This window comes from Phaethon aethereus, assembly GCF_964289735.1.
Source record: "Phaethon aethereus genome assembly, chromosome: 16".
NCBI classification, from domain to species: Eukaryota; Metazoa; Chordata; class Aves; order Phaethontiformes; family Phaethontidae; genus Phaethon; species Phaethon aethereus.
The window spans coordinates 3,038,292-3,302,187 of NC_138592.1; the positions used below are offsets into that span (position 1 = coordinate 3,038,292).

The window sequence follows — 263,896 nt, forward strand, 5'->3', positions numbered from 1 at the left end:
ACACATTACAGAAACGGTAAATCATTTTTAGCAGGAGACAATCCTGCTTTTAACAATCCCTGATAATCCTTCTCATGGGAATAATTTACGCAAGTGATAATTTTCTAGTACCTCACTCCCTTAGTCTATTATCACTTGGAGTGTGGGACTGATTCCAGAGATGAGCAGAAGTTACACTGGGTTCACATGTATTTGAAAGTCACCATGAAAATATACAGTGATCTGTCCCAGGAATAGTTAAGTGGTCCCGTTCTCATAAAACAATTACGTGACTAAAACCAGTAATCGATCTTCATGGTCTGATAAGCCTGATAAGGGCAGCAAAAAGGAGACGTGACAATATTGTAACATGTTCAGACACTGCAGGTGAGGTAAGAGGAGATCAGTGAAAAGCATGATGGTCAAACCTTGTGCACACCCTGACAGCCAGGCTTCGACAGCAGCTAGTTTTGTGTGCTCCACTCCTCCGAACCGCAGAAACGCAGCCTTCCAGACTTACATTCACAGAGGAGGGGAACAGCCTCATTCCAGGCAGCAGCTCTCCAGCCACGAGTGAGGGTGCACGTGTCACTGCAGATCTCGGCACTCTTGGCTCTGATGTGGAGAAGGAAGAGAGACAAGCTCGTCATTTCTTGTTAGTGCGCTGCGTAAAGGGAGGTGATGGGAAGAGGACGAGGTAACTATGCTAATGTAGAGGGCCTCATGAAAACAAAACATTCTGGAAAAAAGCCTCGTGTCACCTTAACACCCAAGCTATTTACTACAGCACGTAACCCACCAGGTACATCTGCATCAACTGGTTGCATCTGCCTGTAGGCAATAGCTACCTGCTCGCATCTGTACATCAGTGCACAGGATTCGTCCCATCCTTTCCAAGCAGAAGCTTGAGGGGCCTGGACCAGGCACATGTGATGCTTGGAGAAAGCCTGGCATGCCCTTATGCTGTCTTTATACCAAAACTCAGTACTATGAAGCAGTCTCAGAAGCCTAGAAAAAAAACGGGACTAGGGCCTCCTTCTGTTGCAATTAAAGATCAGGCCCTCTCTGTCATCTCAATGCAGGAATGTGGGACAAAGCACCCTGATTATCCTTCTCTGTGCAGTTCTCACCTTTGCCAGCAGCTGCCTTGGATTCTCCACAGGCTCTCTCTGTGGGACAGACTCCACCAGTCATGGCAAGGATTCCCCCAGCGACGATTTCTCACATGCTGCAGGCCATTACATGGAGTGGTTTGTTTCCTTTCCAAGCTTACAACTCAAGTATAGTACCCACAACTGAGAAGGACAGAGTCCCTTCACAGCTGGACTGAGTCACCAAGGATCAAATTCATTTTTTGGGCACATGGAAGGAAGGAGCAAAGTGAGTCTCTGAAGAAAATGGAAATCAACGGGACCATTGCCTTGGAAATCTCTCTCACAGCAGGTTCCTCCCCGGTCATGCTCACCTAAATGGAAACGGCCTGATCAGCAGGCCGTGCCCATGAGAGCTTGCATGCCTTTGCCTCCCATCGCAACATGTGCCATGAGTGGTTCGTGGTCCCATGTCTGGGGCAGGGGGAAGTGTTCACTTCTCCATTTTTTCCTGAGAATGACACTAGAAAAATCTCCAGAAAATATTTTTGTTCCCTAACCAATTCTGTATCTGCTTTGGGGCTAACAAGGGCCAAGGTGAGAGGCAGTTTGAAGCATCAGCTCAACCACTGCCTTTTCTCGTTGGTTTTCGAATGGGAAACGAGCAAATTGGCAGGCCTGGAGCTCAGCACGATCGCAGCGCTCAACCTGCGCTCACATCTCCAAAGAGTTCAGGCACTGGCAGCCAGAGGCTGCCCTAGGAAGTCACGGCGCTTCCCGGCCCCGCCAGCGCCCGGGGCCGGCTTCCACCAAGCAGGGGTAATGCTCTCGGTGCTGCGCTGTCCGTCGTGGCACTTCCTCCGCCGCTGCCTTGTCCCAGCTGGCAGATACAAGCGCAATCGTGACTCGCTTCCATACCCGCTCACTTTTCACGGATGTTTTGTCCTGCCCCTCCTGAGGCAGCGTTCCCCTTTCGTCCCCAGGCGCCCACTGAGGGGTGCCGAAGGACCCCGAGACCCCTCCGCCGGGCGCATCTTGCCTCCCCGAAAAGGCGGGGAGCCGCGGGACCGCGGTGGTGGGGTGAGGGCAGAGGGAGGCCGGTCACGAAGGGAAGGGCTGGCCGCGCCGCCCGCCGCGCCGCCAGCCGCCGCGGCCCCTCTGATTGGGCGGCGGGGGAATCCCAGCGGGCCCCTCTCCGCGATATAAGGGGCGGCGAGGCCGGCGCGCGCCTCACTGCCCGCCGCCAGCCCGGGCGCAGCGCGGCGCCGAGCGGCCCGGCCGCCGCCTCCTCCTCCTCCTCAGCGCCCCGGCACCGGCGGCGGAGCGCGGCTCCCCCCTCCCCGCCAAGGCGATGGCCGAGCTCAAGTCGCTGGGCGGCGAGGCGTACCTGGCGCTGGCCCCGGGCTACGGCCCCTCCGCTTTCGCCTACGGGGCCGTCCGCGGCGGCGCCGAGGGCCCGCGGGGGACTTACCCGGGGGGCGGCGGGTCGGACTTCCACCCCGGGGCGTTGGGCAAGTCGGCGGAGAGCAGCGGCGAGCAGAGCGGCGACGAGGAGGACGGCTTCGAGGCCGGGGTGAAGGGCGGCGCGGCCTTCGAGCGGGAGGGCAAGCTGAAGGGGGCAGCGCTGGGCAAGAATCCCAAGGAGCAGCGCTCGCTGCGCCTCAGCATCAACGCGCGGGAGCGGCGGAGGATGCACGACCTGAACGACGCCCTGGACGGGCTGCGCTCCGTCATCCCCTACGCCCACAGCCCCTCGGTGCGGAAACTCTCCAAAATCGCCACCCTGCTCCTGGCCAAGAACTACATCCTCATGCAGGCGCAGGCCCTGGAGGAGATGAGGCGGCTGGTGGCCTACCTGAACCAGGGCCAGGCGCTGAGCACCCCGCTGCCCGCCACCCTCAACCCCTTCGGACAGTCGGCCGTCTACCCCTTCGGCGGCACGGCCTTGCCGGGCTGCCCCGAGAAATGCACTGCCTTCACAGGAGCCGCCTCCGCCCTCTGCAAACACTGTAATGACAAGCCTTGACTTCTGGCTCCTTTGGGCTTTTTGGTTTTATTTTCTTTTTTTGTTTGTTTTTCTTCTTTTTCTGTGCACTTTTCTTTCCACTACCATCAGCCCTGGCTTCCTACCATCAGTTAAGTCTGGGTTTTCTTTTTGTTTGCTTCTCTTAAACATCCCCCTCCCCACACCCCATTTGGAAATATTTGGCAGTTTCCGTGGACCCAAAAAACATCCACTTCCAACTTTGTTTAGTCACCCCCCACATGCAACTTCATCTGTAGAGTTACTTATTTCCTTCCCAGCCTGTTAGTGGACTGTGAGCATAATGTTGCTTTTCTGCTTGCTCTGATCTACAAAGTTTTTGAGTGGTTTTCAAAGTAAACTTTAGAAAAAACAGGGAGAGATATCTGGAAATGGAAACCTCAGTGAGTTTTCTTTGGAGTGTTTGACATAACTTAAAAGGAGCAGGGGGGAAGCAAAATCCAGCTGCAAAACTATGCAATGCTTCAGAATCATGGGGGGGGTCCTATGTAGCCAACTGGGATTTGACGGCACCCACAAATCTTAACAAAAATGTCATTTGGTCAGCTCACGGAAGGGGGAAGATTTAGTGCTCTTGATAAAACAATAGCTGCTTCAAAATAAGATGCTTTTTTTTTTTGCCCTTAAAAAAAACCTAACCCATTCTTGAACTGAGAGGAACCTGTGATTGTATGCTAATGCTTGCTTTTGCCTCTTCCTCAGCTTCGTTACATTTTCCAGATGATTTTTCCAAAGTCATTGCTCATCATGATAAACAAAGTGAAAGGTCACTTAACATATTTATATGTGTTTATAATAAATAAAAGATGTGAATAACCACTTCCTCTGTCCTACATGTCTCTCAAACCAGCTGGCAGTCAAAACAAAAGCCCCGCTGAAGTAAGGTAAAGTGGAGACAGACGTGGCAGTCCTTTGCAGAGGAGCAGCCTTGTGAAGTTAGGTGAATGATTGGAATACTTGGAAAAAGCTTGTGGATTCAGCTCCTTATCAGCAGGGATTTGGGCTTTTTTCTTCAGTTTCTCATATATTATGAGCACACCATAAAATGTTGTTTATGCCTGACATTTAGACTTAAGTAGGTAGAGATGTAGCTTGAGTATTTTGACACTTGCTGAAGAATGCTGTACCCTGAAAGTGATGTTTAAAAGGGCTTATTGTAGCATTGAGCTTAGCTCCGAGGATGCTCATGTAAAACATGGCAGGGAAGGAAATCACTTAAAGACTCTGCTTATCCCTTTGGCTTGGTTTTCTGTTATATATACAGCCTGACCCTAGACCTGTGTGTGGGGTTTGGGCCACTTCATATCATGACTAAACTAATAATCTCTTGCCAAGTATTGACTGCGGTGGTACAAGTTACAAAGGGAATCCCTTGCTGGTGAAGTTTTTGATGTTGCTTGTATTGTTTTACTTTGGTTTTTCTGGTTTATGATTTTTAATGGTGCCTTGTATGCTTCATTAGTCATTCTATTATAATAATAATTGAGGTGCATTCAGTGAGTTCTGTTCAGATTGGAATACCCACCCAGTGTCAGAGCAACCACATAAACTGGTACAGTCGCAGCCTGAGGGGCTGGAGCTGTCCGTGGCCATTTGTGTTAGGAGTGGGGTGTAACTATTTAAGGTTATTAAACCAATTTCCATGCCTGTCGCTAGTGTTATGTTAATTTGAAAAGGACTGCCATCCCTCTAAAGCCGCTTGTCTATGGCACTTAATTTTAATTAATACATTTCCAAAAGACTTTGTGTTTGGAAAATGAAGTGTGTGATTAAGCCTCATTCATAAAGACATATGTTTAAAACTGGTTCCTGCTCATTTCCATTTTTATATGTTCATGTCTTTTTTTGTTTTTTTACAGAGTAGTTTTACACAAGTTTATCTGTTGTACCTTTTTCCGTAAGAGAAACTTGAAAATACTCTTAAAAGGCATCTGATGAAGCGAAAGCCGACCAAAACCACTACTGAAGCAAAATGACTGGAAACTGCAAATCAGCAAAGGTCACTTAAAATTTTGCAGACTGAGTTGTTGCTAGATAATATTTTGGAAAAAAGTGTCAATTTAATGGAGATTCATGATTTTTAGATGAATGTTTGTTACTTCTGGTTAAAATTATAGAAGATTGAGCAGTTGGGAATATTTAAATAGAGATTGGTGAAAAATGAACAGTTAAGCTAAAATAGTTGAAGAATAAAGTATTTAACATCTTAATATTAAATACTAGTTTGGTTTTGTTAAAGACTTATACCAATAATAATGGAATTTCTAATTGCTTCTTTCTCAAATAATTATGGCAAAAAAGTGGTTCACTAGTTTCACAGCCTAAAAAAGTCTTCATAGCCTTAGAGACAAGCTATTTTTGGAACAATGGTTTTTAGTACAGGGATTGTTTAATTCTTTTCCTATAACTTATGTGAGTAAAAAGCTTGCTCATATTACCGTATCTACCTAGATTCCAAAAAATCCACCTTCTGAGAGTCCTTGAAATACTCAGAAGGCTCTTTGAGAGCCCACTTGGAATTAAACAATCTCGGGAGGCTAAATGTGGCATTTCAAATACAGAAGATAAAACCTGCATTAAAGAAAATCTTGATCGAAAAAATAGCAAACTTGAGTATTAAGTACTATTGAAAGGCTAGGTGTTAAAATCAGAAATGTAGGACTTGATCAAAGCGATACTAGAGGAGCTTGTAAAAAGTTACTGAAATTGACCTTAAAGTACAGGGGTTTTAATTCAAAAGTAAAAAGAAGTCCAGTCTTATCTTTTCCCGCAACAATCAATATTAAACTAAAACAAAGTTGACTGACTTCTCAGTTAATCTGAAAGTTCAATCCTGTGAGTTGCTTCTCGCCGCCATGTACTTGTAGGATTTTAACTCTTCTCATACAGAGTTGAAACCCGTACAGAGCCCTTTGCGTTTCCCGCTGGGAGGAGGGCATCTATTTCCATGTGATTTATGCTTTGTGCTGAGCTGCTGCTAAAACTGCTGCCAAGTGAATGCCTAATACTGCTGGAAAGATGATTTTGTTGGGAGGGGATAAACTAGCATCTGATTATCGCATTTGTGTGTGTGAAGCATCAGTGCTAACCTTGCAAATGTGCGTGGTTATTCTGGGGATGAGATCCTGTAACTTGTCATTTGTTTTTCCCCTTCTCCGGCATATGGGGGGGGGAAACTCTTGTGTACTATGTAAGGTTTTAAGTGTCTGCTTCTGGTTGGTGTTTCAGAGGATATAAAGGGAGGACTTCAAAATGCTGAAGAACTTTTTTTTCTGCTCAGATGTTCTTGTTATGATGTCCGCTTTTTTCCAAGAAGGATTTATGGTGTATGTTCAGATGGAACTGAAATACAGATCATGTGTTCTAATGTACTTGTTATCCTGGTACGTTCATACTTCGAAGAAAACATAATGCCAACTTTAATTAAAGATAATATATTGTTTTCTAACCTCATTTAGTTTTTCTTTAAACTTCAAGAATGGTGAGTGTGAGGCGTCACTAGGAAGAGATGCCAAGAGGAGATGCTGCTCCACTGTCTGTTGCTTTTTTTTTTTTAACCTGTGTGAGTCTAGTCACTAACCAAAACTTAACGTTGTACTAACCAGTATAACCTTACTAATAGGGAGTTGGAAACTTCTGTCAATTTGTAGTGCATCAATCAAGATTTGACAGTAGCAGTCTTGAGCTTGCAAGGTAAAATCTTGTTTAACCAAATACAGGGAAGCAGCAGGTTTGAAGATGGAGGCCCCAGAAGGCAGCTATCTACTTCAGATATCAGCAAAATGTTAAATCTGTTGGAGTTCCTAGAAAGAAGCCATGAGAATCATGCAGTTTTCCTTGTTCTTTACTCTGTATAGCTGATTGTCTGACATATTGTCACAATATCTGAATATTGCTGCATTGCTGAGCTTGTTTCCAGGACTTTAGAAAGTGATTGGTCATTGTTCTCAGATAATTTTTTGGGATTATACTTTTCTGTAATTTCCATTTTACAATAGTAGTTGACATTTTACAAGGGTGAAAATAACATAGGGTCTAATCCTGCCACCGTTTTACTAATTTGTGGCATTTCTGGTGGTATTAGTGACAGCAAGATGGGGCCTGATGCTCCAGAGCACAATGATGGTTTCCGAAGCCAACATCATGCTGCCTTTCGTAAGAGGTCCAGAGGACCAGAAAAATCTGTACAAGCTTTATCCCTTTGCTGTATTAGCCTTGTAGCATAACTGTAAAGCGTAGGGCACAGTGGATAAAGACCTTGCTTAAAAGCTTTCGCATTTCTTCAGACCCAACCTGCCAGCTCAGCAGCGAGAGAGTCGCGGTGCGTGTCCTGCAAGGTTGAGTTCCCACGTACAGCAGGTTTCTAGTCGAGTGTTCCACAACTCGATTATTTAGCTTACAACTTAGGAGAACAAAACCAAGCATTCCATGTTGCACTTTTCCCTCCTGCTTCTATAGCATGTGTTCAAACAAGTGTGTTTCCTGGAGACGCTCCCCAAAATAAGAGTTCAGACTTTGCCGCCTTATTGAAATTTATTTTTACCTATGCTTGTTGCCTGCCATGTGAATTATCAGCAGAGAAATCGCTGCTTTGATCTCAAATAGGTGAAAATACTTTTAAAGAGTACACCAACCAATATTTTTAATTCTCAAAACTGCTTTTAGCATTATCTGTCACTTGATAGAATTTTGATTAGTATTGCACAACAGAAAAGTTGGGGGTTTTTTGTTTTCACTAATCCTGATTAAGGCTAAAAAAGACTCTTGATTACAGTAATTTTAATAATGTAAATTTGTTTGTGATATGCCTTTAGTCTTTAATCCCCTTTGGCATTCCGTTCAAAGGGAGATGAAAAATTCAGGGATTTATAACATTTAAATCAGTCATTCCATGAATGCTTCTCAGGCAGTTGTTCTACCTGAAATAAAAAATGCCTAATGGGTGTTTAACAAAAAATTTTGCTATCACATTAGAAATGTTTGCATGGTTTTTGTAGAAAAATAGCTTAATATCAAACATTTTCTCTTTACATTAAAGCATATGTGCATAAGAGAAAATGGAAACAATTCTCAAAACAAAGAATATATTTGAGAGATCTTTGCCATTCATTTAGATGTTTCCAAATATGTTTTTCACCATGAACTTTAAGCTTTTCATAGTCAAAATTCACATTAATTCATTTATCTGTCACCTTAAATTCTTATTTATATTTGTATTTATAAATACATATAGTTTTAAAACAATCCAGTTACATTTTTAAAATATTCTTAGCTGCATTTAGCAATAGTAAAATTTGAGTTGATGTTTATTCCTGAAATGCTAAACAGTTTCAAGCATAATTCTTAAAATTTCTTTGAGGCCAATTAGATTAATCTTTGGTAGTATAAAAATTAATTTGTAGAGCTGCTTCAGACCAAAAAACAAGCTGTTTCAGAGAAAAAAAAAGTGTTTAATTTTTTTTCTACCCTTAAGGTATTGAGATTTGCAGAAGACAAACCACGAGTGTGTACTGTCTTATACAACAGAGGAGGAGAGCGTGCTGATTTTCAAATTCCCTGCCCTAGTGAAACAGTTAAAATATATATTTTATTATTATTATTTGACAGCTTATTTTAATGTTGAAGTCCTTAATTTCATCAGTGATTCATGTTCATTAAAATCTGTTTCATTAATGCCATTTGTATTTGCTTAATTTCTATTTCCCCACACCAACACTAACATTTTCTGTGGTTATGTATATGGATATGGAATTGTACTACGAATATAACCCAGCCTTCCACAGCCACCGATGGGAAAAAACTATCTGCTCTTTTGCCTGAAGTATTTCAAAGGGAAAAACATGGCTGAGCAAAAAAACATCACCCCAGTTTTTCCTCCAAGCCCACTTTTGTCTGAAGTAATGAGGCCATAGTCAGTTGGCTCCAAAAAGCGTTGTGATTTAGTGTGACGTACAGTGAATCATTGCAGATCCATTCGGACTGCATTCGTTATTTTAATGAGACGGAGGCAAATCTGGGTTTTGGCCGCAAACCTTAAGATGCAAGCATAATGCGAAATGCTTGTTGATTGCCACAAGGCAACTGACATTACAGATTTTTATCGCCATCATTATGTGGCTTAAAACTCGCCACATCCCAAGATATTTAGCCCCTTCCTTTTTCTCCTGCAAATGACAGGAAAGTTGCAACGCTGACATTTAAAAGCAAAAAGCTCATCTATTTAATCTCTGCACTTATTAAAACCTGGCGTCGCATCCGAAGATCTGCATTTTTTTTTTTTTCACGCTTTCCCAGAGGAGTAGGAAACCCCCACCGCACCGCAGTCACCCAAAAAAGGTCACATTCAGTCGGGCGACAGCAGTACTAGGTCCCCACCAGCCTTTGCTTGATGTAGTACAAGAAATGACAATGAGGCAGGCATATCTTTGCACAAACAGTAATCACAGTAATGGTGTTCATCCGGATTTACTAGTGCTGAACTTTTCCATAGTCTGGAGTAATGTTTCCTCTTCCGTGATACCAGTAAGGAATTTGTTGTGCTTGCGTTTGCCTTCGAGCAAACGGCAGTCGATTGATTATTGAAGAAAAAAAAGCTTTCAAAATTAGGTTACGCTGATAGAGCTGGTTGTACGTGCGGGCATGTTTATCGTGCACATCCGCGTGCAGGATACGTCGATGCGTAGTTATAATGTCTTCACATATATTGCACCCGTGCAGGCATGCGGGAATGAATATTTCTATAATTTATTTACCCAAGGTGGTTTTTTTTCCATCAGTTATTGGTATTCCAGCTTTGCTGGAATGCTTTTATTTTGTTTTCATGAAACTTTGTACGTCATTTGACTTTAGCACACAAAGCGTCATTGCATAAAAACCACTGATCTCTTGCAAAATTGCTTTGACCTGTTCGACCTGACAAACGCATGAACAATATTTTTCATCATTTTATTTTACCCTTAAAAAAGAAAGTGACATCTTAGGACAGGACAGGGTGTTAGTTTCCCGTTCTGCCGTCGGCAGCTTCACGGTAAGAACGATGGAGAACCAGCGTATCTTGGCTTTTACTGGTTTCCAGTTGTGTGCATCCTATTTTTATTGATTTGCTAAATGTAAAAGTAAATGTCATGCCTTCTGCTCTTCACAGAGGTGTCACGGAGAAATCCTTATGTCACCGATTTGTGAACTACGTTACCTTAAGTATTTTTTATCTCCCGGCAGCTTCAGTGTAAAGCAAACTACGCAGCTGACAGCCATAGCGGGTGCGCTCAGTGTTCACAGCAGAACTGAGGCCGCAGGGGAAAAAGATGAAAATATCTCGCAAAATGTTAAAATGGCTACCGACTTGGAGGCCTCTGGCTTAGTTTTTACATCCTTTCCACTGTCCAAGAAAATACAATTTTCCTTCTAACAAGTTTTCTCCCCTTGGCTTTTTCCCTCTCTCGCCTCAATCAGTTTCCTGGAAGATTTGAGGACAGAAAACGCTTTAGTTACAGGAGATCTATTACTCCTAACGGTCCTTTCTGCAATTGGATGTGGCACTGTATAGAATAATCTTGGTACTGGGAGTTCGTACAACGTAGGCAAGCTTATTCCTGTAGGACTTGACACCTCTTCCAGGTGCTTGCTCGGAGCAGCTCACAAATACCCTTTCCGGGGGCGTAAGCAATGCAGCAAAAAGCACCTTTGCTCCAATATTTCTCTCCTTTGCAGGTGTTTGGGGTCCATCTTACATTTTATTTCATCAAAAGCAAAGCCAAAATCCCTTGTCAAGCAGGAGATTTTCCTTTCCTTTGTGAGCTCGTGTGTGCACTTGTTAGGACCAGGCTGCTCGTTGAAGTTCTCATTCTTGCAAATTATCTCCCCTGTAAATGCATTTGCCCTCGGTGGGCTTGTGATCCAGCCTGCAAACAGAATAGTTTCTGTATAAACATGTGAAAAAGTAATTCTCGACCACATTGAGTGTTGCATCTCCGCGTGCGTGTCTGTAGGTATTTACTTGGTTTTGTTTTTAGAGTCAAACTGAATTTGGAAGCGGCATCTGATTATTTTAGTGAAATTCTGTTGCTTTTGACTTCCTTCTCCAGTTGCCTTGCCCCGAGGCACAGAAAAGATCAAGGCGTTTGCCCACGGACACACACTGGCTTGGGCGAGTGGCTCACCGTATGTGAAGTCAGATGACCGTAGCTTGCTGCTTTCCGAAATAAGCCGCGCATGACGCTGCCTCCCCGGCAGCATCCGCGCTGACATTTGCTCGCTCGCTCTCCCCGCGCGCGGGGTCCCCGGGAAGATTGAGCCCAAGTGGTGTCACCCGGGCCACCTCCCGGTTCTGTCTGGAGCAGTGCCTGCCGATGGAAAAGGAGGTGTAGCTACGTCTTGGCTATTTTCTAGCCGTCTCCTGCCGCTACTCTAGCCCGAGGCGGCTTGAACCTGCCGCAGGGACCAGCCAGTCCCCAGCTGCTTCCGGAGCGGAGAAGCATAAAGGTGGCTTGAAGCCACCTTTGTTCTCCAATCCTCATCTTGCGCTGGGCGCGGTCGAGTCCTGGGGGAGAGTCGGGGCAGCGCTCATGAAATGCTTCGCTATAGGATAGTGCCCGCGCGGCGCAACGCCGTGCTCTGGTTCTCCGAGCTCCTGTCTCGACACCCGTCGCGTCTCGCCCTGAAACGGGGGAGACGGCGAAGACTCCGGCCGAGATCCCGGCTCTGTCTGTGCAAGCACCGGTCTGTAAGGCGAAGGGTCACCGCAGGGCTGGTGCCGCGCTCGCCGCGTCTCTGCCGCCGTGTGAGCCTCAGGCTCCTGCCTCAGAGCCCTGCGCCAAGCTGGTAACCCCAGGAAAGGGACTGCTGCGTGGTGGGAGGAGGAGATGCTACCACTGCCTGAACAACTCTCTGTTTTTCTTTTTACAAGGAAAACAGGCACTTGTAACAGGGCTTTTCTTATTCATATAGTCGCATCCCCACGTTAGCCTAGCGGTTGGTTTTGAACCAGCCCCGGTTTGCTCTCGCTCATCCTGAGGTGATGGTGCTTACAGCCTGTAATTCCCCTCTCAGTCCGACACCCAACCTTTGGTTTTCATTCCACAGAGCTGATCTGTTTCCTACACTAATTTTTCACCAGTGTCACTCCCCTAACTTCAGGGAGCCTTCTCATTTTCAAATGATACAAGCGCCAGCCTCATAAAATTCACTTTTTGTGATAAGCATTATTTGGGCAGTCGGCTTCTAGCACTTCATTTCTCTTCTCTGGCCCTTCCCAAGGTTTACTGTGTAACACTAGCGTTGCTGACCACACACACACACATTTCTGCTGGCGTTTCATTTCACTTTCTGAAATGAAAGAACTATTTTCACATACCCAGTGGCTTTAAAGGCTGTGCTAGGAAACGGTATGAAGAGTTCTGCGGTCAAAAGGAGACAACCCAGGTGACCAGGTAAGGTGCACAGAACGCTTTATTCAACCCAGATGAAAAGGTGTCTCTGCTCGTTTGCTGACTGTGGCCACCCTGCTCCGCAGGAGCGTTAACTCCCATTAGGTCCTGCAGTACTAGTAATGCTCATCTTTTGCACTCTAATATCATCTAAAAACTTCTAAAAGCTCCTCCAAGGGGCTGCGGGTTGGGATTTGGTTGGGATTTGGCCAGCAGGAAGCGGCTCAGCCTGGTAGTGATGTGAGAGGTGTCGGCTCAGGCAAGGATGCCCCGTAACCGGTCCAGTCATGGAAAAGCCTGATGTTTTTTCGTCACAAATCTTCTGATGCCCGTCTAATGACTTCTGTCTGTTTGCTACACTGGCCTATGATTCATTCAGCACATTATTCTAGCTGCTGGCTTGGAACGCTCTATTTCAGTGAGAGCAAAAGTTTATTCTGATCTTGATTTCCATTCAGATGTGGCTTTACCCTAAATTCAGGGCTTCGTTTGGCCCAGTTGTTAAAATTCTGGATCAGCATACCCCAAATTTGGAGGCACAGGATGGTGGAGTTTAACCCAAATATGAAAAAACCCACTGTGGTCATTAATTTTGAGACAAAAACCTGAATACCTTGGGCTAGACATGAGACCCTCTGTTCACATAAACTCGGTCATCACAGTTCAGTGGTCTTGATTTCTAGTATCTGTCTAGATAGTCATGGCCAGAGCAGACAGAGTATCTCCATTCATTCAGGAGTTGAGAAGCAGAAATTACATGTCTTTGCTCTTCATTTTCTCTGGGAAAATCTTTTAACTAATTTATGGAGTAGTTAATCTAGTTTCGCATGTGTGTGAGTAAATGAGCATGTCATGTGTCTTTGCATGCTGGAGGAAAAATTATTTCCTGATGGCAAGATAATGGAAGCATATTGGGGGTGAGGGAAGGGTTTCATTAGAGAAGCACAGCTTCACAAATACGATTCTTGCATACGAATTGTGACTCAACTGCTTCAGACGGAAAAAAAATCACTGGGAGTCAGATTATTGTACCTAACTCGACATCTAAAAGTCAGACAACTAATTAAGCCTGGGCTGTCTCCATGCTGAGGAATAATAGATAACGGTTTCCCAAGGGTAATTCATGTCACCGTAGAATAGGTGGACAAGGTGCCTTCTGGGGATGCTTATCTCTTGACATTGACTGCAGAAGCTACACAGGTAGCTTAGAATAGATGCCCGGTCTTCAGACACATGAACACAGTGAGAGAAACCCCTGCCTTACAGCCTGGTGCTAGAATTAGGACTTAAAATGAGAGTTTAGAAGGTTGCGGTTTCCTAGCAGTTAGAACAACCTGGCCCAAATAAGCCCATCAGCAGCCCGAGTAACCCAAGGCAATGGGAAATTAAAAGCAGCTTTCATTAAAGCTGCCAAGGGAAGCTGTTTATATCTGTGGGAAACAAGTGTGGTCACTAAATAATATGGGATAATAGCAATGAAAGAGATAAATGAATGGGGTAGATGGAATAAATTATGCTGACAAACCTCAGAGTTAAGCTCTTAAACTTGAAGGTTGCGGGCAGCGTCTGCAGTCAGGACACATAATGTTAATCCAGGTCAGAGCCTCTTGCAGGGGCCCATTGAAAAGACCTCCTGAGTAACACAAACTGAATTTATGACACAAGTTATCTGAGTGGGTGAGGTCAAATTTGTACTTCTTTGTTGCCCAGGAGCTGTGAGCTGAACACGGCGATATTGTTTGCTCTAAGAAGATGACGCACAGACACACTGCAAAAATCAGCCAGCACGGACCTAGAGAAAAGTCCCGATTCCATAGTAATAAGATGGAAAAAAGCACTGCACATACAAGATGGCCTTTTGCACCTGAGAACACAGCAAATAACAATGCACTTCTGAAATGTGTAGTACGGCACTGCATTATATGCTTACACCCAATTAATATAATGTGAAAGTGGCCTAGTGCAGTATGTTATTTGTCCTGATATATTCTGGAGCTTCTGTGAACCAATATTAAGGAAGCTGTGAAGCTGCCATGCTTTGTAAAGGCTACGCAAAGGTTGTAAATTTAGTAGCTACAATTTTAAAATGCAATTGTGTTTTTAAAGCGTTTCTTTTCCCTGAGTGGAGCCTTCACAGACACCCAGAAGATTTTTTAATTGACGTCCATAACTCTTAAACGCTGGTTTAAGTAGGGCAGCAGAGAGGGCACCGATCCACAGTTGCACTGTGGTTTACTCTCAAGGCTTGACAACAGTATTGCATATGTATCCACTGGAAAACACTCTTAATTTTCCCCTCAAACACTGCAAGTCTGCCATCCAAGATATCTACAAATCCTGAAATTCAGTGGTGGAGCGAGGGCGGAGAGAGTCATCGCGTTTAACCCGTGACTACCGCATTTTTCACCCTTACAAGGACGTTAGACGCAATGAAATGAATTCTGGTGTGTCTCCCTGAAGTGGGCAAACGATAGGTTAAGAGAAAGCAAATGAAAGGTAAGATTAATAGCATTTATCATGGCAGATAGACTAGCAGTTTGCTAATTAAAGATGTTAGAACATAGAAGCAGCCAAGGATCAGTGGCTTTTAATGAGGATGTTGTAGGGTGATTTAGGTCTAATTTTCTGCTTAATAAGGCTGGTTTAAAAAGTAATTTTGTTGGGATGTGACTCTCCTAAACCTGTTCATTATCAGTGATGTGACTTCACTTCAACACTCCAGGAAATGTTGTGTTTAATTAATATTGTGTCGGCAAGTGGATATGCTGACAGATGAGAAAAAAATTGATGAAGAACTTTCAAGGACATTGACTTCATTACACAGCTTCATTATAGCCTGAATAACTGGCTAAATATGTCATTGGAAAGATAATGTGCCACTTTTAACTCTTCTCTGTGTGTTGTTCATGTAAGCAAGCAGAATACATTTCCAAAATAGCCACTATTGGAAAAAAACAACATCCAGGGATCAGTTCTACAATATTTTCTCATTGCTTCATTCTCTTTATGAGATTTCTAAATGATGGTGGACTATTTAAAGCAAAATACCGTAGATTATTTACAATAATTTATCAGCCGTTTTACTTGGACAGCATAAGACTTCAGTAAGTGACATTCTTCACCGTTGGGTAATTTTGCACAGCACCTCTGAGACAAGAGTAGAAATTAATTTAAGACATTCTTATTTCTCTGCACAAAATAACATTGTGAGGTATAGTGATAGGTTGATGAGTGTATTGATATATCTGTTAATAAAGACAGATCTACACGTTTGGCCAGTTTGTCAGCAGGACAATCAATGTGTGTTTAAATCCCATGTTCTTGCATACACACATACACTTAACTTTATGCATCTGGGCTTATTAAAGCAAAATTAAGTGCCCCAAAAGGGCACTTTTTTTTGCCTCTACAGGGAGAGTGATCGATTTTAGCAGTTTGCAGGAATGCCAACAGGGTTGTGTGTAGGCAAGGAAGACTGCCTTACCTTGCTATGAGAGCTGGGGGAGACGGGTCCTTACTGGCACTGTTACTTGAGCCAGGAATGCTTGTCGTATCTGCCATGCAAAAAAATGGGTACCTGGGAGGGATCTTGACTAAATCTTGTCATGAGAGCTCAGAAGAGCCACACAGCAATCTTTGTTAGCCACCGAGGAACCCTAGTTTTAGCCCCGAGTTAGTGTTTGCACCCTGAACTGGCAGCCTCTGCTTCCGCAGCACCCGTTAACTCTTTGATCGTTGTCCTTGCAAACAGACTCATCTTTCCTCTGGCTAAGGTTAAGTTACGAGAAAATCACCCTATGAAACAATTTGAAAAAGAGAGTCGTCTACTATATGTTCCGTATTAGAAGACTTTTTGCAGCAAGAAAAAAAGCTTCAAATCTGATCTTTTCAACTGTGGTTGGGAGAGTAAAAAAAAAAGTACCAAATACAGGGTCTGGAGCACTGTTTACCTGGAGGATACAGAAAAGAATCCAAAAGGTGTCTTATAAGCTTTCTAGAGAAAAACAGGTCAAGCGGCAAACCGCTGACTTTTCCTGGGTTTCCATTGCCTTCTCTTTGAGAAAGAAGACTGTTTAAAGGAGGAAAAGAAGAAGAACAAAGATCAACCTTTGAGGTTGACAGCAAAAGAAGGAAAAAATCTTTTCAATCTTAATCATTAGGGATATTAGCCAAGAGAAGAGGGCCAGGCAAGGGAAAGGGAAGAGGCGCTGACTGGAGGCGACAGCTGGAGCTTATCCAATGCGTCAGTTCTCTTTAACACCTCCATCTTGTGGCTGCTGTCACCTTCAGATGAGTACTTTTACCGAACGGGATTCACGAAAGCGTTCTGCCATATCAGCCCCGTTACACACCGGAGAGCTTTGTCCCCGTAGCGGTATTTGCATTTACGTTCGTATTTCCCACAGCTAAAGGGAGACCCACGCATGAGAGCACGTCTGCGTCCCTGCAGCCGTGGGCATGTGCATACCTTGGCCCTCACCCAACACCTTTGAACTTTGCCCACATGCCAGCAACCATTAATAATGACTCATTTTTTTTTTTACCCTCGGTAATAAGGGAGGCAACACTCAGCCCAACTGCTCAATGAAAGAGTAGCGGCTAGCGTCGTGTCATCACCGCAAATCAGAATCCGCGCCAGCACCGTATGTCTAGAGAAACTCGGTAAGATATCCCGGGTTAGGAAAAAAGGAAGGGAGTAATGAAAGCCATCCGTCTCCACCCAGGCTTGCCGTGTCGGTCCCTGTGTAATGGCCTCCCTAACGGGTAATTGTGGGATTAGAACCTCAGAGTTTCAGTATCGCACAGGGACATCTGCCAGTGGAGCAAAGCGTCGCCTGGCCGCGGTGCGACGCTCTGCGGCGCTCGTACGGCCCAGCCCACAGGGAGACGTCACGCTGGCTGAGCCTGTTAAACGCGCAGACGGTGCGCAGAGCCCACGCGCGTGGGTACGCGTCACCCTCCTCCCGCGCGCCTCGGGAAGGCAGCGGGGAGTAGCTGGGAAGTGACGTGTCAGGGTGCCGTGAAACGTGCCCCTGGACACGCCGTCATCTGTCAGCGAGCTCTGCTGGAACCACGCCGGCTGTGGCAGACGGCAAGGGCCAAACAGCTCCTCGGTGAAAGCTCGAGCCACGGCCACCCTGCCTCCCGCAGCTCCCCACCCCGGACGCCACAGCTCTTCCCTCTCCTGCGTCCCGACGGCGTCAGGGCTGTGCCCCTTCGGTAGCACGTATCTTCTCGTCTTTCAGCGTTTTGGGGGGCACGACGAGCACAAACCCGTAGGCATAGAGGTCACCCAGGGCATTCCTTCATACTAATCCCCATAAAAATGCCAGTGGCCAACACGGGATTCACAGCCTGTGAATGGGTCTCGGGGAATATTTTGTGGCCTTATCGGAAAACGTGTTTCTTTTTAAGGGCTGGGTTGATCTGCCCAAGGTGCTCTGGCGATTTCGGAGACCACCTCGTCTCGCGGAGCAGCTTGGGGCCGGCCCCTGCAAGAAGCACGCGTTGAAGTGAAGTTACCGGAGCAGCGTTGTGGCCTGTGGGGCTCCGCACCGTGTGCTCTGCCAGCACCTGCCGACGCAGACCGGTGCGTGCTTCCAGCGCCGCGGCATTACCGTTTATGTTTACTTAACAGAAGGACTCCACCCCGCTCTTGGCCACTTAAGGCACCTTGTCTCCCGTGATTTAGTTGGGTATGTGGCATCCTGGGGGAAATTCCACCTGGGAGCTGGTCCTTGGTTTTCCAGCGGTTGGACAGGCAGAAATAGCACAAGGGCTTCCTCTAAAATAACATCCTCTTTTACCTTGGTCCGTGGGGGGTTATGCCTTACCTGTTTATCCGCATTTAATTGCATTGGTTATGTATTAGTGCTGGTGCATGCTCTGATGTACATTACGCACGGCGTAAGGCTCCCCGTCCTCTGCGGTTGCCGTGGTTTTAATAGCTTTATCTGTGCTGCTTGTGCAAACGACGAAAGCCGAGGCCCGGTCCCTGGTCCGGGCTAGCCGGCGGGACAGGGCCCCATCCGTGCTCCCTATCCCCGAGCCGATCGTCGGGGCAGAGCAACCACCTTGACCCCGATCCAGGACCCACCGCCCTGGCGTTAATCGGGGGCCGAGAGGTCCAGCCTGCGTTTTTCGACAAGCCCTGTCGTTACAACTTGCGACATCCGTTTTGCTTCCGTCACATTTCTGACCTAAGCCAAACCGGTGCGTAAGCCATGCCCACGGGCAGCGGCACTGAGGTGCCTCTGCGGGTCCATCAAGCACTTCCACTGCTCTCTCCAGTTACACGTATATATACAGCAGATCCGTGTTTTGAATACACAATATTTTTTCTGTGAATCCTCAGCCACAGACGCTGGTAAATGTGCCAGACCTCAAGGTTACGGGTCCGATGTTGAGCCTTTTCCCAGGCGTAACCTTCACCCGCAAAGTGTGCAGCTTTTTTCTACCTCCTACTTAATTGCTGGTGAAAAACCTGGCTCCTTCCACCTGTGGCTGCCTGCTGCCTGCTGCGGCCAGAGGAGTGCAGATTTGCTTGGGAACAATCGATTTACGGAGGGGAATGTCATTCCTAGGCTAGCGCCGCTGAGAAGTAGATGCAAAAGTTTTTCAGAGCCTGTTAAGCTCAACATGGACGGAGATCCACTGGAAGCTTTCTCTCTCCATGTGGGCATGTATATGGCTAAAGCTGTTTAAAAATTGGATAAATAAGTGTGATGCGGGGAGTTGATCCAAACCTTTGCTCGGGGCTGCAGCCACACAAAGACCCGGCTGTCTGGATGCCGCTCTCCGCCTCGGATGCGAGACGCTCGTCTCAGGGACTGCTGGCTTCTGTCTGACAGGCAGGAGACTCGGGCTTTTATTCTGCCTTGGCTTTTCTTGTTCCTGAGCTTGCTGCTTCATTGTTCTCTGATGAAGGGGCTAATTAATTCATATGCAGGGCAATTAAAACGCATTGGATGTGATCAGTTTTGCAGCACTGACATGAGGTGGTACAGAAAGCAGCCCCGAACGGGGGAAAAGACACATTCCCACTTGTCTTCTGATCTTGCCCCAAATGGAGCGGAATCCCCAGGGTGTGTGACATGTTCAGACTGAGCTCAGGCAACTCGGAGGAGGAGACCACATTTTTGGAGATGAGCTGCTAGGTTTATCCTCACTCCTGTCCTGGGCTCGGCAGGGTGAAGCTTAGTGTAGTTACTCAAACTGAGACCTCATCTCTGAGGCCAGAAAATGAGAAACGCCATCCTCTATGCAGGGCACTTAACTGGTTCTGCTAACAGTGCCTTGGGTCATCTCCTGCGCCCAGGTACGGTGGCTTCATGGTACCGTCTCACAGGGAGGAGGTGACGTGCCCAGGGCCAGCAGGGAGGTCAGTGGCAGAGCAGGGCTTCACTTCCTGACTGGCTGGCTCATGTAAGTGTGAATGAAATAATGAAGCAGGTTTAAATTTGGAAGCCATGAGCGGTAACACCACAGGTATGTCAGCAGCACATATATGTCAGCAGCACACACACTTGTTCACAAAAAGAGCCCGTCGCTCGTTTGTGTGGTTTCTGGAGTATCTTAACTGAGCATCCACCTTCGGGGCTGGAACAGAGCGCCCCTCAGCACACGCTCTATAAATATGTACGTGGACTTTTCAAACCAAATGCTATTAGAAATTTGGCTGTTTGTAGGCTGTTGTATAATCCGGTACAATGCACAATTATATAATTGTCAGATAGCCAAGAGTTTAATATTTTGTAACATGCCAAAATCAAAAGTGTGCTCTTATTATCGTCCCAAATGTACAGTGTTTAGTAAATACTGGGAGATACGTTTCTTGCCACAGAGAACACACAGTCTGAAAAATTAATATTGATTCTAGACAAATCAATGTTTGCTTACTAAAATCATGTGCTGAATACTTTATAGCACCCACCCGGCTGCAGGGATATTGCAAGCTGTATCTTCCTGCCATGCCAAGAAACGCAGTGCGAGTCTGTATGCAAGGCTTCACCTTACTGTGCTGCTTTTAAATTGTGGCAATAACGTTCCTTACAACATCTCCTGTCAGTAACAGTGAAGGTAAAAAAAATCAGACTTTTTCTGCAGATACCCAGTGGGTTTCTTTTAGGCAAGGACTATGTACATTAATACGAATCATATTTTATGTTACTCACAGGACACAGAGATAATCAGAAAGCTATCTTCATAAACAGAGGGTTATTCATAATCCCTCACATGGCATTTCAATTATCAGTCTGATGACGATGTGACATTATGGATGAGGTTGTGATTAAATTTTCTTGTGTAATGACCCTAAGTAAATCTTTGCAATTTTCATTTTGCAGAGATTTAATATAGATTGGTGGCCTGTTGTTTGGCCCCTGTTTAATCCAAAATCGCTCATTAAATTGGGACCAGTAAACATCTGATGATTGCATTTCATGGGCTGAGCTATGAATTTAACATATTAAATCTACATTCCAGATGGATATAAGCATCTGTTCTCATTATGGTTATTGGTGTTAATCTGAAACCCTGACCTGTTTCTCCTAACATTACTCATATTAAATTCCATCCCGAATTCTAACAAATATTGGCATGAGGGCAGAAAATAGCTAAAATACCTTCACGTGCACATAATCCGGTGAAAGATTAACAGCAGAAATTAGGGGACAAGTAACATGAACTTCTTTCTTGTTCCCAGAAGGCAGCTTTCATAAAACAACTGCTTTTGTTTTCCAGCATTGAAAAAAAACACTGAAAAACCCTGGTAGCCAATTCTGTTTGACCACGTACTTGCGAATCACCAGGCTCGAGCCGTATCCTTTACAGAGCGGCGCATCCCTAATTTGTAAATCTGATTTGTCACTAAATCTCTGCAGAGTTTGACCCAGCATCTTGCAGGCACTTGTCTGGCGGTAGCCAGGCTCCTCTGCTTCAGAGTCAGTCAGCTGAAAGTCAAATTAATTGGTGACTTCCAAAGACCATTAGGAAGAAGATATTTGTTACAGGACTGCTGAGAGCTTCTCCGCACTGAATGATTCATGTTTATTGCAGCTGGGGCATTTATTTATTAGATTGCTCAGTGTAATGGGAAATTTAAAATGACACACATTGTATTACAGGAAGGCTTAGCAAAATATTATCTCCCTGTTATTGTAAATCAAACAATTCTCAATGTCAGCTCGGATCACCTTTGCTCAGCAGAAGTTTTTCCAGAGGGTTTGTTTAGATCCTTAGGGGTTTTTTTCGCTTTGCTTTAAGCCAACGTGCCCTCTTCCCAACCTGCTGTGTGAGACAGGCTGCACGGCTCAGTGCCGCAGACCGGGATGGGATGCTGACTGGACTTACTCGGGTCTTCACGGCCAGGTCCTGCGTATGAAAGACCAGACAATTCAGCCCCATGGTAAAAAAAGATGAGCCAAAAGGGTGGATCTAGTTTTTGCCTTGAAAAGAAGAAAACCATTCAACATTTTAAAGGAGCAGAAGTAGATCTGTTCTACCCACCTTGCACCAAAAGGCACAAATCCCCTCCCAACGCCTCATTAGCTGATGCCCCGGGGCTTTACTGGCTTGTTGGGCGGGGGGGGGGGGGGCAGGAAGGATCCAGCCTCTGAGGTGGTGGGACAGGGAAAAACAGCCAGGAAAATTGTAAATACCAGAAAAACCTGGATGACACCTGTGACACACAGACACTGTCCCTGCAGGACAAAGTGTTGGAAAACGTACAAAAGCTCTGGGTGTTGGTTAAGCAGGGAGAGGCAGCCTTTCCCGACGGCTGCTCCCTGCGCTGGGCAGTCGCTCGTCTGTGAAATTTCCCCGTTATTTTAACAGGTTGAAAAGTGCAGAAACACAAATATATTATTATTTCTAATATGAACGAAAGTTGGTACATAAAACAAGGGAGAAAGAGATTTAAATACAGAGTAGGTATTAGCAAGCGCATCAGCTACACGCACTGACTGCCTGCAGCCTCCTGTACCCATTTTGTAATGGGACCCCCCCGCCCCGATCTCTTAAATACCATCTAAAAGACCACAAAAAGAAAGGGAGGAAAAGGACTGCAACATTCAGAGGGTGAAAATGCCCACTAAGGCGTGCATTTATCGTCACTCGCAGTTGTAACAGAAGGAAAAAAAAAAACCCAACCCTGTCATTAGTAATTAAGCCTGCATCATTCACGGGAGAGCCGTTGTGCGGACACAATGAGGCTAATTATCTCCGAAGTAGTGTCTGGTTTAACAGAGTTTGGTTCACGTGAGCATGCGGAGGGGCTCACCCAGCGAGGCTGGCCACGCTTCGGTCGGAGCCGTTTGACTTCGGCTCCTGGCTCTGACCGAGGGCTCGGGAGCGGCGCGAAGGGTCGAAGGCAGCCGCAGCCGTGGGAAGGATGGAGCGCGGCGTTGGGATGACGGCAGTGGGTGCAGGAGTGCAGCTGGAGGAGGTGCTGCCTGAAATGATAGACCCAAATTCATTTTAGCTCCAGAATATTGATTTTCCATATCCCGGTGTGGTTGCAACCGTCTTTTTTGCCTGGTTGCTCCCAGGATGCGTATGGCAGCAGCAGTTCTGGGTGTGTGGACGTCTCCAAGAGGGTCACCAGCTCACCAGCCTGGGGGAGCGGAAAGCAGCCAGGGGGATCCTGGAGGAGCTTCTCTGGCAGAGGGGATCGCAGCACAGGCTGCCTGGGCTTACCCACCAGACGAAGTGGTGTTTATTTGTGTCCTTATATCTAAGGGTACTTCCCACTGGCTGCAGACCACGGCCGCAGCACCACGTGCATGCAGGAGCAGACACGCAAGTGGTGGAGATCTCTCATCACCTAGAGACTTCCACAGCATAACTGTGGAACAAGTGGAGCTAGAGAAAAGCAGAATTAAAAATACCCACCCTAAGAACAGACTCGCACCATTTTAAGTAGCGGAAGAAACCATCCAGGAAGGCAGTCCTTGAAATTCCCCTCAGCCTCCAAAATGAGGTTTTTTTAAGAGGATAATGCTAAACGATGGCTCTGGGGTACTATCCCCCAGCACAATAGACCAAAGATTTTAATTGCTTGTTAACTACTATTGTCGCACACAAGTTAGCAAAGCTGAAACCGTCTGACATAAATCACATGTATCAGCCCAATAAATCTTCTCCTGAAATGACAGCTTTGCAGACAGCACCGGATTAGAGCGGCCGCTGCGCAGACCTGTACTTACGACTGCCGCCTGGAACCGGTGACAGATCTGTTGAGACCAAAACGCTTGGCATTCTGCTAATGTCTGTCATTACCGTGATTGATGCAGCCCCTCTATCACATTCTGCAGTTGTCTACATTTGCAAGGCTTTATTAAATTACCACGTCTCCCAACTGTTATCCGGCATCAGTGCAAGGAAATGGCCAAGAGCAGTCAGGGACAACTTGAGGTTTTTCAGCCCCAAAGACCTGGGGAGGCGGAGGGGGCTGAAAGCTGGGGGTTTGCTGACTTTTCACTAGCTAGGCTTAAAAACGGAGTGCAGAATTATCTTTATGCTTGGGGACAGGAGCTGACGCTGTCCCCACGTTCGGTAGCGGAGGGGTTGCTCCCCATAAAAGAAGTAGGTCATGCAACCCCCTCTCTACCGCTCAAGGCTTGGCAGGACCAAGGGACTTTCTGCTTCCTTCCACGTATCACAGTTCTAAAGGCTGGAGGGTTCCTCCTGTGAGCGCTGGTGCTTGCGGGGCCGCCGCTTACCTTAATGACTCTCCTGCCAGTGCTCCCGCTGACCTACCTTTGGTGCAAGCCCCGGTAACGGGTGCCATTACAATATATTCCGCCCTGCTGAAAGTCTTGTCTTCGTGGGGACTTTAGGAGGAAGAATATACAGATATATTGTTTCTATAAATCCCCTGATATTATCTTTTATCGGTAGTAATAAATGTCCATATTAATTAACTTAATGGTTTTAACTGCAGTAATGACTTTGTGTTAAACTAGCGTGCTTTCGTGTCCTGTATAAAAGCTGCACTAATAAAATTCATCTGCAGTGTTTTTTTCAACTTCCATTGTGCTGAAACAAAGCAAACCCGCTGCTGGAATATTCCAGCCGCCAAGGCAAGCAGATGAATCAAGCTTAGTGTAAATCACTTCCATTTTAAAATGAAAGGATGTTCAAATTTGGAAAGTTTTGAGCAAGCCACAGACAGAATGGAAACAAAATAGGGCAACCACTTTTCTTCTTTTTCTGTATTTTGCTAATAAATGAGTGAATCTGGTTCTCAGTCTTCCTTCATCTGTTGCTGTGAATATTCTGAGTATTCCCCTAAATCTTTGAGATAAATTCATGAGCTTTTGCAGTCATTTTGGAATACGTGTCAGTGCCAGAGGAGGTGTTGGCTACCAGTAGGGGAGTAGGAAATATTGTGTCTGATGAGAGTAGCAAGCAAATATCAAAGGAATATCTTCAAAATTTCATTTGCATTCTCTGGGCTGAAATTTCTTTACATTAAATGTGAACTTCTGCAGCTGGAAAGGTGGAAAGTGGTGATTATCAGTAGCCAGGACAGCAATGGAGGAAAAAAAAAATCTTATCTCCAAAAACTGACCTCTGTGAATAGTTTTCACTGGTTCTACCAGAGTTACGTGTGAGCCAATTTTAGTCATTGATTTTGCTGTGGATTTAAAAGAGCATGACTGTCTTCACCATCTGTGTGAACTGGCCTCATTTTATAACTGACTGTTACAAATGTTTTTCCCAGCTTTAAAACACTGGGGCAGATGTGTTTGTTCAGGGCTCCTAAACCCTCCTGAGAAGGCCTAAGACCCCTCCTGGTATCCCAATGCCACCCACATGATTCCTTTCAAGCAATCCTTATGTGCTTCCGAAATTGGTGGTAAAGCCTCTAAATTAGAGTTTCTTGACACTTAGAAGGTGCTGCTTCCTGGAGATGGTTTACCTCTTGCATTTGATTTGGGAGGTGAAAAAGGGGGTGCACCAGAGGGAGAGGTCAACAAATGGGACCTGCTGTCCATTCACAAGGGTTTCCTTCACATCTGAATTGCACTGGAGAGTGACTAAGGCTGTGTATAAACAGGTTTAAATTTCACTCCATAATAGCAATGGATCTTTGCAGATTAAAACTTTTTCCCTAAGCTTCTTCACGCTCTCTAATACAAGCACACTGCTGGCACAAGCTGGTTAAAGCAAAGGTGGAGGCTGTGCTCACAGCGCGGTCACTGTGAAAGCTTTCTAGTCTGGTCAATAATCCCAAATTTTCAAAGAGCAAATTAATCTCTAAAGACTTTTCCAACAAGAAATTGCTAGATCAAATTGGCCCTTACAAGCAACACAGTGAAACGAGATATAAGCGCAAATCCAGCTGCCAGCCCTTTGCGTGGACACCAAAAAATCAGATCCTGTTCCTCCCTCTCTAGCCACTGAGCCAAGTTACTCTCCATGTCATGTACATCTTCACAGATTTTAAGCTCAGAAAGTCCTAGTCACTGTGTGCAGGGAGGGCTCTTGCCAATAAGCTCATGGTGCAGCAAACAACAAGGCTTTTAGGGTGGTTTTGAGCTTTTCTGAGAAGCTTTGAACAAACTCCTGCTGGCTCCAGAGCATCTTCTCCCATTTCCTCTGAGAAGAAGGCCAGAAAACATTAAGGCTCTTGATAACTTCTTTAGGTCTCGATACTTTTTGAGCCGGAGAGCTGCAGCTGTGCAAGTTTAACCCGTGGTTGTGTTCTGCAGAGCGGGGCAGGTTGAGCTGAGTTGGTGGACGTCACCCCAACGCCAGCCCCGCGCCGCGATGCCCCGCGCCGCGATGCCCCGCGGCGAGGCTGCACTGGTGCGCCGGGAGGCTTGCTTGACGGCTCGCTCCGGGCGTGCTAGTTATCCTGCGAGCTTTATGTAAATATTTTTAAGCGGCACATCTGTCTGAATTACAGCCATGCCCTCCTGGATTGCTAATTGTAGGTTTTAATTCAGCTCTGACGACCAGTTTACATAAATTAAGGAGCTGGCAGTAAGCAAGCTTTGAGGAGATGGGATATGGATTTAGTGAGGGCTGATTTTTTCCCTCTGAAATGCTTCTCCTCCCAAGCTGGTGGCTCTTCCCATAGCTTGAATCATCCTGGGGGAAAAACAGAGAGTAATTCAGCCCTGCTTGTTGAAAACACAACACCGTTTTGTCTTTACCCCAGTGCCGGTGTGCCCAGTTCACACCAGTAGTCTAATTGACTTTATTTGGTCATATAAAAAGAAACGGATTTGGCATTTGATTTCTGCGGCGTACCCATTTGGCAAGAGGCAGAGCCAGTGTCACTTGGCACGGCTCTGCTGGCTTGCCGCGGTGAGGCTGCGGCTGAGCGTGGTGCGCGTGTTGCCCAGGCAGTGCTGGATCGAGGATGCCCCAACCACTGGGTTGTTAAATTATCGATAAAAGTCTTCCAGCCCCTCTTCAGCTGCCTGGGCTACAGGACTGGTGTGCCCAAGGCAGCACTGGCAGTCAAATAAAGCACAGCCAAACCGGTTCGATATACAGCTGCATCCCCCTGTGCAAAAGGGACTGGGACTATCCACAAAGGCTTTAAAAATCACTGGTTTTTTTCCTGGCTGCTGCTTCTGCTGGAAGTATTAATACTCCCTCATGCACATTCTTGATGTGGCAAACTTTAAATTAAAAAATATTTTTCTCTGATTTCCAGCAGTCATCAAGGTAGACCTTCTGAAATTCATTTGCTTAAACCAAGAAGGGACCACTATCTGCTTGGAAGCAGAAGTTTTCTCAACACAGGGGTTTGAGGTGGGTGTGGAAATACCCCTCCCAGCAGCCCAAGTCCCAAATTCATGGGAACCAGCTTTCACCGGGGAAGGTCTACATCATTTGATTTGTATGTTCTCAGCTCGTGAGAGGTACCACACCCCTGGGGTGGACACAACCTATGTCGTCTTAGTCCTTATTCTTGAGGAAAATATCTAAGCCCTTATATTAAATGACAGCTGAAGGTCTTATACCTGAGTGGGGAAACGGCCCTTTAATATAAATTCGTGCCAAAAATACAAGCAAAGACTAGAATACTGGATTTCTTTTTCAGAAATGAGCCATCTGACTGTATGTCTTACTACCAGCAGCTGAGCATGCAGAAAGCTTGCGAGCTGCAATTGCACATCGAGTTCCCAGTTTGTGTATTAGGTAGTTTAAACTTCAAGCAGAGATTAATCAAGCAAGTGAGCACTCACTTTCTCCAAACTCTGGCCTTAGAACTGGAATGTCATTTGCCGAGATCCTTATCCACGTCATCCCCTGTCTTCTGCCTGATATTAATATGGTCATGAGCCATTTTTCTTCTGTCACATCCTCCTGTGCTCCCAAGCAATCATGCATTTAACACCACAACCACTGACACAACCAATGCAGCCGTTTTTAACCACCAAGATATGCAGGATTTGTCCCAAAGCCTATCGAGTGCCTCTTGCTTGGACAGAAGCTGTACTACAACTGTAGGCAGCAAATTGAGAGTTTCCTTTAGTGGGATATGCTTGCAGATGAAGTATTGCTGCCTTCAAGCAGCAGTAAACATGCATTGCTTGCTGGGGGAAAAAATCAACGCCTTTCCAACAAATTTGTGTATTCTGTAAATGAAGCAGAGAGTTTTTTTATCATTGTCTTGCCTCTTGCTTTCTTGAAACTCTCCTTTCCTCAGATGTTCAACAACTTAAACACGAGACTTACAGAAATACCCCCAAACGTGCCAGTAGAGATTCCTCTTTCTCAGTCAAGAGCGATATGGAGTCCCCTGCCCATATACTGTCTGAGACCATCATGTTGCACCTACAAAAAAATCCGTCTCTCACGCGGCATCTCCCACCATAAACACCGTAATATTGACTGCACCGTTAGAACCAGCTTTGCAAAAGAAACAGAGAAACCCATGATTAATAACCATCTATTTTATGGGTGGCTCTTTAGAAAGGTCATCGGTCAGGCAGGAAGAGTTCAGGACTGGCTTCAGATTAAAGGAAGGGAAAAATATGAGAAGGGCAGGCTGGAATTCTACTGAGATAATCAATCTGTTCAGATGCACACATGCTTAAACTGTAATTGTCTAATTAACTAAAATAGTTGCTGCAAGCGTCTTTTGAGCTGTGACTGTCTCGTCTCAGACACTTCAGATCTTCTAGATGGTTGGAGAATAAGAGGAATATGGCACCTCCTTGAAAGACGTCAGCCTGAAAAAACAAAACTAAATAAAAAGGCGGGTATCGGAGATGTGGTCATTCTCTCTGCCCTGTCTGAAACGAGACTGCCAGCTCTTCGCGCACCAAGTGACGCCTGCTTGCTCGCTTTTTCCTTCTGTAAAATGCCTCCCACACCGCTGGGACTTCTATGATAGTGAGAACATTCAGATTTCCATCCCTGCTGCCACTGCGTGTTTTCTCGCATCCCAGACTGAGCCTTAAAACAGGATGCTGTCTTAAATCCAAGGAGCCAAGCCCGCCGCTGACGCAATGGATCTGAACAAGACTGCAGCCAGCTGAATTTTTGACGCTTTCTTCCCAACACGTACCCTAAGAACGATGCATTTCATCCACTTCGGTGGCAGTTCAGCTGCATCTAGGCTGGTCCAGAGCTCATTAAACTGGCAGGAGTCTTTCCGTTGCTCCAACAGAGGCCGGAGCAGGCCTGCCGCCATGTGCGTTGCAAGCGGGTGCCACCGTTGCTGAAGCGCGACCGTGGTACATCACTACATCCAGCATCCAAACTTCCCACAACAAAAGCTTTGGGGTTGTTTTTTGCTCTGGCTGGCTGATACTTTTTATGGAATCACTCAAGGGCCAGGTTGTAGTTCTGTAATTGTACAGGGCTGTCATCCTCATAAATATTAAACGCCGCTTCCAAGTGAAACTGCAGCTCCTTTTATTGCACAAAGCGATGGATATCCCAGCTGAAACCACTCTGCTTCCTTGCTGGTGCCTGCTGAAAAGTGTCTGTGGTTCAAAATATTTATCGATGCTTTGTTGTATTGGGAGAATGCTCAGTGACAGATGGACACTCTCTTTAAAACCTCAACGTATGCAAATCTCCATACAAAAGAGCCCAGGATGTTTTTAATATCACACACTTGCCTCAGGACATGTTTTTAAATCCCCACTTACCAAGGGCCCTGGCTTTTTATCAGTCAAACGCCTTAAGCACTATGTCAATGTGGACATCTGGCCGCGTGTTTAAAAAATTTTTTATTTGCTAAAATATTTAGTGATGTGGCAAGGGTTTTAACTGGGGACATCAGGTCTAATGGCATATGTTTCAACCCAGCTACTCAGAGAGGAAAAACTAGCGAGGTAGCTGTTCGGGGCAGTTTACCATTTGGTGTGTAGTAAGCCGAAAAAAAAGGGGGAGAGGACCAAAAGCAGGCATTATTCCCGACTGGTGCAGGGGAGTAAAGAATTGGGGTTAAATACACTGAAATAGCTCATTGGGATTATTCTGATTCCTCTCCATCACTTTGACATGCAAGAGAAAGTCTCATAAGGATGTGTGTGGGTTTTAAGAGCTTCTCCCTCGTTTTCAGGCTGTTGAGGTTGGCCAAGGAGGCTGGCTTGAACTGTTCCCACGTGGGAGCCTGAGCAGCAGTGATAAGGGGTTTGGGACTGGTGGGGATGGGTAGGAGAAGACTACCAAGGAGTAAATGAATGAAAAATCACAGACATAAAAGTATCATGAGTCTTTCAGGTTTCTTTCAGACCTCTTACACTTAGCACTGAGTTACTCAGCAGTGACAGTTCCCACCCAACACCATCTGGAGAGCGAGTCTTAAAACTTCCCACAGGTTTTGGTGGGATCAGCACGCAGACGATGAAACGGAGTTAGGATCCCAGCAATACCAAGCATCGACCTTCCTTTGGTCCAACTATTGCTGGCAAGTACTCTTCAAGGAGACAATCAAGTTGGGAATTGAACAGAAGGTAGTGAGCAAAAACCAACACCCAACAGTAAATGACGCCAGGGTTGTTCGCTGGGACTCTTTCAGGGCAGTGAGTGCTAATGCAGCGCCCCAGCCTGGTGCCAGAAGTCCTTTTGCTTCCAGAACAGCCATCTTTTAGCTCTAAAACTTGGATAGGCAAAAATTATTTCCAGCCTACTATGCACGGACATGCCATGATACGTTTTGTAAAAGCAGGAGCATCAGCTAATTGGTACTCACCTGCTAGAGCTATTCTATTCTCAATTAACACCCCTGTTATTAGAAAGTCACCACGTGTGAATTGAAACGTTAGGCATGTTTGCCTTCTGCATGGGCAGCCAGGCAGCCTGAATTGCTTAGAGAAATCCAGGCTTCCTCACCTGGGCGCTAATGCTAAACCCAGGGATAGTCATTTAACATTTCGTTGCTGTCATTTCAAAAGGGCTTGATGTGACAGTGCTGCTGCTACAAAATGAGCTCGTGAAGGAAGACAGTAATGTTGGTCATGTCACTGTTGTCGTGGTTGATGGCAAAAGTTGAAGAATCTCTTCATTCGAGGGCAAAAGTTGCCTTTTCCTTCATTCAAGGGAAAAAATCAACCAGAAGAACCAACCCACTGCCTGGCCCTTTGTCTTGTATATATGTGTGATACCTGCATTTTATGTCACTGCATTATTCATGTTTACATTTGATTAACCAAGACCCCTTGGGGTTTAATGATATTCAGTGTGGCTGCAGATATGTCGGTGTGCTGCAGAGTTTCAGGTCAATATGTTAGAATAAATGAGGCCACTTTCTCAGAAAATAAAGCGCTGCCTTTTGTACTGGCTGGCAAATGTTGCATCACTCCATTTCTCTTGCAAAATGAACGAGAAAATAAATTTAGCGGAAGAGCTGCATATTACAATGCCATGTGATGATGTAAGGCTAATGAACAGTGAAATCAATGAATTTCAGCTTATTTATGCAGAAAAGGCCAAACTGTGTCAGAGCCAAGCTCCATCCGTATTGGTACCCTGTCTCCAGCAGTGACCAGAACTCTGCCGAAGGGCCAACAGCGCCCAAACTGCCGATGTGATAAAGCCAGGTCTTGCAAAGGTGGTGTGAAATCTGAACACGCCACCACCAGAAATAGGTTTGAATCCTGGAGCGCAAGGCTCCTCTCTCTTCCAAAGTGCTGGTTATTGTGGGAATTGCGAGGGGAAAACGTGATTTAAACAGGGTTTTTTATAACTGGTTTTACCCGGGAGGTGCATAGATATTACAGTGAAGCCGAAAAGGTCCGTCAGGAGATACCTGGACCCTTCTCTGCCACTTGTGACTGTAGAAAAGGGAGGGTTTCTGCAGGGATGAACCAGCAGAAGACAACTGCCCAGAGAGCTGGTCCCTGCTCCACATGGTCCCCGTGGTCCTCCAGGCACCTTCTGGGCTTGGTGCCTACCACTGCGGGCGTCCCGACTCTCTATCTGCTCTCCCCTCGGAGGGAAAGGTTTCTGCCTTTCCCCCTCTTCTCTTCTGGAAAGCGAAAAAATGTCAGGACTAGATCTAAGGCATACTGAAAGCATGGGACACCATGGTAGGCACCAAGTGCTATGCTAGATTTGCTGCTTGTTTTCCAAACGAGACGGTGATATAGCTCTCCTGAAGTTAAAGCTTTTTAGCAAACCCCTAAATTACTTCCTTTTTTCAATAAAAAGTTCTTTTTCTCCAGCGTACATTACTGCCTTTGTGTCATGTGCTTGTCTTTGCTGCATTTCTCCCGAGAGCAGTTGGTCACTCTATTTCTATGAAGTATTAATACCCCACTAGTGATATTTATGTACCCAGATCTTTTTTTTTTTTTTTTTTACCTTTAGATGTTCAACAGCATGAATATTCTTATTTTTTATTTAAAACTAATTTGGAGTTCTCGCTCTCTAAGGGGTTTCTAATCACCAAAAAGTGCCGGAGGCTAAAACTGATTGACAGGAAAACGTTGTGGCTTCTGAAAAGTAAATTGGCTATTGACAGAGCAGTATACAAAGGAAAATGCTAAATGCTTATTATTTATGAGCTATTAGGGAAAATGTTATTAGCATCTGTTTCCCACATGGGCAAAAACACCTGTCAGACATCAGGAAACTATAAAACGATGCACAGTTAATAGTTACTTTGTTTAAAAAGTCATTAAAATTGAATGTCAGCTAAAACTTAGGAAAACATTATTCTTCAAACAACTTTTAATCTTGCTGTTCAAAACCAAAAACAAAAACTAAAAAAAAACCAAAAAACCTTGCCACATTTTAATTTCTGGGAGCAGAAAGGAAGACGACGTTTGATTTGAAAGCGATGAGGAGACTTCTGGTACAGAACAAACAAGGTATTTAAAAAAAAAAAAATTAAAAAAAGCAAAGGAAAAAAGGGAGAAGTCGGCTCCGCTCCTGGAGCTGTGCCACAGAGGGAAGGCAGAGCGAGGTCAGGCATTTACACGGGTTTTCAGCACCCGTGGCGGGGATGTTTGGGTTTCGCTTACACCTGCAAACGGGGTACGTCTGTCTGTCTGCTGCCGCGAGGCTCTTCCCAGGTGGAGCTCACGCGCGGAGCGGTGCCGGCTGGACTCCAGCGCCGGCTTTGGCACCGGCCGCAGACCGGCCGTCGGCATCCCCCGGCTGGGGGCGGGAGCCGGGGGGTGGCCTTCCTGCAGCGACAGCAATTGCCTTAACGAGTTGCGCCTAACGGCCAGACTAACGGCAGGCTCTTCTCCCGGGCGGGCGAAACCTCACAAGCCTCATCGAGCTTGAGTCGCCGTTGCCGTGACCCGGGGCCAGCCGCCGCTCTGCGCAGGGTGCCTCACCGCCAGGCTGGGCTTTCTTGCTGCGTCTGCAACTCGAAAGGAAAATTGTGGCCAAGATGTCCCACAGAGACCGGGCAGGCTCCTTTCCCCCGCTCTGCGTCATATCGGAGCGGGGATTCGACTGTATTTTGATGAATTCTCCAACTGCAGAGCTGCGAAGAGCTGTGTCTAAAAACGCCTCATCTCTCCGCCCTACGGCAAGAGAGGGGATAAGGTTGGGATAATCCAGGCGTTTCACGCTCAGCATATTTAGGTTTAGTCTATCAAGGCTGACCCTAAATCAGGATTTATTGTTAGAATTGTTGAAGGAAATGCAGACTCATTTAGGGGTTTTTCTGCTCAGGTGAATCCGGCCAGCATTACGGATCAGATAACTGGAAAACAAGAGGGTTTGATCCTCATTTTTACAAAAGCCATAGCATCTTTTGCTCTTCTGTGTGCCACCAAAATTTATTTACCTAGGGAGCCATTTTCCTTTTAAAAATCCGTATATGATTTTTCAAGCAGCCTTTTCCAGGAGGCAAACCTGCTCTCCGTGTTTTATACACAGCTGAGCACACCAACAGTATTTTAACAATCGTATAAGCAAATCCTGGTAAAACTAAGGGCTTTTTTTGACACACGTTGTGATGGCAGCACTTTTCCCTCCAGCTTGGTCGCAACTTTAGCACCAAACCCATGGGCTCTTGAATGGATGTAGGGCCTAAAGGTGAAAATATGCTTAAAATATGCTGTTATTAGTGTCTGAGTGAGCGTAGCAGCAAAATGTACACGCACAAGCCTTAGTGGTGAACAGAAACATGGTCCGTCTTCCCACAACTGCACAAAATACCTGCTCTTGCAAAGTAAATAAATCATTTATGTCTGTACGATTTATGTTCCCACCTGAGTAGGAATTTCATACCTGGAGTTTTACTTTGGGAAATAGGAAAAAAAAAAAAAATTATCTTTAAAACAACCTCTCACCCCAAAGTCACCTTTGGTTTTACTTGCGATGAATGGGATCTTACTGATCCAGGACACAAGGACAAAGCCGGTGTAACACCAGTAAAAATGCCAAAGAAATATAATATAAAATATTGCTTGTCTGTTTAAATTATTTAATGTTATTAACATTAATTACCATACTTGGATACCCTGAATGATTCATACGTTTTTCCTCCTCCAACTTCTCCTCCGAAGTTTAACTCTGAATTTCGATATCCGCTTGTTTTCTCCATTCAAGGGATTCCAAATTCCAAAGGGATTTGGCGGATGGTATCTCACCATCCCAGTCCACTTTGCTCCAAACCTTATTTCCTCTGCATCTCCTTTCGCACCGCAGCCACCGAGTCTCGGTTTGGTGCGTGCGTGTGTGTCCCAGTTTCCAGCTATCAGGTCTGTGGGGGTACTGGGGGGGTCTGGAAGGGTTTGCCCCTTGCCAAGACCCCGGGTGGGCTCAGGTGGTGCTGTTGGGTCTCTGGGGCTCGCAGATCTCTCTGCACCCTCTCTGATGAGGCTAAAGACTTACTGGAGGAGTTCAGCACTCTCGTGCAATAGGAGGTCGTGTTATAGCATAAATAGCAGTATATATTACCTTCACCTGGTGAAAATATTGGCTTTTATGACTAAGTTTTAGCACAGTTTCCTGTAGCTCATAAATTGAGACAACGTCTGCTCTGTTCAAGGGCAGCAGCATCCTCACCACGTGATGGAGCACGGGATCAGCCCATGCTCCCGGCAGAGCTGGCCGGCCCCGAGATGGTGGCAATGTAACGGCATGGTAAAGGATTCCTCACCCAAAACTTTCTGGAAATGGCCAGGTGGGGAGGCAGAAGATGCTCTTAGTTGGTTATTAAATGAATTTTTGGGGTTGGTTAAAGACGCGATTACGCTGTTGACGTTTCAGCAGCACAGGGCAAAGCGGTGACTTTCCAACTGGCATCATTAGGTGGGAGAGGCAGACGTGCTTCCCAAAACACTCGTTGGCCTGATCTGGACCCCAGCTGCCTTCGGAAAGATGCGGGGCTGCCTCTTGCCCTTCCCACCGCCTCTCCGAGCACTCCCAGCAGCAGCGACCGCCGTGCCTTGTCCGATCCTCCAGGCAGGAGCCCTCCTGGGTGGGTACTTCAATATCGGGCTGGAGCCGCCTTTGATGTGCCATTTTCTCTTTGAAATGCAATGTCTCCCTCATCAAATCCTCATCACATTCGGGAAGCCTCTCTTCAGTCTTTCAGATCGGGATGTCAGGGGAGTAGAGTTTATTTTTTTAAAGGGGCCAGTTTGAAGCTTTTTGTTTTTAAAACGTAAATGCTTTTTGATCAAAGCGTAAAGGAACCCTTTTGGTGGTTGTTTCTGGTTGCGTTGAGGGTTTATTGTTTTGTGGGGTTTGAGGGTTTTTTGCTCAAGACTGTAAATAGCTCTCGGGCACCTTGAATCTGTTTTCCTAAACTTTCCCTTGATGCTCACTGTAGAGTCCATATATTTCAAACCTCCGAATTGTCCTTCTGTGTGGAGCCAACAGGACCCAACCCTGTACCCACTCCAGCCCCAGGGAGTAACTCCTAACCAGCAGAATATGCAGAGACCAAAATATGCTGTAATTTCACCCGTTTGGCTCACTGAAATGATCCTCTCCAACCCTCTGCCCGTCTCAGGAGTGACGGGTACCTTCTTTCCGAGGAAGCGCCGTGAAGGATGGGAGCTGTGTTTGAGCTGCTCCGAAATACCCCGAACTTGCATTTTCCCTCGGTCGGAAGCGAATGCAGCCGCTGCGTCGAGCAGGGTGCGGGGCGGCTTCCCGCGACACCCTGGCTGCAAAGACGTGGTTTGCTTGGACCCGGCTTTACGCGCGGACCCTGCAAGCACAGCGGCCGCTCCTCGCCCGGCGCCGGGAGCCGCACTCGAGGCATGGCAGCGGCCGGGATTTAGCTTTGAAGCGACTTGCGCTTGGCCTGTTTTTCCCGGCGCTGACCTTTCCTCCTCCCCGTCTTGAAAGTTAGAAACATCTTTTGTATTCCAGAGGCCAAGGGGCCAAACTTGCCTTTAATTAAAATGCATATTCTTTAATTAAAGGCCCCATAACACATGAAGGGCATTCATTGAAATACGATGTGTGACATAGTCATTACCCTGCTGTTAATTACTAATTAATGAAGCTATTTCAATTAATAGCTTCCCCACTGTCACTCTGGCTTTGACAGGGCTCCGTGCTGAGAAGCCGTAGCGGAATCACAGGCGATCGTAACTCCTGGAACAGCACCAAAAGGCATCAGCTGAATATTCATGTCGGACGACGTTAACACTTTTCAATTAAACATAATAAAGTAAAAGCTCCATCAGAACTGTATATCAAACATGCATCAGCTTTTCCCTCTCCCCCTGTTCTCTTCCAGCTTGTCAAAAATAACTAGAAAAAAGTAGGAAAAAAAAAAGTGCTTTTTTTTTTTCTTCCCTTTTGACACTTCAGGCTGGAGCATCATTTATCAAGCAAGCGGTGCTGCTGCACGGGGGGAAGGTTTACGACCAGCCGGGGCTGCAGCTCGAGCACACGCACTCGTTTCTCGCCGAGGGCTGAGCGTTGCATCGCTCTGCTGTTTTCTCTCCCTTTCCTATGGTAAAACTGCCGTGGGGACAGGCCCTGGGGTGGCTTCCTGGCCCCCGGCAAATGTCTGGGAGCTCAGGAGCAGCATCTTTAATTTCCACAGTGGAAGGACTCGCTTGGAAGCGAGGTTTTAACTACTGAGCTGTGTCACCAAAGAGGTTGCTGCTAAGGGCTGGTATAAGGAACAGTGTGAAAGAAGCTATTTTGCAGTTGGTGATGAGGTATATCAGTCCTAAAAAATGCAAAGCTGCCATGCGCTCTCTCGGGGTTAAAGTTTTCCATTCGAAACACTTGGAAAACCAAACTGAGAGAAATTCCTGTGGAGCATATCCGTATTGAACCCCAAATGTTTTAAGTAAGTGCTGCTTTTTTTCAGACAGACCTTGGGGAGGGGGTAGGAATCTTTCAGAGAGAAAACATGATTTACAGAAAACTAGAAATTGGGAGAAAAGGAAGATATTGTCCACCTATCCCTATTGTTTAGGCACACAGAGGTAGAGAGAAGCCTCGTGTGAGTTGGAGAAAGCAAAAAAGACGGTGACCTGGTGTGGGACACTTCTGCAATGGGGACAGGGAGGAGAGATGCAGGTTCCTGTGATTCCTGTGGAAAAAAGGAGGAAAGCAAGAGGGACCGCAAGGAGATGTTTCAATCCGTGTCTCAACTTGAAGTTTCTATCTGAAGCCAAGCAAGACAATACACATCGTGTTGCCTGTTGGTTATACATTGCTGAGGCATTAGCTAACGGCACAGCACGTGATGGGACTAATAAATAAATCATGCGGCTTGTGTTTATTCTTTGTGTCAGGTCATGTTTCTGCATATCAGCGTCGCAAATAGAGCCGTGGCACCCGGGGTAACGTCCTTTCTGCCCAGTGCTGAGCATCAGCTGGAAAAGTGATTGCTCCAAATTCCTGGTGGCTCTTGGAAAGTGCAAATCCATTTGCTACGTTTGTCGTTTGGTAACGGTAATGAAACGGAAGAGTTGTGAGACCGTGCGGTTCATCGGCCCTGGTTGGAGGGATCCCACTTTTGCCAAGGAAGTTTTGTGTGTTCTGTGCAAAGGGCCGTCCCTCGGCGGAGCTGCGGGGATGCGGATGCAGCCGCTGGGACGATGCTGCTCAGGAGGTGGGCGAAACGTCAACCAATTGCTTTTCCCTTGCACTTCAAATCCTGGCTGTGCTCCCTCCGGAGTGTCTAAGAGGGCTGATGTCACCTGATGTCACCGCTGCCGGATAAACCCCATCCCCGAGCGCCAGATGAAAGCAGGGCGATAAATGCGTCGCGAAGAGGGGTGAGATGTAGTCTCCACTGTGACTTCCCCACACTGACCACCTTCCCACCCACGCCACAATCCCAGCCTCCGGGCCAGCTCTTTGCTTCTTCAGAGCAGGTCAGGAGTTAAAACCCCCCGTTCCCGTCTCCTGCTCCGAGAGCCGGTGTACATCTCGGGCGAGTGAAGATCCATCCTTCCTTCAACATGAGCCTTCAGCTGCTGCCGGGTTTCCCCGCCCCGTACAGAGCCGGGCAACAGCCCTGCTTCCTTCCCCATCCTTACAGGCATGTAGATGATTTTCTTGGACATGTCGGGATTTCCTGCTCTGGTCCTATACTGGGACTAGAAGCAAAAAATCAAACCAGCTCTTGAAACCAAGCGTTTCAGACTCCCAAAAAAGCGTGGCTGCAACACCCAGCGCCTTGTGTCTTCCTCGGATTGGAGGGTGGTGTAAAAGCAAAGGCCCTTTCCTCCTCTGAAGCAGCTGCCAGACGTGCTGACGATAGGGCAGGACAATTTTACCTGCAGGTGCTAGTCCCCAGCTTGCTTTCCAACCCTTGCTCTGCCTTCCAGCACTATTGCTTGCAGACCTTAGACCATGCAAGAGTACGAGCAGACAAAGCGGTCAATACCTAGAAGAAAATTTCCAGGGATGGACAGGCAGTCCTTCTGAATGCCTTCGTTTGCCCCCCTGCTAAAATCTGGTTTTTTTATTCCTTTCTTCTTTTTCCTTACGGCCATTACCAGACCGAGCCCTGCTAACGCCGAGTGCGAGGGGAGCCCAGCTGATCTGCCCGAGCGTGACTGAGGAGCAATCATTTTTTGTCCGGCTGGTTGACATCTAAAGGCTGGTCTCCAAGGTCTCAATTAGGGTCCGGGGCTGACTCGCCCCCACCTCTCCCGGGAGGAGGATTTGCTCTGCTCAATTATACCCAGTGTCTCCTGCAGGAGGAGGGAGCTGTAGCTCTACTTCAGCTGTTAACCTCTGAAACATGATTCAGAGCCACGTGTTGCTAGAAGGGCTTCACAGATTGCTCTTACGACGTAATAGGCCCTTGATCTGCTATATTTGTGCGGGGTCGGGAGGCCAAATTAATTAATTGGGCTCCTATTTTGTTTCAGTGCTGTGCCCCTCTCTCAGAGGCTGCTGTTGGTGGCAAGTGATGCTACCCAGGGATTTGTATCTGACTTCCCTGGTGCTGGTAGTATTTTCTGTCTCTGTCTGATATGTGTCTGGTTTTATTCTTTATTATTAGCAGAGTAAAGAAAAAGCAGAATTCACGTAAAACACCCTTCATATATTTATATGGGAAATGCTGGTGTTACAAATGGTACCGAAGCTCAAATGCCAGTGCTGTGAACCGCTGTCGCAGTTGCTCCTCCTTGCCTGCGAAAGCAAAAAATATTTTGGGATATGCTGAGAGAAGTATTGGCTGAGATCAAAGATGCCCTTCCCTGGAAAATATTAATCCACCACACACGAATGAATCTCCTGGAATAATCCTCTCTAATGCACGTTCAGGAAATCAGTTCAGTGCTTTATTCTTTAATCCAGAAATCTCCAAGGAGGAGGAGGGCTAACGGGCACCATGAGAAGAGGATAAAAATTGGCGCTGCAGTTAAGCAAAAGAAAGAAAACCGTCTTTCCTGAGAGCAGCGACGTGTTCTTGCCAGCCCAGTGGTAAGGATTCACCTGCAAACACCAAAGCCCTGAGCAATGCCAAAATACGCCGTTTCTTACTCATGCGACGGGTTTTGGCTCTGCATTAAACCGGCCAGAAAAGGGCAGGGGCTAAAGCAAAACCCCTCTTGGTTTGCAGGGACCTGGGATGCTCCTGGAGGCAGCTGCCGTAGCTGAGCTCAGCCTTAGCCCCCTCACAGCAAAACCACAGTAACACCCCACGTCGCGTTACCTTGGTGTTACATCGACAAGCCAGATTCCCACGTGTCCCCTCCGTGTGTGCTTTAACGGCGGCAGCGCACGCGGCTACGAGCCACGCAGGCAGGTCTCAGCTGGGCTAACGAGCAGGGCAGATCTGGCCCGTAATTGCACGTGTGTCAGCATATCTGGTTTTGAAACAACAGCGAATCTGCTTCGGTTTCCACCCCGAACATCTTTATCCGTGTCCTTTAAACCTGTGGGTAATACATCTTAACGACGTATTAAAATACGTCGAAATACAGCTGGTTCCAGGCATGTTTATCTTTTAGCTCTCCCAAACAGTTCCCATTTTTCAACCCCAAGCTGTTACAAAGGATTTCCAAAACCTGCCAGGAGGAGTTTGTCCACCTCAAGGCTCTGTCTCTGTTCCTGGATTTCAGTAGTTTTAACCTAACTCGAATCAAAACAATACAGTGCATTTCTGAAAATGTTGAAATGATCTGACAGTGCTGAGAGAGATCGCTTGGTATTTAATAGAGCTCAAAGGATGGAGAACTGCATCCAGACCTTGGCGAGATACAGGCTAAAGCTTTTCACTTAGCTCGTCGCGGAGCCGTGAGCCAGGAAAAAAACCTGATTTGGAAGTGAATCAAAATTTCCCCATACTTTTTAATCCCCCCAAAATGCATCACTTAACTAAGCAACGAGTTAAATTTGAATTTTGTACTCCCAGCTGACTCCAGGCACAAAATCCCAGAAAACAGGTACCCCGTTGAAAAGGTTTGTCACGGTGCCTGGATCTGGACCTTTTTGTCCAGGTGCAGAACAGCCCGTCTCCCGCCGGCGTTGGCTCTCCTGCAAGGACAGCCCAGGGCTGGGCAAACGTTTCTCAGGTCACCCACTTTGTTGCAGTGCGTGTCCTACTTTACTTAGAGGTTTCTGTGACATGAAATTGCGAGGACGGAGGGTTTACGCTGAGCTCTTGCCGGTCCAGGTGGCTCCTGCAGTGGGAAATGCAGCCTCCAACCCTTTTCAAAGGCAATTGTGCCCCAGATGGGCTGAAGTAAAATGAAATAAAACAGCTCATAATAAATTACTCATCTGAAGACCTCTCTGATACCTGATTATGCTCTTGCTGATAATACCATTTATTGGGGGGGTGGTTATTTTGCTAAGTAACCAGTATATAACCAGGGTCTGGGGTGCAGAAGAAGAGGGCACATCCTCCCTCCCATGAGCCTGGGGACATGTGGGGCCCCATCTGCTCCCCCAAACCTGCTAAATGGGCTCGTGGAGAGGGGCTGGGAGAGGGATGGACGGCGGGACGGAGGAGCCGGAGGAGGCAGAGCGGAGCTGCGTACACTGAGGACCGGGTTGCAGCAGCAAACCCCCACGAAGACGACCGCAGCCGGGAGATTTGGGACACCGGGCTTACGGGCACGAGCCGTCGCTTGGCTCGTCTGGGGCAAAACACGAGCAAAAGCACAGAAAGGCACCCGTGACCAGCCAAGGGTTGCCCTGGCTCCAGGCATCTGACGGGCTGAGGATATGACCAGGTGACCCACCCAGTGGATGAGGGAAAGGCTGTGGACGTTGTCTACCTGCACTTTAGTAAAGCCTTTGACAGCGTCTCCCACAGCATTCTCCTGGAGAAACTGGTGGCTCGTGGCTTAGACAGGTTCACTCTTCGCTGGGTGAGGAACTGGCTGGATGGCCGAGCCCAGAGAGTTGTGGTGAACGGCGTTAAATCCGGCTGGCGGCCGGTCACAAGCGGTGTTCCCCAGGGCTCGGTTCTGGGGCCGGTCTTATTCAATATCTTTATTGATGATCTGGATGAGGGGATCGAGTGCTCCCTCAGTAAGTTTGCAGATGACACCAAGCTGAGTGGGAGTGTTGATCTGCTGGAGGGTAGGAGGGCTCTGCAGAGGGATCTGGACAGGCTGGATCGATGGGCAGAGGCCAACTGTATGAGGTTTAATAAGGCCAAGTGCAGGGTCCTGCACTTTGGCCACAACAACCCCATGCAATGCTACAGGCTTGGGGAGGAGTGGCTGGAGAGCAGCCCGGCAGAAAGGGACCTGGGGGTGCTGGTTGACAGCCGGCTGAACATGAGCCGGCAGTGTGCCCAGGTGGCCAAGAAGGCCAACAGCGTCCTGGCCTGTATCAGCAATAGTGTGGCCAGCAGGAGCAGGGCAGGGATCGTGCCCCTGTACTCGGCACTGGTGAGGCCGCACCTCGAATCCTGTGTTCAGTGTTGGGCCCCTCACTACAAGAAGGACGTTGAGGTGCTGGAGCGTGTCCAGAGAAGGGCAACGAAGCTGGTGAGGGGTCTGGAGCACAAGTCTTATGAGGAGCGGCTGAGGGAACTGGGGTTGTTTAGTCGGGAGAAGAGGAGGCTGAGAGGAGACCTTATCGCTCTCTACAACTACCTGAAAGGGGGTTGTGGTGACGAGGGTGTTGGTCTCTTCTCCCAAGTAACCAGTGATAGGACAAGAGGAAATGGCCTCAAGTTGCGCCAGGGGAGGTTTAGATTGGATATTAGGAAAAATTTCTTCACCGAGAGGGTGGTCAGGCATTGGCACAGGCTGCCCAGGGAGGTGGTGGAGTCGCCATCTCTGGAAGTGTTCAAAAAACGTGTGGATGTGGCGCTTCAGGACATGGTTTAGGGAACATGGTGGTGCTGGATTAATGGTTGGACTTGATGATCTTAAAGGTCCTTTCCAACCTTAGTGATTCTGTGATTCTGTGATTCTGTGAAAGCGTTCCCCTCACTCGTAACTCGCAGCTACACAGGAGAGGCTGTACATGAGTGGGTTTGTTGAGACTTGCTAGGAAAGGGAAAAAAGCCAGTATGAAAGGAATTTAACAGCTGCAATGAGCCTAAATGGTTGCACAGGAAAATCCCCTGTCAGCGGCAAACGGTTTGCCTTTAACGCGAATGCAGGACATGCGTGAGTAGGTTGCTAATTCTTCGTGTAAAACCCTACGGATAATTGCTACACGTGTACCTTTCCATTGTCTCCTATGGAAGTGGGAATTTTTTTTTTTTCCCTCTTTGGAGCTGAAATTAAAAACAATTTATTAGAGAATAATTAATGCCAAAGTGGCAGGACATCGTGCCTGTGCGGTGTTTGGAAGAACAAGAGCGAGTCACCAGTAAATCGGTAGTTGTACAGAGCAGGGAAAAGCAATTTGGGAAGGGATTCAAGGGATCAGCCGAAGCTTGTCTGGCAGCTACTTCCTCAGTCAAATCATTAATTTTTGTTAATCCTTTGCAAAAATCTGGTGATTTGGGAACAAAATTGTACAAGTACTGCTTTAGGAGGCCAAATCCTATTACTGGATAATGGGACTTGGGCCTCCCAGGAGCAAAGACACTTTGGAAGATGTGGGTTTATATGGGGATTTCTTCTCTTTTCATTATTGGATTAAAAGCTACCCCACCCTTAACCCTGCACCGGGAACTGTGTAAGCAGGGAGCTATACCAGTCTGGAAACCGACTGGAGCACAAAAACTTACTGTTTTATGTACTGTTCCCACAGCTGACGGTCACGCTGTGCTTCTGGGTCATCCCCGTGACTCTTTGCTGACGGAGCTGGGCTCTCCCGGCTCACGCCGTGTCCCCAGAGCTGCTGCGGGGCCATCGGATGGGGCAGCCTGGCCCAGGATGGTTCCTGTGGAGCCCTGAGGATCTCCCTGCTCAGAGACACCCCAGAAGTCTGCAGCCCAGGAGCACCAGTATTTTGGAGGTTTTTGGTAGAGGGGAAAAGCTCTTTTTTAAAACCACGTTGTACTCGTGGGAATGAAGACTGTTTTTCACGTGTTTTTCAGGCCACCTGCCATGAGGACACTTACAAACAAAACCAGGAAAATTATCTTGAAGAAAGAAACAAAGCAGGCAAGAAAAAATGGGAGAGCACTTAAATCTTCTGGCGGGAGCTTGATGCCCTGGACTGCAACTCCCTGCCATTGCCCCCCCCCCCCCGCCTTTTTAATTACAAGCATTCAAACTGTAAAGACCTTAATGGACTTAATAATGCAATCTTAATTATTGCATTAAAGTTTGAAATGGAAAATTCCTCATTACGTGCCATGCAGTAGGTCACAGCTGCAATAAACGGTGATATTTTGCTTATTACGGCGCTGGGTGCCCTTTGCAGAACGGTGGTGTCTTTGGGGCATGTCCCAGCCCCGGGGAGTTGGCAGGTGGATGTTAGATCGGGTCTCTGCTGTGAGAGCATCTGCTTGTGTTTTCAAGGCAAAAGTATCAGCAAGAAGTGCTCTTTGCTATTTCTTTTCTCCTCCAAATAGTGCTAATTTTCTCCAGCATTTTGCTTTCCATCTGCTTGAATGTGTTTATTGATTTAGTGTTATGCAAACTGCAATAAAACAGTATCCTCCCAATTTTCTAGCGCCAGCTATTGAATATGACCCAAACAATTTAAATACAAACGGACCCATCAATTCCAACCCACAGCAGCAATACAACGTACCTGTAATTAATCTGCCTTTAAGCCTAGTCCAGGTTCCCAATCCCTTTCACACTGTACCCATCCCTGCTTGCTCAGGGCAGGCTGGAAAGCTGGGATCCAGCCTGGCAGGAGGGGTGGCCCTGGGACCCGGACAATTTTAGGAAAATGGCAGAGCTCATTCTTTTCTCTCGGGCTTTACACAGTTGCAGGATACCATGAAGAAGAATGGGGCAGGGTTTGAGGAGGGTCTGTGGCTTCTTAGAGCTTTTCAGGTTAAAATAGCTCAAGTGTGTATGTTAGAGGTTGTCAACACCTTTATAAGAGGAGCAAAAGGACAGGAAAGGTTGAGGATAACTTTCATTCTGCTAAATTATCTTCAGCATTGTTTTCATACCACAAAGTTTCATGTTGTTTTTTCTGAGCACATTGACGCGAAAATTAGTGGACTCTGCAGTCCTTAAAGATACTTTCTTGATTACGTGACCCTACTGCTGAGGTTTTAAAATTCCTCTAGTGGCTATTTCTCCTTTTAAAATGTACCCCCAAACTTTTGCTTCCTCCCGCCATGGTAACGGTACAATTGCCGAAGGGGCATGTGAGGAGGGAAAGCCAACGCTGGGACAGCAGGTCCTGGGATATGCCGGCACAGGGGTGCTCCTCGGTGAGGACAGGCTCCGCTCACCGCCCAGCTGTGCCAGCTGTGCCAGCTCTGCCCACCGAGCCAGCCACTCCAGCCGTACCGGCCATACCATCCGTGCCAGCTGCGCCAGCTGTGCCAGCTCTGCCCACTGAACCATCCATGCCAGCCGCACCAGCCGCACCGGCCATACCATCCGTGCCAGCTGTGCCAGCTGTGCCAGCTCTGCCCACTGAACCATCCACGCCAGCCGCACCAGCCGCACCGGCCATACCATCCGTGCCAGCTGCACCAGCTGTGCCAGCTCTGCCCACCGAACCAGCCACTCCAGCCGCACCGGCCATACCATCCGTGCCAGCTGTGCCAGCTGTGCCAGCTCTGCCCACTGAACCATCCACGCCAGCCGCACCGGCCATACCATCCGTGCCAGCTGTGCCAGCTGTGCCAGGCTCAGCAGCTGTCGGCCGGCCAGGAGCTGCCACATCCCAAATCTTACAGCTCCCTCTGTTGGCATCTGCCCGAACCTATCGCCGAGGACGCGAAGAAGTTGGCCATGTGTTGGGTTTTCAGCAGATCCCCCGGTGGAAGGCGGTCTGTCTGTGGGGCGTACCCCACCCAACCCAAGACTTGCTTCGTTCGTGTTATCGCTCTAACAGCTGATCCTGGACCATATACCCTAATGCTGTACTGACCGTAAGTACAGTGGTACTTCTCCTGAAGACAGCTTTTCAGGCATTTTTCCAAAATAAGTGAGATGTAGCCGGATGTACACCGAGGTCCGACATACGAGTACGCGTGAGGATGCTGTGAAAATCTGCCAGCCCAGATGTTCTCCCAGCACAGCCTCCCCGTCCTCTCGCACCGCCCTAAGGAGTTAATCACATTAAATATACCCAAGCCCTGTCTGTCCCTTACTGATCACGCAAATTAGCACCTCTGCATTCAACGGAAAATCAGACAGTGTACAAATGATTTGCTGCCTTTATTTTTTTAGGTCCTTCCGTAACAAAAACTCTCAGACAGCAAGCTTTGGCAAGGTTGCTTAAACAAGTAACAGGACAGCTATGTAAAATGATTTCAACGCTTCGCCGAAGAGGTACGAACGTAACGAAACCTAACCTCAAATGTACTTCAAACATTTAACTTATTAGCCAGTTTACAGAGACAGATAATCCAGACAGCCCACCGAAGTTTTAGCTGGATTTACAGAGAAGGCACAGCCAGCCACGCTGACTTTGAAGATCTCTGTTCCAGGTTTCCCAGCTTGCAGACCCAAGGGGTAGCCCAGCTGCCTGGTTCGAACGCGAGTGATTTAAACTCATCAGCTCTTCCATAAGAAATGGTGCAACCAGTGAAGAGAACCAGAATTCATTCCTTGTGCTCCTGACCTGCAATGCTGAGTGGCCAGAGAAGATGTTTAAAAAAATGCCAAAAACTAAACCCCACTTTTTTTTCCCCTACGTCGCTACAGAAAAGGCCGTGCAAACAATCTGCTCGGACTGGCCAAGGGACAAGGCTGGCAGAGATGTTTGCACAGCCTCGGGGCTCTTTGGCAAGCCTGGTTTGCATTTGCTGTGTGTGCCCTCCCCATTCTACCCGCTGGTTTTAAGAGGCTTCCCAGCAGCATCCATGTGCCCTGGCTCTGCAGCACTGCCGCACCCCACATACGGGGCTGTACCTATGGCAGCAACCAGCCTTTTAGGGAAAAAAGCACAGAAAGAGAAAAAAATAGTTTCTTATCTCTGGCCCCCAGTCAGGCCACACTGATTCTATATTCCTTTGCGAAGACATCAGGCAGTTGCATCTTTATCTCTTAATACCCCCAATAAGTAGCTCAGCTTAGGTTAGTGGCACCCATCAGCGTCTCTGCAATTAAAAGGCTGTCAGTATTTTCACTATAAACCCAGCTATTCAGAAACTTAACATGGCTCCAACATAACTTCCAAGAATAAATTTGGCCAAAACAAAAAGAGAAGCAGAGGATAATTATTTTTTTTAAGGACAAGGAATATGAATCTATAGCATTTTTGCACAGCGAGGTCCCTTGGGAAATCTGCTCCCAAGTCACAGCTAAAGTTTTCTGTTAAGCACTAGAGAAACCAAGGAGATCCTTTCAGGCTGCAAGTAAGGGGTGGGAGGAAAAGCAATTAATTGCTTTAATATGAAATGTCACATTTAAAATAGATCCTCCAAAACCAGAAACTGTAGGCTGGTAAATCCTTCCTTTCTAGAAATACTGTGGGTTTTGGTGGGAGTACCACTCAAAATAAGCATGCAGAATCAGGCCTCAAGTACATAAAATATAGAATTTGGTACTTAAAAATATTTATAAATAACTTAAGAGGTTCAGGCTCAGAGGCATGTACAGCTGAGTATTTCCCTCTGACATGGGGAACTGCAGGGATCCACATCCAGTATGGATGGATCCCTAACGGATCCCCAGTGGAGAAATTTGCTTTATGCTTAACGTAGAAACAAAACCTGCCCATTGCAAGCTCTTTGGAAAGCCTCCCACAGCCCTTTGAGAGCATGTGGAGGACATGTCTAATCGAGCAGAAAGCAGATGGGAGTATAGATCCATAGCACAGAATGTGACCTGTTCTTCCTATATGTTCACAGTATACAGCAAAACAGCTCGTGGGGGGTTCCTCGGCCGCACCTGCACCGCGAGGTCAGCCCAGCTAAGCTTGACTGCGGGTGACTGCAGCCCTCCTCTGAGCTCACGTGGGACGTGGTCTGCCTTGGCTCAGCGCTGGAGTAAAGCAACCTGGGAGAGGGAGAGGGAGAGGGAGAGGGAGAAGAGAGAGGAGAGGAGAGAGGAGAGAGGAGAGGAGAGAGGAGAGGGAGAGGAGAGGGAGAGGAGAGGAGAGGGAGAGGGAGAGGGAGAGGGAGAGGGAGAGGGAGAGGAGGGGAGAGGAGAGGGAGAGGAGAGGGAGAGGAGAGGAAGAGGAGAGGAAGAGGAGAGGAGAGGGAGAGGAGGAGGGAGCCCTTGAGCTCTGCCCTCGAGCAAAGACAGGCTCAGCTGGTGCGACTGGTCGGCTCTGCAACCTCCCGGCCCAGCTCAGGTGCGGGGCAGGCAGTATTGATGCAACCTCATGCCCCTGCGTCCACAGCAGACATCCAGCCAGAAGACTTCCCCTGAAGGGAAGCCTTGAATTCACCTCACAACTCTTCCTCTTGTACACCGGGCTTGTGCCTGTTGAGCAGACTGCCGACCGAAGGCACGCCAGGGAGGGTTAAGGTCAGAAGTACATTCATTTGGATGATTTCTTTCACGTAGTTCAGACGACACGTGTCGCGTGGCAGCCCGAGAGCTGGCCACCCCCCCCGCAGTCACGGGACAGCAGAGCACGGAGGGGCCCGCTCCCAGCACGGCAAAGCGGCTCCCCTGAGCAAGCGACCGCTCCGGGGCACGCTGTGCACAGCTCCCTTCGGAGACGAGCCAGGCACGCCGCTTTGGCCACGCGGACATTTGTCCACTAGACACGGACTGGGGCAAACCGGTCACACGGGCCGTATCCTCATGGGAGACGTTGAGCTGGACGGCTCCACGCCATCAGCCATGCCCTGAGCAAAAAATGAACTCTAGATTTCTTTTCCCCTGTGGGTTTCATTCAGACCCATTATGTACTTGGTCTTAGCGTATTTTTTTTCCTGTTAAACACCTAAAAAAAAAAAAATATTCTTTGGCACTTGTGCGACAACGACACATAGACGTGACAGTCTGCTGTCCCTCGGCTGCTTGCTGGACTCATCTCTAGAGGTCCACGTGTGCGGAGTCTGTGTCCACCCTCTGGGCCTCGCCAAACACGAGGAATGCACAGAGGCCAATGCTGTTCACAGCAGCCACCAGGTTGAAAACGGAAATCCAGGAGCCGGTCGTTTCAATCAGGTAGCCAGCCAAGTACACGCAAATGACACCTGGGACAGGAGGGAAGAGAAGGAAATGCAAAGGCTGTGGGGCAAGAGGCTGCCTGCGAGGAGGGGGCTCCCGGGAAAGGCTGAGCTGCGGAAGGTGCCTTACCTAGGAGAGCTCCGCCTGTATTCCCAACACCTGTAAAGAAACGAAAGGAATTGCCTATTCGAAAGCCACCGACGTGAGCGGCCTCGCCCGGGCTCCCGCCCCACCCCGCTCTGCGTGCCCAGCTAAACGCCTTGCTGGTGGCGGGGGCCACCGACACTCGGCCTCACCCCCCCCGGGGCAGGGTGGCATTTGCCGAACGGCGAGGCACGGCCGGGCCGCCGCGCGCCCGGGCAGCGGCAGGCGCATCGCAGAAGGAAGCTGAGGCCGCAGACCCGGGGTAGATGTTGCACAGAGCTACTCCGGCTCAAATGCTGGCGACTGTGCCCCCTCCTGTACGCACCACCTTTCCGGCACAACCGAAACCCCACCGGCACCCTTACCGAACAGTAAGCCAGCACACGAGGGGGCCAGATCCTGTACGTTTACTGAAATGCCACTAGTGAGAAACAGAGGGGGAAAACGGCCATTTTAATGGAGCGCGACTGCTTTTTCATCATTTACACGGAGTTTAGCTTGTCAAGCAAAAGGAAGGGGTCCTAGAGAATAAATGGCACTGTCAGGAGGAAGAGGCTGAGAGTGAAGCAGCACAGGGGAGTACCAGCAGGAAAAGGATTCAACCCAAAGCCTTCAGAGGGGCCAAAATGCAGCTCCCCTCTGCTTCACCTCCCTAGGACCTGCCCGGCCCAACGTGCCCTCCAGTAGGCCAAGCCCTTCCCCACGCCACAGGTCTGCTGGATCCACTCCAGCCCCGCAGGCGCTAAGCTCCACCGGCCTCGCGGGGACCAACGCGCGATGCGCAGACAAGCACCAGTTCTTGCTCCGACAGTCGTGAGGGAGGCGGCGTCCCCCGAGACCCCCCAATGCCACGTGTGGGCTAGGAGCCAAGGGCCACAGCTACGGTCGTGACCGCTCCCGTTACCTGTGGTTGAAGGTCTGAAGGCCGACAGAGGCGGAGGCGAACACTATCGCTTCGCGAAAACTGGAGGTCTGGCCCAGGCACAAAGCAAAAATGCTCGAGACACCAGAGCCAATGACCTGGAAGACAGGGAACATTAAATACCACGGCACATTTTCTGTAAGGAAGAAAGCAACTCCTTTCATGGACAAGCTGCTCCCTGTTACAATGGCAAGAGCTCATAAGCACCAGGTGCTTCTCAAGCCTTTTTTTCCCCCACTGTCCCGTCCTTCTGTCAGAGGTCTGGAGGGATGCGATGCTGCGGAGCAGAGAGGACATGCTGCGCTCTCATCCGGCATTTCTATTTCTGCTCATCCTTGTATTGCTATTTCCTATCATCTAAGGGGTCGTTTGGCGTGACAGCGCATGGCTGGCCTTTGCCTGCGAAGGACAACCTCTTTGGAGCTCTCACAAATCTCTCTGCTCAACGTTACCGTTGGTCCACGCTCTGTTCCTCACTCCCACAGGCGCTGACCACCACTACCTGCAAAGCTAGAAACCCTCTCCTCTTTCCACCCGTAACCACCAACCTGGCTCCATAAGAGGTCCGACCTGCCTGTAGGCAGAGGTCGGCAGGTAGCTCAGTCTCTCCTGTGGCTTCAGCTCTCTTACCTGCATGAACTTACGAATGGTGATGGTTTTGTAGCCTGGAAGAGAAAAGGAGAGTTCCGGTTAAGCACAGCTCACCAGGTCTCCTTGTTCTCCAGCCCGGACAGCACAGGGTAAGTGGATTTCAGATGGCCAGATTTCATCTCCAGGCGGACATTGCGACTGAGATCAAAGGGAGCCCCACACACATGGATGGGATTTGGACCCTGGGATACTTTCATATCAGAACCTCACGTTGTCAGTTTGCTGGGTCTTCGCCCTACCAACAAGCCCATCTCCTCCCACCCAGGTCCTCCTTCCACATCACATAAAATAAGAGCTGAGGAAAAGCCAAAAGAGCTCTTACCCTGGTTGATTAAATAATCAGACAGAAATCCACTGAACAAGCTTGTCGGAATTGCAACCAGCCAGGGGACTACATTAAACACCCAACCCTGAAAGGGAGCAAAAATCAAGAGAGGTTTTCTGTCAGAGCTGAGTTTGTTTTCGAGTATTTTATTTGATAGTCTGTGATATCTGTAGTAAGGAAAAAAAATGAAGTGATCAGGACTTCTTGCAGGATCTCTCACCCTGCACCTCTCCAAAGTCTGTAAGGTGGCATGTGCATCACGGGGCTGTAGCATTCGTAGGTTTGTTGTCTTTCCTTCTGTCCTGGTGACCCTGCCTCCAAGGGAGAGGCAGAAAGCTCCGTCTGCTCTGGGAAAGAGCGATTAAACTTGGCAAAGCTTACTGTTCAGCAAGGTGATGTGGCAGAGAGCCACGGCGCCCTGGAAAGCAAGCTGTAGATTTTTACTCTGCCCTGTGGATCATCGGTAAAGCTGTCGGCAAAATTTCCGACATCAGCTTCAACCTCATTAGCAGCGTTACTGTGAAGCTGAGGGAACATAGCTGGATTTTCTAATGCCAGGATTAGGAAACATTACGGGTAGCGACATACTTTGGTCTATTTTCAATTAAGCGAGCTTGCTACAGTTGTAATCACAGATGATTACCGGTCATCTGGATTACAGCTGCTCAGAGGCGTTTTGGTGCCCAGATCCCACGAGGAGCTGAAATCGGTGCAGGTTGGGCTGGGCTTCACCTCAGCTGGTTGAACCTACCCATCCATCCACCGTCCCCCACATCTCCCCCTTCGCTCAGAACCCATCGCCCCATGGCGGCGTCCCTCCCTGCCTCGCTTGGCTTCAGGATACGCAGAAGGGCTGAATAATCTTGGTTTTGAAGAACCTTGTTTCAGCTGCTCCTGGAAGGCGTAGCAGGGCCCATCTGCACCTTTCAGTGCCTCTGAAACTTTGGGTCTTGGTCACTTTGGAAAATGTTACCCCATAGGGCTTGTGGGGTAATATCTCTGGTGTCTGTTCACACCAGCTGAGGTTACTCAGCAAGTCAATCCCAACACACCGAAGCCACCCTTGCCTCTTCCCTACGGCCCATCACCCCGAGGCAGAGCCCTCCACCACCTCCACCAGGCGGGCTGCAGGCTTGGGCAGCGGTGAAGGCAGCTCACCTGCAGAAAGGGACTTTGGCCAGTAGGTGACATAGGATTCCCACACTACGGATTATCATCCATCCTTTAAGATCAGGCATCCTCAAGCCCCGTTTTATTAAAAGGCATGAAGTGATTATCAGATGCAGGAACATTATATAAAGCATCTTACGTAAGGGCACCATGATATAATGCTTAACAGATGGTAAATTACGGCTGCACAAGCATATTACTCGAGGTGCACAGATCTTGTCACAACAATATGTTTGCTGGTTTAATATACGATTTTAATATAAATATCAAGGATGCCATAAAGCGCCTTACACACGTAATATGAAAAGGCGTTTGTAAGCAGCTCTGGAAATTACAAAAAACCCAACAGAGCCATTGTGGAAAAGATTGTCTGAGTCTCCGAGAACAAGATCAAAATACCAGCTCTCGGCCCAGATGAGTATTTGTCTAGGTTTCTGAAAAATGGGAACATCATTTGTGCTGAAGAGAGGCAAGCTTTTACAGTATTTTTGAAGTACACGTTGTTAATGGTAATTATCATTTTCGCAGGCAGGTCTGAGCTATAGAATGTCAGTACAGTTTAAAAACCCTGTGAAAACCCAGGAGTGAATGGTGGTCATTTGCAACAGCGTAACTTCATGAGCTCTGTGCCATTTGAAAACCATCCCTTCCTCAGAAGAAAAGCCGCCTGAAAACCAAACACAACCCTCTCCTCCTCGCCCTTCTTCTGGAGGGTGCCCCAGCCCTGCCTCACTTCAGCATCCCTAAACAAGCAAACGGAAACCAGCCTCTGCCTACCTGGCGGGAGGATGCTCGCGGCTCCAAAGGTATGTGCAGGCGGGTAACGGCTCCTACCCCGCAGGGAAACCACCTGCCTCCCCACCCGCGCTCACCAAGTCCCCTGCCATCACCTTCCTCCCTAACGCACCCGTTTCGGCAGGCAGCCTGCACGACCTCATTTGCGCGGAGACCGGCAACGCCTGTGTCGCAGAATCAACCTACCTTTGACTCGGGGAAAGTTTCCTTAAAGAAAGTTGGCAGCCAGGAGAGGAGAGTGAAGAACGTGCTGGCTGTGGAAAGCTGAGCGATGATGACAGCCCTGAAAATACACAGCGGGGAGGAAATAATCAGGAGTGACAGGTCACACTGGGTGGGAAACGGGCACTCAAGCAACCCCATATTTCAGCTCCTTGTCTATAAATAAATCCTTCACAGCGCTGCAATTGCTTCCTGAGATTTTTTCATAGATAACTACTGCTCTTGGCTTTACTGCTCGCTCCTTCGCTGCTCTCACCGCACAGCGCCCGGGCGGGCGCCTGACGTCAGCCCCCGGGTTCAGGTGAGGTTAATTGCCGCAGCAGTTGTGTGCGTGCATTTCCCCTCAGCCTCTTCGAGCGCTGCAAGAGCTGTCCTGCTCCAAGAGGTGTTGTTTGGAGTTTTCTAGGGATTTGTTATCAGCAGATGCTCCATGGTTATTCAAGGCAGGAATGGGCTTGCTGCCCTGCAGCCCCATCGCCCTCCTCCCCATCTTTAAACGCCACCTGGGAACATGCTTCAGTACCAAATGCATAATCACAAAATAAAAATGGCTATTAAAAAGATATTTTGCCAGCAATGAGAACACAGCCTGTGCCACCCGGTGCCCCTGAGCAGCACTTCTCAGGAGCCCATTAGAAGCAGCATTTCTAACAAGACTGGTGGAGAATATCACTCTGGAGGAGCACACGACCCTGACAGGGAACAGCCTGCAAAGGGGAAAGATTTGCCAGTAACGTTCAAGCCTGACATTCCTCTGGACAGAACATAAACTGCATTTTAGAATGGAATGGAATGGGATGGGATGGGATGGGATGGAATGGGATGGGATGGGATGGGATGGGATGGAATGGCATCGAATGGGATGGGATGGCATGGAATGGAATGGAATGGGATAGAATGGGATAGAACGGGATAGAATGGGATGGGATGGAATGGCATCGAATGGGATGGGATGGCACGGAATGGAATGGAATAGAATAGAATACTCTAGCCAAGCTTACCGTTTTAGTTTATACAGAATGGATTAGAAAACCTGGTAAAACTTCTCAAATATATAAAAAAGTGGACACAATACATGTAGACAGGACAAATAAGCACAGAGAGGAGAAAAAGCCCTTGGCAGGAGGGTGCTCTCGCAGGCCTCCTGCTGCGTGGTGCTCGCGGCCGCCGCAGCTGCCTACCATATCGGTGCCTTCTTAAACAGCTGCTTCCAGGGAACTTTGGTCTGCTTGGATATCGAGAGGCCCCTCGTTAAATAGTCTATGGGGATGATGAGTTCTGCAGGGAAGAAAACATACAAAGGAAAGCTCTGATCAGTAATTTTCTGTGCAGCTGGAGAGAGCCCAGGGAGCCCACTATACAACTACCTTTAGTCTCCTTCTCTTTTTTTGGGCAATATCAGCATTGGATGCTCATGAAAACACCTTGCTACGTTGACCAAATTTTTTCCACTGCATCCACACACTACCCTACCCCGTCACCTTCACCCATTTGTTGTATCTCTTGTTATAATTAAACAAAAATCTCTTTGGGCAAGGGCCAGGTTTGGATTTTGTGCAGCACCAGGCACACACCAGGCTCCTGATGAACTGGGCTCCTACATACCATGCTCGCACTGAAAATGCTGCAGCCAGGTGTAATGGTTTGCCCGTGTGTGGAATTACTCCCAGACAGTTATTTAGGAAGAGATATTCTGGATTAACTGGTTTTTAAAAGCTCTATGTGTAAATGCTCTTAGTTTGGCTTAAGTATCTTGCCCCGCTTTAGCTTAATCCACTTTGAAGATCATGCTTTGTTTGGTGTTTTCACTGGTGCTTAAGAGTACTGAGGAGTCAGATCAGGCTCTCGACAGCAATATAATCCAGCGTCGGACTTAAATCGGAAATCAGCAACGCAACAGCTCAAAGCCTTGTTTCTGGGTTTAGCATCTTGGGGCAGACACAGCGTGTATTATACAAGATAACTGAACAAAAGTCTTTGTGTAAAACCAGGCGTGATCCTGGAAACACAGGGGATTTGCAGAAAATATCAGAGAGGTATCACTCGGGTCCCGCAGCCTCAGGAGTGCTGGCAGCCCGCGGGATGCCGGCGGCTGGACGTACCTTTCTCGTTCAGGAGGTACTTGCAGGTGCAGTAAACCCAGAGCAGAGTGAGCAAACCAGAGAAGTAGAAAACACTCTCCCAGCCGTACCAGTCCAGGAGGAGAGATCCTGCACCGCCGATCACCAGCGTCCTGCAAGGGAAGCAGCGCTCGGGTTTACAGGTCTGGCTAAGAGCGTTTGGACTGCAGGCATCAGCGGGAGATGCTCCCTGGGGGGGTGCTGCCTGTCCCTAAACGCACTTAAAGGAGCCACTAGTCACTGCGTGGGCAGGCGCTGCCCGCTGGCCCGGACAACCCGGGATCTGCGACCTGCCCCGTTCCCTCGTGGCGCCTCGGGATCCTCAGCTGGAGAGGAGAAACTGCTAAGGGACCTCCCGCTCGCCTGCCCCGCACTGACACGTGCCCGTCGGGGAAAGAAAATGAGGTTGCTGGTGAGCAGAAGGTTTCTCAGAGAATGTATAAGTCAGCAAAAGAAATTTGTACATTGGGAAATTAAGTGACTAAATGCAGTAATATTTCTATCTGGCTTTTAAGCAGCCCCTCCATTTAGAGAGGAAACTCTCATGGAGGTTAGCAGAGGTGGGGAAGTTATATTAGCCCCATCTATCAGAGAAGACAGGTGACCAGCCTCGGGCTGACCCTTGCTCTTCCTACCGGATCAGGCTGTTTCACACAGTAATTAAATGTTACAAACACTCTTTAAATTCTGGCTTGGAAAGAAAGAAAAGAAAAACCCATAAACCCTTGACGTGCACGACAGCAACTGCCTGAGGCTTCCTCAGCTGCAGCCGGTATCCTCAAGGACCCAGAAATCCGCATTGGTTTTGGGCTGCGAGTTTTGCCTCCAACTATTTAAAGGCATTTCATCACGTGCGATGTCCGGAGACTGTCACTCGCGGCTCGAAGCCTTCTGAACTTACCCAAACTGCGAGCCAGTCCCCACTGTGCTGTAGGTGAAGGCTCGCTCGCTCTCCCGGACCTTCTGGGACAGCAGGCTGGCCAGGGACGGGAAATACACCCCTGCGAGCAACGGGAGCAAGGCAGGGAGCAGTCAGGCTCCTGTGCCCTCGTCAGCAAATCAAAAGCAAATTTAAAAGATCCAGCAGGAGTTAAACACCGAGACAAAGCAGCGAGACCTTTGGTGAATTCAAAACAGGGCTATAAAATAAAGCAAATGAATCTATTGCCGTGAAAGGTTTGTTTGTGCCTTCTCCGTAATCCCCCGTTTCCTCATCACTGCTGCTACTGTAAATCCACCAGTGCCAATGCAATTCTCCCAGCAGTGCCCCAGCGCTGCAGCTCGGCAAAAGGGAAGGAAAATCAACCCAAATTATTCAGAAGTTTTGGCAAGGACCAATTTTCCCCCAAGTGCTTTGAAGGAGTTTTAAAATGCAGAAGATCAAACAGGAACATTGATGATTTCGGAAGCCAGCAGCCCTTGTCTGGCAGAGAGATTTCTACAGGGGAATGATTTGTCAGCAACTTTATCTAGAAATGTCACTTTTTTTTCCCGTGGAAGTTCTGGATGCAGAGGCACTTTTGAGGCAGAGGACTGCTTGAACACGCAGGTTTGCGCTGCAAACCACATGATTTGCACCTGAATTTACTGCACACGAGCCCCGGTGCAAGGAAACCCCTGGGCAGACAGACACACTGGCAGGGTGGGGGTCTCACCTTGCAGCAGCCCCATGAGGAACCTGGAGGAGGTCATAAAAACGAGATGGGCAGACGTGACGTGGGTGAGCAGCGGGGTGAGGACCGTGAGGAACCCCCAGGCTGATGCCGAGAGGAGGAGGACTTTCTCACCTCCTACCCTGCAAGACAGAAAACACGTTATCAAAAACGAGCGGAGGGCAAAAGGGCAAAGCCCTCCAGCCAAGCCGCAAGTGTTCTTCCCAGTTTAGCCTGTTTTTACGAGCAGCTTTTCAGTCAAACCTGTTCGCCTCCTCTTACAAATGCCCTTTGGGAAGCAGGATCTGCAGCTCTGACCTCCTCCCTTCCCACCCCACCGGCGCAGGCAGCGAGCGGCCGGGCCCCGGCATTGCCCTCACCGGGGCACTGGCCATCAGCGCTGCCCATCCAATTCCAGGGCCCACCAGCCCCAGAGCACCGATGCACTCAAGCCTCTGATGGAGGGGAAGCCCAAGCTGCTCTCACTGTCCTGCTTTTCTCAACCAGTGACGGTGTTTTCTCTTCTATCTGCTCTTTTGCATCAGCTCTGCCTGTTAGCATTTGGCTTTTTGCAGGTTTGCTTGCAAACTATTGACGAACATAATTAAATAGCATAGTGCCCTGCATGGATAACGTACTCCTCCCAAGCACGTGTTCCTTGCAAAAGGTTTCATAGGAAAGCCCTCCTCACTAAGAAAAAGGTGGCTCGGGAAAGGAACTTGAGCAGGGAGCTACACAGATCTTCCCTTACGGCTAACTGGGGAAGTTGTTTTTGAATTAATATAATAAAATGGAGACGCTGTTTTTCCTGAACATGATGGAAACTGTGATGAGGGCTTGCTTGTGAAAAGATTGCACAAGAATATAGGGTGGAAAAACTGGAGGTGCTGAACTGAAACTATGAACTGAAGACAAATTATGCAGATCAAACAGAAAAACCGCTGTATTCCTTGCAAAAAGGAAGTTATTTTCTTCTTGTGGTTAGTGATTGCAGCTATAAACCCTCCCGAATGGCCGTCTGGCACCGCTGGGATTAAAGAGTCTTTTAATGGACAAACAACACTCCCGGTGAGCAGCATCTATGAACTATGCAAAGAGCATCCGCATTTATCACTTTTCTAAAATAAAGTTGCTTTACACCCACTATTTCTTTCATCAACTTAACATGTAAGCTCGTGGGTTTGCTGTTTTATTCCAATGACTGAACGAGCGCTAAAAGCAACCTCCATCAGAAAAATTACGCTGGTAGAAAAGTGCTCTTCACTCTTTCCAGGTGAAAAAAAAAACAACTACATTGGTCTAAGTGTCCATTAAGGTAACTGTAGATCTCTCCTGGCAGCTGCTGTGCAGGGACTGTCGAGGCAGTAATGATCGTGTAGACACTCGTGTTTGCTGGGGATTTTGCCTGCGCAAAGTCCTTCGGTGCATACTGCCCTGTAAGCCTAGCACCGATTTTAAGACCCAGAGGTCTAGTCGGACAGTCAAAACTACACATGTCCTTTCTGAAACAGAGCTACAGACCCTGAGGGAGGCTGGTGGAGAGACCTCAGCTGCTTTCAGAGCAACCTGCAGCGCCCCATTAAGCTTCTCCCCGTGCACACGCTTCGCCCTCCCACCCCATCGCTGTCCCAGGGTGAAAATTTCACAGCCACTGTTGAGACTTGGAGGTGTCAAAACCAAGCTAAGCGTCACTGAAAGAGCCCGAGCAGAGGAAAACATGGGAATAATTTCCAGTACTGATCGCTGATATGTCCTCCGATAATCTGTGTCAAGCAGTAGCCCCAGAAGAAGCTGCTGAGCACTATGCCGGACTGCTTCTTGTCCCAGTCGAAGTGGGTGCTCAGGGCGACGGCGCAGATGGGCACGGTGACGCGGGCGCAGTACAGCAGGCACGTCCCCAGCAGCAACATCACCGTCCAGACGCGGGACTCGGGCCTGCAAGGATGGAGAGGAAGGTGGGGAAAGGGCAGACGGAAGGGCAAGGCGGAGCAGGCTGCTCGGGCACCTCTGACTGCAGACGGAGGGAAAGGCAGAGGGGAACCTGGTTCCTTTGCTTTTTTCCCCAAACAAAAGTTTTAGAAACTGTTCTTTAAAAGATAAGAAAGGAAAGGTCAGCGCACGAGGTTGGAAGCATTTACGTGAGAGACACCGTCTTGGTAGCAAACTTGTTATTTGGCATTTCTGCCCATGCCTCAAGGCGGGGGGGGTGTGTTACCCTTCCTAAATAGGAGGGAGCTGGAGGAATTCTTTAGTGAGAGACAAGACATGATGGGGCTGAATAGCCCAGAGAGAGGAGCAAGATAAGCCAGCCTGGCCTGATAGGAAGTTTAAGATGATATTATTAATAATACGTTAACAGAACTTGTTCGGTTTGGTACATGAATACTCAGCCCCAAGAACAGTGCTCCTGCAGAAGACGCAGGCTGGAAATAAGCGGGAAGGCAATTTTCCCCGGCTCCCGGTCAGCGATGTGCTTCTGGTGCAGAGATCCACGTTCGGGTGCAAACTTCAGGTGCAGGGGAACCCTAACGTCAGGCTGGGTCCCCCTTTGCCCACGAGTCACGGAGGTAAGAGCTTAGTAAGAACAGCCACTATTTGTGTTATTTGTATTTGGTTATTTTATGCCCGGAAGCCAGAGCACAAAGCGCTGAGCAAACAGACTCTCTGTGCTCCAGAGAGGGCTGGGGAATTCACTGTACCGGGGCATTAACCTCTGCGCTTTCCACCCTACCAAACACACCCGCCTGCTGCGCGGGAAACCACCTGGGTCGCTTTTTATATCGAAATGAGCATTTATTTCTCTGGACTGGAACGATGATAAATGTAGGTTAATCCTACACAGCACAAGACCATTTGTAGACGTGCCAAACGGCCCGTCACGGAGCGAGGCGAAGGAACAATGGAAAGGAAAACACGCCGGGCAGTCGTACCCGCCGGAGGTGAATTTATTGCTGTTTCCTGATGAGGAAGATAAGCAGCTCACTGCCAACCTCCGGCAGGAGGAACTGGAAGTGTTTCAGTTGGTGCTTTGAAGGCTGGAACCCTCTTTACTGTGCGCACGTACAAAATAACACAGCCACTAGAAAACCTCGGGTATCTTTGCTGGAGGAATAAGTAAGCGAGGGCTGACCTGCCTCAGCCGTTCGAACTGGCTGGTAAACGCTCTCGGAGTCTCTCCTGGTCTTACGCCGAGAGGAAGATGTGCAGCAACCGTAGCTTAATTTGCTGTAAAACCAAAGGTGATTCGTTTTTTCAATCTGCCCCAGCCAGCTCCGGCAGCGGCAGCTCCACCGACTCCAGCTTGCTCCGGCAAAGCACGGCGAGCCCGGGTCAGACCAACCCCAGCGGGATGCTACGGGCAGGAGTTCTGGGTACAAATCCCCCCCCCAGCAGGCAGAGGGCAGGTGGGGGGTAACTAGCGATGGAAAACATTATGGAGACCCCCCCAGAGGGGTGTCTCAAATTAATCCAGGATCAGGTGCACGCAGGTCTAAGCGACCGAGCCGCACCTGCCTAACCAGTGCTTCTGCACCCACAGAAACGGGCTGTTGCCAGCCTGGGGCCATAACCTCTCCCGTTATCTACAGCGGCATGGCGCCGACTAATTCGAGCTATTGAACCTGCAACAACTGAGGTGACCAAGGAAAATGCAGCAGCCTGCCACGTGTGTAGGCATTGCCTATTATTTAGCCACCAAGACAGTTTTCTGAATTGTGCTTTTCCCCCTGAAGCAAAGGGAGACCTTTACGAGCATCCCCGCTGCCTGGAGCGGGGCCGAGCTCTGCCTCTTCTCCTGGCAGTTACTCTGATGAGCACAGCAGCATTTTAACGGGATATTAAATCGACGGCTCTTCCTTGGCCCTAAACCTTGTACGGCTGTGCAAGGTGTAAGATGGAGAGAAAAGGACCTGTGCAGCTCAGCTAGTCTTTACTCTGCTTCTCTTCATAATATTGCTGAGGTCTGTTCTTCCCAGCGGGTGTTTGCAACTAGGAAAAGCAAAATCCACGCGCAGCAATGGATTCCTTCCATTCCATTCCCGGTGGCCAGGGAAGGCGCAGGTGGAGGAGGCGTGGTTTGGTACCGAGTGGTTTTAACCCAAAAAAGCGATGAGGAGGCTGCAGAGCGGCTGTGGCCTCGGGGCAGAGGGGGATGCCTCGCCCCGACGAGGCAGGCAGCGGGACCCGAGCCCCCAGCCCCTGGCCAGCGGCGCTGGGCTACCCAGGCAACAAGTCCGACCCGCGGCTCGAAGCGCCACATGGCTGCCTGCAAGAGCAAGACGCCGTCCAGAGCACGGCTCAGAGACGGCCGTGGGAAGGGACTGCCGAGCAGACGCTCTCCCGGCAAGCCTCCTCCCCGGCTGATGTTTTGACAAAACTCCGGTGAATTATTTTCTCTTGACTTTTATTCTCTTTCAAAAGCACCAAATAAGTCTCTGGGTATGACACATTCTCAACGCTCTCTCTGATTACTACTCCATTCTATACATTTATATTCTTTTCCTATATGTTTAATTGCATCGGTAGAGATGCTTAAAACAAGTGGAAAGTATAAAGGTGGCTTCAGACTGCCGCTCGCTCCGTAGGTAGCATATCCAGCTAAGAAAATCCACTCAAATAATATGAGTGCCAAATGTAAACGCTAGCTGCCCACACCCACCTGAAAGCATGGCAAGAATTATTTCTCTGCGAGGACAATGATGCGCTTGCATCAGAGGAAAGAGCTTTGTAAATGCATTTTCTCCTAATTATAGTTATCACAGAGGCTGCCGATGAGTCAATGTTCTGCTCAGTGCAAAACAACAACAGCAAAGGGTACAGGAGAAACCTCGACTCGCACAAAGGGGAAACATTAAGACTCTCCTTCAAAAACTAAGGAATAATAAGAAATCAAACAACAGTTTTTGTAGGTAACAGCAGCCATCCGAGAAGCGGAGCTTTACCGGTGTTAACAAATTAAATCCAATGGCTTCCTCGATGAGGAAAGTAGAGATAATCTGTGCTGGAGATAGCCAAACTGGGTCAGAGTAAAGCACATCCACAACTGAGGACGTCGCAGCCGTCGGTGCCATCGGTGCCACCACGCCCGTCCCGCCGGCCACGCGGGCAGACTGCGCATCCCCCCGCAGCCCTGCGCCAGCGCCGGCCGAGCCGCGGCGACGCGGGGCAGAAGCCTCCGTGGGAGCGGGCAGCCACATCCCAGCCACCGGCAAGTGAATCACCAGAGCTTGTCTGGAGCCGCCTAATTGACTTAATCGGGTGCCGCGTGACGGCGGCAGCTCCTCGCTGCCCAGCCTGTGCTCTCCTCACCCGGCGTGCCTTTCTGCTTACCCGAAACAGGCGCCGCAGGTGCATCCCCTTCAGGGTCACCGGGACCCTCCTCACCGAGCGAAGCAGCCGTGCAGCTAGAAGACACTTGCTATTTCAGAAACCTCCAACCACCACCCAGACAGACTATAATTAGCTCAAGCCCTAATGACTCTTCCTGGGTGTTTTTTTGTGTGGCGGCAGCCCCGTATTTCAGCAGCCCTGCCTGATGTCCCTTGGTTCTCCTCCTCCCAAGGCGGCCCCGGGTGCTGGGTGGCCACAGCTTTGCTTCGAAGCACCCAGCGATTCCCCGGGGACCCGGCTCCCACCAACCAAACGGGCCCCCCGCCTGGGGCACAGGGGTTAAGATTGATTTTCAAGGATGCCCGAGAGCCCCAAAGGGGCCAAACCAAGCCGCGCCATCCCGCAGTGGAAGGAGCGCCAGCGGCACAGGGTTATCTTTATTTGCAGCGTGTTTTCCTGCTGGAGGAATTTCTCCGGTAGATGCCACAGAGCAAATATTTATTCAACCTATTTCTCTTGATTCGCCTCCCTCCTTTCCCCCCGTCTGCGGGTCTGTCTGCAGACACTGCAGGTCACTGTTAAAATGGACTTGCTGGAGTTTAGGCTATCGATTAGATGAGTTTAGCACCCCCGTCAAGGCACGGGTCTGGACCGCCGGGTATTTTCAGGTGGTAAGAGAGCTGTGTTAGACAGCAAGACTGCGAACCGTCTGTCCCAGCAACAGCTCTCGGCCAGAAGCCGTCTGCCAGGTTGTGGGTGTTCTCCATAACCGGAATTGGAGGTGGGAGAAGCGCCGGGAGCTGCAGCTCCCAGTCAGTGTCGGAGCTGTGCCATGGCCAAGGTGGGCGCGGGCACCGGCAGCGGGCCGTACTGCCCACCCCCAGGGCATCTCTACCTCTGTCTCCTTCTCTAAAGACCAAAAATAGCTCTGTGGGAGATGCACGGAGGGCACGTCGGCTGGAGCCGCCGCCAGTGCCCAGCAGCGGACGCTCACCCGTCCCTGCAGGAGCCTGCGGGGGGGTGAGCCTGCGCGGTGGTACCGAGCCCCCAGCCACGCTGCGGGGCCACCAGCTCCAAACCAAGGGCACCCGGCGGCCCAAGCGCCGGCAGCCGGTGCCTGTGGTCCCCCCACACAGCCTGGGGACCTCTCCCTCCTCGTCACCCACTCCCAGCCCCGCAGGAGGACCCCACTTCAAAAACCTCTCTTCCAGCTTACCTGCCTATGGCTTTAATTTACAGTAATCGCCAACACAACCACGGCCTGACTGATGTGGCGTAAACACAGCAGTCGTGCAGACACTCCTGTGCGAGGAGATAATACCCAGGGAGTTATTTTTAACCAGATTTGACAGTCTTCTCACTTCACTCTGTTTTTCTCAACAACAGTTTCTCCTTCGCTTAAAAATCTAACACGCTTGTCAAGAGAGAGGTGTGCGCGTCCCCTCCTCCTTGGGTTGATTTTGTCATGCTGCAGGCCAGCTCCCAGCTAATGACTTGTCGCTGTCAAAAGTAGCTTTGGGGTTTAGAGTAGAGGTATTTTTTCCAATCCACCAGCTAACAGCCAACGAGAGCAGCGCAGAGGACACGGCTTTTTTTTCCTGGGAAAGCTGCTGATTTCCTGTCCGCCTCCCGTGCACAACCTCGCTCCGCAGAGCCGCAGATGACAACGAAGTGGTGCTCAGCAAGCACGGCTCTGGGTTCGCTCCCTCTCTTCGTTTGTTGCTTTCGGCAAAAGCAAAGATGAAATTAGATTTTGGCAGCTCGTATGAGCTGGGAATAGTTGTTAAGTCCAGGTAGAGGCGGTGGGAAAACGTGGTAACAAAGCGCACACGTGCTTTGCACGCTGAGCTAAGGGCATGCATGGATCAGCCCGGAATGAAACGCGTGTCTTGCTTACATTTTCCATGTGAAAGAATTCTCAGCAAGGGCGTGATTAAAACCAGGATGAGGAACTTGTACAATAAAACAATAATAAAAAAACCCCAACCCAACCACCAAAAAAAAAAAAGCAACTAAAGCTGCAACATTGTGTTGACAAAAGATCAGGGCACAGAACTCGGAAAAACAACGTGACCGCTGGCTCCGGGCAAAGAGCGTGGCCAGGCGACGGGAGACCAGCTTGTGGCCGGTGGTACAACCCCTTTTATCTCTCGAGCTTAAAGAAACTGCTATAATAATCCCTTGTCTTCAGGTGTAGCCAGAGGCTGGGAGATGCAGAGTGGCTTCAGGAGTCATTTGCTTCCCAGCACACTCTTGACTTTTTCCATGTTGTATTTCTCCCCTGGAGCCACCATCCAAAATGTGATCCCCGTGTCTACTGCTGGATCTGCCCGTGGCTTTGTGTGCAACCTTCAGCAATAGCTTTCTTGGCGCTTCGATTTTCTCCCAATTAAACCAGAGATACTAAAACACATCTACTCCATGAGGAGTCCTGCTTTGGCATGTTAAGATCTCTATAAAAAAAGCACTATCTAAACGTCCAGATGCGTTACATAAACGCAAGGGCTTTTCCAAGCCCCAAACAGAAATCCCTAAGTGTTGTTCTTGGAAAAGCGAGAGGAGATGCGCGATAGCTGAGCCATTGGAAACCTGCAGAAAAGTTTGGGAAAGGCAGCTGGAGAGGCAGGATAAAACGCAGGGCAAGAACAGTGGAAGAGGAAGGAAAAGCCAGCTGAAAAAAGGGAGGACAAAAGAAGCAGCAGCATGAACAAAGATGGAAAAATAAACCTGCCGAGATAACTGTTTCTCTCTCCTTGCGCTGACGGTGCAGACAGATCTTGGAAGGCTGCCTGGCATGTCTTTTGTTGGAGCATGAAAGGAGAACCCATGTCACTTCCCCCACTTGATAAAACCTTGCCTCCGTGGCAGTAACTCATCACTTGGAAATGGCGAGAGCTCTTTATTTGCATATGTTGTTTGAAAACTGTCCACCAGATTGATTTGAAACCACCCAGTGATGTACTTTATACAACTCAACCAACCTGCCGGCGTGATCTGGCGGATCGCTCCTACTTTCTGCCCCCCCCCGCCCTCTTTACTTTAGAGCATAAAGCCTCCATAAGTCTCCCCAAACGAGGGCTGCGACCACGCGTGTGCATCTACACCAGACAACCGGGACGTCATCTCAGCCTCTGTGAATTACAGCAATATAGATCACAGAATCACAGAATCACTAGGTTGGAAAGGACCTTAAGATCATCAAGTCCAACCATTAATCCAGCGCCACCATGTCCCCTAAACCACGTCCTGAAAGACATGATAACGATCTGATGGGAGTTTTTATTATCCTGCTGCTCCTTCCCATTAACTGGATTCTTTCAATTACTAGCAACACTTAAGACGGTCAGAATCGCTTCAAAATACATCTGTCTTGATCAACAGACTGTCTTCACCAATGTTTTTTTTTTTTTTTGGAAAGTGTTATCGATGGTTTGCATTTTTTCGAACAGATTTGCGAAACTGGAGGGCGCGTTCTGGCCAAATGTATTAAAAACTTTTCTTGGGGGAAAACGTCTAAATGGAAACTTTGCTTTGTGAATATTTGGCAGGGGGTTCTTCCTCTCCCACCACCCCCATTTCACAAGGACTTAGGGAAAAGGTAGAAAGGGGGAGACAGAGAGAAGGAACTTTCCTAAGTGCTTTTTGGGGAAAGAATCTTCAAATTTTAAGCAACCCTAATGCCAAAGGTCTGCTTTTGAGACTTACTCCCTTACTCTTGAGATGAGCATGGGTTTGATTAGACTTCCAGGTCTCTGCAGCAAAAGTCTCCCTGGGGACGGTGGTTTAAAGCCGACTATCGGCCTGCTGCCACTGCAGGAAGTGATCAATGATAAACCTCAACTTACCCAGTGGCTAATTGCTGCTGGAAGGGGCAATTCCTCCCCTTGGCCACGCGTTCCTGCGCACTGGCACCCACGCTCTCTGTCCCTGTGGCTGCCCCTCCACTCTCCTGCTGGGGCGAGCTCGCCATGGGGTGACACGGGCCCCGAAGGAGAAGGGGAGCAGGGAGCCCGCCAGGCATTAGCTCCTCTGCCCGGCAGCGTTAAACCGAACGGAATTTTAAAAGCACAGGAGCAGCACCGGAGTCCAGGTGCTCCCAGTTCGGAAAAGCCTCTGACCATCACATCCAGCTGCCACATGGCACTTCCAAACCATCACCTCACCCTGCCTCGGCCGGGAGAAGCAGCGGGTCCTGCGGTTGAGGTGCGGGATGGCTTTCGCAGGGCGGCAGAGAGGAGCAGCGCAGCCCCAGGTATCCCAGCTCCGTCCCTGGGCTGTAGCCTCCACTCCGAACACACCACCACCCTGCGTTTGCTTATGCCCCTACTGGTAAAAGTTTGGACTTAATAGTGTTTTTAACTATTTTAATTGCTTAACTTGAAGAACAGTTCATGCTGTCTAGCCACTGCGTGGCTACTATTCCAGACTTTATGCTAATTAATTACTATCACCAGTACAAACATCCCTGCTGGAACGCTTCGGTAAGAGCCTCATAGTGGTTTCAATAGCACGTTTAAAGAACTGACTACAGGCCAGAAATAAGCTCAATAGACTTTTTTTCCCCCCGTGTTTCACAGCAATTCCGTATCTTCCCCCATTCCTCTACTGTCTCTGCTGGAGCCCGGGGAGCGAGGCAGCGGGGCTCGCCCGGGGCGCTGGGTCCGTGTCCCCCGGTACCGTCCTCCCGCACCCCCGGAGGGCAGCGTCGGGGCCGGGGAGAGGAGGGTCTCGGCCCGGCGGCATCCCGCCACGGAGCACCCAGCACCTCCCGAAACCGCCTCTGCGGGCAGCGGTTCAGGCTGCCTGAGCCCCCCCGCCCCGAAGCCGCACCAGGAGGCGGCGGAGGGGCCCTGCGGCGGAGCTTGCCCCAGGCTGCGGAGGGTCCCGGGGCCCGGAGGGGCCGGGGGATGCCCGGCGGGGGGGTCCCGGCGAGAGGCTTACCTGGACCAGTGCGGGTCCCCGCCGCCATCCCGCCTCATGCCGTCGTGCTGCGCGGCCCTGGGGCCGTGCTCGGCGCTGCACAGCGGCACATTCCTGCCGCCGCCACCCGCGGCCATGCGGGCAGCGCCTTCCGCCTCCGCCGGCTCACATCGCGGCGGCTGCCGGCTCCCTCCCCCCGCCGAGCCGCGGCCACGTGTCAGCGCCTCCCGCCGCCGCCGCCCGCCGCGCCGTTCCGGGAAGTCCGGCAGCCGGGAAACCGGCCGGGACCCGGGAGCCGCTCCCGGAGCAGCCTCGAACCCGTGGCAGCCGAAGAGTGCCCGGGTGGGGAAGGCGCCCGGCCCACGGCGGGGGCGCGGGTCGTCTTCTCCATCCGTCACCCACTAACATGTGCTTCGGGTGCGTTTTTTTGGTTTTTGGGGTTTTTTCAAGTTTTTTCTCCCGCTCCGGTGAATACTTACCCCCCACCGGCCAAATCGAGCGGGGCCGACGGCTCAGGGGCGCTCCTCTCCCTCCCACACCTGGACAGCACAGCGTGTCACCCACTGCTGGCGCAACGGGCCCTGCTCCTCTGGCTTGCATAGGTTTGCCAGCAGAAAAGTCTCCGTCTCTGCTTTTTAAGGATTAGAATTGAGTATTTCCATCCAAAGAATTTAAGGAAAAAATAAATAGGAATAAGTATTGTTACAGCTTGATTTAACTCTGTTGGCTAGAGCTGTTGCCTTGTTGATCTGAGAGATCATCGGCATCCTTTATGGAAACAGATAATTAAAATGATGGTTATCTCGGCCTGAAACAAGAGGACTCACTTCAGAAATATGAACGAGCAGGCGGAGAAGCTTTGTGAAGATGTTGTTCAGGTGATTCTGTAGCCGACAGCAGCCTGGATGCAGGCATGGCAAAACTTCCAGGTCAGCAAAGGACCAGCCTGACCAAGGTCGTACCTGGCCCTTGGGAAAGGTACGGGAGCCTCTGGGCTGCGCTGAAAAGTACAGGGTGCAGGGCAGGCATCTCCCCTCTGCCAGCCGCCGGCAACTGCTCATTAAAATTAAGCCTTTAGCCGACCAGTGTTTAGCTAGCTCACCCATTCTTCTCCTAACAGGAATACTTTGCAGGTCCCTAAAGAGCAGTTAAGCTACTTAAATCAAGAACTTGAGAGCGCGAAGTAGCAAAAGGTTCTTCACAGACCATAGCGACAACGCCAGAACAAGGAGGTTGCCAGGGCTGACAAAAGCAGTGGTCATAAAAATCGGACTTTCTTCTTTGCCTCAGCATTTCTTCCCGAGAGGAGAGATCTCCCCCAAAAGGCCTGTGGCATAGTCGCACACAGTCACACAGACCTGCTACCAAGAGAGAAAACAAACAATACAACAGGCTTTGGTACAAGTGGAAGCTGAGGGGAACCATGTGTAGTAACCACAGGGCGTAGCCTTCATCCAGGTGTAAGCTTTCCTTCCTTTATTTGGACAGGCAACTGGAAACTATAAAGAAACTATTTTTATTCGTTCTGCTACTGTGCCCATTTCCAGAAGAGGGAGCCAAGTCATGGTAAAATGAAAAATCAAACCCACTGTTCAAATTGGTCATGTAGGGTGTATATTAACTTTTTTTTTTTTTTTTAAATAGCATATATTTTTAGAGTTAAGTTAATTCTAGGCAGGAGGAGATGAGTGCTGGTAGAACTACAGAAGTGAAATGCGGACGAAGTCTTGGGCATGGTACAGCAATCACAGATGCAGAAAACTTACGAACTCATACCCATGTAGGACTTAGTAGTAAGTTAAGTTTCAGTGCTATGGGATGCAAGCACCTTCAATACAGACACTGCAACACTGGCTACTAACTTGCTAAAAATATTCAATTTAGAAACGAAGCACGTTGCACAAAGTTTTCTTCATTTGTTGTACTCTTCCAGGTCCTCTCCTTGTACTGCTCAGCATCATCTCCTCCATTAATAGCTTCTTTGACTAATTTACTGCTCATGTAAGAAGCTAGTTTCACTGTCAAAAATAGCTGCAGTTAAAAAAAAAAAGTGTTTGAGCGTAACATCCATCGCATGCAAATAAGTAAGTTTAAAAAGTAAAAACACAGACTTTGTTCCTTTTACTGCTGCATAATTTTCCAGAAGCAAACCTCCCACCAAGCTGATTAAATGGCAAATGGAATCAGTTCAGAAGACAGGTGCTGACTAAAGAAAATAATCTTATGCAAGAACATAGTCTCCTTGAGTTTCTCCTGTGTTCAGCTTAATCTGTCAAAAGGTTAAACCAAACAAAATTTCAGGTTAATACTTGAGCAGACATTTACTATCATTGAAGTTTATATGGATAATGGTTGTATTATTTGAAGATTTTTATGCAGTTAAGCACAGATCAAGACCAAATCCTGAAGGGGTGAGGAAGGAGAAACAGGCATACGCATCGCATAAAGGACAGTTGTTGTCTCCTGAAAGGACAGTCCAACTGTAGCTTGAAAGCTCTCTGCTAACCAAGAGCAGTTTCAATGCAACTTGTAGAGTCTGAAGAAAACACATGTGGTTTCTAGTGCTAAATAGTGCAACCTTGCAAAACTGCTACAGACAGCAATATGCTGAAATATAAGCAAATAATCAGAGAAGTTGACAAATGGAGACTGCTCTTAACTCAGCAGCAACTCCCACGCAGAAATTGATCCAGGTGGGTATTAAGGTAGCAGCATATTGTTGGAATCCCCATTTAACATGAAGAGCATGACAGAGATTGCACAGGGCTTTCTGGTTCCGAGGTGCCTGATCGTATCAGCATGCAGCCCACCAATACTTTGGCCAATCTTGTCCTTAATGTAATTACATGAAGGCAGGAGGGGAAAGGAATAAAACTAGCTTCTACCACCTCGACACATCCATTGAGAAATACAAATCCTTTTGAGGGTGCTATTGGTAAGCTTTGTGTTTTGTCTCTGGGCAGCTGAGCACATAAAGCAAACTAGCTGACTAGCAGGGCTGGCGACACCATTGCTCATGCAACAGCTATAAACCCTACTCATGTTAAGAACATTATAGCAGAAACAGATACTGACCGGTGACATTGCTTCTGGATGGAAGAGAGATCTACAGCACAGGTCAGAACCCATCTCAACTTGCTGTAGCCTAAAGGCAGATTTAGGGCAAAAGATGACTCCAAATCCTTTTATATTCTTTGAGGTAAGTATCTCAAGGATGCTTTCAGCCACTGTTGACAACACGAGGCCCCGGTACCCGTGAAGATAAGACACACAGGGATCACGCTCCAACTCAATTTAATAAGCTTCGTAACGAACTTGGACAGAAAGTGGTTTGAAATAAGTCGAGCAACACTCATCTACTAGTCAAGGGGTTTTTTTAAGTAATGCTTTTAAGCTTATACTCAAAGCATACAAAGCATAAATTTTACAAATTAAAAACAATAAAAGCATCCTAGAATAACGTAATGGCTTCCCCTATATGTACAAGGAGTGGAAAGGAGTCGGAATTCCTTCCAGGTAATTTCACACATCTTACATGCTACGTAAGTGCTCTCCACATTCATTTCAATTTTTCTTTTAATGTGGGTGGAAGGAGCTAAAAGTGTTTCAATAAAACCATCTTAAAGAGAGGGAGGTACTTCACCTGGTTTCAAGCTGTTATGTTTGCCTGTTCCAAAGTCTTGAGAGGAAATGCTTTACTTAAAATTCTGCTGTTAGTTTCTGCGCAGCAGTGTCTGTTTTTCCAGCTATATAAAATCAAACAGTTCAGTAAGTATTTCTCAGAAAGCACCACCAGTGCTTTATCTTTATGGAAAGCCGTTATTTCCCACCCTTCACAAATGACTCCATTGTACAACAGAAGCAACCAGAGTTTAGCTTAGATTTGACAGGCAGAAAAGAAACAGGGTAACAGCAAAGAGGACAGTTATTAGGGAGGTGATAGATTTTGGAAAAGGAGAGCTTTTTAGTCTAATCAAAACACACTTGATATACAGGCTTTCTGTAGAGGCAGGATATTTTACAGCCCAACTTCTTCATGACCATAGCATTAATGAAAAAAATCTTATTTGCTTCCAACAAAGGAAAAGCTGGGGGAGGAACAAGTGTAGTGTACCACGTTTAATTACCAGATTTGTTTGCCACCATTGAGTTTGGAACAAATCTTCTTACAAAAGTTATTTGCATATTGCTCTGAATTAAGTGGAACAAAATATGTATGTTTACACTAAAGCAAACTGATCAAAGTGGCATTTAATAATATTGTTAAAGTGGTTATCTAACAAAAATGGGTTAACAAAATCCCATTCATTAGTAGTCACCAAATAAGACATTTCTCATGCATATGACAAAAGTTCATTCATGTACTGAGAGGTCTGTTTACTGTGTACAATATTTCCATAAATTATAATATGTTTCACAGCCCCTACCATTCAAGAATATTTCAAACAGATTATATATTATATTTGTATATGCAAACTATTTTATATACACTAATATAAAGATCCTTAGAAGTACCATTATCACTACCTTTATGCTTTCTCTAAAATGCATAGCTTTCGAATATTTTCTTGCAGTTACCAAAAACTTTACAGATTAAAGCTGCTTATCAATGTGGCATGTTCATAAAAACAAAGTGAAATACTTCTATACTAATTTTATATTAAACCCCTTAAAAAACATGTTTATTTTTAAATGGAAAAAAAAAAACCCAAGCTAGTGAAAAATTCAAGTAATCTATGCTCAATCATTGCCCAAATACTATATGAAATTAATGTAGCGTTCTAGAAGTACAGTGAACTTCTCAACCAGGACTGTAATACCGCATTTCTCATGGAGAAAAATGCTAGTCATGCCACAAAAACTCACCACTTTCCACTTCATCTGGGAGAAGCTTTAGATGAGATTTAACAACACAAGTGTCAGAACAGAGGAAAAGCTGATCAATTAGCTATGAAGAAATTAGAGCTATTCCAGTTTTGTTTCTGCAGTTTGTTATTAAACAAAGTTACATTAACCATACAGTTTCTCACAAACTAAAAGTTATACATGGTTTTTAGACATCAACCGACTGGAAAAAAATTTAAAAAAACCCAAAAAAACCAAAACCCAAAAAGCCCACAACTATTAAAGTTTGGTGTTAGAATAACCAGCCTGGGTGAAAGGAAAGCCAGACAGCTGTTGTAGTTGGGGGGCTACTGATAGCTTGTTTGTTATGTATAAACTTCGAGACCTCCATACCACAAATCCCTCAAAGTGGAGAACAGAACAATGAGTAATAAATGGGAACAAATAATTTTGTTATATCCATCATCTAGCTTAACCTTGGCGTTCCACATCTCTAATAGCTGCTTAACAAACAATAGCTTCCCCCCACAAAAAATAGCTACACAAGTAAACAGTGTTCACAGTAATGCAATCAGTAACAGGTTTTGTTAGTTTCCATAAGTCAGGTGTATCTGCAAAGCTTTATACAGTTTAATGCGTAAGTATTCCAGTAAAATTAAGTGAAAACTAAGTTTCATTCTACAGGGTAATATCTACCATACAAGACTAGATTATGTACAGTATGGGACTGGTGTGACAACTGCCAGTGTCTCATGATGTTAAGCTACTTCACCCATCAGCTTGGTCTTTGTTCAGCAAATCTCTAATAACTTGATATATGGACCTAAAAATCTAGAGATCAATTTGGCAAGATTAGTGCTTACTACCACTGGATATACACCAGCATACAGTGCTGCAAAACTGAGTCGACCAGAACATCCCATACCCAGAAGATTACAATTTGTTGACTTGAAAGTCTGGACTTCACATGTAAAACATTAAAACTATAATCCTAACTGGAGTGAGGACAGTCAGTAAACAAACACAGGTGAAGATGAACTGCATCTCTTCAAAAAGGTATAGAAGAATTGAGAAAAACAGAAATTTCTGTTTCTAGACAGCCCTGCTCTGCTCAGCTCAAGGCATAAACCAGCCCAAGTAGCTCTAAAACTACGATTCTGATTCAGCAAGCATAAAGGCAGATCCTGCACGAGATGATGCATTAGAGGCTTCAACAAGCATCTCTCCCCCCGACACCTGATTTCCTAACACAAGCATGTCTTTCAGCTTACAAACATCCAGTGGCCTTCAAAGCTTTAGCAGAATCATTGCAGTGTCTACAGCTGCAAATTTAATATAGGGGGGAAGGCCTCTTTTAACAAAAGCCCTCAAATGCCTCCGGGGCCCATTTTGGTCATTTGTGAAAATTAAGGAAAAAAAAAAACAAAACTTATTTCCAACAATACTCCTCCTGAAAAGATGGGTCACTGATCCATTATGAACATAGCTCTCACCATATTAAGCACCAAAAAGTCAGAAACAAGGAGAAAAAAAAAAAAAAAGTCCTTAAATTATGATTTACAAGTTTGTACACTATTTCCTAAGCAAAAGGTTGACCTTACTGCAAAGTTTATAGATGAAAACTTGACCAGTTACTTTTAAGGGGAACGTATATCTGGCTATAACTTAAAGATAGAAAATATTCACTGTTCTATATACACATTTCAAACAGGAGACAGTTAAACTTAACTGAATAGTTGCCAATATAACTCCGTATTAACTCACTGGCCACTAAACTAGGCATCAGCAGCCAATTAGAAAGCTTGAGTTCTGTACTTTTAAAAATGCTATTTTTCCTGTCCTGTTTAATTGTTTTTTAAAAATGTATTATAGTGCATAGCCTAAGTCAGACTTTCAAAGAGATACAGCGCCTTTCAATGCAGTTTTTGCAGCATTTAAAAGGGACTTTTCTCCCTTCAAATTAGATGTTCATTGAAAAATCTGAATTGAGTGCTGTACTGTAGTAAAAATATTTCAGTCACAGACTGATATAAACGTATACTGTGCAGTACTAAGATTGTTTGGTGTCCATCTGCACACATTTACTTGGGTTCTTCAATTGTCCCCTTGCTGAGGTCTGTCATTTTGGGATATTTCACTTTCTTCTGGTCCAGCTCATTCTGAGCCCACAGTAGTAGTTTCAGTAATTTTGCCAACTTGGGTGTTGATTCACGATTTTCATAGTCTAGAACAGCTTGATTAACCTCGCTCCATACCTGGAAAAGAAATATTGGAGTTCAGTAATAGTTTTCCGATGATTAACACTGCTAATGTCACACAGACATTGAAAAGATCACACCTAGTACGCCAATTCCTCAGTATACGGTCAGGACAAAGCTCCATAGACTATAAGACTGGAGGAAACAAGGAAGAGCGCCAAGTAGTTGAATACATTAACACCATTTTTTTGAATCTTGCTTAAGAAATACTTTCATTCTTTTGCATACCACTATACACATTTTTTCTAAACATTTCAAAAAATATTTGGACTTCATTTTCACCACATACGAATAAAAGAGATCAATTTCCTTTTGAGAAAGGACTACCTTCTGTCGCTGCATCATGTTAAGCAAGTCTCCAAATGGTGATTCTTCGGGATTATCAAAGGCAAGCAAAGCCAGAGTACGCTCCATTTCCGTCAGGCATTCCCTGCTCTCCTCGCCTTGTTCTGCTAACTGTGTCTGAGCAAATTCCAGAGCTGCTTCTGTCTCACGCTGCCGAATCAGTTCAATCAAATGCTGCTGCTACATACGAAAGACACAGCAATATTAGCTAAACAAATTAAGAAATCTTCAGTATTTCAAGACTGTAATCTTCAGACATTAGTGTGTAATTTGAGACAAACACTAATCCATAACTTGACAGTATGAGGTCAATTCTTCTCAGTGTGTGAGACAAGGAGCAGCAGACTTGTCTACAAAACCTACTGAAAAAGGTAACCTGCCGCTTTTGAGTAACAGGTTTTGAAATGATGTGTTACTAAAGGAGTTTCTAGTAATTCAAACTAACAGTAATTGGAAGTTGGTAAGTCACAGACCACTGCTGCTGTTCTAAGTTTTCACGTTAGTAATTGTATATGATGGTTCCTGCACCATGCCACAAAGTTTCCAGCTGGTACAAAATGATGCCAAGAACAAACACTTGAAATTGCATCCATGTTCAGTCATAAACCTCCCAACATACTTGTAAAATTTGCACTACTTCTTCCAGTCTCTCAGCAACCTCTAACACAAAGAGAAGGTTTGCTATTTGTCCTTACCTGCAAATGAAAGTAAAGATATCTGTTTGTATCTAGCAATTCTGGATGGAGGCTGTTTATTAACGCAATGGCTTCTTGAATCTGTCCTTTCAATATCATTTCTCGAATTTTTATTCTTTCATCGAGAGTCTCTAAATCAACACTGGGTTCAATTCCAGACTCCATTCGAAATTTCTCTGCTGCTTCTTTAAAGCCCTCTGAAAAAGAAACATTTTACTTATAAAATATATTTTATGAAACACTTAAAAAAATCAGCTTAAATGAAAAGATTTTAGTTTTGTTTGTGCATTTTGGGGGTTTAAAGACTAAGTCTGAACTTCCGAAAAATTCTTAGCTATTTGAATAGGCATTTATCCAAAAGGCATCTACCAGTATACGCTTAATTCATTGTTAACTCAAGTGCCCTCATTGTCTAAGGATGCATGCAACTTGTAGTCTGATACCTCTTAACCTGAAAGCTCATTTTATACTTAAATAGAGCAGTGTACTTATTCTAAAACAGAACTTTCAAAATCCCATTTTCAAAATCTGGGTGATTTTGCTTCTCCCTCCAGCCCCCAAATCTGCTTACATGGACCTAGCCGTTTTACTGAGAAGAAATAGGAAAATAAAATTAATTTTGCTTTCTTGTGCTAACACTATTTTTTTTCTAAAGTTGCAACAGCTATTTTAAAACCTAAGTCATACTTCCATACACACAAAACTTATTTACACCACTAAGATGCTCTTCCTTCATCCCAGAGGCTTCACCTACACACCAATGTAAACAGGGGTGTAGATAGGATACAGATGCCTCCACCCTAGTATAGCTTCCTGTGATGGTATGCATCATAATTGCTAGGGACAATTTCCGAGGGTTTTTGATTGTTCTAAGTTAGGCTATATGCTGAAGGGGTTAGTATTTCTGGTTCCGAACTATTTTGACAAGAGTGCCCTTTTAGAGTTTCTTTTTTCTAGCCAGTTAAAACTCGCTTCTGAGAGTTGCTCTGTGTGGCTTTCAGAATGCTATTTAACCACTGCAACAGATCTTGAACTCTGTTTTAATGGCACAAAAAAGGACATGATACAGAAATGGGTCATGTTTGTTAACAGCATTCCAGAAAATACTTTCTCTTCTGTATCTTTTAGCAGTAAGGTTAATAAATGTCACTTCTATTGCATGATAACTGCTCGGTCGCTGAACCTCAGTCAGTTTCCACAGAAGGGAACACAAGAGCAGTTACACATTGCTAAGAGAAGCCAACAGCAATCACCAAATCCTTAAAGCCCTTAATTTCACTCCATCTAGTAGCATATGCTAGCCAAAACTGTCTGTCTGGATAAAATAAGCAACATGCATTTAAGAGTCTCCTAGTATTACTACTTATTTTTACCTGTAACAAGGTAGTTCATGATCAGGCGGTTCATGTCTGCTCTCTGGATATGCAAGTTATTAAGTTTTTCCATCCATTCATCTTTTGTGATTTCATCAGGTTTTTCTGCATAACTCATCCTGGACTCTTACTACAAGAAAAGAAAAGCATCTCACTTAACATGATTCAAGAAGTAAGTTTAATGTGTGTAAGCACTATGTTACTACCATCTTTATATCTTTTTTATGAGGTCTTTATATTAACAGTCCAAAAGAGACTCTTTTATCTCAAACCACAATGTCACATTTTTCTCCTCCTTGTCCCTGCGCTCTTTCGTATCTACTAGCAAGTCTCTAAAGCTGCTTTCATCAATGGTCAGAATAAAAAATTAAAATACCATCTTCTTGTACTTACTCTTATATCCACTCCAAATACATCTTGTTTACAAGTTATACAGGACAAACAGCATCACAGTATGAAATAAGTGAATCAAAGAGCTTGACAGCTAGCCAGAAAAATTGTAACAAATCTTTAAAGCAAAGCCTACATAAACAATACTTGCTTTAAAGTTTTCACCAAAACTTAGACCGGACAGCTACACATATTGTATAGCTAAAAAACTGTATGTAGTATGTTATCGAGTCCACAACTAAAAGACTTACACTAGCTTAGCTTCGCTGTCCCCAAAAGTACTCCCGTCAACACTACTGAAATGTTATCTCCTAGTATTTTTCTCGACTATGTTTTTTTCCGATTTGTAAGCAAAGCGCTTTACTAAAGGCGGCACTTAATCAAGTCTACCTTGAAGTCAGGATCACAGGGGCAGCGCAGGGGGAGGAGAGGCGGCAACAACAACAGCAGCAACAGGCACCGCCACCCCTCTCAGACAAACACAACCAGCAGCGCGCTTTCTCATCACCGGCCCATTTCCAACAGGTTTTTCTGCCTCTAAACCATCGCCACAGCCACACCGATCCCAGGAAAGTTGGACAGCGGAAGGCAGGACCAGCCGGGGGCCAGCTGAGGGGCCGATGGGTTCCTGGCCCCGCATTCACGCCGCTCCCAACCACGCGGCAGGGAAACAAGAGCTCCCGCAACGGAGCAGCCCAAGCCTCGCGCGGCCCCCGCCCGCCAGGGCACCCCGACCTTCCCCGCCGCCCCGCAGCGCAGGGCCGCGGCTCCCGCCCGCCAAGCGCTGCCCCCGACCTGTCCCTCCCTGGGGCCCGGGCCACTGCAACGATCGGCGCCGCTCGCCACCAGGCCCAGCGCCTCCCCACTGCCCGCAGCGGTGGACAGCAGGCCGACCCGCCGGGCCACGGGAAAGGCCCGGCCAGCCCCCGTCCCCCGAGGAAAGGAGTGGGTCCGCCGGCGCCATCTTACCGAGCGCGCCGCGGTGCCGGCTCCGACGCACGAACGCGGGCCCCTCCACCGCCTCCGCCAGGCCGCTGGCGCGCAGATCTCGCGAGAACTGTCCTCTCGGCCAATCAGCGCCCGGAGAAGGGCGAGAAAATGCAACCATAGAGTCGGCCCTCCGGACAGAGCGTACGTCTTCTCGTGTAGGTACCCCCATCCAGTGGGGAGGTGATACCATAGAGAGGGCCCGGGGCGGGGGCGCCTCAGTACCATAGAGATTGGGCGCGATCCCGCCAGGGCTACCCTAGAGCGGGGGCGGTCGAGGTACGGGGCGAGCCGGGCTGCAAGATGGTCGCGCTGCCGCCTTAAGTAGCCGGGGCGTCAGTGCTAGCCGTGGGATGGGGGGCATTGGAAATAGTGGGGCCGATGCGCCGAGCAGGGTTGAGGGCCGTGGCCTCAGCCCCACTTTGGCTCACAGACGCAAGGCAGGCGTCGGGGCAGGGCCTGTTGCTGGCTCCGCCATGCTGCTTCCCTCGGCGATCGGGACCATCTCTGCCAGGGTCTAGTGCAGCTGCTCTGTGGCGCTTTAATAATGCCTGAGGTGACAGTGTGGACCTCCCTGGGAGAGGGACACCAAACCTGGCAGTAACAACCAAAGCAGAATTTGATGGGCTGGTCCCGTCCCTGTTGCGGTGCAGTGTGCGCAGTCACCGTCATGTGCAGGTGTCACTGCTCCTACACAGACAGAGCAGGGTCTACAGCAGCAGCGTTGTTCTAGAGGTGTGCTTGGCAAGGGTTAGCCATTGGAGTTTGGACTGCTGCCCGCAGACTTGGCCCCACCAGTCTGCCAGGGCAATGGAAAGAGGGAAGACCTGTAGGTCACAGGCTGGTGTGTTAACCTACAGTTCCACTTCCGTTGATAGGCTGGACTGTGAAATGTTGTGGCTGAGGGCTCTGATTTATGATCTCTGTCAAAATTTGTATTGGCTGCTGAGGAGAGTTAAAAAACTCGCTGTGGCTCGATCCAGCAGGGTTTGTGAGTCAAAGAACTCTGCAGAAAAGCCAAGACAACACCTTGATTGGTATATTTAAATAGAGAGCAGGCTCAGGTGGTACAACTTTTATATGTGAGATGCTTCAAATGACACTTCTCAAAAACTGTCATTTCACTTAGAGTGGGAATATGGATACAACTACTCATTTTTCACTCTTGTTTTTGTAACTGTGCCATATAGCACAGCCTCCAAAGCCCACTTTCATGACAACTGACCCTACATAGAAGCTGAGAAAATCTATAATGTAATCAGTAATTTATTATTTTAACTTATTTCCCCAAACAAACCTCCAAGTTCATAAACAATGCAGAATTTTGGACAAGGAACTTAAAATACTTAGCAATACATGCCACCAGTTGTTAACAATATGACAAAGAAAGCTACAGCGTGGCAAGTATTTTGATTGATTGGAGAGAGCTCTTCCTCAGGCTTTAATCTGAAAAGTAATCCAAAGGAATTTGACTCATTTGGAAACATCAGCGTTCACACTCTCTTTTTGAACCGGTAGCCTTGTAAATCTCCCTTTGGCTTAGCTGTTCTGTCTGGTTCTTGTCAGCTCCTCCCTAAAAGGTGGAGTTTCTCAGGAGACTTCCATAAAGAGGGAGAGAGGCGGAAGAAGTCTTTCTCTAGGAGGGTCTCCTGACTTTTCTATAGAGGGAGACGTACCCCGAGCAGAGAGGAGGCAACAGAGTGTAATTCGTACCACAGTTGCTGTTTACAGGTAAAGAAGAGGTGTAATTGCTTTCGAATAAGTAGAATAATGTATTAAATAAGTAAGCTAAAATATGTGTTAGCTGCTGTTTGGCAGCATACTGATAGTGTGGTGCTGACACCTGTTTTGTCACAGGTTGGGGTGTTCAACCAACTGCAAGAGAAGTTTCCCTTTACCCCTTTATTGTCTCTGAGCGAAAGAGAATTAAAAATGAGTTGTGGTTTTGCTTGTCAGGAAAAATAGTTTTGTTTTTTTAATATTTTTAGGAGTTGGCATTTTTCTGACTGAAATGTAAAAAAAAAAAGTTTGTAATCTTTCTGTGCAGAATATCATGGCCAGCTGATTGTCCTCTTTTTTTTTTTTTTCCTTCCATATGCTTTCCCAAGATTTTTGATGTTTCTGGTAATGTCAAACTTTCTTAAAAACTGCACTTCCATTTGAGTGAAGAGGTTTACAACCACTTTAGTTGCAACAAACACACTTTGAATGTTACCATTGAAGCGTTTTCTTACTGAGTCTGAAAACCAAGTGACGTTCTAATGCATGAATTGTTTTTATTTGGCTATATAATACTAAATGGTATTACTTACAGCGACACATTTTTTGATGGCAGCATTAGCCCAATAAAATCCTCAGTATATTAAAAAAAAACTTAAAAAACTATTATTCCTTTATCTTGATACAGGCCTTTTTTTCCCTACTAATGTTCTGGGTGCAATGAAAACTCTGCATGTTTGGGGGATTGAGCAGTATCTTGAGTAATAAATGACACATATTTCATACTAACTCTTTCTTGATAGAAATCTGCCTAGCCACCTTCTGTATTCCCCTCTTTTTAACTTGTATCTCACTGAATAAATGTTCAATCATCCCATGCATAATACCTGCTGCTGTCTTTAGTGAAGAGGAATGCTTATGTTCCCTGTGCTTCATAGCCTGGAAGACTCAAGAATTTGGAAATGGCAAACTCGCGTGGCTTTTCTTTGTTAAACCTCACAAAATTAAGAAGGGAGTAGGAAGATACAAAGCTGTGCAGCAATTCAGGGCAAAAGCTTCCTACATCATTTCCTCTTTTCCTAGCACTAAAGCCTAACTTCTGTTAAAAACCTCCACATTCTCCCCAAAGGTGGAACCAAATGTTTCTTTTATTACTCAGGGAAAACCTTGCAGGATACTTCTGTGACACCAAAGTTGGATTAAAATGCATGGAAACAAACTACTTTGCTCTTGGGAAACTATCCTGTGGCTTCAATACGCCACAGTTCTACAAGAATCTTAGAGTGATAAGGGCAGTAATAACAAGGAACGTTGGATTTTTGGTCAAGTCTACAAAATTGAGATGAAAAGAAACATCTAATAATTGTAATTCAGTGCAGTTTATAGAATTTTTACATGAATTAGGTTTTGATAAATCCTAATCTCAAAGAGGTATTTTGATAACTGATATTTGGAGCTGAGTGGAGTGAATCCCAAACCAAAATCACCAATTTCTGCCAAAAAAAGTATATACTGGTGTGTGGGGGTGTTACCAAGGATTGGAAGGAACAAAAAAATCTGTAAGCTTGTCAGCTGGTAGGGAAGGGGATTGCTTTATTTATGGGAATATGGTTAACCCTCAGTAAAGTATTTCTCTGTTTTCATTTAGTCTTTATGAAAAATGAAGTACCAGGAGCCTTGGAGAATCAAGGACCCAAAAGATACACTACCTTGACACCTGACTTAGCTATTTTGAGTGATGTGCTGAACTCTGAGGACAGAGGCCTTTTTCCACCAAAAAAAAGGTAAAGCTGGAGCATAGCCAACATAAATTAGTTTCTTTTGACTTAAAATGATTAGTTATCTGTTAAAAACAAAACAATAAAAACAACACACTAAAAAACCCCCAAAAAACAATGCTAGAGATGGAGGAGGGGAGAGAACTCATTCCTACTCTTTTCATGGCTAACTCTGTCTCTAGTTTTTACCTGGCTGCTGAAATTGGCTCACAAGAACATTCAGTGAGGAAGAACTAAGAGAAAGGGTGAACATAAAGTAAGTATTTATGCTTCAGGGCTTTGCATCTTCAAACACTAGGAAAGGCTGCCATCTTGGTGAAGGGAAAGGTGGGTGAGAGCACAAGTGATACCCCAGCTCTGGGGATACCATCTCTGCCACATGAAGATGATGCTTAGTGCCTATCACAAATAGTAGTTTAGTGGGTCATGCCTAAAGACCCTTGTGTGAGACACTGCAAATAGAAATAAGGCCAATTTGTAGACACTCAAATTTAAATAAACAAGTAATTAGGGAAACCCAAGGGATAAACAGATAAAGATGTATCTGCTGCAGAGGAAGGTCTCAGCGTTCTGACTGCCTAATAGCGGAAGAGGTTTTGGAAAGCAGTGGAAAAAAGTTTTAAGGAGAGTAGTGCTGAGGGATTTGTAGATATCTCAGCATAAGCTTCTCCGGTGTTTAAGAAGGGGAATAGATAAGGTGCTTATTAGACTGTTTTAGAAGCTGATTGATAGTCACTAATCTCTGTTAGGATTTCCCAGCAGTGTGTTCAGTCCAAACAAGTGAGAAACTATCATCATGTTACATGAGAGGAGGCCTAAACCAAACTGAAACTTACATTATAGAGATCACCAAAAAAGCTCCTTCTGCTTCCTGCCTGGACAGTGCAGATTCAGACCAGAAACCCAGGAGTAAGTTTCCCAGATTAAGGGCAATTAGAGTCTAACAGGAGAAGAATTAGGAAGGGAAGGGAATGAGGCAGGGAAAGAACTGAGGTGCTGAGGATACCATTTAAGTGAAGGTGACACAAGTGTTTAGTCAGCAAAGGTAGATACTCTGACTTGGGTTTTAACACAAAGATGTAGGGTTTTTTGTGGGTTAAAGTGTAATGTACTTCAGATGGTATTCACTGGGTGTGCAAAGTGAATCAATACTATGTTAAGATGGTGTAAGCCCCTTACCAAATGCATGTAAGAGGAATTTAGTACCTGTTTCACTGCTGGATCCCCTGTCGCAGGCATCCACTGTTCACTGTTGGTGTGCAATTCCTTGTTTTGCATGTTCCCTTCTCTTGGTATGCAATTCCTGGGTTTGAGCACTCCCTAGATGCTAGATTTGTCCATTAACAACATGTTATTAGCTTTTCCCAGGTCATAAATCACAGTGTGGCTTGATCTACCAAATAAGGTATTTCCCCTCCACGTGCTTTTCATTTATTATAGCCCTGTAGCTGCAGAACAAAAATTAAACTTCTGCCTGCCTTTAATCATGGTGTCTTGTACTTTTGCACAGGAATCTGTTGGGGTTTTTTTAGCTCTTCGTGTTCCTGTGTGAAGTAAGTATTAACAGTGCCAGTTTTACAGATGGAGAAAGAGGCTGGTGATGCTTTCAGGCAAAAAGCTAATACTAGCTTTTCCAACACTATCCTGAGCTTTTACCACCAGAAGTCTCATTTATAGAATGTAGACTTCTAAAAGATGTAATCAAATTACTCGATAGAATCCTGTAATTCTATAGAATTAATGCAAAGCATTTTTTTTGTTTCCTCATGTTTTCATTCCTTAATCTGTCTCAGTCAACACTGCACCTGTCTAATTCAACAGAAATCAATGTTATTAACCCATGAGGAAAAATGTGTTAGGATCAGGGTCAGTCAAAGAGCCAAAGCTCACACCTCCAACTGCCTAGAAGGCTTTTCAGATGTCCAGTTCGGGAGTGTTTGCATGGCCTCATGGGTCCTTCTGTAAACCTTGGGACCCCTCAGTGACTGAGAGATGTAGGCATTTCTGGTTGCTAATACCACCGATGCTGACAGCAGGAACAAAACACGTAAATGGGAGTTAACTCTCTGTAGCTGTTTATAGCAGCTTGGATCCTGGAGAGTTTTTTGAGTAGCCTAACCATTTTGAAAGGGTGTTTCCTGGGAAGCCTCCATGCAGTGGGTGAGCTGATCTGGTGAACACTTCCCTTCCATAGCAGTCCATAATCTGGTCCCAGAGGAAAGCATTACTGCAGCAATTACTATTTGATTTTCTAAAACAGATGGAGAATAGGAAAAAACAGAACAAAACCCCAATGGAATAAGCACAGGTGGAGAGCATAACTGATGTGAGCAGTTGAGTCTGCATGCAGCAGACAAGCTCCTCTACCATGTTAATCCTGTGACAAAGCCATACTTGTCCTGTGAGAGAAGTCACTGTAAGCAAAACAGTATTTAGCACTTGCAACTTCAGGAATAATAAAACTGGAGTTCCTGTGAGGTAAGATCACCCCGTATTTTTTATAAGAAAACCAGGAGCAGGCGTTGTTGATCCCACAGAACTCGTCTGCAGCGGAAGCCCTGAGGTGACCGGGGCGGCCCGCCTCCCGTTTTCCTCAGTGGCCGCAGGACGGCAGCCTGCGGCTGCCTAGGGCAGACGGGACGGGGCTCCGCTGGCAGCCCCGCCGCTACGGCTGTGCGGGGAACGGCTCAGTCTCCCTTCGGGCTGAAGGCGGACCGGGCAGAGCGGCCCCGGCTGCAGGCGGGGGCGACGACCCGCCGCCACCGCCGCTTTCCCGCCCAGCGCCCTGCCGTGAAGGATCGCGCGCCGCCTGGTCGGGAGGCGGAGCCAACGCCAACCGAAGTCCTCCGGGAGCCGTGCGCAAAGCGAAGCGCTCTAGGCTGCCGTTGGCCGCCATGTCGGTCTCTATGGTCGCGGGGGAGGAGCGCCCCCGCCCAGCGCTCCGGAGCGGTTGCGAGGAGGAAATGGCGGCTCGGCTCGGCTGAGACCCTCGGCGGCGGCGAGATTTCCCCCCCCCCCGCTCCCCGCGGTGAGTGAGGGAGGCAGCCGGAGAAGCACCGGGACGGGAGGAGAAAGGGAGCGGGGCCGCCGCGGCGGCGGAAGGGTCGCGGAAAAGGAGCGGCCGCCTCCTGCGGCCTGGACGCCTTTGGGCTCGACTAGAAAATGGAGGCGAGCGGGTGGTGCGGGTCAGGGCGGCCGGAGGGACCGCAGGGGGCGGCGGCGCGGCCTGTTTTCAGGGGACCGTCGGTGCGGCTGCAGGGCGCGGGCACGCCGGAGGCCTGGCCCGGTTCCAGAGGAGGTCGGCGACTCAATGCGGGGGCCCCGGAGGAAGCTAAAAGCCGCCGCCCCGTAAGCTCATAACGTGGTTGGGCCGGAGCGGAGAGGACGCCCTCCCCGGGCGGAGCGGGCTAGAAGGCGGGCTCCTCCATGTTGAGGGGGAAAGGAGAGGACGGTTGTGCTCTGAGGCGATCGACGTCATAATCAAGCTGACGCCGGCAAGCTTCTCCGTGATGTCACGACCGACTTTAACCGCCTCTCTCGTTCAGTTTCACCGTTGCCCTAGTACCGGACGAGGGGTTCTCCGCCGCGGCCCTGACGGGTGGCTGGGCGCGGGGTAGCGCCCTTCGTCAGGGCGGTGCTCTCCGCCGCTGGGGACGCCAGAAACCCAACCGAAAACTCATTCCGGGGCTGGGGCTCGTGGGAGGGTGGGACTACAACTTACCTGCCTTGAGGTGACATTTATTTCCTCTGGGCGATGGAGGTAATCACTTTATCGGTGAGTTAAACAAGAAAAGTTGAACTTTATCATGTTCTGGTGACTTTCTTGTAGGGAAAAAGAGGAGGGGTTGAATTTTTCGAGAGTAGTAGTTGTTGTCTGTCTTGAAATATGCAGTAAATTCCCTGTCAATAACTGTTCCCCATTCCATGCACTAGTGTACTTAAATACTGTCTCTTGGAGGTGACGGTAGTTTGTTGCTGCTTATTTGTCTTGCAAAAGCTATTCTTTGATGGTGACCAAATTTTGTTTCATACAGTTAAGTAGTTTTCAGTTTATACCTCCAAGTGATAGCTGTATTTTAGTAGTGGATTAAGAACATCTTACAGTTTTAGCTTGTAATTTTTAACTTGGAAAGAACATTAAGAATGTTACAATCTTTTTAACGTGTTACAAAATGTATGTTGCGTTACACTCTCCCTGCTCTTTGAATATTCAGTAATTCAAAACGGTGTAACATGCTATTTTTCTTGCATGGGCTTTCATGTTTTCCTTCTAGGAACTTCAGGGAGACAAAAAATGCTGATGCCTTTTTCTTAACTCAGAAGGTTGTGTATAGCAGTCCTAATTTCACCATTGTTTTTTTTTTTCTTTGCTGGATAATCTATTTGAGATTTTTTGCAGAAATTGTTCTTTGGAATACTTACTTATCACAGCCTTTTTCAAGTAAATTCTTTGACAGCTGATATTAAACTATATTTTGCTTTATTTTGAGAACTCTCACACTGTTTGCTTTTTTGCCTTTCTGTTTTACACAGTTTTCATGTCAGTGGTAATTTGAATTGGTTTAGCTTCAGCTGTCTTGCTGGTACTTCTACAAACTAAACTTACTAGCTGTTTAAGCGATTTAATTGCTGGTCAATGAAAAACGATAATGTGTAGTTACTGTACAAGTGTATCATATACTGTGTAATTGTAATAGATATTTTGGGTTGTGCTCCACTTTTATGTGTGCCAGCTACTTGTTATAGTTCTTTGACATTTGGAACTTTCTATAGGAATAAATATAGAAGTAAGCTCAAAATAGCTGTTCAGCTAGGCTTTAAAATTTTTTCCCTTGATGGTTCCAGAAACATACTGCACATAGAGGTTTTTTAATACACTTTGGTGGAAGAATAAAGGCTCATGTTAGTTTTCAGTCTACTTTGAGACTGCATGACTCCAGTGATTTGCAAATGAAATAATTGTTGATTTCAAGACTAGCATTTAAATATTTTTTTTTACAAAGTTTGTGGTATTTTTTTTTAAGGGATATTTTAGTTGATTTCTATTGGTATGCAGAAGTTTTTGCTCTGCTGCAAATGTATGTACACTATGAAATATTTATATATTTTAAAACTGTTCATTAAATAATACATATAATCCACACAGAGCTTCAGAGGGTGCTTTTCATATAACTAAGAGATGTCTTTTGAGTTTAAAAAAAAAATGAACCCCTGAAACTCCCAAAAGCAGTGCTAATAGCATTGTATGAGTCCAGAATAGTAAAAAAAATTGAATAAATATTTTTGGGTGTCTAGTGGACTCAACAAAAAGCTACTTAATCCTGCTTCACTACTAAGGTTTCCTGACAGTAGTTTATATTATTTGTTTCTGGTTTAAGATAGTAATTATCTTTATAGTTGTCACAACTGTGGGATTTTAATTCTGTACAGCATGAAAATTCAGCTAGAAATACAAAGTAGGGAGAGGAAGGGCAAGGATTATAGGGATTAGGCTGAGAGTTTATAAAATTTAACAAATAAAACTGGAAGAAGGAACTGTACTCAGCAAGAGTAAGATGGTTTTTAGTTAACAGAAGTGGTACTGTCTGTCTGCAGTAGTTTTATTCTCTGGTGCGCGTTTTGTGCCTAGGGTCTCTTGTAGTGCTATGACTAGTAGAAAAGTGGTAGGAGACTTAAGGAGAGGATTTAATACAAGTAAGATTTATCTCATTTACACAAGAACTGGTTGCTTTTTTTGTATGCTGTCAAGCCTCTCGCCTCACTAGGAGAATCTTCAGTCTACTGTCAGTTAATGCTTTGAGGGTTGTACTCCTAAGTTTTTATCTAATACAGCTTCTGAAATAAGTGAATAATTCAGTTGTTAATGGTGGTAGTCTCAAGAGCATTGATAGACTCTGAGGTTAATAAAAATCTTAAATTTCCAGTTAGGAAGCTAAGACACAAGGATTAAATGGGTATTATGTGTGTTTTCACAGTAATCCCTAACCAAAATTGGGAGCTGAACGGTTTACTGCATTTTTAATAACATAATCAGTATGCTGTAATTACTGTGTTTCACTAAATTCTGAAGGAGAAATTAATTTCTGTTTTACTTCATTTAATGAAGCCTTTTTGGTGGAATAAGAATTAAAATGATAGCTGTTTTCAGATGTTATATTTTAGCTCACTTTTTACAAATGAAATAAGGGAAAAAAGTGTAAAAACACAGGATTTTTTTTCTTTCAGCAACTGTGTTGATAGGGTCAGAAATTATAATCCTGCAGTTGTTTTGAGTCCACTTCTGTATACACAGTTCAATGACAAAAATAACTAGACATGCCAGAGGATACAGATAATTTAATTGTAATGTAAACCTAACTTTTTTATATATAATAGTTTAGGATGTGTAACTAGTTTATGTACTGTTAGAATGCCAACTTGACAAAAAGCCTCTACAGCTTTACTGTTTTGTGTAAAACTGTTTGAGAAGAGGGGATTTTTAAGTACCCTAAGTAGTCAAGCTGAAATTTGACAGTTACAGAATTGTGATCTTGTACGTTTAAAAATAAATAAGCTGTGGGATGTTGAAGAGTTAAACTGTAAGGTTCTCAGCCTGAATAACTGTTGCTATTCAGTTAACAGCCATGATAAAGAACTAATTTCTTTGGTAGTTCAGTGGAGGAATGCCAGATTGTGTGAATTACTTTTCCAAAGCACGTTGTTTCCTGTGCAGTTGCTGAAAATGTATTTTCAGTGCTGATGAAGAGGTCAAGTTCAGTAGCAGAAATTGAACATGAGGCAAATTAGTATGTATTTGTAAAATATTTTAATTCAAGGTGATGGAAAAGGTATAGTAAAGATTTTGTATATTGAGTCATACCAATAACAATCAAAGTTTGTAACTGATATTTCTGTTGCCTAAACTTACGACCATGGCTTGTTAAATTGGCTTGTACTGGGGTCCTTAGGAGGTTTATTGTACAGAGATGGTTATGTTTGTTTTTTTTAATCTAAGCTTTTGACTGCAGAAAGCTGCCTTTTTTTTTTTCCTTAATCTGGTTAAAAGGGAAAAAGAAAAAAGCAGAGCTATCTATGCTGCTTGTGATTCTGCTCAAAACTTTTCTTAATGAGCAAAATCTATGTGCTGTCATATTTTTACTCATTATGTTCAGACCCTGAGAGCAGAAGCAAACCTGACCAAAAAAATTTTTGTCTTTGGGTGAATTTTCATTGCTAGGGCAGATACGGGATTAGCTTACTTACACATTAGAAGAATGTGAGTAAAGGCTTCGGAAGGTATTATAGGAGTAGTAAAAAAAGCCAAATGTCAGTCTGGTAGGAAGCCAATAGAGTGTATCTACCTAGTCTTTTAAACACCTGTGAAGCTCTGGACTAGAAAACACCAATGGCATGTATATAATACTTTTCTTTCCTCTTAAAATTTAGTTAATGTTTCCTCAAATGCAGAAAACAGTAAACTAAATATGAATATTGTTTGTCAAACACAATTATGGGCCTACAGGTTGGAGGATGTGCATAGTGTCTTACGTTAAAGTTTGACCTTTACTAAAGTTCTGTCAATACAGTTAACAGTTACAATTCTTTCCCCAGCTACTAACAGACAGAGCTGTGCTGGCAAAAGCTTTAACGTGCATGTACCTATCTTAGAATCTGTTTCCTAATGTAACTGTTTTCATTCAAGGAATCTGAGTGACCTTTCAGTCGTGCTTCCTCCTGAGATAAACTGCTTCCCTACTTGGAAGGGCCCATACTAGTGTGTTGATACAGCTTTGTTGTTAGGTGTGCAGCCACGCTGATAGAACTCCACTGCACCAGGATGGTGCACACCAGCTACCCCACCCTGCAAACAGAATGACTCATACAGGTAAAAGTACAGTTTTGCAGGTGTAATTACACCAATACGAGGTGCTTATGCCAGCACGGCTCTGTTGATTGTACGCCTTAATGTTCCCGACTTGTGCAATTGTGACAATGAACATCTGTAGTCTAGATATGATCATAGTCTTGTCTATTATTAAATAAAATTTTCATGTTTGCCAGATTTCTGGTGGGCCTGCTGCTAAAGTGCCTTGAATGTTTCTATGAGAAACTACTATTTAGCTGAATTTAGCTGTGGGAACTTCACTGTCGTTCAAAGCAGCACTTTTTGCTACTTATCCAGAATAAAATACACTTGTCATACTTGATGCTGTCCTCATTCTGCTGCACTACCTACTGTGTGGGCCATCCCTTCTTTCCTTAAATTTATTTTTTTCTAACTGTTCTGATCCTCTATGATCTGAAATAAGATTATTTTTTTAATGTTTTGCTTGGGAAGATGATTTTCTAATCTGAAAGATAGAAAAATAAACTTCAGTGTGTGTGTATTTTGTTTTGCATGAATCAGGGAGCTACTTTATGTGGTTTTGCTTGGAGTAGTTATGTCATGCTGTGGAGTCGCTCATTGTCTTTTCTGCCTGTTACTGTGCACTAGTCTACAGTGCATGTGTGGTAATCTGATTCTGTGCATGCACATTAAATTCCACACTTCCAGGAGGTCCCACATTCACTGCAAATGCACAGGATTGCTGTTCTGTGTGTGCGCAGTTTTCCGTCATGTGAGGCAGTAGCCTTCTTATGAGGCTTATGTAAGGTAAGTGAGTAGCCTGACAGAAGTCATGGAAGGGATGATGGTGTATATATTAGTTTCAGACATAGAGAGGGTTTATAATAATGGATGACTAAAGACATTTTAATTTTGAAACTTAATTCCTTTATTATTGCAAGTACAGAGACCAAGTGAATGCATCTTTAACTTATGATGATGATGCTTAAAAGTAAGCTGTCAAATTGGTTTGCTATTAAGTTGTTAATATAGAGTATTTCTTCAGTACCTTTGTCAATGGAAAACAGTAATCTTTTGAAATTTATAAATGTATTGAATCATTTTTCATGAGAGAAAAATCTGGAAGAAAATTAAACACGTTTGTGCATCTTTGGAAATTTAAAAAAAATTTAGTTAACATTTACACTTTAAATCTCATTAATTGATTGGCATCAGCACTGCATATTGGTAGTACTTTGTATCATGTAAATATGCATTTAATGGGCTCTCCTGTACCAAGGCAGGACAAGTGTTTTGCACCATGCCCTGGACATTTGAAATAATTTTTCAACACCGAACAAAAAGCTGCATTCAAAGTCAGAAAGTCTGCAAACCACAAAACTTCACTGAAATGGTCTGAGTTTCCAGGGGTGTCTGATGGTAGAAAGGTGGTAGTGACGGACACTACTGAATTACTCATGATACCACATCATGACAGCACAAGGTCTTACAGTACCTTCAAAGATTTCTTGATAAAATGTCGGCGACATTGAGGAAGGGCGGATCTCAACAGAGGTGCAGAAGCCTGTGAATTAATTCTTTCTTTCTTTTTTTTCTTCCTTCCCTCCTGCCCCTAGAGATCTGATCACATTGGTGTGCTAAGGTGTCCCTGGGGAGCTTTACCCTTACATTGGAGACTACTGTGGTGTGGGTACCATCACACATTTTCTTTCCACCATCTTTAAAAGATGCAGATTCTCTGTCCTCCAGTGCAACCATTTGTATGCTGGAGCAGCCTGATCTCCAATGCAAAGTCAGGTCGTTTCCATTACTTTTGGTAGTAATTTAGACTCAACACTGAAAAATAAGGCTTTACAAGTACTAGAACCTGTCTTTGTAAAGAGAGATGGGGAGGTGAGGGAAGAAGCAGCAGGACTGAGTGGAAGGGTGTGATGTGAGACGAGACTGTAGATGTCATGCCTGCCTAATGTTGTGTTATGGGCATCTGGGGTTGAAATACTGTTCTGATACTAAAAGCTACCTTAAAACTAGATCTTGGTGATACTTCATCCTAATTTGTCTATATAGCACTTTTCATATTTGCCTAGAATTATTACTGCTTCATGCAATATTTGAGAAGAGTACACATTTCTTAAATTAGGATGGGGTATTTCTGAAAAACATGGATATATTACTGAATTATGTATTACTGAATCTACATCATGCAAATTTAAAACCTTGTTAATGTGTTAATTTTTTTAATGGGAATAATGTAGTGACTGTAGAATAGGAAGGAATTAACTGCCCCTTTTAAGTTGTTAGGGTATATGAGGTGGTAGGTTTGTTTATAATCTTGGAATTAATTTAGTGTGTTCAACAATGGCCAGCAAAACATTTACAGATGTTACAGTTTTTTTAGGGTTATTTCCCTTTGGTGTTATTGTTTTAGGTTCAACTATAAGCACTGAAACACTTTGATTTTATGCAAATTTTATTTTTAACATGATCTTTCAAATGTAAACTTCTTCTGGCGTAAAATCTTTATATTTACCAGGGTTGTCTGGACTCTTGACCTTGAACTGCAGCTTGTGTGTTGCAGTCAAGTAGTGAGATAGTAAATTATCTGCAGTGCAGGGAAGGAGTTCAGGATCACAACAATTTTCTTGTGTCTCCCCATATCCAGATTTCAGCCTTACGACTGCTGCGTCTCTCACTCTTCAACTCATTGCTTCTCTCTTGTCACAACATTCCCATTTCACAACTTTTTGGAAGGTGTTTTCCTCTTTTCAGAAGGAAGATATTTAAATCAGTAAGCAATGGATACATTTTATATGAAAATAAGACAATATATAGTTGTACTTTGGTAATCAGATTTTCTGTTGTTTCTCATGTAAGGAGTCTGCTCTCGCATCTTTCATGGACGAGCAGATGGAGGGAACTACACTGCAGCCCTGTGCGTACATGGCTTTCTCCAGAGCTAGTGCTGAACCTGTTTCCTGCTCTTCTTAGGGGTCAGTGGATTGCACCTTCTGTCCATGGTCTGAATGCAACTACTCGTTTTGTATACAGAGTAGGTTTTGCCCTACTGACTTCCTTTGGGCTGCTTTTGTAATGCTTGTTGATGCAAAGGATTAATTTTGCTGCTGCTTAGTAGAAAGAGTGCAGGTTTCCCAGATGTCATCTTTGACAAATAGGGATGTAAAGTAATTTTCAGTGGGATCAGTCTTCTAAGTGGGGGTGGCATCAAGTAAGCCATACCAATACTACTTTTATTTGCCTCAGAAATTATGTCCTTACATGAGTTCTTAATTTTTTTCTCATATGATATTAATGTTTGCTTATTAGGAATTTTTTAACACATAAACAAGGCATAGGCCAAGCTCAGTGCTTCTTTTACAGGACATAAAGTGAGCAAACGGTGTCAGTTGTCACTGGAGTCACTGTTAGATCATTCTGGAAAGGTTGCTTTCTGTCCTCTTCATAACATCCTGCAGTTTCTTTGGTATTTAAGAAACATATCCTGGATATCCTAGCCAAATGCCTTTCATGTCAAGCCTTCTAATTCTGAAGAAACTCACCGAAAATATAACTAAAGGCCAGTTACAAGTCACTTTAATTGAAGCTAGTATCTTAAATACTGGCATAGACTGGATTTGTGCCAGGACGTGAAGATGAAGCTAGTTATTGATGAATGATACCTGCTTTTAAAGGCTAGAAAGTATAAGACTGTCATGTTTTGAATTTCTTTGCAGGTGCAAGCAGTCTTCTGTCTTCTCACTAACCTTAGTTTTCAGAAAGTTGCAGAACCTTGTATTGGCCATTGTGGTGGTTTGATATTTCTGTCCTGTCCTTGGGCCCTGGCCATTGAATTTCCATAATGTATCTAAAACATTAACTGGAACTTCAATATGAAGACTTTAAAAAAAAAAAAAGAGTGCCTTTGTTTCTCTGTCACAGTAGAAGTAAACGTTTGTTAGGTAACAAGTCACACTGAAATAACTCCTGCAGGTACTAGGGTCTATCACAAGTCGCAAATATGAGGTGAACCTTATTTTCTTGGATGCTTGTGTAGGGGTGAATATGTGTGAGATTGTTCAAAATCAAAGACCTCCTTCTGTAGGGTTCTTAGAGTATTGAAGAGTGCTGACATCTAAGTACATGGAATAAGGTGCAGCATATTTTGTCATCCAGCTGTTAACAATGAGGATTAACGCTAATGAGAGGATAAAGGTCACTAGTCTTTCATATAGATTCCTAAAAAAACTAAATAAAATAGCTAGTAAGCTGAAAGTGAAAAATTTACCCTGAATTCTGACATAGGGACGTGGGGGTTATTTTTGTACACAAGTCCTCAGATAAAGAAGAAATGAGGTTATTTCTTTTGGTTGTTTTTAGTTCATGTTAAAGGTTTTATAACTGAGCTGTCTTTCAACATCCTCTTTTAGAGTGAAGTCTTCCCAGTTAATTGGGGCAGGGAATTCTTAATGCAGTTAAAATAAGTTCTAGGAAAGACAAAATCTTTATGCAGCAGTGGACCCATTGAATGTTTTACCACCTTTTCAGGGAAGTGAGAGAAAAAATGAAAGTGGAGATACTGATCTGAATGTATATTTGTTGGTAGTTTGTTGAATTGGCTTTTGTCTAAAACTATAAACACAAAAAGATGGGGAAATGTTGGTGTTCTTTAAAAAATTTGCTCTGTCATCATCAGATTAAGATGTTAAGGCATCTTATAAAGGGCCTAATGAAGTTGGTGTCAGCAGATCCAGGTGTCTTCAAGCTGCCTGTCCTGCAGTTAACATCTCTTAGCTCTATGTTGCTGGCACAGATAATGTCTCTTCCCTTTTGCCTGACATTTGTGAACTGTTGGGTTACAAAGATGGCAATAGGTAGCAGTATGCTTTTCTTGAGGTTTTGTCTGAATGTGACAGGATAATATATTTACAGAGAAGTGGGGTGAGATTGCAAGCTTTCTCTCTTTTTTTTTTAATCAAGGCATGTTGGAGGATAGATTTTTTTTTTTTTTTTTTAATATGTATTGTGTGTTTGTGAACAAGTGATATTGCGGTAGGTGGATTTGGAATTTGGGAATATCTTTTCTGTCTCTCGTTAAGTGGGCTGCTGATACTGCTCTGGAATAGCTTCAAGCCATGTACACTGAAGAACTCAGGTTTGCAGTAGTTGGAGAATCCACAGGGATGCTGAATGTGAGTGATGGCTTCTGTAGTCTTACGGAATGATCAGCCCTGTGTTTTTGGGCTTGTCACTGCTTGAAAATAGTTGACCAAATGGAAATTAAAAGCTTGTGACAGTTTTGTGATTTTTCTAGAGTAGGATACTTCTGTGTTTCAGTTGCTTCTGGAAATTAGGTCTAGAATGAATTCAAGTGCCTAACTTGTTTTGGGAAAACTGGAGCATTTTACCTGCAAACTAACAGGAGAGGAAAAACCTATATAAACACTTACTTGGATGAATATTCTTTCTCAAGGTACTGTGCATCAGCTTTATGCTCCACTTCTAGATAAGTGACTGTTCTGTTTCAGTGGAATGCTCATGTTATTGCAGTTTGCAAGCTTAAAACAGAGTCTTGATTGAGGGAGCAGTTAATGACATCCTGCTGGCTAAGACCTGGTGAGTGCTTGCCACATGGCATGCATGTGTTGAATGAGAGATAGCAGCAAGGTACTACACCAGCTCAGCCTGCTTAAGGAGATCGTTCATCCCTGTTCTTCATCCCTGTTCTTCCATGTTTTTATGCTTTAGTGTGTACACATCACACTTACACTTTACTTCTGTTGTTCTGTTTCATTTTTTCCTTTTGGGTCACTCTTTGATGGGCTCGCTTTCTGCTGAATGTCTACTAAGGAGTCAGGCGACTATTTCTGTGGCAGAGGTATGTGGGTGGATGTGGTTTGGACCATGTAACTGAGCATAGGAGAAGGGAGCTGGACAGTAGCAGCTCAAGTAGTGTTTGGGTTGTACTTTGTTCTTTTTTGGACTATGGTCCATAAACATGGTTTAAGAAGCACTGTGAATCTTTTGTTTAATGGGGACCTGCTGTGTATGTTATATAAGTGTTTAAATCAACCTATGGTTAGTATAGGCAAAGCCTACTTCATCTGTGAAGGGAGAAGAGATTTTTCCTTTAAGAAACTCTTGATTTGTGTTTCTAACTTCATCTATAGTTGGTCTTAAAAGCTTACGCATTTTCAAAGTGGAGATTGCTTATCACAGAAGTTGTTAACCTAAGAAAAACCAGAAGACTTTCTGAATAAGCAACAGTATATATATTTATTATTAACATTACTTTACCTTTCTGTCCCATCATTTGTAGAGATTCATGCCTCAGAATTTTCAGAGGTACAGAATATCCTTTCTAAAGGAATATGCTTTCTAAAGGAATGCGGCAGAAAGGCAGGATGATGCTGATGGGAATTGTCTGTTGGGGAACTACAGTAATTTTCAGTTTCCAGCTAGAACTTCCAGTTTCAGAAATGTGGTTAATGTACTGCATTAGGAGGAATAAGATAAAGTTGATCACTGATGTTCAGTTCCTTTAAAACAAGATAACCAGCTTGCTGCTTCACCTTACATTTCTGCCAGTATCTCAGCAGCAATTGAATAGTTCACTTGAGAACAAACAGAACAAAATGAACAAAAAAATCATACTGAATTGTGAAGAGAAACAGGTATTTTAAGACTTCCAACGTCGCCTTATGTTGTAGTAAATATTTTTGCAGGCAATTAGTAGAATGCTTACATAGAAGTGCCAGTAGGCTTGCTAGGTTTAGAAGTGTAATTGTGAGTTAAGGCTTAGTGCTTTTATGTTTTGATGATATTTGATTTTTCAGCTACTTTTTAGTCATTTAAGTTTAATCTGTATTAATATGCAGTTTTGCAAGAGCAAACTCGTGTAAAATAAGTTTGAAACTTATTCTATTTTTCATGAAAAATAATTTGGACCAAATGGGGAGAGGAAGAAAATGGATTTAGTAAGTAATAATATGAGAAATGCAAGAAGCATTTTACAGCAAATGTAGGGGGTCTGCAATTTTAGCGTTTTAAGTGTACTGAATTTTTATACCTCTCAAATTTGAAATTGTTTTTAAATTGCAGTTCTGTTAAAGTTTTTTTTCCTGTAGGTGATACAGGCAATAATAATGAGGTGACATGTAATACAAAAAGAAGCATGATTCTTGCATAGAATCTTTTAGTTTTCAATTATTTGTGTTAAAAATGCTATTTTATATTAAAGGAGAGCTGTAGCCTGTGTACTGCAAAGCCTTGCCACTGGGTGGGATATGACTAACATTGTAAAATGTATTACATTAACCGAGCCAGAATGTCTCCTGAGAGGAGAGGATGCCGTTCCCATGTTTGGAATGCTTTAGTGCTGTCGCCTTTGGCTCAAACGTAATTGTAAAGAGGGCCTTGAAGGGACAGATACTTATATAACTGAGCACTGTGAAGACAATCCTTTAGACAATTCTTTCTTTAGTATGTTACTGGATAAATTATTCAAATAGGATGCACTTTTTGTATGTTCTAGAGGCGTAGTTTGTTTCATAGTTTAGTATAAGAGTTGAATAAGAAGTGATTAGCTGACTTTCCCTCTTCCTTTAGGCATATCACTTAAAAATTGCGTGATGTGTGATCAGTTGGAGATTCTGAACAGGGAGATTGAAAGGTTATTACAGAACAACAGCGTGGAAGAAGGCACTTTAAACTCAGACTGTCTTCAGCCATCAGTGACTGACTCCCTGGATATAATCACTGATTCAGACAATGGAGGAAAATACGTATTAGAGCAGGTATTCAATGTAATGAGATACAGCACTAGGGTCTTTAAAATTAGTTTATTCTGTTGTCTTTTTTTGTTTAATTTTTCCCTTTTTGGAGTGGGAATAGTTGGCTGAGGGAAAGAATGTAGAAAATATATGTAATCCGCTATAGAGAAGGTGATTATGTGGGTCTAGCTGTACACTCATGGGTTTTTTTTCCTAATTCTGCTCTGCCACATCCTTGCAAATTTTGAGCATTATTGTTCATGAAGTAATAAAATGATCCACTGATGAAAATCAGATCTGGGGAGGGGTTTGTCTATTCCCTTCTCATTATTTTTGGGATGGTCATATGGCGTTGGAGAACACCTAGAGATGATCATTGCTTAGGAAATAAAAAAGTGTTTCTAACAAGCAAAGGTGCTTTAAGAGTTGGAGACTTGAGAGATTTGAAAAAAAAATTTAAAAAAATGATGTATTCTTTAAAAAGAAAAGTCAGACTGTGTGTTGGCATGTCTGTGAAGGATATATAATCTGTTCTTAAATTCATACGTTCTCCCCACCTGGAGTGTTAACAATCAGTTTTTACTCCATTGAAAGAATTATTAATGTTTTAGTTATTTCCTACATCTACTATGGCAGTTCCCTTGCATCTTTAATTGCAGAATGTTGGCACACGGAGTCTGTGTCCAGTATTGTTCTTTTGTTTTTGCTAATTTATTTTATAGGCCAGTTCAAAAGTGACTTTTTCTGTCCTGCCCATCTGGTCCTCCTTTTCCTCCTAAATTCTTTTCCAGCGTTTTTCTAGTTTGATAGACTACTTTGGGTTAAATGCAGGCGTTTCCTACTGATTTTTCAAGCTCCTGGGCTCAGAAGCAAGCAGTGTTGATGTTTCGTTGCCGTTTTTCATGTGAATTGGGACCTCTGGACTAAACGGTTGTTCTTGCTCAGATGCTTTAAATGAATACCTTGTGATTTTGAAATGTTTTCTAAGGGTTAATACTGGAATTTTCATTACACCAGACATGCTGTTAAATTTCACTCTCAGAATGCTTTCAAATACCGTAAATGGAATAGACTTGTTGATTACAGTTTGTTACTGTTGTGGAAGTCTTAATGGAATCTAAATGAATTGATGAGAGTACAATCATATTTTGTATTTATTTCAAAGGTATCAACTGTTGGTAAGTGGTGGAGGTGGTATTGCTTTACTTTGACTTTTCTTTACCATTTCAGTGTCTTTCTGAAAGTAGAAAACTGTCAAGAAGGCAAAAGAATGGAATTTGCTTTATAGTCTAATAGAGGCAATGCAATTTCAGATTTATGGAAACAATAGTAAGAAAAGTTCATAAGTATATCGGTGCCTTATTTTGTCTCTTCTTTTTTTCCAGGAGCCAGCAGGAGAAGGAGAGCTGATAATATTTGGTCCTGCTGACAACGCAGAGACTCAGTCTGGCACTTGTGAATCAGGAAGTTCAGCATGTGCTGGAAGGGTAATGCTGAATGACTCTGATCCTTTGCTGCCCTCCTCTGGCTCTGCTTTTCATTCAGCTCTGCAGGGAGAAACCATTCGAACCTCTAATGCTGTGTCAGGTAAAGCATATAGAGGACATTGAAAAGACTTCCTATTTCTTTATATTTTAGCTGGAATTTAAATCTCTGAATTTGGATTACCTCTGCTTGTAGCTTTTAACATTTCCTCATCTTCCAAGGTAAACAAAGATGTGAACTTCAACAGTTTTGACTTTTTCTGGTATGAATATAATTTTAGTGCTGTTTATTTTTAAAACTTTAAAAAATTATGGTTAGTGCTTTTTTTTTTTTTTTTACAGGGGAACTTAATGGAGTTTCATATTGGATTGAAGCAGTTTCAGCTTTTTACCTGTGTACTGCAGACTTAAAATTCACTTTTTTTTCTGTCTGTAATGTTGAAAGTAATCCGTTACGATGTAAATTGATGTTTTGGAGTCCGCTGCTTTTACAGCAAAATTTATAGTATCTTACTGAAATGTCTCTTAAGTTACAACTTAAGTGTTAATTTTTTTAACATATCTGCATGGATGTTTATGTTTCCATAGCGTTGATAGTTACGTTTCTGTTGTAGCATTGTAAAATATAATACTAGAAAGCAGAGGAGTGGCGCTATAGAGAGATCTTGTTTGATAAGGCAGAACAGTAATACAGCTGATGCAGTATATGAATTAAGTGTTTATCACCAGTTTACACTGCAAGATTAGGAAAAGCTTATAAAGGATGCCTCTGAAAACTTGTAGCTGTAATAAGTACAGCTGTTAGAAATACCTTGGATTCTTTCAGCACGTACTGTTACTTAGGAATTCTGTTAATGTTCCCTTTTGGCTTACCTGTGCAATTCTTGAGCCAGGAATACATGTGTAGCTACCCCAGAAACATTCTTGGGGGAGAGTTGGGAGGTGTTTCCGGTTGTTTTTAAAGTACTGTTTCTGTTTACCCAATTTGTGGAGGTATACTTAGTAATGCATGTTACGGTTTCACATGAGCAATGTAATTGCAATGACTGCCAAACGTCGTTTCTGCATTCATTTTGGAGAGCATTTACATGGCATGCAACTCATTTAAAACATTGCACTGTGGTGTAATACTAACTTTAATACTTGTTCAAGCAAAGTTATTCCTGAATTACTCAAAATGCAGTCTCAGATCTTAAGATTTATTTCTCTCATTTGCTTCTGTCTTTTCAAATAAGAGTCTCCTAGGTAGGATGCTGGAAAAGACTTTTGAGAAAAAAGGGATCCTGGTTGTCAGCACAGGTTGTGGGTTTTTTGTCTATGGCTCCATCTGTGATAGTTGGAGGTACTCTGCTGAATTTTTTTTTTTTGTTATTGTGGTAGATCATGTAAGCTGAAAACCTTTTTGTAAATAACCAGGTCAAGGGGCAGCCTTTCTCAGGTTTCATTCAATGCAGATTTTTTTTTTTTTCCCCAGAGAGATGTTTGAGAAGATTTTTACGTTGTTCTTTTCTATATAATTTCTTCTGTCCAATAAACCTTGTTAGAAAAATAATGAAGGGAGGGTGTGTTGCTTTGTCCTGAACAGCCACCAGTGTTTCTGAAACAATTTAAAAATAGCAGCCAAACTATTTAATAGACAAGATACAGACCTAGTTTATTTAAACAAGGAAGACTAGGGTATTTCTCTGGTATCAGATTTTGTTTAAAATCCAAAACCTCATTGTGCTTTGACTAACCCTGGATTATCTAAACAGCAGTAGCTTTGAAATTTTTTAAACTAGCTGTTGTCTCTACCTTGTTTGTTACCCTGCTGCAGGTAATCAGCAGTCCTTTCCACCAGAAAATGTTATTGATACCAAATACCGTCCTCATCTTTAAAACAGTAACTGTGTCTGTGCTGTCTGTTTGGATGACTGCTTGTTCTGCTTCGTGGTCTTTGACGCTGGTGCATGCATGGTTGCTGTGTCCCTATAAGGAGTGGAACTGCTATAGGTTTTTACCCAGACAAACCGCAGGGAGTAGGTTCATACGAGGAAAGGATTTCTTTGAGAAATATCAGAAAATACTGGAAATATCAGAAATCCTAAGACTATTTAATAAAATATGTCAGTATAGTGTCCAAACCCATATATTTAACTTAGTACTTTGTCTTTGAAGAAATTCAGTCAACTTTTTATTGATACTTAGTGACTATTAGTGGATTGAAATTCAAATTAAGTATTTGTTACAGTAACATAATGAGATTACATTGGAATATTTAATAATTGCTTGGCTGTGAGTATTTTTTGAATCTGAGTTTTGAACCTTATGTTTCTTTTCAGCGTTTCAGGGTGGGGACAGCGGTGTCCGTACTATGGAACAAGCTGTAAGTTCACAGCCAGTGCCATTAGAATCGGAATCTAATACCGACAACATGGAAAATAGTTCTCCTGGTAAGATTTCTTCCTTTGAAATTGGGCAGAAAATACGAGTATTGGTCCATTGTGTGTGTGTATACATATATTTTTCAATAACAGGAGGGTTTGTAACAGCTGGATTCAGTTGGCATAGTGTTCGGTGATGTACTTCATTGCTACTACTGTTGTATTACATTCACAAGAAAGCATTTTATCTGTTTTCAGGGTTATAAAATGAGGTGGAGATATATATATTATCACAAAGAAAATAATACCATGTTGAAAAAATATCTTCCTTCACCACCAGTTTAATAACTGTTCCCTTGTTTTTAGCATCAGTTTTGGATGAGAAAGGTGAGCAAAGCAATGAGGAGGAGCAAAAAACTATCAAGCCTACAAGTAAAGAGTTCAGGAAAACCTGGGGGTTTCGAAGGACTACAATTGCTAAGCGAGAAGGTGTAGGAGATGCTGATGTGGACTCTAGTGAGCAACAGCCACAACAGCAGCAGCAAAGCTTAAACCTCAGGCGTAGTGGACGGCAACCAAAGCGAACGGAAAGAGTGGAAGAGTTTCTTACAACAGTAAGACGCAGAGGAAGGAGGAGTGTTGCAACTGCTCTGGAAGATTCAAGTGAGCCAGCATCCTGTCCAGCTACAGATGCTGAAACTGCTTCAGAAGATAGTGTTGAGAGCACTCCAGATATAAAACCTGCAACTCGGAGGATTGGCACTAGGAGTAGTAAGGATCAGAAAAGCTCTAAAAGCAGACGCACGAAAGAGGAGGAAGAAGAGGAGGAGGAGGAAGAGGAAGATGATACTTCTGATAGTGATAGTGATGGGCTAACACTAAAGGAACTACAGAATCGACTAAGAAAGAAACGTGTTGAACAGAAGCCTGTGCAGCTGACACTGAAGGATATACAGAACCGCCTGAGGAAAAGAAATTCAGAACAAGATCCTGCAGAAACAGGTGATGTCCCGTCTGAAAAACAAGTTGAGTCTGAGTTGCCTGTCAAAGAAGAGCCTGAGACTGCAGACGGCACTGAGATTGCAAGTCAAGTGGTTGTGTCTGAGGAAGACACTGAAGATCTTCAGGCTCAGGAGGTAAAGCCTGACCTTGGTGCAAAAGGGATCACAGATGAAGAACCCGAAGAACTTCCCAAAAGCAAGCCTGAGTCTGAGATTTATGACCCAAATGCACTGTATTGTATTTGTCGTCAGCCTCATAACAACAGGTAGGCAAAGGTTTCAACTAAAAATGAAGTGCAAGTAGTTGGAATTTTTCTGTGATGGAAAATGAAAACAAATGCTAATGCTTACTTTTTGAGTATATGTAAATGAGCTGTTGGGTTTCTTCGAAGTTTGGAGGGGATCTTACAAGAAATACTTAAAAGAAGGTACGAACAAATGAATACAGAAATGAACAGTGAGGCGGAACAGTATCCTGGTGCTTTAGTGGAGTATTTAAGATCTGTTGCTTGAGCAAATCTGTTGAGCGTTAATTGTTTTCATTTCACAATATTTTACTGTTTCTTGGTGTGTTTTTTTTTTCAGGTTTATGATTTGTTGTGATAGATGTGAGGAATGGTTTCATGGTGACTGCGTGGGTATTTCTGAGGCTCGAGGGCGCTTGTTGGAAAGGAATGGTGAGGACTATATCTGTCCAAATTGCACCATTCTACAGGGACAGGATGAGCCTGTTTCAGAAATAGACCATCAGGAAGCTAAAGCGGGGCAAATAAATGTGGATGGCACAGAATTCACAAGCATAGGAACAATTGAACAAAAATCTGTTGAGGACCAAGGAATCAAGGGTAGGATTGAAAAAGCTGCAAATCCAAGTGGAAAGAAAAAACTGAAGATATTTCAACCTGTAAGTATTTTAACTGTTTCTTTCTTTTTGTGTTTCCCTGAGTATGTTGAGACGATGGTGTCCTTGTACAGCTGTAAATCTGGCTTGTGTTTTTTAAAGCTAAATATGAAGCTGAACAACCCACTAAATATTACTGTTTAGCAGAAGTTTATCCATAGTTTTGTCAGTACAGGAACTAAAACTAAGAAAGTGTTATTTTGAAGTGAGGCATTTAAAAGTTTAATGTAGGTGTAAAGAAATGCCACACTACATCCTTTGTGCTATTCTGCCCTTTATAAATCCTGTTTTGAAAGTCAAATAATAAGGTGGTCTTAACAAAAATAGTCAAATTCTGGACTGGTTTATACTAGCTTTGCAATAATATCCAACTATTTTGGACATTTTCAGTGATAGTGAAACTTTTTACTTAACATTGGCAGGTGTCTGTTGGAGTTAATTCCAGCTGTGCTTCCTCTCTACTTGCAATTAGTCTTTGAAGTTCTGACTTTTGTCCTGATGCTTCTCCAAGCTTTTAGTACATAGACAATTGTTTTATACTGCCTTTTTAACAGAAAAAATGTGTATTTCAAATTATTGCAAATTCTGGCATAAAATATAAAAGAAGCTTAAATTTTGTAGTAGCAAATTCCATGCCCAATTCAAAATACAGGCAAAGAAGCTTCTTCAGCTCAGTGTACACGAATTTAAAAACTTCATGCTACAGTGGTTGTCTTTGTACTGGCTAAGTTACTATAGTAATGCTAGCATCTTGAACATTTTCATTTTCTTCTTGCTGTGCCTTGGAGAGCATGTTTAGTGTATTTGCTGTTAAAATGCTACAACTATTCGTATTTTTTCTGTATGAATTTGTTCTTTGATGCCTAATCTTTAAACTTTGGAATCATCCTCTCATCCCTAGAATAAGTATTACAAGTTTGAGTATAAGCATCTCTCTAGAGGACTCTTTCTGTTGTAGTATATTTTCTACAAAACATACATGTGACACCCCTCCCATCCAATTTAAATAGCAGAACTATCCATATCAGCATAGTGAGCTTAATGTATAGATCAGAACAGTTTGAGCTTAATATAATAAATATTTACATTTTTAAGATAAATGTTTTCAAATACATTTATACTTCTTTGTACACAAACATTTTTGAGAGTCCAGTTCTGTTGCCATTGGTCTGCATTTCACTGACAGTGTTAGTATTTTAAGTTCTGCTTCTGAGTATCACCAATTACTTTTTGATACTAGCATGCTAACAAGTTATTTAAATGTGTTAGGCACCTCTCCTTTAGTGAAAGAAAAATGTAAGCATCATTAACCCATTGCCTCTTACAGAAGAACTGCTAATATTTTAGGTATTCTTTTGGCATTTGGAAATGGAATGGAACTGCTCTACTTGTGTTGGCCGGGTGGTGCCACATTTGGAGAGAACTGAATGGCCAAGTTTGTCTGTGTTTTAGCCCATGCTGTCCCTTGTACCTCAGTTTATCCCTCTGTGGCTTGTAGCCATAAGCGCTACTCCAACTGCAGAGTTCCCTGTCCATTCTAGGCAAGATCATTGCTATTTCGTATGTTGATGTGCTGAAATCTCTCTGTAAGGTGACTGAACAGTCTCATTCAGTTTATCTGTTCTCTTACACCAGTATTCTAAGCACTTTGAGGGACTCATTTTTGTTGCTGTCCGTATGCACCTATAACCGTAGAGTTTTGGTTTGTGATTAAAATGAAATTGTGAATTTCTTTCACAAGAAATTGTGAAAGTATAGACATCAACGCTGAAGGTTTTGTCGTTATCATCTGAGTAAATGCTGTTAATTACAAATGACAGCTCAGTTAATCTGAAGTTTGAAGTGCTTCTTAGGGAACATGTATTGATACTTCATTCCTGTATTTCTCGGTTAAGTGTGTACATAATGGAAAAGTATTCTTAGGGGAAAAGTCACAAACCCAGGTTTTAGCAGACTGTTGCAGGTAATGCTGTCTTACTGACTTCTGGGGAAAAATAAGCCACACTATGCAAACTTTTTTTTTAAACTGGAAATATTAATGAAAAACTTACTTTTGGTAATTACAAACTGCAGTTGATTGATAGAGGAGAGGCTGCCTAGAACTACAGTAGTTCTGAATGTTACGTCAGGTGTGTAACATTTTTAGGAGTAACCTAGAAGAGTGAGACTAAAGGCATAATACCAGAGGTGATATGTTGGAGCATAAAGAGCTTTCAACTATTTCTAGACTTCGACCTAATGCACTCTGTTATCAAGGAATGCGCTATTTCCTACATCTTAACATTTGAAGGGGAAGTGCTTAGTATATAACACTTTGGTATCAGTGGAGGGTAATGGTGAAGTAGAGGAAAATACAGATTGCATATGCAAACTTCTCAGTGTGTAGGAAGTATCAGGCTATGGCAAAATTGTCTAGGAGAATGGTGGTGTTTATCTTAAGTTGGAGACTTCTAAAATTAAAATCGGTAAACCTCTAGAACAAGAATTATCTGTACACCTGAATAGCTGAGTGCTTCGTTTTACATGTGTGCATGGTAGAGGACAACTGATGGTGATGTGTAAGTAAAATGTGTTTCAGACACCTTGCTCTTGAGAAACCAGTTGTGCATTATTAAGGAGATTCTCACATGATGTAGAAGATCAGAAAAAAGCATTTGTGTACTTACGGGATCCGAAAACATAGGAAACCAGCTTCGCTTAGTTCACTGCTAGCAGACCAACCACTTGAAAATACAACATGTTCTGAAACTAGTGTGTTACAAGAGTGAACTTCTTGCATTGGTATGGGTTGTTTCTGTTATATCATGAATGAAAGTTGTTTTCACACTGGCAATTGTACAAGTCACTAACAGTCATAGCTGTGGCCTGCATGTGTGGTATGTAAGCATTTCTTGACGTTATAAAGGTATGTTCCTGTGGTTTCCTCTTTGAAGTTAGTGAACTCACTCCATTTCAATCCATAGGTAATTCTCACTCCATTTCAATCTATAGGTAATTGAAGCTCCTGGTGCATCAAAGTGCATTGGTCCTGGCTGTTTTAATTTGGCTCAGCCTGATTCTGTGTATTGCAGCAATGACTGCATTCTCAAACATGCTGCAGCCACTATGAAGTTTTTAAGTGCTGGCAAAGATGCAAAACCAAAACCTAAAGAGAAGATCAAACCAAAACCTGAAAAACCTGGTGTGCCAAAATCTCAGCTGCAGGTAAGCTAATGCTGGTGATCCAAAACAGTTGTCCTGAAGCACAGTGGCCTTATGTCTGTGCTCTCCTTTTTGAGATAAATAAACTTGCCAAGTCCTGCGTTGAAGAGGAGCTTTTTTTAATTCTCTTACCTTTTTTTTGTGGTAAAAGTATTGTTTAATTCTTCTGACAATAAGATGTTTTCCTGTCACTTTTTTAAAATCTTAGTAATAGCCCCTAGATAAAGATAGCTTCTTGAAAGGCCCTTCTAGATGGCAGTGCACTTCTTACTTTTTTTTTTAAAAGGTAATTTAATTTGGAATTAATTAAAAAAATGTATAAGCAGTATACCTTTTTTTAGTTTCATTCTAAATTAATTTTACCTTTTTTTACTCCAAGTTACTGGGTTTAAAGTTACTGGGTAGTAATTTGGAATTACTGAGAGTTGTGAACTAACATGACTGCATTGCATTTGTGCTTTGGGGAGCAAAAAGATGAAATCAAAGCATTCTCCTTTCTCTTTTGAAACCACTATAAAATGGGCAGTAGTTTTACAAACAAACAAAACTCCAAAACTTGATGATACATACTGTTGTTTTGAGGTGATTTCTTTACCATTCTCTTTTCCTGAAGTTACAGTGTATTTTACCTTTGCTTTATAGACTTGACTGTGAAATTACATCATTTCAAGTGTATTTACAGGAGCTTGGTATAAAATAAATTTTTGTACATGTATGTAACTATATCTGCTTGTTTGCAAAATAGAATATATTTGATGATTATTAGTAATTAGGCTTCTTTTAATCATACAGGCAGGTATTAAGCCTCTTTCAAACCAAAAGAGACCGTTTCCTGAGAAAAGAGAGATGACTGTGAAGAAGACTGTTTTGGCAACTGCCAAGACTGAGGCAAACACTCAACCTATTGCTAAAGAGCCAGCAGCAGAAAACAGCACACCATCCTGGGCAAGCGATCATAATTACAATGCTGTAAAGCCTGAAAGGACTGCTGCCATTTCATCTTCACTGTTGTTCAAATGTATGTATCGCATAGGGATATTCCTGAATAATCACTTATGTTTTCTTTGAATACCCATCCGTTCTTGGCTCTGCAAGACTAGGGAGTTTAGGATTTATTTTTTCCCTTAATATGGCACCAAACTACTTTTCTCCACCTTCAAAGATTCGCACACAGATACACACACAAATGGGAGACACTTTTAGAAGTTTCATTTGTATCATGTGACAGTTGTATGATTAAGAGCCTGTCAATCTACCCAGCTGATTTCTGGATGAAAACTACATGATTAAGCTTTAAATTTTTCCCATAAAGACAGTAACTGTTTCTAATCTAGAAAAGGTAAGTATTGATACATTTATGTTAAGTTAAACAAAAAGATTGCACAGTGTGCACTGTGAATCAGAATTGACTGTACTAATTTGAATTGTATTTTTGTAATTTAGATTTGGCACCTGTCTCTCAGGTCTTGCATTTTCAGTGCTAGTGCCGAGAATGAAATCTTCAACGTGGTATCCAACGATGCTTTACACTTCTGCAAACAGCTTTTAAATGTCAAGTATACCCAAGTTCTTCCTGCTGCTTTTCTTCCTTACATGAGATAATTTAAGGACCATTCTTTGCTTTTAGGTTTGGGGGGAGGCAGTACACTCTTCTCTTTTTTTCTTCTTTCTCCTCCTTTCTATTTATGTGTTCATACTTCACACATTATCCACACACACAAGAACACATCTTAAGTGGATATTGGGCAGAGATATTGCCTTGCATATTTTTGCAGGTTTTGAATAGCATCCTTGTAACTCATATAAAGGTAAGTAAATACTGGTTTGTAGCCTGACCAAGTCTTTCTGCTAATGACATTTTTTGATTGACTCCAGCTAAGTAGTTTTATAATGCAGTGGTGGAACTTCAGATGAAATCTTACATTTCACATTTACGAAACACATGACCTGGTGTCTAATGTTTACTCACTTGATGATTAATGAATTCAGAAGTTCGGTTCTCACAGCTTTCTTAACCACACTTTAGCCAATTTTACATTTTATTTTCAGAAATAAACCTAGTTATTAAGCACATTACATAATTTATAAATTTATCAGTTACTTTTTAAGATAAGATTTTTTTAGATGTAGTTTTTATACGCCAAGGGAACACCAGCTACCCTAAATTGCTATTTATTGTTATAGCACATAGTAAACGTACTATGTATGTTTTAATTATATTTACCCACATCAAATGTTTAAATGGTCATAATTTTTCCCTGCATATTTTTGTTGCCTGTTTTGTTACTTGGGCCCTGCGCCTTTTTTATAGTGAACTTTTAAGTTACGTATTTTGACAAACTTCCATTTTTTTAAGCTGCTTCTTAAAGAAACTGTAGCGCTTTTGTCAGAAACAGTAGTGTTTTAAATATAATTAAAATTAGGAGAGAAAGGTGTAAATGCAACTACAGGGCTTATTTTACATGTTAAATTTTTATGACACTTTCTCTCTCAGTATAATTGCAAGTGTCCATATAACCATATCACTTAATGCCCATACTGCTATAGTCTGTTTTTTCTCTAGGAGACAGGAATACAGAATTTGAGACAGGGAGGTTGAGGTGTTTGTTTTTTTTTTAAGGGGAGTTGCTCTTAACTTTTACCACACTGGAGGTTATACAGATTTAAGCAATTACTGTAGAAAATTGGATACCTGTAGCTAAATTGTTAAACTGGTTCAAAAATATGTGTATATACCAGACTTTAATAACAAGTAGAAAACAACTTAGCTCGTGTGATGAAGAACTCTCATATCAAATGCAAGGAAGAACTTCACGTTCCTATTGTTAAGGTAAGTTGTACAAACATGTGGGGACTCTATGCCATTACTAAATTCCCAGGTAAATTGTTTGTGTATTTAAAAAAAAAAAAAAAAAAATCATCCTGCTTTTTGACTGGATGAGTTTGATCTGTAATCTTCCTGAGGAGCTGCTATTGCATCATCTTTAAGAGTTTTCTACAAGATTTTATTTATTTAGTAAATCTTCATGTGCTGTTCAAAACAGAGAAGTTACTGTGTTATGGAAATTCGTGAGAGTAATCTCAGTTCACTTTGGGTATCTAAAAGTTAGAATTCTCTAAGTCTGAGCTAGTCTGCCAAGAAAAAACACCTTCAGTAGACAAAACATATAATCTGTTTTAGACACTAATCTTAGAGCAAAGTGAATGACTGTTTAGAAATACTTATTTCTGAACATTGATTATGAAAGATACTTCAGATGACTAGTTTAGACATCTAGGTGTCTAATGTTTGGACTTCAGGTTGGTTAGAGGAGGCTAAGGACATCATTCTTCTATATACAGTATTTCAGAATACTGCCAGCATTCTCCCAGAGCTTCAAGCCATGTTCTGCAGATCCTTGTTTGTGACTTCAGTGCACAAGGCCCTTTAGGAATTAAGGAAACTTAATGTGATTAGCAGAATTACTCTCATACTCTCCATTAGTCAGTTTATCATATTTCAGACATGCATTTACTTTGAATGTTTACTCTGTAGTTGTCAGATTCAAGATTCTGTTGTTACATATGACATCAGTTTCATTAAATAGTAGCAAGAAGAAAAATCAAGCTACTCTTACAGATGTACTGGGTGATAGGGGCATATAGTATATTTGCATCTAAACCCTGCCACCAAGCCCCCTCTTCTCCCAACCTGCTGTGCATTTAAAAAAACAAAAAAGGCTATTTGGTGCTAGTAGTATGCAGTTATATAGAGCAATGATTTCTTTTTCTCCGTTACCAAATTAGTTTGTGTTTCTTCACTTCCTGATTTTTTTTCTGTAGCTTTTCTTGGGGATGACTTAGGGCTGTACTTGGAAGTTACTTTGTACACCAAAATCTGGAGCTTTATTAATGACACTGTACAACATCTTGATGTTACACAGTGAAAATAGTTCTATTTATTCGTTTAATAACTAGAGTGGGAAATATCTTGAACTTGCTTTGATAAGTGGATATTAAGTAAAAGTACTTGTAAAGTTGTAGGCAGTATTTGAACTACACATGTAAGAGGAAATAAGGTATGCGTCACATTCCCTTTCAGAAGTGTTGCTTTTAATTTCATTAGGAAAATTGGTACTAAATTAATACGCATTGCTCAACTTTTATATTGAATTTCAAAAGTCATCCTAGCTTCCAAATTGATACAAGTATGTGGATTGTTGAGATTTAGGAATGTTGTTTAGAGCTTCAAGTTGTGGTAGAAATCCTGAATTTGTCACATGAGCTAGTGTTAATTATGAATGTTTAGGTTCTATCAAAGGAGATGTAAAATTCGTAACAAAAGCAAAGCAGACTCTTGTTTATCTAGTAAGATCATCTAGGTGTTTGTGGGGAAGCACCACCCAAAATTATGTCTGAAATGTTTCGGTTTTGTTAGCAGACTAACATACATCTTACAATAATAGGAAGCATTATTTTTAACTATACTGGAGGAGGAAGAATTTTAAACAGCATAATATAAACGCATTTTTTCCAGAAGGAACCACAAAGGAACCACCAGTTTGCATCCACTGCTTATTTAACTCTGCAGAGAGCTTTCATACTTAGTTTTACGCTAATTAATTTCATGTATTCCATTTGTAACAATATTTGTCCATTATATTCACTGCTGCTCTGTAAAAAGGAGGTAAAGGAACACTTCAAACATGAAGTTTGCTGATGCAAAGGTTTATCAGCAGTATCAGTGTGTATATCTGAAGCACCTGAACTCAGGTTTTCTGTTTGAGAGCGCAACACTTGGCAGAGACTTTTTTTTCCCCTGTATTTTTGTTGTTTTTCATGGTCAGATAGAAGTTGGCAGCAAATGTATCAGCACTTTTAAAATAGAAAATGAATCCAAAAGGAGGGGAAGAAGATAGATGTTTGTAGCATCCTGATTTTTTTTAACTCCCCAGTCATACGTATACGAAGTACTCATCAGTGCGTCAAATCTTTGCTGAAGTTCAGCTGACTTTATTTACTAGACTTAAAAGAAATACATGAACCGATAATTTACTCAACTTGGGTGCTAAAGCTACTTAAACATCTTAACTGCATTTATTGATAAAAGTAACTAAGCGCACAGGAAGGTGAAGAAGGTTTATTAGATAAAAAATAAACATTAAGTTTCTTGTTCTTGTGGTAGAACTTCCTGAGTAAAAAGCACTTCTTTGTCATACCAAGGCACTGAACTTCTGTTTACTTAACTGCAGACAGATAAATGGTATGAGTTTATAGCTATCTATTATATCTTACTTTGGTAGTAGTATTTCATAGAAATTGTTAATGAGTGGGACTTCGAAGGGGGAGTGTTTCATTTTGAGAAAAGCACAACGTTTGTGGTACCTCTCCTGCTTTACAGCAGTGGATTATGGAGAGACAACCTAATGCTGCCACCTCCTGGAAGTGGAAGGCCAAGTTTGTAGAGCCCTGGCTCTGGTGATAGAAATTTCCTTTGTCTCTTCATTTCTTCTGCTGCTAAACTTTTCTACACCCACAACCTATTCACAAAGTGAATAGTTTTTGTATAGTTAAAGATCCCAGATACGAAGGGTACTTGGACTGCTTTGTTCCTATACACCTCTAATAAAATATGGAGACTTTCTAAAGGGAATACAGCGATATTGGGAGCCCATCATCAGAAAATGTGATGTGCATACCAAAATGCTAGGATTATAGCATACATAATTTATGTATTTTTTTTCTTGTGTCTTTTTTTCTTTCTGTAATAACAGTACGAAGGCAGGAAAGAAAGAGAATATCCACTATAAAGAGAGCAGGGGGAAAATGTAGTACACTCAGGACAGAGGAGTTATGGCTCAGGAGGTAGAAGTGATGTAGGAAGCTGTAAGTACTGTTGTGAAAAGAAAAAAGTAATGCCTTGTCTGCACTTGGACTGGTGCCAATTTAATGCTTCTCTTCAGGCAAGATTGTACTGGCTTAAGTTGTGACTCTTCAGTTGAGTGCAGTGGATGTGGATATACTACTATTGGTTCAGCTATTAAAAAATACTTAACTGCGAACTATTAAAAATATTTTACTTAAACTGAGGAGCTGTTCTTAAGTCCTGAGTATCCTTGTCTGCAAGGACTGATTGTAGTTAAACTTTATGCCTTTGTTTTGGTGTGAGTGCTTCCCCGTAGGAAAAACTAGCCTGTGCCAAGCTCCATACTATTATAACTAAACCACTTCTGGCGTCTGAATTAACTCCTTGAAAGCTAAGGTGTCTTCGCTTAACGCAACGTTCTGCAACATAGACCCATACTAAGAGGCAGCAAGTATTGAGTAGTACCAAGGGAATAAAAAGAATTACTTATTTTATGTTACTGGCAATTTTCTGGGACACGTGGCTGCTGCATATGTAGGTCTTAAACTTCTGTAACTAGAGGAGTTTTCAGAAAGGTTCTGACAGACCAAATAATAATCAGAATACCTAAGATGAGCCTGCCAGAACTTCTGGGAAATTCGTCTTGGGGATCTGGCTTTGGAAAGATTATAGTAGAGGAGTGGCTGGTGTAACACAGCTCCAGTGCTGAACTTGCATCATGAGAGTGGCAGGGGCTGCTGTGTGATCTGAACCCTGGCTGTGGAGTGAGGCAGACCAGTAGTGGCTGCTGAAGCCACCATCCCCTGGGACCCAGACAATTAAAAGGAGCAGTGGGATCCTTGGGGAGTGATTATCATCTCCTGCCTGTGAACTCTACTGGAGCTCCCCTTCTCTGCTCTACAAGGTATGTTACATCTCTCCTGTGGCTGTTGGCCACGTGAAAATTTTTGCTGTGTCTCTAAGTTAGGAAGGCTGGTCCCTGCTGCTGGCAGGTTTCCCATTTTGCCTTTCAAGCACCTAGGAGACCCCCAAGGCACTTGGACAACAGAAAGCCAGCACTCTAGCCATAATGGGTGCTTGGTTTCAGCATAAGGAACCACTGCCGAGGGGAAGGGTTGGGAGGGGCAGAAACCTGGTACAATTTACGGATACACTATGAATATAGGGTGGTGTATCTCTTGTCATCAATGCTGAAAGTGATGAAAGTTTGATTAAAAAAACCTCACCACCCTCTATTGCTGTTTTGCTTTCTTTTACTAATATCACTTTAGTTCTTTGAACTTGCTCACTTGACTGCATAGCCAGTGAAAAAGGTCTTCCTCTGCTAGTCCCCAAATAAAAGGGTTTTGTTGAGGTGATCTCTTGCACTTTGGAGTCAAGTTTTGCTGCTGATCTTGGTGCTGATGAGTCGCTGTGTCAGATCTGTACTGAACTTGGAACCTGAAGATGGCTTTAATTCCTGCAAGGAGTGATGATGCCAGTCCATAAACGGTCAGGATAATAAGGAGCCCTTTTTTTGCAGCAGATGGTGCCTCTCGCTCAGGAGTGGTGTATTTGTGAAGATGTAGTGGTCTAATGTAGGTCAGATAAATCACTATAACTTCATATAGATTTAAACAAAGCTTCACATGTCTAAGCTACAGATTTGCATGAGCATAGCTACAGTGTTGGCTTGAGTGCAAACAAATTACCACCACAGAAAAGGCTCTTGTCTCAGAGTTTCCTAAATTAAATAACTTTAAAGCCAGATTTAATTTTCTTTGTGTGCCTGAGTGTAAAGGTTTGGCACACAGGCAGCTTAATTACGAGCTTCTTATTATGGTGCAGATTAGAACTGATAGAGGCTTTTGAAGGAAAACAGCAGGGCAGGAGGCACACCTCTGAAACAGTAGTGTTTGATAATAAAGTTTGATTTGGTCTTGAAAGTGGAAGCAGACACGTTGTTCCGTAGGCAATTAACAGTGACAATGTAACACTGAAACCTATTTAAGAATAGTTAAACACTTTTGAATTATTAAGAACTAATTCTAAGCTGTCTTTGAGGGAAATGACAAAAAGTCTAGGGAGAATAGGTTTCAGGAAAACAGGTTTCCGGAAAGCAATAGTTGAACAGCGTGGAACTGAAGCGGTTCCAAACTACACCTCACCTTCGCAGCCTGGGGCGCTGAGTGTGCAGTGCCACAAGAGGGTGCTTCAGTGGCACTGACAGGATTGACTCTTCGACAAGTTGCTGAGGCTCTGAGGTGTCAGGCATGCATCCCAGCAGTGTGACTATGCAAAGGCTGCTCTTGAGGAACGTCTCGTAACTGGTAAGTAACTTGCCATTGTAGAGTGCTCTATAACTGACCTCTAAAGCACCAGCTCTCCCATGTATCTTGTTGAGTTTTTTAAGTTGGATAATGCATCGGAAGGTTTCGCTTTGGAAGAACTCATGGGTTAAAGCTTGGTATCGGCCACTGCATGGGGTGGAGGGGTTAGTTTAAATTCCGTTCCGTTAAGATTATTTCTATCACGAGCCGTGCAGAAAGGGGGTTATAACCGCAGCTGCGTCAGACAAGTCCATTTGGGACATAGTGAGGATGAGTGGTAGAGAGAAGCTGTTGGAGCAGTGCCAGTTTTAAATTTGAGAAATCCTGCCCGTCCTCGGATTCAACAGTTTTACAAAGGGGAAAATGCAGTTCCTAAATTCTCAGATATTGGCAAATAGGGACGAGAGATTTCATCTTCTCTGAGCCAAGAGGCTGTCCTTTTCTACTGTGATACGTGTCAAAACGGGCTGCCCTCACCTTTGTAACGTTCAGACTGGATAGCTGCAGCAGGCTGGAACGACTGCACGGAGAAACGGGTAGTGCAGCTACCTGCGTCTGAGCAAGAAGGAGCTGCAGGACCGTATGGAACTTCACAGTACAATTTCACAGGCCAATTTTTGAGTGACACTCAAAATGCTGGCTGGGGATTTCTTGTGAATTCCTGAACAGATTATTGCTTTTGGTTGGTCTCTTCACTTCTGCATTCCTGTCGGATATTTAAGCTATTATAAAGGCCAGTGCTGTTGCAGATTTACAGATTAGCTCTTCTCAAGATACGTAAGTACTTGGCTCTGGCCAGCCTTTACACAGGCTGTTGGAGAATACCTTCTAACAGGTATTTTTGCTTTTTTAACAACTGCAGAGCTGCACTACTGTGAATTTTCCTCCCTCTTATTTTTGACATCAGTATTTTTTGAAAAAGACATAAAAATCCTTTTAAGTGTAGTAAATTATCCACTTCAGAAGGTGGATCACAAGTAGCTGTACTCTGCTTCCAGGTTGTTTTATTCATATTGTGGAATTTTAAAGACTTTTTTTACAGAAAATTACTGCATGTTAACTACCAGCTTTCTTACTGTTGGTGCCACACAAATGCGTATGCTGTGCATACATCTGAAAGATAGTTGTGTGGTTGTTTTTTGTTGGTGGGGGTTTTTTTCCTTTTTCTAAAACTCTCTATTTTAGTGACAGGAGCATGAAAAGTATCTGTAGAACCCAGGTGTGCTTCAGCAGCTTCTGCACTGTGGGCTTGTAAAGGCTCACCAATGCGCAAGGCAGCGTCTTCTGAAGCGTTGGGCTGCTGAAGTCCTGCTCCCTTGGGCCAGTGCTCCCACTGTGGAAGGTTCTGTGCAAGCTGGACAAACGATGCAGCCATCGGCCTGTGTTCCACATGCTGCCCTGCAGAATTTTATCCTGGGGGGAAAAAAGGTGGATTAGTATAGATGGAGAAGAACATGGGGAAATTTTAAGACTCTATTAGACACCAGAGGCAACAGCCTTATGCCAAATTTTTAATTCTGTAGGGAAACTTTTCATAATTGGTACTATCTAACAATCAGTTTGCATATCTGCAAGACATTTTTCACAGAATGTAGTGTTCTGTAGTTGTAGCTGTGATGCACTTTTTTTTCTTTGAAAGATATCTGAGTCTTACAGACTCATTATGAAACAAGCTCTTCAAGTGTAACTGCCTATGGTTTATCTACACCATCACTTAAAACTTAGCATCAACTAGAAAAAACAGTTGAAGATCTTTTTTAAAACTATACAAACAAAAGTAATAGCACATTTCTTCAGGTATTTAAAAGTTGGAAAAACTAGATAATGTCTCCAGCAAAAATAACTCTCCACAAATGAGATAAACCAAAACCAGGGGTGGTGGTGATGTATTTTTGAAGTGGCTTTCTAAAGCTCCTATTCCAAAGAAAGATTGGGTGGTGAGGGGAAGGGGGAAGAACCAGCACAGGCTTGAATGTTAGACAGAAATATTTTGAAGGGATGAGAGGAAGAGCAAAGTTTCCTTTGGATAATTTCCATGCAGGTGGTGTAAAACACAGCCTCCCAGTGTAGGTGAGGGATTATACTGTGAGTGCGTCCTGCAAATCCTTCATGCAGATTTAAACAGTGCTACACTGTGGAAATCATTCTTAAATTGGGCCTCAACAACCACGTTACAATGCTGAAACATCAATATTGGGACATACAAAAGCAAACTACGCGTAACCATCAGGCTTTCAACAGGCTCGTCTGTAACACAATAGATAATGTGGCAGTTACGTCCTCCACCGCTTACAGAAGCTTCCTTCTTGGCTGCATGTTGTAATTTTTGGCTTAGCTTCACAGGGAATTTCCTTAGGGGAGGGGTTCTGTATCTGTTGACATCTAGTGGGAGAGATTATATTTATCTCTGTAGTGAACGTACCATAGTAATGCTATTTCTTAAGCCCTGCAAGGAATGCACTTTTTTCTGCCAGAGGGTTCATTGGGTTTCACTCTGGAAACGAGCTGACTCATTAGCTCTGTCCGTACCTCTCAGTTTTTTTAGCCCAGGTGTCTCAGTCAATGAGAACCCTGTTGCTGTCCTAATCAGTGGCTCATAGAACAAAATGGGGAAAATAGGAGTTAATGTTTTGTTTTAAATAGCATTTCTAACATCAAGCCAAGGGAGGTACACCTCTGTCATCAAAAGTGCCGAACAGAAGAGCCACTAAATACCTTATTCTGGCAGTAATCATCTGTCTGTGATGAAACTCCCTATTATTCTGTTAGGCTAGATAGGCTAATGTTCAGCAGTCGTCTCTAACCTTTTATTTTAAATTTGTTTAAAAGCATTTATTGTAGGTATGCTGGAGCTACTGATGAAAAGGACTGGAAACATCACAGTATAAAATACAGTGGCCAGTATATATAGTAGGCATTGACTGTGTCTTCTCTTCAAGTTGTGTGTGGACTGTAAGGCAAAGCGATTTGAAACTCATGGTCTGAGAGAATACCTGTTCCATTATATGTCCCGTCAGTTTGCTGAGCGACTCTGGCATCTATTCAGAAGTTAGATTCCACATATGTTGGCATACTGCTCTCCGAAAAGAGTACATACTTCTGTTAACTCTTCCAAACATACACTCGCCATAGCTTCATACCTATCAGAAGATAGCGTAAGCCTCGGGGTGTGCTCACGTTGCAGCTAAGTCAATAGAAGAGCAAGCTGCCACCAGAAGAGGCAGTCCTGCTCCTTCCTTGCACTCAGCTGGGCGCTCCTGTGCGTTGGATCCAACACCCAAGTACCGACACAGTGAGTTGGTTCAGCTGGATTATGTGGCTGAACACTAATCTCAGTAAAAACCAAAACTTGGTAGGACAAAAATTGTGGTTTCTCATAGTCAAACTAGGATAAGATTTTTTTTAGATTAGGTTCATCTACAGCCATCACAGGTTATTTGCATATGTAGGGTTTAAGTAATCTTGATTCTTTGTCACAGTATGCACATGATTTGACAGTGTCCTTCAAATACAGTGAGGTGTCCTGTAAATTTGAGAGAGTAGTTGGTTAGATGTTCTGAAGGACTAAACCTACATGTGTCCAAATTAGTACATACAAAATCTATACTATCAGTTTCTGTAATCAACAAGTACTGCTAAGTAGACAGTTTTAATTGGTATAAAGTAGTAGCGTAGTTTGAAACTGTTAAACTTTCATGAAGCTAATGAACTATTTGCACATTTTCTCTTGGCTAAAGAAGCACAGAATTACATGCCTTACTTTGGAAGCCTTTCTAAATAGCCATGATGTGACCCTGCAGAATAAAGGATACTTCTGCATCTTTCTCCTTGGACGCTTACTGATTCTGCTGCCCTTCAACCCTGGGAGCTTCAACCTACCTTTGTACTAGTAGCTTTTTATTTATTTTACAAGTACATGTTCTCACTATGATACAGCTGTTTGTAATGTAGGTTTGTCGTGTGGATATAGTTCTCATATATACGACACCTGATTGACACAAAACATCTTGGTTGTGCTATTTTTAGTTTTATCAATGTTGTTCTTGTTAACTAGTTTGAACTAATCATTAAAAAGATAACATACAGAAGATTAAATGCACATTTAGAATTTCACCTTTTGTACATCTGTAAACCAAAAGAACTAAATGTCTTAGCACTGAGGGCTGAATTTTACTGTCATCATTCTGAAACCCGAGCCGTGCTGTCCTGCCTTTCCATGATAAGTCACAGATACGTGCTTCTGCCCTACCTGCCTGAAAAGGTACAGTTCTGTGCCGAAGACATAATAAACCAAGAAAAAGAGAATGGAAGCAGAGTAATTCCTACAGCGTTATCAGTACGCACGTTTTGGATATTTGCCTTCTCTCTGTTCAAGACTCTCTAACTCAGAATAGGGTGGCTTTTTACCTCTGTTAAGTTCTGGGTGCTGAATTTGACCAAACAAAAAACCATCAGCAACAGTTCTGGGATCCCCTTCCTCCCTCCTGGGATTGCCAGAGCCAACTAGAGCAGCGTTAGCAGGGGAGGGTGCGGACGTCGGGAGAGACATTGTGGGTCACACGCAAGGTCTCCCTTGCCCAGCCTCTGACAGGAACCAAGACCAGTCTCTAGGGAAAACTATGGGAATAGTGTGAGAGTAATCATTTTAATCTACTTTATAGCAAAATCTTCACATCCTTTGAAATGATTTAATGTATTATGGCAGCTGTTTTCATTTTACACTTCAAATAGTTAAATCTTACTCAGAAAAATTCCTCAAGGTGTTTACGTGTAAAATACTTCTAGGAAAAAAAATCAGGATAAATACATAGTGTCTCTGGATCTTCTGGCTGCTTCTCCTTGTGTTCCAGAAGTTCAGCACACACCTTTATACTCAGCCTTACGAAAGTCCAAGTACAGCGTCGTTTCTTAGTTCATCTTAAGATGAAACATCACTGGTTTCTGTATTTGTGATAAAACTGCCAGCTTAAAGAAACCAGGGTTAGAAGCGTCTTTCTGCTGGAAGCGTATGCTAATGTTCATGGGGTACCTGAACTTGAAGTATGGAGAAGGGTTGCAAGGCTGCTTCCTCCCAAAATGAGGGAGTATCATGGCTCAAGCATCCCAGCTCTTCCCTGATGCAAGGGATGTTTCCATTGGAAGCTTGTGCTGATTTAAGGGGTTTCTTGAACCAGACTTCACAGGAGTGCTTTATCCCCTTCAAGTCCACCTCAGGTAGATTGGGCAATTTAGACCCTTCCTAGTAATTTCTGCTCTCATAGCAGATCTGGAAGGTGAAGAAGGACCATTTGGTCCTTGGTAAAGTCACTGAAAGTTAAATTCCTGGATCCTTCCCAGGATGTGTCCTGAATTTTGCAAGTAGGGCTTCTGGGCTAATTAATCTACAAATCTTCACTAGCTAAAACCATCAGATTAAAAATTAACTTGGTAACTGGTCAGTGGTTATCTACGGATTTGTGAGAAAAAAGGCTTGTTTGAGGGAAAACTTGGGTTTTCTAATAGAAACAATTGTATTTCAGGAGTTGGTTTTTGGTGGTTTCCCTCAGAACCTTTCCTTGTTTGAGCTGTCAGGATAAAGGTGCTAGTGTTAGCCCACTGTAACTTTAATGCCTTGTAAATGATGTTTTGTTTGCTGGAGGGTGGGGAGTGTTTTTGGTTTTGGCTTCTTTTGCTATGTTGAATTGTTCCTGACAGTGCCAGAAGGTGGACAGATGAAATGCGATTTAAAAAAATGCTTGCTTTTAAAGTCCTGTGCAAGTATAACTTCAACAGGAGTGAAAAATGGAGCCTTTACTTACACTTTGTAATTTTTCTTGTGTATGACATGTATCAATTATTCTATTAACGTTAGAAAAAATAATTAAATGGAAAATCTGAATATTGTGAGTGGAACAGTTTGAGAATGGTGGGAATTAGATGGCCAGAGCCTGAGCAGCATTATTGCTGTTTAATTATTCTATAAATCTAGAATTTAGCTAGAAACCGAATAGGAAGATCTAGTAATAATTAATGGCAATGTCATCAGTATGATATTCATGCTAGCAACCAAGTAGATCACGTATTTAATTTTTTTTAAGCAACTTCTGTGCTATGTAATTTGTCTGTCTTTGCTTGCTCTTTAAAATAAAAAATCTGGGTGAAAGAGTTTATTAAACTTCAATAATACTAAACTTAAGGTAATATTAATGTAGTTTCAAATTCATGGACTATCATCAGGTCAGGCTCTGTAATAAACTGGTTCTGTAAGGTGCTATGAGAAATTTTCTGTTTAAATATGAAATGGTGGGTTGTATTGCTTTTTTTTTTTCCTTTTAACGTGAAAATTTGGGATGTTTTTGAAGCTTAACCGTGAAATCCCACTCAAGAATCTTTGAAGGTGGTGCCTTTTTTTTCCCCCCAGTTTTCTTGAATAGGTTGTAAATAAAATTTTCAACCTTTAGAGCCAAAGTGGAACTCTTTTTCAAACTCTTCCGTTGGCCTCTGAGACTAAGTGCTCTGAAGGATCAAAGAGAAATTTCTTCCAAAAACTGTCAGCAGCTGCATGGTTATTTTATGTTACTTTTTAAAAGGCTAGTGAAAGTAAATAGCTTAAATTGTTTATTTGATAGTTATTCTCTGGAGATGTCATTTCACAGACTTTATAGATTGGTACCTGGTCTTCATGAATAGGAAGTTATAAAGTTAAGCCTTTAATATTGTATTTTCTTCTTTGTTTTAACAGCTCAAAGGGAAGAGAAAAGGAATGAAGATAGAGCAGAGCCTGCATCGGCATCCAAGAAAACTGTTGTGTCTATAATGGAGAAACAGTCATCTCTCACTAAAAATCTTCCTTCAAAGAAGCCCCCATCCTTCTCTAACACTTCACTAGCTAAGCAACCACTTAAACCTTCTGCTGGAAGTTTCAAAGGTGTAATTCCCAAGAAACCTTGGTCTTCATCAGGCAGTGTTCCTTCATCAGGCAGTGTTCCTTCCAAACATTCATCTCTTTCTCATGGCTCATCAGTTTCCAAAAAACCAGCTACATCTTCCAGTTTGGGTGGAGGACTCAAAAAGCCTTCACTGTCTTCCATTTCTACTGCGTCTGGAAGTAGTCAAGCAAAAGCATCAGCTAGCCCTGTCCAGTCACAACCCAACTCTCAGATTCGACAAAATATTCGACGGTCCCTAAAAGAAATTTTATGGAAGAGGTGGGAATTCAAAGCACTTAATTTATATAGAAAGCTACAACTAGATGTAAATGTTTAGCCTGCAGAGTTTTGTTTACTTCTTGATCAGGGATATTGAGGGATTGCATTTATACCACAAGTTACTACAAGTATAGTTGGAATTTCAGGTTTATATTTTTAAAAAAATTTAAAATCCTGATGTAAAATAAATGTGTATATGAAAAAGCCTTTTTTAAAAAAAAAAATCATCTCACTATTCCATTTATATTCAGGCAGTTACAGTTGAAGAATTAAATTACAGCATAGGAGCTTTTAAAACGCAGGTGCTCTGAAGCTTTAAAATCTGGTGATGGCAGTGTTTGGAGATGTAGAGGTTGTAGGGAACTTAGTACAGGAAATACCATAGTGAAAGGTTAAAGGCTGACTGAAGTAGAGATTGTCTCCCCTCCCAGCATAAAAATCAACAACAAACAACCCTAGTCAGTGGACAACTGAATGACTTGGGGGAAAAAAAACAACCAACCAAAAGCAAATTGTTCCACAACAATTATTAAAGTTAATGCCAGCCATCAATACTTATTATAGACAGCACTCTGGTATAGTCACTGAAATGGAAATGCTCTTCACAGCGGAAAATCTAGGATGAAAACTTAAGTGCTTGGGCTCCCCATGTTGTTCACGGCAGAGAAACTCCTAACTTCAGTGCCATGAGCGGGAGGAGTTGTAAAGGCTGACGTTTGTTCATAAAGGCTGTCTTCTGTGGCCGCCTGTGGACGGTAGCGAAGGGTTGCCATAGCTCACAGTTCAAGGTCTGGAAATAGGCTTTACATTTGAGATGTCTTTTAGAGGAGTCCTGAGCCCTCACTGAGTGAGGAGGAGCCTAGGTTAGCTCCTTTCCTCTGCAAAGTTAGTTTTTATGAATGCTACCTGAAAATTCATGCCTAACATAAATGCACGTACCCTTTCTTGTTTCTAACAGAGTCAATGATAGCGATGATCTGGTCATGACAGAGAGTGAAGTAGGGAAAGTAGCACTCAATATTGAAAAGGAGATGTTTAATTTGTTTCAAGTTACGGACAACAGATACAAGAGTAAATACCGTAGCATCATGTTCAATCTCAAGGACCCCAAAAACCAGGTTTGGAATTTCCTTAAACAGTAAACATATACTGAAACATACTTTTGGTTTTTAATGATATGACAAACTCTACCCTCAACATTAAGAGTTTCAAGATAGAATCTTAGAATTATACTATAAAAGACTATTATAAAGCCATTCAAATCTTTAAAAAAAAAAAAAAAATCCAGTAGGAATTCAAAGTCTACTTTAGTTGGTCATCTGTATTTATTAAGTTTGGACATTTGGTGTGAAATACTTATTTACAGAATGGCTTTCCTAAAATAAATACAGACTTCATTAATTTCTCTTCTTGTGACATTTTGTAGTATGTGTTGGATAGTGCCCATGTGCATGATCATACTTAATGCTTTAAAAGCAAAAAAAAAAAGACATCGGTGCAGATGAAAATATCCACTAAAGAATACTTGAAACTTCTTTCTTTTTATTTGTTGTTTTTTTTTTTAATTTCTACAATAAATACAAAACAGGAGAGTGGCTGCTCAACTTCTGACACTCCAGTTATATTGATACATATTGCTGATAATGAGGAAAATTCATGCTTTGTGTTTGTTTTGTCCTTATTTTCTGGTTGCTGCACCTTTCCAAATTTGCTTATGTGTATGTGGTATTTTATTAATTAATAGAGCATTAAGAAACTGCAACAGGTTTTGCCTGTTAAGCATAGCAAATCTTGTTAGTTACCCAAGCAGGTTCTCTTCAGCATGGCAACAAAGTCTGTTTTGTTTTCAGGGACTTTTTCATCGTGTCCTTCGTGAGGAAATCTCACTGTCAAAACTAGTGAGAATGAAACCAGAAGAACTTTTATCTAAAGAACTGTCTGTATGGAAAGAGAAACCAGCTAAAGCAGTAAGTAACATAATTCTCTGCTATGTCCTTAGATATGAATTAAGAGCAAGTTCACCAACCCTTACCACCCTTACATTAATGCACCATTTCCTCCTAATGAAATAATAATAATAATGTTCAGTTTCAGTATACTGTTTCTCAACCACCAGCCAAATGACAACAGAGAATGGCATGAGATCATAAAATAAATATGTGGACTTTTTACCAAAGTGGTTTTGTTTGTTTCAGATGATAGAGTCAAGAAGCAAATCTCATGAAATCAAGAAAACATCTGTAAAACGGGAGCATATGCAAGTTGTAAATATGGAAGATTCTCCACCAGTGTCTGATTCTGATGTAAGTATTGGCTATTGCTTCAGCATGAAGACATGGAGGGAGATAAATGATAACTGGGGCCTCAAATTTTTCATCACAAGTGGAGACTGTTTGAATGAACTGTAAGGATATTATCACCTAGTAGGTGTGCTATATCAGCATTTTTCCTTTCAGTTTGAAGGAGTGCAACAACTAAATAACAGGCATGATTTGCATGCAATTCTAAAATGCTCTGTATTCTTCAGCCCTTGCTGTCAATTTACAGAGAAATCTTTTATTTCTGAACATTAGGTATCTACTTCAGAACACTGTAGAATGAAATGAGAACAAACATTATTTGAGAACTCTGTCTGATGTGATACGTTTTAACCAAGGCCTTTAATCTTTTTTTAAAGAATTGAAGTTAATTAATGGTTTCCAAAGTATTTTTTAATGGTTGAAACTAATTATCAACTGCAGTATTTTTTGTGTTTATTCATTTTAGGAGCAGCAAGAGTCAGCCCGAACTGCACCAAATTTAAACAGTGCTCCTTCTCTAGATGTTTTTAGCAGTATGTTGAAGGATACAACAAGTCAACATCGAGCCCATCTTTTTGACTTGAACTGCAAAATCTGTACAGGTATCTACAGTGCTGACTTTGTGCAAAGTGAAAGAATTGTTATGTTAAGAGTGGTGTTTGCTCATTTTTTTTTCTCCACACTATTTCATTGTTAAATAGTAATCAAAAGCTTTTAAAATAAATTTATAGGGCAGATTTCAGCATCCGAAGATGAAGTACCACCTAAGAAGATAAAGTCGGTGGCTCCTGTTAAAAAGGTGGAGTCGAAAGCAAAACCAGAAGTTCAGCCAAAGTATGAAAGTTCTGCACCAACCCCAACAGCAGAGCCTGCCAAAGAGGCCGTCTCTGAAAACGCAATGGAAACTGAAGCTGGACCAGTAGCAGAAACAGTTGCTCAGTCTAGTGTAGAAAGAACTTGCATTCCTACAGCCCAGGGCCATAACAATGCAGATTCTTCTGCACCTGAAGAGGTTTCTGCTTTTCCTGCCTCTTGTGCTGGTGGAGTTGTCACAACCGTAACAGTTTCTGGCAAAGACCCTCGGACAGCAATGAGCAGCTCCTCTGGTATCACGACACCAGCCCTGCGTTCTGGTCCTGCATCTGACAAAGTTTCAACAGGGGAAACAAAACAGGAAACTTCAAAACCAGTTATGACTGTCCCCAAATCAATATTAACAAAGCCATCATCCTCACCAGATCCAAGATACTTAGCAGTTCACCATTCACCCAATATCAAGTGCGTATACTTAATAGTAAGCCAAGCTACCAAATCTTTAATGTTGTGGTCTTCAAAGTCCCGTGTGTCCCATGTCCCGTTCCCCTCCCACCAATCAAAAGGCATGTTCAACTTTAAAGTTCAGATTTTTAATTTACCGTCTCCTCATTTACCTTCACGAGTTGTTAAAATTTTCTGAGCATCAGTGTATGTTCACAGCAAAGATTCTACAATGTGTTTCAGCAGATAAATAAAACTTGAAGGTATTCTGCAGACTTGGAAGTCTGCATGTACATTAATGTATAGAAAGGGAGTGTATGTGAGAGATGGTTTAGAGGCGTTTCCAGATTTTCATCCTGTATTAAAATACAGTTACATCTGAACTTAGGAATATGAATTAAAATTAACCAACTGATCAGCTTGAAAGGAAGTGGGTTTCTTTCATATTCTGGGTATATACAATAATGAAATTAAATATTGCAAAGTATATCCTTATGAAGCTGTAGTTAAAAGATTTTTTGTTCATAGCAAATTCTTTTACTTGAGAATCTCTTTTAGATACATATTGTTGACTCAGATAGTGGGAAATATGTAATTCAGATTAGTTTGTTGCAGAGTCAGGATCACAACAGTTACAGTGCTAACCTAATTTTATAAAAGTCCTATCTTTCGGCATCTTTTTGCCTGTCTGCAGCTACAAGCTTATTTTCTGTTACTCCTTGCTTTTTTCACTAATACCAAGTTAGTGGAAAACATTAACAAAGCATTTAGTAAAAATTATGTTATTTGTTTAAAATAAAGTATTTGATTAATAGGAGGAGGGAAGAAAAGCAAAAAAGAAGGGACCGTTCTCATTTATATTCTGTAACCTTTCTCTTTTGGATCTGTTTTGCAGTGTTGCAGAGCCACGCTCACCTCAAGACAGCGATACTTCCCTCTTTCTCTCTCGTCTCAACACCATTTGGAAAGGATTTATTAACATGCAGAGTGTGGCTAAATTTGTCACTAAAGCATATCCTGTCTCCGGGTGTTTTGATTATCTTAGCGAGGTTAGCACTGACATGTTTGTGTGTTTAGAATAAATCTGTACTGCAGTTCCTGTTGCTAGAAAGGCTATACATATATATAGTTATAGTAGAACTGTAGCAGTGGTAAATGGCATCCCTTTAGTAACAGGAAAAGTAGCTCAAGAAAAAAAAAGCCTTTTAAAAATTCCTCACAAATTTGTGAAGAATTCTCATGTCTTTAAGCATATTTATACATATGTTAGGATCTAACATGGAATAATACCTTTATTTCAGCTTCATTTTTTGAAAAGAAGTTTTACAGCCAGTATTTTAAAGTAGGTGTCTTGTTCTGTTCTTGAACTAGATGGGTCGCTGATGTGATCTATTACAAAATTTTCTTTGGCCATTTATGAATAATATCATTTTTTTACTAATTTTCAAATGAAAACAGTTGGATGATATTATTCTGGGAGGGTGAGTGTTCAAATAATGAGACAGTATAAGTGTTTGTACTAAAATAAGTTACTCTTTCTCTCTTTTTTCTCTGAAGTGCATTTTATGTGACTGTTAGGAAGTTTCAAACACAAATGTGTGTTTTAGGACTTCTATTAGTAGGGCTGGTAGTTCTTTTTGGTATTGCTTTTGCTAAAATGAGTTTCAGTGTCCCCGTGACAGGAAGCTCACTAGAATGTGGCTTGTAGTCACCAGTGCAGCATTTCCTGAGAAACTAAAAGTGTGGAGAAAGTCTGTATTTCAAATGGCAGCTTCCCTATAAAAACAAAGCCAATAATGGGCATACAGAATTATTAGACATTTTGCTGCTATCCTTGTTTGGGAATGCTTTTTCTGTTTCATGTGTATCGTTAGCCTTTTGGTAACATGCCATAATTAAACATCTTGAAATTTAGAAATAGCCTGTCTGAAATTAGAAAAATATGTATGAAAATTTACTGAAATATAATAGTGCATTATCCATTAGGCTACTGGGATGGGGCAAGCTGCACTGCTTTTAACCATTAGTCTCCTTTGGTTTTTCTCATACTACCATGTAATACTTCTTGTTTAGGATTTACCAGATACAATTCATATTGGTGGGAGGATCTCACCGAAGACAGTCTGGGATTATGTTGGCAAACTCAAATCTTCACTTTCTAAGGTATTCACTTAAAATCCTTTGCAAAACCCAGAAGAAAAATACAGCAATATAAAATGACAACTTTTTATAATATAAATTAGTAAACAGCAAATACTGACATAGATCACACCTGGAAAACTACCAACACCATTTGTTCCTTTAAAATTTTTGATTTATTGAAGAAACATGTTTATTGAGCTGCAGATCCTCTTAATCTCTTTCTCCTGCATAGTAGTTAAATCTTCATGCTATTTATTCATTTTTAATGATTGAACATAAATAACCTATTTATTCAGTATGGAAGATTGAAATTCAGATTTTAAAGAAAAGGAACTTATTTAATGTATGTAATAGATTTTGCTTTTAAAAACACTTCAGAAGTGAAAAAATGACACACAATATACAGATATAGTCGTGAAACTAAGAATTTTCCATTTCTTTCATATTAATTTGACCCTCAAGATGTTTAGTTTGATGTAAGATACACAAGTAATTTATATTTCTGAAAATGACAAACCTAATTCTCTTTTAATATTACAAATTGAACAACAGTACTGTCTTAAAGCCAGAGTATTGGCTTGAAAACATAGTTGGAGTGATAAATATACAATTTATTTTTACCCCTGGAATTTGCCCTTTACCATTTTATTTGCTGGTATGTTGCAGGTTGAATTTTTCCACTTTGCTTTTGTATTACAGGAATTGTGTTTGATTCGTTTCCATCCTGCAACAGAAGAAGAAGAAGTTGCCTATATCTCTCTCTACTCCTATTTTAGCAGTCGTGGTCGTTTTGGTGTTGTAGCTAATAACAACAGACATGTCAAGGATCTCTACCTGATCCCCCTGAGTACTAAGGACCCAATTCCTTCCAAACTCTTGCCCTTTGAGGGACCAGGTAAGCACAAAACAGGGGAGGTTAAATGCTAGGTAAAATCACAAAATAGAATTCAGTCTGAGACAAATTGTTGTTGAATATTTAATGTAAGCTTTATTAAATTTTTATATAAAAAAACAATTTTAAAGTATGTAAATAGGGAAAAATTGGAAATCCAACTCTGCTCAAGAGCAAATTGTCTGAAATTTACATAGCCTTTCCAAAAAGATGCTTATATGCTATTGGGAGGATGAGTTTACCTGTAAAATCAAGTATGTGGAACAGCTACTATATTGAAAAAGAAAAAAAACCCAACAACAAAAAAACCCCACCCTATCTTCAGCAACCCATAAATCCACGAAACCTAGGCCCTTCTGAGCCATTCATCATCGCTTAAATCAAGCAGGAAGCTTAACCCACAGCGGAGTCAAGAAATCTGTGAAGACAAAGGTAACGTTTATAGTGGTTTCACTACATTGTCATTGTCTCATGCTACGTATTATGCTGTAAGTGCAATATGGTGCACAAGGTTTTTGAAATGTTTTGTTCTAGTTGGAGCAAACTCTAGCCAAATCCCTGACTTCTGAAAACTGGTTTGTTGGCAGGGAAAGGGATCCATATTCCTTAGGGTTAGTAGGTGGCAGACAGTAGTTGGTATAGGCAGGTTATATTCTAATCTGGTAATTTTATCTAAAAATAGAAGAAGTAATGTTTGGCTTGAGTTTGCTCCATGTTTGTGCGTTGAACATGGTGACAGAAGAACTGAGAATGTATTCAACCATGAAACACCCTTCTGTTACAAACTTAGAAGTCGTCTTCATCTGAAGATGGAGGAGGTGCATATGCTTACTTTCCAAATAAGTATCTGGGGTTTTACATAAAATAACAGGTTGAGAAGCTGAAGAACTACAGGTTACAATGAAGGTAACTTCATTGTCATGGCAATGGTTTGCAAAACATGAAACGGTAGGTATGAAACAGCAAACATGCAAGGAGCTGACCTTTCTGAGAAGCTGACTGTCCTCTGCTCCTCAAATACAAGTTTAGGACTAAACTCAATAAAGCATTCTCAGAGCTTATATGCAGGAGCAACAGTGTCTGGGACAGGTTTTCATGTGTTATTGGCATACGACATTAACAACAACAAAAAATGATACATCGTTAGTTAAAAGCTCTCCCTTCCTCCATGAGACTGCAAAGGGCACTTGCTCTGTGTCCTCAGACAAGATTTTTCTCATACACTCCAGGTCTGTCTTACCTATCCTTGAACAGTGCACAGTCTAGGTAATTGTTTTTTGGCTATCGCTAAAAAGGCAGGATTCTTGCTATCTAAATTATAGCAATCTAGCTACAATTGTTGAATCTCGGCACCTCATAGTCTTTAATTTAACTTACTGAATTCTCAAAAGGTAGGCAAAAACTGTTACTCCCATTTCATAGCCAAGAAGTGAAAACACTTAAGTGCAGAACACTTTTGGCACAGTGATGTAGACAAAGAGTCTTAACTTATGGGCTGTGTTTTCAGCCAGAACAAAAGAAATGCCCTCCTTTCTGGACACTGACACAAGAATGGGATTGGCCATTGAATCAGCTGTAAATGTCTGGAGTCTTCTGCTGGGCAAGTAAATAACCTGCTTTAGGGAGGCACTGAGCTAGTTGTTGCCTACTTGCAGTCCTGTGGAAACACCAGGTTACTTTTTTACACTTCCTTTTACTTTTCCATTATAGGTTTCATTTCAAAGGAAACCGTTATTTTAATTTGGAGGTTGGCAAATGTAGACAAACTCTCCTAAGTATTAGTATAGAATATATACTATGGTAAACTGTATATACTATGGTATACTATAAAACTACAGACTGGTTTTGCTGAGTTGCAAGTGCAAAAGTTTTTCAGAACTGGAGGGAATTGCTCAGAAGAGCAGGTGTTGCTCGTGGAGGCAAATTTTATGAGTCAGGTTTTCAAATTGAAATACATATTTGTAGGCAAAGTGGATTTAAAGGATAGCAATAGAAGTAAGGTTCCAAAGGCAGAGAGGCCATATGATGTAACAGTTTCTTAGAAGGCCCACTTAGACTTCGCCCATCAATTCACACTTCTTGGAAACTTCTGTAGCAGCCTTTACCTCATAGTTGTGCAAAGTTGTGTCCATATTTTAAAACCAGATCCAGTAGGCGGGGAGGGGGCAAAAAAATCAGGTAAGCTGTTTTTCTGTTTTTCTGTATGTATTAAAACCACAGCATAAAAGACATGTAATCCATACTTCTTAATGACATCTGATGGAATTTACCGCTTTTTCTTTCTTTCAAAATCAATAAAAATATTTTATGGAAAGTGGTCATTGTCTCCTTAAATTAAATCGTGTACCTTCAAATAGAGTTTAGCGAAGACTCGCAAAGCATTATGCTTTAGATAGCTTAAGATGATTTGATAAATATGACTGGAGGGGGGAGGAGGGAAAGGACAATAAAACCCTGCCACTCCAGAAATCCTAGTTAGAAGATATTCCAGCTGTATCAACCAGTTCCATCAGGCACGTATGGATTATGAATTTCTCCTGTTTTCTGATGGACTGGATTTGGAACACAACTGAGGACTTCTGAACTGCGCTAGTACCTAGAAGATCTACAAAAAACTTTGACATGGGTGATTTAAAAACAGAGGAAAATGGAAAGTTATCCATATTTATACTTGATTAATCTCAGACATTTACTACCAGATTTTATGTATCGGTGGGCTCTTCGGCTTTGTCTGTTTGCAGCAGTTTACTGTATGTGAATTTACTTGGCTGTTTCACATACACACTTAACCTTATTTAGCACTTTCATCTGTAGAGCTCAAGGCACTTTGTAAAAAATACTATAATCAAACTTAAGTACCAATAGAAAGTGATTTATTGAGGGATTTAGTGGCAACGGTGGGAACATAACAAGTATCTTAGCTAAAATAAATTAATTTCAATAAAAAAGCCATATATCAGCAAAGGATTCCACAAATGTTGATGTATCTTTCTTGGTAGTTTACAATAGGAAGCGTGTTTTTTCTTAAAGTATGAAGGCATGAAATCTCCTCACGCTGTTTAGAATGCTCTTAAAAATTGCAATCAATGGAACAAAATTTTAACTGTACTCTGAAGAGAGTTAGGTGTCCTCCTCTCCCCAGTATCGTTACGAAAAGTAGCAATAGTAGAAGAACATGGCATTAAGGAACCTTAGTTTCTATGCCAGCCAATTCCATTCCGCAAGCGTACCTTAATGCGCAGCAGTGTTACAATGCTGGGAGTGATCTATACCCCTGAATTACGGGTGCACAAATTGGGTGATAGTTGTCAGCTTCTCTCATGATTAATTGGGACAAATATGGTAAAACTGATTTAATGAAAAAATGTATTTAAGGGTAAGAAAAATATTAATCCAATACTAATATTCAGTATATCCTGTTTTAATGGCTTTAGTTACAGGATGTAACTCAATAAAACCAGCATGTGGACTTCAAATACATGATAGGATAATAACTATTTTATAAATAATTTAGCACTGGAAGCTACTAACTCTGCCGACACAGCTTGCAGCGCTTTTAAAATGCTTGTGAAAGATAGTCATTGAGCAATAGCTGGAGACTGCAGCCAATGTTTTTGTTACTATCTAAAATCAGGTGCTTAACCTATTTATGGATATTGGAATGGAATGACTGACTCTTGAAATGCTGGTCTAGCCGTATGTTTCCGTTCAAAAGAAGCCTTTACTATTTGATCACTTTGAACTGAGTGAATGTAGAAGCTAGGTTAGTCATAACTTACAATATTTGAGTAAAATTACAGTATCAAAATGTAAAATCGTAACGGATTTATTCTATGATGACTAAACTCTAACCAGGTTAAATTATAACCAATGATATTAATTTCCTACTGGAATTTATTGTCTTGAAAGCGTAGTAAAATTTTATCCTGTTTTAATTAGAGACTTGATCTCTGCTTCTTACAGGGATTCAAACCTGATTTTTCAGTAATTCTACTTTATTAGATATCCTGTCTGATGGATTTTTGAAACCTATTTCAGTTATTCAGTGTTTTGAGATTCATTGTGACTAACTGCATAAATCACAAATCTTTGCATAAACATTAACATTAACAGCAGAACAGCAGCAAATGCCTACTAGGAGTTTTTGGATAAACACCAATTTGTGAGACTCTCAACACTGACCAAATGTGGAGTCATCATTCATATACAGATAAAGAAAAAATATAAAGCAAATTCACACTCAGTGAGCCATTTCTAGCTAATGAGTCTATTCTGATTGTAAACTGTGAATTTTTTTTTTCCCCAGTTGTTTTACTTTTGAACTATGCCTTGATCTTACATATTAATATAATTTCATTTAAGGTAGTAAATTATTGTGAACAGAACTGATAGAATTGCTTTTAGGCTGTGAGTGCAAATGAGTATTTGGACAAGTCAAGTATTTTTGTGGTCCTTTTTGAATAATCTTAGATTCAGTGACAATAATTGTTTGTTTAGTTCCTGTCCTGCCTACTTTCATTGTACATCTCAGAATCCCTACCCCTCTTAAGGGGCACGTTTGTGCATGTACTGAATTATTAGCAAATCTTGGTTCTGGTAATACAGCTGGTTAATTTTCTTCATGTATTTATAATTTTTATAATTTTTTTCTAAATATCAAAGAAGAAGGTGAAAATTGGCAACATTTACTACTTGTACCTGGAGGAAAAAAACTTTTTGGGACTGAATTTTAGATACACAAATAGGAAATAATATGTACTACTAAATGAAAAGTAAAAGATTATTTAAAACAGCATGTCCAATACCCTCTTAACCACAAAACTATTTAAAACTTGACCACTGAACTGTGAAACAATATAAATTCTATTTTGGATCTAGAATGCATTCTACAGAATAACTGTTTTCCAAAAACTTTCACTCAAATTTAATTATTCTTGTTTCTCAACATAATTATAATGAGAGACATTCCTCATAGGAAATCCCAACCAAATATTTTAGGTTGGCCTCAAATTTTCATTATAACTTTTTCTGGTCTTTTAAAAAGCCTAGTTCTATGGAGTAACCAGACTTGCTGGTTTCTTCATTAAAGGATTAAAGAGTTTCACTGTACTATTACCAGTTAGAATCAGAACACCACAGAATTTTAGAGGAGGGTTTTTTCCCGCAATTGTCAAAAGATCTCATAAAACTTTGAAGTTAACTTACTTCATTTGAAAAATTATTGTCTTTGTCTTACTATCTATAGTTCATTATTTGGAAAATAAGGTTTATATAGGATAAGATTTAAGTGTAAGGAGTGTAAGCATCAGTGATGGGGGGGCATTCTGTGAACAAAAGTTATTGCTTAATGAAATATGTAGCAAGTATTTTGAAGAGAAATAGTGTTTAAAATGTAACGCAGCTGTGGTTTTGCTATGTTATTTAGCAAACTGCAAATACTTCCTGCAGTATTGGCTTTCACTGAAGAGGAAATCTTGACTTAATTGCTTTTAATGCGTGGGCTTTCCCTTGGCTTCAATTCAGCCAAGTTTTAATCTCGCACTTTAAGTAGGTTCTAACTGAACTTAGCTTAAGCTGTAAGAGTGACGGTATCTTTTCACTGACAAAACTTCACATTTAACCTAAAAATATACTAAACTCTTTTACTGATTTCTCAGTGTGAAGTTAGCAATGAAAGAACTTAGAAAAGGTGAAGTTTATTATAAACATGAACATAAATTTAGGAAAATTAGGAAAATTTAGCTGATGTAATTTTCTCATTAGATGGTAAATTTAAGAGTTCCTGTAAAACTTTGAATTCAGTTGTTTCAGCAAAGTAATGGATCTGTGAATGTGGTTTACTAATGGAATATATCTGCAGCTGTGGGCTTTGGGGTTTTTTGTTAGTATCAAGACATTTTCAGTGCTAATATTTAGATATTTTAAAATTGTTCCTTAATGAGCAGTTGGTTTGGTTTAATAAGAACAGGGGACATACATATGTAAAACTCTCACAGGATCGTGAACAGAAAGAACACTGTAGGTCAGAGTCCTCGCCTTCCCCTTTAACCACAGTGAATATTATCTGTTACAGTTTTGTGTTTCTCCATTACTCCTTCCTAGCTGGATGCAAATACATACGGGGGAATGACAGTGGTTCTCAAATGAGGACCTTCTTTTAAAAGAAGTCATTAAATCCAGAAGTTAAAAATCCTCTTTATACAGATTTTCTACATTTGCCACCAGCTGCATGTGAAAGGATTTATTCCCTGACCTCTATTCTGGACATGTTTATCTTCCACAAGTGCCAGTGGGAACTGTGCACGTAAAAGGAAGAAATACAATAACATCAAACAGACCTACAGACCTTTGTGTTTTATCTCCTTATCAGAAACCTTCCCATCATTTTTCGATATACTTCTCCAAGGATTCAAGTCCAAAGCTTTCACAATAGGCGTAGTTCTGCTCACCATGTTTTTTACTTATAGAAGGGCCTATAGCATCCGACTGAATCCTGGAACGGGGTTTATAGTCACCTTGCCCCCTGCGTACCAGCTTCATACCCAACCAGCATCCCTTTCTCCTGCAAGCAAAACTCGTGTCTGCTTAAGCTCTCCTTTGCTCGTCTGCGATGGTAACCGTTTCCCTGCTTCTGTTGGGTCTTAAAATAATGTCTTGCTGGGAAAAAAACAAGCAAACAGGGAGTGGGTTACAAGCTTTAATACAGTTTCCAAACACGGTTTGTTTGAGGTTATCTTTTTAGCAATTACCGGTGTTTGTTTAACTTAGAGATAGACAAAATATTTGTAGACTGGTGTAAATGTCAATGTAGTCTCTTAGCACAGATTATAACAAAAATAGAGTTCTGAAGTTGAGCCCAGGTATTCTCACTTTTCAGTATCTCTGTGTATACAACACATTTGCAAATTTTTTAGCAGGAGAGGTAGAAGTGGTTGAACAACAACAGAAGTGGTGTAACAATACAAAAAATACAAAAACTTACTTTGGTTTTGAACATTTGCAGAGCCACTTCTTAGTAATCATACCCATTGCTGCAATCTTTTATTGAAAATATCAAGGAAGGAATTAAAACATTACTTATTATATACAAATAGATATAAAAAGTAAAGAAGTATAGATGCATATGCTTATGGACTACTGAAAATTGCCGATAGGTCATCTAACGGAATTTAGAAAAACTGTTATCTGTATGACTTTTGTAGCTGCCACTCTATAAAATAGTAAGTTTCTACTGAAAGCATAATTAAAAATCAGTTGTTTACATATACAATCTTTGTGTTCCCTTTCAGGTCTTGAGTCATCTCGGCCAAATTTAATTCTTGGATTGGTTATCTGCCAGAAAGGGAAACGTCTCGCCACTGGCATTGAAACAGAAAAGACTGAGGAAAAGCGAAGCAGAATTCAAGCACATGAGGAAACCGAAACATCACTGTTCTCTAAAGGGCCATTAGCCGCTTTGCAAGAGAAGAAAACTCCGAAATACACACTTTATTCAGGAGATTCAACTGTAAGTACAACACCACCTGGATCTCCTCCACCTCCACCCCCGCTTCCCATTCCAGACACCTCAGCAGTTACACCTTCAGTATTAAAAATACTGTCCTCAATTAAAAGTGGAACCACAACTACTGTAACACCACCAATTTCAACTGCCGCTTCTGCAAGCGTTACTGCTATGCATTCTTCCTCTTCAAAAACTGCCACGCCTCTCGAGCACATCCTGCAGACGCTTTTTGGAAAAAAGAAAACTTTTGAGCCTCTTGCTAAGGATTCTGAAACTGTCCAGTCTTCAAATCAGGAAGGCCAAGCTGCTGCTGACGGAGGAATGTCAGCTGTTCCTTTGTTAGATCCCATCGTGCAGCAGTTTGGACAAATGTCAAAAGACAGAGCTATAGAAGAGGAGGAGGATGACAGACCATATGATCCTGAAGAAGAATATGGTCCGGAGAAAGCTTTTGAAATGCAGAGTGGCGAAAGCGAAAAACGATATAATTTGGAAAAGCCGTCTAATACAGCAGAACTAGAGGATGAGGCCTACGATCCAGAAGATGAAACTATCTTGGAAGAAGCAAAAGTTACTGTTGATGATTTACCCAACAAAATGTATACAGACACTAAAAGCAATTCTTCGGAAACATCTGCTTCATATGATTTATCTGCATCCTCATCCTTGGTAGAACAGCAGAAAATGTTGGAAGAATTAAACAAACAAATAGAAGAACAGAAAAGACAACTAGAGGAACAAGAAGAAGCCCTCAGACAACAAAGAGCAGCTGTTGGTGTTTCAATGGCTCATTTTTCAGTATCTGACGCTTTAATGTCACCACCACCAAAATCTGCCCTCATAAAAGCTGAATTATTCCATCAGGACCAGCAAGCTACACAAAAAGTAGATTTACCTTCATCTTTAAATCAGCAAGCACAAGTTTTGAACCAGGGCTGTGACCCAAGGCAGAATAGAGATCCTCGACAAGCTAGAAGAATGGCGACAGAGACTAATGACAATGTTGATTCTCGAATAAAGCCACAAGCAGTACAGAATGAGATACCCACAAGAGAAATGGCTGCAGCAAGTTTTCCAAATGCTTTGCAGACTTCACTTGGTAAGGAAGAGAAAACTTTAATTTCTGCTACTGAGTCTGGTTTTAGTGGTGATAGTTGGGTTTCAAGTGAAAAGGCTTCTACAGTGTCCCAGAAAGAAGCTTCTAATAGCAAATTTGAAAACACCATTCAAGTTACTTTGGAAAATGTGAGTCAAACAGTTTCTGGAGAACCTTCTATATCCAAACCTTTACGTAAAGTGCTGCTTCCAACACCTCCAAGTACATCTTTTCAGCCTAATTTCTCCACATCAAATGACAGTCAGTCTTTGCAAGATATGCATAAAGTATCATGGTCAAATGAGTCAAAGGAAGTGATGGGAAGGGATTCTTTTTCAAATACAATGTTTACTTCTCAGGAAAAGGCAGCTGGTCACTTTGAACCAGAGAGGGGTCTTTCATCAGTGCAATATGACGAACAAAGAAATCCTCAGTCTCATCAATTTGTAGAACAAACTGAATCTCCATCAGTTCAGGGTGAGGGTGGACCCTCCCCACAGCACTTTGAAGAAAACCGAGCTGGACCTCCCTTTTCTTTGTCTGGGCAGAAAGGAGGGCCTCCACCACCACTGATGCTCAATGCACCTGGAGGACCTCATGGACCTAATTTTAGAGGACCGGCACCACAGTTCTCTGAAGAGCACGGTTCTCCAAATAATGATGGGCAAAGAGGACCTCCATCTGGAAGATTTGGAGGTCAAAAGGGTCCCATTCCTTCCTTATTTTCTACACAGCATGGACCACCATCTCTTTTTGGTGATAATAGGGGCCCTGCCCCTTCTTATCATGGTGTTCCAAGAGGAATGTCACCTTCTCAGTTTGAAGATCGTAGGGAACCTCACATGGAACAACGGGAATTCTCAGATTCCCAATTTAATGAAATGATTAGGCCTCCAGGACAGTTCGAAGGACCAGATCCACCTCAGTTTATGGGAAACAGAGGACCTTCGCCCTTTCCTTTTGGAGGTCAAAGACGACCCCCACCAGCTCAGTTTAAAGGACAGAGAGGAGGCCCTCAGTTTGGAGGGCCAAGAGGTCCAGCCCCGAGTCATTTTGGGGGACCAAGAGGGCCTCACCCAAATCAATTTGAAGGGCAGAGAGGTCCAGCTCCAAATCACATACCTGGTCCAAGAGGACTTTTGCCACAGCCATTTGAAGAACGGAGAGGGAGTCCACCACCCAGATTTGCCAACCAGAGAGGTCCAGCACCACTTCAGTTTGGAGGACCAAGAGGAGCCACACCTGCACTGTTTCCAGAAGAAAATGAACCTCCCCCTTCTAGATTTCATTTTCAAGGTCAGTCACCGCAAGGTATGAAGCCAACGCCACGACCACTCCTGGACCTTCCAAGCCATCCACCATCTCACAGAAAAGAGATGTGGGAGGAAGCCGGACCATCTGCATCTCTTTCCAATATTTCTGGACAAGGATCTGAGGCAGAAGGACAGTGGTCAGCATCTGACTTCCGAGAAGGCAAAAATCCTGAATTTAGAGGCCAGACATTTGAAGGGAGACAGAGAGAGAGATATGAGGGAGCAAATAAAGACAAGGTTTTAGATCAGCCAGAGCCTCAGCAAGGAGATAATCGACAAGGTAGACCCTTTGAGGAAAGACGAAGGGAACGAGAACATGGCAGACCTTGGGAAAGAGACCGTGGCAGAAACTGGAATAGAGACAGGGACTGGGACAGACACAGAGACAAGGAATGGGATAAAAATAGAGACAGAAACCAAAACAAAGAGAGAGAGAAGGATTCAGAGAGGGCTAAAGAGTGGGAAAGAAACAGAGACCGAGAGAGAGCAAGAACCAGGGAGAGAGAGTCCTACAGAAGACGTGATAGAGAGCGATCAAGAAGCAGAGACAGAGATCGTGACAGGGAGAAAGACAGGGACCGGGATCGAAGCAGGGAAAAAGAAAGAGATCGGGAGAGAGAGAGAGATCGTGAAAGAGAAAGAGGAAAGGATCGCAAAGATCGGAGTAAGAGTAGGGAAATTGGTAAAGAGATGAAGCCAGAAACACCGAAGGAAACTCAGAAACCAACAGAAATGGAAGCTTCATCTTCCACTAATCAGTCATAGAAAGATGACTGCTATTCTATTTCACATAAATAATATACTTTTACAACACAGCAAAGACTGAGTCGGCATCTTCTGTATATACTGTATATTCTCACCTTTACAAAAATGCTGTTGTAAAACTAGCCTTACAAAATGTACTGACAAATTAGCAATTTTTGAACAACTGTGAATGAAAATACTCAAACAGATAAGAGGCAAGAACATACTGGACTTTCACTTGCTGCATTTTGTGCATAATGTTTTTCTTATAAAAGTTCACAGCGTTACCTGTACTGAAATTTTGTTTTTCTACTTGCATCTTTATCTTAAAATTTCCATTTACAGTACAGAAATGGAAAAAGTCTAAGAAGAGCATATTGCTTTTTAAGATTATAAAGTTATGTTTTCCAGTAACTTGAATTGTAATTTTATAAGAGAATTTAATCCAGACCTTAGGAGCCATACCTTTACATCTCATCTACGTGACGTTTTGGTGACAAAGTTGTTCCTACAGCACACGCTTTAAGAAAAGGAGTCCAATGTTGCTGTCATGTTTATTTTACAACAGAAAGGCCGTGTGTATTTAGGAAAAGGCTGCAGAAGAACAGTGTTAATAATTACTTGTGACTGATGGAGGATTTGAAAATGGAATGTTATAAGCTTAAAGTGCACTATCTTCCTTTTTATATACAGGTATTTTGTGTTTTGGAATCCATCTGTTAAGTGTACAGCAAAGAAACAAGTCGTACTTAGTGTTTTTCATGAGGCTGAAGGGTTTTAAATGTCAATTTTTACAAATCTGTAATTAAACAACGTATAAGAGTAGCACCTTTATAACCAGCAAAACTTATAAAAAACATCAGACATTTATTTGAAAAAGGCTAAGACCACAAACGAATTGGCATACAAAAGGAAAGAAGAGTAAGTGGGTTAAATAGGCCACTAAATCTTTGAGTGAACTGATTTAGTGGAGTATGGTTTTGTTTTTGTTTTTGCAGAATTTTGCCATAGACTTAAGAAATGTCCCCATTTTATTGTACCTTTCATTCTAAAAGTGTTTTGCTCCTGAAAAAAAAGTGTCACTGTTTTTTTGTTAGACCCTACTTAGGCTGGTAGTGTATATAAAACTCTCCACTGAAAAAGGTGTAACTGCATTAAGCTTGAGGAGAAGAGTGGTGGTACTTCATGTTGTGAGTCAAGAGGGAAGTTTTTCACTGTGAAATACATAACATCGCTACTTTTCATGTATTCTTCAAGTACGTAATTCTAAAGTATGAAATAAAACCCCGCTAATTTATTTGACCGTGTAAATTAACAGTTGGGTAAATATTTTGATATTTTTATAAAATAGTTTTGGAAATGTAAAATTAAGATTCCTATAAACCTTTGCATCTTGAAGACGACATTACAAGTAGCATGTATGCTGTGTATCTCACTACAGATTTCACAGTTCATATTGGTGCATCTTTGAAGTCCTTATACATCAAGGATCTGTTGGTTGAAATGATCATTTGTATTCTGAACCTGTAGACAAAATGTTAAAATGCAGAGCGGTGGTATTAAATGCAAACATCTACTATGGTGTAAGATTTTTTTTCTTAATGAGATGTTTCTAATTTAAAGACATACATAAAAGTATGCAAAAAGTAAGTGTGTTTGTTTAGGTTTACTTGATAGAAATTTCTGTAAATTGTATTTTATATGGCAAAATATATCACTGTACATTAAAATATGGGACTTCACAGGTTTTTGTTACTGTAAGTAGAATAAACATCTACAGAGAACAGTTGTCCATTTCTTAAATCTGTATGTGTATATTATTTGCTAAATATTGCTACTTCTTAACAAGCCACAAGAGACTGATGGCACGCAGGTTTTGTTTCTTCACTGTTTAATGAAAGAAGATGCTTTGCAGGACATCGCTACCAACTGACGTTTAACTGCGGGCATTCTAAAATGCCTATGAAGATCTGTGCTTATGATTTTTCTCTCAGTTCTAAAACATCCCCTAATTATTCTGAAGGGATTTTCTTTATTTAAATTAGGAAGTTTGTAATTTGTAGATGTTACACCAAAAAAAAATCTAAAGAAAAGAAAAAATATGAATTAATTCAGGTCAGCTTTGAACATAAGAAAAACTCAGTTCACACCATTTATGAATTCCTTGACTTTACATTGTTATGAAATCACTGTGTGGCTTTTCATCTTCTAGGAAACACTCCTTTATCCCAGATCAGTTTGGGTAATCTGTTCACAATTTAGGAACAGTAAATGCATCCTCTCACAGATGTAGTAGTAAAAAAATCAACAGCATACAGACAGACACTAATGACTGACTTTTTTAAACCACAGCTTTATACAGTTTATAATGACCTAGACTTGGATTTTGCAGCAAGGTTCCTGTGTTCTACACTGCAGGAAACAGTAAAAGCTAGGCTGGAAAGAACATAACAATTTAACTTAATTTACAGAGACTAGAAATAGTACTGAATTATTATTATCATGCATTACAAGAAAGAGAAAAATATGCTCTTTGTTCAAACTTTTGATTAACATGAAACAACTTACTATCTTGAGCTTTTATTTTTGTACTAATCTAAATTAACTTTCCAAAAAGTTATTATTTTGCTAATTTTTTATGTAAAAGCTTCCAAAAGGTCTAGAACAATATAAGCAGAAGGATTATCACATCTATAAAAGACTGTAATATTCCAACTTTATGCATGCTAAAGGAGAGCATGCAGAAGGATCAGAGGAGGAAGGGGTATATTGAGTCTCATGTGCACAAAACTGCTTTCAAAATTTCTGCTTTTGTTTCTACAGGAAAGACCAGTGTAACTTTCAACCTTTGGCTATGCCTCATATAACATGGTACACTTCGACACGGAAAATGTCTGTGCATGCTACCTTGATTGAATATGCACGACATTAAAGAATGCAGTAAACAGATTTTTTTTTTTTTACCTCCTCAAGGGATTAAAGATTTCATAAAGTACTGAAATTTTTAAAAATTTTATTCTGTTTATGAGCTGGAGTAGCATTTTTGTGCCCCTCACACTCTGGCTTGTTTCTAGAATGTGTCTTCTGTAACAGGTATGGGTTTCTAATACTAAAATACATAACCGGTAGCAGACATGAGACTGAATGTACAAACAAACTGCTCGTGATCGTGCGAGGCCTGTTCTGGGGAGAGTGACTCTGTGCGAGTGCATTCAGGGGGTCTCAGTGCAAGACCTAGCGTCCAAGCTCATTTTGATGAAATCCTGTGATAATACCACTTTACAAGTTCAGAAAAATGGAACTTTTTTTTTAAGGGGCTTTGGATTAACTTTCTATGAAAGAACAGTTTTTAAACACTGCCAAACTACGAAAGTGTTTATTAACTTAATCTCAAGTAGGAAATCCAGGGCTACAGACCCCACTGTAGCTGCGTACTGAATGTAGGGAAGAGCCTCCTGCCTCCAGCGCTTCACAGAAGAGCAGCATTCTTGGTGCGGGGGAGAAGTAAAAGGAAAACAACATTTCAAGCATTTCAAACAACAAAACCAAAAAAGCAACAATGAAACAAACAATGGGTGTTCATTTTCAAACCGTTGTGGCTTTTTTTCTCACAATTTTCCTTCCTACGTCTGTGCTGTCAGTGGTAATGAGTAGGTGAGAGTACGGCGCGGTCCCTGACTCACAGAAAAAAGTGACCCACATGACATGGTCTGTCAGGGCCTTGGAGCCCTGGCCACACTGTTCTTGGGGAGGATTTTTAAAATACTAGGGAGTCACTGGCACCACACACCCACTGCCATTCAACTGGCCACCTGCTCCTGACTGCCCTGCTCGTGCTCGGAGTAAACACAACCCTCTCCTGCAGGCTGTGGGCTGACCGACGGCCAGGCCTCGTGTCGCTGAAAAACGTTCCCGAAAAACGTGGAAAAGCAGCGCTGTGTTCCTATTTAAGGGCCTGGCCTGAAAAAAGGCCTTGCTGCGTTCACGTTGACGGGGCGGCCTCGCTCCCTGGCGCCCCCTCCCTCCCGTCCCGCCAGTTCCCTGCTCTTGGCAGTTTCCGCTGGCGTTTCCTCACGGACCGGGCTCCACCATCCCGCCTCGCCGGTTTTCCACAGCCTGGACAAAAGGCAAAAACCCCAGCGCCCGGCGGGGAAGGAGGGCTGGGATCCATCACTGCACCGCAGCGGGCTCTTCCCCGCGGGGTTTCGGGGCGAGCCGGGCCCAGTGACACGCCGGAACCGCCGCGGGGCGGGGCCGGAAGCGGAACCGCCCGCAGCGCGGGGCGGGGCCGGCACACGCGCAGGCGTGTGGCGGGCACGCGGGCGGCGGTTGCGCGCGGCGGTTGGCGGCAGCGCGCGCCCCGCGGGTCGGTGCGGGGCGGGGGATTGGGTTGGGGGCTTCGGCCGCTGCCCGGAGCGTTGGGGTGGGCCGAGGGGGACGGCGGGTTCCCCTCCTCCGCCTCCCCGCCGGAGCCGAGGGCATCCTCCGCCGGCGGGGCGCTGCGGGGGGCGCTGGCTGGGCCCCCCTCGGCGAGAGGCGGGCGAGCGGCTCCCCCCGCCCCGCCCCAGCTCCTGTCAGCCGGGGCCTGTCCCTCCGCGTCCCCGGGGCTGCGCGGGGGCCTACAGGCACACGGGGGCTCCTCTGAGGGAGCCCGCGGCAGCAGAGGCCCCAGAGCCTCCCTCCCGAGGGCGGGTGCTGACCGGTGAAATCCGCCTCCCCCGGGCGGCGGCGGTGGTGGAGCGGGCGGGGGGGTCCGCCCGGGCCCGGAGGGGCCGCTGGCGCGGGGGACCGCTACCGGCAGCGCCGTCCTTGCCTTGTACCTCGCAGTGCTGCAGAATCGGTGTTAAGTGCAATTTTTTTGTGTCCCCGCCCCTTTTTTTTTAATGGCTGTTACTGCTAATTCTTGCAGGTTTTGTGGTTTACTGTTGAAAGAGACAGTGGTAACTGATTAGGTTTACTGTAGTCATGTCAGGATCAGCCCCGGAGGAGCCTCAGACCTCCATTCCTCAAAGCACAGCTAGTCTTCCTGATCCTGCTCCGGTTGCTGTCGGACCTGGAGGCTCAAGTGACGTTTCCTTTGGTGAGCAAAATCTTAGCTTCACCACCACAGACGTCAGCCTGGTGGAGATGATGGAAATTGAGTATAGCCAGCTGCAGCACATACTTCACTCGCATGCGGAGGCACAAGCTAGTGAAGGTGAAGTGGAAGCTAGGCTCAATTCTTTCTCCTCGCCTGGTAATTCTGCAGACCCCCCTCTGCACCAGACCTCACTGAACACCAGTCAGGAGGGGTGTTCATCAAACAGGTCTGGGAATCAGTCGGCTTACCCAGTTACCTATCAGTCAGGATTAACTTCTGACAGCAATTTGCTAAGTTCAAACCCACGTTTGGGCTATGCTGACTTTCAGGAGCTCAGAATGATGTTACTTAGCGAGTCTAACCTCCCTTTGAACCAAACAGATAAAACGCCTAACAGTAGCTCTGCAGAAGTCCCAGGACACGGTTTAGTGAAAGTTAAACATGGTGAAAATTTTGTTGGGGAGAATAAAGGAAACATACTTGTTGAAAATTCGGCACTGGCACCAGAGCCTAGATCTAAATCTGCAGTCAGAGTTCGGTTGGAAGACAGATTCAACAGCATCCAGACAGAAAACCCCAGATGTCAAGAACCCCAAGAATCTGGAGTAACTCTTAACAAGTGTGTTGCAATTAATTTTAGTTTATGTTGTTAAACTATGTGTCATCATATAGTTCAAAACTGATTTTCTACACCAAGCCTAAGAACAGTACTTTTTTTAAGACGTGAGAATGAGTGGTTGGGCTTTTTTAAACTGTGCCAAACGTGGCTGCAACTCCACTGACCTCTGAGTAGGCCCCGCTGTATATTGCATCAACGGTGCAAAATGTAGTTCCAAAATTAATTACTTTACTTTACAACTTCATTCTTGATAACAACATGTAATGTAAATAAAGGTGAGAGAAGAACATTACCTAGTTTTAGCATGCAACTTAGGGCAAAGTAGATTTTTCATCATACTAAAATATTAAGATCAACTGATTAGTGTTATAATGTGGAAGCCTGACTACAGGGAAAACTTTGAGCAAAACTACTGTTTTGCAGTCTGGCCCCGTAACTGTATTACTGTGCTGATGAGGAATGTTTTGTTGAGGCATAAAGCTGAATTGTTACTGCACAGAATAAAATACTTCTCAGCTGATGTTTGGGTTTTTTTTGTCCCTGAGGTAGGCAATATGGCAATAATAATGATTTCTACAGTAAATGAAAGTGGTTTCTTGGTGGTAGTTGCTAGATGTATGTGTAGCTGTAAATTTTTCTGCACTCATTTTCAGGTAGTCAATCTGGTATGTTTTCTGTGTTTTTTTGTTGTTTTTTTTTTTTTAAGTTTAGTAACATTGATTCGACAGCCATCAGAACTGATAGGCGTTCCTCTTCATCAGCAAGAAAACAAGTGTGCTGCATTAGGGAAAAATAAGAGTGCATCTGCCGCACCTTCTTTGCCGTTCACATACCCGTTATTTACTATGAACGCATGTTCTACTGCTGGAAGTGTTAATCCTTCACAAGCACAGGTAGATGATGTATTCACCACTACTTGTACTCTGCTAATTTAAAGTGCCAATGATGGTAGCCTCCTAGGTGTAATATAATGCTAAAGGTTTGTGTTAAAATGTGACTTGGTTTGAATACGGATGATCAGAATGATCCGTAATGCAATTTATTTTTCTTACATTAATCTTTAAGACCGTCGAAAATAATTTGTCACACAAACTAATTGTGTGGCAGTTACGTAATTTGTAATAATGTGCATCCTGGTAATGATCAGTAGGCCATTAGATTTCTTACTGGAAGGACTTTTTTTTTTCCTTTTTTTTTTAAATTATTTTTCATGAAAAATGTTTTTCCCCCCCCAACTCACTGTAACCTCTGAAGAAAGAGTGATAGCGTGGCACACAGAAATGTCAGAGGTATCTGAAAAAAATACAGCAGTCTGTTAAAATTCTATGGTTGTGTGCAGAAGGCATTGGTATTTATTCTGATACAACACATTGACTCACAGGGCCAAAACGTAAGAAGTTAGCATGAAGGTATAAAAATAGTATCTTTTTTTATGTATATTGTCCTCTAAGTATTTCCTTTTTCGTTTTCACAGACCTCTGGAACTTCTTGCACTACTTTGGAAGCTGCCAAACACCAAGACCTTGGAATACCCAAGACATTCTCTTTCTGCTATCAGGAAATTGAATCTGCAAAACAGACAGTAGGTGCTATGAATAAATCTTTGCCTGAGGAAGTTTGGATTAAAGTTGGAGGTAAACCATTTGTCTTCTTTTCACTTCGCTTTCTCTTGGCTTTCAAATCTACTTTTTTTTTTCTGAATTTGTGTGTTTTTTTGGAATGAATATGATTTTAGTGAGTCACGTGAGGTGTGGTTTTTCATGTCTGAGATGTGCTATAGGCAATATGGGACTAGATTTCTCAAAAAAAGTTCAACACCTATGATTTTAGTTGTACTTTTAAAATTGTCTAGCACTTCTAGCTTGAAATGAGAAAACGCAAGGTTGCAAAGTACCTTTGAAAATCTGGGCCTAGAGTAAGCAACTGGCTTCTTTCTATACTGTTTGACCCGGAAGCTGATATAGCAGATGCAGTCAGTATCAGACTGAAGAACATTTAAAGGACTGCCATTCAGCCCTTTAAAGAACATTTAAAGGATGCTTATCCTTTAAATAAATAAGTAAAGAACATTTAAAGGGTGCTAATCAAAGGCAGGCATGATTTCAATGGGCCATCTGAGAAAATAGAAGCTAGGTGGATTTTGAAACAGCAAGCAGTGCCGTAGGACTTCTGAAGGACATGCGCTGCTATAAGAGTCAGTCTAGGTTGGCAATAAAGCTTCAAAGATTATCCCACATAAATAAAGCGACAAAAAAAAAGTCTCAATGACCTTAATTTTCAGTGATTAGTGGGAAGGTTATAAATAGGTTCTTCTTCTCCTCTTTGTTTTTCCAAGAAGACACCTTATGCAAGCAAGCAATAAACAGAAGAAGTTGCAGCCGAATAAGCCCATCGGATACAAACGTAGATCGCAAACCTCTTAGTGAAATTCAAAATATGCGTGATGATAGCCAGAGTACTGCATCTGCCCAGGGTCCTTGGCAGGCAGCACAATCGAATTCAAGTCTGCTTGTGCAGAGTGGTACACAGGACGGAATCGCACAGCGAAGGGAGAGACACAACCGCATGGAGAGAGACAGAAGGTAGTTTCGATGAGGAGTGGCAATACAAAGTTTTTGAAGCCTGAAGTACTGATACTGTAATACTCCTGTCATTATCCAGCGTAAAAAGTAAATTTGACATATTTTATTTTATCTACAAGAACAAGGAATGCAGGTGGTGAGGGTTTGGTGTTAGAGGAAAAAACACATATGTTTCATTGTGGGCGTATTTGTTGGTTTTTTTTACTCTATAAACAAACAAAAAGAATTCAAAACATTTAACCAATTCTATAAAGATAGGTAACCTACGTATAACATGACTAATATACAAATGCAAAGCTTTGTAGCAAACAAAAAGAAGTCCCCAAAGTCCATGGCTTGTGAGTAGTTTCCGTTTTTAAATTTTTTTCCTTCCTTCTTGCCCATCGGTTGATAACCTTTTGTACTTGTCTGCAGGCGCAGAATCCGGATTTGTTGTGATGAGCTGAATCTTCTGGTTCCGTTCTGTACTGTTGATACTGATAAAGCAACAACTTTACAATGGACGACTGCATTTCTGAAGTACATTCAGGAAAGGCATGGCGATTCGCTGAAACAGGTTTTAAATCTAATTTCATTTTCGTTCTTGATAAAAATGTGAACTGTTTTAAAGCTATCATAACATAGCTAAAATTATATGGAATGCTTCTGCTTGATGCTGTTTTTGAAGGACCACTGTATCATAGAACCTTTAATTTCTTTTTTTATTTTTTATTTTTTAATAGCTGGTTCAGTTCAGTACTGTGAAATCATAGGCTGTCCCCAGTCAGGGTTTTCAAATCAAATTTAAAAATTTTATTTTTATTTTTTAGTTAGCCTGGTTCCTGAGCATGATACTATGTGGACAACAGTGTAGAACTGAGGTCCTCTTCAACCATCCTTCCCCTTTTTAGTTTTCTCTGTTTCCCACCTGTTTCACGGAGTTGTCTTCTAGTTAATTCCCATGAACTAGTGATGGGATTTGCAGCTACATGCCCACGCTGTCTCAAAGTGCGTGAGAATAGTAAAGGCCTATATGCCCTATATGCAGCTCCTGTGCTGCCACACCAGTAGTTAGAGCCCCTGAGTAATTCTTGCTCTCCTAAGATTCTTAAGAGAGTAGGTGGAGTGTGTATAGGAAAACCTGCTTGTTGAGATACTGGTACGGCTCCTCAGCACAACCTATTAAAGGTTCTTTTTTTTTTCCAAGACACTAGTGAAACGTACATTACAAGAAACTGTCTACATTAAATGTAATTGTTTTTTTTTTATTTATTTTGATTTTTAGGAATTTGAGACTGTGTTCTGTGGTAAAACAGGCAGGAGACTAAAAATAGCAAGATCAGATTCATTTGTAACATGTCCAGTGCAGGAAAACACGCATGGCTATGGAGAGCAAGTAGTCTGAGCTGACCGCCTTGAATCGTATGACAAGTGTGGCTAACTAACAGTGACCCAAACTGTATTTTATTTTCTCCATTTACATGCTGAATAAGAATTGCAAAATATAACTTGTAAAAATATATAAATAGAGCTTTAAAGAGAACATTCTTTATTCAAAATGGAAATGAATGTTAAGTACCAGCATCAGTGCCCTCTTAAAGGGACTTTGGGACCAGAAACTACAAGAAAATGCCATGACAGCGAAGTATTTTTCCCCTTCAGTTGTAAAAAATGTGTTCTTTTTCTGTTTGTGGTTCTGCTTTGGGATTTTTTTTATTGTGGGTTTGGGGTTTTTTTAAAGATGATCCAGTACAGTTAGGAGTAGTTGTAGAACATCAATCTGTCCTGTTATTTTTATGACTAGATGCAAATGTACTCTTCAAGTGTAAAGAGAAATTAAAGTTACCATATTATAATGCCCATTTCTTCCATTAACATTTTAAAGGCTATTTGGTTAATTGAGTAAGAGCACAGTGTCTAAACTGTGCTGATACTATGAAGTTCGCATTTGCCATACATATTTTAACATACTTGGCCCCAAAGAGTAATACAATGCTGTTAGCTTTTTTTTTTTTTTACAATACAGTACTATTTTTAATGTCTATCACAAATCTGTCCAACAGTTGCTTGTATTGTTACTTTAGCCCAAGAGTGGCATATTGTAAAGAGTAGATTATTTAAATGCAGGAACTATTCTCATATTTAAAGATTACTATGACTCCTTTGTTCATAAGCTTTAGCATATAGGTCAGAAATAGAAGAGCATGTGAGCTGAGAGTGGTTTTATTACTTTTTTTAAATACATGATGCTAGCAGGTTTTGAAGTACGAGAAGGTCTCCCAAAATAAATACTGTTTTAAATCACGGATATGGACAATTTTGCAGCAATTTCTTTCCAAACACTCCTAGTAAAACCATTTCTGGAAGATGGAGTTCAGCTGAGATACTCTGATGTATAGAATGACACAACTTCACAAAGAAAAGGTTAAAAAAAATCTCCTTTTATTTTTACAACAGTTCATACAGGTGCTTTTGGTGGACTTTAGAAGAACATCCTTTCTTATTTGGGGTTTCATTCACAATTACTGTGCAAATAGCTTAAGTAGAGGTCATGAAAATGCTGTTACTTTATTTCCTTTATTTTAATTCATGGGGGAGAATTTTTGTGCATTTCCATATGATAATTTGATTGCAAGAGGATTACTATTTACTGGTCTTGGCAAATATTTGAGGTGCAGTCTGAAAATTGGTAATTGACAGCATATACGTAAGCTAGGGTCTTCACTTAGGCCAGAATCTTAAGATATTAAAAGACAGGATATTTAAATGCCTAATTTGCACTGCTCTAAGGAGCAGTTAGGTGCCTGAATACCTTAACAATGTGTGTCTTAGTGCACAAACCTGCATAACTGAAGTCAGTGGGAGCAGCACCAAGGAATGCAATGGACAAGGCTCAAAGGTTTATACAGAGAAGTCGTGATCTCTAGTACACAGTTAGGGGGGTGATGGTAAAAAGGAACAACGCTTCCTCCTGCGGGGCTCTTGAACAAAGGGAGAAAGGGAAGGTGAGGTCGGTTAGCAGTAAAAATTGTGGAAAATAATGGGGGCGGGGAGAAAATACTCGTAAAGCATCTTTTAATGAAAGTTTTCATCGGATGCTTTCTTTTTCATAGAGCTGTGTCAAAGTCTCCACTTAATATAATAGAAGGAACATCTGTCCGTTTATCACTAGGAGGATTCTGTCTGTTTTCTTACAATGCACTGTTTATTTAAATATTCAGTCACTTCTCCACTGCTTGTATTGTTGTTTTATGATTTTTTGGAAGTCGATGCTCCAACAGCTCCCATGCAAGCCGACGTGTCACATATGCCTGGAGTTCCCTGAGCCCCAATAGCACCAGGAATACCAGGATCCCCTGGAAGACCGGGTTCACCCTGAGCACCATCACGACCGTTTTTAGTAATTCCAGGTACACCAGGTGGTCCTAAACAAGAAAGGGAAAAAGATTACATGAATTATTTCCTTGCCCCTCTTTTCTTTTTAACATATGTGTATATATATGTTTTACTTTTAGAGTTCTTAAAATATTTTGAATGTCGGTACATCAGACTTGTTATGGCCTGTTGAGTACATGGTGTTGAATAAATTTAGCCTGAATCTGGAGTGTGTGCGCTGGATTTTGTAGAGTACCTTTGGCTTTACTGGACTTACCTCAGCATAGGTGAAGGTGGATGTTTAGTATTGCACTTTTGTTACTTTTGACTTTTGCTGACTGCTGTAGAACTGGAATCCATCTCAGTACTGCCTCAGTTAGTGTAAGGGCCCCATGAATAATAACAAGTGATTTGTAACCGGAATTATTTTACATCATCCCTGAGTACTTTGCTCAAGGGATGTCCTGGATGAGTGAGCTCACAGCTTACTTATTGTGACAGTATACATCCGTCCCTCCTTCCTGGCCCCCAGCTGCTTCAGTTCATTGCACCTCCTTAAGTCTGGTTGTAATTAAGATTCTGAGTAAGGGAAGGAGAGTAGAGAGAATGATGATGCAGACAGTCTCCCTGACATTACCGGTAGGGAGTTTCCTTTATACCCATGTCTAATTTCAAAAATTTGCTCACAAAGAAATACATGTTTTCCTTATTGGGAAAAATAATTTCTGCTTTGGGTGGATTCAAGCTGTTTTTTTATTTTATTTCTTTTTTTTTCTTCAGATGCCACACATAATTCACAAAACACTAATTTCTTTAACAGCAAGCTACTGAAGCTTTCTTAAATACTGCAAACTATGATTCTGTCTCCCTGAGGGACAGCCGTATCAGGCAGTCTATAAGCCTGCATTCCTGTCTTAATTATGATAGATCTTCTTATTCATGTAAGTGATGAATTGCATCTATTGTTGATCTCCTTACATTTCACGAGTAGGACAAATGCTCTCAATATCATGTGAAACATGGTCTCTTTTTGCATGCTTTGGAAAAGAAAACATTTATGGATTGATGCAATTATTTTATGGAAGAATCTAAGACAACTGGGTATAAATATTCTGGTTTTATGAAATTATATGGATGCAGAGCCTGCAGCTTACTAACTGTGTAGATATAATTGCAATTAGAAAAGCTGCTTTAATAGGTGAGCAAAATAAAGAATAGTGTTCCGAGTTTCTAATAGATACTAATTAATTTGCGTAAATTAATCTTTGAATCCTCTGCTGAAGGATTCAGGAGCTGGCATTATAGCCAGGTACAGAGCAGTAACACCACTATACTCAAGATCATTACACTAGGAAGGTATATTTGTTTTCTGGTAAAAAGAAATATTGTGCCTGATTTCTCGTTTGATCCATAAACATGAACTGAATTTTGGAGGACTAGGGCTGATAGTCCAGGCTATAGCTTTCACTGTGGGCATGGGTCTGGAACACAAGTCTCACAAGGAGCGGCTGAGGGAACTTGGGGTGTTCAGTCTGGAGAAGAGGAGGCTGAGGGGAGACCTTATCGCTCCCTACAACTACCTGAAAGGGGGTTGTGGTGAGGTGGGGGTTGGTCTCTTCTCCCAAGTAAATAGCAATAGGACGAAAGGAAATGGCCTCAAGTTGCGCCAGGGGAGGTTTAGACTGGATATTAGGAGAAATTTCTTTACCGAGAGGGTGGTCAGGCATTGGAACAGGCTGCCCAGGGCGGTGGTGGAGTCACCATCACCGTAAGTGCTCAAAAGACGTGTGGACGTGGCACTTCAGGACCTGGTTTAGTGGGCTTGGGGGTGTTGGGTTGGTGGCTGGACTTGATGATCTTAAAGGTCTTTTCCAACCTTCATGATTCTGTGATTCTTTAAGCAGGGCAGCACAGGAAACAGGCAGCAGGCATGATCCTTTTGCCTTAATCTGGAGCCAAAGCCTCACAAGTGTTATGCACCTTTAAATGAACTGATACACTGCTTGCTAATTAACTGGTTAGTTACTGCATATGAAGTACCACTGAAAAGAATAACCTTCTGACACTGGCGACCACGTGGGAATAGTTAAGAAGAGTTCTGACTTCCCGATCTATAAAAGCTCCTGACCTTTCACAGCCATTAGTTGAAGAAACCAAGAACAAATGAAGAGTCTGGCTGTCTCAGCAGCCTTTTCTCAAAAACATTCTCCAAAACATCTAGGACTAGACAGGAGAGGTGTGAAGAGGGGATGTGCTAATTACAAATTTTGTGTACCTGCTGTACCTACAGGAAAACAACCCTACTGTAACGATTACAGGGACTGTCAACATGCAAAGCTGTCCCTCTTAAGCCTTTACTTCAGTCACAGTTTATTAAATTATTTGCACAGCCTTACCTTGAAGTCCTTGATCGCCATCGGGCCCATCAATACCTTGACCAACAGGTCCTTTATCTCCCTTTTCGCCAGTGTCACCTTTAATCATAAATAGACAGTTTCAGCAACGAGTTGTGCACTGCAGCTGGATCCAAGGACAGGAAGGGGAAGGACCAAGAGGAACTCAAAACCCTCAGGGCACTGCTAGGATCTTTGCTTCCACTGCATCTCTAAAGATGCAAAACTACCCTCTAGAACTCCATCGGCTGCCCAAGGCCTGATCTTTTTTCCTCCCCTGCTTTTATTTCGGTGGGCATAAAAGAGAAGCGGGTTGGTTCAGTCTTACCTCTGGGACCAGGATCACCAAGTTCTCCCGTTGGGCCTCTGTATCCAGGGGGGCCGCGAGGACCAGGATGCCCAACGCTTCCCATAGCTCCAGGAGGACCCGGGGGACCAGCCGGGCCAGGGCGACCCGTCATTCCAGGAGACAAGGGCTTTCTCAGATTAGCAGCTAACTGGGCAATTTGATCTGAAAAGAACAATTAAAAACTGCATGTCCAACATTTTCACTCCATGCTTGGCCATTGGTCGTTCGTTCAGTGCGCTTAATGGAGCGAGCAGCTGAAAAGGGAGCGTCTGACAGCACAGCGGAGCTGCATGCTCGGGCAGACCTTGCTCCCTGCCGCTCCTACACACTTACTGCGTCTGGCGGAAGGAAACAACACTGAATCTGTCCTCTCGGCTCATCTGTGGCTCTATTTTTTTTTTTTTAAACCTCCGCAGAGGGAGATTTTGGTCAAAAATCAGCAGGTGCTTTAAGCCATTGATATTTCCTGTGTCCTAACCCCCCTAAAAAAGTATCAAGTATTCTAGAAAATGATACTTAAATAATTAAAACAAGTTTTCTGAAACAATATTTCAGAGTTTAAACACTCCTTGGGAGCTGGCCGCGGCCCGGAGCCCTGCTCCAGGGCGATGGGAGCTGACGTTCAGAATGACACGGGTTCTCGCCCGCATGCGTCTGCGGTACTTGTGTCAAAGCTGCTTTTTCAACATATGTTGCCATGATGAATCATTTGAAAATACTAATTTTAGAAAAATGAAAGACAACCCAGACAAAAAGGTGAATAACTTCCTTACATTAAAGGTCAGTGTATTTTTTTCTCATTAAGACAGAAAAATAACAAATCTCAAGAGTCATCTTATGTTCAGGATCTACTCATCTTCAGCTATATATGGTAATTAAAGTCATTTTTCTCCCAGTAATACTCACCATTTATCATCTCCCCACAGAGTTCTCTTATATGTTGTTCACTGGCCTCTTTGCCCTGCAGTAAACAGAAGAATCTGTCCTTAAACAAACCACATTATTGATAATCATCCCTGACAGAAGCTTCAGGACATGAAGCTCATTTCCAGCAGCTCAGTAAGCAGCGTGGGATCCCGTGTGAAGGGGAGTGGGGTTTTTTCCCCTCCTCAAAAGATGACAGCTTCAGTTTAGAAGCTTTATCATATTAATGGCAGAGATTAATTTTAGCATTAGGCCAGATATTTAACCTGGGGCTTTGGCCTTTCCTGAATCATGAAACATGAGCTCTGGACTAAGACAGAGGTCCAACATTTGAAGCAGCGAATAGCAGTTGTATTTTTAAATGACCAACTTCTAACTCACTTTTGCAACGAGAACAGAGACTTACAGCCCGTTCCAACGGATGCAGATAACCTGTTTGTGTATCACTGTGAGAGAAGATTAATTCTCCAAAGCATGCATTCCGGGGGGTTTAATTCTGAAGCTTGCAAGCTGTTAATCTTTTTGCACTGGTGAACTCGTGATGCAAGACTGAGCTTGCACGCGCCGTTACCTACTCTTGCCTGTTCAAGTGCAGGGCCTTATTTTTTGAATAGGCATCCAAAATCCACCATCCATTTACTCAGTTCTGTGACTCCCTGGCTGTGCCCCAGAAGCAGGTAACACTTACAGGAGGCCCAGGTTTTCCTGTGGCGCCAGGAACGCCTCGCTCGCCCTGATGGCCCATGGGCCCTGGATGTCCTGGGATCCCGGGTGCGCCAGCTGTCCCGTTAGGTCCTTGGACACCTTTTGGACCAAGTTCTCCTCTTTTTCCTGGCTGTAATGAAGGAGGAGGAAAAAAAGAAAGAAAAAAAAAACCCACCCCAACACTTAAAACTGAAGACATGGTCCGTTATTTTCTCATGAGGATCAGTTAAGCCTTCCTTTGGGTCTCCCTAACTGATCTGGCTGATCACGTACGTTTCCGACGTCGTACAGTTGAGTTTACACATACAGGTCATGGTAATAGGAGTCCATGCTGCCGCAAAATGATCAAACACATTGGAATGTTTTGAACGCCACAGAAAATTGTGATTATCATAAATTTTATAGCATGGCTGTGACAAAAACCTGCCTCTAGGAAATGACGCCAGAACGTATTTTATGGAGATACATCATCAAAAGATGCAATAAGCATGTCTTCTCCCAAACCTTTCAGGGAGTAAGCCCACAATGTCTGACACATACCTCTCCTTTTTGGCCGGGGGGACCAAAGGGACCCTGTTAGCAAGAAAAGGGAAATAAAGAGTCATCCATTTGGAAAAGACGCACCTGAAGTCAACTCTCCCAAGCTCTGGGAAGCTGCCACGACATGTACGTGGCACCTAACGGGCTTTTCTAGCGAAGGGGCCAGGAACGATGACAGGATGCTGGAGGCCAGATTCAGCCCTGGCACAACGGGGAGAGGACTCCGACGCCAAGACGTGCCCCGGGCAGCGATGCTGAACGCAGGTCTGGGCAGCCTGGCTACTTCTTGAGAGGAACTACATCCCCCCCCAAGGGCAGAGCAATGTCAACGGTGCTGAGGAGCAAAATGACAAAGCAGAGCTGACACGCCACAGTTCTGCAAAGGCCACGCTGGCTGCCTGGTGCCAACTCAAGACCAGAGGAGAGCTGATGCGCACCACGACTGCGGTGGTGGAGGAAAGGCTTGGCTTGCCGTCTCCTTTTTGCAGCCAGCAGTGTAATGGAGGTGGGTTGGAGCTCTTGGTTAATTCTGACTGACTGTATTAGCCCCTGATTCATGGTTCTCTAGACCCGTCTATTATTTGAGGAGTCAATTCCTCTAAATTCAAGGACACCTACCAGTTCTCCTTTGTCACCTGGGAGGCCATCTGCTCCAGCAATGCCCTGAAAGTGAGACACCAGAATTAACACCGCACTTAGTGGTGCACAGAGGTCACAGGGCTCTCTCTCAGACTTGGATAACCTCAGCCCCTATGGTAAATGGGGGCACTTCGCAGCTTATACAGCTGCTCCAGCGAAAAGGCATTCTCTCCTCCCAAAGCTGACCTCTACAGTAGCTGTTCTGCAGCTGACGGCGGCACTTGTGGTGCAAGGACTAAGTGCCCTTTGCCACAAGCTGGTGCATACTTGGATGAAAAGCTGAATTCATACAGATGAGAGCCCTGACGGGGTGGCCATGAAAGACCTCCACAGGCTGGCACTGGCATTCCTCATACCGGGAATATAATTTGCAGGTTCCCCAGCTATAGGTCTCAGAAAACATGGGTTTGCAGTGACTTTTTTCAGTGTTCAGTGTAACTGTGTCCTCTAGGCTTCCTCAGTGGAAAGAGTCACCTGCACAACAGCTTCATCCCACCCTCAAGCAGAAGCGATCCATCACTTGGTGAGGACCATCCCTCTCCACTCTCTCGGGACCGTAACGCAAGAGTGGCTAAAGCTCGGGTGCCACGGATTTTACTAGCCGCGACACGGAGCGCCGGCTTGCTGATCACCTCCGTGAAGCCAAGAGCAGCGCGCGCAATTCCAGCACCGCTGGCGGCAACACGAGTGGCGGCAATCTGCCGCCGCCGGCTGCACGGGCAGCGCGTCCCGCGCCCAGCGCTCTGCAGCAGAGCTGCCTTATTACACGGCAATTAGAGCAGAAAACGAGCATCGTTACGGTGACTATATGGCCCTAGAGGGGAAGTTATTTCAAGAGAAATGCCGGTTAGGTTGGTCTTTCCCTTAGCAACAACACAGGGAGCACACAGACACAGACACTGGTACAACGCTTGCTAGAAAAGCACTCGTTTTCTGCAAAAACAGTCATGCGTTAAGAAGAGTCATATATTTGATGAAAACTGGCTCAAAAGGTCATCACGGAGATTAATCCAACTGCGGAAGTTGAGCAGCAAAAAGTAAAAGATTAAGTTAGTCTATTAGCCTGCCAAGCTTTGAGGTTTGGATGAATCCGCTTCACCAGGCTCATCATTTTCAGTGAAACATCAGAACAATGTTTAGTGAAAAGCTGCACTTCTAAACTTAACCGGGGAGGAGGATGGTGCGAGGAGCTCATATACAGCAGGCCTTGTGGTTACAAAATAAACAGCAGGAGTCTAGCATTTCTATCGCAGCGTTTTCCTGTGCCTCCATTAGACCGCACAGACTACATCTCTTTCGCCAACACACGAGAAATGGGACCAAAGAGGGTTTTGGTCCTTCTTTGAAAAAGAGAATATTGGTTGAAGGTTGAGAAGAGAATATTTTCATTTGAGGGAAGGAAACGCAGGCTGTGCTGTCAAAGGCTGCACCTAAGGTACGGTTTAAATGCCTCTGCTGACTACAGCATGAAAGTTATCCCAGGAGGAAGAGCAGCTTCACTTACCTGGTTACCTTTGGGACCCGGAACACCAGTAGGACCCTAAGAATAAGTAAAAGAAGGCCAATGAGCTCAAACTGTAATTTTCCTGTGAATTCCTGGTGCGGTCAGACATGCACTCACTCAGCAAGGGGTTGGGAATTAGTCTCCTAACTGCCAAGTAGGAGGGACCAAATCTTATTCATACTTCTTAGAAACAAGAAGAGATTTTAAGCATCCTTGCTAGCTTTGTAGCACTCTCTACAGTCACCGGTTTGTGTTGTAGGACAGTTTCTCAGGCCTCTTGCCTACAGCGCAGAGCAGCTGCCAGACCAAGCAGCACCTCCCAGCTCAGGCCTGGTGGTCTTCTGCCCACCAAGTCCTCATCCAACCAGACCAGACAGACCTTCTTGACATGCTTGGGCAATGCACTGCCTGACAGGGGTTATCTGCACTGGCCTTTTTCATACCATCCTCCTCAATCTCCTAAATAAAACTAAAATTAATTCTGTGCTTTTAATCCTAGTCTTTAAAACCTGTCTCACAAAAGTCATCTTTCTTATCCATCCCAGGGGCAGGAACTCCGTTTTGCTTCTGCCCTTCTGCTTTTCATCATTGTCATCTCACTATCATGACTGAAACAGCAATTTTACATATTCACAAATTAAAGGATGAGGTCCAGGATGAGACTGGTGGGCGACCTCTGCCTTTCACGCCTGAAGATATGAGAATGAGACTGAGTTTACTCATGGTATAAAATGGACGAGAACATTTTTGTACCACCGGGGCAAAGAGCCAGGATGGGTTTTCAAGGCTTTATTAGACTGTCAAGTTTTCCAGAGTTAGGTGCTCCTGACTTTGAGGTTCATGGCCACAGGCATAAAATACATTTAGATGATGAACTGATTGTCACCCTAGGAATAATTCAGGCAGCCTTCCAACTTTAACTCTATCTACCTGGCATTCACAGAGAGGACGTGAGGCACTGTCAGCCCTCTCTTGTGACTTTGGGTCCATTTAGCAGAGCCAACGAGGACTTCAGGAGTACCCCAGAATCTTCTCTCTACTGCAAAATCTACATGGGAAATGTAGATGTCCTTCAAACAGGCTTTCTACAGCACATTCATCAATCCGGCATCTGCAAACTGATCTTTTTTTAATAACTAGATCTGGAGATGGCTCAGCAGAACAGAATCTTAGAGAAGGACAAACGCATATAATCAGGGCATGTCATTTTGTTCAAGTCAAGCACTGAACAAGTTAAAAAAAGGGGGTGGGGAAATTCTATTCAAGAAAAAATAATTCTCGTCAAAACAGACAATGGAATGTGGAAATGCAAGAATGGCTATGGCTATTTATAACTCCCCTTTTATGTTTGCCGATGGCAAAGGCGATATATTCTTTTCTGAACATTATCATCTAGATTTATACCTCCAGCTTCAGAAAGTCCCAAAGCTCCATGAAAGTTTATGACGATAAAGCACAGCTTAGCCACCAAACGCTGCGTCCTGCCAGGAACAGTCCCCTAAAGAAAAGCTTAAGCCCAAAAGATTTCCCTGCAAAACTGTGTAATTCACAGCAGGAGTAATTCCTAGCAGCAGCAACAAGTGACAGGACTTTAGGACCACCAGCTCCACGTCCACCAGCCGTCCTCACATTTGGGTCACTCTTCAGTGAAACACAACTGCCTTTTTTCACCGAGCATCTAGTGATGCCAGCGTGGAGCTGAGAGACGCTGCCCCAGACGGCTGCCGGCATTCAGAATCCCCAGGAATTTGATCTTAATAAAAGTGCTTAGAAAAAATATTTACCTATTACTACCACAGTCAGCAGTAACAGTCAAATCCTTCCTCTCCCCAATATCCCGCTCCAACAAGATGGTTTATGTATTGTCTCAATGCTATTTTATGTCTTACGACCAAATGCATTAAACCTCCTGGATTTTTCATGCAAGAAAATAAACTTATTGATATGCTGCTTTATATTGCTGGCCACATTCAGTCCAAGGACTGTGAAAAAGCACATCAGTACCTGTTAACTCAGGCTCGCAGGAATTTTTATTATTATTTTTTTTTTCCCCCAAAGGAAAAAAAACCCACAACTGATTTCAGGAGAGCAGGACGGGTTAGCGGGATGGTGTAAGTGTATTGATCCCCTCTTTGCAGTTCTCCTCTCTGTACGTGTCAGGGCCAGCGGGCTGCGTGGTCAGTAAAGCAAACCCGGGGCAGTACCTGCTGTGCCGTTTGGTCCGTGCCCCCAGCACCAAAGGCTGCTTGTTTAAGATACAAAGACTCGGTTTTAGGGTCTTCCCAGCCCAAATCTTGTGCCCAATAATAAAGAAGCGTGGAAATTCACAGTGCTGATCGCCTGAACAGCCCTTGTTGCTGCCCGCATGGAGGAGCACTATGGGCACACGTGGCTGTCACCGACACCGGTGGGAGTGGGTGGGCAGATGGAAGTGACTCTGAGTGCCCATTGCACACAGGGGGGTGGAAAGTCTCCAGCGTTACCCAAACCTGCATGTTTTCCTGGGGAAAGCGGTTAACGAGCTGGGGTGTTACGAAACAACCCACAATTACATCTTGGAGTAACGCTTAACTTCAGAGACAGAAATAAAACCTAGATTTTTTTTTTTTTTTTTTTTTTTTTTGGCTTTAAGCGTAACATTTTCCCTCTCTCCGCTCGGAGCAGCTCTCTGGATACCGGGCTGCTCTGTGCAGGGGCCTCTTTCCCTCCGAACGCACATTTTTCACCGCAGCGAAGCCCTGAATGCAGTCAGGACCCCGCAGCTCCACAATAACCCTCCTGTTCTCCGCTTCCAGGCTCACAGTCCCTCCAAGAGGCTTTTTTAAACCTGCCCGGAGCCGGCACAGAAGGGCCATTGTGAAACCCCCGTGGTGCTGCTGCGATCGCTTACACAGAAACTTTAAAGCTGGAGTCGAGGAAGCCGGCGAACACACGGCTACTGTTCCCCTGCAAGCCCCGAACAAATGTCGTTCACTTTGCCCTGCTGGCTTCTTTTAGATGAGAATGAATTAATTTAAATAAAAAGTTGCATTTATTCTGAGGTGTGGGGCCCAGGTGTGTTGCTGTTCAGAAAAAGAAATCACTGAGCAAACAGTAATTAAAAAAAAAATAAATCCAGAAACCCTAATCAAGCATCTGACTAACAAAAAAGTGCGAATCGGCTCTCCTGTGCTCATGGGGAGCAAGGCTTTGGTGAAATCAGCATACAGAGCAGGGAAAAAACCAAAATAATTGTCTATTCTGGCTAGAATAGGATCCCAAAGTCACTTGTAAACAACCCATGCTGTCTAAAACCAGTGCGAGTTCCTGAACTGAAACGGAAACAAGGACAGGAAGAGAGGAGACAGGATGCACGAAACCTGCTCCCTGCCGTGGGGTCCCTCTCGGGCACGCAGAAGCCTCAGAGGATGGACCGGGACAGCCGACGTACCCACCTTCCACCAAGCCCGCTTGTGTTTGCTGGGGTGACATCAGCTACACCGCGTTTGGGGGGCCTGTCACGCTCGAATGTCACATCTCCCAAACGGGAGTTGGTACAGATGTCTTCTCCTTACCCTGTCACCTAACTCTCCACGAATTCCAGTTGGACCAGGAAGGCCAGGCTCCCCACTGGCACCTTTGGGACCCTGTTGGGAAAACAGAAAAGAAAGAGCTACAGTTTAAACTGCCGAGAAACCCTGCGTCTCTTGACGTCCCCAAGCTCACCAGTCTCCGTAACGTGTTCAGAAAGGTCATTTGTCTTAGATCTCCTCTCTCCTTTTTCCCCAGGACCTGGGGGCTGCTCGCTGACTGCTGGTACCGCTTGCGTTGGTCGGCACAGCTCACCCCGACTTCTGCCCCACCACATTTCAGCCACCCTGCCAAAGTGCTCCAGCCTTCGGCTGGCCCAGCTCTTGCGCTAATAAAATCACGCCTGTGACTCCCAACTGGGAGGTAGCACCCTACGCCAGTTTTCGGCCAGTCTCACTGGGGAGCAGACGGTGGTGGTGAACGCTCCCTCGGAGAGCGGAGGAGGAAATAGGAGAGCCCCTGGTGCACCAGAAGGGAGGAGGAGTTCACTGAAGACACACAGGCTGGGAGCGTCCATGTCAAGGAGAAATTAAGGTGTCTTTACCTAGGTCAAACTCAAACCCTTCTTTTGCAAACAAGTACTAAGTACAAATTGTTCCAGCAGGCAGCTTCTCTGGCCTTGTGCTTTTTCTGCTGCGCTGTGTGACTCTGGTCCTGGCAACCGGAAAGGCGTTTCTTCCTACCGCTCGTTGCCATCGTGCGCCCGTCTTGCCAGCCGTTGGCCGAAAAGCGGCCGGCCAAAGCACCACGCAGGTTAACCTACCCTTGTCAGCATACCAACCTGGAAACCTCTGACGCCGGGGGCTCCCGTCGGGCCTTGAAGACCAAGTGGGCCCTGAAGGAGAAAGATAAACTTTGGTAAGGAGAGTGTTCGGCGCCAGGTACGCGACTCATGCGGTCAAAGCGGCTCGCTGCTCGCAGGGAGTGAGCACGCGGCTCTGTCCTGCTGCACGCTTCGCCCCGTGGCACTGCCGATGCACCCGAGGAACCCCTGTGAAGTGGTGCTTGGGGCTTACTGGGCTTTATTAATAGTGGTGGTGTTATTAGCAAAAACGCTTATTCGTACATATCGATGCTTAATGACACACCGAAGTCCTGAGCAGTAAAAATCAACGACAGTTTAAAGAGGTAGCATGATAAAGCGTAGACAATATACATTAAAGGGGATCTGCAATCCCAGTATTATGCTTTTAATTGATCCAGTTCTACAAGAAACTACTGTAAAACATGTGCCACATGCACTTGGCCATGAAAAATGGCAACTGTGTCCACCTGCTTGGACATACTTTGTACCTGCAATATAGAAAAAGGCAACGTCTTATGCTGGTAGTGCAGATGCTTTTAAGAGCCCAGCTCGCTAGGCAGAACATGAACATTACCATCAGGAGTCTCTGTTGCTTTCTACTGAGAAAAATCACATATGCAGTAAAGATCTTGGGGGGAAAAAAAACCCTAAGTAGTTTAGGAACCTAAATCCCATTTTATAAAGCGTCTTCTTGAAATAGATGCCTTAGGCAAACTTCTCTCACAAGGTGGGACTTCAGCTTTGTCTCCTTTCACAGCCATTTCTGCTGGGTGTAGCGTTAAGGGACATAAATAAACTTCAAACTGGCTGCTGCAGGCAGAGGATCAGTCAGCACGGGCTGCCCAGCGTACCCAGGAAACCGGCTCTGCTGGATCGCGGCGCAGGTGCCCTGTGTTAAAATGGCTTCTCTATTTTTTCCCTAAGTATTTTCCCCCAGTTGCTAGCCCTACAAATTCTCCCTGGTATCTGAACATCCACAGTCTCTCACAATTTTTTCTGGTCAGCACGCAGAGGAAATCCTCGTGTGAGGCATGACTCAATGTGCAATCTAAACCAGTTGCCTCCATCCCTGCCGGGCTCTCGAGATCAGCACGACCGTAACCTTGCGCAGAAACCAGGGTCTGCCCAGAAGAAGGAGCCGATCCGCTGAAATAAAGCTAAAGAACTGCTCGGGTATTTCTGTGGTTACCGTTTCCACTTCTGTTTTCTGCTCGTAACTCAGTAAGGAACTTTGAGAGTTATAAATACAGAGCTCTAGGAAAGTTATGTTAAATTGCACCAAAAATGACTCTGCTGTGCTGGTGCCTTTCAAAGTGGTGGGACCCGATAGAACCCGACAGCTCTGAATCGGAAGAAACCCTCGATGTGCTCTGATAAACAAAGCCAAACTGTTTTGAGCCAAGCAGTCTTAACGCTAGATGAATCCTGCAACTCTCTTAGAATAGCCCAGGCTTAACTACATGTCATACAAATTAGGACTCTAATGACACGAATCAGAAATTAGAAACCCAGGTTAGGAATAAACACGGGTTCATCTGCTGCTGCGTCCACGGCAGAGGTCTGCACCAATGCGATTAGCTCGACTGCGTTTGATTTTTGGCTATAATAATATGATACCTTTTGTGAGGCCAGCTATTTTTGATGAGAAATTGCAGACATAAAAGCAAACATTATTAATTTAGTTTATTTCTAAGGCCGATTTCCCTCTCCTTGGAAGTTTAAAGAGCAGCTGCTCACAAACAATAAACCCTCCTACTGTTCAGTTTCTTGCACGTGGCACGTAGCAGAAATCACGTTAGACTTGCTGTAGGCTTTTGATTTCAAAATGAGATTAGGAGGTGAAGAAAAGCCCAGCCAAAGCACTGGAAGGTCAGGTCCAACCACAACGGCAGCACTAGCTGGGGAGTGACAAAATATAAGCACTTCAGTAGCGCAAACAAAATCAGGTTTTTATCCTCCTGATCTCATTTATTACTCTCCCTGCTGTTCAGCAGGGACACCACAGGGAGCCACGCAGTTATCTTCTGGATTCCACTGCAGCTCCAGCAGCTTTTTATTTCTCAGGCTCTGAGAGGATGCAGGGAATGCGACGAAAGCAGGAACAAGATGCTCCATTGAGGTTTCTAACCCACAAGTTTCAAAAAACTGTCAGTTCACAGAGTAAAAACGAAAACTGCTCGAGCCGTCTATGGGGCTCCGTTTCCCAGGGGCTCACACCTACAGGCTTCCAGCAAGATAACGCTGGTGCAGCGCTGGGTGGGAGAAGGAAACTGTGAAGGTTCCCCACCTGAGGACCCTTCTGGCCGCGCACCCGCCGCACGGTCGTGAACTCTGGGGCACTTTCAAACAGCTGGGAAGAGCACGCAGCCACGTGCGAGAAAGGCAAGAGATTCCCAACAGGTCTACAAACTTTTCAAGCCCCATCGTTCACCGTGACAACGCGCAGGCTTCCCAGCTGTGCTGCTTGTAGGCGTCAGGTTTTGCAGCGAACCGCCGCTGCTCCGGGGAAAGGGCGCAGGAGGGGAGGGACGTCCCGTTTCACGCGCTGGTGCCCACGTGCATGGCAGTAGCTTAACAGGAGTTTTGCTTCATTAACGACTCCCATTCAGCACAAGCTGAACCTTATTTTTACGCCTAATCTGGCGGGAGCCGCTGAGTGCCCAGCCTCGCCCGTCAACTGCAGCAGCTCCACAAACCTCTCGGACAAGCGCGGCTTGCTTTGCCAAACGGAACGGGAGGAAGCGCTTCGCATGCGCGCAGAGCTGTCGGTGAGAGCAGCATCTGTCCCACTTACGGGGGGTCATTCCTCTGCTGCCAAAACTCCCCAGAGACGATACCAAGAGAGAACGTGGCCTTTTATTTTACCCAGAACGTAATCCCAGGTACCGAACTCCATTTTGGTATCTACGGGATTTACAAGCAGCGCTGTACTTACGGTTGCTCCTCTGGGTCCCGGCAGACCTCTCTCACCAGGAATGCCAACATCGCCCTGGTAATAACACCAAAGTCAGCCATGCCGTTTCGGAGCCACGAGTCCACCCTTACCAGCCCCCTGCAGAGCCAGAACGTATTCCCGCATCCCGGGCTATTTCAATCCCAAGCTCCCTGCCCCGCTGCCCCATCCGCGAGGTCACGTCACCCGTCTTTGACCTCTGCTGCAGCACAGTACGTGCGCACGGAGGTGTCCACCCGTCCAGCTCCCAGCGCGGCTCCGCGGGCGCGCGGCGCCCATCGCGTTATGGAAAGCTTTATTTGTGCAGGGAAGCGGCACGGGAGCGTCAGCTTCACAGCTTGGTTTACAACACACTCCCAGCAGAGCTCACGGCAAGGGGAAAGGATACGTACAGGGATGCCTGGCTCTCCAGAGGGACCTGCCTCTCCCATCTCTCCAGGACTGCCCTGCAGAGGAGAAAGCGAAGGCTTGGTTAGGGCGTAACTCCGGAGACTCGCTTCTGTCCTACCCAGAGCAACAAATGGAGGAGGGGGTTAAAACCTCGACTGGGAAACGAAAACAGCTTTAAACTTTTACAGTTTTAAGACCAAGAAGAGAAAACCCTAAACAATGGACATTTAAAGAACAGATGAGCCGTATGTCCTGTCCTGGGACCAGTGACTAGGGAGGGCTGCCAGCCCCAGGGATACCGTATCCCGTCTCGGACTGAGCGGGACAGGGATGCTCTGCTGGAGGCATGCACCGGACACCCCCCTCCATTCATTTCTCCATCCCCTTTGTGCAAGAACCGTCTTCCTGCAGTGCTCTCTCATGCATGAGGATTAGCAAGAATAACGATGCAGGCGCAGAGGGGGAAGATCAGAAAGGAAGGAGAGGCACAGGAAAAAAGATGCTTTCCAGAACAGCTTTGTGCTGGACTGCTTTGGTCTGTCTGGGATTTTCTTCCTCGCACAGGTAGGTGCCAAATTAAAGCTCTGTGGAAGTTTCCCGAGGTGGGGGGCAAGTCTCCAAAAGGCAAGATGAGATAATTCTGCTCCTGCTTGCAGATGTTCAGCCTTTTGATTCCCAAAGATGAAGCCTGCTCTTGGGACTCTGACAAAAGGGTGAATGCTTCCTTCTGAGGTTTCCTAAACCACTGAGGACTCTTCTGTGCATCTGCTGTGTCTTCACTGAACCAGGTGCAAGAGCTGTCTCGGCAAGAGCGGGGCCACCTCGGTCGTTACACCTAATGCCGGCTCCTCACCGCCAGGAGAGCCCAGCCCTGGCCGGAGCGCTGACACCCTCACTTCGGGGTAAGTCCTCCCAGGGTCTACTTGTGGGCAGCAAGCCCCAAAAGCTGAAAAGCCTGGCTGTGACGAGTTTAGTAGCTTCCGCACCAGAATCCATCAATAGAGAGATTCACTTACTGGTTCACCCTTTGAGCCTTTAGTACCTGCTCTTCCAGGCAGTCCCTGAAAAAAAATAAAATTAAAGCAATGTCAGAAGAAAGTGAAGTTATTAAATTTGTTATTCTGGTCTGATGTGACGTACAAGGAGCAATGTTTGCTTGAAGCAATGGAAGATTTACATTTCTGCAGCTTCCAACATGGAAATTACGACTTCAGTTTCCCTCTTGCTCGCTGCAGTTGCCGCTCTACGTACACTAATCCTCGACAATTAGAGCAAAGAGGAGGAATATATAAAAAGAGCAGCAGCAGCAACATTTTGCACAGCAAAAACCTCTCTCCAGGGGTGTTCAAAATATTCTGTAAGACAGGAGGAAAGGAATACTTTACCTCTATGTAAATAGTTGGAAGACTGGAGAGAAGAAACATTTTGCCGATGAACACTAGTAAGCCAGGGACAGAGCTCAGGCTGTTGTTGAATTATGGTCATTTGTATCCTAGACCTTGCGTCCCTGCATAAGGGATGCACGTCACTGGGATGTGAAAGAGAAAATCCCTCTCAAGTTTAAATGTTAGGCAGAGCCAGAGCGGCCAAAGGCCACGGTATTACTGTATCAGTATTTGGTGCTGCTCCAGATGTTTTCCGTTCTGTCCTGTACACTGCTCCCATTTGTACGGTGGGAACAGTGCATTTCCTCGTGGCTTAAATGGGGCCCCTTGTGAGACAATGCGCAAAATGAACCTCCCCGCTCCCCAGGAACGATCTCTGTACGCGGGCCAAGGTGCTGCGCCACCCCAAAGGTGACGGGTCCTGCTGCCATACTCACAGGCAGTCCGTTTGGCCCCTTCTCTCCAGGAGCACCCACGTGAGCTGCATCACCCTGCGGACATCAAGAGGTTAGGAGAGACCCTGTGCTGCTGGAAAATGGTCTGACACAGGTGGGGGACACATTCCTGAGGCGGCATTTGTAATCTTCTCCCTCCCCATATACGCATGACCAAGAACCTGATGTGTCTACAGGAGGTGGGCACCCACTGGATACCGGGTGCCCAGAGCTCCCAGGTGTTTCTCTAGTCCCCTTGCTGCTCCCAGCCTTCCTTGGAAGTATACGGTCCATGTTCCTGCGGGATCACCATTCAAAAACCAGGCAACTAGTATCTGACAGCACTTTGTCTACAGGCAATTAAAATAAACAGATGTCTCTGTCAACAGCTCTGAAAAGGCATCTCTGAAGGCCGAGAGTCAGCCAACAGGAACCACTAAGTATAGGGACACAGTTGAGCTTAGGTCATATGTGCATGGCCCATATATGCGTCTTCTTTCTTTAGGGAATTTCCTTGGGATTAATTAATAGAAGCAACTTCACTCTTCTTCACTAGTTATGCTACTGGAAAATTCTTCAGAAGCAAAAGCTTTGCAGCCGTGCTTTTTCTTGACAAGCATCAGTGGCTTTGCAACACACACGGGACAGTAACAGAAATCTTTCCTGCAGTGTTTAAGTAGGACTTTACAAACCTTCTCACCATCGAGTCCAGGAGCTCCGTCCCGTCCATCCTTGCCAGGCATGCCCTGCAACCATGCATGATGCAGGTTAAGATTATGAGGAGACTCTGTGGTTTGCAGAATACATTATCAAAGAACCTTTTGGCAATGGGTCCAACTCTAGTTGTACTGGAAGACAGGGAGATTTTTCAAGAACAGCAGTACAACTAGGGCTTGGTCCAACGAGGATTACACTGAAGGTTACACGGACCCACAGAACAGAGGTTTGATAGCGAAGACTGTAAGATGCAAGATTTCTCCTATTGTGTTTTATCTCATCTTCTGCAAGCTAAACAACAGCGAGACTTGCATCTTACTTAATTGACTTACAGGTTCTCCTATGAGTCCACGAGCTCCTGGGTTTCCTTTTGGTCCAGGTCTACCCTAGAAATCAGCAATAAATCCTGCATTATCCCAGGACACAACCCTTAACAACAATCAGTCAACAAAGATAATACTCAAACTCTGTAGGGGCATTTCGTTCAGTTTGTGCTGGCTCCTGTCCTGTTCTTAGTGGTATGGTGGTTCTTTTAGGACACACCAGAAAACTGGCCCCATGCTGTCTGCAGCACCTGGGAAAATTCTTGATCGTTTCAAGGGATGGAGATGTAAGATCTGAACCCTGTGCCCTGGACTGTAAGAAGCGCTTAGGCTTTTTAGTCTTTAATAAGACTTAAACATCTCATTTTTGAGAGGAATACTTTCACCCCTTTCATCTCCCGTTCAAACAAACCAAGCAGGGGACAAGCCATAATAAACCCGTCAGACGTCATGTCCAATATTTCAGCAGATGGGTGTTTTACTGCACTTACAGTATCACCTTTGGGCCCCCTGAATCCTTGAGGTCCTTTGTTTCCTTGTTCTCCCTATGACAGAGGAGGAAAAGCCATTAAGCATCTTCATCACACAGTGACAAAGACTAGTGTTTGAAGGGTGTAAGTGATGAAGGTTGTTTTTGCCGTTTGCTGGCGTTAGCAGAGGCGTGAGCGTACGCGTTCCCTAGGAGCGCGGCTGTACTTTCTCAGTTACACTCTGTAATTCCTGACACGCAGATGAATTGCAGCAGGGACTTTGCCAACAATCCCTCGGGGCAGAGACCACCTTCCCCTTCATTTAATGGAGCATTTTCTTTAACTAGAAAGAGAGGGAGAAAAACTTTAATATTTACTGTCTAGATCCTGTTTGGTATAATTAAACGCTTGGTGGACAGTAAGCACCTCATTTTATTTTACTTCAGATTAATTTCTTCTATAATTGCAAAGACTAGGAAGGGGTCCCCAGAGGGTGGTACTGCCTTGAGGTCAATGCAGACTGTGGTGTGTTGGCTGCTGTAGGCAGGTGAAGGTGCCTGCTATAAAGCAGGTGCCATATTAGCCACCTAAGGAGAGACCGGGTGGCAGGCCAGTGGGGAATGCTCTTAGAGAGGCCACAACGCCGCAGATGCAGCTCAGGTCTCATCTTTGGGCACAGTAAGAGGGTATGGGAGTCTGCCCACAGGTAAGCGTGCAGGTTCAATGTTCTCGTACACTTCACCCCAGCGCTCTGCAAAAGGATGAGGACTGCATCTTTAATACACAACTATTATGCACCTCGAATCTTGTGTTCAGTGTTGGGCCCCTCACTACAAGAAGGATGTTGAGGTGCTGGAGCGTGTCCAGAGAAGGGCAACGGAGCTGGTGAGGGGGCTGGAGCACAAGTCTTATGGGGAGCGGCTGAGGGAAGTGGGGTGGTTTTGTCTGGAGAAGAGGAGGCTGAGGGGAGCCCTCATCGCTTTCTACAACTACCTGAAAGGGGGTTGTGGTGAGGTGGGGGTTGGTCTCTTCTCCCAAGTAACTAGTGATAGGACGAGAGGAAATGGCCTCAAGTTGCGCCGGGGGAGGTTTAGATTGGATATTAGGACACATTTCTTTACTGAGAGGGTGGTCAAGCATTGGAACAGGCTGCCCAAGGAGGTGGTGGAGTCACCATCACCGTAAGTGTTCAAAAAACGTGTGGATGTGGCACTTTGGGACATGGCTTAGTGGGCATGGTGGTGTTGGGTTGATGTCTGGACTTGATGATCTTAAAGGTCTTTTCCAACCTCAATGATTCTGTGATTCTGTGAACTATTTCTGCTTGTAGCACAAGTCCTTGCAAGCTGTGGACACTTGGGAATAGACCAGGCTCAAAGGATGTAAGTTCACGTTAGCACTTACTGATTCTTCCTCAAAACTCTCCTTCCCAAGAACAACACAGGTGCCCCTCTCAGGTGCTTGCCCACAGCTGCTCATGCTCAGGGAAGAACAGTGAGGAACAGAGAGCAATGGAAACGTGGTGAACTTATTCTGGCATGGGGCACAACTGAGGCAAAGACATCATAAGATCTGGGTCAGGTGACATAACATTGCTCTAACTGGAGGGAAAAAAGCAAAGGGAATAATCTGATGGAGATGGTCAGCACACCCCTCCTGTTCATTGGCAAAGAGTTTAGTGCAGGAAGAATAAACTTTAGGCTTTGGTCATGGAAGGCAGGGCCACAGAGATGCTGAGAAATAGATACATACAGCTTTTCCTGGAGGTCCTGGGATCCCAGGCGGTCCTCTGAAACCAATGTCACCCTGCAAAGAATAATACATCACTGTAATGCTGTGACTGGCAGAGGGTGAAGTAACAGTATCCCCACCTTATACTGCAATCTAAGAAAACACACAAAGCCCTGGAAAGATACCCCATAGTTCTTGCTAGCCCGCAGCAGAGGCTTGCAAAAGATCCCCCTCTGAACAAGCAGGTTTTTCACTCCAGATCTCCCCACCATTATATCTGTGATACACTGGTATCATTCATGGCCTCGATATCTTGATAACACACTTGTTCCTAAATAAATGCATGACTTTATCAAATTCGAAACCATTCAGCCTCAAGGGCAATGGTCAAGGGATCTTGGCAAAAGTCCAAAGCCACGATGAGCTGGAGACTGACCCTGTTCTCACCGAGGAGACTTTTCATGTCCTGAAAATCTGTCCATCAGTGATTCTTTGGCTTTTTCTTGTAAAAGACAGAACAGAAAGTGAAATGAAACGTTTCTCAGGTTTTTTTGCAAGATTCTTTTGCATTGTCAGTCCTGCATGGGCAGCACTTCATCCTTCTGGTCCGTTTAAATCAAGACTGGGCCTGATCCTGTCAATCCCTCACATATGTGGACTCCTCCTGCCTTTGGAAGGCTGTTCTGTTTGGCAGCGGCTCAGGGAAGAGCTGCACTTTGCATCTTTACAAGTTCCCCAGTGGTCTCCAGTAAGGACAAATGCCACCTGGACCTCGCACCAGAAAAATTTGGGGAGCGTGGGGCAGAATCAGAAGAAGGCTTTTCTTACTCTGTCACCGGCTGGACCCACTGGACCAGGAAGGCCTCTTAGTCCTCTTGGGCCCTAATGAAGAAAACAAATCACTTAAAACCCAATCACTGTTAAACACAAAATGGCAGAACAGCACGGTGTAGCAACTCATCAACACAGAAAACATTACGAAACAGTGAAGAGCATCAGAAAGCTCAGCCTTCTGATGCACAAACAAGACATTTTCCCCTTCGGTGATGACCTCCGAGCAAGTGGCAGCGGAGATGCCCCACGCAGACACGCATTCAGAGCGCCTGCTCTCCCAGCCCACCCGCCAGGCCCTTCAAGCCAGCCCAGAGCACAGCCTCAGACCCACCCAAAAGGCGCCCAGGGCTCTACTGGAGTACCAGCAAGACCGCGGCTATCACTTGGATGTCTCGTCCAAGGTGAGGTACCAAAAGCAGGACCTGAACTGAAGCGCCGTGAAACCAGCACGATTTGTTTTTTCACCAGCATCAACTTTCGTATCTGTTATTATGCAGAGGCAAGAGCTGCTTGTGTAACGCAAGATGATTGATGGCACCATTGAGTTTCCCAGTAAAAAAGTCATGGGAACTGGTCTGAAGAGTAGGTGTTACCTGCAGACCAACGCTGCCAGGAATGCCTGGAGGACCGGGAGGGCCAGGGCTGCCCTGGAAGAGAAAAAACATAATTACACAAAGGGTGAGACAGCATGAGCCTGCCAACCCCACGCCAGGGACCTTCCCATCTTATTCCTCCTTGAGCTCCCTCCCACTCAGATTTCTGCTTCAGAATTTGCTTCTACTTTACAGGCAGTTTCTTCTACGTGCAAAAACACTTGATCAGTCAGAATTTACCCGAGTGATTAATGCAGGACTTTTTTCCTGAGCTGACATCCCTGCATGTGAAGAAATAGGCGTTAACTTATCAAACTGATCTTAACATTGCGATTAATGGGAAGATGAATTTTCTTGAAGAATTAGCACACAGTCATACATGCAGAGCAACGGAAGCCAATGCACTTCAGTCATAGTAACTTCTCCTGGTTGCTCAGCCAATTGCCTCATTTCTCCCTGTCTTCTTGAAGAAACCATTTCTTATGGTGCTTTTAAAGAGAAAAATCCTCCCGCATCTCCCTTACACTGAAGTTTACCTTTTCTCCTTCTTTTCCTATTTCACCAGGTTCTCCTTTGTGACCAGTGTGTCCCTAGAAATAAGAGCTCCAATTATTCACATTCCAGTACAGCCTTGTTTCAAAATTTAAACTTTGTGAGAGAGCTGTTAAGACTTAAACCCACACAACACAAAAGACTTACTGGGAAAATAATCTACACATGTGCTGTAAACTTGTGAACGGAGGTCACTTCTGGGGTTAATTAGCCATGCACCATTCTTGTGTCAGGTATCCTCGTGTCAGAATTGATCTAGTTTCAGGAAACGCCCAGATTTGGTTTTCAAGAGTGACTTGCAGTGAGACTAGGCTGCAGGTCTCCGCATGCAATTCTCAAATAATTTTGGTCAGGGACCAAAACTCAGTTCCCATTACTTTTGAAAATGGGGCTGAGGTCCTTCTGAAAACCCCATTCCATATCTTTAACTTCCCTTGGTTGTTGAAGTCCTCTTTAATGTCTGCATCATACAGCTTGCAATGAAATCCACGTCCCACTGAAATCTTTTATATAAACTCAGATTCAATTTGCTTCTTGGCTCCCTTCCTGTTATTGTGGGAGAGACCCAGACTAATTTCAGCCATGGCAGATGTTATTCCTCACCACGCAAAAGGTCCTGTGCATCATTTGCATCATAATTTGAGACCTTCACGGGTTTTTCCATTTCATAAGCTATGAATTTTGAATAGTTATACCCTAAAGATTCTGTATTTCTAATGGTATTTATTACTCAGTTCAGAGACCAAACAGACCTGCAAAAGGTCAGTTCATGAGGAACTGAGAGCATTTCCCAGAAGATGTTCCACCCATTGCCAACTTCTGCTAAATCCTGCTAGAAAAAAATCTCGGCTAACTTATTACTTCAGCTCACTGCTGGAGTGTAACCTACTGCACAGAATTCGTGTGAATCATGGAGGGGCCAGAAAAGGAGATGTTTAACTGCTGAGTGAGGTTTCCTGAGGGTTGCAACCTAAAATTTCCCTACCAGAATCAAACAACATAAACAGAAAGCTGCCTGGTGCTACACTAGGTATAAAATGGCAATTAAATTGTATTTAATCATGCAAGTTGTGTCTCGCTGCCGTAAAATATGTATCTCTCTGTATAGGGTCTGTGAGCACAATTTAAAAACTGGTGAATAATAAATAAATAGATATAATAATAAATAAATAAATAAAAATCTTACAGCTCTCTGAATTCTGAAAGCAGCTCTCTGCTTCCTCCTGTTCAACAGTTGCGCCTTGCAAGGCTTGCACAGCGTTTTAATCTTTGTGCTCACCCTAAGCAAAGGGTTACATTTAATTTGTGGGAATAAATGGCCATAGTTAAATCTTCCATCCAGCAAAGAGTGCAATCCTGCAAGGGATGGAGCCGCAAAGCGATGTGCCCGTAAGTGCAGGCAGGTACTTGAGGTATGGAAAACTTCTTGCTGAAGGTGAAGGGAGAGCGCTGGCACACTTTGCTGGCACTTTGCAGGACGGAGGTCAGTGGCAGAGCAGATGCTGCTGCGGGCGTGGGAACGGCGTGCAAGGAGGGCAGGATCGGGTCCTTCACCCTCCTCTTGTCTCATATTTGGCTGTGTTAGGGGCTTTCTGTTTCAACAGCATAAACCCAGGCAAATGCGTGGCCGGTTTGGAGAGGTGTGGAGCCTACAGAAGACGTGTAGTGTACATAAACCAGTTTAATCCCCGGGGTTCATAGTGGTATTTGTTTTGGGAGACAGTCCCTTGTATCTGCAGGTGGTGTTTTTCTTACCTTGAACCCTGGCATTCCTGGGGGACCTGGAGGACCCGGTGGGCACAGAGCTGGGCACTGCAAGGAACAGAAACACTCTTTGGTTTATCAAGTACACACAGCGCATCCAAGGAAGCTGGTTTCATTACTAGGGAGAGGAGAAAAGGTCATGTGAATTTTGGCTCTAAACCCACTAAATCTCATTCATTCATAGCATAATGTATTCACTGGCAGTTCCCTATGGCAGGAGGTCCTCAGAAAGTCCTCAGGCCCCTCGTAACTCACAAAATAACGATTTATGAATGGTCTGCTTCACTTTGAGCATGCCTGTGAAGAAATCTGAAGGCTGACAGTGGAACCACAGTTCCCCCGTGAAGCTGGATAAGTATCTTGTAAATCATTAGGAACATATTTAATTCTACGCATTCATTAACCCTTATTGATTTCCGTTAGACAACTCACCTAAATGAAACAAGGACAAGCATTAGAGTTCATGAGAAAGGATCCTATAAAAAATTAACCCAAATACCAATAAGCTGATATCTGCACATGTCTCGGTATCGGTAAGCCACTGGTGGGAACTCTAGTTTGACTAGGAACAAATTAGAACATGCGTGGAAATTTAATGGGGCTTAAAAGGCCACACTCTAAAAACTATAAATAGGGAACCAGATTTTCTGCTGCAGCTTGTCTTTCATTTGTTTGGGTTTGTTTTTGTTTATTAATAAAACCACATGCTACATCTCTGTAGCAGGAATTTAATTTTCTAGTATGTTCCACAGGGTAACTTAAATTAAAATTGCAGAAATAGCATCATTTCTATTAACTTCCACGTGACTTGCCATAAGGCAACCTAAACTGACTCTGAGCTTTTTTGGGGCGCGCCAATGAGAAAACGAAAGATGCCGTCACAACAGCAGCTGCAAAACCTGGAAATGTCACCTCCGTCGTTCACGGACTTAACACTCCTTTCATTCCCTTGAAAGGAAGGAATCAAGACTTTCTCGTAAGGAAGGAAGTCTAAACAAAGCGTATGCCCACAGGAACGCAGTCCCACCATCCCTGGAAATAAACAGTGCAACACGCACGACCTTTTCTCTTGCAAAGCAGGACTAGAAACAGATGCATGAAAAGCTGTTGTCATTTACCAAACGCTCAAGTTGTTTTGTAAATGAAGAATGTATGCAAAAGCTGCATTTTGGAAAGCAAACTGGAAAGCAAAGATCAAGGGAAAAACCAGCACTAGCATATCTACCTCCTTGAAAGAACATTTCAGTCTTGTAAATAGGCACGCAACACTTAGGCGTTCTGCAATACGGCAGGTTAGACCCGTGTCCGCAGGTCTGAACAGTTAAATGATCTGACAGTCCCCCAAGTATACCAACAAAAAGTCACATCAAGGATTAAACCAAAAAGTATTTTCATGCTACATAAAGAAAAACCTACCTGAAGGTCCCCACCGCCATCGGGAAGGGTGCCTGGAAGACCCTGCAATTCATGAAATGTGGTCTTTTAAATACATCAAGACAAACACCAGGAGGAAATACAATTTCTAGAAAATGCACTTTACAGATCCAGCTCAGCTGGATCGGCACGAGGCAGATACCCATCCCCACGGCGTAAAATGCAGCCCCTGAACCCAGAGTGTTACGAGCAGCACCAGTCCTCAAAACAGACATGTCAGTGGTGTAATTATCTTCCGGAGATGCACAAATGAGCTTGGGGAAAAGCCTTGAGCCTTCGGTGATGAAGGCAGCAATTTGAGAAGAGCAGCTGTGCCTGAGCCTCCTTCGGGCCAGGGAAGTTCCCTGGGAAAGATCTCCCTACCCCTCCAACCCTCCAGAGATACCGCAGCAAACCCCAAACTTGAGACTTGCTGGTTTCAAGCCCCCCTGGCTGTCCCCACAAGAACAAATCATGACCCAAGCAATCATATAAACCTTGAAAGAACAGGAAGCCCACCCTGTGATCCATCTATGCCATAAAGCCTGGAGGTCATTGGGTTCCTCCACCCACACAGCACAAATAACGAACAGGAGATAATCGTCACACGAAAGCGCAGCCAGTGAGAAGACACCACTCTCCTTCAGGCACAGTGTTCATGGTCTGCTGAAACTTAGCCCAGAAAGGGAGCGCTCAAGGCAATGGCAGGAAATAAAATGCACCTTCTAGCAAAAGAAGAAAATTCTGGACTCCCCGTAGGAATTTTCTCACATTTATTTGCAAGTCTCAACTTACGGGAGGTCCAGGTGGTCCAGGAGGCCCTGGGAATCCTGGCAGACCAAAAGGTCCCTAAAAAGAGTGAAAAATGGTAAGAATTTCCTTCTTAATCATTTAAATGAAAATGCAAAGGAAGAGGAAGGGTGGCTACCAAGTACCATTGCATATTTGTGAACATGGGGCAAGATATCTCTAATGGAACTAAACTGCACCTTTTTTTCTGCAGAGGCTTCTATGACTGCAAAGAGAATTGAAGATGCACACAGAAGTATAGAGATTAGGACAGAAGAACATATCCCTGCACCTACATCCCTGCTTCCACTGGCTCTGTACCTCTCCAGTGGAGCTGTGGGCACTCAAAAATGATGGTATGTGTCTGCACAATGGGCTCTCTCAGATCAGACCCATTCTGTTCAGTTGCTTCTTCTGAGGATGCTGCAAGTACATGCCAGCTGATAAGTGACCTCTGTTCTTGGTTGTCCTTACTCATACTTGGCAAAGGAAGGTACGGCTGCAAGCACTGCAGCCTTTGGCATTGCACTGTTTGACTGGGGTGACCCTAAACAGGTTGATACAAGGAATAGCATTGCCCATGGGCATTTGTAGACCTTGGAGTGTTTTGCACATCATACTTCCAGAATGGGGTAAGAGACCAGAAATGAACCTCATTCTTCCGTGGTTGTGGCCACATGTTCAGTGAATGAGGATCAAATGGTAGGAGAAACTCACAGGAGGACCCCGAAATCCATTTCCACCTGGGAGCCCACTGGGTCCTGGAGGGCCCTGTTGAATAGAGAGAAGAGCCTTACATCTGTGGCAACCTCACACAGCTGCCAAAGCCCGGCGGCAAGCAGTCTGGCTGCACTCGTTTGCCTAATCCCCCCGCAGGAGCTCAAGGCTGCACCCAGACGATCGGTTCGCCCACGCGCATCCTGCTCTTTGCGCCATCGTCCCGCGGAGCACACGTCTGTCTTCATCACACGTTGCCGACATCTGCGTCCCCTCCGACACAGGGCAGCTCCAAGATGCCCCAGGAACCCACCAGACAACAGCTGCCCCGGAATTGGTCGCTTCCAGCAATTACAAAGCTGCTGTACCTTGAATTTACATCAGTGCCGGCTTCCCTGGGGTTAGGGTAAGCGCAAAAACTGCTGCTGACCTGCAGGACTCCACATCCCTCTGCCTGGCACACGAGAGGCACCCGAGGCCTGGCGTGGGTTTGTAACAGTCAGAGCATCCAATAAAGCTAGTACAATAATTTAAACCTCTTTCAAAAAAGAGCCTCATTACTTACGGGAGGTCCTGGCAGTCCTTTGCCCTGGAAACAACATTTAAAACAGTAGAAGATCACTTAGAAGCAGAACATACAGGAAGAAAAGCGTACCTCAGAAAATGCTGCTTACTTATTCTTTTTTTTTTCTTTTAGGTTTCCTTAGCACTCCTCTGCCCCCAGTTATTGTAATTTGCAATCAGAGCTGGAGTCTTGATGAATCCTTTTGTTGCCTCTAATAATTTGTATTCCCTTTACATCAACTGCTACCTACGAGACATCCCTAAGTAAAGCCACATATGGTGACGTGATAGCGGGACACAGACATTTATGAAGACAACATTCCAGTTTATCTACTTTTCCTCTTTTTCTTTTCATTTTTATTAGACATTAGATAATGTCTAATCACCTGATAGCATTTGATATGCTAGTCTTTATCCCAAGCTGGCTTGCTTTTAACATCTCGGAGACTAAGAACAGGCCGTGTGTTACCAGAACAGGTCATACCTACATATTTAAACACTTTGAACAATTTTTTCCACTCATTCAGGCTTTGATCCCTTTGTTTGGGAAACGAGACTTGCCATCTTGTCTTGGTGATGGTTTTGGCACAATCGTCTTTACATATGCGGGTCTAGGAGGTACTTACGGCAGGTCCAGGTGGCCCGGCAGGTCCTAATGCACCCTACAGGAATAAAACAGGGAGCAAATTAGCAGGAATAAAACAGACACCAAGGGCTGCTCTCCTCGACACCAGTCTTTGCTTGAAAGTTCCAGCAGTGTCGTACAGAAACAGCACGCAACTCGAGATGCTCAGCTGAATTCACAAATATAAGGACAGAAATTTATGGATCATGATTCTGTCATTCCTGGTTAATTACTTGATTAAAGAACATTTTAAGATAGTAGAGATGGATGTTCAGAACTGGCCCAGTAATTTTCTTCGCCATTTGCTGGTCGAGAGAGTAGAAACTAAAACACGAGCTGCTCCTAAAAAGACTAAATAGACATTTCTGCAAGTCACAGCTGGCCTCAGATTAGTCTCCATGGATATCTAAATATTCATAAATTGAATTTCATCTGTTTGAAATGTTCTCGTTCATAATACATTTACATTGTATATCCAATGACTAAATTATCTGAAACTATTTACAAGATTTGGACTCGTTCTAGTGAATTTTATTAATTCATACATTTTCCCTTCAAGCAAAGACAAAGATTTGGCAGCTTTTCCCTCTTTTCTAGCTTTCCTTGGCAAATCCCCAATCTCCTTTTACCAATTTGCATTCTTACTCTTAAGCTTGACTAGAGTTTGGTGATCTTATGACTTAGACTAGAATGAAGTCATTCTTGAAGTTGTTACATTCCTGTTGAATTAGACAGACAGACCTTCTCAATCACTTTGATGCCTTGCAAAGATGCCAACATCGGCCGTTAGACTAAAAATAATTACAGGTAGTAATTCTGAAACAAAGTGAATGGAAATATAAAAATGAACAAAAAACCCCCCCCAGTGCGGTGCGTTGACCTTGGCCTGCAGCTGTTAAGGTATCTCCAAGAGACACCGAGTGTGCGTTGCTGACTGATGCTCTTGGGCCTGAGAGTCTCCTCAGAAAACAGATGTTGCTGCGACAGGGAGAAGAAAAGCAGAGGCAGGCAGCTGATGGGAGCAGAGCAACCTTGTCATTCCTTTTAAAAAGCAAAAAAAAAAAAAAAACCGGAAAGGAAAAAACAAGAAGTAGCGGTGGAGGTGCAGCGATGCCAGTGTAACTTGGGGTGAACGATAAATGAAATAATAGTTTGCTCAACAGCACCGACGCCTCCCTCGCAGTGAGTTTCTCTAAGCTGTGCCGACACTCGGGAGCTGCAGAAGAGCCGTGTTGCCCTCAAGGTCCCGCCGCAGACAGCTCTCCACTGGCACTGGTGGTGTTCTCGGCTCATACTGCTCTCTGATGAAGGCAGAACTTAAAATAGTAAGAAGGTGACAGACTTAAACACAGAACAAACCATGTTGTTATCTATGGCTGTGTTAAACGAGTGCCAGCAAAACCCTCCTCTCCTTGCGCAGGGGACGAGGAGCGATTACAGCATGAGGCTTCTTCAGCCTTTCGCCGGCCCAATTGCCCCAACCTGTTTTCCAAAAGTTCTCAAAGTGCTGCACAGAAATGTCTCTGGAATGATGTCCTGAGCTGGGATTAAATGGTATCTACACCTAGGACCAGGAGAACGAGGCAGGTGGGCAGACCTGGAAAATATCCCAACACACTGCTGGTTACTGCAATCCCAGGGACGACTCCAGCCCTCTCCTAATGTACTGTGTACCAAAGGAGATTAGAAATATTTTCCCTCGTTAAGCTTAACGAGAAAGATACTGAGGACCCAAGGCCTCATTAAGAGCAGTCTTGTGAGGAAAGGACTGTAATCCAATAAAAATCAACGCCGTTGCAAATGTCAGCTCATTCCTTCCTCTTGCTGCAGGCTATTCTGCTTTTCTTCCAGTCACTTTTCTCTTTAGGCTGAAGTCCTTACCACTACTGATGGTCGTAAGGGATAAGCTGGGATCTCCTCCCATAAAGAAAACATTGAATTCCTGGCACCTACTGACTTACACCCTAATCCTGTCCCCACTGAAGGCAGCTCCATAGACCCTTTCTGCTTTGGCCGATGTGCCGAAAGGTTGGCAGAGTACTCAAAGTGCCAAGCGTTGGCACCTCACTCTCCTTAACTTTAATATCTTTGAGGGTGTAAGGTGCAGCATGCAGCAGTGAACATTCCCGGTACAGTAAAAGATCATCAAGTCCCTGAGCAAGCTGATGTGACTCCATTAAGTTCAAAGGAGAGACTCAAATTAACAACTCAATTTTAATAACATTGTCTGACTCAACTCGCTCTCCTGGTAACAATGTTCTTTCTCTTCTGATTAGAAAACAATCTCACCATAATTTTTCACTTTAAAGTAATATACTTTATGAATATACAACTACAGAGCATAGGAAATACTTGATTAATATGACATTCATAAATAAAGATGAATAATTATGTTTTCCTTGTTGCTTATAGTGTAAAGCACCAAACTTCAAAATGGCCTTTGAAAACTTTCCAATGAAAGACTCCACTCTCTAGCACACCGAGGTCAGAACCCGGCTCGTTCCTGGCTAAAAATAAAGGATTTTTTTTAATTGAAAAAAACAAGTAGGCTTGATCTAATCGGTCTGTAAGCAGAACCATGAGAAAAGCTAATGGATGCTGATAGCGATGGGAACGTTTAAGATAAAAAACATTTTAATATGCTGCCTTCACAATACTCTGTGATCAGACATGTCTGTGGTCAGACATGAATCACTGTTGGACTGATGAAGCGTGGCATATAGAGGAAAAAAAAAGTTTAGCAATAATGTATTACTAAAAACTGTCTTCCGTGAGCCCACTTCCATATGCTAAACACCTTCGCTCTCAGACACTCCAGTTCAGAAAAACATGCTTGTTCAGTAGAAGTCATAGTGTTAAGCATGAATTCAATCCCACAACGGTAAGTAGACACCTGCTTATTTCCGTGATTCCTGGGAGACTGAAATATGTTTTTAAAGTTGAGCAGAAGAAAGTCAGACAGATTAACAATGCTGTTCTTTTAGAGTGCTGGAGATTTACAGGTTTTTTAATTCTTCCAGGCTTTTATTAGACCAATTAAAACAATTTTCCAGATGGACCACTGACCTTGAAAAGCTCCCCTAAATGACAACAGGTCCCAGGTTTGCCCCATGCTGACGGCTCGAGTTATGAGACATGGGAAAGCATATGAAATCAGAGCCCGTAGTTACAGCAACTGTGCTAAAACAGCCTTTGTGGGCTTCTACTAAACAGCTGAAGAGGAAGTTCTTGAGCCCAGAAATTATCTGCTCCATTGCCCTGCAAACTAGGAGCTTGTGTGCTTAAGTGGGCATGGGCGAATGCTACCAAACAAACATGAAACGGGGGCACAAAACCGCTCACAGTTTCTGTGTGTGGTCCTGAACTTCCGTATTTCAAAAATCAGGGATCAGGTCCCAGAAGGTGCTGGACACTTGCCACAGACTGCCCGAGAGTGGTCAGGATTTTGCAGCCCTGGATCTCTGGGGAGAAAGATGGGCAGGAGGAAAAGCAGAGGAGATGTTTTTCAGTGCAGTGCCAATGGACGGAGGCTTGGAGCTGTGACCGAGGTTCTTGGGTCCTGCCACTCAACTTTCCTACTGGCCAAGCGAACTTTGCCTCGCACGTAGGAAAGGAAGAAGAGCACAGCAGAGATACACAGCTCTATCACTCATCCCTTTAACTGAAACAGCTCACAGAGTTTTGAGCTTTGAGTAATTCTTTAGGGCAACAAATGGATTATTGAGATATATTGAACCTTTTTTAACCTCTGCACACTGTGATGTGTGTTCGGCCCATCACTGTAGCCCCGAGTTCAGGAAACTAATAAATTAGCTGTAGATACAAGTGTTTTCTTTCCATGCTGGGAGGCAGGAAAATAGACATACTGGATAAAAATCTGTGCTGAATGGCTCATTCATGTTTAGTGTCATAAGGTGGCCCAAGTGCCTTTCCAGCGCCATTGTAGATGATCTGAAGGACATCTGTAACATCTCAGGCAGTCATTTCTCTATCCCTGTAGTGCGCCTTAGCAGAGCTGTAATATGCAGGAAGCAAGAAAATACTCATTTCTTGCTACGCTGGCTGGGGAAGTCTATGCCAAAGCAACTAATAATGTCAACCATATGGACAGCCCCAGAATTAGCAAAAGGCAAAAGTTTAAACTGCTAATACACAGTAGCAGTAACTATAACAGAGCTGCATACTCAGACTGCAAATAAAGGCCAAAATAGCTTCACTTCGATAAATTCCGTAATTAAGTCTGTCAACGGCTTCAAGGAACTTTTTAGATACTTGAAATATCACCAGAGTTGTTCTGCACTGCAATTCCCATCACCGAGGCTATCCAAGCCCATTCAAAGCCATGAGAAAGAAAGACAGATCTCATGCCCTGCCTAATGAAAAGCCATCTGGAGCTTAATTTCAAGGGTCCAAGTGTCCTGCAAGGGTTTATGGATAAATAAGCCATCGTCATCGACACTCGAACATCACCAATTTACAAAGGAATTAGAAATCATCAACACAATCGGTGACAATGTTCATTTAAAGGGACTTGGGATCTAATGTGGTACTCACACGGTCTCCTGGAGGCCCGTTTGGGCCAGGTGGGCCATCGGTTCCTGTTAAACCCTGTAAAACCAAAAAAGGTAAATGTGAAAAGAGAACTACAACAATAAGAGTTATAGGAAGTCCCTGTCACTGTCACCAACACAAATCATCTGGATGCCAAGCTCTCGGGAAAGCCTAACCATTTTATTTCTCTCTGTAATTAATCACAACGGAAAGGACCAGAAGGGACAGCATCAGTACCGTTCCCTGTGCATTGTAAGTGTGGATGAAAACCACCAAGTAGTCTTGTTACTGGGGTTTACTGAGTTGCAGCTTAGCTGTGGAAGCTGATTGAATGCTGCTTCTTGCCTGATGCAGAAGAAAATGTGCTGGTTAAAACCTTACCCAGACTCAGCTACCACGGCAGTAAGTTGGTAAGCTGGGAAAACTTGACTGTATGCAGTTGCCTGTCCAGAGCTGCCGGGCAAATCGCAGCCCAGTAATCAGCAAGCCTCGGCTAGTAAGTGTGACTGGATTTCTGAACTGAGGCTCAATGGGTTTGTTCCAGAAATGTTGACTGATGCCTGTATGTCTGCAGACCTGCCCAGTGCACCTCTGAAGAACTGCAATGTTTCATTGTAAGAGTGCAGTCCTATCAGTTATGCATCTCAGAATTGTTCTCGTACTCCTTAATTCACTCAAGAGATGCTTCCAACTCCTAAAAAATTTCTCCTGATATGCAAGACACATGTAGATCCAGGACACACTTTGCATCTCCAGTAGGTACAGAGAAAGTTGATGAGACATTTTGGGAAAACACCCACATCTATGTGAGATATTTAAAAGATCTGAGAGAAGGTGACAAAATACTCACATCCACTCCAGGCAAGCCAGGCAATCCGGCTTCACCAGCTCCTCCAGGCTTCCCTGGAGCACCTTTTGGCCCCTAAATCAGATAAGCAGGCAATTATTTTTAACATAATAACAAGAGAAATGTGGCGTACAGGCAAGAGACAAGAGGTTCATTTGATGTTGATGTGTTAATCTTACACCACGCAACACAGAAAAATGCCTGCAGAGAGATGAAACTTGCCATGAATCCATACCCAAATCCTAAATTCATTTCAGTGCTTTGGCTCAGTTACACATACAGTTACCCATAAGCTAGTAGAGGGGTAGAAAGGGATGGGGTAAGTGGCCCAAAGCGAAGAGCTATGCCACTTGGTACAATCTTCAGCACCCTTTGGCAAACCGAGGAGCTGAAGCAGACTCAGACTGATGCCAGAAATAACCATGTTTAAGTGGCTTGGTGCCAATTTTTGTTATACTGGTGATGGCCAAGCTTTATTTCAGGCATATCCTCCCCTAGTAATGAAGCAGGAGAACATGTTTGTCCCCAGGACCAGTGCTGAGCATCTCCACTCCTGTGTACCCCTGACGGAAATTCTGCTGCAGATCAAGAAGAAAGCCAAGCCAGTAAGTCTTAGCTCTTGCGTACTCCCTCCCTCTACAAAAGGATGAGCAAGTCAAAGTCAACCAGAAAATACTTACTGGTGGGCCTGGCAAACCAGGAGGGCCTGGCTCTCCCTAAATGAAAGAGAGAAGACATCAGTTTTAGTGCTGAACCTCTCCTTTCTGTTGACTATCTGCAACAGTGGTGTTCCCAACCATCATAGAGTGCAAGTCTCCCTTCATGCCCACGCCAAGATTTACCACACTCATTCTTATGAAGCTGATGTTCAGGATCAAGGATGAACCTGGGCAGCCTTTTCCACACCTAAAGCAGCAGATTTGGTGAAACCCACATCCTCAGCCTCTTAGAGAGAACCAGTGCTTCTGGATGGCACCCAACACTTGCAACTTTTTCCAATTATGCTTAGAAATTATTCATGCTTGGGCTTGTCTGCAAGTGGGGCAGAGAGGAAGCTGGATGGCTATCAAGGCTTTCAAACATCTTCCTGATGAAACAGAGAGATACAATGATAAACTCCAGCTATCCAGGACACAGTATGAAACTCTGGTACTACCAGGAGCTGGGGACTATCAGAAAGTGAAGAATGAACAAGCTGTCTACAATGATTTTCTTCATATGACTAAACTTCGACAGGAAAAGCAAATGAACAAAGCCCCCAACTGACTTCCACCTAATCCAATTGCACAATCTGGATTAAACTCAATTTTTATAAAATATTTTAGAAGTGCTCATTTTTTCCTATCCTAATGGAAAGTGGCTTTCAAGAACAGCATTAAAGGTGTGTGGAAGGCAATATTTAAAAAGTCTTTGAATCCCTCCTTCCAGCTCAGCCAGCTGGAATGTCATCCAGGAGCTTGCGTGGACCCCAGACAAGATATTTGTGCTTTATTGTTAGCTCTCGAAAGAGGCAATCATTTGTGAATAGCAGGAGCTTGACCGAAGCTTGGCTTCCCATCTCATCCCGCAGAAAAATCACTTCGTGTCCCAGTTCCAAATGTCTGGATGTTACCCTCCCCTCCTGGCTTTGGGATAAGCACACTAGATATTGTGAGAGGCTCAGGTATTGTGTGCGGGCAGAGGGGAAGGGGCATGTTGATACCCTGGAAGAAGAAAATCTATATGGAAAAAGGGTGGTTGTTAACAGAGCAAGGCTAGAAATAACACCACCCCCACCGTGGGCCTGATAATTAGGAGTTATAAGGCAGTAAGTAAAGGCATGGAATTTATAGCATGTTTCTATATTTACTGTGTCGGCAGTGGTGAAGTCTGGGGGCAAATCTCTCAAGACTGACTGCCTTGATTCGCTCAGGTGAGGATGCACATATTGCACTGCTGACCGACCACCACCCAGACCCCAGGGTCATTGAACAGAGGGATCTTTATGCTCTGGCTTGCTGAGGCAACTCCTTTGCTATCCTTTGCCCGCAGATTTTCCATAAATAGTTTTTATTATCATACGTGGGGAAGGTCCCCTGCCAAGGAAATGAAAGGAGCAGTTCTTTTGCAATGAATGGTTTGAAAAGGCAGTAGAGGTGATTTACACCCTCCTCCATCACTCGAGACTGGCAGCTCCTCGCATTTTTCCTTGCCTGTGCCATGGCAATCCACACAGCAAGGTCACAGCATCAGGAAAGGCGGTTCAGGACCATCTTAAACCTTGATTCTGCCGTTGCGGACCCCTGCGGGACTCTGCAGGAGCACCAGAACTTCAGTCGGCTGAATCAAAAGCCTAATCAGTTTTTATACCCCTAATGCCAGGTCACTAGGAATTAGAGGCAAAGGCTGTCAGCAAAAGGAAATGCTCTCCTGCTGCTACATGAGAGGGAAGGAAGTTTACTCTTTCTTAGCAAGTCAAGCCAGGAGACAAAAAGGCAGGGCTTGATTTTTGAAAAGTGACAATTGCTTATTAGCAATTTGGAGAATTACATCACCAGAAATAATTCACAGGAACCTGTCACTAATTCTTTTGATCATAACATGCTGTTTCTATTCTTGGGACGGAGAAATTTTGCTTGTTACTAAGTATGAAACGTGAAACATGTTAAAGGCTATAATTATAAAATATTTCAGAGGGACTTAATGTTGCAGCTCCCACTGAAAGGCAGGAACGAAAGCAGGAGCTTCTAGAAATTGTGCTTATGGGGTTCATCCAAGGTTTGTTTGGAGATATCCTGAATAATTCAGCTGTGTGTTATGCACTGCTCACAGTAAGGGACTGCTGAACACCTCGGCAGCACTCATCCAGCTCAAAGATCGTTCAGCGACTCTTCCCACATAGCATTCACCCAAAGCCACCTGTGAAGATGATCCAGCTGAAGTGGCTTTTACGGAGCTCAGGAAACTTGCATAGATACAGTCCAGAAAAGTTCTGATTGTGCTTTAAAGAAAAAAGTCTCATCGCTAAAGAAAAAAAATAAAATAATGGTTTCATTCTTTGCAGTGGTAGAATTGACACTACCACTCGGGCTCCACACGATCCTCTCCATGCAGCACTATGAAAATGCAGAGCAGTGCCAGATTTTATATGCCAAAATTTTTTGGAGGGTACTGCCAGAAAAACAGTAGCCCTGAAACTGGGAGGCTTCATGACTGTGCTCAACACTAGCCACAGCTCTGCATCTCTTCTCCTATGCAGTTCCTTGAATTCCATTGAATTGCAGAAACCATCTCGGCGCCTGTCCCTGAACAGCTGGACCATCTCACACGAACGGGGCACCTGACAACCTGTATCCATAGGAGGGATGTAGATCAAGTCTGTTCAAATGAGAGACTATTCCTGCATAGCCAAAACTCCAGACTCAAGCTGGAGCACCTTCAATACTTTACTCAACCATTTGACTCATTAGGACTAAGTTCTTCATATTAATTAGATGTTGTTATTTGGTCCTGTCCCACAGGGAGCCTTCCGAGGCTTTGAGCCGTGGATAAAAAGGCGTACGTTCATGCGACCAGCATCTCCTCAGGCTCCTGCTTCCAAGAGCGATCAGAAGTGATGCTGGTGCTGCTCCAGAATTAAGTTGTAAAGTCCTGTTGAAAGCAGGAACTGAACAACACAATTACAGGGATTTGTTTCTTTCTGCCTATACGCAGAAGTTGGTTGTGACTTGAAGTCTGAAGCGCTTCATCCCTCCCAAATTCTTCTTTTTCACTCTGTACAGAACACAGCCACCCTTTCCCGAAGCCCGCTGGCCACACAGACATCCAGCTGCAGTGACTCCAGGGGCTCACTGCTGTGAACGTGCATGCATGTCCTTTGCCCTCTTCCCCCTTAAGCCTTTACCGTATCATGAAAAACAGCGGAGAGAAACCGTTGAGGTACCAGGTCTGAACTTCTCACGTGACAACACCAGAGAGAGATTTTCAGTAAAACGGTCTCCATTAGTTGAAAGGACAGTTTAGAGGGAATAGCTGCAAATCAATGTGGTTCTCTCTTCAGACCAGCCTGGCTCACAGAGCCAGCTCACCACTGCAGACAAAAAAGCTCCTTGTTCCCATATACCAGGGAACTCATATATCTTTTTTTAACTTCTTATCCAAAAGAAAATGACCTGCATGGAATGAATAGATTTTTTCAAGGTTGCTTAAAGGCCCAATTCCAATAAACTTACTTTGGACAAGCTTTAAAAAACCCTGCCCTATTCCATAAGTAGCTTAGAGAGATAAACACTACTCAAACTGAACATCAAAATGGGAATCCGGCCTTTTGCAGCTGATGTGGTCTTGTTGAAGGTCCATCTAATGCTCTTTTTATCCACTGCCAACTACAGGACACAATTCAGTCCTTATCTAACAGATGCACAGAAGCAAAATTTTTCATTTCTACGGAACCATCAATTAGAAGTAATAGGACAAGTTTTTCTCCTCTAGTAAGTCCTGTGCCACATAGTCTTCTACCTCTGCAGGAGGTGTATGTATAAGGAACTGCTGGCTGAAATAAAGGGTGCCCGTTTCATTTGCCTTTTGTGCCACAAACGCAACTCATGTCTGAAAACACAAGACAGATTCTGACCTCTCACGTGCCAGCATAAGTTAGGGATAGGCATAATAACAACGATGAAATAAACCAAATATAAGTAAGAGCAGCGTCCAGTGCTGCATATTTGAGTTTCCTGGGGCATCTCTAGAAACATGGATGCTCTGAGGTGTCACATAAACCTCCCTCTCATGCAATGACTCCAACGCACGCACATTGTACACATGCACTCAATGGTATCATGTCCCCCCTGCCCTTCCTAGACACCACAAGAGAAATATTCTGCTTTGCAAGCAAGGTCATGAATCCATAGCTCTGTCCTGAACTCTCTCTTGAGACAAGGGGTTGATCTTGCAAAGAACCTGAGGCCACTTGGCACCTCCACTCGCTGTTCTGACCCTTGCAAAAGGAGGTCTCTTGCGAGTAGGCTGGGTGTCCAGGTCCATCCACCTCTGAAGGATGGCCCAAAGGCTAGGGCTCTGGAGAACAAGAGCAGCTTCTCTGCTCAGTTGGCTCTGCCTCCACTCCACCCCTCGCCCTCCCTCGGCCGAGCCTGCCCTCTGCCGCGCGGCACTCACATCTATGCCGTCCTTGCCAGATGGTCCAGGGGGTCCTCGTGGTCCAGGAGGGCCTTGTGGTCCTACTCTCTGAAAAGACTGGGGGGAAAAAGAAGAGTTTATTTTTACATCAGAGGAAACATATGGCTTAAATCAGAAAGCGATGGCCAAGTCCTACAGCTTAATCCTGAAATTGCACTAACCCTCCATCCCTCAGGGTCACCCACCATCCTGGGTGGACTCAGAGGAGCTCAGGACCAATACAAGGCTCTTTGGAAAACCCTTTTGACTGAGCACATCCTCTGGGCTCCCAGCTCGTTTAACTGGTGGCTTACGCTGGGCATCAAAGCTGGTCACTGGGAAGCGAATGGGTTTGGTTGTATAGGAAACAGTTCTCACTGCCTACAGGCACATTTCGTTTTGGGTAGAAGAGGAAATGAAAAACCCATGGAAAATAGGTGCCAAGTGCTTGGCATTTAAAATTAATTTGTAGTCCCAGTCTGATGGGGTGATGGAAGAGCCAAGCAGACACCGTTGAAGACAGGAGGAGAAAGGGAACGTCTCCTCTCCGAGCAGGATGCCATTTGAAAATCTGGGATTTTGGAGGAGGTTTGAGGTGGGGGGGAAGGAAAGAAAGGTCCAATAAATGACTTCTGTATGGAGAGGGCTCCAGAGAGCAACTTGCTGTAGCTTCAGCGAACAAAGGTTTCATTGTAGAAGCAGCTCTGCTTGCAGCAGATGAGGGCAGTGCTGAATTCCCAAGCCAGACTGCAAAAATTCCTCACTAACACAATGAAAAACCTCACTGAGGACTTAGTTCCCCAGGCAGTAATATTAACACCATACAGGGAAGTTTAATGTAGCTTCCTGCCTGAAGTGAGTGAGGGTTAAATATACTGTTTTATAAATGTAAAATTTGAAAATTGAGGGAAGGACTAAGAAATTCTGATTCAGATGAAGACCCAGATCAGGAGATCAGTCTCACAGGCAACCTATTACTTCACTGTCAAAGAAAACCGTTTCTCTTACATCACCAGGTCTCCCCTTTCCCAAGGCTTTCTTTCTCGTAACTGCAGCCCTGACTAGGAAGACAATACTTCTACAGAAAGTACAAAGCAGCAGTCTCTACACGTGAGGATACGATCTAAAAGCCTACCTACGCGGTACAAAACCAGATGCTCTTGCCAAGCGCTCCCTGTGTAACAGCACAAGCAACACACACGTTTTTAATAAACTTTAGACTAATAACCTGCCTATTGCCCCATTTCGTCCTGCAGGTATAATGTACACAGATCACAATCTTTTTCCCTTACAGACTTTTTTCTTGAGTCTAACACATAAATGAGGCTTTCTTACCTGAGCCGATGCTGTGGCTAATAGCTGACATAGGAAGAGAAGCCCAAGAGCGGAGAATCCAGCCATGGTGCCCAGGCTCTGCCTCTCCTCGTGCCTCCTGAGCAGCTAAACCGTTTACCCCTCCAGGATCCAGCAGATCCCTCCTCCTGGGTCTCAGCTTACAAACCAGGGGCTCCTCGCCTCCAGATAAACCTGAGGCTCCAGCCGGAGGGGCAGAGCTGAGGAGCACAGGCAAGAGGGGCTGAGCTGGGAGGAGAGCGGGGGTTTTGGAAGGAGGTGGGAGAAGGAGGGGGAGCAGCAGGCGGTCAGGAAGAGAAGCTCTCATTCATGCCCCGCTGGGCAGCCCCAGCCTTGAGCAAACAGGGAGGGAGCCTAAGGAAGGGCTGGACAGACACCCACAGGAGCAAAATTCGGCTGCTCCAGCTGGAAACACAAAGATGCTCCTTCGGGCTCATGCAGGCCATTTCTCAAAGCCCATCACCACCTCAGTGCTGGACAGGTAAAGAGCAAGAGAGTGAGTTACTCAGTGCCCGAGGCTACCTAACTTCGCTAGAGAAGTTAATATACCTGTAACAAGCGCAAGATGCACTACAGAAAAATGCCCTTACTGCTTTGTGAGATGCTTTATTAGCTCTGGAGGTGTATTCACATCTGGCTTTGTTGTTTGGGGTTTTTTAGGGAGATCTAAAGAACACCAACTGATTTGTTGAGAAAGCGATGAATCCTGACCAGAGGAGAGATGATTGCAGACAGAATCAAAGAGGAAGGAAAAAGGAGAAACATTCTCAGAGCCACAAAAAAAGAGAATTGCCTTTGAAATATTTGCAAGGAAGGAACAGGATGACAGGTCCCAGCTAGGTGATCCCAAATGGCAATATATTCACAAAGACACATCTACAAATAGCGTCATGCTTCCCTTTATCGATTACAGACCATTTCATCCAGAGCAAGGCTTGGAAGCCATCCAGAGCAAGGCTTGGAAGCAGAGAGGAACAGTGGCAAGATTCATCAGGGCTGACATGACATGGTTCATTTGGTTAGCAAGAGAAGAGCAGAAGTGGAAAAGCAAAGCTTAAAAAAAAAAAATACCAGGTTTTGCTTTGGCATCCTTACACCAGGTTTATATGAGCACATGGCGTGTGCCTGTCCAGCTCCCCAGCAGCCAATATTCCACCAACCTCAACAGAAGGATAAAGGGCTCAAAGATTTACAAAGCTCCTACAAGATTTTTTGGAACAGGCAACTAGGGACAGAAAGGGAGTGTGTATATGTCTTCAGATGGCTTCAAAGTAAATTGAATGCTTTATTAGACACCACAGATCCCGCAGGGGAGAGCAGCGCAGTCCCACGAACTGCTTCGCGCAGAGCTTGCACCTCCTCCTTCACACTGAGGCCAACTGACGGCAATGGGGAAGGCAAAGCAGATTCCAATTCCTCGGCCACACGTTGCTCATAGCAAGTCAGGGACTGGAGGGCTGCTGCAAGCAGAGCATCCCACACCTGGGAGGATGGCAGCACAAAGCCAAGACAGGGCATAGCGAAACATTTCAAAGCACATCATTAAACAAAGAGCATCTTTTCCCCTACAAACATTCACTGGCCACATTTCACAGCGAAATCACAGAATCACTAAGGTTGGAAAGGACCTTCAAGATCATCAAGTCCAACCATTAATCCAGCGCCACCATATTCCCTAAACCATGTCCTGAAGTGCCACATCCACACGTTTTTTGAACACTTCCAGAGATGGTGACTCCACCACCTCCCTGGGCAGCCTGTGCCAATGCCTGACCACCTTCTCAGTGAAGAAATTTTTCCTAATATCCAATCTAAAACTCCCCTGGCGCAACTTGAGGCCATTTCACAGCGGTGGAGGAAGGCTGAGCGTCATCTCTGCATGGAACAAGCAGCAGGTTTTAGCTCATGGTGAGCCCACCAGACCTCTGCTTGGGAACGCCAGACAGCCCTGTGCACCCACTCGCTGGAGGTGCCCAAGCACCAGCAGATATATGGCCATGTCCTTCCCTCAAAGATGAAAAAAACGTTAAGTGGAAAGTGGTATCCATTAAAGTCATGCTTTAATAGGTCACATTAATGTAACAGACTGTGATACAGCTCTGAGAGCCAGAAAACATCCTGTGTGCTTGCTGCAAACACCTACAGCCGCAACTCTAAACCTGATGATGACAGGGAATGGTTTGGTTTCAGCACTCCAGACGAGGGCTCCCAGTGAAATCCCATTAAACACAAAAACAAACCAAAGGTATATGATCTATGCCCCAGCTGAGCACATATTCACAATGAAAACTTCATTAAATAAGAAAATGACTATAAATCTGTACAAAAGCCACAATTAACAATTTCTTATGAATCTTTTATGAAAGAATTTTCACTCAACATCTTCAAGTATTTATATCTGTATTCTTCCTGGCTATTTAACTCCATTTGTTCATTAAAAAAAAAAAAGTAGTATTTTAAAAACATTAAAGCCTTTTTTCTAGCACATGTGTGACCATGAACACTAGATGTTAAGCTTGCAGACTTTTATTCCCACACACACGTATGTGGCATGCTGGATCAGGACCTACAGTCTGGGAAGGCAAGTCACTGATAAATTCCTTGAAAGATGAAGCTTCTCAAGAGCTGTAGCAGAGAGGAAAAACATTAACATGGCATAGCCTACTGCATCTGCTCTCTGGCAAGGCAGGCAAGCCTCTAGCCATCTCATACACAAAATAAACAGCACGTAAAAACCCCCAAACTAAAACAAACAATCTGAGCAAACAGCAAGTCCAGACCTTCAGGCTGTTGGAAACTGTTTCCTCTGCTTCATGAAACAGGTCCTCTGTTGTAAATCTCTAGGAGCAAAAGTGCTAAATTGTTTAACGCTCCTTCAGGCTCGGGTGAATACTCTGTAAGTCTGGCAGAATAGCTAACAGGGAGGTCAGGAACATTAAGGCAGGCAAATAGCTGGCAAGGTCTGAAAGTAAATTCTTGAGGGTTGTAAATAAATGAACCAGACAAGCGTACCCCCTCCAGTTAAAGTTTCAATTAATTGCCCCACAAAGCCCAGTGGTTTCCAGACATGCTGCACTCGAACATGCCCTCATTGTCTGACACGGTGATCATTAACAATAAATCAATCCTGCCCTAACTAGGAAGTGGGTTAAACCTGACACATCTAACTTCACGCAATGGGCCTGCGGAAGAGAGAGCCCCACCGGCCACTCACTGCAAATCAACGGCAAAGGCTGAAAAAAAATGCAATGACAAATATTTGTTCTACTTGGGTCATTGAGGAAGGAAGGCCTTTGAAGCAGTAACAGACATGAATATCTCTGGAAGATTATCAAGGGTCTGAGAGTGGTGGAGAAAACTGGGGAAGAGCTCTAGACAGCTTTATGCAAAGTCTGAGGGTTTTTCTCTTAGAAACCAGAAGACAATTCATATTCTTAACAGCTCTAACAAGCACTACAAGGCAACTTCTGCAGGAGATAAAGGGAACAAATTCCTCAGCACTTTGCACCCTAGAGAACAGTATGTGTACACAAAGGTTAATACTGGTCAGAGATAGGTTTTGACTATGCATTTTATCCCAGTCTAAAGTCAAACCTACTTTCTTTATAGGAGGAGAGGCAACTATACTCTTTCGTGATGTGAAATGCATCTACTCATCTCTCTCAGGCAAACAGCACCTTTGCCAGGAATAAATCTCCTGGGAAGGTACAGCCTATCAAAATAGCAAATAGAAGTTACATGGTAATAGAAAGGCCTGGCAAGTTAGGTCATGCTGTCTTACATTTAAAAAATCATGTATTTAATAAATATTTGACTAGTTCAAACAAGGAAACAGATCAGTTTTCCTCTTCCCTTTAAGAAGGGACATAATAGAATCAAAGCAAAGTGCAAAAATCCCTGTTGCTCCAAGATAGTCCTGAACATCAGATAACGAACAGGAACAGGACACAGTCTGTCTGTGAAGAGGACTAAATTAGAATTTTCCTCTTTAGGGTAACCAAGGGCTGGATCTCAGTGAAGTTACTACAGATGATTAAAAAAAGTGAGAGCAAAAATCAGACAGGGGCTAGCCTGGATCTGCCCAAAGTAAGTTTATTCTTCTGTGTACTTCCGCTATCCAAATCATTAAAGTTGGCTCCCAGCAGTTAGGGCAGCATCATCTCTGCTTGCTCAAGGGCTTGCTGTGCTCGTCTTACTCTGCTGATGAAGAGCAGGTATCAGGTTCTGCTGCATGCTCAGAGCTTTCAGGTTTTTGTGTTACAACCTCAGCACTGTCTTCTTCAGGACAAGTGGATTCCATGCTCTGCTCAAGACTCTCTGGAGCTTGTTTCTTGCCTATGACTTCTGTTTGCTCTTTTTCACTTGCATTTTCTGCCTTTTTATGCTGTTCCACCCCATCTACCTCACTTTTGCCTCCCAGGAGAAATGTGCTGTTGCAGCAGTGCTGACCACTCCTTGCTGTGAATTGATCTCCACTTGACTCCAAGCCATCACTTACTGGACAAGTCCAGCCAGTCTTGGGGAGCCTGGAACCAACTGGGGTTCTCACAGCCCCACCATTTGCATCACCATCGCCCTTCTCACTTGTCACTTCCACAGTTGCGTTTTTCTCACTGACATTTTCTTTTTCAGCCTCAGTGTTTGCAACAGATGGATTTAATGTGGCACTAGAGGCAGAGGGCCTCATGTTCAGGTTTATGGCCAAGTTGCATGCTTTGCTTCTTGATGTTCTTTTATCAACTTTCCTCCGTTTTACAGCTGCATCAGCAGTCTCTGGCACTGTTGAGTCTTTGGTGCTTGCATCATCTTCTTTCAGTGTTTCCTGGTCCTCTTCTGCTTGTAGAAGTGGAACTGAGAAGGGTATTTCTGCATCAATTGCACATTCTCCCAGATTACGGGAAATGTTTTCAATATCAGTAGGGCTTTTCAATGGTCCACTCTTTTTAGCATCTGCCATATTTGCATCCAGTTTTCTCTTCTTGCTCTCCTTTGTGCAATCATTCTCTGCTGTATCCTGCACTTCTTCAGCCTCACTGTTTAAATTCTCCTCCTCCTGCTGGGTAAATGAAGCCTCTTTCTCCTCTTCACCATCTCCGCCCTTCAAAACACATTCACTTATCTTCTCTTTTACATCTTCATCATTCACTTTAGGCTGCAAGTCTGCAGCATCTCCAGCTTTCCATTTTTCCTCTAAAGACTGGTTCAGATCCTCTTCCACAGAATCATCACTTTTTTTACCAGGAGTCTCCTGTTTATCTTCAGCCTTTTGGTGCAGCTGTGACTTGGCAGAGCATGGTCTGTACTTCAAGAGTCTGTCGTGTGGCCCCCACACAAAGCTGCCTCGAGGTCTGAAGTGTTGCCAAGCGTAGTGGACTAGTTCTCTTCTCTTCCGTTTGCTTCTGATTGTGAACAGAAAGTAATCCAAGGCACTTCTCTTGACATTTGGTAATGTCTCCTTAACAAGAGTTTCTGTTAGGAAAAATTTTACCAAGTGCACTTGGTAGTGTTCATATCCCATCTCCCCCAGGCACTTCAGGATGCGAGTAATCCGCAAATTGTTGTGGCTGAACCTGAACAAAACAGAGAAGCAAAATTGTTAAGTTAAAGTCTTACAAGTCACTATGAACCTCCAGGGTATCTGCAAAATGTTTTGTGCGTTACTGACTGTGATCTATTAAAGACTATTTGACAATGCAGATGGGAGTATAAGCAGGCTCACTTTTAAAGCACCTACTGTCTGCCTTCAGCAGTACCTTCCCAGCCCTTCTTGAGCTGCTAGGATTAATCATCTCAACTGCTTGGAAAGATTCTGACTTCCTGCATCACCCACCAGTTGATAACAGCCACCATATTGGGTCAGACACACCAGTCCGTGCAGCCCAATACCCTGTCCCTGACAGTGACCCTGCAGGGTAAGCCTACAGAAAAGTATAAGAATAGAGACATGTAAGGACGCTGCCAGAAATTCATGACTTAGGGACTTAAGCTAGATGCAGCTTTCTTTCCCTTTTTTTTTTTTTTTAAATACTTGACAGTATTCAAGTTGGTTTTTCTTTCTGTGAGTAAAAAGTGTTTTAGACCCCTTGCTAATATCATTAGGGGTACTAGAATATGAAGGGTCGTTACAATCTTTATGATAAGACCCACAATAATATAAAAACATTACCATCAATTTGCAGAGAGCTTTTCAACCAAGGATTCAAAGCATTTTACACATGTTAAGGCACCTTTATAAACAATCAGGGAAGCATATGGAAACACTCCTATCTTGTAGTTTAACAGAATACTACAGAGGCAATTTGCCTACCTGTGAAAGTGTTTCAGTGATTCCTGCTTAAAATATGGTTTTAAACACAAGCTTTGCTACAGCAATTATTAACATCTCCAAGTCTGTACTTCATACTTTAGGAGACCAACATGAAGAATGCCTGCTGTTAACAGCTGCACTGGATACAAAAGAAAACCAGTCTCAGATGGTTTACTTATTATACTTGTCAGTTATTAAAGTGACAGAGGGTGTGATGACCTACAGTCAGAGGCTGAGCCAAGTCAAAAACACTTCAGCTAGCTAACTTTTTTATAAACAAAAGCCTCCATTCCTCAAGGGCTGAGGATTTTCTTGACTGACTGTTTTTTTTCTTCTCAAAGTAGTGCCTGGCTGTAGTAAGTGACCAGCAGCGTAAACAGAGACTCACCGGTTCAAGTTTTGAAATCGTTCAACCCAATTCTCTGCTCTCTTAAGTTCTCCAGTTTCCTCGCTGATCAGAACGATTCCATAAAATCTTAGCATGAGCTGATAAGCACGTATAAACCTTTGCATAACTTCCTTGGACTTCTTAAAGGCCTGAAAACAAGATAGACCAATGAGTAAAGGTGCAACTCCCAAATTACCTGCACAGTTTAAGTGGCACCCGAATTATACACAAGGCTTGATTATATGACTAAGGATTTCATTTGCTGGTGTAGCTACTGCAGACACAAGGCAGACAAATGCTTAACAAGCGCTTGAGTGAGCTCCATTCACACTAGGGCCCCAATGTAAAAAAAATAGACTTCAAATATAAGGCAATTACGGAAAATCCTAACATCCTTCAGATCTCAAAAAAAAAAAAAAAAAAAGACAAAAGCTTTCAATACCTGGATTTCTTGGCACGTGAGTGGTTTGGCACGCCAGTTCATCCCATGTTCACGTAAAGGGAATAGCCTGAAGAGAAAGAAATTTTCAGCCCAGGTAAGTAAAGATGACATCCTCCCAAGGTAACCATTTTGTTAAAACTAAAAAGGATTCCAAAAACTGTGGAAAAAATATTCCAGAAATCACAAGTTATCTCTTGGAGACCTCACATCCTTATGGACACAGAAGTAGTTTACTAGATAATAAATAAATCCCTCCCATAAAAGCATTGTCTACACCAATGGTAACACCACACTTTGCTAATCTGGATCTCGCTCGTTGCCCCAACACTTTGTTCTGCAGTACGCTCTAACACCCAGTATGACTGAGATCTATTGCCATGGCTGCACTGGAAACCCGTCTTCAGGATTTCCACTGCACTGTTTCCAGAAGAATATAACTCAGTAAAAATAAAGTGGACAGAAGTTTCACTCAAGAATAACTCTGGGTCTTTCAGGTGAGTTCAGGAACACAGCTACAACTGACTCTTAGGAGAGGCACAACATTCATGCAGACAGTTTACCACTGTATGTAGGAATGGTTTTCTTCCAGAACTTCATAGTTGTCCCACCAAGACTCAAGCAGAGTTTCAATATGCAAACCTGAAAAAGTCAGGCAAGAAGAAATGACACCAAATGAAAATGAAAGTTAGCCAGTCACCCAAGGTGGCTCATTATCCAGAGCCAGGTGTTCACATGCAGGCATTAGCTTCTCTAACTAGACAACCATCCTGGTAAGTGAGAAAAAAACTTTATTTTTCTACCACCAAACAGAAAATTAAGAAACATACAGCAGGAACAAGGACATTTTAAAAAGGAAATTCTTGTTGGGTGTTTTTTTTTTGTTTTGGTTTGGGGTTTTGTTGTTTTGGTGGTGGGTTTTGTTTCATTGGTTTGTTGGTTTTTTTAAATAATTACCCCACATGCTACTCTTTCATCAATTCATCATTTCATCAGTAGATCAAGCTACTCTTTCATCAGTTCAGCTGGCTGCAGCAGAGTTGCATCAAACCGTCATCACACAAGGTACTCACCCTGGGGCAAAAAACAAATCTCATTTTTATAAAAGCTTAAGTTCCACATCTCTTCTTCCTCCTCATTTTCTGATTCTATCAAGCCCTGGAGATGAGAACAAAAAGTCAACATGCAGCAATCTTTTAAAAGGCCATATACACTTCAACACTTCTTGCTTTCCCTCACGTTTCATAAACATTTCAAGATAAATCCTTGATATATGTTTTGGGAAGTAACAGCTTGTTTCTGATGCACCCACACGCGCATCATCCCTTCCCCCTCACAAATGAATCCTTTAAAGGTTCTGAGCCTGACCACGTAAGAAAAAAGGGTGCACTCAAATCTAGAAAGTATTTCTGAACTTAGCATGCGATGAGGAAGAGCCACAAGAGTATGAGCATCATCATTTAGTCCATACCGGGTAACGATGTCTGTATCTCTGCAAGTCTTTTGCTGCATTCCAGTTGCGCCTCCCTGAGACCTAGGGTAAAAGAGCCAGATCAGAGATCCAGAATAAAGCTGTCTTCTGAAGAGAGAAAAAAAAAAAAAAAAAAAAAAAGAAAAAATCCACTGGCTGAATTCAGCATCTGTCATGCATGTTCCCCTGCCTATTGCTCTCCTGTGCCCTCCACTCTGCACTCCCAGCACTCCCGAAAACAGGCAGTTTGTTACTGCAGTTGTTCCCCTGCATTCGTGAAGACAACTTTGGACTAAAAGAAGTTCACACCATCTCCTTTAACCAAAACATTTCTCTTTTTTCCTAGTCTTATTAATCAAGGTCTTCATGTTTTATGCATATCTTTTATCCCAGCTGGGTTTTCCTACAGAAACGGTCAGAACTAGCTGGAAATCCCAAATATTAAAATGTCATTTTCTTCCTTAACTGAAAGGTTTTAAAACGAGACAAACTAAGCCCTGCCCATGTGTCTGTGTCTGAGTCACTGTATACCCTAGTCAAGACAGAGATCAGACTTTAAAATGGTAGAATTTAAGGTGCAGAAATATCCCTTAAATTCAAGATTCTCATTCCCTGTAGACATTATTGAAATAAAGTTTTCTTCGTCTTTGCTTTATGCTGGAGAGCAGCCTTGCTAATTTAGCACCATGCTGATCTAGACAGTGGACAGTAATAGAGCCACATGGTCACATTAGATAGTTATTTTATTGAACTTCTGTTCCAATCATCATCTTCATTATTGCTCATCTCTCCAAGTAATCAAACTTTATGCCAAGCCTACCTGAAAACCCCTCTGAAACAGCGGTGACGAATTTGATCTTTGCTCCTACAAATAAAAGGCATTTAGTTGAAACATTTTGAAACCAAATGTCACTAATGAAATAAAAAAATATACAAAATACCCACAGCAGTGACTCACATGATCCCTATTAGTTGCCAAGTGATAGATTTACCTAGTTACAGCTGAATGCATTTGATTTTATTCATAATTCAAATTGCTATAGAGAAAAACCTGTGGTGCCACATCTACCTGACAATTAGGTGTCAGGTTCTCCTCACTACACAGATGTGCTAGATTTAACTCCAAATGTAGCATTTAGACAGAAATCACAACCAACTTCATTTCTTCCTCTGAACTCCAGGGAAATAAAAGTTGCAAGTAGGACTTAATTTAAAATGCATTTTAACTGAATTGTATACTTCTTTTTTCACCATGAATTACTACAATTATAAGAGATTTTGTTACTCTTCACAAGCAACACAGACAGGTTTAGTCTTGCTGAGTGCTGAACCATCTTGTCCCAAACCATGAAAGTGCTTAGAAGTGTTCTGTCAAGGCAGAACCACCAAAATGAACAAGACTGCTCATGAGTAAAAGGAGGCACCCAATGCAAAGCACAGCGCAGTTAGAGCGTTCAACGCCCGCTCACAGCCAAGAGCAGGGTCTCTGTGGAACAGGGATAGGATGTGCAGACTCTTGCAAAACAAGCATTTGAAGAAACTTAGAAGAAAGCAGCAGCAAATGCTCTCCTAATTTATTTTTTAACTTCATTTGATGCTTGTTAACCTCATTTGCCCAGAGAAAAATAAAAAAACCAAACCCACTTTCTAGTGAACCCCAATCACTGGTTCATTAATTATTAAGGCAGGAACTGGATGAGATTTTATAACACCTTGTCATAATGAAAGCAGCCATTTAGCTGCCCTGTTGATTGTCAATACTTACAATTTATGAAACACGCATAGCATTTGGGAAATCAAACCTTTATCCATAGAGGGAGGTCATCAACACAGAATTATTTTTAAAAAATTTTAAAAATACATTTACACACTATGATTCCCCCATACTTGGGTGACAGGAATTAAAAAAAGCTCAAGTTGTTTTTTAAATGTAGTAACTTGTGATGACCTAAAATAAAGCCGGTCTACGTTGCAACACATTTCCATTTTATACATGACAACACCGACCAAAATAGGTTGCAGAACTTCCCACAGCCACATGGCCCATATGGGATTAGAAATCCAAGTGCTGGTGTCCATCCCCAGAATCTACCCAGACTGCAGAAACGCACACAACTATAAAAAAGCTTTGCTACACAGCTAACATTTGGAAAAAAAAAAGTGGCTGCAAACACAAGACTAAGAAATATGTTCAGCCAGAACAGATCAATACTATTCTTTTGTTCAAGATGTAAGCAGAGACTGGGATTCAGCACTTTGAAATTCATCAATACTTTTGACTGTAGCTTTTGAAGTCCAAGGATGAAATTCTGATACATGTGGAATTAATGAAAATTTTGTTCCCAATTGCAGAAGAATCAATTTCCAGATATTCTTTACACTTAGGGTTCTAAAATAACATCCTTTGACACAGTCAGGTGGGACAGGCTAACAGCAGACTGGCTCCAATTTTGAAAAAGAACTGGTTTGCTGAAGAGTAAGTGTACATACAGAGACAGATGCAATCCCACGCTGCAAGGTGCTGTAAGGCTTGTCTAGAAAGAAGCTATATCCAGGAAAAAGGCATTCTGGAGCACAGCATTAAAAAGAACAAGATGGTGAAGCAAAGTGAGCAAAACTCAGCCCTCCCTCCAAGCAGATGTTGTTCCTGCATCCCTATAAACTTCTATTTACGCGACACAAAAACATAACTTTCCTTTTCCTTCCACGTTAGAAAGACAAACTAAACTGCAAGACTGAAGCTTGCACACATAAATCTTATTTCTCACAACACTGACAGGCAACCCAAGTTTGGAGGTTTCTCCCTCCAAACTTGCAACACATCAGTCAGAACACGCGTTGCTGTGCAGAGCGTGAAGCAAGCAGAGAACAAAGCCAGGAGGGGGTAACACGCATACTGGGCTGAAAACTGGAAACCAGCCGCAACCAAAAGGGATGTAAGAACACGCAGATTGTGAACAAGACACAGGAACGAGAAAGATGACAGAATCCTAGAAGAGTGATCAAAACCTTTTGTTGATGAAGAGTTAGGAGAAGGCAGAACTACTATTAAAACATGGATCTGAGCAGCGCAACATGAACCCCGTGCATTACAGTAGACTAAGAGGTAACCTTTTTAAAATGAGCACAAACCCCAAGGTCTTCAACGTTACTTCTCAGAAGCAAAAAGCACTGAAAGGCAGAAGTGTTGAAAAGACACACCTGCCGGAATTTCGAACTGCTAATATGGAGTATTTGCAAAGACACAAGTAAAATGCAAGGACAGAAGTGGAAATTTAAGTTAGTTTTGAAAGTGCGGAGTGCAAATAATAATATAAAATCCTCTAACCTCAATATTGAATAAAAACATTAGCAGCTTCAGCCATAAAGTATACCATCTAGGCTGAGGGGAGAAGAATAAGAATTAGTGTAATATAAGCAGAAGTAGGAGTTAATTTTGGAAACTGACTCATGCCTTTGGCGGGTTGTAAAGGCATAAATGGATAGCAGAAGATTTACTGTTTCTTTTTGTATTCATTCTCACTGGCCTTAAAAAAATTTTCAAGCACTGTCAGACAGAGGTGACTACACATTCATCACTGAAAGAAGAACTTCTCTTTAAAGATGCAGAACAATATTCCACGGGCTGTTAAGTCTCAGGGACAACATCCTCCTTTGTAAGGCAAAATTCGAAAAGTCCACTCACTGGAGTGAAAAAATGGTCCTTGCTTTTACAGTTGTCACAATCCAGAAGTTGCTCTAAGGGAAAAAAAAAGATCTGAAGAACAAACACATTCAAAAAGAATAATCTGAATGTTCTGGAGGCATTAAAACTTTTGAACAAAGCCAGAAATCCAGCAATGTACAAAAGAAAATCAACAGCGCGCCCTCAAACAATGCAAAGCACTTCAAAGGAAATCCCTGCCTCTGAAGCGTTACAGCTATTCTGCCCAAAATACCTGTGACCTTTCACAGATCTGTGTGCACAGCTAAGGCCTAACAACATTCCCTGCAGTAAACGCCATGAAGATGCAGGAGATGTGCGTGGGCACGTCCATCTGCTGTATCTCAACTTCGATTTTGTGTGCAAAGTATAGAGTGCGTAATTTTGTAGGAAGTCATGAGTGTTTGGAATACTATGTTGCACAGAATTTTGTTTTTTAAGGGAGGTTATTTTAATATCTTAATGCTAATGCCAAACTTTATTTTTTTAATAAAACTCATTTAAAGTGTATTAATTAGAAAGCTTTATCTGCCTATTTATATTCTAAGAATACAGAAGAGTCACCAAAATGAAACTCAAGTGAAAGATTAGTTTCCCTTTCCCCGAAAGGGGAGGAGCTAAGTTTAAGGACTGTAATGTGTTTTGACTGACCCGGGAAATACTGAAAAATAGAGATGCAGTTTGGCATTTGCCAAAGCAATGCTATAGAAGAAATTACTGACCCTCAATGTCAAACTCCAAAACACTGATGCTAAAGACAGGGACCTTATCTAAGACTAACATCTCCTTTTATTTCAAATTAACATTAAGGCACCAGACACAAGTGTTCACATTTCGCAGCACTACCTCACTCATCATAACTGCACACATACCTGCAGTTTTTAAAACATCAGTGGGTATTTTTTTGTTTTCAGAGTTGCTCTAAATATGCTCCCTAGGAAAAAAAACCCCACACATCTAAAAGAAATAAAAAGTTACAGCTCATTTTTAAAAGTGAGATGTTACGTGACGGCTTTTTATCGATGCCACGAAAGAGCATATGAAAGGCCACCATACAAAGATGAGGACAGCCACAAAAAACTTAAAAGTGCTTTTAAGGAGCTGCTGAAGAACATCAACGTCGTAACATCACACCCAGCAGCCACCAGAACGCAGTGAACAGGCAGGTGCCACACAGAAGACAAAACTTGTATTTAGGGGATAAACTACCGAGATCATAGGGAATGTTGGGGGGAGGGAATATTAAAACCCAGCTCATGACAGTCTAATGAAACTTAAGGGGTCAGAAAGTCCCTGCACACCTCTGCCTTCGCCGCCCCGGAGCTCATTTCTGAGCGGGCCTCAGGTCGTTCTCCTTGAGGACTTACTTCATCAAGAAGAGGACAAAACTACACGTTAGTGACGGCTGCCAGGACAAAAACCCCTCTGACTTCTTTTGAGTATTTTAAGCTGCTCCAGTTCCTGCGAGTGAATTAGGACACCAGAGAGAAAGGGCCCAAATACACTGCCAGCATGCACCGTGGGGGCTGGCAAGATGCACGACATAATCCCAAGGGCTGCGGTAACCGAGGGCGCCCGCCCGGCCCCGGGCCTGCCGGAGGGCTGCCCTCCCCGGGGAGAGGGACTCGGCGCGGAGCAGGCTGCCTCAGCCCGTCCCGCCCCGCAGGCTCTGCTCTGCGCCGCGCTCCCGCCCCAGGGGCCCCCGCGCCCCCCGGCACCCACCTGGGCCTGCCGGGAGCCCCGCGCCCAGCTCGGCACCGGCTGCTCCCTCGCGCCCTCCAGCTCCTCCCCGGCTGCCGCCTCCACTCCCTCCGGCTCGCCGCCTTCGTCGCCGTCGCCGCCGCCGCCGCCGCCGCCATCCTCCTCCTCTTCCTCGTCGTCATCATCCTCCTCCCAGGTGGAGTCGTACCTCCAGAAACACGCGTCGTCCTCCGCCTCATCCTCCTCCGGCCTGAAGCCGAGCCAGGCCGCCATGGGAGCGCGGCGGGAGGCGACGGAAAGGGAAAAGGAAAGGGAAAGCGAAAGAGGCGGCAGGGCCGCCCGCCCAGCACAAAGCCCGGGCACGTGGGGGGGGCGGAGGAGGAAGCGCCGGCACGTCCCGCCCCCTTCCTGCGGCACCGCCCCCCACCGGTCCCTGCGCCCGCCCCGCCCCTCTGCCCGTTGCTTCACGCAGCCGGGCGCCGTGGCGGTTCCGCCGCCGCCTCCGCGGACCTTTCCCTTCGGCGAGGCCACCTGAGGCGACAACCGGGAGCAAACGTAATTCTGCCCTTTTCCACCCGCCCCGGCGCTGGACAGCAGTAAGGGGCCCTGGCCAGGCCGTGAAGCCCCCACGCCTCTCTCCAACAACCCAACGCCAATGGGTTTGGAAACAAGCTACTGCAGCAGCGGGAGCTTTCCCCACTCTTCCTTTCCTTCAGCGAGTTCAGCAAGACACTTGTGTTTCACTTCGCCACACGGCAAACACACACCCCTTCTCATGAACCCCCATATGCATCCATTCCTGTAGGTAACAACAATCTTCCCCAGAAGCCAGGAGTCGGTGGAAGGGAAGGGAGGAGCGTGCTGCCGCACTCGGGTCATTTAAAGCGTTTACGTTTTCCAAGTATCTAACTTCACAACCAACGAATTCCTGAAAGAATCTGTATTGCTGGATTGATCATGAAATCCCAAGCGGGCTCTCCCTGCTTCAAGGGCGGTGTCAAGAGACGGCACCAGCACACATTAACGTTGACACACCTGTACTTTAAGCAATAAAAAAAGTTTCATTGGTACAGCAAAAAAAATTAGGCTAGAATCCCTTGGATGAAAAGGATTTGCCCACAAGGCCATGAGACTTGAAAGTTACAAAATCTGCTCCTTATGGCCAAGATCTTTTAAGTTTTGTTGTTTCCTTAAGAATTAACAGGCATTCATCTTTCAGATCCATAAGCGACAGGACTACAACTTCTGCAACTTGATAGTACCAACCAATAAATTAATCTGAGCATTTTTCTTAAATTTTTCTTAAAAGCAGATATAGTGGCCATCCCAGCAGGAGTTTTAACCTTCTAGGGGTCACCAGTGCATATAAGAGAGTAAACAGCTGAGCTTTTCTTATCAACTGTCTTACAGAAATAACAGCATAGTAATTCGTAAGATCCAGACAAAGTTAGTAAACAAAAAACCAAAACCACCACAAAAACCCAGGTAGGCACTTTTGACCAATTTCACTGAAGGCACAAGAGACCTAAACAACTTTCAAAATAAGTTGGGCCAAATTTTAATCAAGTTACACAAGAACTACCATTTAGTAAAATAAAGACAAGTCAAATTTATTCTTGGTATAAAGCAAATGAAACAAGTAAGACAGACAAGAACTTGGCTACGTACCTAGAATAACAGCAAAAACTAGTAGAATCCTAGTTCCTCACCTTGAAGACAATACTGATAGGTTAAGAAGTAATTCTTCTCTTTATTAACTGATAGTTAACATGGTGAAAGGAATTCTGTAACATTTCAGCCTACTTCAATCACCATTTAACATGTGTTTGTTCATTACGGTCCATCTTTTCACAACACAAAAATAGTAACTCCTATCAAATCTTAATATTCTAGCATATAAAAGATAAACATTACAATGTCAGTAAGATTCTTAAGTTGTAGAACAAAATTAACATTTTGGAATACCAATTCCATTAACATCTACCAAAACTGTTTTAAAAAAATAAATAATGAAGTACAAAACCCACTGTACTATAGTACACAGATGAAGCAACATCTCCAGGTTCACGCACAGCTCAGCTGATCCCTTACAAAACCATGTGACATCATTGGATATTTTATTTAGGATACTTATTAATTATTATTCTAGGGGCATTATAATTTTCACTTCACTTATGGTTTATAAACTTACACAGATTGAAAAATGTTATGTCACCAAGGGTGAAAGAAGGTTCCTTCAGCAAACAGAGCGAAAGAATACTTCAGCTCAGTAGTTATCTGTATTTAAAAGAATTTTAGTTTTACCCAACCAACAAATTCAGACATTTGATACAAACGCTACGTTTGCAGTAAGTACAACAGCCAAACAACATTACCCACAGAGGGTCTCTAATATTCAAAAACAGCAACAAAGCAAAGGCAGAAAAAAAAAAGGACCCCATATTTATAGACATAACCTATGCTTTTCATGAACTGAGGCTCCATGTTCCACTGAGCACTTGTTTCATGAACTATGCTGACACAGAGTGTGTTACTTGTTTGAAATGCAACCACCGGAATCGTTACGTACACATGAACTCTTAACGCTGCCAGCTTTCTCCCCCAATGCCCTGAGAAGGTAGCCATTGCTCAGCTACTCTGTGCAGACCAGAAAACACATCAGGAAAGACAGACGAAGTCTTGCACATATAAAGCCAATGTGCAGATTCTTCAAATACCTGGCTCAGGTATCTTTTTCTTTCTCAAAAAGTTTTATGTAGCAACCATCCTGCTACTTGTTTTTACAGTTCCCTTCTCACGTTCCAGAGTTTATTACTTCTCTCTGTCACAGCTTGCTTTACGTTCTGCGTCGTTTTGCAGCACTTGGACTGGAAGGATTACTGTTTGCGTTTAAGACCTTTTCAGTAACTCTGTTGCGCTTCCTCTTATCAGATCCTTCTTTGGACCCAGAATCTGAAGAAGTTTTCTCTTTCTCTTTGCTGCTTGGCTTTTCAGTTGTTTTTCCTAAACTTCCAGAGGGTGCAAAAACTGAAATAGGATCAAAGTAATGATTCCAGATCAGAGTCATACACATAGGCAAACAAGAAGTGATATCAAATTTCTTTATATTACATAAAACTTTTCAAACCAATCAATTCTCAGAGTATTTAATGACCATTTAAGTTATTATTTTCAAAGGAAAAATCTTCTGTAAGAAAGGCACATCTTGCTTTTATTATTTGCTTTAAAGACAGGCGTGTATTTTGACAGGCTAAAAGTGAACTTAATTAAGTGGAATTAAACAGCACTTAAAATTAAAATACTTAATAGGAACACTTACAGAACACAGGACCAATCTATGGAATTTATAATCAGCAACGGTCATTACATTTGGTATTATAGAGAGATTTTAAAACTGAACACCCAAAATGTGAAATTCAATATATTTTTAAAATACATTTTTAGATCTTTTATTACACTCAGTCTTAAAACACCACTTCTTCTGTGATATAAATACTATGAAATCATATAGTTAACAGTTGGCTTGGTTTGTTAAGCTAAATAGCAGAATCCCTACTGTTCACATTGGACTTTGTTCTACAGCAAAGTGTTAGGAAATAAGCCTTATATTTAAAAGAAGCAAGTTAATGCAAATAAAATAAAATGAAAAAACACTCTGCCCACCTCCCCACTTAAGCATACAATCTTACAATCTTTTTTGATGTACAGGCCCTATTCTTTCCCATGATTTCACTAACACAGAGTATTTTGGTTCACTAAAACTGGACTTCACTTTCTTTCAGATATTCTTAGATTACTTCAGACTCCCAGGGTTTCATCAAGTACATGTTAAAACAAAAAACCTCCAAAGCTATACAACTTTGTACATATGAATTAGGAGCAAAGGAGAACTCTTGTGAGGTATGAGATATTGGCAACTGCTTACTCTGTGCATTCTTAAATTATTCTGGTTCTTGGCAATTAGCATATGCTAAGTCTGAATACAAATCACAACGTACACCATATTTGGGATTTACATTTTAACATGAATTTCTCAGAGTTACAGTTGGTTTTTAATCTCTTATTACACAGTAGAGAGTTACAAATTTACCTTCTTCTGGACCTGCATGCGTTTCCATCTCTTCTTTTATTTCCTCTTTCACTTCTTCCTCTATCATCACTTTTCCTACAGAAAGGATTGTTAGGCAATGGTTAGATGGTTTTGAAGAACCGTATGTATTTTTTCTCGATTAGTAGCCTCAGCATATGTGCATAATGTTAAGAAATATTCAGTGCGACACTCAGCAGTAAAGGTTCCTTAGCACTGTGATGAGAAACGCAACTAACAGTCCAGGCATACTATGAGCATAATGTAGGGTAAATGCACTGAACAAGATGATGCCACTTGTCACAACGTTCCACTAACATTATTTACAGGAAGAAAGTGAAATGGTAAACAGGCAAAATATATTGCAGTGTCTTAGCTATATTATGCTTCTATACTGAATTTTTAGAGTGAAGTTTAGTGTACTTAGTAATTGAGAAGAATTCCACTGTAGTTTAAAATATCCCAAGAACTCCTTTGGCAGATGCTTGAACTTCCTAGCTCCCACCTTGGGTAACAGTACTAAGTAACACACATTTGGCTAAACTTTGAAAACCCAGCTCTCATTGCTCAACCTAAGATTTCTCTCAAATTGCTGCATATTTTTACTAGATTAGACAATACAGATAGGTTTAACATGAGTGAGAGAGATTTGGAAGAACTAGGTAGCTGAACCTCAAGGAGGTAAAAACACAAAGAGTTTATTTCACAGTGCAATGAAACCACCATGAATCTATACAAACGCCTCTAACACTTCATACAGTTTTTGTTTTCAATCAATTTTAACATAGCTACAGAAGAAACCCTCATGAAAAATCTATCATCAGATATTAAAACCCAATAATCCTTCTCAAAATAAGACATACGAACCATATTAAAAACTAGTAATAGCCTGAAAATGAGATGGTTATACCAGCATAAGGCACAAGTACATGGCCAAAAACCAAGTTCCTCCAGCTATCGAAACTGCAGCTATTCAATAAGTATATTCCTGTTGTGTTTTTAAACATTAGCTGAATTGCTATTTAACTGCCTTATATCATCGGTACAGAAAATTTTATCACAGAATTATTATTATATACAAATTATATGCAGAAAATGTCATTTTCATCAGCTCCTAGTTTAAAAAACTATCTTGCTACAAAATGAATGACATTAAAGTGTGCAGACCATCTATTTTACCAAAACTTATGGTCTGATGTAATATTACAGCCGTCTCAAAGTGCAAAAAACCCACAATCACCTTGCAAAGAACCACATTTTGCCTTTCACTCTCCAAACTAATATCAGTGAAGCACACAGATCTTTTGCATATACCCAGAAGGAGAAGATGAATCTATATGGTATAAATAGAACCTGTTTGTGCTATATTAGCACCCCATCTACATTATATTTAAGAATATGGGAAATAGTGTGTGGAATCTGACCAAAGGTCTATCTCTCCCACTATCCTGCCTCCTACAGTGGTCAATCACATGGGCTGATCATGAGAATACGAACAGCACAAGCAGTGTGATCGTTTCCCGCAGTTTGCTTCAGTCATCTGGTTAAAACTTCATGAGATAAACTTATATCTGTTTAACACTTCCTTCTCCTAATACGCCTAACACACCAGTCTGAAAGAACAGCCTTGGACTGGAATGCTACGTTCTTTTCTGGAGGCAGTTTTGTTAAACTACCTGATCTGGGATGAGATTAAAGCAACCAAGAATAAGAGATTTCTATCACATCTTACCTTCTCTCACTTCTTGAATCATTTCATCAGGAAGAGCAAAATTCTTCTCTATATTAGGGAATGGAAGAATCTCAGATTCATGCTGAGAAAGAAAAGAAAGATCTCCATGAATGAGTTTGCACTTCTAAATCCAAACTAAAGTTTTTAACAATCTCAAGTTCTATTTTACATGCAACTAGTAGATAAATAATTCTTAACAAGATTCTCAAACATTAGAGAATCAGGAGGCTCCTGATGTCAAACTGATTACTACGGTCAAGATACCTGAGATCATGACTCACGATCATTTGAGATCACTTCTGGAACCCAAACATGGCAAATTTTTATGTAAGCACACTATAACCTACCTATTTGACACTTAAAAGTTAAGTACCTATGTAAATATTTGCTGAATCAGCATTTTGGCAACTTTAATAAATGAAGTCAGAACACAGTAGAGGGGGCAAAACAAAACCACAAACCAGCGTGCGTTTTATTCTCTCACCTAATGTACTTTTATACAGGGAAAACCCCATCAACTCACCGGAATGACATATAATTCTTATTAACATGAAAGATATGACAGGCACAGTGATTTTGGCCTATCAAAACTCCTGAACTATAAGAAATAAGAACGTGGCTGCATCAACCCCTTATACTCACAAGAGCTTGCATATCGTACATGGTGCTCAGATGGTCCCAAATCACTTTGGAAGAAATCTGACGACCAATATTCTGACTGAATTTATCCCGGATACAAATCATGTGGAAATGGCGATTCACACCTATGAGAAGAACTCAATGCAATTAATGCCACAAAATTGAAAAGAAACATTCTATAGTTACAGGAAAATCAGATGTTATGGGAGAAACACATGGCAATCTGGGCAGCCCTGCCTGGCTCATATTTCACCCGACATTACAGGTGATATTCTGGAGAGGGGCTGAGGGTGCCTCCCTGGGTAACGCTGACAATGTGGCCGCAGCCAGAGCTCTTACAGAGACTGCGTGAAAAACAACCGAAGGAAAGTATCTAGGCAGCAAGTCAGGAAAGGCGAAGGCTGAGAGGAGCGAGGAGGGCTCTGCGCCCCCGGGAAGGGTGGCTGAGAAGGCCGGGAGGGCACGCCGCCTCCTTCCCCACAGGTCCCGCCAGATTCGGGAGGTGCCCCGGGGCCCTCGGCCGGCTGCCGCGGCGGGAGCGGGCCCGAGAGGCCGCTAGAGGCAGCACCGCAGCGCGGCCAGGCCGCCAGCCCTCCCCCCAAGGAGTCCCCCGCTCGGCCTTTGCCGCTCCGGGCTCAGCGCCTGGTTCTCCTCCCCCGCCAGAGCCGCTACTCGAGGCCGCGGATCGGCCGCGGCCTGCTCTCTCTCACCTACGGGCTTGTGGCCCAGCATGGCGTGGAAGAGGCAAACCTCCACTTCAGGGCTCCACACCACCACCGCCTCCTCCGCCGGCACGCCGGGCTCCGGGGCGGCGGCCGCTGCCGCCGCGGCGGCTGCAACGGCGGCAGCGACCGCCGCGGCGGCCCCCGGCCCGGCCGCGGGCAACGGCGGCTTCTCCACAGCGCCCGCCGAGCCGCCCTCCGCCTCGCCCATCGCCGCGCCGCCTGCCGCCCCCTGCGCGCCGCCGCCCGCAGCGGCTCCTGCCGGCCGGGAGGAGGGGGTGGCGGGCCGCGGGCCGCTCCGCGCGCCCTCGGAGGCCTCTGCTGGAGCGGCCGAAGGTCTCGGGAGGGGGTTTACCTCAGGATTGGGGCCGCACCGCGCTCGTAGCGGCGGCGGCGTGAGCTGCGCGCGGAGCCCGACCTTCCAGGGACGGGACGAGGCCGCAGGGTGTCTCCGAGAAGTTCCTTAACGACCGTTGTCAAGCTTTAGAGTTTCTTGGGCCGGTCAGAGAGGCAAGAGTAACGCCGCCCGCCATCCCAAACGGCCTCCATAGGCCTGTTCTTCTTCACCTGAGATCAGCCCAGGGTTGGGAAGGTGGCACTAGGAGGCCAGAGCAGGGCCTGAAGCTTGGCTCTGCTGCCCGGGAAGCCTCAGCCGCCGCAGCGCTCGCCCTCCTGGCCTGTCCCTGTGGTGCAAAGAGCCGCCATGGTGAAGGATTGCGCTTGGGGAAGGTCCTGAGAGCTGCAAAACCCCCCGAACCGCTCATCCTTGTCACAACGGGATCATTTTATATCAACCTGACATTGATGCTTAACAAATAACTATGCCTGGCATGCTTGAAAAATGCGGAACCCACCATCTTTGCCCATCAATTTAGGCATAAGAAAACACTGTGTCTGGGAAGAAAGAAAATGTATCATTCCTTCGATGACAGGTTTGTTTTTCCTTGTTAGGTACGATTAGACACAGGGGCATGAAACGGGACTTCTGTTGCTTAGGTGATCAGGTTTTCCTATTGCTCACTCCTCATTTGAAATCTCAATCATTTCTGAGACATTAAAATTATTTCAATAGCAGATAACAATGACATCATACAGAAAGAACGACAGTTCTGAGTGAATAATAAAACAGCGGGGCAAAAACTCAACAAGCAAAAAGGCATTATTTTCATGCAAATTATCCAACTAATAGAAAGTGGGATGGGAAAGATGTGATTTTCTGAAATGGAAAACCTTCTGTGCCTTTGATACCCAACGAATTAACTGACTCATATCATTCTTAGGGGCTTGATGTAATGCTTATACCCAAAACAGATTAACCTAACATTTAGTAAGCGTATGAAATGAGTTAAACCCAAAACTTATGTGTGAAGCCTTGGGAAGTTTGGTGGTGCAGATCCTGGATAAGGATGCCTGGATACAAATCCTCATTTCCAGTGGGGTTCAGGCTAGCCTCTCAAAATGGAAAGGAGTCTCTCACTCCGGTTTGGTTTAGATGCTGTTGAAATTTTCCAGGGACAGCTGTTTCTGTGAGAGCTCCATTCAGAGTGACAGAGATCTTGCTGGCATGACTTTTCTGCATCAAAACTACAGGAAACTCCAGAAATATTTCTTCTGCCAACTGTCACCTCTGTACCTATGTCCTGGTTGTGCTGAACCTGCCTTTGCACAGCTCAGGCTTCACACTACTTTCCTCATTTTGAGCCCAAATGTTAATATCAACAAGATTTTTCCAATCTTGAATACAAAGTTGCACACTTTTCCAGTTAAATCCAACGCTAAATCCAGTATGGCTCTCAGACCGCTTTAATCTTCCAATGTTTATTTGATCTATGCTGTTACCTAGTCTTAATCTGCTACCGAAAGAGAGGGTTCTGATTTCCTGTGATGACTGCACAGCAGGAGTAAATGAGTTCCTGAACAACTAAATTCCTGTTTTCATACACATGTTTCTAGATGTAGAAAAATGAAGGAAAAAAGAAAAACAAATAAATTACAGAGTAGAAAAATTGTTCCCCCGTAGAATAGTTTTCAAAGTTTTGCAGGAAGATTTTTTTTTTTCCTAATTATTTTCAAGTCTATGTGAAACACTGAGCTTCAGCACTCTCATCTGTCACATTATGCTTCTACTTAAAGACTATCATCAAGAGGGAATAACCGTGTCAGCTCAGATAGCAATTTTTATGTCATTGAGTTCTGATGACTAAAAAAAGTAGCATGTGAAACAGAATGTGAAAAAACATATGGCTACCTCTGAAAGTACAACAGCATATGAAAATAATTTAATTCAGTAGAATAATGTCAATTCAACAGGAAGAGTATATGCATAAACTGTCTGCTGTTTTGTTTCAATCACAAATAATTACATTTCCACATGTCTAAATTTCCTTGTGTCTTTCAGTGCCATAGGAAACATATGGGAGCCTATAATAATGTGACATACAGCCTCTACCTGGATTTGGACCAGAGTTAATTTTTAATCTCTTTAAATTTTAGATACTTTTTTCCCCCTCATTGAACAGAATTTTCAGATTCTGAAAAATTTACCCTCCTCTTGTTCAGGTTTGAGTCTTACTTCTGGTTTTAAGCAGATATCAGCCATCTAAGCCATGCACAATTTAGTTCCTTTCTTTTCCTTCCCACTCTTCAGGTGGCTTTCAGCCTTAGAAACCTGGCTGCCTATTATATCAACTATCAACTAAGGGTGCTCAGCCCTTTGCTGGATCAGGTCGTGTCCCCCCGGAGAGACGATCTGATATTTCATGATACATTGCAACAACTGAGAAATATGCCTAGCTTTTGGCATTCTCTCTAGAAGCGTTGGATTTCTGGGATAAGCAATATGGCTACAACTATTTCTGTCATTATTTTAGAACACCATGTGTTAGTGCCCTTAACAAACTAAAAACTTCATTCCAAATCCTGGATAATTTTTGGTATGCCACATGAACATTTATAAAAGAATATCATCTGCATACTTTTGCATTAAAACCAGTCACTTAACCTGTGCTGTGGATTTTTAGTACATCTTTGATACAGAATCTAACAGAGTTTTTCTTACATAGGTGGATGAAACCTCCTGAGACCCCCGGAGAGCATTATCAGCTTTATTCTACAGAAATTGAGAAAGTACTGCCATTTGCTGGAGCCCATGGACGGGGATCCCTGCCAAAGCTGATAGATGTGCTCAGCAGTCACTGCCGTCTGATGTTGAGTATGTGTTGCTGGCCATAGCTGGGTTTAATTTTTGGCAGACAGGGTAACTAGCTACTGTATTAAAACATTTTCATTGCATACATAGTTTTTACACGCAGAAGTACATACATAGTCCTTCACCAAACTACTCTCAGGTCTGTAAATCCTCCTACAAGATAATTGATCTCAGTGCCTTGACATATTTTAGTATTTCCAAAAATAATATCCTTTCTGACTGATGAGGACCTCCTGAAAAGAGGAGTTCTGATCTGATTTGTAAGCTTTACCTGTACTTTCAAAATCTGTTCTTTCAATGTGAAATCTGTAGGAAGTTTTGCTTTAACAGAGCTGCATAGCAAATTGTCTAAAAGTTGGAGCTTGATTATTTTGCACATCTTTTAATGAATCAGTTAAGATAGTTTGATATAGATGTGCTTTTCTCCCCATTAAACCTGTCAAGGAGGACGAAACAAAAAGATAAATGTATTTGTTGTTAGAGTCTTATCACACAGCCCTTTAGAGCAGCATTGCCCCATCCAAGGTTGTCAAGGAGATACTTCCCAGCTTTCTCCCCAGTTACCTAAGTTCTTAGCAAAAAAGTGTGCTTGATTAGTTCACTCTCAGACCTGGCCTGCATGGCTTCTTACAGGGGTAAAAATATGGTATTTAATTCAAAATAAGGGGGAAGGGGGGGTGAAGTAGCAAAGAAGAGGGAAGCAGCTGTCAGACAGAGGATGCATTCTGTTTGCTGAGACATATGTTCTTGAACTGAACTTTTCCCTTGTGATAGGTTGTGCTCATTCTCCCAGCAGAGAGAGGCTGCATATTAGATGGGCATCAGATGGCAAGCCTTAGAAAAATAGATTGAAAAGTGTGCAAATAATCATCTCTAAGCACGCACAGAGGCATTCATTACTGCTCCTGCTACCCTTCAAAATATCCCGGTGCAGAGTGGGGATTGGGGAGGAAAAAGCCATCTTACTGAATTTTCAGTTTAATAAATCCATCATGTCCCAGGCTTACAGAGAAGAATGAAGAAAACGGAGTGAATTTAGAATGAACCAGTTAAAGGTGAGCACGAGAATCAGTTCTTCAATGCCTGGTTATCCCAAGCCAACATTGGAAGACCACAGCATGTTTCACTGAAGGTGATTTTTATTGATGTGCCTGAAGTGCCTGCCAAACTAAACTCACACTGACCAGCTGGTCAGTATAAATCTAGAAGGGATTCCCTTCCTTGACAGTTTCAGTGTTGTGATCGGGATTGTTCAGATTGCAATTTTATTCTCTGGGGACATTTTTTAAAATTCATTTTTCAAAACAAAAATACTACTCTTTAAAATAAAAAAAAAAAGCCATCATAAACGGAAAGAATCTTCAGAAGGAAAGCAGACAATCACTAAACTTGAATGACTAGCTGACACTAAAATAACAACCACATTCAGCCTTTTACTGTGGTGGAGGGTGGCAGCAGATTTTCACAAAATATGTGTATTCCTTTAAGTACATATGATACCTTGACAGAACTCTGCAAGTTGGGTGTTTGGGAGATTCCGTTTGGGCCCTTTTTTTTGCATTTTAGCTTTGACTATCTGAGAGTATTCACAGGTGCCCTTCAGCATCATCCATTAGGCTACATCAAGGTGGTGTTTAAGATTGTTTCCTAGGATGGACCCTGTGCATTGGCAAACAATAATGTGTTAGGAACAGGCTGCAGCTGCAGCCAGCCAGGCAGTGCTGCTGTTACAGAAAGCTGTGAAAACAACAGGTTAGTTTGCAATTTGGCTTGCAACGGTGATAAGTCAATAGCACCATCCAGGCCTAAGCCAAGTAACTTGTCAAAAAACGTCTGAGCTTCTCTGATTTGTAGAAATATGTCTCTAGATTCAACAAGCCTCTGAAACAAGAGAGTCCACAAAGTGCTAGTAACAGGATCTTTTTTCCTCATTAGTCATGGAAAACAGGCCTGTCCTGTCTCCTGTTTTGTTTTACAAGCATCTCTGTTTTGACTCCAAAATTTCAAACCTGCATTTGATTTACAGAACCAAGCCAGAGCTGTATAATTCTGGGTTTATCCTCATGTGCAAAGAATACAATTACTCACAGTAGGAAATGCTTAATAAACCAAGATATCTGATGATAGAGCTTTATCTGTTGAGCCAAATTCCTCACTGGGTGTGAAGTCCATCACTCGGAGAAGAAATTGGATTCTCAGAAATCATCAGTATATTTGCAGTGGTTCTATTGGTAGGAGGTGCTCTTCACATGGGTCAGAGTTTGCTTTCAACCAGACAGATGCTGCTGTCCTGGATCAGGAGCAACTTCGACCGGTGTTGCCTAAAGTCTCTGAGTTTTGTCCTTTGCCTATTTCAATGAATCCACCACTATCTTTAATAATCCTAAAACAGACCCACTGGAAAAACAAAACAATAAAAAAAGTTGTCTTATGCTTAAGTGTTAATCAAAGGGGGAAAATCCATTGATTTCAGTGAAGGTGTAATATCATATAGACTGTGTTCTTGTTTCTATTTATTTGGCAGTTTAGGAGACACCTGTAATAGGAGACAGGAGACAGTTAGTTACTGTATTTCAGGCCTGTGACTCTTGCTTTTTTTGCTGTAATTTACAGCACATATTTCAAAGCCAGTTATTCCTTCTAAAACAGCACAAAAATGCCAAAGTAACTATATCAGTAATTTAAAATATTTGGATTAGATCTGAAGCATGGAAGTGTTTCCATCTTCATAGCCAACGAAATGTCAGTTTTCATCATGTGCATGCCTAGGCTGTCTCAGGAGGAAAAAAAACCTCAAATAAACAAACAGGTTTAAAGAAAGGCTGCAGACAACACTGTCATGACTGACATCACTGTATAAAAAAATAGTATCTATATCTCTATAAAAATCTTTTCCTGTAAAAAGGAATAGGTACAGCTAACAATATTACCAAGGTAAAAAGTGCAATTCTTTTTGTTATGGGCTGATACACTTAGACACGTTTTATTTTCTGATTCAGCAGGCCGAACTTTATTTCAGTGCATTGCTGCTTGTATACCATAACTCAGTGATTTTATAAACTGTACAGAGATGATATAAGTTCATGTAAAAGTCAATGATGCCAATGAGCTATTGCTTAAGAAGTTTGGCAAATTATGTATGTTACCTTCATGAGAGACTTAATTACATAAACCTGCCCACTGGATCATCAGTTCTCTACTGCACACCAAAATTCCAGTTACTACCTTCTGCACTGTTTCCTACTAGGAGCACTTCATAATTAAACTCTGCTGTTGGAGGGATTTATTGTGAATTGATACAGGCTGACTTGGCCAATGTGCTCTACTACTTTGCTAAGATCACTGTCCATCTTTAAATTACTAACCCTGCTTTATTACTTATTTATTTCGCTCAGTAGCCTCTAACCCAAAGTTACTATTTCACTCCAAACTTCAACTCAGATTCCTATCAAAATGCATTCTTTGCTGGGTCAGGTCTGTAACCAATTTTACATATATATATCATAATTCCCATCTGAACGTACATGTTAGAGTATTCTGAGGCCAGCTGTGATATACAGACTTCTTATTTAGAATAGCTTCAGTTTCTTCTGGAATGGAAGTAACTGAAAACTTGCAGATTTAAGTGGATTTAATCTCTTTGCATTTTTTGAATAATCTTCCCCCCTTTGCATAATGGGTAGCAGCCTTAACATTTCATTTCTTCAACTGCATCAGTTGCTTAGAATAAGGATCTCATTTTCACATGAATCCTATGTCAGGGCAACCTGACAGACCTAAATGCAATGAAAATTACATAAAATTGAAAGAGAGCAGATGCCATTGTAAGTGATGGTAGGGCAGCACTATTACTATCACCTACTTTGCATAATCACATTAGCAACAAAGCCAGTTAGCACATTTCACAGCTTTTCCCAGCAAGCTGCGACTGTAAGTTTTTTTGGAAAGAGACAGAGCTTCTCCTCCTATTCGGGATTTCTCAATTGCCTCAGCCTTTCATTCTGGTTTTATGCTCTTTGACACAATATCAGAGGTAAAGTATCAAATTTAAGCAATTTTCTAAATGGTAGGAAGGCCTCAGTTTCTTGCATAATAGATAACTTCATCATTTAACTACATGAGAAAACATCTACTTGATTTTACCATGTGTGTTGCGGGACATACTTTTAAAAGCTCGCTAACTATTTATAGATTGGAACAGGAAGGTGAGGCATGAGAGACCCATACTCATGTGTACATAATGCTTTGGTAGGCTTCGGATCCAACCTACAAATCCCCATGCTACTGAGTCATCCTCCAGTCCACATAAGAGTTATCAAGTATCTCTTGCTCTTATCCCATTCTTAAAACCATCTCTGCTGATCTGAATTACTCACACTTTTCTTACATTCCCATTAGAAAAGGTTTTCCACTGTCCAAAGGAGGTGCTGATACAGAATGTACTGATGTCTGTGGGGGTCTTTCTCCTGGCTTCAGAAGACTTTAGATCAGTCCTTAGGAAGCCACTAGGAGTGGGAATTAGAGAAGTAGTGTTTGCTACAGATTGTTGTCTTGGAGCTGGAGAAGTGACTTAAGAATATCCTAGGGAATGTCAGAGCTCTGCGATTCCCCAACCACTTTATATGTATCTGTAAGTCTTAGGCCCCGGAGGTCCTTTAGCACATTAGAGATGCTACTGCATAATCAAAAGAATTAGGGAGGATAAAAATCCTCCTTTTTTTCTAATCTTCCTTCACTGGCTAGTTTTCAGATTTGCCAGGGTGTGTCAATCTAGCTGGATGGGATAGAGGCAAAGCTGACCCTTCATTCACATAGAATCAGTGCATTTATTAGCTACTAATGTCATCTTGGTTGAGGGACAATTTGTTAACTCACATGCCTCAAAATCAGTTATCTGTGCACTTTGTATTTTAGGGAAGGAAAGGAAGGAAAATTTGATGTCTTTATGTTTGCCAAACTTACTATAAGTCAGAGTTAACTCCAAGTATTGTGGAACACAGCTCTTTTTCGAGCTCTCTTTGCTGCTAAGAGATACCAAAACCTAAAAAAATAGAAGCTTTTTTTTTGCAGCAACTTCAGAGACACTAAATTAGGCCCTAGGTTCACTAGCAGTCCTGAGAGAGGTATTATTCAATCACATTATATTTCTGACTTTCAAACGATTTTCTTTTTTTATTCACCGTTAGAAGCAGATGCAAGTTCATTTGGAATCCGTACACATCTTGCCATATAATAGAGTACAATGTACTTTAAGAAAATAATACGAATTAAAAAAATATGGTTTACTTTAACAGTAGGAAATTTGGGGCTCAGGTGAGCTATAATGGGTCCTATTAACATTGCACACCGGAATTCTGAATTGCTCATGCGATGATAATAAATATTTACAAGCTTAAAAGGGTGGCTTTATTCCCAGTGTTTTATTTCCCCTTCATGGAAGCTATTACCTGAAGTGCTCTCTACTTTTGGTGATGTTAAACATAATCACCACAATTTTTCATTTGAATGAATAAGTCTCCACTAGACAATATTTACAATTGTAAGTTTAGAAGAGAACTTCCATCTACCAATGTTTTGTTTGATGCTTTTAAAGGAAAAGTTGTGTGACCTTAGAAGAGCCACCTGACCTTGGTCAGAGGACAAAATCATTCAGCTCTATTGAGTGCAAGAACCTTCCACCAAGTCTACTTATCAGCTGAGTTTCTCAGAAATTCCTTTTTATGCTGGCCTTTCTCATGCTATCATTTTTTCCCTATATCTGGTTCTGCTGTCCTCTCTTTTATTTCTTAGCCTGAAAACCAAATGCTCAATAGCCAAAGAAGAGAAAGCCCTAAAATGAGAGGTGGAAAAATAATGCCTGTGGCAAATTTAAAATGCTGGGTCATTGACTGCCTTTGTTAAATGATCCCCTTTAAACTAGTCTTTATGAGAAGCATTTTCCATCGGTGAAAGTGATAGAAACACAGATGTAGAGTTAGCCCTGGGTCTAACATGACTGCTGTCGTTATACAGTTGCCAGACTTCCATCCTCAGAGGTGGTTTTGGTGGTCTTCTTGTTTCAGAAGCTTTACTCTTGCACGGGACAACATTTAATCTGCTATCACCTTTCTGACAGTGTCCAGCTTCAATGATCTGTGGTGGCTTTCAAACATGGGTACAATGCGGAAAGTGGCAGTTTCTCCCCATTTTGTGTATAGCAGTTTCTAAAGCTGTTTTAGAGAGTCTTGCTATTCTATGGAATTTCTCTTCCATGGAATTTCTCGCCATGGAAGGGGAGTCTGATTCCATCTGAATATTCTCCATGTTCAAAGGTGGGATGAGATGTGAATCTTTCCACCCTTAGAAAATAGCTTCACGTAAATGGTGTGCAGCCGTTTATGTGCCCCTATGCAGAAGTGTAACTTCTCTTCAACCCAGGTGGGGAAGTTTGGGAGAGCTGATCATTTTTCTCTGTATCTACAGTCTGTTCTGGAAAAGGAACCCAAGAACATAATAAGCTGCATTCACCACTTTGAATTATTTAAGTTATTCTTCTTGGATCAACTTAGTAGAGTTGTTAAGAAAAATAATCTTGTCTTATTTTCCACTTTACCTTTTATTGCTGCAATTCATATCTGTATATTACCTTATCTCTGTGCCCTGATGGGATTGTTTCTAATTTGTTCAAATTCAAAACAGTTTCTATTTGCTCTCACTGTGATCAAGGTGGACTCATGCAAAACTGTGCTCTGCTTGTCAGTAGGATTGCTGATCAATTGTCTTTATACTTGTTTTCCAGCCCAATTTTTAAAATGAATTCTGACAACATCTGTTTGAAGCTCCTGATTCTAATACAGGTAATATTCAGGTTCATAATAGGAAGTTTGTTGACAAACATATTTCCAGAAAATTAAAATCGCAAACTTATAGCAACAATGAATACACAATGTGCACTTCTCCTTTTACTCTTTAGTTACAAACAGTGCTTTAAACAACAAGCACTTAAATGTGATGATGATCGCTTGTTTTATGACACTGTACTAAAGCTACTAAGTTCAGTCACTGGAATTGCTCCTGATTCACAGTGGTGCAAACAGAAAGAGAAGCTGTGTCTACATGGCAGTGCAATTGGTACCATGTAGCTATTTGTTTTACACAGTGCTTTTTTGTTTATCCTCTTTTTATTAATTACAGGCAGCTTCAGTTCAAACCCTCAGACTTAGATATTTGCGCTTTTGGGTAGTTCCATATCGGAGTCCAGCTCCCTTGCAAAACACCCTTCAATGAGTATGAGAGATGAAAACCTCCTAAGTGGACAGCACTGGGAGCAGTTTCATTTGAGTGAATTCACAACAGGGCAAGGGCTGTCCAAGAGGTTTAAATTGCTGTATTCCTCGAACAACTAAGACAAGGCAATAAAATTTTTAAAAGCCCTGTGAAAAGGTAATATTAATATCTATGCTATGTCCCAATATAAGAAAATTCTGTCACCAAACCCTCTATGTTAATTTTCAGTTTGGAACAACAATTGCTATTTACATTGCAAAAAATGACCGAACATTGAAGTTAATGTAATTTTAAAACTTTGTGTCCTATTGTAACAAGAGGGCAGCTGAGGAAAAAAGCTTTTCATTATGACTATTAACTGCTTTGTGAGTCTGAATTTCTTCCTCTATGTACTGTTCAATTGAGTCTTCTGCCAAGAGATCCTATATTAAAATTGTTTTTCTTTTTAGATGGTTAATGAAAGGTTATAATTAAGATAAGTGGGATCAAGCATCAGATCTCAAATTGATGTTGTTTGATGGAAGCAGCTGTCTTTTTGCTGCTTTATAAGCTCTGTTGGTGTCAACAACTGGAAACCTGAATGTTCTTCAGAATCATCATTAGTTTTTTGTGCGTTTGCATTCAGCCTCAGAATGAAAACTCTGTAATCCTCGTGGCTTGACCCAGTGGTTATATAGACTTCAGAGCTCACATAATTTACAGATTCAGGTCATATTAGGGAATGGGAGCAACTGAAGATTAATGCAGGCTAATTACTTGGCTTCTTGGAACACTCTGGCAGTTTCTTCCTTTCAAAATTCAGTGTAACTTTACAAGTACTTAAACATAGCTCTGACTTTGTAATGCAAAAGTGGCTTTATTTTAAGAACTGTGAAGCAGTTAAGTGCAGCCCTGCTGATGATACTGGGTGGTTGGATACCTTCATTGCACCTCCTGAAATTCAGTGCATTTTAAAGTTCTCACAGCTTTTCTTTCCTTGCCTTTTGTGATTTCTCTTGTGGCTGAGAAATTAGCACTACTAACATCAATTAACATATCTTTGAATTTACTTGTACTTGTCCCTTCTGTGATATTATTGTACACGACAGAGCAGAGGAGTAATGCTTTCTAGCCTGAATGTTTTAGTTCTTTAATCTTTTCACAGGTTACCACTCCTCAACTCTGAGGACCGTGAGCTGTTAAATCAATCCAGACTGAAGATTTTTTTTTAGTATACCCTGTTACATGTCTTCAGTCTGCATCCACTGTGAATACCTCATATTCAGCAAATATTGCACACTGATTTTAAGGGATGAGACTGAAGTGCAAAAGGTAATTGGGGTACAAATTCAAGTGCCTTGTTTACTGGGTTATAATCTGGAATTGTACTCTGGTTTATATTCTTGCTCGAATAGATTTTAGTCAGGCAGTTTGGGTTTGGACTCAAATTTCTCTAATGTCAGAAACGATACAATGTTAGTCCTCATGCTTAAATCTGTCTTTAGGAAGAAATACTGGCACAGAGATAACATTTACATAGCTAGAAGTGTTTTTGAGTAAAACTGTTTTAAGCAACAAACAACATGTTTAAAAGGACTGATGATGATTACATGCTATGCTTCCCTACTCTAATGAAAACAAGTTTTCTATTTTCTGTGATTTTCTTCTCACCATAATACCCCAGGCCTTTGACTCCTGATATATAACTTTTCCTATATAATTAATCCCACACATCCTTAAATGTCGGTCTGTGACAAAGTTTGTCAGAATTTTTTGTCTGAATACTCTTGTGTTTCTCTGAGCTGCATGTGGAGGGGCACAGCAAGATGAAGAGAAGTAGCCAAGTCACGCTGGAGGTGAGCTCCTAGTTTCTGCAGAAGGAGAATCACCATTTCAGTGTAAACAATTTCCAGCAACCCATTGGATACCAGGCTTTTCTGGGACTATCCTATTAATTTCTAGTCTGTGTCAGCAGCACAGTAAAATCCTTTAGGAAATGCCATTATGGGCTGTAATCATAAGTGGAAAACACTTGGTTTCACAGCATTTGGGTGGAACTGCCTGTGATTGCTGTTTTACATGCAAACCACTTACTTTTAGTCCCCCTTGTTGCATTAGCAGTCATTTGGTAACAGCCCCTGGAGGTGCCTTTATTTCTGTAGTGGCAGGCTGTCCAGTTCTCAGTGCTCCCTGCCTCCGGACCCGCTCCTCACACCTTGCCCTGGCTGATGGATACAGCTGGGTCTCCTGTGAATTTGGAAGTGACTGTTGCCCCCTCCTTTTCCTGCGTGATGTGTGGTGGTTGCCGAGTGATTCCTTATTAAAAAGGGCATCAGAGCTTCTTGTAACTGGTTTACCTGAGAGCTGCAAGGATTTTCCAAATGAATGGACACAAGAAGTGACAAACCTGCTTGGAGGAGACTTCTTTTAGGAGCCACTCTGCTGGGAAGAGTGGGGTCTGGATTCTGAGTTGTTACTACAAATTTTCCCATGCCAATGGATTGTGTTCCTGGTCCTGCTGGACTGTTAGTGGTAGGAAGTCTGTTCTAAAGCACCTTTTCCAGTTTTTACCATGAACAAGTTGTAGAGAACAAAGCCTCCTTACAGGTTTTAAACATAATTTGTAATAATTAAAAATTCGTAATAACAGACTAATAGAGAAGCTTCAAAGACTTCAGAGATGAAGAGAACAGGGAAAATGTTTCTAGTTCAGGTGTCCGGAGATAAAAACAAGGAGTCTTTGCTCAGGCCTCGAGCTCTCTAGCAACAACAATTGCAATCATCAAATCCAAATCTACTTTATTGTTCCCTTAATCGGGAAGATAAATACCATTCATCGGGCTTAATGGGCAGTTAACATCACTTGTTTTTATTGTGTAGTCCAAGACTGCTGATTGTTATCTGCATTTACGCTGCCATCAGGGCTGGCACAGAAGTGCTGGTGATGCTTTGTGATACTAGACAGCTACCTTGGGTATGAGCTCAACACGTCAAATTCCAGAAGAAGGGGCCACATCCAAGCTTGGGGTCATAGACATTTGTGGACTGTTGATCAAGCTCTTTACGAGGCAGGTGTCTCCAGATTAGGTGATTTCATTTACAGCCAGAGGGCATTAGGTATTTTTGCATATTTTCTGTAAGCGGGCACAGAATGAGACTTGCTAAACCATCAAACAGACGCCACAAATAACGGGGAGGGGTTTACTTGTTAAGTGGCAAAGCAAAAGGAAGGGGGAAATTTGAGCTTTAGAGTCTCCCACCTGAGCAAAAAGGATGGACCTCTCCTCTGTCCCATGAAGGACTTGGGCTCTTCCCTTCAGAAAATCCTGATAGTTCTGGTCCCGATGCTAATGGCCAAGTTCCCATTCTGCTAAGCGAGTCTAACCTTATGTTTCACGACACATTCACATGGGTGCTTGAATCATTGTATAGAGTACCTGAATAAGAATGTAATGGGTGGGAGAGGTGGCACCTAGCAGGGGGAGGGTAGAGGGAAAACCAATGTTTTGTAGATATTTTAAGTACACAGCTCTTTTGAGGCCACGTAGTTTGAAAATAAACTGAAGGTTACCAGTTACCTGGCTGATACTTCACTGAGCAAGCCAGGGACCTGCAGACAGAAAATATTCAGTGGAAAGACTTCCTATATTTCAAAAGAAAATCAAAGCCTGTAAACATGGCAGTAGACTCCATTATATCTTCTGGGGTTTTACTTAATAATTTAACCGTCAAGTCTGGATGTTTTGCAAAGCAAATGTTTATTAGGGTATTAGAGGCATAGATGTGTAATTTTTTGGATAGTAGAACCTGGCAAACCCTTTCATTTCAAGATTAAAAAATCCAAGCAAACATTGCCTGTCACTGTTCCCATTCTGCTAAGTGACTCTAACCTTATGTTTCATTACATATTCACATGGGTGCTTGAATCATTGTACAGAGTACCTGAATAAGAATTTAATCACACTGCCAATTAATTTGCAAGGAAACTTTTTGAAAATGCTGCTAAATTCAAGAAGTTTTGGAAATGTAATATAGAAGCTCACCAGGTGTCTGCTTTTTAAATCTGAAGGACTCTAATCTAATCTGATAAATTGATTCTGTAATGAAGTTGTGCTGAATTTCAAGGCCTTTGGCAATGAAGAAAGCTATAATCTTTTGTTTCACTAGACCACTGAGGTGGGATATAGTTGCAAAACTAAATTAAACAAACTAAAAAGCTTTAGTCAAATCCTCTGGCAGGAACTAGAAAACTGAGTATTAGGATACAGAGATATGTATCTATAGCTCTGCTTCCCCAACAGCAGTATGATGACTCATGACATCTGCCTGTGGCACACAGGAGATGGGGCTTGCTGAGGGGATTTAACACTGTCTCTGTCAGCTCTCCGAGAGCTTTCCTGACTGCTATTTGTCCTGGGTCCTTCTAACCGTTCTTGACTACCTTAGAAGCTGCCGTTCTGGGATTTTCCTCTGGATTACCAGCATCTTTTTCCTATCTGCGTGTCATAACCTTGGAAATATCCTTGTTCTGTCTGGCTGTGATGAGATTTATCCTACCCTGAGTCCCAGCTTGAGGAAGCAACATTTCTACTCAATAAACCCCTTTTAATCAAGCAATATTACATGAAGAAGAAATAGTAACATTGGAAATAAAAAATAAAACCTCCATCAAAGCTAAAGTTTTACCCCAACGTGCAAGAAACACAAAGGATTAACTGAAGTGTTCACTCCCAGTTTTTATGTGGGAGGTGTTCAGATACTGTGCTGATGAGGGGTGGTATAAAATGGTTGCATAATATCAGAGAGTTTAAAGAAAAGAGTGTACAAAGCCAGTACAAAGATGCATGATTTCTGAGGAAATTTAGAATTATAATTTATCTAGATAATGCTGCAGAAGGATCTTGTACAAAGTCCAGTCACCAGGAATTGAGACTCTCAGCAAAATTTTCCTTTCTCTTCAGAAAACCCCTTTGAGCAGATCTTAAAATCTGTGAGAATCCACACAGTTAATTTTTGCAAGGATGATTACTTAGGAGGAAGATAATTAGAAAAATGCTTTAATTTCATTTGCTATTCAGCTGCAGTAGTTTATCAGGATAGACAGATGAAAAATTCCGTGTTTCTAGGCAGTCAATAAGCCTTTGCCTTTGTCCTTTCTGTTGCTGAGATAGCTGCTAAAAGTATTTTTAAGTAGGAAGTTGTATGAGACAAAAGCTGAGATGAGTAAGGAGAAGCCTGATGCAACAGATCTGAAGCTTCCATTCAGTGGAAAACTCAGGAACACCATATATTTTGCTGAAAGAGTAAAATAACTCCTAGAAAAGCTGTCTCACAGTCATGGAAAACACAAACATTTGTACTAGGGCAGAAAGCCAGCTGGAAGGACACGAAAATGCAGATAATAAGGCACGTGATGCCTTCCCAGATCTGACAGCATTGCCCAGCTTACAGTACTCAAGGGTTTTTTTTTCACTTTCTTCCAAAGCAGCTGGTGCTGCCGCTGTCAGAGAAGGCGAGTGGAGTAAATGGACCTTGGGGGCTATCAACCTGGGAATTTCCACTTTTCTGAGAGATACAGTTACAAAATCAGTGCTCAGGTGTCAGTGAAAGGGCTGTGTTGATGTATCTATGTCTTTAAAATGTACACGCACTTGGCAGGGTTTCCTGCGTCCAGGAGGCCAGGCTGGGGTGGGTACCACACACGACCAACGAAACTGCAGACGATGTATGGTGTGAACTCCATGGAAATCTGTCATGCATGGAAGGAGCATACAGCTGCATCCTCTATGTCACTGTCATCTCCAGCTTTTGAGGCTTTAGACTATGTCCCTCTACTTCCCCCTCCTATGCAGGAGACAGAAAAGATGCTGCTTCTGCACTTATTGCTCACTGTGACAAGATGCTAAAGTGTCTGTTGTGCTAAAAACATTTAATAGCGCAGAGCAGAGCTGGCTGCTTTCCATTCTTCCAATGCGCTGACAGCTCACTTCTGAAAGTTTTAACTGGAGAGAGGAAGCAATTTGTCTGCAATTTCTGATTATTATTTTTATTATTCAGCCTTAAAGGGGGATTCACAGTAAAGAGTGGTTTAGAATTAGCGGCTCGGGAGGAAACAGGTATTTTCTGTGAACTTATAAAAGCATATATATCTTTTGTGGAGTTGATATCATTGCTCGCTGACCCCACTTGGATGGCTGCTCCCAGAGGACAAGGTAGTGGTACAATAGCAATCTGCTGGTGCTCCTTGCCAGAGGGTCAGCAATGAATTCATGGTTAGCAGAGATAACACTGGGCAAATTGCAAACAGCACATGCCAGGGCAGAGAGAAATTGCAAGCAGAGGCTCCCAGGTGCCTTCCGTTGAATCTGAGACACCCAAGATGCTGCTTGGCATGTGGTTGGCAGCATCCTCTCTTTGTCAGAAGCTGCATCTCCCTTTTTTTACCTGAGATTCCAGCAACACATTTAGATTTGAATTTGTGAAAAAAGAACGTGCTGGTGGATACACTACTCTTGAAAGTAGCCAGTATACATGGTGCTGCCTGCATGGGGGAACGCACTTGGCAGTGGTCAGTCAGTGCGAAACAAGTGTGAGTTCAAAACTGAGGGGTTTTTTTTCAGATTGGTAGCTGCCCATTTTGCTGTGGTGATGTGGGTTGAAACATCTGCCACCCCTGCTTCCCAGGGTCCCTCCTGTAGAACTACAAAGACACATTATTTTACAATTCTCTAGGAAAAACTCAGAGATCAGCATGGAAGGCTTAGGCATAGGGAGTGTGGGACTAGGGAGGATGGGGTAATCTGGGTATGGTCTTCAGTGAAGTGTCTTGTCCTCCCTAGTCTGGGGTGAACTGTGGTCTGATCAGAGATGAACACATAGATAAACTCTTCATTGCATTGTTATTCAGACTTGGAGCTCCTATCAGTTGCAGAACATTTGAAGATCAGATCTCTAAGAGCAGACATGATGCTACAATGAGCTGTAGCATCATTTGGGATGTGCAGAGGGAGGTTGCTATTCCAGAGCACTTCGCACAGCAGCTGCTGAAGGCCAGAGTACAGAAAGATGTATTTTTTTGGGTGCTTTGAGCCACCTTCCCCTGCTGCTCCCGCCCAGCTTCCCACACAGATGTCAAGCGGTTAGTTGCACAGAGAGAAGTTTTTGTTCGTGCAGTTCAATTTGTCACAACAGTCATGTCAAGGATGCGATTGCTTTTTTTTTTTTTAAAACCATTTAAAAGGCACATTTAAAGGGTAATTTTCAGGGGGCCAACCCAGGGAATGGCATCTGCAAAATGAATTGAGGATGTTCAGATAACTGGGAGCCCTTACGAAGTGGTGGTAGCCTCTTTGAGTGTTTTACTCCTAATCAGGGACTATGAGCCACCTGAATACTGGATACAGATTTGGGGGCTACAAAGTTTGTTTGTGAACTGGCTCATGCCCCTCTCTGTTTGTAAACGGGTCCATCTTTGGTTTTTATTTTGTTATTTAATGTGATTTGCAGCCTAGCAATAGTCTGCCCCTCTCTTTGCTGCGTAACCTAGCAAAACCAAGGGGCAGTCCACATGCAGCAGTAACTCAGGGTAGCGCTGAACTGCCTGGCTGAGGCTTGCCTGGCTGGAGGGGCAGTCGCGAGAGGGGATGGAAGGACTTGGGAGGGCAGGTATGGTTGCTGCCCCAGCCCTTGGGAGATCAGGTTATTTTATCTTAACCTGGCACACCTCTGCGTGATACAGTAGAGGCTGAACAGCCCTGTATGGAGGCTGACCCATGGCAACAACCCCTTTCTCATAGTAAGAGCCTGTAAAATGGCAGGATTAGCAAAACCCATGGCTAAACGCATAACTTTGAACTCAAGTTGTGGATTTGTGCATAGGGCTGGGAAATGGGCTGGTTCCTGGAGTTAAGTCATGACTTGAGCTAAGCTGTCAGTGCAGTCCTGGTTTCCCAGTTCCTTTCTCAGGGACTAGACCCTCTTTTCTGGGTGTTAAACTACTGTAAACTACAGATTCTGTGATTTTGTTTTCCTGGGGAGACAAAAGATTCTCTTCTAGCTCAGTGTCTGATCCCTGGGCTTGTGAGAGACCTTTTACATTGTGTGACAGATTTGATCAATATGATGTTCTTTCCACCTATTGCATTTCTGTTTCCCTTGCCTCTGCTCTAGTGACATGATATTTGGGGCAGATTTTGCAGAGAGCTGAAAATACCCTCTTCCCCATATATTTTAAATCTGCTTTCACCAACCCCACAAAGTACCCTAATGATGTCTCTGCCTTCTCTTTTGCCATTAACAACTATGTTTTGTGACAAGAGCTATAGTTGCTGTCGGCATGCAAAATTTGCTGTTATTTTAAATAGCCATCTGCTCTCCCCACAGTCTGCTACCTCATCCTTAATTTCTTTATTTTTTGGATGTTTATTTTGATTAGCCTTGTTACATGGTGCTGTAAGGAAATCTTGCTTCACTTCACATGCTACTGCCATATTGATACAGAAAACTGGCTTACAGCCAAAAAGATTTTTTTTCCCATCTCTCCCCTCCCCTTTTTTTCCAGAAAAAGTTTATGTAACAAAGTGTTGTGTAAGGAGGATAACAGCAGGGAGTGCATCAGGACTTAGGGATTTTCTTTTCATCTCTGTCACAAATCCACTATGACACATTGGGCAAGTCGGTACAGTCCAAATCTTCTTATTGGGATCAATGCGATAGCTGCTGGAGTTGCTTAAGTAGATCCATAGTCACACCTGTGTAACGAAGATTAAACTCTAACCTAGAGCAAAAAGAAAATCTTGGAAAAGCCATCTATATCAGGGGAGACCTGATGCGCTAAAGTAGGTCGCCTTTGTTTATTTGCATTAAAATTACCGATAGAGACAGAAACTGAATTTCAGACTAATGTTCATATTTACATGCCAGGTTTGCATGTTTAAGATTTAAAATACATATGCTGCTTCTCCATTAGATGAGTAAGTGATCTGTGCGCACAAGGTTGTGGTAACTAAACGGCCACATTTCTGGGTGGGGAATTTGTGCATGTGATGGAAATGTGATGTACCGTAAGAACTTTCTCTTTGAGGAGCAAAAAAATCACAAAGAAATTGGTACTCATTTGGCAAATGCAAATTTAACTAGTCTGGATTGAATAAAGAACTGTAACTTGGCTTCCTGTGGGAAATATTTTTGGAGGAAATACGGTCCCACTGAGTGCTTTGCATACATTACTATTCTTGCATATCCATAGGCAAGATACTGAAGTGTGGTAGTATTAAAACTACTGCTGTTCTGCATTTCAGTTATACTGCACTTTTCCTTAGGACTTATCTCAATGTTGGCTGTGGTGGTAAAAGACAAATACAGCTCTGCTGACCTTGGCTATGCGGGTGTAGAGGCAGGGAGCTGAGACTGGAATCAGGCCCCTGTGAACAAGCCACAATTAGCTTAATGAGTCTTTGCAGAGTGTTAGTGCACAAGCTGGGTTTATTTATTCTCATCTCTTTTATCAGTATAAACTGTGAGTAATTCTACTAGTAAAAATGGAAGGAGAATAAGGTCTATCAGTTCTGTCAGGGATTTCAGAAGTTCACTTAAGGTGTAGTTTTTATGTTACAAAACACAAGGGATTCCTCCAGAAGCTTTAAAAAGATATCTTCTACTGCTTTAACACCACACATGGCTTTCAGTGGTGTGTTTCAAGAGCAACTCTTCTGAAATCAAAACAGTTCTTAAGTTTCTTCCTGAATTAATGATATACTGATCTCATTATGTAGTAGTTTTTAGATAAATTTGAATACAGTTATCTTGTCTTTTCTGGGGCTAGGCTAACTCATATCATTATACAATTTCTGCAAACTGAATGCCAGCATAGGTAGTTAGCAAGCCTATTCTATGTGTGTCTGAGCCCAAAACTGTTATTTTATCAATTAACCTGGGAAATCAGGAGCAGGATTGTCCTCAGGATGGATTTTCCTTTATCCTTCCCTTTACTTGTCCTAACTCCGTTCCATATTGGCTTCTGCCAGTATTTATTCTATCTGCCCACTCTAGTAGGTTTTTCTGGAAAAAAACCCCAAACCAACAAACAAACCCAACCGAAAACAAACCTCCAAAAATTCTCAAACCAAAATAAAACCCCTCCAAACCAGAGGTGCTGCAGTGATGTGCCAACATGTGCTGATATTAGCCTGCAGAAAGAAAATCTTCATTACTGTTGTCAGCTAAATAAGCAATACTTAGTTACATACACAGTGCAGTCATGGATTGAACACAAGAAATGTCCTTTTTCATACCATAGCCCTTTCTCTAGGCTGCTGTTGACTAGCCTTGGGTCCCGATGGGAATTCGTTGCGTTTATCTGGTGAATTAACACCATGAAGGACTAGAAGTACATTATTCCTTCAGCACAAGGATACATGCTGCTGCTGCTCACGTTACTCAGTGAAAAGCAGTGATGAATGATCAAAGATGCTTCACCTGTGAAACAGTGAAAGCCACATAAATCTTGTTAATACAGATCCATGGTCAGGGAAGTTGAAAGCACTGGTCTGCAAAGGATGGATTGAGAGATGTCCTGGGGAAAGTTTCCTGAGCTCATTTGCAGAATGCTCTATTCTGATTATTGTTAACCTGAGGCAATACCGGGCAATTCTCAATAACCAGGAAAAAAAAGACTTTTCAAATCTTTACATGATTTTATTTTTTAAAGGAGGAGGGAAATATCAAAGAAAGTTTTTATTAATTTAAAAAATAAAAATATCAAAGTACTAATTCTGTTTTGCCCCAGCTACACTCAAAATTATCTTTTGTCTTATCATGTGACTGAAGATACATGGATTTTTCTTCAATGTCGAGGTGTTTTTCTTCTTCAAGTGACTGTGATACTAGCCAGAAAATTCAGTAAGAATCCCTTTGCATCAGCCATTTGTAGATGTGTCTTACAAAAACAGACTCTGTTCCCAAGTGCTTATAGTCTGTAACTACTGAAGTAAAAAGGGTGGATAAAGACAGGTATTACAGCAAGCCACGGCTGCCCTACTAGGCCTGAAGTCCTTAGCTGTCCTGAAAAGTAAGAAAGAAAGTCTGACTTTCACTGCATCAGAGATATTTCACATCTTTCAGCTTTTAACTCATTTTTCATAGGCATTCTTGTGTGAACAGACTCTGACTTTGTGTCCCAAATGGTCAGTTTTCGTTTCATTTCATATGATAGGAAGAGTTCCTGAAGAAACAAATCTTTGAAAAACCTCTTAGCAGAAGGTAGCCTGTCAAGGAGGATGAACTTTGTGTTCTTATTGAGGGAATCATTGCTCAGTGCTAAGCAGACACCAGAGAAGACACACGAGAGTCATTACAAATACCGCAATCTTTGGGGAAGACTTCAGACAAAAAAATACACTGTAATAAATACTAGAGAATCCAGCCATGAAACACCAGTTTGTAGGCTACCAGGCTTCATTGCTCACAGAACAACGTGCTTACAAATATGCTGGGAGCATCCAGTTTTCTTTTCCCCAGCTGTTATCCCATGCCTTGTTCTGTCAGTGCTTTCATTTTTTAAGTGATTTCCTCAGGGCAGAGTCCTTAGGTGGTGGAAGCAGAAAGCAGCCAGAGTTAGGCAACTTTTCTAAGTACAGGCTTCCCAGCTGATCTTGGAAGGCAAACAGTGCCCTTCTGCTTCTTTATAGACTGCTATAAAAACCACTGTGCAATATTTCTTGCTTTGAGAGTCTTTAATTATGAAGCAGGTATCCTACTGAGCATGGGAACACGGCACATCATTGTCATCTACATCTTGCTGGCTCTGATTATTTTGCCTGATGAACAGCAATAGAAACTTTCCCTTTCTCCCTGCTCCTCCAGGATCTGCTGCAGGGCTCTCTAACCTGGGAACATCCCCCAGCTGTAATCCGCAGCCCTGCTTTCAAACCTTTTCCCAGAACTGGCATCATTCAAGACTGGGATATCTGGACAGGACCATATTGCAAACCTCTCAATATCACTCCTGAGTCAGCCAAGGGGAAGACTGTTAAATAATGTGAATTAACCCCTTTGCTTAATGCTGGGCACGTGTCTCTGAATCTCCTGCCCCAGAGAGCAGAGCACAAGAGCCATCAATCAAGGCAAAGCCACTCACAGAGAAGTGCAGGCAACTCTCCAAAGGCAGTGCATGGCAATTTTGTAATTGTAATTTTGTAGTTTGTAATTGCCTTGTTGTAAAGGCTACGGCAAATTGCAAAGGTTGGAGCGATGCTATTTAGCTCAGTGCTTCATCTCCTTTTCTATCCCGAGACTGCACCTACTAACCAGGATTTTTTTCCAGAACAGGAATATACTAAGGACAGCTTCAAGAACCCATGAGCTTAGTTAGCTACAGTAGAACTGGCAAGACTTGAAAGGTAAACACTGGATGAACTGGAGTATGAAATTTCAGCATACTGCTGCGATGAATGCATAACAGAGAGCAAACAGCAAGTGTGAAGGAGCAATTAAAGAACTGACTGACATGAACTGCCCTTTTCTTATGCAGAATTGGTTTAACTGATGCCTGTGTTTAAATCATACCTACCAGCTGGCATCTTCTCCTAATTATGCCTAATTATATTTAGACTATGAAAATTGCCAGGTCATACAGTTCTACCCAGATTACCTTGTAACTAGATAAATCATGAGTAATTGGAGGCATTTCCCCAATATATAATTTACTTGACAGCTGCAATACTTACTTAATTTCTGCAGGGGGTTTCCCCAGCCTCCATTGATTTCTGTAGTGTTCATGGTACTTGAGTGGTTTACAGCCACATTCACGAATGGGTCCTCAGTGCTAAGTGCAACAGCTCAGCTCCATCCAGCCCTTCATCCATCAGCACATGGATCTAACTTTTCTCTGTCTCCTCTGTTTGAGGTCAGAATATTGCTTGAGGAACAAGGAATTCTGATCCTGATTGAGAAATTATGTAATTCTGATTAATTAGAATACCTGCAGGTGGACTGAGTGCTACCTGGGGCTACAGCTGCAGGGAGATTTTTGGTGGTAGTGCTCACCACTTCCACTTACAGTTTAATCAAACTGCTACTAAGCTTACAACATCCCAATGATTGTCAGAAAGTTGATGGCACCAATTTTTGCCAGAACAATAGCATGAAATCCTTATTAGTGTCTAATCAGTGATCATATTTACTTATTCATGAGATGTCAATGTAGGCACCTGTGATACAAAAGAATTTGAGAAATCTTTTTAGAAACAAAAAAGGCAGTGGTCTCCATTGGAAATCCCCCACTCATTGATAAACTAGTGAAGGGTGGATGGCCAAACCTCCTGCCCTAGTGATCACACAGCAAAAGATGTAAGGGCCTGAGAGTCACAAGACTGATATGACATGGCTCTGAGAACTGAGAGCACAGGTGACAACATCTCTAAAAGGCCCCTGTTCCTCTAAGTGACAACGTTAGGTGTGCTGACTGTGTTGCTGATGGACATTCTCCTATAGCCTGCAGATCTGGGTTGCCTGGCAGTCCCCATTGCACAGCCCAAGCCTGGGACTGTATGTCACCCAGCATGACATGGTTACTCATGGACACAAAGATGGTGAGGTGAGAGAGCTTCTAGAATTGCAATCCATATGGGCAATAAAATATGCTAAAAGCTCATTGGGAGCATCAACAGAGGATCCAGGGCTGGAGAAGGGTAGGTAGCCTTAATGCTAGTAGAATATGTTTCCACAGGTTGTTTTGCCCATGCCCTTCCAGATGTTCTGGCGCTGGGTGTCCCTGGATGCTGGGTGTCACAGAGTCTGCCCTGGCTCTGGGTGAATATTGTGGCACACAGAAGATGAATTACATTTGCTGGTGTTTTACTTTGTTTGGAGACGCAGTTTGCTAAGCCCTACTTGAGGATTCAGCCTATTATTTTTTATTAGCAGCTTCAATTTTTGATTGTTGCTCTCCTCTCCCATTCAGAGATCCTTTAGTTCTGCTTGGAGAATATCTAAAATAAAGGTACATCTGATTTAGCTGGAACAGCCTTCTTTCCCCAACAGCTTGATAAATTATCTGCTGCCGTCATTTCTGATTACATAATTTTGGCATTTCATAACCTTAATGCTAAACTGGGGCTGGACTTGATCACAACATAGCAAGTTTATGTGCACTCTGATTCTGATTTGAGGTCTGCCTGAAATCTGCACTGGTTTCCAGCCACGTGCTTCTCTGGGGTAACAGAAATTTTCACTCAGCACAGAATTTGTTCCCAGGTTTAGAAGACATTTGATTTCTGCTGAAACAGATCCCAGTACTGATTTTTTGTACAAGTAAAGAATGAGGCTGTAAGCTCAGACAGAATAAAAATGTTTCCAAATCCAACTCTTTTTTTTTTTTTTTAATGTGTTTATGTGCCTCGGTAGGTAAACGGATTTGATGACTTCAGTAATTGTAATTTTCTTCTGCTTCCATTATATAGTGAATACTCAGGGAAGACTGTAGGAAAATAAAAGATAAACTATGGTCAGATGTTTAAATCTGGCCATTTCCTTAAACACTGTAAGAGAGATTTCTGCAGGTCCTGCCAAACTCAATTATCCACCGTACTTACATAGTATTTAATCTGTGTGTGGCCTGCACTTCTCACTCAGTGTGAAAATAGTGGAGACCACGTACCTGGTTTCCACTTAGTTATTTTTGGTGAAGGTATAGCAAAGCAGCTATGAAATGTTTCAACCTTGTTCCATTTCATCTATAATTTGCTCTTTTGCAGTAAGTAACAGATTCACACTTCTCTGTGCTTGATTTTCCCATACAGGTAGTGTTCTTCATGATAAGGAATGGAATAATATTTTCAAATAATTAAATGCAAGAGTGAAAATTTATAGCCAAAGTCTATGGGAACCAACACCTAATGCTTCTGAAAATTTTTCCTAATACTTTATTCTTATAGATATATATCTACAAAATATAAAGTGTGTATATTTATGTATAAAGTATACTTTATTATTTCTCCAAATAATAATTTCTCAGTAACATTCAGGAAAACAGCAGTGCATTAATAATTTAATAAGGCAGTGCCTCTCTGATGGCAATATTATCTGCATGTCAGTCCCTGATACAGCTGAAGGAGATCAGAAACCATGGCGCTGAGGCCTGAGCACCGCACGGGCAGGATGACTGCGCTTTGCCTTTCACAGGCTGTAGAGAACTGGGGATATGTTCACTTTAGGCATCTGCAAACAGCTTTTCAGGTAGAAGGCTAAACTCAGGTCCCATATACTCTACTCAGCTGAGAGAAATGGAGAGGTTTTTCCACAGGGTAACTTAGGTTAGACTTCTCCTCTGACTTGTCCTCTGGAGAGGCTTGGCTCTTCCCGCCTACACAGTGAGCCCTACCCCATCTGCTTACCTTCTGGGTGGGTAGAACACTGCAGTGATGAAGTCTCTACAGAGTTGTTACAGTATATTGCACTTAAGGAACATGAATGACAGTACTTCCGGGGATATTCTTGAGACAAAAAAATCGAGCTCATTTTCCTGATAGTCTTTAATGACCTATTTAAAAAAATGCAACCCTAAACAGGCTTCCCACACTAGGAATTTGAAGGTGCATGGCAAAATTAAAGAAGACTCAGAGCTCTTGCCTTGCATTACTTATTCTGTTGTTACCTCATTTGTTTTGTGCTGTTTAGTGGGATGCTGACCAAACTGCAGAGGGAAACTGTCATTAATTATTAAGAAATTGTCTAATCCATCAGGACATCAGTACTGCTATAATGTTTCCCCTGAGGAGACAAAAAGAGCCTTGAGTAAGGAGTTGGAGGTGTTCCAGTGAGAACATGTGGCCCCAAAAAACAATCTTACTTCTTAAATTCCATTGTTAAATGGAATTTCCAGATGTTTCCTTCCTTCTCAGAGTTGCACACCAGAAAGGTACAGCAGTTAGGTTTTAGAAAATGAAATTTAAAAAAGAAATATTGCTGAGAAGGAACTAAGAGACAGCATCCTGAGGGACTGAATTCCTCTGTCAAGACAAATTCCCCGTGTCCTTTGGGCATCCCAATGGTATTACATGAAAGAATACAAAAGCTGTGAACAAGGACTACTTTATAGTCATAGTACTACAGTACCACTCTATTGAGCTTAAAGCAAGAAGGGACATTAAATCCCATAGTTTCACTTCCAGGTACATCACAGACATGACATTTCACCCATTTACCTTGCTTTTGACCTATTTATGTTTGACTGATCCATGGCTAGGAAGAGACCCAGTATTGCTCTGAAGATAACAAGATCTGACTTACTCTATTGCAATATCTGGCTTTAACTTCTAGGTGCTGGGTCTTGTTGTGCCTCTGAGACAGCAACCCAGAACCAAGTATGCATTGGGTATCAGAGATGGCAGAGGACAGCCCATCATGTTCACCCTCAAAGAGGGTTTTGGGCAAGTCCGCTCTTCCTCTGCCAGTAATTCCCTATTGTGTGGCACAAGAAGACAAAAAAAAGTTTTTTGTCTTTACAGGAGGTTCTGTAGCCAGGTATGAACAAGTACTACATCTGTGTCTCCCAGTTCTCAGTCTTTACACTCTGGGAGAAAGCATCTGATACCACCCACTGGCATTTTACTCGACAGGTGGAAGCAGAAAATACCTCAATAAAATGTTATCTATTAATCACTTGAATTTAAGAAGGGATTTTCATTTTATCTCCCATTTCCAACCTTTCTTCTCCCCTCTTCTATTAAAGTCCTGTATTAGGAGTGAAAGACTCATGAGCTTCTGTCTGAAGGAATAAGGATACCTTCTGTCAGCTGATAAAAAGGCTTCTTTTCTAACCATGAGAGCGAGGATGCAAGCCTGCGGCATGGCTCTTCATGCTTAAATCTGGTAGTTTCACTTTCCCTCTTTGCCAGTGGCAGGTGGCCAAGATTCATCTTTAAGCTCTCAAATAGCCGGGGCCTTGCAGAGTGCTCTGCATCTGGCTGACAGATACAGCTGCAGATGTTTTTTTCTCTTGTGGCCGACACTGTGCATCCTCTCCCTTCTTTAAATGTGTTTGAGCCATGATTGTGAGCCCAAGCCGATCAAAAACATTTTTGGTGGAAAAAACAGGTTCTTTGGAAGGGAGTCCTTCACAGGAGCAGAAAAAAACAGTTTGTGTAAAGCTTTTGTCAGAGATTGGTTCTAGTGTTCTGTAAAATTAAATTTCTGGTTGAAATGAAGGAGCTTCTAAGTAAGCCTCACTGTCCTTTCGTGATCTTCACAACAGCCTGGGATGATATTAGTCTCCCTCAGGGTTTAATTTATATCCCAGGCTTTCAGGAAAATATTGCTTCTACTCATCATGGCATCAGCATTTGTTGAATAAGTTTGCAAATAATACAGTAATCCTTGTCTACATTAAAGACTCTACTAATCCAGGGTGAGAAATTTGAACATGGCAAATACTATTCTGACACAAGAAAACAGCTTTCCAAGGAAAAATGATCTCTGAAGGCGTTTTGACTGCTCTGTGCTTCAGTATCTGGTAAGTTTACCAATAATTAAATACACTGCAATTTAACTAATTGTTTGACTAGGGGAATTCTCTAGACATTATAATGTGTCAGTTTTTCAATGTCAGAGCTGACAGATTGGTCTCATATTTTTCTTTTGCTATAAATCACAGAGCATGACTTGCTAGCAAACCTGAAGTATGGAAATGAGATACAGTGAAATGCACAACCACACAGAGACTGTGGTGTTTACACTTTATTCTAAGCAATAAAGCAAATGAAAACAGCTAAGGCATAGAGAGTGTTTGTGTGCAAGTGGATCCCTTACAAGCAAAATCAAACCTTGCACAATTGTGTTGAAGCACAATTATATGGAATAAACATAGACATTTACATTTTTTTATATGTGTTCAGTCAAAACAGTGTTTGCTTCATAATAAGGAAGTGATAGGAAAAAGGGTGAAGATAAAAGTGGTTATATAGGAGGGTGAAAGAAATGGATGTGAACAGAACAGCTATAACATACTAGAAGGAATGGGCCTGAATTTCACATATTTCCAGCATAAGAATGTCCTCAAGGATCTCTCATGCAGAAAAGAGGTTCATACAAACAGAAATGGCTACTACTATTTTATTACGTCATTTATTATCAAACCATAAGCCATGTCAGTGGAATCTGATGGTCGTTGTGTTATTTGGTAAGGTACCATCCAACTCTCGATGAGTCTGAGAGACAGCCTGGGGATTGTGTTTGGTTTTTTTAAATACTAAAGATTATTTTCAAAAATTCGCATCTGAACTTTTCCATCAGAGCAATCAATAGCCAGTGGAGAACAGCCCCACCCTGCCTCTGTGAGATCTTCAGAGAGGGAGCACAAGGAACGGATGAATGATTTCTTGGCAGAGTTTCAGACAAACCCTTCGGTGCCACGCACATGGGCTGAAGCACGGCCCTCTTGCAGATCTCAGCAGAGCCCTGCGATCTGATTAACGCCTGCCTGATGCACGAAGCTGTGCTGATTTAACTAACCGTGTGATTTAAACATGGCTCAGTGAAAGTGCAGCATATGTGGACATCCACACAAACCTTTCTGTGGGTGCAGTTTGGGCCTCTAATTTTCTGGGGAGAGCAAAAGCTGCTACAAGCTAGATTAAAGGCAGTATATGGGCATCTGCATTCCGAACTCCTGTAGTGAAACTAGTTTTAAAAGTGACTGAGATAGTCCAGCTCTACTTCTGTGCATGGACGGGCCTCACTGCACCTACAGGTCCCATACTCCAGACCACACCATCACAGCCTATATTCAGATTTCTCTCTTGGCTTCCAACTTGAAACATTGGCTGCGAAGCATGAGTGGCTCTTTGGTAAAGAAAACAGCATTTGCTTAGTGCTCCTTGCTCCCTCCTCAGCAAACCTAAAGCAACACAGAGCCTTCAGCAAGGGACAGGAGAAAGATGGTCAGGGGAATTCACTGCTCACCCATGTCAGGGTAAGAGTGATCTCTCCCTCTCTGTGGATATAAAGGACCTAATGGGGTTCCCTGTTAGGACACAGGAAAGAAGAGGTGCATCATTGAGTCCCTTTGTCAGGAGATTGCTCTGTGGTAAGAGTCTGGGTCTCCTGTTTCAGGCAGATCATTGCCTCTGCTTCTGTGAGCGCTGCTACATAGTCTGGCTAAAACAAGTGCAAAGGTCTTTGCTAGTAAAAAATCCTCTTTCAAGAACTGTTCCCATTTTCTACAGGAAATCTGGCACTGTCTTTGTCCAAGACCCTGGCCTTTTTTGTGTTTCCATCAATCAGCTCTCTTTCTCCATGAAAGCCTGCCCTGTAGCTCCAGATCCATTTCTTTTCATGGACATCAGTGCATTTGCCAGTGCCTTGATGGCTTTCAGTTCTTGGAATTTACACTGTTTTCTTTGTCCTTGCATCTGAAGCAGTTTAGATGCAGATCTGCTCTTTAAAGAGAACTGGAGCATCAGTCAAGTGGATTACAGCAAAGCTGGCAGGTTCCAAAAGCTGTATGAAAAATACACTCCTTTTTGACAAGCAAATTGTCCCTTGAAAAGGGAGTTTCATCAAAGCCGAACTTGCCTGGATCTGAGAGTCTCAGATCATTTGTGGAAAACAAACATGCTTCATTTTGACCACAACATGGATACCTCTGATGAAATTATTTCTCTTTACTATTCTTTTAATGTCCCATAAATTAGGAAAGAGCACCAAATAAAATAAGAGTCCATTATCACTTATTATTCAATACCCTTTCCGTTCAGACACAGTCTTTGAAAAACGAATTAAGGAACTAGCAGTGGCTAATGCATGCACTCAAAATAATGCACATTCATACTCTATTTTCAGCAAGAGCAGCCAAAGTTCATTAACATTATACACTAGCAAATGAATTCAGTTTGGGATAATGCCATCCGATTAAACTTTCCACAGCCCACTTAACTGGAGCTTTGGTGTGTGTTTGACAGACACTTTAAACTCCCTGGAGATCCTCTGCTTTCCCATTTTCATTCCATCCCCTTCTAAAGGCCAGATTCTGTCTGCTCTCAAGTTGATTAGTGACTTTCTCTTTCCATAGAGTTCACAGGGTTTAAGTGGGATGAATTGCAGAGCTAAATGTTGTCCTGTCTGGGGAAAGGTGACAGAATGGGACCCAAAATGGTGAAGTTAACAAAAGGGTAGTTTTCAGTTATCCCTTCACAACCACAGCTCAGAAAATGGGTTTCAGGTAAGACCCTTGGCTGGGATTCAAGAAATGGGTTAGCATTAAGCTTAATTCTTGAACTTGAGTGAGGTTGTAGACCCTGTTTCTCTACCTCAGCTGTCAGCTCACTAAATTAAGATAATGACTTTTCCTACCTACCATCTCCCTTTAGCTTGCAATGTGTTTTCAGCAGGTCCTGCCTCTGAGCAGAAGTTTGAGCAGTGCCTGTTACTCATACAGGGAATGCAGGAGAGATGCAAATTGACAGAGTTGCACAAAATTGTGGCGTGAGAAGCAGAAGAATGGACAATTGAGTCCTGGAGCCTCAGAGAGATGGTGATGGCAGGATGGGACCATCTTCATCTCTCAGGGATGACAAGTTATAAACCCCCAATCAAACAGCCAGTCAAGAATCCTGCAGATGAAGCTGTTGCAACCGCCAGCAGGTGTTTAGAAGTGGAACCAGCTTCAGTGGCCTCCAGACACCTGCAGTCAGCAGGATGGGTATCCCTCTGCATGTCCTGTGGGTTTTATTGAAATGAGAGTCAAACAAGGAGTTAATTTCTTATACGTGGCAGCTCTATGCAAATTAAAAAGTGAGTGTCAATAAAGACACACTTAGGGATCGCCTTTGTCATGCATTTTGATTTTTATCTTAGTGTTTTCCCTCAGAAAAATGAAGGAACAAATACCCTGTTAAGAACTAATGGGTTGGCTCATTGAATTGCTGCCCTTTTCACTTGTGTGATTAGCCAATCTTCACACCTTTTTACAGTTTTTTCCATTAGGATGAGAAGTGGTTGATGTCTGACTTGTATCTTCTTTAACATTAATTTATGAAGAATATAAAAAAATTTCCAGTGAACATCGCAGAAACACAGCAGGCAGTTCCCTTGATGAGCAGATCCTTGTCTGGACCCCCTGTATGTGCTCTCTCCAGTGAGATCTGCCTTTCTGCCTAGTGTTGAGAAATCAGAGAAGCCCAAGGAGTCCGAGAGAGTTCTGCTTCATACAGTGACCCTGTACAATATGAAAACAAGGTGTGAGGTGTGCTACTTCTGGCAAAACATTATCGTGTTTAAAAGCAGATAAACTCCCTAAGCCCCTCAGCCTCCCTGAACTGTTGTGTACCATAGGTAATCAGTTTGTTACCTGTGGCCATCGGAGCCATCTGGAAGGTTTCAGTTGCTCCATTCCTGAAGCCCCATGGTACAGGAGCACAGAGTCCATCCGTAGCCTTCATGGTCATGCAGAAAATCATTAGAAATCATCAACTACTTCAAATATAATGTAAAAAAGCCCCTTGACTAAAGGGAAAAGGCAACTGGGGAGGCTGGATCAGTTGGTAAAATGCTATTACTCTATTTTTTTCTTTCAAGCATGTGTACTGTACAGTATTTCCTCATAGTCCAATCACCTTTAATCTAGTACTCTGTTTTCTGCTTAGGTTGTTTAGATGGGTGTGCTGCAACACACACACAAACACCTGCATATGTGCATGTGTGTGTTTGTGTGTAAATTTACATACATTTTATGTGCATAAACAAAATTGAATAAAATTCTTTGATTTTTCAGTGCCCACAACAGGACAGGACTGGAACCACACTTTCACTGTGGAGGTGTGTAATAGGGTCACCTGGGTTCTGAGATGTCCTTTTACCCGTCAGTTAACATGTGCTTCCTGGCACCAAGATAATGTGTCCAGTGTCCTGAGCTGGGCATGCATGTATGTGGCAGTGAATTAATTTGGACTGAGACAGCTCAGATGGCAAAAATCCCTGACTTATCTGCCAAGAAAACTGAAAACGTGCTTCAGCTGAGATCTGTCAACATGAAAGGAGCAGAGGGTTGTCCAGTCAGCCAGAAGATGAATTTGTGCTGTTCTGTCAACTGCTGGAGATTGGAATGTCAATACATAGCCTAATAAACTTCTAGTTTCTAAAGAATTAGCTGCTCTGAGATCATGTTTAATAATGGTCTGGTCTACCCAAGGTCATGCAACCATCTGCAGCATTGTCTCCAGGCTGGTAGTGTTGCCCATATACTGGCTTATCAGGTCTGTTTAGGTGCGTGATCCACCTGAATTAAATTTTGGCCCCTGGCAGGTTCACTTCTCAAGCCTTCTGTGTGCAAAGCAAAGGAGAGTATTAAAAATAAAAGCTAGGGACTAGAGACTAAGAGATTAATATATTTCATTAGATTACTTCAGGGAAACTGAAGCAGAGACTGGGTACTGAAAGCCTACAAGCAAATATCCTCATAAGAAGGGTATGACAGCCCAAATTTGATGGAGGTCAGCCCTTAATAAAGGGCTGATAAAATCTTTGTGACTAATCAGGCTCTTAAAAGATTAGAACCTAAAAGTGTGAGATCTGTGAAAGGGCCTGAACACACCCTCTCTGGTGCCAGCAACTGTTTTGCATCTCAGCGTGGCTTGCAAGGCAGTTGGAAGGGAAGTGCAGGGTGTGCAGATGGATGTCTGGGTACTGAAATACCTTATCACACTGCCTTCTCCAAAGTTCATTTTAGTGGGATACACAATGTGTGAAGAAAATATTGAATGCAGAGATTTCTCTCCTTTGTTTTTGTCTTGGCTAGATTAATTAAAGATGTCATTGATCCTGACAGGACTGCCTTGGGGTAGTATGGCTGATGCTGTGCTTGCTACAAATAGCTGGTGATGAGGGTAGACGCAGTGATCTTTTTGTGCTCTATTATTCCATTCGAATCCACTTGAGTTCCTTTTGAACAACATTTCTCTCTAGAATGATTACATTCTCCCTCTGTTTATTGATAATGTATGGTAACTTATTCAATGATGCTGGAAATTAAATTGTTTGTTGGTCACTGCAGGGTTTTCGTTTGAGTATTCTTTAAATGCAAAGCAATAATTTAGGCAGAGTTAAAAAGAAGACGGCAGACACTTCCTACCCTGCTACACTGATAGGAGAGCACTGTTGAACTAGAATAGCGTTCATCTTGCTATCACAGAGCAGTTCCCTAAATATTTCTCATCAAAGCTGAGATTCTGTTGTCAAATTCTGGCAGATTGGAGCTTGCAAAGATGGGGAAGGGTGAAATAAATGCATTTGTGGGCAGAGGGCAGGCGATCGGGTCAGAAGCACATGAGAGATCCATTTCTCTCACAGCCCTGCAATTTGTCATGTCACTGTCACTTCCATTTATAGGGTATGGATTGACTTGGTGACCCATAGGTGAGTGACGGGCCAAAGCACGAAGCATCTGTCTTGGTTCCAATAAGGCTGTAGTCATGGTGTTGCTTGGGTGCCTTAGAGGCATGAATGCATTTATCACTGTAGTACCCTTTAGAGGATGTGCAACAATATTAAGATTTTTCTTAGTTTATTTCTTTTGGGGACAGCAGGAGAATAAATAAGATGTTAAAGGTCACAGGGAGCATTCCTTGCAGAACCAGGAACTAAAGCATATTCTTCTAACTCACAGTCTAATATCTTGACTGCAAGACTCACTTGTCAGGTGGCATCCTAAAATCCTGTTCTATTTCCTCTGTTCCTTCAGGGTCTTCTGAATATATACATGTTGAAAATATATCTGCAGAAAATGTAGTTTAGTAGGTCTTTCACTGCTTCTCCATGAGTGACCTCACTTTAAAATCAGCTGTGTTCTGTTTTCAGTATTCTAAATTGTTATCTCTGACAGAAAAATATCAATTGTACATTGGCTTTTACTTCATGTCCACTTATGCTTGATGTCTCTCTAAATCAGTGATGGTTAAATTACAGGTGACTCATAGACAGTGATCATGTGCTAAATCAAGTTTTATTCCTTTGATGAGAAACCTGGAAGATAGAAATAAGGTGGCTGAAACTTTAGATCTTTCCCAAGAAACACCTTGTTCTTCCTATAAACCCAATAAATGCTTGTCTGTTATCAGGGATTGAGTTTCTAAATGAGGTTATTTCCAAAGAGCATCTCCATGAATAGTTATTTACTTGGTGGCATATAGTTTTAGAAAAAAAGTAGGATTTTTCCTAATTTAAAAAGAGGAAAACTTGTCCATCCGGTCTCAACTTCTATGGCAACACTTTTTTCCTCCCCCCTTTTCTGAATTCCCTTAATTGCTCCTTTCGTGCCATGTTCAGGCTGTGCATGCCACTCTCTGGGCCCCAGTAGACTTCTAACAAGAACTAGGAAACGTAATTATTCCCACTCTCTCTGTTTTCATTATGTCTTTATTAATAGTCTTCCTTTTTCCAACAACCTTTGCTGACAGCAAACTATTATCATATGATGCACATACACTGAGTACAAATTCAAGTTAACACACCATGATGCCATGTAATAAACTGTCCCGCTGCTGAGCTTAATCTGATATAATGTGATGCAGGAGGTACCATGACACAACTCAGTATTTTATACCAGGATGCATTATTTTGCAAAATTTTGCTTATTTAAAAGCTCTCATTCTCCACCAAAATCTCCCAAGCCAATGTATAGAGGCTGCCTGTTGCCTGCCAGTCTGATAGAGGCATCTGCGGGTATCAGCTGGGTGGCTGCGTGCTTCTGTGCCACACTGTCCTCTCTTGACCATCTCCAAGAAAAGCAGCAAGGGAAGAAGGGCTGTCAGAGGGGAATCCTCAAAATGCCACCAATCCAGCTCCCTGCCAGTAAGCTCAATAAGCTTTACAGCTTTTATAAGACAATGGTCTGGCTGGGTTAGAGGGAGTAGAGGGCACAGAGGATGCCAGCGGATGATGGGGAAGAAAGGAATCACAGAATCATTAATGTTGGAAGGGACCTTCGAGATTATCAAGTCCAACCGTTAACCCAATACCACCGAGCCCCCTAAACCATGTCCCGAAGTGCCACATCCACACACTTTTTGAACACTTCCAGTGATGGTGACTCCACCACCTCCCTGGGCAGCCTGTTCCAGTGCTTGACCACTCCCTCAGTAAAGAAATTTTTCCTAATATCCAATCTAAACCTCCCTGGTGCAACTTGAGGCCATGTCCTCTTGTCCTATCGCTATCCTGTCGCCGTATGCAACCTCCCAAAAAAAATTAAATTAGAGGTGTGAACACAGTGCCTTCATGGATCCTGCCACGAAGTTTTAGTTAAAAGTCACTCGCTGTAGCAGTGACCCACTTTCACTCCCAGCTATCACATCAGATGTGATGTTTTATGAGGTGGGCTACAACAGCATTTCTATCTTTCTGTCTTTTTTTTTTTTTTTCTTCTTTTTTCTTTCCTAAGCAGAGGAAATGACAAACATGCATTGCAGGCAGGGAGAGGAAGATGGACTTTTTATGTTGCAGTCATGGTAAAAACCAGACATATCACATGGCTCCTCTGGATCTCACGCTCCATCAATATCTCTTTCAATCCCATATTTCCTTTTATGCTAAAGATAAAGTTGAGGTGGAGAGACAACTCTACCTGGAAAATTTGAGTGCTTTGGCCTTTCATGTGTCTTCCATCCCCACATATCCCACTGAATTTAGAATTGCCGAGTCTGGATTGCTCATCAATGCACAGTCCCCACAGCATATCTCTGTCTGGGACAGACTCTGCATTACCTGTGTCTCCCCAGGGTGCTCACAGTAAAAGATGCCTGGGGTTTGGCAACTTTCTGTTCCCTGTTTTGCAGACCACTGCAAGTCATTACTGCTGTGACACCATTACATCCCTCTATGATGGGGGAATTTCCCCGATCTGCCTTGCATCTGCTGACAAAGAAGCCAATGCAAAATGATGCACTCTGTCTGGGAAACTGTTCCAGGCATTCTCCTAGAGTCATACAGACTGTCCTCTTTCATCCTGTTTTTTCTCCTAAGAATAAGGCCATACCATGAGCCATAAGAAATAACCAGGTGAAAATAATTTGTCTGCTTATTTTTTGATTGTAATAGAGGATTTGTATCCTCTCACCAATGCAGTTACAGCTCTTTAATTCATTGGACCTTGGTGTAACTCCATTTGGCATACTGTACACTGGTCTGAGACCCAGATCTACTGTCTGTAAATCAGCAGCAAGCTCTACTTTTCTTTCCACAGAGAGACAGATTTATGACAGCTTCTGCCATCTCTCCATTTTTAATAGCAGACTGTTAATTTAGACTTTTCATTCAATTCAAATCCAGAGAAAACACTAGTCCACAGCAGCACTGACAATCATTCCTTTTCTAGAAACAATAACACTGACTAAACAATAGAATCTTTATTGTGAAGACTCAATAAAAGCTATGCTGACACTTGAGGAAAAAAAAAAGACTTATCTTCAGACCATGGAAGGAGAAAAGTCACCCACGTCTCATAGTGATGAGCCCAAAATGAAGTGTTTGATCTGATGCTCCTGAACCTCTAGATCTTGGGAAAAATGAAACTCAGATGTAGGCAAGGGACTGTCCAAGTCCAGAGGCACTCTGGCTTTGCTGTTGCCTCTAGGCGCTATAGTAAACTAAATAATACTTATGAAGAATAGCTTCTACCAGCAGCCAGATGTCCATAGCATCAACATTTTTCCAGTTTTTCACATTAACTGGGTGTACCAGGATAGAGACATCATATTTCCATGGCTTTTACACATCTCAAAGGTACTAGTAGTGCTTCTACCTCTGAGGCAGACACAAGTTTTACATTGAACAGAACCATACAAACCCCAGAAAACAGCCCACTAGTAGAAAAAATACCCTCTCCAGAAGTGGGGAAGGAAAAACAGCGACAGCAGACCTGGTCATTTAGCCAAAAGATTCAAGAAAGAAAGATGCTAAGAAAAGACCCAACAACTCAGAAAGAGTTCACCTTACTTTGGCTTGACCTCTTTTCCCATTTATATCACTTCACGCATCTCTACCCTTGCTGTATATCATACACTCTGTCATTGTTGAAAAGAGAAACTGCAGAAACACAAGACCAACAAAAACACCCCAATCCTTCTTCCAAAAGGGAGCAATAAGAAGGAGCCTTATTCAAGAAAGCATTCCTTCCAGCTGCCTCCACAAAGCAGCTCAAGATTAAACATTTCATAGCAGGTCGATTGCTAATTGCTCCCCAGCCCTCCCCCAGGGTTGCCCACTGGCACCCAATTCACGTCAGAAGAAGCAAATAAGTGGCAGAAGGCTCAAGGGTTCAGCAGCTCCTGCTGTGGATGTCACTACAGATCTGGGACAGGCAAGAACACGGGGAGACAAGCCTGATAGATGATAGAAATTGCAAAGGGCAGCCCATTGCCCTAACACAATCTGGTCACTGTGGGCCAACCTGCATCTTTATAATTACATCTAGGGATTTTCCTGAGATGAAGAGCCTTTCACTGTGCTCAGCAATCAATTAACTCCTTTTGCTTTGTGCCTGTGTTGTTTAATCAATATAATTAAAGATGAAGTAGTTACAGGTGCCTTTGATGTAATAATTGTTGGTAATCACATACCTAACATTAGTATATATAATTTGCCCTAAGTCCCTATGCATATTAACATGAACTTGATGTTTTGCTCTTGCATTTGAAGCCTGGTCTATGGGACAGATGCAATGGAAAAATTGCTTTCAAAGGCTCTTGAAACAGTCTTTAGTAAGTCTGAGGGCTCTGCTCATGTGGTTCCACATGAGAGATTAATGACACTAAGAGAGGTTTTATCACAGTCAGATTATCAACAAGACATGACAGAAACTATTTGGGTCATTGAGAATGAAGAGGCTGTGAAAGCCAAAGATATACGTGAAATGGAGTAAATATTAGGGACTGCCTTTTCTAGCAAGGATCCAGAGAATTTAACAGATGAAATTTCTTGCACAATATTCTTGGCCAAAACCAGCTCCTCCAGATACTGAGTGCCACGGGTTTTATGCATACATTTGTTTTTGTGTATGGTCATCCCAGCATGAAAAATGCTAAGTGCAGATTAGTCATACACAAACTAAAATGGGAGCCTCTTGGCCATAGAGGGCTTGATCCCTCCTGTACCAAAGCTGTGCCATTTTGTTCCTAACAAAACAGCAACAGATGAGGAACTGTTTGAATGTTCAATGTGTAGAAGAACTGAAATAACCAACCTGAAGCTGGCAGAGCATGATGGAAGAGCAGTGTCAGCAGGGTCTTCTTGATAATCTGACTGAACAAACAAATCTCTGACAGGACACTTCTGTAAATAGAACAAGGGCTAATTTTAGGCTGCTGTGATCTGTTCCCACCCACCTGAGCTGGCTTTAGAACAGGTTTTATCTCTTCCTTGACCATATAATTACTCTAACATACTACAAGTTGTGTCATTTTCTGTTATTTCCTGCTTCTTTTTCCCTTAAAAAAGAAAGGGTGAAAAAGTGAATTTATTTTGTCCTTTTCCTTTAAGGAATATATATCATATTATGTATGATATACATAAAACAATACACGTAACAGAAAATACGCTTCCTGAAGGAGTATAAAGAAGTAGAAAGACCCATCATGAAACATGCACAGAGTGTCTATAATAGCGTTATATCATGTGACTCTATTTGAAAACAATTTGTCATGTCTGCACAAAGCTATAGCCAGGAAGGAATTTTAGTTGAGAGCTTTCTCTTTGCACAATGTGTTGCTGCTAGCCTGACTGGAAGCCCACAAACTAAGAAACCTTTCAGTTCATTTAAGTGCCAGATGCACGATTTAAGGCAAATTGGGCCTGATCCCAAAGCCTATCAGAGATGATAGGAAAGCATCCTTTGAATTCAGTTGGCTTGACCCAAAATTACAAGCTGATCTTAATGTTTGTACCACATTCAGTGTCCCTGATGAAGAGTATTTATGTGTTATAAATGCTCTCCTTACTTTCTGGATTTGAGGTTTAGACTGTGCTTACTAACACTTACCAGAACTCATAAATAAAGAGTCCTCATGTATTTGACCTCAGATTTCAGTATGAACTTGTGGCAGTAGTGCTACTAGTGGAAGTGGGCTTCCACTTCTGAATTAATATGCTTGAAATGGTGTGGGAAAAGGACCTCATTACATAATTTTGCGTTACAAAATCATGTTGTGAGTGTTATTTGGTTCCAGCCTGTGATGGAAACTTCAGAAACTGGGTTGTAAGGGCACAGAGAGAGAAAAAACCCAAAACAATTGGAGAGAGTATAGGCAGCATGACTAAAGAAATACGTAATGAAGCTGAGTGATAAATAAGCAAATAAAAAAGAAGATCTGTAGGCAAAACTGGGGAAACAAAATAGGTGATCATTTCCCCAGGGTGGATTTTCAGTAACAGATCCTTTCATCATGTTTTTAAATCCTCACTGTACTACACCCTGTTGTTAGGACATGCTCTTCTTCCAGCCACATCAACTTATTTAAAGTGGCTATAACGTGGCTGTTTCTTAACCGGCTAGATGTTTTTGTCCAGCTTCATTTAAGCTGCCTGCTGGCATCCCAGGAGCCACTGATGCTGCCCTGAAAACTGGTGCTTCAGTATTTCAGGGGCAGCTGAGATGGCAGGAGAAGACTAATGTGGGTTTTTATGTGTGCATCTGGAGTCTGATGAAGAGAAGAAACAGAGCTGATAAAGGATACTCACAATTAAATCCAGGCCACATAATAAAATCAGGTGAAGAATAGACCTTTGCCCTGAAGCTTTAATTCTTATTGGCAAAGAAAAGTGTGCATTAATGCAATTTCATGTACTGCTACATTGACTCACTTCTCTTCTTCACCAACAAATATACTTGTGTATTTGTGCACATCGCAGTTAAGGTTCCAGCAAAAGTAACTTAAAATACCTGTTCCCCTTCTGCACAAATTTTGACTTTGGAAGCCTGGCTTTCTTTACATCTGAGCTCACTGAAGGTCGCTCCAGCTGGCTGTTATGGCAGTATCCATGTCTCAAAGAAATTCCAGCAAAACTGAGAGAAAGGAGAAATAGGCAAGGTCCCGTCAAAGTTAATTTTTCAAACAGCGAGAGCTGGGAGAGGAGCAGACCTCTGTTCCACTGTGGATGCAAACCAAGGCTGCACAGGTTTTCTTGCCATCAGTTCGTTAGTCAGTATATTACTGCCTGTCTTCAATGCCAGCGTCATCCAACGGTGATGGTTGCAGGTGGGGCTGCTTCTAGGGATCTAATAATAGACAATAATAGACATGGGGATGTGCTTGCTAACCGGTATTTGATGGTGGAAGTTAATGTATTATTGTCCTTGACTGCGTAGCCCACGCACGTCATCTCATCAGCCACCTTCCTGGAGCTTGCTCACTCAAACCCCTTGGTTCGCGAATGCTCATTGGATTATTCCACCTCTGGTCCTTCTGCTGCCAATAGTTTCTGCATCGGTCTGTGGATGTGGTACGCTCATGTCAATGCTATGACTTCTGCTTATGCCAAGGTATCTTTCTGTCTGGTGAAAGACACCACAGTACAGCTGAAAAATGAGTACTGAGAATAGCAATCGCTCCAGCACAGGAATATGAGCTTCTACTAATCCAAACAAGGATGCAAAGCCCAAACCAGTCAGATTAACACAGCTGCACTGCGTGTGGTATTTAGCTGAAAATTAATCAGACATATTCTCTATCCAAAGGTGGATAGATGTACTACTTCTACTATGATAAAAGGTCATGGACATTGGCTCCTCCCGATTTTAAAATGCTACCAAGGAGGTAGGATTTGCATAGATCTAAGCTGGACTGCAGCCCTGCTTCATATAGTCCAGTCAGGGATGATTCGAGCTGTTTGGGGTCTACAGGGTGAGGCAGAAAGAGTCTGTCTGGTGACTGCCACTAGAAATGCATATTGTAGCATAGAAGGTTTTTTTTTCCTGTACAAATTGCCTCAGTTCCACTTCCCTAAGTAAACAACCAGCTACAGAATTAGTTACAGTGCTAAATGAAAAAAGGAGTTGAAAGAGAGTAATGTAGAATAATTGAACAGGAAGAAAGGAAATATGCATGTAGCAGACCCGAAAAAGAGACAGAGCGCTAATTAAATGCAGTACAATTAATTTCCAACAATGTCCTTCACATGTGGCATCATAAAATTTTTTGCTGAACGAGTGCACCTAGAATCAGCTACACTTTCGGGAACTTTTTACATCTCTTTTGCTCTGGCTTATTGTTGTCAGGCTGATGCAGAGAGCTATCGTGAGGAGAAAACATCATAGCTCACCAGTGCTTTCTGAGATCAAGGTGAAATTCCACCATCTCAAGCAAAGAATTGTAAAGTGGGCAGCGCAAAGAGACTGAAGCTCTGGCGTGGGTGACAAGTCAGAAAGCCAATCTACCATGGGCATTTGGAAGAATCCATGCATATTTTTTTAAGTATTCATGTAACCCTTACCATGATCTCACAAAATGCATGCCTGGATGAATATAGACTAGATATTAGGAAAAACTTCTTTACTGAGGGAGTGGTCAAGCATTGGAACAGGCTGCCCAGGGAGGTGGTGGAGTCACCATCACTGGAAGTGTTCAAAAAACGTGTAGATGTGGCACTTCGGGACATGGTTTTGTGGGCTTGGTGGTGTTGGGTTGATGGTTGGACTTGATGATCTTAAAGGTCCTTTCCAACCTTAATGATTCTGTGATTCTGTGATACAACATGGGGCATGTTCCCGTGTGTGCCCGTATGGAAGTGTCTGATGGTCTCCTTGGAGCTTGGTGCCATAGGTTGTAGGAGTGATTTCTGTGTTCCCTTTTCCAAATGTAATCCTTCCGCTGTCACATTTTGTCTGTGCTAAGCCAAGGACTAGATCTTAGGGCTGGCTGTAGGCCCCTTAATCATTTCTTGCTTTCAAATGACAGCGGTACACTCCCTGTATCAGTTTCCAGGAGTGCTATTTAGAACATGCAGCAAATTGAAGGATAATGAAAATAGCATAAATTTTATTATTGTTGGAGGAAAAATATTATGAGTGGAGCAAACTGAGAGTCACTGGAGAATGATGGGGCTCAAAGGAAGAAATGAAATATGTGAGCATTCTTTTAGGATACTGATATCTCTGCACCAGTGGTTTTGTGCCAAAAGCGGAACTCAGGAGTGTTATTGCTTCCTGATCTGGCTCTAGTCTTCACCAAATGGCCCAATTTTCTTCTAATAAAATGTGCACCCGTTCTTTTCTGCACTGGTAGCGTGAATTGCAGACATTCCTGGGAGCCACTGCACAGCCAAGTACCTGACCAACACATGCAACTGGACACACAACTCAAGCACATGTGGAGCCTGTTCCTCTGCTTTCAAGCCTTCCATGTTCCAACCTGCCACATCTCCTGTCCTTTGGATACATGGTGAGTGACACCCATGTCAGAGCGGCAGATGTTGTAGGCAGAAGTCTTCCCTTTGGCTTTTGATAACTTTTCAGCAACTGATTTCTTTGAGTCTCACAAATGAAGGCAGACTTTTTCTTGGCCGTGGGAGAAGACTCGCTTGTTGGCATTATCCAATGGTTAACCGCCCATCTCCAGGAATAAATTAGAATAGCAAACTAGAGCAAGCCATTTTGTTCATTCCCCAGCTTAGCAGGATGTACTTCAGAAGGGAGATGCACTCCAGTGTGTTTCTATTCCTACCTTAATTTCTCCTTTGTTGGCCATAAGGGGACTAACTGAATCGTAAGATGCTTTGGTTGTCAGTGCTAACCTCCTGGGTCATCCTCTTTATGTGGGATATAATGAGGGTATGTAGAACTCTAGCTGCTTACATTATAGCCTGTGACTTAGTAAGGCATCCCTTTGCTCATCAGTGAGTTTGATGTTGCTAACTTACATAGTTTTCATGATGGGGAAAAAAAAAAGCAATTATTATAAGGCATTGTTATCTCCTGTCACATTCAATAAAATCAATTTGGCTTTCTGAAGTCCTATGAGGAAGGCATCGGGATGAAAATTCATGAGTGCAGACTAAGAGACATTAGCAAATAAGACCTTCTGTCAGTCATTACTCCACAGATCCCTTTTTAGGGAGCCTATGAATAAGCTGGGGTTAGGGGACCTTGTTGTGTGATTTGCCAAGCATTTCAAAATGTTGACCCTATATATAATGACCAGTGATGAATGCAAATTGTATTAATGAGCTTTGCACTGCAGCAGGTTGGGTTATAGGAACAATACAGCTCTGATGATGGATGTTGGCTTTGATCACCAGGCCACGATGGCTCCTTGCAGAGAAGTGGCTCTCATTAAGGGAAAAACCTTTTGGAAGGTTTCATAGCATAAGATTTCTCATGGCTTCACATGTGAGCGAGGATGAGTGGACAGCGTCCTCAGAGGTGAGCGTACCTCAGCAAACACTAAGTAAAAAAGAGCTTCTGACAAGGCCATCGGATGGATAGAAAGGACCTCCTTTGCTTGAGTTAAGATATCTTCACTGAGGTGAGATCTCTTTTGTGGGACAAGGAAAGCCAGTGGCTTTGTTCCTTTGTTGCTATTAGCAGGTCCTCCATGGCTAATATTAATACTTTCCTAAGGAGGAGCAACTCACAGTGTCACTGCTGCCATCACAGCCATAAGGACTATGCTCCTTTGTGTCCTAAAGTTAGGACAAATAAAAACGGTGACTTGATTTCTCCTGCCATCCAAGGAAGTGTTTGAGCAGAGATTTGAGTCCATCATTTTAAGTACTGGGAAGCCAAAGCCTTTAACACCCATGTGGCCAGTTGACCATGTTTGCTGATGTTACCCAGCTGTTTGTTATCAAGCTTTACCCTGTTTGTGAGAAGCTGTTTGTTCACTCCTGGGAAAGGAGTGAACGGTGGTTGTGTTTCAGTGCGCAGCCTGTCTTGGGAGCAGCTTAGAAATACAGCATAACCAGAGAGCCAGTGGTGATACGTTTCCCAAAGCTGCAGGGCTGAAGAGGAGCTGATACTCTTGGTGTCTGATCTGTACGTGGAACATTAAACCCAGACTGCTTTAAACCCAAGTTTCAGATCTCATGGGGGTTTTTTGAAGTGCAAGTGACAAAGACCTCAGCACAGTCCCTGTTTAAGCAAGAGGGCTGTGACACTGGGGAGGCAAGGCTGCTTTAACTCACGTGCCCTGTGCCAGCACCTAACAGTTGCTACAAAGGAGTGGGGACAACTGAGGAACTTCTCCAAAGAAGCTGGGCACCTGTGAGTAGGATTTTTTTTTTTAATTGGTTTCCACCTGTCAGAATTGTCAGCGGTGAAACTGGATGTTTGCAAAGAGAAAAGAATCCTTCCCCCTCATCCGCCCCCACTCCTCCTCCTTTCCCCCTGGCCTGTCTCCAGGCTCCAGTGTGACATCTGAGCAAGTTTATTTCAGCATCCGTTGTTAGCAGGCGTGGAGGAGTTTGTGAGAAGAGGCATCCCACGGCTCTGGTTCTTAGAGGATATTTTGTGTCTGATCTGTTTGGGAATCATTTCCTTTGGATGCTGTTGAGAATCTGTTGTGATCCATGCCCTAGCCTTTAGGCTCAGCTAGCTCCTGAGATGTGCTGGTGCTTTAACAACAACTTTGCACGGCTAGAGTGAGATGATCTGGTTGATCTGTCCATCTGTCCGTCACTATATTGGTCTGTGAGGGATTGCCATCAGCTAGAAAAGAGGACCAGCCAAGGTGTTTACCACAATAATGAATACCCAGTGTGTTTGTATATATTTTTGGTTTTTATCCATTTCGTCCAATGACAGAATAATGACTTCAGCTAGGGGCTACAAGGGGAAATGGGAAATCTGAGGTAATAACTGAAGCTCTTCCCAGCAGTGAAGATAATGAGGCAGCAGCTGTAGCACACAGAGCTTTTCTCCTCTCCTCGGTACTCCAGAAGCAAGTGTATGCTCATCTCCACTGGTGAGTAGGATTACCAAGCGAAGGTTTCAAGACAGAGGTCTGAAAGTAAAGAGGATTCTCTCCTCCTTCATTTAAAGGAATATGCATTTAAAGGTTCCTAGTACTAAATGGAGATAATTCAGCCCAAAAAGAAGATACTGAGATGGATCCATTGAGATGAATAAGGTAAAGGAGTTGTCTTCAACATGCAGCAACTGATAACACCCAGCATTTTTTACCTCCAGCCTTTCCTCGGAGACCCATCTTGACAGCTCCAAGGGTTTGAACGTGGCCCCTACAGCAATGCTGCATTTCTGGAGAAGATTGAAGGTGAAACCATGTGAATCTCAGTGAGTGCAGCCTGCAGCAGCTGTGTTAACAACCATCTCTTTTCACTGCAGGTCTCTCTCTGGAGGAAGCATATAGCAGACCAGTGGGAAACTTTTCATGGCAGGGTAAAAACAAATCAAATCACAGGAGGACACAGGAAAGGAAGAGCTGAGCCTCCCTCTCCCTGAGGAATCATACCTTTGAGGTCATGCAGGCTTGGAGGCTTCCTCAGGTTCCTTGAAAGTTCTTCTTGTTCTTTCTGGACCACAAAAGCATGGAGCACAGGTGTCTGTGTTGGACTGCAGCTTATGTTCCAAGGGACCACCTGCCAGGGGCTGTGTGGGAGTATTTGGAAACTTAAACTGGGACTGCTCAAACAGGAGGGTCCCTGGCACAAGCTCTGCTGCTTCTCATGGGAAGGGGCAAACGGAAAACACGTATGAGTGAGGATTTTGCCAGTTGAGTGTCAGGGATTATTAGGGGAGAAAGGAAACAATTCTCTCCTGCTGACAGTAGAAGACAGAGGAGTGAACAGCCCAGCCACAGCCACATTGTGGCTGCACTCCAAAGTCCACCCTGCAGATGACTTCCCCACTGATATCTCTTCTGTTACTGGAGCTATAGTATAGAAGAGACTGAGGTGGTGGAACCAAAGTGAAAGAGTAGCACAGCTTTAAGTTATGGGGAAAGTGATTGTGCTTGGAAAAAAAAAAAAGGGGGTGAGGGGGAGGAAAGAAATTCCCCTTGTACACAGTTGTCACCCAAGAGATCCCTGTTTCCACAAACTTGCCTGAACTAGTGAGACAGAATGTATCAGTCCAGCTTTGTGCCAATAGGCGACTGAGATGACAACATTATTAGTGTTCTCGGGTCAAACCTGTCATGTTGAATTAACAGTTCATAAGGCACAAGAAGTACTGTTCCCCCATGTGAATCAGAATGGAGACATCACCTGCACAAATAATTGTATTAGTTTTGAATCAACAATGAAAACAAAGGATAAACAATTATCTACTTAAGTTCTTCATCCTTTTTGGTAACATCATTGTGCAGAGTAATTGAATTACCTTTGTCTTCCCATTTGTCACGGGATTTATAAGACACCCTTTCTTCCTTTCCCCCCTCCCCGTGCAGTTGTGCGCACGAACGCTCTTCGCAAATAGCCTAATGTGCCTCTGTCTCTGCATCTAAGGGTGGGAGCATTGGTTCAAGACGTCTTGTTCCCCAGCTACCTTCTTCCCGGGGGTGTCAAACTGCAGACTCCTGGTGTGGTTTAAAAGAGATGGTGAACTGCCAGCCAAGGGGATGGGAGCAGAGAGGAGAAAAACATAAGGCTCAGGCACCAGCATCCTAGATCACATCTTGAAGTTTGATGGGACTGAGATACAAACCTAGACTTGGCTTCTTCTAGTTATTTTTCCATCACTCGGGCCCCACACAAACAAAGTTGGCGCTCCTGCTTGGCACCACACTTCCCCACTGTCAGGCGGCGTTAAGTGAGCACGCAGGGATGGCCCAGGGATGCCGTGGGGGATGCGTGCTTGTGCTGTCCTTGTTGTGTTCAACACGCCCCAGCTTGTGGTTTCTGGGGTGGAGGTCTGGTTCAGCCTTGGGTACTCTGGCCACAAACCTAGCTCTTTGCAGCTTAGTCCCCTTTTCTGCAAAGAAGCTGGTGGTAAATGTGATGTTTGCGAGGTTGGCCCCTGTTTATTGACAGTGTTGAAATGCCTTCGGCGCAGTACGTCCGGACCGCTCACATACAGCTGTGTGAACATTCGCTTTCAACTTCTCTTGCTTATCAGAAATCTCTGATGCGTCTTCCCCTGCTTTCTGTGACTGTTATATTCTCTCTTACTGCTACTTTTGCGGAGCAGGTTGTGACGCTTCTGAAACTAACTGGGGTCTGCCAGAGTCGCCTCTTAGATGGGAAACCAGGATTAGAGGCTGTTGGAGAAGTTAGAGAAGGCAACTTGTTCACCTGGAAAGTGAGCTCCTCTTTCAAATTAATGCTTAAAAAGAAACCGATCTCTGCTTTTACAAAAGTGCTGTCCTTCAGATGAGCTGCAAGAGTGAGATCCACATGTGGCTGTTCATGATCCCCATGATGGGACTAGAATATCTGCCTGCGATATCTCAGTATCTTCACCTAATCCTGGCTGTGCAATCCCAGTTTTTCCTGTCTCGGATTTGCTTTCTACGTATCTATGCAAATTTAATGTATTAACTGTCAGTATATATATCGCTCCCACCACAGTTCATGATTTATTTGAGATTAAATCGACTTTCCTGCATCACAATTTTTCTGGGTACATCTCATTATGATGAGGTCTCAGTGTTTGACTTTTGAAACATTAGATTTTCTAGTAGCACCAAAGAGTTTAAGGGAAAATAAGGATTTTTAGCTATGAATATTTATGATTAGAGTTGAATTGTATTTTAGATTGCAATTCATTATTGCTGGTAGAATAGTAGATAGAAGCTAACATTCAATTTAATTGAAATATGTTCTCTTTTGTGCCTTGAGCAGTGAAAAAATTTATCTGAAATCTGTATACTGTAAGTTTCAGTATTTAAATCTTATTAAAGTTACAGTCTTATTAAAGGAAACAAAGCTAGCAATAAATCTGTCCCAATGCCAATAAGCCAGAAATATTTCTGCTCACAAACAGTAAAAATGTAGAATTGACTCAAGCCATTTTATAGAGCCAATACTTTGAACAGAAACACAAATTATCCGCAGTTTAAACATTCATGGGGTGTAACCACAGCTGCTCAAGTGAAACTTCTACTTGTTAATCCTAAATAAAAGGAGCTGGCTGGAAAGATGTGAGTATTGCAGTGGAGGTGAAATAAATCAAACCAAACACACACTCATTTTAAGGGTCTACAGCTGACCATTTTTTCCAAATTTAATATTTGGAGAATAGGGATGACTATGAAAGTATCTGTGATTGAAAAGATGGATATGGGAAGTGGGGTACTGGTAAAGATGCAGCTTGCCATGCTCTGGAGCTGTATTTGGCAGCAGATAATGCTGCAAACCACCCCAGATTTGAACGTCTAGCTCCATCCTTGCTATCCCACTTCCCTCTTTCTCCTGTAAACTGGGTGCATGTCCCATTCCTCAGCCTCTGCAGCATCCGCTCAGGTCCTCTGCTCTCTTCTCCTACTGACTTTCCAACTGTGATGGCAGGTCTCCCTGCCGCTGTGGGTATACAGATTAGAAACTAAAGAAAGGAGATGCTTTTAGGTGGTCCAAGGAGCTACCAAACTGAATAGAAGTGAATTTCATCTAAGCAGAAGGGAAAATGTCCTCAGTTGCACTTTGGAATAATTGCTCTAAGAGACAGTTGAGAACAGTTAAAAAATACAGAACTCTGGCCAAAAAGAGAGAGCAAGTGTGGGAACAGGCATTTGCGGGGAGAGCTGAGCAAACTTAACTCTTTGCTTCTCTGCTTTACTCTGATGCTTGGTGAGGGGATGCTTTACTGAGCAGGTTAATGGGGTTGTGCCCACTGCCTGCCTTCATCCCCCTGCCCCGGGTGCTTTGCCTGACCAGCCCTCTTTCCCCTCCCGTTAATTTTGATCATGGTCCTATTCTGTCTTTTTCTGTCTGTGTATAGTTAAACTGCTTCTGAGAAATTCTGCTTTGTGCCTCACAAGAAGTAGGCACAATTGCAAATAAATATGCAATATCCTCAACCTTATCCGTTGTCACTCCAACAAAACATCTTTCCCATCCTATCACCTGATTTGCTATTTCATTTCGGTCCTATAGCTCCTAATTCTCCATTACTCTGGTGCCAACCGCTAAGGAAGTTCTTGCTGTGACTCACAGCCCTTTCTTACATAAAACAGCCTTTTCATGTTCATCAAGACAACCAATCTCCAAACCCTACAGTGCTTCCTGGAGAGATGGATATAAAAAATAGGCAGACCCTGAGCCCTGGAGGCAATCTGCAAGGAAAATTAATAGCACTGGGGGATGAATTGTTGTAAACAAGTGGAAGGGAGATTTTGGTTGAAAAGAAAAGCTTTTGACTGATTTGTGAAGATGTGAAAATCAAACAGGAGCGACTGTTTTCTTTTTTTCCTTTTTCTAGTGTTTTTTGTTACATGCTGATGTTGCTAACACAACTGTCTTCTCTCTGGAAAGAGTCTGCAAATCTTTTTGATGACATAATGTATAGAGAAAGGCAGAAAGCAAATGGAATTGTCATTGTGCACTTATTTCTTCCACAATTTCTGAAGATATTTGAAGTCCTTTTTGTACCTTTTGTCTTGCATCTTAAGCTGATATGGCACAATCTTCCTCAAAGCTGAGGACTGAAAAGTCAGTGGCTTTTGGGTTACATGCATTTCAGTGGGGAACCAAATTAAGAGAGATGATCTCCCTGCAAAAACCTTTTCTGCCTCTATCTCCTTGTACAGATGTTCATTAATTTTGCATTTGCCTTCCGGACTGATGAGTGGAGCAGAGATAACTCTCCACGATTTCTATTTAAGTGTTCATCTACGGGTAGCTTTGGCTTTCCTGTTCGCCACAGGTATAAAGCTGCCACTTGCACTTACTCCTATTCTTTCTCAAGCTTACTGATGAAATGTTTTCCCAGCAGGAGACAGCATTTCTTCCCCAGGAATCAGATTATAACAATGTGGCTGATCTCCCAGAGATCATATTGCCCTAGGACAAGGGGGAGAGGGCTTTCTACCAGTTAGCTCAGTTAAGGCAAGGACGCTGCTCTTCGATGAGGAGCTGGTTTTAATGGCATATAAATGGAGGGAGAGTGGCAGCATGGGAACGTGTATTTTTGTCTGTCTCCCAAAATCCATGAACACTTACTAAGATACAAAGTGAAACCTGCAAGGGTGTTTTGTGAATGCCAGTGAGGTCCATATGATAAACAGTATATTAAAAAGCACTGAGGCATGCTGTGATAAATGCTCTTCCTCCTTGCCATTGTAATATATACAATAAGCAAGAGATATCGTCCTGTATTCGATCAAAACCAGGACCAGAATCTTTGTTCCTTCCAGACACAAGCTACAAACTGTGATTTCTGTTTTAATCTGATCAGCGCCTCTGGCATTTAAGATTAGCTGTGGAGCTGCAAAGATAATGAACTGCTTCATTTTTCCCCTGCTAAATGATATTTTAAAAAAAAAAGTCTCAGGAAAGAGAAAGAAACAAAGCTAAACTGGGTCACTTGAAAACACAAGCTGGGATTCTTTGGCAGATGCAAACTGATTTATACCAGTTGTGCATGTGGGCCTTCATCAGGGCTCACAAATGCTCCACAAACTTGGATTTCGTTTCATTTCAAAAGCCTATAGACTTGTGTTTACATGTCTCACTAGATCAGCCTCCCCTGGGAAGGATGCTCACTTCTCTGGGCAAGAAAATTCACCAGTCTGGCTGCCTTGCTGTGGTGTCATTGGTGACCTGTTTTAAAATCCCCATACCTTTTGCTTGTCCTAATCCAGATCAAGGCCAGAGGAAGGAGAGGGATAAGTCTCAAGTTCTGAGTCAGGAAACACCACTGGCTACATAAGACCTTTGTCTGGGATGGTCACAAAAAATCTAATTTTGTGCTTGTGATGATGGTAAAGAGAAATTAATCTTCTCCCAATTGCCAGTCTGAAGGAAGACAAAAAATTATTTGTTGCAGTAGTGTGGAACTTTGTAAGAATGTGTACTCTGTGTGGGAGCTGTACTAAAAATGCTGCTGACAGTCGTAGCTGCTTTTCAAGTGGACAGAGAACTAGAACATTGAAAATGTCAGATGTCGCAGATTTCATTATGGTTCTCTATGGCACTGCTGAGGTCATTCCCATTTAGTTTGTTCCTGTTTGGGTATTTTTTAAATTCAGAACACAGTGCTTCACCTCCTGCAATCTGTTTGTTTTCTATACGGAAGCAGAGACCAAGGATAACAGCACCGTCAAGAACACTTTGAAAGCTGCCAAATGCTATTGCCAAGGTTGTTGCTGTTGCTGACAGCCAGCAAGAAGTTGCTTTTAAGTGGTTGAACATGGGTATGTTTTGCTAATATACATCTTGGAATGGAGGCTTAAAATAGCCCGTGGACTACTGTCTTAAGCTGAATGAAGGGAAAGATGAATCAGAGCTGACTGTGCTGGAAACACTGGAGTTTGAATCTCTGGTCTATGAGATGAGTTAATTTCTTACGTTCTCTCTGCCTGAAAGCCTGGCCATAAAACAGGAACACTCTTGCAGCGACAAACTGCATGGAGTGTGCTGGGTTGTTAGCAGCGTGCTAACAACACTATTGGAACTCGATAACGATGGCTATTTACATCTCGATTATGTCCATGAAATGCTGGGGTGCTGGCGAGTCAACGAGTGACTGTGTATGGTAGGTAGGTGCAGGATGGCAGAAGTGGCCGAGTGTTTGCTCCCCAGCCGAGCCCGGGGGGCTATTCCACAACCGATGTGATTTCAGAGGAGCGAGCATCATGTTGTGCAACCCACGCTCTGGAGTACCTACTACATTAACGCCAGCTTGGCCGTGCACAGCTTTCCCGTCACGCATTTCTGGAAAAACGTGAGTTTTACAAACCTCCCTTGTAGCTCTTCCCTTGCATGTGTGTTTTCGGCAAGCAGACGAACCACAGAGCTGTGTGACCTAGTGTTGACACCTGCTCAGCCCCGAGACATTTAAAAAGAAAAAATCGTATGTGAATATTTTCATTGGAGATTACACAGTTAAGGAGCAGTGATGAGATACAGAGCAATCAGACATCCTGATTAATTATGACGTGTTTCAGTGATGCCTGAGGCTGAAAGCTGCATTACAGAAGTGTTGGACATACCTCTGTCTACTGAGCACCTTCCAGAGACAGGAGAAAGGAGAAGCAGAAGAAAGGAACAAAGAAATCCCAGGCTAACTGGTTCAACCCTTAATGCGACGGAAGCTGATGCAATGGCAAAATATGGTGTGCCT

General features: G+C 43.4%; 8 protein-coding genes across 8 annotated transcripts; 3 read left to right on the top strand and 5 right to left on the bottom strand.

The window, feature by feature from the left end:
• The first annotated feature begins 2,271 nt into the window (after nt 1–2,271).
• Nucleotides 2,272–3,800, top strand: BHLHE23 (basic helix-loop-helix family member e23). The gene has a single exon (XM_082007235.1). The coding sequence runs from the start codon at nt 2,422–2,424 to the stop codon at nt 3,094–3,096; it is 675 nt and encodes a 224-aa protein (XP_081863361.1). The 5' UTR covers nt 2,272–2,421; the 3' UTR covers nt 3,097–3,800.
• A 45,027-nt stretch (nt 3,801–48,827) lies between these two features.
• SLC17A9 (solute carrier family 17 member 9) lies at nt 48,828–67,434 on the bottom strand (the record flags this gene model as incomplete). The annotated part of the gene is made up of 13 exons (XM_082007392.1): nt 48,828–49,074; nt 49,178–49,207; nt 49,558–49,613; nt 50,097–50,212; nt 50,745–50,779; nt 51,088–51,175; nt 53,242–53,338; nt 54,459–54,555; nt 55,380–55,510; nt 56,299–56,398; nt 57,053–57,192; nt 58,787–58,984; nt 67,319–67,434. 13 exons carry the CDS (start codon nt 67,432–67,434, stop codon nt 48,911–48,913), a joined length of 1,368 nt encoding a protein of 455 aa, XP_081863518.1. The 3' UTR covers nt 48,828–48,910.
• A 6,789-nt stretch (nt 67,435–74,223) lies between these two features.
• Nucleotides 74,224–76,931, bottom strand: GID8 (GID complex subunit 8 homolog; the record flags this gene model as incomplete). The annotated part of the gene is made up of 4 exons (XM_082007207.1): nt 74,224–74,397; nt 74,728–74,925; nt 75,441–75,637; nt 76,814–76,931. The coding sequence occupies 4 exons, from the start codon at nt 76,929–76,931 to the stop codon at nt 74,224–74,226; spliced, it is 687 nt and encodes a 228-aa protein (XP_081863333.1).
• A 21,732-nt stretch (nt 76,932–98,663) lies between these two features.
• On the top strand, nt 98,664–138,905 carry DIDO1 (death inducer-obliterator 1). Its single transcript, XM_082007354.1, has 16 exons — nt 98,664–98,865; nt 101,084–101,194; nt 101,492–102,392; nt 102,712–103,030; nt 106,019–106,231; nt 107,021–107,246; nt 121,104–121,569; nt 122,528–122,687; nt 123,420–123,536; nt 123,765–123,872; nt 124,336–124,471; nt 124,601–125,147; nt 126,022–126,175; nt 127,200–127,289; nt 127,968–128,163; nt 135,450–138,905. Exons 1-16 carry the CDS (start codon nt 98,769–98,771, stop codon nt 138,836–138,838), a joined length of 7,230 nt encoding a protein of 2,409 aa, XP_081863480.1. The 5' UTR covers nt 98,664–98,768; the 3' UTR covers nt 138,839–138,905.
• A 4,877-nt stretch (nt 138,906–143,782) lies between these two features.
• On the top strand, nt 143,783–148,657 carry TCFL5 (transcription factor like 5; the record flags this gene model as incomplete). The annotated part of the gene is made up of 6 exons (XM_082007067.1): nt 143,783–144,516; nt 145,223–145,409; nt 145,991–146,150; nt 146,852–147,098; nt 147,513–147,654; nt 148,363–148,657. 6 exons carry the CDS (start codon nt 143,783–143,785, stop codon nt 148,480–148,482), a joined length of 1,590 nt encoding a protein of 529 aa, XP_081863193.1. The 3' UTR covers nt 148,483–148,657.
• Nucleotides 148,658–150,326: 1,669 nt separating this feature from the next.
• Nucleotides 150,327–190,088, bottom strand: COL9A3 (collagen type IX alpha 3 chain; the record flags this gene model as incomplete). Its single annotated transcript, XM_082007027.1, has 32 exons — nt 150,327–150,502; nt 152,849–152,926; nt 153,174–153,356; nt 154,101–154,155; nt 154,807–154,953; nt 155,364–155,396; nt 155,982–156,026; nt 157,507–157,542; nt 161,061–161,132; nt 161,858–161,911; nt 164,817–164,870; nt 165,227–165,280; nt 166,241–166,285; nt 167,047–167,100; nt 167,736–167,789; nt 168,093–168,146; nt 168,575–168,628; nt 170,306–170,359; nt 171,113–171,166; nt 171,712–171,765; nt 172,248–172,301; nt 174,019–174,075; nt 175,444–175,485; nt 176,236–176,289; nt 176,947–177,000; nt 177,512–177,535; nt 178,137–178,172; nt 182,690–182,743; nt 183,537–183,608; nt 184,214–184,249; nt 188,688–188,756; nt 190,023–190,088. 32 exons carry the CDS (start codon nt 190,086–190,088, stop codon nt 150,327–150,329), a joined length of 2,028 nt encoding a protein of 675 aa, XP_081863153.1.
• Nucleotides 190,089–194,232: 4,144 nt separating this feature from the next.
• OGFR (opioid growth factor receptor) lies at nt 194,233–204,322 on the bottom strand (the record flags this gene model as incomplete). The annotated part of the gene is made up of 8 exons (XM_082007147.1): nt 194,233–195,610; nt 196,736–196,884; nt 197,178–197,244; nt 197,738–197,816; nt 198,248–198,332; nt 198,646–198,708; nt 199,466–199,510; nt 204,071–204,322. 8 exons carry the CDS (start codon nt 204,320–204,322, stop codon nt 194,233–194,235), a joined length of 2,118 nt encoding a protein of 705 aa, XP_081863273.1.
• Nucleotides 204,323–206,885: 2,563 nt separating this feature from the next.
• Nucleotides 206,886–211,440, bottom strand: MRGBP (MRG domain binding protein; the record flags this gene model as incomplete). Its single annotated transcript, XM_082007236.1, has 5 exons — nt 206,886–207,076; nt 208,140–208,214; nt 209,869–209,950; nt 210,511–210,632; nt 211,218–211,440. 5 exons carry the CDS (start codon nt 211,438–211,440, stop codon nt 206,886–206,888), a joined length of 693 nt encoding a protein of 230 aa, XP_081863362.1.
• Nucleotides 211,441–263,896: the final 52,456 nt, after the last annotated feature.

Bases quoted from the DNA above. Each gene is read 5' to 3' on its own strand.
- BHLHE23 (XM_082007235.1), top strand. From the start codon at position 2,422: ATGGCCGAGCTCAAGTCGCTGGGCGGCGAGGCGTACCTGGCGCTGGCC.
- DIDO1 (XM_082007354.1), top strand. From the start codon at position 98,769: ATGCTGAATGACTCTGATCCTTTGCTGCCCTCCTCTGGCTCTGCTTTT. The intron at 106,232-107,020 runs GTAAGCTAATGC...TTAATCATACAG, and splicing joins TGCCAAAATCTCAGCTGCAG to GCAGGTATTAAGCCTCTTTC. The intron at 124,472-124,600 runs GTATCTACAGTG...ATAAATTTATAG, and splicing joins GAACTGCAAAATCTGTACAG to GGCAGATTTCAGCATCCGAA.